Genomic DNA, 223,055 nt, shown 5'->3' with positions numbered 1-223,055 from the left:
GCCTCTTCCAGACGTCCTGTAAAATGTGGTGTTTAGGTCATCCTCACTATGTGTTTTATGAGGAGGGCTCCTGTGTTAATGTTTTGATGTACAGGCTGGATAGAGCACTTCTCGCATGCAGTTACAGCCAGGAAATATGTCTCTAAAAGCCCATGTCGGCAGAGACACCTGAGGGAGCCCTGTGAGGAGAATGCAGCCAGCTCCCTGTCCAATGGAAAGAGAACAGCTTTGGTTCAGGTCAGTGAAGGATCATCATCATTTCCATCCAGGACATTTTCTGGCCATGGAGGGACTCCAACTCATCTGTTAGAGAGACAGCAGTAAAACGGTGACAGTGAGAGGGACATATGTGACCCAAAGCCAGGGTTGGATAGTAACAGATTTACAAATAATCCGTTACATGTAAATTATTGCAAAAAATAATAACTGTAATCCGTTACTTTACCAGCAAAAATATTGTCATCAGATTACAGATACTTTTAAAAAGCTAGATGATTACTTTGAGGATTCAATTTTAATTCAGAAAGGATGTTTATAAAAAAAATCTTTGACACTTCTCTGTTTTCTCAATGACATTCAAATCAGCATTGAAAAAAGCGCAAGTTTAAATTTGTTCCACCTGAGCGAGTCTGACCAAGTCAGAGACCACTACGATGACACACCAAACGTGTTTGATGGGTCGCGGGAAAATAGCTTTTGTAGGCTACAGTCCAAGCTATGTCTTCCAATGGTGCGACTGCTGTCGGCATCCAAAGATTATCCAACTTGAATAAACACTAGGAGGTAAGGATGACGGCAGAGGTGTAGTCTACGGCGATGCGGATATCACTTATTATTGACATCTACATAGCGCATTGATGTGAATCACACTGCTGCTCTCTCATTTAGCTATTTCTGCCATAAGGATAGTGGTGGTTGTGGACGGCTGTTCACAAATCTAAATGCGTATATAAATCTAATAATGATTGAATTCAAGAAGTTTGCCTATCAATCATTGTTTTTTAAACCAGTGGACAGCCAGTGAAAAATGTTCCTCTTGCAACAGCTGCATAGTGCGGATCTAAGCCCATGGAATAAAAGTGGGGTTTTATTGCTCAAACTAATTCATGCTGATAAAAAACAAACAAATCCATAGGCCTATTTTACTTTTTTATTTTATTTATTTCACCTTTATTTAACCAGGTAGGCTAGTTGAGAACAAGTTCTCATTTGCAACTGCGACCTGGCCAAGATAAAGCATAGCAGTGTGAACAGACAACACAGAGTTACACATGGAGTAAACAATTAACAAGTCAATAACACAGTAGAAAAAAAGGGGAGTATATATACATTGTGTGCAAAAGGCATGAGGAGGTAGGCGAATAATTACAATTTTGCAGATTAACACTGGGGTGATAAATGATCAGATGGTCATGTACAGGTAGAGATATTGGTGTGCAAAAGAGCAGAAAAGTAAATGAATAAAAGCAGTATGGGGATGAGGTAGGTGAAAATGGGTGGGCTATTTACCAATAGACTATGTACAGCTGCAGCGATCGGTTAGCTGCTCAGATAGCAGATGTTTGAAGTTGGTGAGGGAGATAAAAGTCTCCAACTTCAGGGATTTTTGCAATTCGTTCCAGTCACAGGCAGCAGAGTATTGGAACGAAACGCGGCTTTAGGGATTATCAGTGAGATACACCTGCTGGAGCGCGTGCTACGGTTGGGTGTTGCCATCGTGACCAGTGAACTGAGATAAGGCGGAGCTTTACCTAGCATGGACTTGTAGATGACCTGGAGCCAGTGGGTCTGGCGGCGAATATGTAACGAGGGCCAGCCGACTAGAGCATACAAGTCGCAGTGGTGGGTGGTATAAGGTGCTTTAGTAACAAAATGGATGGCACTGTGATAAACTGCATCCTGTTTGCTGAGTAGAGTGTTGGAAGCAATTTTGTAGATGACATCGCCGAAGTCGAGGATCGGTAGGATAGTCAGTTTTACTAGGGTAAGTTTGGCGGCGTGAGTGAAGGAGGCTTTGTTGCGGAATAGAAAGCCGACTCTTCATTTGATTTTCGATTGGAGATGTTTGATATGAGTCTGGAAGGAGAGTTTACAGTCTAGCCAGACACCTAGGTACTTATAGATGTCCACATATTCAAGGTCGGAACCATCCAGGGTGGTGATGCTAGTCGGGCATGCGGGTGCAGGCAGCGATCGGTTGAAAAGCATGCATTTGGTTTTACTAGCGTTTAAGAGCAGTTGGAGGCCACGGAAGGAGTGTTGTATGGCATTGAAGCTCAATTGGAGGTTAGATAGCACAGTGTCCAAGGACGGGCCGGAAGTATATAGAATGGTGTCTAGGTCTGTAACAGTTTGGGTCCAGGGTGTCTCCCCCTTTGAAGAGGGGGATGACTGCGGCAGCTTTCCAATCCTTGGGGATCTCAGACGATATGAAAGAGAGTTTGAACAGGCTGGTAATAGGGGTTGCGACAATGGCGGCGGATAGTTTCAGAAATAGAGGGTCCAGATTGTCAAGCCCAGCTGATTTGTACGGGTCCAGGTTTTGCAGCTCTTTCAGAACATCTGCTATCTGGATTTGGGTAAAGGAGAACCTGGAGAGGCTTGGGCGAGGAGCTGCGGGGGGGGCGGGGCTGTTGGCCGAGGTTGGAGTAGCCAGGCGGAAGGCATGGCCAGCCGTTGAGAAATGCTTGTTGAAGTTTTCGATAATCATGGATTTATCGGTGATGACCGTGTTACCGAGCCTCAGTGCAGTGGGCAGCTGGGAGGAGGTGCTCTTGTTGGACACATGCTGGGAGGAGGTGCTCCTAATGGACACATGCTCAAACTCGCACACTTTTGATAGGCTTAAAGGGTCAATCTGTAGTTAAAACATCCATCTATGGACTTGTAAATTATATAATTATGACGATCAAGCTTGCAGCCAGCTCTAGGAAGAGTCTTCGTGCTTCCAAACGTCTTCCATTTAAGAATGATGGAGGCCACTGCATTCTTGGGGACCTTCATTGCTGCAGAAATGTGTTGATACCCTTCCCCTGATCTATGCCTAAACACAATCCTGTTTCTGAGCTCTTTGGACAATTCTTTCTCATGGCTTTTTTGGAATTGACATGCACTGTCAACTGTGGAACCTTATATAGACAGGTGTGTGCCTTTCCAAATCATGTCCAATCAACTGAATTTACCGGAGGTAGACTCCAACCAAGTTGTAGAAACATCTCAAGCATTTTCAATAGAAACAGGATGCACCTGAGCTCAATTTTGAGTGTCATAGCAAAGGGTTTGAGGACATATGTAAATAAGCTATTTCTATTTTTTTATTTTTTATAAATGTGTAAAAACCTGTTTTTTTGCTTTGTCATTATGGGGTATTGTGTGTAGATTGAGGAGGATTGTAATTTATTTAAATAATTTTAGAATAAGGCCGTAACAAAGTGGAAAAAGTCAAGGGGTCTGAATACATTCCGAAGTGTGTGTGTGTATTTGTGCATGTATGTATTTGTGCAATTGTGCAACTTCTCCCACTTAAAAATATGAGGCCTGTAATTTTCATCATAGGTACACTTCAACTATGACAGACAAAATGAGAAAAAAAATACAGAAAATCACATTGTAGGATTTTTTATTAATTTATTTGCAAATTATGGTGGAAAATAAGTTTTTGGTCAATAACAAAAGTGTATCTCAATACTTTGTTATATACCCTTTGTTGACAATGACAGAGGTCAAACATTTTCTGTAAGTCTTCACAAGGTTTTCACACACTGTTGCTGGTATTTTGGCCCATTCCGCCATGCAGATCTCCTCGAGAGCAGTGATGTTTTGGGGCTGTTGCTGGGCAACATGGACTTTCAACTCCCTCCAAAGATTTTCTATGGGGGTGAGATCTGGAGACTGGCTAGGCCACTCCAGAACCTTGAAATGCTTCTTACGAAGCCACTCCTTTGTTGCCCGGGCGGTGTGTTTGGGATCATTGTCATGCTGAAAGACCCAGCCACGTTTCATCTTCAATGCCCTTGCTGATGGAAGGAGGTTTTCACTCAAAATCTCACGATACATGGCCCCATTCATTTTTTTCCTTTACACGGATCAGTTGTCCTGGTCCCTTTGCAGAAAAACATCCCCAAAGCATGATGTTTCCACCCCCATGCTTCACAGTAGGTATGGTGTTCTTTGGATGCAACTCAGCATTCTTTGTCCTCCAAACACGACAAGTTGAGTTTTTACCCAAAAGTTATATTTTGGTTTCATCTGACCATATGACATTCTCCCAATCTTCTTCTGGATCATCCAAATGCTCTCTAGCAAACTTCAGACGGGCCTGGACATGTACTGGCTTAAGCAGGGGACACGTCTGGCACTGCAGGATTTGAGTCCCTGGCGGCGTAGTGTGTTACTGATGGTAGGCTTTGTTACTTTGGTCCCAGCTCTCTGCGGGTCATTTACTAGGTCCCCCGTGTGGTTCTGGGATTTTTGCTCACAGTTCTTGTGATCATTTTGACCCCACGGGGTGAGATCTTGCGTGGAGCCCCAGATCGAGGGAGATTATCAGTGGTCTTGTATATCTTCCATTTCCTAATAATTGCTCCCACAGTTGATTTCTTCAAACCAAGCTGCTCACCTATTGCAGATTCAGTCTTCCCAGCCTGGTGCAGGTCTACAATTTTGTTTCTGGTTTCCTTTGACAGCTCTTTGGTCTTGGCCATAGTGGTGTTTGGAGTGTAACTGTTTGAGGTTGTGGAAAGGTGTATTTTATACTGATAACAAGTTCAAACAGGTGCCATTAATACAGGTAACGAGTGGAGGACAGAGGAGCCTCTTAAAGAAGTTACAGGTCTGTGAGAGACAGAAATCTTGCTTGTTTGTAGGTGACCAAATACTTACTTTTCACCATAATTTGCAAATTAATTCATTAAAAATCCTACAATGTGATTTTTCTGGATTTTTTTCTTCTCATTTTGTCTGTCATAGTTGAAGTGTACCTATGATGAAAATTACAGGCCTCATCTTTGTAAGTGGGAGAACTTGCACAATTGGTGGCTGACTAAATACTTTTTTTGCCCCACTGTATGTGTGTGTGTGTGTGTGTGTGTGTGTGTATATATATATATATATATGTATATTCATTTATTCTTGAAGAATATAACTTATAAATGTCTCATGAGCTTAGTTCAACTGTCACACTCCATGAGAACCCAAAATATAAGCTTGTTTTTCCTCCTATGTTTGAAACATTGTAAATGTAAACAACCACTGTATATCAAATATAAAAAAATGTGTCACCTGCCGAATACAACAGGTGTAGTAGACCTTACAGTGAAAAGTTTACTTACAACGCAAATAGTGCAGGTAGCTATTTGATTGTCTGTTCAGTAGTCTTGTGGCTTGGGGGTAGAAGCTGTTAAGAAGCCTTTTGGACCTAGACTTGGCGATCTGGTACCTCTTGCCGTGCGGTAGCAGAGAGAACGATCTATGACTTGGGTTGCTGGGGCCTTCCTCTGACACGACCTGGTATAGAGGTCCTGGATGGCAGGAAGCTTGGCCCTAGTGATGTACTGGGCCATACGACCTACCCTCTGTCCTGCCTTGCGGTCGGAGGCCGAGCAGTTGCCATACCAGGCAGTGATTCAACCAGTCAGGATGCTGTCGATGGTGCAGGTGTAAAAGGATCTTTGTGGATCTGAGGACCCATGCCAAATCTGTCTCCTGATGGGGAATAGGTTTTGTTGTCCCCTCTTCACGACTGTCTTGGTGTGTTTGGACCATTCTAGTTTGTTGTTGATGTGGACACCAAGGAACTTGAAGCTCTCAACCTGCTCCACAACAGCCCCGTCGATGAGAATGGGGCCGTTCTTGGTCCTCCTTTTCCTGTAGTCCACAATCATCTCCTTTGTCTTGATCACGGTAAGGGAGAGGTTGTTGTCCTGTCACCACACGGCCAGGTCACTGACCTCCTCCCTATAGGTTGACTCGTCGCTGTCGGTGATAAGGCCTACCACTGTTGTCGTCTGCAAACTTAATGATGGTGTTGGAGTTGTGCCTGGCCATGCAGTCATGAGTGAACAGGGAGTACAGGAGGGGACTAAGCACACACCCCTGAAGGGTCCCTGTGTTGAGGATCAGTGTGGCGGATGTGTTGTTACCTACCCTCACCACCTGGGGGTGGCCCATCAGGATGTCCAGGATCCAGTTGCAGAGGGAGGTGTTTAGTCCCAGGGCCCTTAGCTTATTGATGAGCTTTGAGGGCACTATGGTGTTGAACGCTGAGCTGTAGTCAATGAATAGCATTCTCACACTCTCTTTTTTCACCTTTATTTAACCAGGTAGGCCAGTTGAGAACAAGTTCTCATTTACAACTGCGACCTGGCCAAGATAAAGCATAGCAGTGCGACAAAAACAACAGAGTTACACATGGGATGAACGAACACACAGCCAATTACACAATACAAAAATCTATATACAGTGTGGGCAAATGTAGTAAGATTAGGGAGGTAAGGCAATAAATAGGCCATAGTGGCAAAATAATTACAATTTATCATTAACACTGGAGTGATAGATGTGCAGATGATGATGATGATGATGATGATGATGATGTGCAAGTAGAGATACCGGGGTGCAAAACAGCAAAAATAAATAACGATATGGGGATGCGGTAGCTGGGTGGACTATTTACAGATGGGCTGTATACAGGTGCAATGATCGGTAAGCTAAGTTAGTGAGGGAGATATAAGACTCCAGCTTCAGTGATTTTTGCAATTCGTTCCAGTCATTGGCAGCAGAGAACTGGAAGGAAAGGCAGCCAAAGAGGAGTTGGCTTTGGGGATGACCAGTAAAATATACATACTGGAGTGCGTGCTATGGGTGGGTGTTGCTATGGTGACCCGTGAGCTGAGATAAGGCGGGGCTTTACCTAGGAAAGACTTATAGATGACCTGGAGCCAGTGGGTTTGGCGACGAATATGAAGCGAGGTTCAGCCAACGAGAGCATACAGGTCACAGTGGTGGGTAATATATGGGGCTTTGGTGACATAACGGATGGCACTGTGATAGACTACATCCAATTTGCTGAGCAGAGTTTTGGAGGATATTAGTAGGATAGTCAGTTTTACGAGGGTATGTTTAGCAGCATGAGTGAAGGAGGCTTTGTTGTGAAATAGGAATCCGATTCTCAATTTAGTTTGGGATTGGAGATGCTTAATGTGAGTCTGGAAGGGGAGTTTACAGTCTAACCAGACACCTAGGTATTTGTAGTTGTCCACATATTCTAAGTCAGAACTGTCCAGAGTAGTGATGCTAGTCGGGCGGGCGAGTGCGGGCAGCAATCGGTTGAAGAGCATGCATTTAGTTTTACTTGCAATTAAGAGCAGTTGGAGGCCACGGAAGGAGTGTTGTATGACATTGAAGCTCGTCTGGAGGTTAGTTAACAGAGTGTCCAAAGAAGGGACAGAAGTATTCAGAATGGTGTCGCCTGCGTAGAGGTGGATCAGAGAATCACCAGCAGCAAGAGCGACATCATTGATATATACAGAGAAAAGAGTCGCCCCAGAATTGAACACTGTGACACCCCCATAGAGACTGCCAGAGGTCCAGACAACAGACCCTCTAATTTGACACACTGAAATCGATCTGAGAAGTAGTTGGTGAACCAGGCAAGGCAATCATTTGAGAAACAAAGTAGGAGGTGGGATTTGAAATGGTCGGTGATCTGTTTGTTCACTTGGCTTTCGAAGACTTTAGAAAGGTGTTTCTTTTGTCCGGGTGGAAAGGGCAGTGTGGAGTGCAATAGAGATTGCATCATCTGTGGATCTGTTGGGGCGGTATGCTAATTGGAGTGGGTCTAGAGTTTCTGAGATAATGTTGTTGATGTGAGCCATGACCAGCTTTTCAAAGCACTTCATGGTTACAGATGTTAGTGCTATGGGTCGGTAGTCATTTAGGCAGGTTACCGAAGTGTTCTTGGGCACAGAGACTATGGTGGTATGCTTGAGTTATGTTGGTATTACTGACTCAGTCAGGGACAAGTTGAAAATGTCAGTGAAGACACTTGCCAGTTGGTCAGCACATGCTCGGAGTACATGCCCTGGTAATCCATCTGGCCCTGCGGCATTGTGAATGTTGAGCTGTTTAAAGGTGTTACTCACATCGGCTACGGAGAGCGTGATCATAGTCTTCCGGAACAACTGATGCTCTCATGCATGCTTCCGTGTTGCTTGCCTCGAAGTGAGCATAGAAGTAAAATATCTCATCTAGTAGGCTTGTGTCATGGGGCAGCTCGCAGCTATACTTCCCTTTGTAGTCTGTAATAGTTTGCAAGCCTCATAAAGCCTCATAACATGGTTAAAACAATAATTTGGATATCATGGAGGGGCAGTCCTTGCATCCATAACTCTGTCTATTAATCTGAGTGGTTGCATTTCTCCAGGCCCATCCCTCAGCTTTTTACCAAAACAGAGGGGTGGCCATTTTGTTATTGTTTCATCTGTATATTTGCCCTTTAAACAGCTGCAGCATATCAAGATATCAAAGTGTCACCAACAAAAAGGTAAACAATAGGCCTATTGCAAATGCAGCATTTGACATTCATTTTTCAGGTGTAAATAGCACTTTTCAGTAGTGCTCAAAGCATGCCATTACATGAGCGCAGCATTTATTTTTCAATCTGAATCCATGAGTCCAATCAGTCCTCCATGACAACAAAATCATAAACAACAGGGTAGGGCTGGCTATTAAGTCCTTAGTTTTGGGGTCATGCTCAGGTTAAACAATTTGGCTAATCTATATTTCCATGTTCTATTCTTGAAGATCAAGCAGTATAACATTTATTGGAATGACTGGAATTCTGATAGACTTTGGTTTTTAATGTAAAGATATAATTTAATCGTATTATTATATGTAGTAGAAAGAGATGGGTTAGAAGAAGCCTACACAACCAAGCCATAAAGTAAAATCCATATGTGGCCAGCTATGTAAACTTTAACAGTGATTTATCCTGCAGTAGATGTTGTTCAATTGGTAACATACATTTTTGTCTTCTAATAATGCCTCTTCAGGGGAAACTAATCTAAAATTAACTGAATGTAATCAGATTACATTACTAATTTTGGGTAATCCCTAAATTATGTTACTGATTACAATTTTGGACAGGTAACTAGTAACTAACGGATTACATTTAGAAAGTAACACCCTACCCATAGCAGTGGGGGAAAACCATTGAGGTATTGTAAAACTAACACTATCAACATGTTTGTGTGCCAATGGCTGGACTGCAGGTGATGATGGTGTAATTTAGGACAGCCACAGTGATGGCAGCAGGTCATGACGATTCGGTCATACAGCAGTTTTCACAACCCGGGAAAAGCTGTCTGTCTGTCTGTCTCTGTCAGTCTCTCTCTCTCTATGCTTCTTGGCTGAGACATTGTCCTCTGAGAATAGCCTGGCCACCTGCCATCCTTCTCTCCCGTCAGACTATTAGTCTGTGTGCAGGGTAGTGGGTGGAGGGTTAGGGGGAGGGGAGGCCACTGTAGGGAAGGGGGGTGTATGGTAGTGGGCAGAGGATAGTGGGTGGGGGGGATGGTGGACAGGGGGATGGTGAACAGGGGGCCAGACTGACAATTTACTGCCGTTAAGAGGGGCCTTTTGTTCTTCGCCTGAGCCTTTAGTCACCTTTTATTTTACGTCTGTAAAACGTGGATGAAGAAATACTGTGCCATGGAGATGGGCTGGGAAAATGGATGGCTGTATGGTGAAGCAGTGGAGAAAGAAGGGAGAGGGGAGATGAGTGTGGCAAGGCTTTTACAGCCATTCAAGGGGGATCACGGGCACTGTACTTTGATGTGCCATCTGTTGAAATCGGCTGCATTGGTGTGTCTCTGCGTGGATGGCTCAATCAGTGGAACTCTGCTCTCTATAGCAATGTGAAAAGTTTATAAATCAAACTGAGAACACAATTATGAAACATGATCAAACATATCAATTATGAATGCATCTCAGTATTGATCTGTGTCCGCTTATAGAACAGTGGTTTATCACTGAACAACAGCCAGCAGATTGTTTACAGAGCAGTCCCCAGCAGGGAGACACACTCTTAGATATGGCCAGCTCATGACATCTCAACGGGAGAGCAGCCTATTGTTTCTGAAAGCTCATCTATAAAAATCCAGACTAACACAGAGGCACAACAAAACCAGAGCAATTCTCGTTCATGAAGTCAATGGTATTTTTCGACAAACCCAAATATGTGTGTATGTATCTGACACGATGAGAGGAGGATAAATGTGTACCTCTTTGTTGGATAATATACTGTAGTACTTTTGATGGGGATAAATTTGTATGTTTTGTGTATGATACTCTACCTATAACCTTATGAAAGGTCATGCTGGTTGTTTAAGGACATACAGCCTTTCTCCTTCTCTAGGATGCTTCCAGTAGGAGTGAAAATGCACAGAGACATGTTTCAGACCCTCCCTGTATTGGAATGAAACGTTTTCCCCTGTCCTTCTCCCTAATAATTATTTCTGAGTTTCAGCCCAGTCTCTTTTTGTACAGTGAGAAAAAAGTGCCGTTTTGCAAGCGTACAGAAATGGCAGCCATTATTCTTTGTTAATGTATGTCTAGACATTTGCCAGCTCTAAGCGCACCCTTTTAAGGCCCTGTGATCGTATCTATGCATGTTTGCGTGTGTGTGCGTGTCAGGGTGACAAAATGGCCTCTATGAAGGACTGACCCCTTCCATCGATCACCTTCATCTGATCATTATCTCTGATTCCCTTGAACCATTTTCTCTCCCAGTTCCCTCTTCTCTCCCCTTCTGTCTTTCTCATACTGCCCTGTTCCCCTGTTACCCTTCCACGGGTCTAACCCACCCACCATTGATATTCCAAGTATTCTCACAAACATTGAAAAACCGCTTTAAACAAGGCCCCATTTGTTTCTTTTGTCGCCAATGTATTTTGGGCATTTCTGTTGGCTGTGCTTCTTTATTTGCCTTGTGCTGCACTGTTTCTATACTCAATGTACTCAGACTCAGTAACTCATCCACAGAGTCCAGAGAATATAGAGGAGATACTGAATGTGGATCCTTGCCTTCTCAACCCATTTGTTCTTTCTTGAGGGCTTATATGTATTTGACTGTTGAGCCGATCTCTTCGTCTGGGCCAGAGCGGCTAGCCACACTACAAAAGCCTGCACTGTGCCGGCCAGCCTGTTGTCATTTTTCCTCTTCTTTGTGGTGGTGTGGCAATTAAAGCACGATTGGTGGGGCTCTGTTCAGACATCTCCATACATCACAACGAAGGAGTGTCTGTCTGCCAGACCTCCATCTGAGCAATGACACTGGAGTGTCTTGTGTGTGTGTGTGTGTGTGCCTGCATGTTTAAAGAGGGGTGTGGATGACGGTCTATTGATTTGCACGTTTTTTTAGTGCGTGAATGTAAATGTAGAGAGTGAAGCAGGGTGTTTTTTGTGTATCACTTCATCCGGGATATGCATGTTTGTGGCCAAGACTGACGCACTTCAGACAGTATTTATTCTGTTATGTGTTTCATAATGCAATCCAACTCATTCACAAAGTGAAAATAAACACAGAACAGCTTCTTTGATCATTAGTGTTTCTCTATGGGACATGTCTGGGTCCGAGCCAACATTCCTCCAACAGAGGAGACCCAGGGCCTGCATGATGAACGCTGGCTAGATCAACCGAGACACAACCATGAAAATGAATCGACAAATCCAACACGCAAATCTTCTCAATTTCATTGAAACATTTCTAATGAAAACTGCACATGAACTATGAAACAAAAGCAAGCCTGGTTGTCTGTATCCATGTTGCCAGACCTACAGTACACCCAGAAACGAACCAACAGGTTGAGTGTCTCATCCTCTGTTTGTTTAGTAGGTATCCATCCAACCTTAGTACTAATGTGGCTTCCAGCTGTGTCTGTGTCTGACTGGCTGGGGACAGCAGAGGAAAACCAGGCTCATGGAGAGGAGATGTCAAGGTCTGAAAGAGGGTGGATGAACCTACTAGTAAAATGATCTGGTCTTGTTTTTCTAATATAGTCAGACAACATATGTTGTTCATGAAAGCTTGAATGCATTTCTGCCTGTGAAGTGTTAGAAACTCGGCCATGCCCTTAACTTTAACGCTGAAATAGTTATGTTTTTTTTCTGCTTCTATCAAATGTTTTCCCAATTAAGGTTTGCATGTTTCTGATACACACACTCAGCCTTCTTCTGAGCAGCTGTCATTGGTCACATAAGGAGACACGTATACTATACAAACATAGCGACTTAAGCATTTGCACACAGCTGGTGTAAACATTTTAATTTCAACCAGGAGTGAGCAAGTCATAAAGACGAGGCCATCCATGTCATTTAATATGATGATAATATAAGGCCTTAAAGGGGACACGTATTTTAGGAAATGGCCCTGTTCCATCTAAGTGCTCACGCGTATGTCTGTGAAGCAGAGGCTGACTCAGCAGAACAGTGGCCCAGCTGTCGTCTGGTCACACGCCGGGCCCATTCATCTGTAACACTAGAGGTCAGAGGTCATAATATCAGCCCTGGGGCTCTCCCATTGGGCCGTACCCTTCAAGGGGACAGACATACATTGTGGTTTGGATTGACCCTGCAAGGGGCTAAAAGCATTAGTAGGTATTACTATTTACTCTATAATCTACTTATTATACGCATTGTACTTGATACAAAAAATTATTTGTTCCAAAATGTAACACCAATGTCATCTGAATATGGCTTTGTTTACCTGTTGCTTGCTGACTGACATTAGATTAATACTCGTGGTTCCACAGCACCACCTTGTGGTGTAGCAATGTAACAATATGACAAGTGGATAAAATGGGAATTTGGAGGTGGGGGAGCACTATTTAGGGTGAGGTGTAGGTATAGGATTGAACATACTTAGGTTAGGTTTATGGTTGAGGCAAAGGTTGAACCCGGGATATGGACATTAAACTCAGGTAAGGGCTACTGCTGCAATTACAATGTGTTACCAGTCTAGGGTTAGGGTAGTAACTAACCCCAACTGTAGTATCATATCCACATCCTGGTTCAACCCCAACCCCAACTGTAGTATCATATCCACATCCTGGTTCAACCCCAACCCTAACTGTAGTATCATGACCACATCTGGTTCAACCCCAACCCTAACTGTAGTATCATGTCCACATCCTGGTTCAACCCCAACCCTAACTGTAGTATCATGACCACATCCTGGTTCAACCCTAACTGTAGTATCATGTCCACATCTGGTTCAACCCCAACCCTAACTGTAGTATCATGTCCACATCCTGGTTCAACCCCAACCCTAACTGTAGTATCATGTCCACATCTGGTTCAACCCCAACCCTAACTGCAGTATCATATCCACAACTGGTTCAGCCCCGACCGTGGCGGCATGTCCACAACTGGTTCAGCCCCGACCGTGGCGGCATGTCCACAACTGGTTCAGCCCCGACCGTGGCGGCATGTCCACAACTGGTTCAGCCCCGACCGTGGCGGCATGTACACAACTGGTTCAGCCCCGACCGTGGCGGCATGTCCACAACTGGTTCAGCCCCGGCCGTGGCGGCATGTCCACAACTGGTTCAGCACCGGCCGTGGCGGCATGTCCACAACTGGTTCAGCCCCGACCGTGGCGGCATGTCCACAACTGGTTCAGCCCCGACCGTGGCGGCATGTCCACAACTGGTTCAGCCCCGACCGTGGCGGCATGTCCACAACTGGTTCAGCCCCGACCGTGGCGGCATGTCCACAACTGGTTCAGCCCCGACAGTGGCGGCATGTCCACAACTGGTTCAGCCCCGACCGTGGCGGCATGTCCACAACTGGTTCAGCCCCGACCGTGGCGGCATGTCCACAACTGGTTCAGCCCCGACCGTGGCGGCATGTCCACAACTGGTTCAGCCCCGACCGTGGCGGCATGTCCACAACTGGTTCAGCCCCGACCGTGGCGGCATGTCCACAACTGGTTCAGCCCCGACCCTAACTGTAGTATCGTGTCCACATCCTGGTTCAGTCCTAACTGTGGCGGCATGTCCACATCTGGTTCAACCCCAACCCTAACTGTAGTATCATGACCACATCTGGTTCAACCCCAACCCTAACTGTAGTATCGTGTCCACATCTGGTTCAGTCCCAACTGTAGTATCGTGTCCACACCTGGTTCAGTCCCAACTGTAGTATCGTGTCCACACCTGGTTCAGTCCCAACTGTAGTATCGTGTCCACACCTGGTTCAGTCCCAACTGTAGTATCGTGTCCACACCTGGTTCAGTCCCAACTGTAGTATCGTGTCCACACCTGGTTCAGTCCCAACTGTAGTATCGTGTCCACACCTGGTTCAGTCCCAACTGTAGTATCGTGTCCACACCTGGTTCAGTCCCAACTGTAGTATCGTGTCCACACCTGGTTCAGTCCCAACTGTAGTATCGTGTCCACACCTGGTTCAGTCCCAACTGTAGTATCGTGTCCACACCTGGTTCAGTCCCAACTGTAGTATCGTGTCCACACCTGGTTCAGTCCCAACTGTAGTATCGTGTCCACACCTGGTTCAGTCCCAACTGTAGTATCGTGTCCACACCTGGTTCAGTCCCAACTGTAGTATCGTGTCCACACCTGGTTCAGTCCCAACTGTAGTATCGTGTCCACACCTGGTTCAGTCCCAACTGTAGTATCGTGTCCACACCTGGTTCAGTCCCAACTGTAGTATCGTGTCCACACCTGGTTCAGTCCCAACTGTAGTATCGTGTCCACACCTGGTTCAGTCCCAACTGTAGTATCGTGTCCACACCTGGTTCAGTCCCAACTGTAGTATCCCAACCCCAACTGTAGTATCGTGTCCACACCTGGTTCAGTCCCAACTGTAGTATCGTGTCCACACCTGGTTCAGTCCCAACTGTAGTATCATGTCCACATCTGGTTCAGTCCCAACCCTAACTGTAGTATCATGTCCACACCTGGTTCAGTCCCCAACCCTAACTGTAGTATCATGTCCACACTGGTTCAGTCCCAACTGTAGTATCGTGTCCACACCTGGTTCAGTCCCAACTGTAGTATCATGTCCACATCTGGTTCAGTCCCAACTGTAGTATCGTGTCCACACCTGGTTCAGTCCCAACTGTAGTATCATGTCCACATCTGGTTCAGTCCCAACTGTAGTGTCATGTCCACATCCTGGTTCAGTCCCAACTGTAGTATCATGTCCACATCTGGTTCAGTCCCAACTGTAGTATCATGTCCACATCTGGTTCAGTCCCAACTGTAGTATCGTGTCCACATCTGGTTCAGTCCCAACTGTAGTATCGTGTCCACATCCTGGTTCAGTCCCAACCCTAACTGTAGTATCATGTCCACATCTGGTTCAGTCCTAACTGTAGTATCATGTCCACATCTGGTTCAGTCCCAACTGTAGTATCATGTCCACATCTGGTTCAGTCCCAACTGTAGTGTCATGTCCACACCTGGTTCAGTCCCCCAGTAACTGTAGTATCATGTCCACACCTGGTTCAGTCCCAACTGTAGTATCGTGTCCACACCTGGTTCAGTCCCAACTGTAGTATCGTGTCCACACCTGGTTCAGTCCCAACCCTAACTGTAGTATCGTGTCCACATCCTGGTTCAACCCCAACCCTAACTGTAGTATCGTGTCCACATCTGGTTCAACCCCAACTGTAGTATCGTGTCCACATCTGGTTCAACCCCAACCCTAACTGTAGTATCGTGTCCACATCTGGTTCAACCCCAACCCTAACTGTAGTATCGTGTCCACATCTGGTTCAACCCCAACTGTAGTATCATGTCCACATCTGGTTCAACCCCAACCCTAACTGTAGTATCATGTCCACATCTGGTTCAACCCCAACCCTAACTGTAGTATCATGTCCACATCTGGTTCAGTCCCCAACCCTAACTGTAGTATCATGTCCACATCTGGTTCAGTCCTAACTGTAGTATCATGTCCACATCTGGTTCAGTCCTAACTGTAGTATCGTGTCCACATCTGGTTCAGTCCTAACTGTAGTGTCATGTCCACATCCTGGTTCAGTCCCAACCTAACTGTAGTATCATGTCCACATCTGGTTCAGTCCCAACTGTAGTATCGTGTCCACATCCTGGTTCAGTCCTAACTGTAGTATCATGTCCACATCTGGTTCAACCCCAACCCTAACTGTAGTATCGTGTCCACATCTGGTTCAGTCAACCCTAACTGTAGTATCGTGTCCACATCCTGGTTCAGTCCCCAACCCTAACTGTATTATCGTGTCCACATCTGGTTCAGTCCCAACTGTAGTGTCATGTCCACATCTGGTTCAACCCCAACCCTAACTGTAGTATCGTGTCCACATCTGGTTCAGTCCCAACACTAACTGTAGTATCGTGTCCACATCTGGTTCATCCCCAATCCTAACTGTAGTATCGTGTCCACATCCTGGTTCAACCCCAACCCTAACTGTAGTATCGTGTCCACATCTGGTTCAGTCCCCAACTGTAGTGTCATGTCCACATCTGGTTCAACCCCAACCCTAACTGTAGTAATGTCCACAACTGTTCAGCCCCGAGCATGTCCACAGCTGGTTCAGTACTAACTGTAGTAGCATGTCCACATCTGGTTCAGTACTAACTGTGGCGGCATGTCCACATCTGGTTCAGTACTAACTGTAGTAGCATGTCCACATCTGGTTCAGTACTAACTGTAGTAGCATGTCCACATCTGGTTCAGTACTAACTGTAGTATCATGTCCACATCTGGTTCAGTACCCTAACTGTAGTAGCATGTCCACATCTGGTTCAGTACTAACTGTAGTATCATGTCCACATCTGGTTCAGTACTAACTGTAGTATCATGTCCACATCTGGTTCAGCCCCAACCCTAACTGTAGTATCGTGTCCACATTTGGTTCAGTCCCTAACTGTAGTATCGTGTCCACATCTGGTTCAGTCCCAACTGTAGTATCATGTCCACATCTGGTTCAACCCCGTGTCCACACCTGGTTCAGTCCCAACTGTAGTATCATGTCCACACCTGGTTCAGTCCCAACTGTAGTATCATGTCCACACCTGGTTCAGTCCCAACTGTAGTATCGTGTCCACACCTGGTTCAGTCCCAACTGTAGTATCATGTCCACACCTGGTTCAGTCCCAACTGTAGTATCATGTCCACACCTGGTTCAGTCCCAACTCCACACCTGGTTCAGTCCCAACTGTAGTATCATGTCCACACCTGGTTCAGTCCCAACTGTAGTATCATGTCCACACCTGGTTCAGTCCCAACTGTAGTATCATGTCCACACCTGGTTCAGTCCCAACTGTAGTATCGTGTCCACACCTGGTTCAGTCCCAACTGTAGTATCATGTCCACACCTGGTTCAGTCCCAACTGTAGTATCGTGTCCACACCTGGTTCAGTCCCAACTGTAGTATCATGTCCACACCTGGTTCAGTCCCAACTGTAGTATCGTGTCCACACCTGGTTCAGTCCCAACTGTAGTATCATGTCCACACCTGGTTCAGTCCCAACTGTAGTATCGTGTCCACACTGGTTCAGTCCCAACTGTAGTATCGTGTCCACACCTGGTTCAGTCCCAACTGTAGTATCGTGTCCACATCTGGTTCAGTCCCAACTGTAGTATCGTGTCCACACCTGGTTCAGTCCCAACTGTAGTATCGTGTCCACACCTGGTTCAGTCCCAACTGTAGTATCGTGTCCACACCTGGTTCAGTCCCAACTGTAGTATCGTGTCCACACCTGGTTCAGTCCCAACTGTAGTATCGTGTCCACACCTGGTTCAGTCCCAACTGTAGTATCCCAACCTGGTTCAGTCCCAACTGTAGTATCGTGTCCACACCTGGTTCAGTCCCAACTGTAACACCTGGTTCAGTCCCTAACTGTAGTATCGTGTCCACATCTGGTTCAGTCCCCTGTAACCCTAACTGGTTCAGTCCCATCGTGTCCACACCTGGTTCAGTCCCAACTGTAGTATCGTGTCCACACCTGGTTCAGTCCCAACTGTAGTATGTCCACACCTGGTTCAGTCCCAACTGTAGTATCATGTCCACATCTGGTTCAGTCCCAACTGTAGTATCGTGTCCACATCTGGTTCAACCCCAACCCTAACTGTAGTATCGTGTCCACATCTGGTTCAACCCCAACCCTAACTGTAGTATCGTGTCCACATCTGGTTCAACCCCAACCCTAACTGTAGTATCGTGTCCACATCTGGTTCAACCCCAACTGTAGTATCGTGTCCACATCTGGTTCAGTCCCAACCCTAACTGTAGTATCGTGTCCACATCTGGTTCAACCCCAACCCTAACTGTAGTATCATGTCCACATCCTGGTTCAACCCCAACCCTAACTGTAGTATCATGTCCACATCTGGTTCAGTCCTAACTGTAGTATCATGTCCACATCTGGTTCAGTCCTAACTGTAGTATCATGTCCACATCTGGTTCAGTCCTAACTGTAGTATCATGTCCACATCTGGTTCAGTCCTAACTGTAGTATCGTGTCCACACCTGGTTCAGTCCCAACTGTAGTATCGTGTCCACACCTGGTTCAGTCCCAACTGTAGTATCGTGTCCACACCTGGTTCAGTCCCAACTGTAGTATCGTGTCCACACCTGGTTCAGTCCCAACTGTAGTATCGTGTCCACACCTGGTTCAGTCCCAACTGTAGTATCGTGTCCACACCTGGTTCAGTCCCAACTGTAGTATCGTGTCCACACCTGGTTCAGTCCCAACTGTAGTATCGTGTCCACACCTGGTTCAGTCCCAACTGTAGTATCGTGTCCACACCTGGTTCAGTCCCAACTGTAGTATCGTGTCCACATCTGGTTCAGTCCCAACCCTAACTGTAGTATCGTGTCCACATCTGGTTCAACCCCAACCCTAACTGTAGTATCATGTCCACATCTGGTTCAACCCCAACCCTAACTGTAGTATCGTGTCCACATCTGGTTCAACCCCAACTGTAGTATCATGTCCACATCTGGTTCAACCCCAACCCTAACTGTAGTATCATGTCCACATCTGGTTCAACCCCAACCCTAACTGTAGTATCATGTCCACATCTGGTTCAACCCCAACCCTAACTGTAGTGTCATGTCCACATCTGGTTCAGTCCTAACTGTAGTATCATGTCCACATCTGGTTCAGTCCTAACTGTAGTATCATGTCCACATCTGGTTCAGTCCTAACTGTAGTATCATGTCCACATCTGGTTCAGTCCTAACTGTAGTATCATGTCCACATCTGGTTCAGTCCTAACTGTAGTGTCATGTCCACATCCTGGTTCAACCCCAACCCTAACTGTAGTATCATGTCCACATCTGGTTCAGTCCTAACTGTAGTATCATGTCCACATCTGGTTCAGTCCTAACTGTAGTATCATGTCCACATCTGGTTCAACCCCAACCCTAACTGTAGTATCGTGTCCACATCCTGGTTCAACCCCAACCCTAACTGTAGTATCGTGTCCACATCTGGTTCAACCCCAACTGTAGTATCATGTCCACATCTGGTTCAACCCCAACCCTAACTGTAGTATCGTGTCCACATCTGGTTCAACCCCAACCCTAACTGTAGTATCGTGTCCACATCTGGTTCAACCCCAACTGTAGTATCATGTCCACATCTGGTTCAACCCCAACCCTAACTGTAGTATCATGTCCACATCTGGTTCAACCCCAACCCTAACTGTAGTATCGTGTCCACATCTGGTTCAACCCCAACCCTAACTGTAGTATCGTGTCCACATCTGGTTCAGTCCTAACTGTAGTATCGTGTCCACATCTGGTTCAGTCCTAACTGTAGTATCGTGTCCACATCTGGTTCAGTCCTAACTGTAGTGTCATGTCCACATCCTGGTTCAACCCCAACCCTAACTGTAGTATCATGTCCACATCTGGTTCAGTCCTAACTGTAGTATCATGTCCACATCTGGTTCAGTCCTAACTGTAGTATCATGTCCACATCTGGTTCAACCCCAACCCTAACTGTAGTATCGTGTCCACATCTGGTTCAACCCCAACCCTAACTGTAGTATCGTGTCCACATCCTGGTTCAACCCCAACCCTAACTGTATTATCGTGTCCACATCTGGTTCAGTCCTAACTGTAGTGTCGTGTCCACATCTGGTTCAACCCCAACCCTAACTGTAGTATCGTGTCCACATCTGGTTCAACCCCAACACTAACTGTAGTATCGTGTCCACATCCTGGTTCATCCCCAACCCTAACTGTAGTATCGTGTCCACATCCTGGTTCAACCCCAACCCTAACTGTAGTATCGTGTCCACATCTGGTTCAGTCCTAACTGTAGTGTCATGCCCACATCTGGTTCAACCCCAACCCTAACTGTAGTAGCATGTCCACAGCTGGTTCAGTACTAACTGTAGTAGCATGTCCACATCTGGTTCAGTCCTAACTGTAGTAGCATGTCCACATCTGGTTCAGTACTAACTGTAGTAGCATGTCCACATCTGGTTCAGTACTAACTGTAGTAGCATGTCCACATCTGGTTCAGTACTAACTGTAGTAGCATGTCCACATCTGGTTCAGTACTAACTGTAGTAGCATGTCCACATCTGGTTCAGTACTAACTGTAGTAGCATGTCCACATTTGGTTCAGTACTAACTGTAGTATCATGTCCACATCTGGTTCAACCCCAACCCTAACTGTAGTATCATGACCACATCTGGTTCAACCCCAACCCTAACTGTAGTATCGTGTCCACATCTGGTTCAACCCCAACCCTAACTGTAGTATCGTGTCCACATCTGGTTCAGTCCCAACTGTAGTATCGTGTCCACACCTGGTTCAGTCCCAACTGTAGTATCGTGTCCACACCTGGTTCAGTCCCAACTGTAGTATCGTGTCCACACCTGGTTCAGTCCCAACTGTAGTATCGTGTCCACACCTGGTTCAGTCCCAACTGTAGTATCGTGTCCACACCTGGTTCAGTCCCAACTGTAGTATCGTGTCCACACCTGGTTCAGTCCCAACTGTAGTATCGTGTCCACACCTGGTTCAGTCCTAACTGTAGTATCATGTCCACATCTGGTTCAGTCCTAACTGTAGTATCATGTCCACATCTGGTTCAGTCCTAACTGTAGTATCATGTCCACATCTGGTTCAACCCCAACCTAACTGTAGTATCGTGTCCACATCCTGGTTCAACCCCAACCCTAACTGTAGTATCGTGTCCACATCTGGTTCAACCCCAACCCTAACTGTAGTATCATGTCCACATCTGGTTCAGTCCTAACTGTAGTATCATGTCCACATCTGGTTCAGTCCTAACTGTAGTATCATGTCCACATCTGGTTCAACCCCAACCCTAACTGTAGTATCGTGTCCACATCTGGTTCAACCCCAACCCTAACTGTAGTATCGTGTCCACATCCTGGTTCAACCCCAACCCTAACTGTATTATCGTGTCCACATCTGGTTCAGTCCTAACTGTAGTGTCATGTCCACATCTGGTTCAACCCCAACCCTAACTGTAGTATCGTGTCCACATCTGGTTCAACCCCAACACTAACTGTAGTATCGTGTCCACATCCTGGTTCAACCCCAACCCTAACTGTAGTATCGTGTCCACATCCTGGTTCAACCCCAACCCTAACTGTAGTATCGTGTCCACATCTGGTTCAGTCCTAACTGTAGTGTCATGCCCACATCTGGTTCAACCCCAACCTAACTGTAGTAGCATGTCCACAGCTGGTTCAGTACTAACTGTAGTAGCATGTCCACATCTGGTTCAGTCCTAACTGTAGTAGCATGTCCACATCTGGTTCAGTACTAACTGTAGTAGCATGTCCACATCTGGTTCAGTACTAACTGTAGTAGCATGTCCACATCTGGTTCAGTACTAACTGTAGTAGCATGTCCACATCTGGTTCAGTACTAACTGTAGTAGCATGTCCACATCTGGTTCAGTACTAACTGTAGTATCATGTCCACATCTGGTTCAACCCCAACCCTAACTGTAGTATCATGTCCACATCTGGTTCAACCCCAACCCTAACTGTAGTAGCATGTCCACATTTGGTTCAACCCCAACTGTAGTAGCATGTCCACATCTGGTTCAACCCCAACCCTAACTGTAGTAGCATGTCCACATCTGGTTCAGTCCTAACTGTAGTAGCATGTCCACATCTGGTTCAGTCCTAACTGTAGTAGCATGTCCACATCTGGTTCAGTCCTAACTGTAGTAGCATGTCCACATCTGGTTCAGTCCTAACTGTAGTATCATGTCCACCTCTGGTTCAGTCCTAACTGTAGTAGCATGTCCACATCTGGTTCAGTCCTAACTGTAGTAGCATGTCCACATCTGGTTCAGTCCTAGCTGTAGTATCATGTCCACATCTGGTTCAGTCCTAACTGTAGTATCATGTCCACATCCTGGTTCAACCCCAACCCTAACTGTAGTATCATGTCCACATCCTGGTTCAACCCCAACCCTAACTGTAGTATCATGTCCACATCTGGTTCAACCCCAACCCTAACTGTAGTATCATGTCCACATCTGGTTCAGTCCTAACTGTAGTAGCATGTCCACATCTGGTTCAGTCCTAACTGTAGTAGCATGTCCACATCTGGTTCAGTCCTAACTGTAGTAGCATGTCCACATCTGGTTCAGTCCTAACTGTAGTAGCATGTCCACATCTGGTTCAGTCCTAACTGTAGTAGCATGTCCACATCTGGTTCAGTCCTAACTGTAGTAGCATGTCCACATCTGGTTCAGTCCTAACTGTAGTATCATGTCCACATCTGGTTCAGTCCTAACTGTAGTATCATGTCCACATCTGGTTCAGTCCTAACTGTAGTATCATGTCCACATCTGGTTCAGTCCTAACTGTAGTATCATGTCCACATCTGGTTCAACCCCAACCCTAACTGTAGTATCGTGTCCACATCCTGGTTCAACCCCAACCCTAACTGTAGTATCGTGTCCACATCTGGTTCAACCCCAACTGTAGTATCATGTCCACATCTGGTTCAACCCCAACCCTAACTGTAGTATCGTGTCCACATCTGGTTCAACCCCAACCCTAACTGTAGTATCGTGTCCACATCTGGTTCAACCCCAACTGTAGTATCATGTCCACATCTGGTTCAACCCCAACCCTAACTGTAGTATCATGTCCACATCTGGTTCAACCCCAACCCTAACTGTAGTATCGTGTCCACATCTGGTTCAACCCCAACCCTAACTGTAGTATCGTGTCCACATCTGGTTCAGTCCTAACTGTAGTATCGTGTCCTCATCTGGTTCAGTCCTAACTGTAGTATCATGTCCACATCTGGTTCAGTCCTAACTGTAGTGTCATGTCCACATCCTGGTTCAACCCCAACCCTAACTGTAGTATCATGTCCACATCTGGTTCAGTCCTAACTGTAGTATCATGTCCACATCTGGTTCAGTCCTAACTGTAGTATCATGTCCACATCTGGTTCAACCCCAACCCTAACTGTAGTATCGTGTCCACATCTGGTTCAACCCCAACCCTAACTGTAGTATCGTGTCCACATCCTGGTTCAACCCCAACCCTAACTGTATTATCGTGTCCACATCTGGTTCAGTCCCAACTGTAGTGTCATGTCCACATCTGTTTCAACCCCAACCCTAACTGTAGTATCGTGTCCACATCTGGTTCAACCCCAACACTAACTGTAGTATCGTGTCCACATCCTGGTTCAACCCCAACCCTAACTGTAGTATCGTGTCCACATCCTGGTTCAACCCCAACCCTAACTGTAGTATCGTGTCCACATCTGGTTCAGTCCTAACTGTAGTGTCATGCCCACATCTGGTTCAACCCCAACCCTAACTGTAGTAGCATGTCCACAGCTGGTTCAGTACTAACTGTAGTAGCATGTCCACATCTGGTTCAGTCCTAACTGTAGTAGCATGTCCACATCTGGTTCAGTACTAACTGTAGTAGCATGTCCACATCTGGTTCAGTACTAACTGTAGTAGCATGTCCACATCTGGTTCAGTACTAACTGTAGTAGCATGTCCACATCTGGTTCAGTACTAACTGTAGTAGCATGTCCACATCTGGTTCAGTACTAACTGTAGTAGCATGTCCACATCTGGTTCAGTACTAACTGTAGTAGCATGTCCACATCTGGTTCAGTACTAACTGTAGTATCATGTCCACATCTGGTTCAACCCCAACCCTAACTGTAGTATCATGTCCACATCTGGTTCAACCCCAACCCTAACTGTAGTAGCATGTCCACATTTGGTTCAACCCCAACTGTAGTAGCATGTCCACATCTGGTTCAACCCCAACCCTAACTGTAGTAGCATGTCCACATCTGGTTCAGTCCTAACTGTAGTAGCATGTCCACATCTGGTTCAGTCCTAACTGTAGTAGCATGTCCACATCTGGTTCAGTCCTAACTGTAGTATCATGTCCACCTCTGGTTCAGTCCTAACTGTAGTAGCATGTCCACATCTGGTTCAGTCCTAACTGTAGTAGCATGTCCACATCTGGTTCAGTCCTAGCTGTAGTATCATGTCCACATCTGGTTCAGTCCTAACTGTAGTATCATGTCCACATCCTGGTTCAACCCCAACCCTAACTGTAGTATCATGTCCACATCCTGGTTCAACCCCAACCCTAACTGTAGTATCATGTCCACATCTGGTTCAACCCCAACCCTAACTGTAGTATCATGTCCACATCTGGTTCAGTCCTAACTGTAGTAGCATGTCCACATCTGGTTCAGTCCTAACTGTAGTAGCATGTCCACATCTGGTTCAGTCCTAACTGTAGTAGCATGTCCACATCTGGTTCAGTCCTAACTGTAGTAGCATGTCCACATCTGGTTCAGTCCTAACTGTAGTAGCATGTCCACATCTGGTTCAGTCCTAGCTGTAGTATCATGTCCACATCTGGTTCAGTCCTAACTGTAGTATCATGTCCACATCCTGGTTCAACCCCAACCCTAACTGTAGTATCATGTCCACATCCTGGTTCAACCCCAACCCTAACTGTAGTATCATGTCCACATCCTGGTTCAACCCCAACCCTAACTGTAGTATCATGTCCACATCTGGTTCAACCCCAACCCTAACTGTAGTATCATGTCCACATCTGGTTCAACCCCAACCCTAACTGTAGTGTCATGTCCACATCTGGTTCAGTCCTAACTGTAGTATCATGTCCACATCTGGTTCAGTCCTAACTGTAGTATCATGTCCACATCTGGTTCAGTCCTAACTGTAGTATCATGTCCACATCTGGTTCAGTCCTAACTGTAGTATCGTGTCCACACCTGGTTCAGTCCCAACTGTAGTATCGTGTCCACACCTGGTTCAGTCCCAACTGTAGTATCGTGTCCACACCTGGTTCAGTCCCAACTGTAGTATCGTGTCCACACCTGGTTCAGTCCCAACTGTAGTATCGTGTCCACACCTGGTTCAGTCCCAACTGTAGTATCGTGTCCACACCTGGTTCAGTCCCAACTGTAGTATCGTGTCCACACCTGGTTCAGTCCCAACTGTAGTATCGTGTCCACACCTGGTTCAGTCCCAACTGTAGTATCGTGTCCACACCTGGTTCAGTCCCAACTGTAGTATCGTGTCCACATCTGGTTCAGTCCCAACCCTAACTGTAGTATCGTGTCCACATCTGGTTCAACCCCAACCCTAACTGTAGTATCATGTCCACATCTGGTTCAACCCCAACCCTAACTGTAGTATCGTGTCCACATCTGGTTCAACCCCAACTGTAGTATCATGTCCACATCTGGTTCAACCCCAACCCTAACTGTAGTATCATGTCCACATCTGGTTCAACCCCAACCCTAACTGTAGTATCATGTCCACATCTGGTTCAACCCCAACCCTAACTGTAGTGTCATGTCCACATCTGGTTCAGTCCTAACTGTAGTATCATGTCCACATCTGGTTCAGTCCTAACTGTAGTATCATGTCCACATCTGGTTCAGTCCTAACTGTAGTATCATGTCCACATCTGGTTCAGTCCTAACTGTAGTATCATGTCCACATCTGGTTCAGTCCTAACTGTAGTGTCATGTCCACATCCTGGTTCAACCCCAACCCTAACTGTAGTATCATGTCCACATCTGGTTCAGTCCTAACTGTAGTATCATGTCCACATCTGGTTCAGTCCTAACTGTAGTATCATGTCCACATCTGGTTCAACCCCAACCCTAACTGTAGTATCGTGTCCACATCCTGGTTCAACCCCAACCCTAACTGTAGTATCGTGTCCACATCTGGTTCAACCCCAACTGTAGTATCATGTCCACATCTGGTTCAACCCCAACCCTAACTGTAGTATCGTGTCCACATCTGGTTCAACCCCAACCCTAACTGTAGTATCGTGTCCACATCTGGTTCAACCCCAACTGTAGTATCATGTCCACATCTGGTTCAACCCCAACCCTAACTGTAGTATCATGTCCACATCTGGTTCAACCCCAACCCTAACTGTAGTATCGTGTCCACATCTGGTTCAACCCCAACCCTAACTGTAGTATCGTGTCCACATCTGGTTCAGTCCTAACTGTAGTATCGTGTCCACATCTGGTTCAGTCCTAACTGTAGTATCATGTCCACATCTGGTTCAGTCCTAACTGTAGTGTCATGTCCACATCCTGGTTCCCCCAACCCTAACTGTAGTTCATGTCCACATCTGGTTCAGTCCTAACTGTAGTATCATGTCCACATCTGGTTCAGTCCTAACTGTAGTATCATGTCCACATCTGGTTCAACCCCAACCCTAACTGTAGTATCGTGTCCACATCTGGTTCAACCCCAACCCTAACTGTAGTATCGTGTCCACATCCTGGTTCAACCCCAACCCTAACTGTATTATCGTGTCCACATCTGGTTCAGTCCTAACTGTAGTGTCGTGTCCACATCTGGTTCAACCCCAACCCTAACTGTAGTATCGTGTCCACATCTGGTTCAACCCCAACACTAACTGTAGTATCGTGTCCACATCTGGTTCATCCCCAACCCTAACTGTAGTATCGTGTCCACATCCTGGTTCAACCCCAACCCTAACTGTAGTATCGTGTCCACATCTGGTTCAGTCCTAACTGTAGTGTCATGCCCACATCTGGTTCAGTCCCAACCCTAACTGTAGTAGCATGTCCACAGCTGGTTCAGTACTAACTGTAGTAGCATGTCCACATCTGGTTCAGTCCTAACTGTAGTAGCATGTCCACATCTGGTTCAGTACTAACTGTAGTAGCATGTCCACATCTGGTTCAGTACTAACTGTAGTAGCATGTCCACATCTGGTTCAGTACTAACTGTAGTAGCATGTCCACATCTGGTTCAGTACTAACTGTAGTAGCATGTCCACATCTGGTTCAGTACTAACTGTAGTAGCATGTCCACATCTGGTTCAGTACTAACTGTAGTATCATGTCCACATCTGGTTCAACCCCAACCCTAACTGTAGTATCATGTCCACATCTGGTTCAACCCCAACCCTAACTGTAGTAGCATGTCCACATCTGGTTCAACCCCAACTGTAGTAGCATGTCCACATCTGGTTCAACCCCAACCCTAACTGTAGTAGCATGTCCACATCTGGTTCAGTCCTAACTGTAGTAGCATGTCCACACTGGTTCAGTCCTAACTGTAGTAGCATGTCCACATCTGGTTCAGTCCTAACTGTAGTAGCATGTCCACATCTGGTTCAGTCCTAACTGTAGTAGCATGTCCACATCTGGTTCAGTCCTAACTGTAGTATCATGTCCACATCTGGTTCAGTCCTAACTGTAGTAGCATGTCCACATCTGGTTCAGTCCTAACTGTAGTATCATGTCCACATCTGGTTCAGTCCTAACTGTAGTAGCATGTCCACATCTGGTTCAGTCCTACTGTAGTATCATGTCCACATCTGGTTCAGTCCTAACTGTAGTATCATGTCCACATCTGGTTCAGTCCCAACCCTAACTGTAGTATCATGTCCACATCTGGTTCAACCCCAACCCTAACTGTAGTATCATGTCCACATCTGGTTCAACCCCAACCCTAACTGTAGTATCATGTCCACATCTGGTTCAGTCCTAACTGTAGTAGCATGTCCACATCTGGTTCAGTCCTACTGTAGTAGCCCAATCTGGTTCAGTCCTAACTGTAGTAGCATGTCCACATCTGGTTCAGTCCTAACTGTAGTAGCATGTCCACATCTGGTTCAGTCCTAACTGTAGTATCATGTCCACATCTGGTTCAGTCCTAACTGTAGTATCATGTCCACATCTGGTTCAGTCCTAACTGTAGTATCATGTCCACATCTGGTTCAGTCCTAACTGTAGTATCATGTCCACATCTGGTTCAGTCCTAACTGTAGTATCATGTCCACATCTGGTTCAGTCCTAACTGTAGTATCATCTGGTCCAGTGTCTAACTGGTCCATCTGGTTCAACCCCAACCCTAACTGTAGTATCATGTCCACATCTGGTTCAACCCCAACCCTAACTGTAGTATCATGTCCACATCTGGTTCAACCCCAACTGTAGTATCATGTCCACATCTGGTTCAGTCCTAACTGTAGTATCATGTCCACATCTGGTTCAGTCCCAACCCTAACTGTAGTATCATGTCCACATCTGGTTCAGTCCTAACTGTAGTATCATGTCTGGTTCAGTCCACATCTGGTTCAACCCCAACTGTAGTATCATGTCCACATCTGGTTCAACCCCAACCCTAACTGTAGTATCATGTCCACATCTGGTTCAACCCCAACCCTAACTGTAGTATCATGTCCACATCTGGTTCAGTCCTAACTGTAGTATCATGTCCACATCTGGTTCAACCCCAACCCTAACTGTAGTATCATGTATCATGTCCACATCTGGTTCAACCCCAACCCTAACTGTAGTATCGTGTCCACATCTGGTTCAACCCCAACCCTAACTGTAGTATCATGTCCACATCTGGTTCAGTCCTAACTGTAGTATCATGTCCACATCTGGTTCAGTCCTAACTGTAGTATCATGTCCACATCTGGTTCAGTCCTAACTGTAGTGTCATGTCCACATCCTGGTTCAACCCCAACCCTAACTGTAGTATCATGTCCACATCTGGTTCAGTCCTAACTGTAGTATCATGTCCACATCTGGTTCAGTCCTAACTGTAGTATCATGTCCACATCTGGTTCAACCCCAACCCTAACTGTAGTATCGTGTCCACATCTGGTTCAACCCCAACCCTAACTGTAGTATCGTGTCCACATCCTGGTTCAACCCCAACCCTAACTGTATTATCGTGTCCACATCTGGTTCAGTCCTAACTGTAGTGTCATGTCCACATCTGGTTCAACCCCAACCCTAACTGTAGTATCGTGTCCACATCTGGTTCAACCCCAACACTAACTGTAGTATCGTGTCCACATCCTGGTTCAACCCCAACCCTAACTGTAGTATCGTGTCCACATCCTGGTTCAACCCCAACCCTAACTGTAGTATCGTGTCCACATCTGGTTCAGTCCTAACTGTAGTGTCATGCCCACATCTGGTTCAACCCCAACCCTAACTGTAGTAGCATGTCCACAGCTGGTTCAGTACTAACTGTAGTAGCATGTCCACATCTGGTTCAGTACTAACTGTAGTAGCATGTCCACATCTGGTTCAGTACTAACTGTAGTAGCATGTCATCTGGTTCAGTACTAACTGTAGTAGCATGTCCACATCTGGTTCAGTACTAACTGTAGTAGCATGTCCACATCTGGTTCAGTACTAACTGTAGTAGCATGTCCACATCTGGTTCAGTACTAACTGTAGTAGCATGTCCACATCTGGTTCAGTACTAACTGTAGTATCATGTCCACATCTGGTTCAACCCCAACCCTAACTGTAGTATCATGTCCACATCTGGTTCAACCCCAACCCTAACTGTAGTAGCATGTCCACATTTGGTTCAACCCTAACTGTAGTAGCATGTCCACATCTGGTTCAACCCCAACCCTAACTGTAGTAGCATGTCCACATCTGGTTCAGTCCTAACTGTAGTAGCATGTCCACATCTGGTTCAGTCCTAACTGTAGTAGCATGTCCACATCTGGTTCAGTCCTAACTGTAGTAGCATGTCCACATCTGGTTCAGTCCTAACTGTAGTATCATGTCCACATCTGGTTCAGTCCTAACTGTAGTATCATGTCCACATCTGGTTCAGTCCTAACCATGTCCACATCTGGTTCAGTCCTAACTGTAGTATCATGTCCACATCTGGTTCAGTCCTAGCTGTAGTATCATGTCCACATCTGGTTCAGTCCTAACTGTAGTATCATGTCCACATCTGGTTCAACCCCAACCCTAACTGTAGTATCATGTCCACATCCTGGTTCAACCCCAACCCTAACTGTAGTATCATGTCCACATCTGGTTCAACCCCAACCCTAACTGTAGTATCATGTCCACATCTGGTTCAGTCCTAACTGTAGTAGCATGTCCACATCTGGTTCAGTCCTAACTGTAGTAGCATGTCCACATCTGGTTCAGTCCTAACTGTAGTAGCATGTCCACATCTGGTTCAGTCCTAACTGTAGTAGCATGTCCACATCTGGTTCAGTCCTAACTGTAGTATCATGTCCACATCTGGTTCAGTCCTAACTGTAGTATCATGTCCACATCTGGTTCAGTCCTAACTGTAGTATCATGTCCACATCTGGTTCAGTCCTAACTGTAGTATCATGTCCACATCTGGTTCAACCCCACACCCTAACTGTAGTATCATGTCCACATCCTGGTTCAGTCCCAACCCATGTCCACATCTGTAGTATCATGTCCACATCTGGTTCAACCCTAACTGTAGTATCATGTCCACATCCTGGTTCAACTGGTTCAACCACCTGGTTCCCTAACTGTAGTATCATGTCCACATCTGGTTCAACCCCAACCCTAACTGTAGTATCGTGTCCACATCTGGTTCAACCCCAACCCTAACTGTAGTATCGTGTCCACATCTGGTTCAACCCCAACCCTAACTGTAGTATCATGTCCACATCTGGTTCAACCCCAACCCTAACTGTAGTATCGTGTCCACATCTGGTTCAACCCCAACCTAACTGTAGTATCGTGTCCACATCTGGTTCAGTCCTAACTGTAGTATCATGTCCACATCTGGTTCAACCCCAACCTAACTGTAGTATCATGTCCACATCTGGTTCAGTCCTAACTGTAGTATCATGTCCACATCTGGTTCAACCCCAACCCTAACTGTAGTATCATGTCCACATCTGGTTCAGTCCTAACTGTAGTATCATGTCCACATCTGGTTCAGTCCTAACTGTAGTGTCATGTCCACATCCTGGTTCAACCCCAACCCTAACTGTAGTATCATGTCCACATCTGGTTCAACCCCAACCCTAACTGTAGTATCATGTCCACATCTGGTTCAACCCCAACCCTAACTGTATTATCATGTCCACATCTGGTTCAGTCCCAACTGTAGTATCATGTCCACATCTGGTTCAAACTGTAGTATCCCCTGGTTCACCCTAACTGTAGTATCATGTCCACATCTGGTTCAACCCCAACTGTAGTATCGTGTCCAATCTGGTTCAGTCCTAACTGTAGTATCATGTCCACATCCTGGTTCATCCCCAACCCTAACTGTAGTATCATGTCCACATCTGGTTCAACCCCAACCCTAACTGTAGTATCATGTCCACATCTGGTTCAGTCCTAACTGTAGTGTCATGCCCACATCTGGTTCAACCCCAACCCTAACTGTAGTAGCATGTCCACATCTGGTTCAGTAACCCTAACTGTAGTATCATGTCCACATCTGGTTCACATCTGGTTCCCCCAACCCTAACTGTAGTAGCATGTCCACATCTGTTCAGTCCACATCTGGTTCAGTACTAACTGTAGTAGCATGTCCACATCTGGTTCAGTACTAACTGTAGTAGCATGTCCACATCTGGTTCAGTACTAACTGTAGTAGCATGTCCACATCTGGTTCAGTACTAACTGTAGTAGCATGTCCACATCTGGTTCAGTACTAACTGTAGTAGCATGTCCACATCTGGTTCAGTACTAACTGTAGTAGCATGTCCACATCTGGTTCAGTACTAACTGTAGTATCATGTCCACATCTGGTTCAACCCCAACCCTAACTGTAGTATCATGTCCACATCTGGTTCAACCCCAACCCTAACTGTAGTAGCATGTCCACATCTGGTTCAGTACTAACTGTAGTAGCATGTCCACATCTGGTTCAACCCCAACCCTAACTGTAGTAGCATGTCCACATCTGGTTCAGTCCTAACTGTAGTAGCATGTCCACATCTGGTTCAGTCCTAACTGTAGTAGCATGTCCACATCTGGTTCAGTACTAACTGTAGTAGCATGTCCACATCTGGTTCAGTCTAACTGTAGTAGCATGTCCACATCTGGTTCAGTACTAACTGTAGTAGCATGTCCACATCTGGTTCAGTACTAACTGTAGTAGCATGTCCACATCTGGTTCAGTCCTAGCTGTAGTAGCATGTCCACATCTGGTTCAGTCCTAACTGTAGTATCATGTCCACATCTGGTTCAACCCCAACCCTAACTGTAGTATCATGTCCACATCCAACCCCAACCCTGTAGTAGCATGTCCACATCTGGTTCAACCCCAACCCTAACTGTAGTATCATGTCCACATCTGGTTCAGTCCCAACCCTAACTGTAGTAGCATGTCCACATCTGGTTCAGTCCTAACTGTAGTAGCATGTCCACATCTGGTTCAGTCCTAACTGTAGTAGCATGTCCACATCTGGTTCAGTCCTAACTGTAGTATCATGTCCACCTCTGGTTCAGTCCTAACTGTAGTAGCATGTCCACATCTGGTTCAGTCCTAACTGTAGTAGCATGTCCACATCTGGTTCAGTCCTAGCTGTAGTATCATGTCCACATCTGGTTCAGTCCTAACTGTAGTATCATGTCCACATCCTGGTTCAACCCCAACCCTAACTGTAGTATCATGTCCACATCCTGGTTCAACCCCAACCCTAACTGTAGTATCATGTCCACATCTGGTTCAAACCCAACCCTAACTGTAGTATCATGTCCACATCTGGTTCAGTCCTAACTGTAGTAGCATGTCCACATCTGGTTCAGTCCTAACTGTAGTAGCATGTCCACATCTGGTTCAGTCCTAACTGTAGTAGCATGTACATCATTCAGTCCACATCCACATCTGGTTCAGTCCTAACCATGTCCACATCTGGTTCAGTCCTAACTGTAGTATCATGTCCACATCTGGTTCAGTCCTAACTGTAGTATCATGTCCACATCCTGGTTCAACCCCAACCCTAACTGTAGTATCATGTCCACATCTGGTTCAGTCCTAACTGTAGTATGTCCACATCTGGTTCAGTCCTAACTGTAGTATCATGTCCACACCTGACGTTCGAGATCTCCCCCTCTCTGCAAGAGGTGCCAATCACAACACGCCTTATTGTCATCAGAGTTGAACCAACCAATAAGAATGCTTGAACATTAAATACCCCTTTCTTTAGAGGCAAGTGGAAACAACCAACCCTGTTACATTTGTTTGAAACCTATCACTAGATGGACGTAATTTAAGAGAGACAAATAATCACATTTTGTTGCAAAACGAAAAAACAATGACATCTGTTCTCTGGTCAAAAGTAGTGCCATTCGGGACAAGGCCTAACTCTAACCAAACACTATAGCATGAGACTGGATTTATAATGGGTTGAATTTGTTAAATATACAGGATACGATACTTATAGCGTTTTGCAACAAAACCCATTTTAATACACACCTATGATTCTATTAATTTAAAATCTGAGAACAGTAATATTTTACAAACACAAAAAGGTACCTATAAGCATTTGTTTCTTGTGAAAAATGTGTGTGTATATAGCATTTTGAGAAAAAAAACTCTTCAACCACAACCCTAATGTTGGTTTATGCTACTTTTCTTACTTTTTTCCAACTCTTCTCTTTGATCATGAAAGGTGCTGGAGCTTGGCTCTCCCTTTAACCCAAGGTGCTGGAGCTTCGCTCTCCCTTTGACCCAAGGTGCAGGAGCATGGCTCTCCCTTTAACCCAAGGTGCTGGTGCTTGGCTCTCCCTTTAACCCAAGGTGCAGGAGCATGGCTCTCCCTTTAACCCAATGTGCTGGAGCTTGGCTCTCCCTTTAAACCAAGGTGCTGGAGCTTGGCTCTCCCTTTAACCCAAGGTGCAGGAGTTGGCTCTCCCTTTAACCCAAGGTGCAGGAGTTGGCTCTCCCTTTAACCCAAGGTGCAGGAGTTGGCTCTCCCTTTAACCCAAGGTGCAGGAGTTGGCTCTCCCTTTAACCCAAGGTGCAGGAGTTGGCTCTCCCTTTAACCCAAGGTGCTGGAGCCTGGCTCTCCCTTTAACCCAAGGTGCTGGAGCTTGGCTCTCCCTTTAACCCAAGGTGCAGGAGCCAGATAGCAATTTAACCACTGAAGATGATTCATCCTGTGTAGGATCTGACTCCAGAACAGGGATGTGTAAAATGTGTGTCAGCCACAGTCATTCCAATGGGAAGTGATAGAGAAAGTGTAATTCATTTGGTTTATTTATTAATTAATTTAAGATCATACAGGCTTTGCAAAGGAATGGCAGTGCTTCAGTTCAATAATTATCTAGCACACAAACATCACATATAAGATCATAGTCCAAATATATGCATCTACTAAAACCAATCACACAAACAACTTTAAAAATGGAGATACTCACGTTTGTGCTTTACTTCGGTCCATCAATGACAATCTGGTTTGAGTGGATTTAGATATGGCCTCAACCCTTTCATAATCATTGCAACAATACCTCACATGTAAAATACATATTTGTTTTCCCCCTAACCTGACGTTTAGGAGTCATCCAGATCCAATGCACACTGTCTTCATACATACATACATACATACATACATACATACATACATACATACATACATACATACATACATACATACATACATACATACATACATACATACATACATACATACATACGACTGTTGGGCTTGCCTCCAACTCCTAAACACATGAACAAAAGTATGTGGACACCTGCTCGTCAAACATCTCATTCCAAAATCATGGGCATTAATATGGAGTTGGTCCCCCCTTTGCTGCTATAATAGCCTCCACTCTTCAGGGAATGCTTTCCATTGATGGGACATTGCTGTGGGGACTTGCTTCCATTCAGCCACAAGAGCATTAGTGAGGTCGGGCACCGATGTTCGGCGATTAGGCCTGGCTCACAGTTGGCGTTCCAAAACATCCCAAAGTTGTTTGATGGGGTTGAGGTCAGGGCTCTGTGCAAGTCAGTCAAATTCTTCCACTGCAATCTCAACAAAACATTTCTGTATGGACCTCGCTTTGTGCTTAGTGCCATTGTCATGCTGAAACAACTTTACAGTTGGTACTATGCATTGGGGCAGTTAGCATTCTCCTGGCATCTGCCAAACCCAGAATCGTTTGTCGGACTGCCAGATGGTGAAGCGTGGTTCATCACTCCAGAGAACGCGTTTCCACTGCTCCAGAGTCCAACAGCAGCGAGCTTTACACCACTCCAGCCGACACCTGGCATTGTGATCTTAGGCTTGTGTGGCTGCACGGCTATGGAGCTCATGAAGCTCCCGGCGAAGTTTTTGTGCTGACATTGCTTCCAGAGGCAGTTTGGAACTAGGTAGTGAGTGTTGCAACCCGAGGACAGATTCTTTTTACGCACTTCAACACTCGGTGGTCCCATTCTGTGAGCTTGTGTGGCCTAAAACTTCGCGGATGAGCAGTTGTTGCCACTTCACAATAACAGTACTTACAAATGACCGGGGCAGCTGTAGCAGGGCAGAAATATGATGAACTGACTTGTTGGTAAGGTGGCATCCTATGATGGTGTCACGTTGAAAGTCACTGAGCTCTTCAGTAAGGCCATTCTCTTGCTAATGTTTGTCTATGGAGATTGCATGGCGGTGTGCTCGACTTTATACACCTGTGTCTGAAATAGCTGAATCTACTAATTTGGGGGGGTCCACATACTTTTGTATGTATATATGTGTATTAACATTGTCAAAATTGTACTCACACAGTACTGTATGTGTACATTGTGACTAACATAGAAGTTCTCTGCTTTTTACAGTCTCATAAAACATTGTACACCAATGTCACAAATGTTATTTCCTTTTGATATATTCACAACATTTTTCAACACAACCAATAAATAGGCTAAACTTTTATAGAGATCGAACACAAATAAAAGTCTGGTGTTGTGTTCTCCTTACACCATGTCAGTCCCATCACTGTCTACAAGCTTTGACCTGACTTTCACCAGCTTTATATCAATAGAGTGAACAGTGAGAGGTGTATGAGCTGCTGTGGCTGTTGCTTCTGAATAAAGACATTGAAAACAAACATCCTGATGTGTGTCCATGGGCCTGGCTCTGATTGGTCAGGTCTCTCTGCTGATGTCATTTGTAGTCCCTGGCAATGCACAGCGGAGCAGTAGTCAGAGAGTGACAGGCCTGGAGAAGAGTAGCTCAATGACTGGACCCAGATACTCACATCACAGTTCCTGATCAAGACGCTAAACCAGCCTTAAGTTCCACACAGGGTCTCTCCAGCAATTTTCCAGGAGCAGGGGTCAAGTCACAGGACAGTCCTCTAAAAGCCTGAGTGTGCAGAGACGGTTAAAGGAAAGATGTTAAATCTCTCTCTGCCCGGTGTACAAGTTCAGCCCAGTTCGCTAAATACCAACAATAATTTAACTGATCTAGGGCCGACTAAAGAAGGAGCCAGAGATCAAGATAGCCAGAAGAAACTTGACCATCCTCCCTCTCCTACTGGCTTTCATATATTTTGCCATTACTCTCCTGAAGTTGTCAGTAATAGGCTACACGAGGAGTCAGCAAACCTTCTCATGTGGAATGCCAATTTATTGGACCAATTCTACCGGCAGTTCATATGCACATTTCCGTAAAACAGTTTAATTTAATTTATAACTTTTTCATATCTCAAAATCATTGTCATGTGGTTAATCAAAATTCTATCCAAATCTTAAATGAAAATGATAAACCTAAAAAGTTAGTTCTACTGCCATCGCCAAATATGCAAAAATAGCCTATAAAGCTAACAAATAAAAATATTGCGGCCTGCAGGTAGAAAATATCCTGATCAAAATAAATATCCTATAAATCACATTGGCTACGCATGGCCACGCAGTGCCTGTCTGCAACGAACTGTCCTTGCAACATTGTATAAAATATTCTGGGCTCTGAGTTTCCAGAGCCAGTGAGCTCGGGACAGACACAGCTGTAGGCTATTTAGCAAGGAAGAAGAAGTAATCGGTATAACTATTTTATGATCAGAGAATTACATTTTTCCCTTTCACTCTGAGTGGTTATCGAAAGGGAGAACACTGGAAATATTTTCAAATACATTGAGGAACTATTGTCATTCTCAATGGATAGAAAAACAGACTTTGTTGGGAGAATGTCAAGAGTGCAAAGATGTCATCAAGGCAAAGGGTGGCTACTTAGAAATCTCAAATATATTTTGAATTGTTTAACACTTTTTTTGATTACTACATGATTCCATGTTATTTCATAGTTTTCAGGTCTTCACTATTAATCTACAATGAAGAAAATAGTACAAATAAAGAAAAACCCTGGAATGAGTAGGTGTGTCCCAACTTTTGACTGGTGCTGTATGTAATGGGGAATTGATAGACACTAACAATCAAACGCAAAAACAAACAAAAAAAATCTCAATGAAGTTATGAAACAATGAATATGCACAAATTGGATTTCTGGAGAGAGAAATGCATTGTGCAGCCACACTCCCCTTTGACTGTGCCATCCCCGTGGTCGGCGCAATGGATTAGACATTTACATTACATTTAAGTCATTTAGCAGACGCTCTTGTTCACAGAGATGGCCGCGAATAAGACCGGTGTCTCGCGTGCCATCAAAAAAATATATATAATTATCACACACACACACTAACGTTCAAGGAAATGTCCTTGTTTTTGAAAGAAAAGCTGATTTTTTTTTTTTTTTGTCCATTAAAATGACATGAAATTGATCAGAAATATAGTGTAGACATTGTTAATGTTGTCAATGACTATTGTAGCTGTAAACTGCTAATTTTTTATGGAATATCTACATAGGTGTACAGAGGCCCATTATCAGCAACCATCCCTCCTGTGTTCCAATGGCACGTTGTGTTAGCTAATCCAAGTTTATCATTTTAAAAGGCTAATTGATCATTAGAATACCCTTTTGCAAGTATGTAAGCACAACTGAAAACTGTTTAAAGATGATTAAAGAAGCAATAAAACTGGCCTTCTTTAGACTAGTTAAGTATCTGGAGCATCAGCATTTGTGGGTTTGATTACAGGCTCAAAATGGCCAGAAACAAAGAACTTTCTTCTGAAACTCGTCAGTCTATTCTTGTTCTGTGAAATGATGGCTATTCCATGCGAGAAATTGCCAAAAAACTGAAGATCTCATACAACGCTGTGTACTACTCCCTTCAGAGGACAGCGCAAACTGGCTCTAACCAGAATAGAAAGAGGAGTGGGATGCCCCAGTGCTCAACTGAGCAAGAAGACAAGTACATTAGAATGTCGAGTTTGAGAAACAGACTCACAAGTCCTCAACTGGCAGCTTCATTAACTTCTCTAGGGTAGGGGGCAGCATTTGGAATTTTGGATGAAAAGCATGCCCAAACTGCCTTTTACTCAGGCCCAGAAGATAGGATATGCATATAATGAGTATATTTGGATAGAAAACACACTAATGTTTCCAGAACTATTCAAATAATGTCTGTGAGTATAACAGAACTTATTTGGCAGGCAAAAACCTGAGAAAAATCCATTCAGGAAGTAGGATTTTTTGTTGTTGTAGTTTTCTAAAGAAAACGTTGGTCGACCAACAGCCTATCGACCAGTCAAATAATTGGGGACAGCCCTAAAATTATCACACTAATAGATTATCAATTGAAGAAATTCAAAACACTTGTAAGGAGCCATACTTATCAGTGCAGGTTTAATACAAGCTACTTACCTGGAGACATGGGATTTGTGTGTCTTAGAGCTGGGTTAGCATTAGCCTTTAACAGTTGCACTGATCTCTGCCCTGTTCTGAGCCAGCCTGTGGCGACTGGCGAAGCTGCCTCACCGTTGTGTCACCATACTGGATCCCTGAGCCCATCCGCTCTGGGTCTAACTCACCTACAGAGGAGACACATTGACGTATTAAACATGAGAAAACGCATCCAAAGATACAGTTAGCACTTCAGCGAATGTGGATGCCTATATATCACTAGTGCACTACATTGCTCTGCGTTATTACCTGACTCTATCTTGTTGATGATGGTGCGACCACATTTGAGGAAGGCCTCCTCCACGTTTTCTCCGGTGAGGGCGCTCGTCTCCAGGAACATCACTTCTGTTTTTATAACAACATGGACTAATTAAGTAATCAATCTCCTTTATCTATAGTCACAACCATCACTCAGTATGCAGGGTCATTACCATTCTCCTGGGCAAAACGGGATGCCTCAAGGAAAGTGACCTCTCTGTCAGCTTCTAGGTCCTTCTTGTTCCCACAGAGGATAATGACGATGTTTGGACTGGCCAGTGTCCGAGCGTCTGTCAACCAGTTGGTCAGGGAATTGTAAGTTTCCCGACTTGGATACCCAGAAACACAGAAGTATATTCAAGTAAAATATTAAATGGGTCCACTGTCATCTAATATGGGGTTAATTTGGGATTAGTGTAAATCAGGGTCTTACCTGGTGATGTCATAAACCAAGAGAGCCCCTGCTGCCCCTCTGTAATAACTGCGAGTCACTGATCTGAGGTCAGGGGGAAACAAGAGTGTCAGACAGAGGAGCCGTCTCTTTCCAACATCATGATGTAGAACATAATGTAGCATCCACTAATACTTACGTCAAAGGGAAAGGTCGGAAACAACAACTCCATTACGCTGATCCTCAACACAGGGGCCCCACAAGGGTGCATGCTTAGCCCCCTCCTGTACTCCTTGTTCTCCCATGACTTGCGTGGCCACGCAGGCTTCCAACTCAATCGTCAAGTTTGCAGTCGACACAACAGTAGTAGGCCTGATTACCAATAATGACAAGAAAGGGAGGAGGTGAGGGCCCTGGTGGAGTGGTGCAAGGAAAATAACCTCTCCCTCAATGCCAACAAAGTAATGGAGCTGATTGTGGACTTCAGGAGACAGCAGAGGGAGCACGCCCCCATCCACAGAGCCGCAGCGGACAAGGTGGAAAGCTTCAAGTTCCTCGGCGTACACATCACTGACAATCTGAAATGGTCCACCCACACAGACAGTGTGGTGAAGGCACCGCAACAGTGTATCTTCAACCTCAGGAGGAAGAATACATTTGGCTCTTAAGACCCTCAAACTTTTACAGATGCACCATTGAGAGCATCCTGTCGGGCTATTTCACCGCTCGGTACAGCAACTGCACCGCCCGCAACCGCAGGGATCTCCAGAGGGTGGTGCGGTCTGCCAAATGCATCACAGGGGGCACACTACCTGCCCCCCAGGACACCTACAATACCTGAAGTCACAGGAAGGCCAAAAAGATCATCAAAGACTACAACCACCCGAGCCACGGCCTGTTCAACCCACTATCATTCAGAAGGCGAGGTCAGTACAGGTGCATCAAAGCTGGAAGCGAGAGACTGAAAAACCTGATGGTTACTCTGACAGGGCTCCTCTGTGGAGATGGGAGAACCTTCCAGAAGGACAACCATCCCTGCAGCACTCCACCAATCAGGCCTTTATGGTAGAGTGGCCAGACGGAAGTCACTCCTCAGTAAAAGGCACATGACAGCTCTTTGGCCTGAATGCCAAGCATCACATCTGGAGGAAACCTGGCACCACCCCTGCCTTGAAGCATGGTGGTGGCAGCATCATGCTGTGGGGTTGTTTTTCAGCGGCAGGGACTGGGAGACTAGTCAGGATTGAGGCAAAGATGAACGGAGCAAAGAGAGATCCTGATGAAAAACTGCTCCAGAGCGCTCAGGACCTCCAGACTGGGGTGAAGGTTCACATTCCAACAGGCCAACGACCCTAAGCACACAGCCAAGACAACGTAGGAGTGACTTTGGGATGTCCTTGAGTGGCCCGGCCAGAGCCCGGATTGGAACCAGATCGAACATCTCTGAATAGACCTTAAAATAGCTGTGCAGCAACGCTCCCCATCCAACCTGACAGAGCTTGAGAGGATCTGCAGAGAAGAATGGGAGAAACTCCCCAAATACAGGTGAACCAAGCTAGTAGCGTCATACCCAAGAAGACTCTAGGCTGTAATCGCTGCCAAAGATGGTTCAACAAAGTACTGAGTAAAGGGTCTGAATACTTAAGTAAATGTGATATTTCAATTTTTATTTTTTAATAAATTAGCAAACATTTCTGGGGTATTGTGTGCAGATTGATGAGGGTAAAAAAACAATTTAATCAATTTTAGAATAAGGCTGTAACGTAACAAAATGTGGAAAAAGTGAAGGGACCGGAATAATTTCAGAAAGCACTGTATATATATTCATTATACTCCGGAATTCGACATTGCTCGTCCTAATATAGAAATTAAATCCCTTTTACTTTTAGATGTGTGAATTAAAGCAGGAAGCACCAGTGACTCAATTAATTTAAAAAAGTGGTCAGATGAAGCAGATGCTAAACTACAGGCCTGATTTGCTAGCACAGACTGGAATATGTTCCGGGATTCCTTCGATTGCATTGAGGAGTACACCACATTAGTCATTGGCTTCATCAATAAGTGCATCGATGACGTTGTCCCGACAGTGACCGTACGTACATACCCCAACCAGAAACCATGGATTACAGGCAATATCCGCACTGAGCTAAAGGCTAGAGCTGCCACTTTCAAGGAGCAGGACTCTAACCCGGAGGATTATAAGAAATCCTGCTATGCCGTCCGACGAACCATCAAACAGGCAAATTGTCAATATAGGACTAAGATCGAATCGTACTACACCGGCTCCAACGCTCTTCGGATGTGGCAGGGCTTGCAAACCATTACAGACTACAAAGGGAAGCACAGCTGAGAACTACCCAGTGACACGAGTCTACCAGAAGAGCTAAACTACTTCTATGCTTGCTTCGAGGCAAATAACACTGAAACATCCATGAGAGCACCAGTTGTTCCGGAAGACTGTGTGATCACGCTCTCCGTAGCCGATGTGAGTAAGACCTTTAAACAGGTCAACATTCACAAGGCCGCAGGGCCAGACAGATTACCAGGACGTGTACTGCGAGCATTCGCTGACCAACTGGCAGGTGTCATTTTCAACCTCTCCTTGTCCGAGTCTGTAATACCAACATGTTTTAAGCAGACCACTATAGTCCCTGTGCCCAAGAACACTAAGGTAACCTGCCTAAATTACTACTGACCCGTAGCACTTCTGTAGCCATGAAGTGCTTTGAAAGGCTGGTCATGGCTCACATGAACACCATTATCCCAGAGACCCACTCCAACTTGAATACTGTCCTAACAGATCCACAGATGATTCAATTTATATTGCACTCCACACTGCCCTTTCCCACCTAGAAAAAAGTACACCTATGTGAGAATGCTATTCATTGACTACAGCTCAGCGTTCAACACCATAGTGCCCTCAAAGCTCATCAATAAGCTAAGGACCCTGGGACTAAACACCTCCCTCTGCAACTGGATCCTGGACTTTGACAAGCCGCCCCCATGTGGCCACATTGATCCTCAACACAGGGGCACCGACAAACTGACATGGTCCAAGCACACCAAGACAGTAGTGAAGAGGGCACGACAAAACCATTTCCCCCAAGGAGACTGAAAATATTTGGCATGGGTCCTCAGATCCTCAAAAGTTTCTACAGCTGCACCATCGAGAGCATCCTGAATGATTGCGTCACCGCCTGGTATGGCAACTGCTCGGCCTCTGACCGCAAGCCACGACAGAGGGTAGTGCGTACGGCCCAGTACACCACTGGGGCAAAGCCTCCTGCCATCCAGGACCTCTATACCAGGCTGTATTTTTGGGGGGGGTTAGGGGCTCGTAAGCATGTCACTGTAAGGTTGTATTCGGCGCATGTGACTAATAACATTTGATTTGATCAAATGAACATCCTGCTGAGATATCAGATAACAAGCATCCTGTTAATTAGAGCTACCTACCGGAATCGCTCCTGTCCAGCTGTGTCCCAGATCTGTAACTTGACCGTCTTGCCAGCGACCATTACCACCCGGGAGCCAAACTCCACCCCGATGGTGTGGCTGGAGTCCTGCTTGACTACATGGGACAGAACAGACAACACAAAACAAAACACTCTATTGCACATGGTGGTAGGGAAGCTTTGCTGGTATATTTCATGTTGTCTCATAGAGCCTAATGTAAATGTAGACTAAACATATCCAAAAACTTGGTAGTGATACCAGTGAATATACCAATCCATACCCTACTATAACATGCCAGTACCATAATAACGCATTACAGTACCATAACATTCCAGTAACATAATAACACATTACAGTACCCTACTATAACATTACAGTACCATAATATAATATTACAGTACTATAACATTACAGTACCATAATACATTACAGTACCATAATAACACATTACAGTACCATAATAACACATTACAGTACCATAATAACACATTACAGTACCATAATAACACATTACAGTACCATAATAACACATTACAGTACCATAACATTACAGTACCCTACTATAACATTACAGTACCATAATAACACATTACAGTACCATAACACATTACAGTACCATAATACACATTACAGTACCATAATAACACATTACAGTACCATAATAACACATTACAGTACCATAATATAACATTACAGTACTCTACTATAACATTACAGTACCATAATAACACATTACAGTACCATAATAACACATTACCCTACTATAACATTACAGTACCATAATATAACATTACAGTACCCTATTATAATATTACAGTACCATAATATAACATTATAGTACCATAACACATTACAGTACTACAATATAACATTACAGTACCCTAACATTACAGTACCCTACTGTAACATTACAGTACCCTACTATAACATTACAGTACCCTACTGTAACATTACAGTACCCTACTATAACATTACAGTACCCTACTATAACATTACAGTACCATAATAACACATTACAGTACCATAATAACACATTACAGTACCATAACAATACAGTACCATAACATTACAGTACCCTACTTTAACATTACAGTACCTTAATATAACATTACAGTACCCTACTATAACATTACAGTACCTTACTATAACATTACAGTCCCCTACTATAACATTACCACAACATTACAGTCCCCTACTATAACATTACAGTACCCTACTATAACCTTACAGTACCATCATAACATTACAGTACCTTAATATAACATTACAGCACACTACCATAACATTACCGAAACATTACATTATCATAACATTATAGTACCCTACTACAACATTACAGTACCCTACTATAACATTATGGTACCCTACTATAACATTACGGTACCCTACTATAACATTACAGTACCCTACTATAACATTACAGTACCCTACTATAACATTACGGTGCCCTACTATAACATTACAGTGCCCTACTATAACATTACAGTGCCCTACTATAACATTACAGTACCCTACTATAACATTACAGTGCCCTACTATAACATTACTATAATATTACCCTACTATAACATTACAGTGCCATAATATAACATTACAGTGCCATAATATAACATTACAGAGCCATAATATAACATTACAGAGCCATCTCCATGAGGCCAGTGATCTTTAAGACGTGCATATACTGTTTCTGAAAGTTATCCATTTAATAACAATTTCACTTACACTTGTTTTCTATAAATTGATGGAGAAGACAGGATTTCCCTGATCCCGCACTTCCAATCACCAAGAATTTAAAAAGGAAATCTGGAAAAGAACGAAGGAGAAGAAATTATGATAACACATTTACTACATCACACGACTACAACAGACTGACCACATGGAAGCAGCCAAGAGCAGAGACGTTGAAAGCCGCGATGTCGTTTTCTCACAAATCAAACAGAAGCAGTGGTTACGGTTACTGACGACGAGTGTTACAGATCTAGAGAACTAGCTAACTATCTTATAGACTGACAAGTAATGTAAGTAATGTTTACTAAGTTGCAAGCTATAGGCGGCTGTCTAGCCTACAAGCTTCATCTTGTTTCTTATCCCAGACAAAAGAACAACCCGCATAGCATATAGTGACGCCAAATATTGCTTTGCTTACCATATGTTTCTGTCATTTCCATTGATGGATTCAAGGTCTTCGAGTGCTGAAATGTGAATAAATAACTTATTGGCGTTTCAAAAATGGCCACAAATCCCGTTTAATCAGAAGGATTCATCCACATAAATTGTTTTGCCATCCAAGACAGACGTACGTCATGACGACAATTGCGACGTTCTAGCTACGTAACGTTATTTGTAGAAGACGGGGACGCTTCATGGACTGTAGGCTTTGTCGCTTGTAGCATGTAGGATCAATATTTTACTCTCAGTGAGATGATAACATGAATGTTATGTTTTTGATAATTATTTAGGCATATAATTGTAGAATTATTTAATTTGATGAATAATCAGAGTAATGTGTGTTTGTGTGTATGTCTGAAAGTGACATACTGAGATGTCAAAAAAGATTAATTGATGGGAGCAGTTTTGAAAGGTTCAAACATGTACTCAACATTTATTAAACAATTTAAGCAAAAATCAAGAAAAGGGGAACAATGCAGTTTAATGACACTTTTGAGTAAGCTCCAATTATTGAATATGCACCCATTCACCCCTTCTTACGCTTTGAGTGCACTTCCAAAGTAAATTATAAGGCATGTGGTCAGATGGCCAGTGTTCACCCTGTGTGGTCTTAAGTGTTCTGTGGTATATACCCCCCCCTAAGGTGAACTAGTTGTCTTTTAGATTTGACTGAAAATTCCCTCCCATATAAACATTGCATTTGTCTATAAACATCTTTAGTGTACCAACACCAAACACTGGATTTGAAATCTTGTTCCCATTCACAGACACCACAATGGGAAAATGGAAATATAAAACACCAGTAGCCTTCCAAAGAACACTCACACTCCCATGAGGTTCTTGTACCCCCTCCCATCACTCCCCCATGAGGTCCTTGTACCCCCTCCCGTCACACACCCATGAGGTCCTTGTACCCCCTCCCGTCACACACCCATGAGGTCCTTGTACCCCCTCCCGTCACACCCCCATGAGGTCCTTGTACCCCCTCCCGTCACACCCCCATGAGGTCCTTGTACCCCCTCCCGTCACACCCCCATGAGGTCCTTGTACCCCCTCGCGTCACACCCCCTTGAGGTCCTTGTACCCCCTCCCGTCACACCCCCATGAGGTCCTTGTACCCCCTCCCGTCACACCCCCATGAGGTCCTTGTACCCCTCCCCCTTGTCAGAGTTTCCCAGCCCCTAATCCCAGGTGGTCTGATAAGACGTATGAATGACCCCCCTCTTTTCCCATAGATCCCCCTTTCTCTTTCTTATCACTTTGACTTTTGTTTGTGTTTTGGGGCCAGGGCTGGCACCGGGGTCAGGGTAGTGGTTGGAGCAGGTTTAGCCGCAGTAGAGGATCTCAGTGTACTGCACAACCTCTTAAACCTGCAAAGACAAAAATGAGTGTCAAAAGAGGGAAATCAGTTACTTTATACTGCATCAAAAATTACGAGATATTTATAATGTGTTGAGCATAGTTGCTGAATGTTTTAAAGAACATAATATTAAATGTCCCTGTAGGGTTTAGTAAGGAAATTAGCCATATGAAAAATGAAAACAGTCATATCAGTCATTTTAACAGGCTTGTTCAGCACTTACAAGCTTTTGATTTTCCTCAGGAGGCCGTTGACCACATTGCCAATCCTCTTCATCCGACCCTGTCACCGAAACACAAGTGCATATTAAACACAGTCCTTTGGTTGCTGCTGTGATGTGGATTACATTATAATTATCTACAAGCAGAGTCTGTGAACAGCAGGAGCTCTCTGCCTCACCTGCATTTGTTTGTAGAATAGAGGAAGAGAGAAAACACAGATGACACCTGCAAAAGAGACAATGAAGGAAATCAGATCAACAAACTATGTTACAGACATTATTTACATATAACTTTATGACAGATCAGAGGTGATGGCGGAAAGTGAAGTATGAATGAAACAGAGAGAGCAATGTAGCATGTTATGGTATTTAGATCATAATCATGTATGAGGGTAGTGCTGTAGGACGGTGTGGTGTAAGATACTAAGACAGAGAGGTGGATCAGAATGGTCTCACCAACTATCACCAGGGTCAGTCCGTTGGTCGTGATGCCCACATAGACCAACACGCACAGCAGCAACACAAACTGACAACAGAAAAACATGTGTTTAGATTGTCATTGTTTGGAATAGGTAGAGATAGCATGTGAGTTTACAAAGCAATGTATGTTTTGTTGATGTATTGTATATATTGCATCTGTCCACTTGCTGATGTAAGCCCTCAGGAGGACCAGTTATGTTGTCTGACTCAAGTGCTGGTGATTGTGTGACTTCAACCTCTAGCTTCTTCCCCAATCCCTACACATATTTTATAGTACATAATTACAGTAATACACAGAGTTTTTTTGCGTTTTCAGAGGGACATTGACAGTGGCCCCTGACCTTGATGGAGTCCATGATGCTGCCGATGAAGAGCAGGCGTTTGATCTCCGTGATGGCGAAGGCAATCATCAGCACCACTTCCTCCACCACCAACACCGTCTCCTCATCTGTCAGAGAGCTGTCGTCTCCTATATAAGACCTGGTAACACACACACACACACACACACACACACACACACACACACACACACACACACACACACACATCCCTAGTTTAAGAAGCATTTTCTACCAACAGATGCACAGAGCCATACACAGATGGCTGTTTGTGTGTGTGTGTGTGCGCTTGAGTGCGTGCCTGCGTGTGTGCGTGTACACAGATGGCTGTTAGGGTGATATGATATGTCTCTCTATATATAAACTAGAGCATGGTAACTGCTGTAAACTGTACTCACTGGAAGGGGTGCACTCCTTCAGGGTTCTTACGTATCAGCTCTAGGAGTTTGTAGTAGAGGCGTAGGGGGAAGGTAAGACACATGATGGCCATACACAGGTAGGACAGCACGGTGATGGCACTGAGCTGGAACAGGCTGGCCAGGCCTATCACCAGCCCTGTGAACACCAGCCCTGTCTTCCCCACGTCCCGCCAGTAGATCAGATCCACTACTGCAGAGAGACAGAGAGAGGATGGAGTTTGTATAGATCATTCATACATTCATTCATTCATCCATTAATTAATTGGTAAGTGGTGGAGGACAGCAAGTGGATGGAAGGGAGAGATAGATGAGTCGTAAAGATGAATAAGTGTGGATGTTGGGGCTGGTGCTCAGACTGATCTGGATGAGCGATTTACAGATGTTGGAGCTTAATTTGAGCTAGTTTGCAACAGCAGGAAAATAATCTTGCAGCAACAGGAAATGTTAATTAGAATGTGGATTATACTTAATGAAATTTTTTGTAGGGGTTGAGGCATTTTTCGTTAGGGCAAATCAAGTCTGATATTTTAAAGTGGAAATTATAACCTTTAGAAGCCTTTTTAAACTTTGAATACACTACACGTTTGTATTTCCTGCTGTGCAGATAAATTCTCAGCGACTAAAGAGTGCTCAAATTAAGATCATACAATTGTATGGAGAGCAATTGAGCTCATCTGAAGCCTGGAAGGAAAAGTGACAGAGAAGTTCAAACCACTCTTAATATAGAATTATGCATAGAGATAGATGGAAAGAGAAGTGGTCTATCTTAGATATTTAATGTGTTTGTTTTCAGCTGGGCTGTCTTAATTTGTTAGATATCTATTCCAGATTGGTGGTGATCTACAAATGTAGGATCTTAATTTGACCATCCTGTTGCAAATGATCTTTTCCCCAATGCAGGAAATTTCAGGCTTGTAGTTTATTTGAGGTTTAAAAAGGCTTCTGAAGTTTGTAATTTCCACTTTGAAATTTCAGACTTGATTTTCCCTCACAGAAAATGTATCAACACCTACAAAAATGTCCATTAATTATAATCCACATAATAATACTGCAGGATTCTTTTCCAGCTGTAGCAAACTGGTTCAAATTAAGATCCTACATTTGTAATATTGGAACTGCGGTGAATGCTGTGGTCAAACAAGGGATAAATGCAACATGTCTTTGATAATTAAGGAACAAGTTACATCGTTGGGCAGTGATACCATCGCCTCAGCCCTGACTGTTGGCAATACAAGTTTGAAATATGTCAATTACATTAGTTGAACACTGACAGTGTGGATTAAAAGAGGACAACAAAGGAGTTACAAAGGAGATATCCCCAGCACATTTTGTTCATAGCCGTCTTAATTCATTGAGTGCCTTCTTGTATTATATTATATTATTTAGTTTGGCTCCTGGATGCTGATTGTCTGAAAGCTATGGCATATTTAAGCAATAAGGCCCGAGGGGGTGTGGTATATGGCCAATATACATCGGCTAAGGTCTGTTCTTACGCACGACACAGCGCGGAGTGCCTGTATACAGCCCTTAGCCGTGGTATATTAGCCATGTACCATAAATCCCGAGGTGCCCTATTGCTATTATAAACTGGTTACCAATGTAATTAGAGCAGTAAAAATAAAAGTTTTGTCACCTGTGGTATACGGTCTGATATACCACAGCTTTCAGCCAATCAGCCTTCAGGACTCGAACCACCCAGTTTATAACAGACTATAAACTGGTTGGTTCGAGCCCTGAATGCTGATTAGTTGAAGACCGTAATATATTGGCCATGTACCAGACCTACTCGGGCCTTATTGCTTAAATATACCATTGGTATAACGCAAAATGCTTGTTTACTGTTCTAATTATGTTGGTAACCTGTTTAGTTGAACAAATAAAACTCAACGAGATCAAATAGAATAGTAATTTAGCAATAATATAATTATTATAATTAATATAATATGGCACCTCAGTGCTTTGTGGTATACAGTAGGGCCAATAAAGCACGACTAAGGGCTGTATCCATGCATTCCGCATTGCGTCGTGCGTAAGAACAGCCCTTAGCCGTAGTATACTGGCCATACTCCATACCCCCTCGGGCCTTATTGCTTAATTATATTCTGTTCTATTTGATGTCACTGAGTTTTCATTTTATCCTATATTTCTCTATCCTCATTCTGCTTACAAGCAGAAACTCAAACAGGACTTACCAGTGATGCACACAATAAGCTACAGGACTATTTCGCTGGCGTAGACTGAAATATGTTCCGTGATTCACCCGAAGGCATTCAGGATTTTACCACATCAGCCACTGGCTTCATTAATAAGTGCATCAACAAAGTCATCCCCACAGTGACAGAGCATACCATATCCAATCAGAACCCATGGATTCCGGGCAACATCTGTACTGAGCTGAAGGCTAGAGTTACCGCTTTCAAGGACTAGGACACTGATCTGGACGCTTATAAGAAATCCCGCTTCACCCTCCGACGAACCATCAAACAGGCAAAGCATCAATATAGTACTAAGATCAAATCTTACTACACCAGCTGACGCTTGTCGGATGTGGCAGGGCTTGTAAACTATTATGAATTACAAATGGAAACACAGTCGCTAGCTTCCCAGTGACGCTAGCCTACCAGACAAGCTAAATGCCTTCTATACTTGCTTCGAGGCAAGCAACACTGAACAATGCATGAGATCACCAGCTGTTCCGGACGACTGTGTGATCTCTGTAGCCGATGTGAGTAAGTCCTGTAAATAGGTTAACATTCACAAGACCGCAGGGCCAGGTTACCAGGACGTGTACTCAGAGCATGCGTACCCAGCTGGCAAGTGTCTTCACTAACATTTTCAACCTCTCCCTGAACCAGTCTGTAATACCTACATGTTTCAAGCAGACCACCATAGTCTGTGCGCAAGAACGCCTAGCGTAGCACTCACATCTGTAGCCATGAAATTATTTGAAAGGCTGGTCATGGCTCACATCAACACTATCATCTCAAACACCCTGGAGCCACTCCAATTCGCAAACCACCCCAACACATCCACAGATAACACAATATTTATTGCACTCCACACTGCCCTTTCCCACCTGGACAAGAGGAACACCTATGTGAGAATACTGTTCATTGACTACAGCTCAGCGTTCAACACCATAATGCCCTCCAAGCTCATCACTAAGGTAAGGACCCTGGGACTAAACACCTCCCTCTGCAATTGGATCTTGGAGTTCCTGATGGCCCTCCCCCAGGTGGTGAGGGTAGGCAACAACACATCCGCCACGCTGACATGGGGGGCCCCTCAGGGGTGCGTTCTTAGTCCCATCCTGTACTCCCTGTTCACCCACGACTGTGTGGCTGCGCACGACTCCAACACCATCATTATGTTTGCTAAGGACACAATGGTGGTAGGCCTGATCACTGACAACGATCAGACAGACCCTCCCTCAACGTCAGCAAGACAAAGATCTCTTGACTTCTCCCACATTTTCATACGTTTTAGCCTTATACTAAAATGGATGAAAGAAAACAATCCTCGGTAATCTACTAATTGATCTATATAAATATTCAAACCCTTTGTTATGAAACTCAAAATTGAGCTCAGGTGCATCCTGTTTCCATTGATCATCCTTGAGATGTTTCTACAACTTTTTAATTGGAGTCTGTCTATTTAAGGTCCAACAGTTGACGGTCAAAGGAATTGTTCGTAGAGCTCAGAGACAGGATTGTGCCAAGCATGTAGAGTCATACCAAAGAAGACTTGTGGCAGGTTTGTGTTGTGGCACAGATCTGGGGAAGGGTACCAAACTATTTCTGCAGCATTGAAGGTCCCCAAGAACACAAGACTCTTCCTAGAGCTGTCCGGCCTACTAAACTGAGCAATCGGGTGAGAAGGGCCTTAGTCAGGGAGGTGACCAAGAACCCGATGGTCTGACAGAGCTCTAGAGTTCCTCTGTGGAGATGGGAGAACCTTCCAGAAGGACAACCATCTCTTCAGCACTCCACCAATCAGGCCTTTACAGTAGAGTGGCCAGATAGAAGCCACTCCTCAGTAAAAGGCACATGACAGCCCATATGGAGTTTGCCAAAAGTCACCTAAAGACGCTCAGACCATGACAACCAAGATTCTCTGGTCTGATGAAACCAAGATTGAACTATTTGGCCTGAATGCCAAGCATCATGTCTGGAAGTAAACCTGACCTCATCCCTACGGTGAAGCATGGTGGTGGCAGCATCATGATGTGGGGATGGTTTTCAGCGGCAGGGACTAGGAGACAAGTCAGGATTGAGGGAAAGATGAACAGAGCAAAGTACAGAGAGATACTTGATGAAAACATGCTCCAGAGCACTCAGGACCTCAGACTGGGAAGAAAGTTAATCTTCCAATAGGACAACAACCCTAAGCACACAGCCAAGACAATGCAGGAGCGGCTTCGGGACAAGTTTCTGAATGTCCTTGAGTGGCCTAGCCAGAGCCCCGACTTGAGCCCGATCGAACATCTCTGGAGAGACCTGAAAATAGCTGTGCAGCGACGCTCCCCATCCAACCTGACAGAGCTTGAGAGGATTTGCAGAGAAGAATGGGAGAAACTCCCCAAATACAGGTTTGCCAAGCTTGTAGCGTCATACACAAGAAGACCCAAGGCTGTATTTGCTGCCAAAGGTGCTTCAGCAAAGTACTGAGTAAAAGGTTTGAATACTTATGTAAATGTGATTTTTGTTTTTTGTTAGCAAAGATTTCTAAAAACAGTTTTTGTTTTGCCATTATGAGGTATTGTGTGTAGATTGATGAGGGGGGGAAAAAACAATTTAATCAATTTTAGAATAAAGCTGTAACCTAACAAAAAATGTCAAGGCGTCTGAATACTTTCTGAATGCACTGTATGTACAAATCTACCTCAATTACCTTGTACCCCTGCAAGTTGACTCGGTACAGGTATCCTGTGTATGTAGCCAAGTTATCGTTACTCGTTGTGTAAATCATTGCACTGTGTACTCCACTGTGTACTTTTGTGGGGCAAAAAAGTATTTAGTCAGCCACCAATTGTGCAAGTTCTCCCACTTAAAAAGATGAGAGAGGCCTGTAATTTTCATCATAGGGTACACTTCAACTATGTCAGACAAAATTAGAAAAAAAATCCAGAAAAATCACATTGTAGGATTTTTAATGAATTTATTTGCAAATTATGGTGGAAAATAAGTATTTGGTCAATAACAAAAGTTTATCTCAATACTTTGTTATATACCCTTTGTTGGCAATGATAGAGGTCAAACGTTTTCTGTAAGTCTTCACAAGGTTTTCACACACTGTTGCTGGTATTTTGGCCCATTCCTCTATGCAGAGCTCCTCGAGAGCACTCCTCTAGGACTTTCAACTCCCTCCAAAGATTTTCTATGGGGTTGAGATCTGGAGATTGGCTAGGCCACTCCAGGACCTTGAAATGCATCTTACGAAGCCACTCCTTCATTGCCCGGGGGGTGTGTTTGGGATCGTTGTCATGCTGAAAGACCCAGCAACGTTTCATCTTCAATGCCCTTGCTGATGGAAGGAGGTTTTCACTCAAAATCACACGATACATGGCCCTATTCATTCTTTCCTTTACACGGATCAGTCGTCCTGGTCCCTTTGCAGAATTTTTTTTTAAATTTTTTTTTAAATTTCACCTTTATTTAACCAGGTAGGCTAGTTGAGAACAAGTTCTCATTTGCAACTGCGACCTGGCCAAGATACAGCATAGCAGTGTGAACAGACAACACAGAGTTACACATGGAGTAAACAATAAACAAGTCAATAACACAGTAGAAAAAAAAGAGTCTATATACATTGTGTGCAAAAGGCATGAGGAGGTAGGCAAATAATTACAATTTTGCAGATTAACACTGGAGTGATAAATGATCAGATGGTCATGTACAGGTAGAGATATTGGTGTGCAAAAGAGCAGAAAAGTAAATAAATAAAAACAGTATGGGGATGAGGTAGGTAAAATTGGGTGGACTATTTACCGATAAGACTATGTACAGCTGCAGCGATTGGTTAGCTGCTCAGATAGCAGATGTTTGAAGTTGGTGAGGGAGATAAAAGTCTCCAACTTCAGCGATTTTTGCAAATCGTTCCAGTCACAGGCAGCAGAGAACTGGAACGAAAGGCGGCCAAATGAGGTGTTGGCTTTAGGGATGATCAGTGAGATACACCTGCTGGAGCGCGTGCTATGGGTGGGTGTTGCCATCGTGACCAGTGAACTGAGATAAGGCGGAGCTTTACCTAGCATGGACTTGTAGATGACCTGGAACCAGTGGGTCTGGCGCCGAATATGTAGCGAGGGCCAGCCGACTAAAGCATACAAGTCGCAGTGGTGGGTGGTATAATGTGCTTTAGTGACAAAACGGATGGCACTGTGATAAACTGCATCCAGTTTGCTGAGGAGTGTTGGAAGCTATTTTGTAGATGACGTCCCCAAAGTCGAGGATCGGTAGGATAGTCAGTTTTACTAGGGTAAGTTTGGTGGCGTGAGTGAAGGAGGCTTTGTTGCGGAATAGAAAGCCGACTCTTGATTTGATTTTCGATTGGAGATGTTTGATATGAGTCTGGAAGGAGAGTTTACAGTCTAGCCAGACACCTAGGTACTTATAGATGTCCACATATTCAAGGTCGGAACCATCCAGGGTGGTGATACTAGTCAGGCGTGCGGGTGCAGGCAGCGAACGGTTGAAAAGCATGCATTTGGTTTTACTAGCGTTTAAGAGCAGTTGGAGGCCACGGAAGGAGTGTTGTATTGCATTGAAGCTTGTTTGGAGGTTAGATAGCACAGTGTCCAAGGACGGGCCGGAAGTATATAGAATGGTGTCGACTGCGTAGAGGTGGATCAAGGAATTGCCTGCAGCAAGAGCAACATCATTGATATATACAGAGAAAAGAGTCGGCCCGAGAATTGAACCCTGTGGCACCCCCATAGAGACTGCCAGAGGACCGGACAGCATGCCCTCCGATTTGACACACTGCACTCTGTCTGCAAAGTAGTTGGTGAACCAGGCAAGGCAGTCATCAGAAAAACCAAGGCTACTGAGTCTGCCGATAAGAATATGGTGATTGACAGAGTCGAAAGCCTTGGCAAGGTCGATGAAGACGGCTGCACAGTACTGTCTTTTATCGATGGCCGTTATGATATTGTTTAGTACCTTGAGCATGGCTGAGGTGCACCCGTGACCGGCTCGGAAACCAGATTGCACAGCGGAGAAGGTACGGTGTGATTCGAGATGGTCAGTGACCTGTTTGTTGACTTGGTTTTCGAAGACCTTAGATATGCAGGGCAGGATGGATATAGGTCTGTAACAGTTTGGGTCCAGGGTGTCTCCCCCTTTGAAGAGGGGGATGACTGCGGCAGCTTTCCAATCCTTGGGGATCTCAGACGATATGAAAGAGAGGTTGAACAGGCTGGTAATAGGGGTTGCGACAATGGCGGCGGATAGTTTCAGAAATAGAGGGTCCAGATTGTCAAGCCCAGCTGATTTGTACGGGTCCAGGTTTTGCAGCTCTTTCAGAAGGGCGATTAGCTGCGGGGGGGGCGGAACTGTTGGCCGAGGTTGGAGTAGCCAGGCGGAAGGCATGGCCAGCCGTTGAGAAATGCTTGTTGAAGTTTTCGATAATCATGGAGTTATCGGTGGTGACCGTGTTACCTAGCCTCAGTGCAGTGGGCAGCTGGGAGGAGGTGCTCTTGTTCTCCATGGACTTCACAGTGTCCGAGAACCTTTTGGAGTTGGAGCTACAGGATGCAAATTTCTGCCTGAAGAAGCTGGCCTTAGCTTTCCTGACTGACTGCGTGTATCTGTTCCTGACTTCCCTGAACAGTTGCATATCGCGGGGACTATTCGATGCTATTGCAGTCCGCCACAGGATGTTTTTGTGCTGGTCGAGGGCAGTCAGGTCTGGAGTGAACCAAGGGCTATATCTGTTCTTAGTTCTGCATTTTTTGAACGGAGCATGCTTATCTAAAATGGTGAGGAAGTTACTTTTAAAGAATGACCAGGCATCCTCAACTGACGGGATGAGGTCAATGTCCTTCCAGGATACCCGGGCCAGGTCGATTAGAAAGGCCTGCTCACAGAAGTGTTTTAGGGAGCGTTTGACAGTGATGAGGGGTGGTCGTTTGACTGCAGCTCCGTAGCGGATACAGGCAATGAGGCAGTGATTGCTGAGATCCTGGTTGAAGACGGCGGAGGTGTATTTGGAGGGCCAGTTGGTCAGGATGACATCTATGAGTGTGCTCTTGTTTACAGATTTAGGGTTGTATCTGGTGGGTTGCTTGATGATTTGTGTGCGATTGAGGGCATCTAGCTTAGATTGTAGGACTGCCGGGGTGTTAAGCATATCCCAGTTTAGGTCACCTAACAGAACAAACTCTGAAGCTAGATGGGGGGCGATCAATTCACAAATGGTGTCCAGGGCACAGCTGGGAGCTGAGGGGGGTCGGTAGCAGGTGGCAACAGTGAGAGACTTATTTCTGGAGAGAGTCATTTTTAAGATTAGTAGTTCGAACTGTTTGGGTATGGACCTGGAAAGTATGACATTACTTTGCAGGCTATCTCTGCAGTAGACTGCAACTCCTCCCCCTTTGGCAGTTCTATCTTGACGGAAAATGTTATAGTTGGGTATGGAAATCTCAGAATTTTTGGTGGCCTTCCTGAGCCAGGATTCAGACACAGCAAGGACATCAGGGTCAGCAGAGTGTGCTAAAGCAGTGAGTAAAACAAACTTAGGGAGGAGGCTTCTGATTTTGACATGCATGAAACCAAGGCTTTTTTGATCACAGAAGTAAACAAATGAGGGTGCCTGGGGACATGCAGGGCCTGGGTTTACCTCCACATCACCCGCGGAACAGAGGAGGAGTAGTATGAGGGTGCTGCTAAAGGCTATCAAAACTGGTCGCCTAGAGCGTTGTGGACAAAGAATAAAAGGAGCAGATTTCTGGGCATGGTAGAATATATTTAGGGCATAATGCGCAGACAGGGGTATGGTGGGGTGCGGGTACAGCGGAGGTAAGCCCAGGCACTGGGTGATGATGAGAGAGGTTGTATCTCTGGACATGCTGGTTGTAATGAGTGAGGTCACCGCATGTGTGGGAGGTGGGACAAAGGGGGTATCAGGGGTATGAAGAGTGGAACTAGGGGCTCCATTGTAAACTAAAACAATGATAACTAACCTGAACAACAGTATACAAGGCATATTGACATTTGATTGAGACATACAGCGAGGCATACAGTAATCACGGGTGTTGAATTGGGAGAGCTAGCTAAAACAGTAGGTGAGACAACAACAGCTAATCAGCTAGCACAACAACAGCAGGTAAAATGGCGTTGACTAAGCAGGGAGGGTCGGATTAACTACACACAGAGCCTGAGTGCGGCTGGGGCCGACAGATAAAACATAAACAAGCAGAATGGAGTACCGTGATTAATGGACAATCCAGCATGCATCAGCTATGTAGCCAAGTGATCAGTGTCCAGGGGGCAGCGGTGGATGGGGCAGGGAAGCTGGACTGGCGAGTATTATCCAGGTAAATAAAAACTGGCTGGCTGTGCAGAAGGTAAAGCCGCTAGCAGTGGCTAACCATGGCTAAATAGCTTGTAGCTAGTTAGCTGGTAAGCTTCTGGAGGTTCTTGAATGTGTTCTAAAAATTAAAAATAACAGCAGATTCCGTATCACATTGGGTGAGGCAGGTTACCGGGAGGTATAATCGAATTAAAAATCGAAAAAGATATTGAAAGTAAATATGGGTCCGGTGAGTGGTTGCGCTGGCTGGGGACGCGGCGATTCAGACAGTTAGCAGGCCTGTGCTAACAAGCTAACAGTTAGTAGGCCGGGGCTAAACAAGCTAGCAGTCAGCAGACAGGGGCTGAGCAAGCTAGCAGTTAGCAGGCCGAATTAGCAAGCAAGCAGATAGCAAGGGGTTGAGTCTGTTTATGCCTCTTCATGCGGTGACATCGATAGACCGGTCGTGGGTCCTGATATTGTAGCCCAGGAGTACGCTTCGGTGGTAGCACAGGAGTTCTGGCCGGGCTAGCTTCAAGCTAAGCTAAAAACATGCCCAAAGCATGATGTTTCCACCCCCATGCTTCACAGTAGGCATGGTGTTCTTTGGATGCAACTCAGCATTCTATGTCCTCCAAACACGACGAGTTGAGTTTTTACCAACAAGTTATATTTTGGTTTCATCTGACCATATGACATTCTCCCAATCTTCTTCTGGATCATCCAAATGCTCTCTAGTAAACTTCAAACGGGCCTGGACATGTACTGGCTTAAGCAGGGGGACACGTCTGGCACTGCAGGATTTGAGTCCCTGGCGGCGTAGTGTGTTACTGATGGTAGGCTTTGTTACTTTGGTCCCAACTTTCTGCAGGTCATTCACGAGGTCTCCCCGTGTGGTTCTGGGATTTTTGCTCACCGTTCTTGTGATCATTTTGACCCCACGGGGCGAGATATTGCGTGGAGCCCCAGATCGAGGGAGATTATCAGTGGTCTTGTATGTCTTCCATTTCCTAATAATTGCTCCCACAGTTGATTTCTTCAAACCAAGCTGCTTACCTATTGCAGATTCAGTCTTCCCAGCCTGGTGTTGGTCTACAATTTTGTTTCTGGTGTCCTTTGACAGCTCGTTGGTCTTGGCCATAGTGGAGTTTGGAGTGGGACTGTTTGAGGTTGTGGACAGGTGTCTTTTATACTGATAACAAGTTCAAACAGGTGCCAGTAATACAGGTAATGAGTGGAGGACAGAGGAGCCTCTTAAAGAAGAAGTTACAGGTCTGTGAGAGACAGAAATCTTGCTTGTTTGTAGGTGACCAAATACTTATTTTCCACCATAATTGCAAATAAATTCATTAAAAATCCTACAATGTGATTTTCTGGATTTTTTTTCTCATTTTGCCTGTCATAGTTGAAGTGTACCTATGATGAAAATTACAGGCCTCTCATCTTTTTAAGTGGGAGAACTTGCACAATTGGTGGCTGACTAAATACTTTTTTGCCCCACTGTATATGACGAATAAACAAACTTGAACTTGAACTTATGGCTTGTTCATTGTGTGTCTAATGCCTACAGTACCAGTAGCCTATATGCTTCTTGAATTAACAAACGTCAACAGGCGAGTTGAAGATATATGGTCTCCACTCCATATGCCACACGTACACAACACATAGCTTACAGAGACATGTACTGTATTTATGGTTCTGTTCACAACACATGACCTCTTAGGGTAGTTAGGAGACACAAACACACACACACACACACACACACACACACACACACACACACACACACACACATACACATACACAATGCATTAAGTAGATTGTGCAAACGCACAGCAGATCTGCAGTAAAGCTGAAGAGTCCTTTCGGCAGCAGCTGAAACTCCCAATGAACCCACTAACACTAACAAGTGTAAATTTATAGGGGAAATGATCTGATTCAAACTAACATCCAGGCTCACAGATAGAGCCGAGTTCCCTCCTATACCCCAACCCTTAACCCTAAATACCCAGCAGCTGTGCCCATAATGATTCACCAACATGGCCAAAACAGATAAAATATTTGACGAGTAATCACTCCTCAAAGACAGATCAGGAGAAAGAGGCTTGCTAAGCCACATTCTGTCAGCAACTTGTTTTGATTTTGTTGTCTATCCCTCTCTCCACAAACTATAGGTCTCTTTGCCTATATCAGTGACCTGATTAGAACTAATCTTCCTGCCCACCTGCCCATTAGTAGAGCCCCTGAGGTGGGCATGGGATCACAGAGGAGTCCTTCTCTCCTCTCACTGGTCCCACAGCCACCTGGTCACATCAGCCCATACACAGAGGCCACCTAAGGCAAAGTCACACATTTACACCGTCTTACCTTTGGTGGCCATTTCGGCAGCGGATCACTCTGCAAACCACCCCACTAGCTTACTCTGCTGCTCACTAATCTCCTAGACCCCCTGCACTCCTATGGCCCTCGCTAGGATCTTTTTTTGTCCTTACCATCCCTGTCAGCAGTACAGGGCCCGGCTGGCCTACTTTTATCCTGCCAATTGGATACCCCCTCTTTGAGGGCACACACGCACGTGCACACGCACACACACAGACACACACAGACACACAAAAACACCCACACACACTAACACACAAACCCACATTCACGTAACTTGGGGAACCTGAGACGTCAGTATGTGTTTTAGTGCAGACAGTTCCTTGGTCTCCAGAGAGATCCTTGGTTCATTGGCCTGTCTGTTATGCAAAACAAAACCCCTCAGTCAATCAAAGGAACAGGTTTTCAAAGTAGGCCTACCACTCTATTAGATCACACCAGAGGTTAGTATTTATGTATTGTCATTTAATCCTTATAGGACTTACAGGTTGATTGATTAGGATTTGAAGAATACATAGCCCAAATAATACAAATCCCTCGTGTTACATTCATATAGAAAAGCACTCGCATGAAGACACAAAATAAGGTTCTCCATCATTACTGTGTTCTAGTACAAATCATCATGCGTTTTCACATAAATCTCACAAATCAAAAAATTGTTGTGCTGTAGATTTAGGTCAGTTTAAAACTCCTCTCTCTAATTACTGCTGAGTACAGTCTAATCACTTACAATCACTGTAACTAGTCATTCAAATCTGTTCCGTTTTTATTTGCATATGAATTATCAGTATAAATAGTGTCAGGCAGGTTGTTCTAAATAAAGACTGGCCATGGCCAGAGCTAAGTGCGTCATACACATATTCAGCTCAAGGCAAAGTAAAACACTACAAATGCACCATCACATGACTCATAGTGGATTTAAAAGGGAGCATCAGTGTGCATAATATAGATGAGCCTTCTCTCTCTCTTCCTGTCCCTCCCTCCCTCCCTCCCTCCCTCCCTCCCTCCCTCCCTCCCTCCCTACCTCCCTCCCTCCCTCCCTCTCTCTCAGTCCCTCCTTCCCTCTCTCCCAGTCCATTCCTCTCACATGCAGTAGTCTGTGCTGCTGTTATAAAAGACTGATGCTTCTGGCTCCTCTAATCTGCAGGCTAGAAGCCTGATAATCCAGACTCATCAAAGGTCGAGATTAGCAGAGAGCTGGCTGGATGGGGAGGGATGGAAAACAGAGGCACAGATAGGAAGACAGGGAGGGAGGGAGGGAGAAGTGACAGCGCATGCATGACAGGGATGAGCTATGCTGCTCAGGGATTGGTCTACATAAATAGCCAACCAATCACAGATGAGGCAAACAGAAAGACTAGGGGACAGCTGGAGAAAGAGGGAAGTGCTATGAAAAAGAGAGGGAGAAGGTGAAATCACAGGACTACAGAGGAAAGCTAACAAACACAGAGCAGGGATGAAAACAGGAGAGAGTGCAGATCAGTGAGATTTCCAGAGAGAACAGGAAGAGAGAAGAGAGGACTGAAAGGAAGGATATGGGCAGAGAGAGGGGTGTAAACAGCAAGCAGCAGCACAGAGAAAATCAATCAGCCAGACCAATAGCATCAGCCTGGGAAGCCATGCTCTGAAAGGCTTGGAGAAGCGGGGCTACGCAGGCAGCACACGGCGCGGCACAGGCCTAGCCAACAGCCCACTGGCCCACAGGCCCACAGGCCTAGCCAACAGCCCACTGGCCCACAGGCCCACAGGCCCACAGCGGGGGGGAGAGGGAAAGAAGACACCCAGAACCACACTGTCAGCTGCTGTAGCCATGAGGACAACACGGAAGGGGAGTGTGGAGATGCCTGCATTTGTCCGGCAGCTGGTGAAGGAGACAGAGAAGAGGGTCAGCTCCTTCTTCAAGGGAGGGGGCGTGGAGGGGCAGAGCACATGCAGGGGGAGGGGGAGGAGGTGATCCCCAGCCCCTACCTGGACCGTCCCGTCCTGGACAAGCTGACTGAGGAGGGCTGCTCCCGCTGGGGCCTGACCTACGCCCTGGGCAGCATGCAGGGCTGGAGGGCTAACATGGAGGACTACCACAACTGTGTGCCTCAGCTGGGCGCAGGGCTGGCAGACTGGAGCTTCTTTGCTGTGTTTGATGGGCATGCGGGCAACCAAGTGGCACAGTACGCCTCACAACACCTGCTTGATCAGGTCCTAGCTACAGGTAAAACAAACTTAGACAAAATGTTATCATCTGTGTTTGACATACTTCTCATGTTACTTAACAGCCTGTTTCATCTCATAGTTTAAATAGATGCTTGATACAAAAGAGATGCGTGAACAGATCTTCATATATTGAGTTGATGACTCATCCGAGAGCAGATATTTATATGTAACATTAAGCTCATCGGGGTAAAGCATGTGACTCCTCAGTGATATATTGAATAGCCTATGTTAGAGAGGTGTATACCTGGTAATAACTATAAATGATCACTACATTTTAGGTTACTGGAGATTAGCAAGATAAAGTAGCAGTGTTGTGGTAAAATAAATACGTAGCTGACCAATAACACAAATCATTTTAGCCACTGCATTTACTGCCTGTGTGCAGTGTGTACTGACTTCCTATGTATACTTACTGCTTGTGTACTGTACGGCCTATATGTACCAACTGTACGGTATGTGTGTACCAACTGTACGGCCTATATGTACCAACTGTACGGTATGTGTGTACCAACTGTACGGCCTATATGTACCAACTGTACGGTATGTGTGTACCAACTGTACGGTATGTGTGTACCAACTGTATGGCCTGTGTGTACCAACTGTATGGCCTGTGTGTACCAACTGTACGGTATGTGTGTACCAACTGTACGGCCTATATGTACCAACTGTACGGTATGTGTGTACCAACTGTACGGTATGTGTGTACCAACTGTACGGCCTGTGTGTACCAACTGTACGGTATGTGTGTACCAACTGTACGGTATGTGTGTACCAACTGTACAGTATGTGTGTACCAACTGTACGGTATGTGTGTACCAACTGTATGGCCTGTGTGTACCAACTGTACGGTATGTGTGTACCAACTGTATGGCCTGTGTGTACCAACTGTACGGTATGTGTGTACCAACTATACGGCCTATATGTACCAACTGTACGGTATGTGTGTACCAACTGTACGGCCTATGTGTATGTGTACCAACTGTATGACGGTACCTGTGTGTACCAACTGTACGGTATGTGTGTACCAATGTGTGTACCAACTGTACGGTACCTACGGCGTATGTGTGTACCAACTGTATGGTATGTGTGTACCAACTGTACGGTATGTGTGTACCAACTGTACGGTATGTGTGTACCAACTGTATGGCATGTGTGTACCAACTGTACGGCATGTGTGTACCAACTGTACGGCCTGTGTGTACCAACTGTACGGTATGTGTGTACCAACTGTACGGTATGTGTGTACCAACTGTACGGCCTATGTGTACCAACTGTACGGCCTGTATGTACTAACTGTATTGTATGTGTGTACCAACTGTACCATGTGTACCAACTGTATGGCCTGTGTGTACCAACTGTACGGTATGTGTGTACCAACTGTACGGTATGTGTGTACCAACTGTATGGCCTGTGTGTATGTGTGTGTGTACCAACTGTACGGTATGTGTGTACCAACTGTACGGTATGTGTGTACCAACTGTATGGTATGTGTGTACCAACTGTACGGCCTATGTGTACCAACTGTACGGCCTGTATGTACTAACTGTATGGTATGTGTGTACCAACTGTACGGTATGTGTGTACCAACTGTATGGCCTGTGTGTACCAACTGTACGGTATGTGTGTACTAACTGTACGATAAGTGTGTACCAACTGTACGGTATGTGTGTACCAACTGTACGATAAGTGTGTACCAACTGTACGGTATGTGTGTACCAACTGTACGATAAGTGTGTACCAACTGTACGGTATGTGTGTACCAACTGTATGGCCTGTGTGTACCAACTGTACGGTATGTGTGTACTAACTGTACGGTATGTTTGTACCAACTGTATGGTAAGTGTGTACCAACTGTACGGTATGTGTGTACTAACTGTACCTTATGTTTGTACCAACTGTACGGTATGTGTGTACCAACTGTACGGTATGTGTGTACCAACTGTACGGTATGTGTGTACCAACTGTACGGTATGTGTGACCAACTGTACGGTATGTGTGTACCAACTGTACGGTATGTGTGTACCAACTGTACGGTATGTGTGTACCAACTGTACGGTATGTGTGTACCAACTGTACGGTATGTGTGTACCAACTGTACGGTATGTGTGTACCAACTGTACGGTATGTGTGTACCAACTGTACGGTATGTGTGTACCAACTGTACGGTATGTGTGTACTGTACGGTATGTGTGTACCAACTGTATGGGTATGTGTGTACCAACTGTACGGTATGTGTGTACCAACTGTACGGTATGTGTGTACCAACTGTACGTTATGTTTGTACCAACTGTACGGTATGTGTGTACCAACTGTACGGTATGTGTGTACCAACTGTACGGTATGTGTGTACCAACTGTACGGTATGTGTGTACCAACTGTACGGTATGTGTGTACCAACTGTACGGTATGTGTGTACCAACTGTACGGTATGTGTGTACCAACTGTACGGTATGTGTGTACCAACTGTACGGTATGTGTGTACCAACTGTACGGTATGTGTGTACCAACTGTACGGTATGTGTGTACCAACTGTACGGTATGTGTGTACCAACTGTACGGTATGTGTGTACCAACTGTACGGTATGTGTGTACTGTGTGTACCAACTGTACGGTATGTGTGTACCAACTGTACGGTATGTGTGTACTAACTGTACGGTATGTGTGTACCAACTGTACGGTATGTGTGTACCAACTGTACGGTATGTGTGTACCAACTGTACGGTATGTGTGTACTAACTGTACGGGTGTGTCCTGTAGGAGGGATCGGGCCAGAGGACCACCCTGATCGGGTAAGAGGGAGCTTCACAGATGGCTTCCTACACACAGACAAACACCTGCTAACTGCAGCCCGCCGTGAGGGCTGGGAGCGGGGTGGCACCACCGTGACCTCCACTCTCATCTCACCACGATACTTCTACTTCGCCAACTGTGGAGACTCGCGTGCCATGCTGTGCCGGGCAGGGCAAGTGTGCTTCTCCACTGAGGACCACAAGCCCTACAGCCCTCTGGAGAGGGAGCGCATTGAGAGCGCCGGTGGCTCCGTGTCCCTGCAGCGCATCAACGGCTCCTTGGCCGTGTCCCGAGCCCTGGGGGACTTCAGCTACAAGGGGGCAGAGAACCGGCCACCCACCCAGCAGATGGTGTCTCCGGAGCCAGAGGTGTGTGTGGTGGAGCGGTCGCCCGGGGATGAGTTCCTGGTGCTGGCTTGTGACGGGGTGTGGGACACGGTCTCCAACGAGGAGCTGTGTGCTTTCATCCGCAGCCGTCTGCGCGTCTGCACTGACCTCAGGGACGTCTGCTCCCAGGTCATTGACCTCTGCCTCTATAAGGTCAGTACCCAAGGTCACATGTAGATCATTACATATGGACCACATCAGTGATCTGTTAAAATAGTCCCTTCATGTACATGTTGGTGCATAAGTGTATCAGTTTGCTGTCAACATGTGGATGCACTATCCTCAATGTAGACAGGGCAAAATGTTCTGATCTGGTTAAACATGAGCCACACAGACTGAACATTAGTTAATAAAATGTGATATTATTTTGGCAGAGGCTATGGCTTTATTTTCCATTACATAATAATAATCCCAAGAAATACGATTATCGAGGATATACCAGAACTCAAAGAGTACCTTCTGACCTTCGCAAGGCTTAGACAGACCACTGGGACATGAGAATGTATGACGTCACAATACCTTTACAAACACATACCCACTAGCACACACCTATTGAACACATACTCTGTGAGCTGAGCTGGGCTGGCTTTGACTACCATATCCTCACCTTAGTATGGCTTGGCGGTTATATAACAGTGTTCCAGTTTAGAGATTCTGCTCAACGACCTGAAAATGTCACAGTTTCTAATGCTCTCACACACTTCACCATCATAGTCAGTTCAGTTGTGCATGAAGGAGGAAGTAGGCTATTCATGTTCCTGAAGGGAGACTATGTGCTTTAGCTTTGCTGTGTGGAGGGTCAGTCTTATACAAAGGATAAGGTTCCGTACAGCATTTGTACATCAGACTCTGCTTTTATTAGCCCACCCAGGTCACATCAGGATCGGACGTGAGGAGGGGGTGCGAGGGGATTATTTAAAATACTCTTTGAAGAGGTAGAATTTCAAAGTTTTCGGAAGATGAGCAGGGATTCTGCTGTCCTAGCTTCAGGGGGAAGCTGGTTCTGAGCCAAGAGACAATAGGTGGCAGAGCGGAGTACTCGGGTTGGGGTGTAGGGTTTGAGCATAGCCTGAAGGTAGGGAGGGGCAGTTCCTCTTGCTGCTCAGTAGGTAAGAACCATGGCCTTGTAGTGGATGCGAGTTTCAACTGGAAGCCAGTGGAGTGTGCGAAGGAGCAGGGTGACATGGGGGAATTTGGGAAGGTTGAACACCAGGCGGGCTGCAGTGTTCTGGATAAGTTGCAGGAGTTTGATGGCACAAGCGGGAGCCCAGCCAACAGCAAGTTGCAGTAATATAGACGGGAGATGACAACTGCCTGTATTAGGACCTGCCTGGCTTCCTGTGTGAGGTAGGGTCGAACTCTATGGATGTTGTAGAGCAGGAACCTGCAGGAGCAGGTCACTGCATTGATGTTTACAGAGAATGACAGGGTGTTGTCCAGGGTCACGCCAAGGTTCTTTGCACTCTGGGAGGGGGACACTCGAGTTGTCAACCTTGATGGAGAGGTCTTGGAGTGGGCAAGCTTTCCCTGGGAGGAAGAGAAGCTCCATCTTGTCCAGGTTGAGCTTGAGGTGGTGGGCTTACATCCAAGCTGAGGCACACTATATATACAAAATTATGTGGACACCCCTTCAAATTAGTAGATTCGGCTATTTCAGCCACAACCGTTGCTGACAGGTGTATAAAATCGAGCACACAGCCATGCAACCCCCACAGACCAACATTGACAGTAGAATGGCCTTACCAAAGAGCTCCGTGATTTTGAACGCAGAGATGCGTGTCGCCACCTGGGTGTCATCCGCATAGCAGTAATAGGAGAGACCATGCGAGGATATGACAGAACCAAGTGACATGGTGTATAGAGAGAAGAAGAGAGGGCCTAGAACTGAGCCCTGAGGGACACCTGTATTGAAAGTATGTGGTGCAGACACAGATCCGCTCCACGTCACCAGGTAGGAGTGGCTTGCCAGGTAGGATGCAATCCAAAAGTGTGCAGAGCCTGAGACACCCAGCCCTGAGAGCGTGAAGAGGAGAATCTGATGGTTCACATTGTTGAAGGTTGTGGATAGATCTAGGAAGATGAGAACAAAGGAGAGAGTGTCAGCTTCAGCAGTGCGGAGAGCCTTCGTGACACAGAGAAGAGCAGTCTCGGTTGAGTGACCCATCTTGATGCCTGACTGGTTAGGGTCAAGAAGATTGTTCTGAAAGAGATAGAGAGAGAGTTGGTCAGAGAGCACGCTCAAGAGTTTTGGAAACAAAAGATAGGTATACTGGTCTGTAATTTTTGGCGTCAGTGGGGTCAAGTGTTGGTTTCTTGAGGGAAACGACCCTGGCCATTTTAAGGTCAGGGGGTACACAGGCAGTGGTCAGGGATGAGTTTATGAGGAATGGGAGGTCTCCAGAGATTGTCTGGAGAAGGGGATGGAGTAAAGAGAGCAGGTTGTCAGGCGGCCGGACCACAGTAATCGCAGGATTTGATCTGAAAAGAGAGGTAGAAAGAGGTCAAGGTGTAGGGTAGTTCTGTGTGAGTGGGACCAGTGTCCTCAAAAGGCTGAGGGAATGAGGAGGAGATGTCGTCGACCTTCTTTTCAACGTGTTTGACAAAGTAATCCGCAGAATGGGAAGAGGAGGGGAGGTTTAATCTTTTACTGCAATGGGCTCAATCAGGGTCACAAAGAGTGTATCTTGGTCATCTTTAACACATTTACCTTGAAACAGAAGTATACACCTTACACATATGGTTATTGGCTTTAAAAAAAGAAAACACCTGTACTGTGTCAAATAGAGTTGAAATGTAATGCATTCCAATATTGCACTTTATATACTGTACATCACATAATATAACAACTGTTTGACATAGAAACACCTAACTTTCTGCAGGTTTTTGAAATTATCTTTATTAATGAAATTATAAAAAATATGAATAACATTCCATCCATGAGGCCAAAGAGGGTGGGTTTTGGTCATTGACTGCAGGAAAGGGCTACGGAGGGCGGTGAAGATCGAAAAGAGCCAGAAGCTTGAAATTTACAGTGATGGAAGGTAGGTGAATATGAGGTCAAGCGTATTGCCTGCCTTGTGAGTGGGAGGAGACTGGGAACAGGTGAGGTCAAAAGAGGCAAGGAGGTGAAGAAAGAGTTCAAAACACTGCCAGAGACAGACCAGGAATCCCACATTGTTGTGCATGCAGGGTTCACTAAATTAGAACGGTTGCAGCCAAGGGGTGGGGAGCATCTGTAAAGCCTACAGGAGAGGAGCGAACAGGTATAGAAAACACACACATAGTTGGCAAAGCTACAAAAGAGCAAAATGAGATCATCTGAAAATAACTAAATCAAATCAAATTTTATTTGTCACATACACGTTTCGCAGATGTTATTGCGGGTGTTGAGAAATGCTTGTGTTTCTAGCTCCAACAGTTCAGTAGTATCTCAAATTCACAACAATACACACAATACACACAACCTAAAAGTAAAAGAATGGAATTCAGGAATATATATATATTAGGATGAGCAATGTTAGAGTGTCATAGACTAAATACAGTAGAATAGAATACATTATATACAGTACCAGTCAAATGTTTGGAAACCAACTCAATCAAGGGTTTTTCTATACTTTTACTATTTTCTATGTTGTAGAATAATAGTAAAGACAGAAACTATAAAATAACACAAAATATATTTTATATTAGAAATTCTTCAAAGTAGCCACCCTTTGCCTTGATGACAGCTTTGCATACTCTTGGCATTCTCTCAACCAGCTTCACGAGGAATTATTTTCCACCAGTCTTGAAGGAGTCCCCACATATGCTGAGCACTTGTTGGCTGCTTTTCCTTCACTCTGCGGTCCAACTCATCCCAAACCATCTCAATTGGGTTAAGGCCGGGTGATTGTGGGTGCCAGGTCATCTGATGCAGCACTCCATCACTCTCCTTCCTTGTCAAATAGCCCTTATACAGCCTGGAGGTGTGTTATGGGTCATTGTCCTGTTGAAAAACAAATGATAGTCCAACTAAGAGCAAACTAGATGGGATGGCGTATCGCTGCGGAATGCTGTGGTAGCCATGCTGGTTAATTAAGTGTGCCTTGAATTCTAAATAAAATCACAGACAGTGTCACCAGCAAGACAACCCACACCATCACACCTCCTCCTCCATGCTTCACTGTGGGAACCACACATGCGGAGATAATCCGTTCACGTACTCTGCGTCTCACAAAGACACGGCGGTTGGAATAAAAATCTCAAATTTGGACTTATCAGACCAAAGGACAGATTTCCATCGGTCTAATGTCCATTGCTCATGTTTTTTTGGCCCAAGCAAGTCTCTTCTTATTATCCGTGTCCTTTAGTAGTGGTTTCTTTGCAGCAATTCGACCATGAAGGCCTGATTCACACAATCTCCTCTGAACAGTTGATGTTGAGATGTGTCTGTTACTTGAACTCTGTGAGGTGCAATCTGAGGTGCAGTTAATTGCCTATTTCTGAGGTTGGTAACTCTAATGAACATATCCTCTGCAGCAGAGGGAACTCTGGGTCTTACGTTCCTGTGGCGGTCTTCATGAGAGCCAGTTTCATCATAGCACTTGAGGGTTTTTGGAACTGCACTTGAAGAAACTTTCAAAGTTCTTGAAATTTTCCGGATTGACTGACCTTCATATCTTAAAGTAATGACTGACTGTCGTTTCTCTTTGCTTATTTGAGCTGTTCTTGTCATAATATGGACTTGGTTTTTTACCAAAAATGGCTCTTCTGTCACAATACAACTGATTGGCTCAAATGCATTAAGAAGGAAGAATTTCCACAAATTAACTTTTAAAAAGGCACACATGTTAATTGGCTTCTCAAATGACTGCCTCGCCTGGTTCACCAACTACTTCTCAGATAGTGTTCAGTGTGTTAAATCGGAGGGCCTGTTGTCCAGACCTCTGGCAGTCTCTAGGGCAGGGGTGTCAAAGTCAAATGGACGGAGGGCCAAATAAAAAATTTAGCTACAAGCCGAGGGCCGGACTGTTCGAATGTTCATTGAAAAAATTTTAAATGACGCATATAGTCTAGTGAACCTAATTGAACCTACTGAAAACCTAACAAATATATTCCAATATGATCAGATAAATAAAGCAATATTTTCTTATGGCTCTGTCAGTAATCTTTAATTTTCAACAGACACAAAAGACAAATTTCCTTTATATAAAAATCCCCATAACATGAACATTAAATGAAAGAAACCGGTATTCAAGGCACCATCAGTAGCCTATATTTTCTATTTTAGCAAAAGTGGGCTAAATTTACTTCAAAGAAAAAAACAATAATAGCAATTTTCTATCATCCACTCAACTGAAATATTTTTAAAATATAATTGGATAGAAATACAATAAAATAAAGTGCAAAAATCTATTAATCAAAAACAACACTTTGTTTAAGGAGAAGTAACATGCAGTGAAAACAAATATTAAACTTTAACTTTTAAACTTGAACTGAGTAAAAACTCTAAATATGTGATTGCACAGTAATGTTCACTTGTTTGAGGTTGAGGGTGATACTTGGTGGTGTCCCATCTTTTCCACAAGTTCATCAATGTTCGGGGTAAGGCTCTGAGCTGAGGAAATCCTCAGAATTGAGTGGAGGTGTTCAGCAGTAAGTCGACTTCTGTGTGATGTTTTGTTCAGGTTCATCAAAGAAAAAGTTGTTCACACAGGTATGTGCTGCCAAACATAGACAACGTTTGAGCAGCCTGGATGTTGGGGCATTGTGTCGGGGAGGAAACGGGCGAACTCCGCAGCACCCACTGCCGCATATTTTGCCCTCAGTGCATCATTGCATTGGAGGTCAATCAACTCCATTTGGAGGTTTGGTGGTGAGCTTTCCACGTCAACAGCAAATGGGTTACCGAGCAGTTCCAACCTGCTTTTTTGTGCTTCAAAGTCAGCAAATCGGCGTCGAAAGTCAGCGGCAAGCATACCTATTTTATCAGCCAACTGTGCGCTCGGGAACGCACTGGTAGAGAGCTTCTCTTTCATGGTCTGGCAGCTGGGAAAGTGGCTCAAATTTTCTTTCCGCATCTGCGTCTCCCACAGAGTCAGTTTGGTTTTAAATGCCTTCACTGTACTGTACATATCAGAGATGACATGATCCCGACCCTGCAGCTGCAAGTTCATTGCATTCAGATGACTTGTAATGTCACACAGAAAAGCCATTTCACACAGAAACATTTCGTCTCGGAGTTGTGTTGTGTCTTTCCCTTTGCTGTCCAAGAACAGACAAATCTCCTCACGAAGCTCGAAACATCTTTGAAGCACCTTTCCCTGGCTTAGCCATCGCACCTCTGTGTGATAAGGCAAATCACCATGCTCCGTTTCTAACTCCGTCAGAAATGCCTTGAACTGGCGGTGATTCAAACCTTTGGCTCTGATAAAGTTAACTGTGCGCGTGATGATGCTCATTACATGCTCCATTTTCAAGGCTTTACCGCACAACGCTTCCTGGTGTATGATACAATGATAAGCTGTCAGCTCACCTGTCGCGTTTTCCTCTTGCATCTTTTCCCGTATCTTCAAGTCCGCTCCTGTGTCCACACATCGCAGGTGCTCCGTCGGTTGTCAAACCCACGAGTTTTTCCCAAGGCAGCTCCATCTCATTTACACATCTTGACACCTCTTCATACAAATCATGCCCCGTAGTTGTGCCATGCATAGGACGTAAAAATCCTCTGTCACGCTTAGGCTGGAGTCCACTCCGCGGATGAAAATTGACAACTGGGCAATGTCAGAAATGTCGGTGCTCTCATCCACAGCCAAGGAATATGCAATGAAATCTTTTCTTTTTCACAAGCTGCTCTTTTAGATTGATGGACAACTGGTCTACTCTCTCGGCAATGGTGTTTCTGCTCAGACTCACATTTAAAAAGAGTTGCCTTTTTTTCTGGGCAAACTCACAAACTTTAATCATGCAGTTTTTGATGAAATCCCCCTCCGTAAATGGCCGGGCTGATTTAGCGATCTCTTCTGCCAAAATAAAACTGGCCTTGACAGCAGCCTGGCCTTGTGATTTGGCTTTTTTGAACAGAGCCTGTCGAGATTTGAGGCCTCGTTTTAATTCCTCTGCCTTTTGTAGCCTTTGTTCCATGTCCATATTCTTGTTTTTGTCCGCGTGTTTCGTTTCATAATGTCGTCTCAGATTATACTCTTTCAGTACCGCCACACTTTCTCCACACAGAAGACACACAGGTTTTCCAGCTACCTCCGTGAACATATACTCCGACTCCCACCTTGTTTGAAACCCCGGTTCTCAGTGTCCACCTTCCGTTTTGCCATTTTTGATGGGTATCTGAAAGTTAATTTTACTGTGATGCTGACGACTGCTGTGCCAATAAATATTGAAATGAAGCAGCCTACTGCTCGGTGCGTCACCGTTGCATTGTGGGAAATGTAGTATTGGTGCGTGTAAAAGATCTGCGGGCTGCCGGCTTGCTGCGGTCTGCGGGCCGGTTCTAATAATAAATCAAGATCATCCCAGGGGCCGTAAAAAACCTTCTCGCGGGCCGGATGTGGCCCGCGGGCCTTGACTCTGACATATGTGCTCTAGGGGTTCACGTACCACAGGGTTCAATTCTGGGGCGACTTTTTTCTCTGTATATATCAATGATGTCGCTCTTGCTGCTGGTGATTTTCTGATCCACCTCTACGCAGACGACACCATTATGTATACATCTGGCCCTTCTTTGGACACTGTACTAACAAACCTCCAAACAAGCTTCAACGCCATACAACACTCCTTCCGTGGCCTACAACTGCTTTACATTCTAGTAAAACTAAGTGCATGCTCTTCAATTGATTGCTGCCCGTACCCTCCCACCCGACTAGCATCACTGCTCTGGATGGTTCTGACTTAGAATATGGGGACAACTACAAATACCTAGGTGTCTGGTTAGACAGAAAACTCACCTTCCAGACTCACATTAAGCATCTCCAATCCAAAATTAAATCTAGAATCGGCTTCCTGTATCGCAACAAAGCCTCCTTCACTCATGCTGCCAAACATCCTCGTAAAACCCTCGTAAAACTGACCATCCTACCGATCCTTGACTTTGGCGATGTAATTTACAAAATAGCCTCCAACACCTACTACTCAGCAAACTGTTTGTAGTCTATCATAGCGCCATTTTGTCACCAAAGCCCCATATACTAGTCTATCACAGCGCCATTTTGTCACCAATGCCCCACCACTGCAACATGTGTCCTCTTGTTGGCTGGCCCTCACTACATATTCATCGCCAAACCCACTGACTCCAGGTCATCTATATGTATTTTCCAGGTAAAGCCCCGCCTTATCTCAGCTCACTGGTCACCATAGCAACACACCCACGTAGCATGCACTCCAGCAGGTATATTTCACTGGTCATCCCCAAAGCCAACACTTCCTTTGGCTGCCTTTCCTTCCAGTTCTCTGCTGCTAATGACTGGAACAAACTGCAAAAATCTCTGAAGCTGGAGTCATATCTCCCTCTCTAATTTTAAGTATCAGTTGTCAGAGCAGCTTACCGATCACTGTACCTGTACACAGCCAATCTGTAAATAGCCCACCCAACTGCCTCATCCCCATATTTTTACTTACCCTCTTGCTCTTTTGCACCCCAGAATCTCTACTTGCACATCATCATCTGCACATCTATCACTCCAGTGTTAATGCTAAATTTAAATGATTTTGCCACAATGGCCTATTTATTGCCTTACCTCCCTAATCTTACTATATTTGCACACACTGTATATAGATTTTTTTCTATTGTACTATTGACTGTACGTTTGTTTATCCCATGTGTAACTCTGTGTTGTTTTTGTCGCACTGCTTTGCTTTATCTTGGCCAGGTCGCAGTTGTAAATGAGAACTTGTTCTCATCTGGCCTACCTGGTTAAATAAAGGTGAAATAAATAAAATAAAATACAAATGCATTCCATTGAAATGCATTCCAGGTGACTACCTCATGAAGCTGGTTGAGAGAATGCCAAGATTGTGCAAAGTTGTCATCAATTCAAAGGGTGGCTACTTTGACGAATCTCAAATCTAAAATATATTTAGATTTGTTTAACACTTTTTTGGTTACTACATGATTCCATGTGTTATTTCATAGTTTTGATGTCTTCACTATTAGTCTACAATGTAGAAAATAGTCCAAATAAAGAAACCCCTTGAATGAGTAGGTGTGTCCAAACGTTTGACTGGTACTGTACAGTATAGCAAAAATATGTAAACATTATTAAAGTGACTAGTGTTCCATTATTAAAGTGGCCAGTCATTTCAAGTCTATGTATATGTGGCAGCAGCCTCTAAGGTGCCTAGTGATGGCTATTTAACAGTCTGATGGCCTTGAGATACAAGCTGTTTTTCAGAAGAGAAGTGGTCATAGTTGGAGGTAAGATACTCAAGTAAGAGAGTGGTGTGGAGCCTTCCTCTCTTTCCTTCCTCAAATAACTCAGCAGAACAACTCTACAGCACCTTCTTTGTTTCATCGATGGTCTTAGATTTGCAACCAGACCGCCACTGAGAAAACATGGGAGACTGAAGCGCTAGCAATAATTGCCTTGCAGAGGTAAAGAGCACACCTCCATGATACCAATTGCTGATTGCCTATGAGAGGAGAAACCACCCCCCCTCCAATACAGCCACTGATTACGAAGACAACAACAGTCGCAAATTGCCCTGCCCCTTAATCCTGGTTGAGGTGTCAACAATCATCTGCAAATGAATAACAGTCAGCAGTTCATACACCACGTAGGCTACAGGGAAGACAGGCAGTACTCTATCATTTGAGAGTGTGGTAACTTCTAGAACAAAGGGGGCCTAATCTTGTAAGGATCAGACAAACACAGAAGAGAAGTGGTCGTAGTTGGAGGTCAATAGGTCACTACTTAGCAGGCTGTTGTAATCCTGCTAGTAGCCTTCTAGTAAGCCTTGTTTGGCTCTCACCTGATTTGGCACTTGACCAACAACAATATCTACAGCTCAATACATTTTCACCATTATCATAATGGAGTGAAAGATTATCCTATCTCACATACTGTTCAGAGGGCACATCACAAAAATTTGCTAACAACAGTCAACCCTCTTTACAAATGTAAGATGTACTTATGTCAGGTCTGTACTATATCCTACCATGAGGGGATCTCTGTGTACTGGGACTGTCCTAACCCTGGTTGGCTTGTTCTCCTCTGCAGGGCAGTCTGGACAACATCAGTATAATCTTGGTCTGCTTCCCTGGCTCCCCCCAGCTCTCAGCAGAGGCCCTACACCAGGAGGCAGCGCTTGAAGATCTGCTGGAGTCTAAAGTGGCAGGTGCAGTATTGTGGGGGTTGTTGTGAGGATAATTATATTCACTCACTTCAGTTTATCCATTTTAACCCCAAATCAGTTTACAACAAGATTTACACAACTATAGTTGGGTCATTCCACAAATTAGGCACCTTTTGAGTACTTAAAAACACCAACACTCTGTCATAAAGAGCATGTTAAACAAAATGTTAAATAAAAAACACGTTTTCCCATCTCAAGAGGTTGAATAAAAGAAATACTATAGTAAGTGCCTATTAAGTGCAAATACAGTAACAGGGTTGACGACTTCTTAAATCAGCCATAAATCCCCTTGTGACAGAAGGAATAGAAGCTTGGGGCGATTGAATGCAAGCTTCACCCCAAAACATTTCTGTAAAAAAAATGTCTAGCCTGTCTGTTCATAGCTAACAGGGTTGACATGGTGTGATCGACCAGCTCAGTTTTCCACCACGAAACATAAAAAAATTGCCAAAAGGAGTAGAACCAGCTCACCTGCTTTTACACTGTGATTTGACTATTAGATGTTCAATACTTCTTTTGAAAAAGATATTAAAACAAGAGCTCAGTTCAAGTAACAGTGTTGACAAAATGCAACAAAATAACTAGGGCTTTGCAATGATGAACTTGGAGAAATGTTGGGGTTAAGGGGGTTAGAATAGTCCTATAAGCCACAGAGGATGCTTAAAAGGACTTGTACAAATGCTGAATTTCGGGCACTTTAGCAAGTCTTAATTAATATTAAAAAAACAAATGTATTGAATTGTCCATGTGGTCTATATTAAAGGCAACTTCATTTAATATAACAGGCTTTTAAAAGTCAATATCTGTCCACCATTTCTACTTCAAATATCAAAGGAATGCAAAAGGCACTCATTTTGTGGAGTGAAACAGTTCATTGATACAGAGAGGACAGGTGCACTATTGTCAAGTACGCTACATGTATCATTTCAATCATTGTTTTTCTTTCTTTCAAATACTCCCCTCTTCCCTTTTGATAGAGATTTATGAGGAGCTGAGTTCCCAGGGGGAGGATCCTGACCTGCTGTCTGTCCTCACTGTTCTGGCAAACACTGATGTCCCAGGTTTACCACCTGGAGGCGGTCTGCAGAGCAAGTAAGTGCAATAAGGATCCTCTGAGTAGAGAGACACTGCTTGTCCTCAAACCTGTTTCCTGTGTGTTGCAGAAGGAACTGTATCATCTCTGCCTATTACGAAAAGAAAGAGGCACACAAACCTACTACACCTAATGTAAGTGTTTGTATTTATATCAAACTATCTCAGTTACTATACCAATACTACGTCATCTCTGAGCGGGTCAGTATTTATGCACAATCACTTAACAGCAGTCCACATTTTTCTCCAGGGGCTTGGTGTTTCTGAGAAGCTCGTCTAGGCTCTGTTGTCTGGGAAACGTCTCAGGAACACAACCAATGACAAACTAAAAACTGTTTTCATTATGTGGCAATTCAATCAATCACAAAAGGGAACCTGACGAAAGAATATTGTCGCATCCCTCCTGCCAAGCAACATCCTGATGTAACAAGTAAAATACAATTTGTGGACTATAGATTTTTATATTTCTACAATATAGGGAACATTTTATTTTATAGGACCTGACACTTTTAAACTCAGAGATTCTGGCTCAGCAAAATGATCCAGTAGTTGACAACCCATCTGACATATATTTATCCCATATGGATAACAATGTCAAATTTGAATTGTTATATTCTTTAAAAATGGAATTCAAAGAGGTAAAATTAGCACCAGTATTCTTTGCACAACTTCTATAGGTATGGATTTCAGGTTGATGTTTAGTGTTGAGTCATCAAACCTCTCTCTCTCTGTCCTGTGTTTGGTCTGGTTGGCATGACCTGTACTGTGTTTGGTCTGGTTGGCATGACCTGTACTGTGCTGCCTTACCGACCTTGATGACAGTGGATTTAATAACCTGTTACAGTGACATGATCAAGACAAACCCAAGAAAGGTCAGTAGATTAATGAACGTGTTAATGTATTATCATATGTGATTTAAATGAGTATGTACTTTACTTACATACTGTGTAGTGTGTGTATAGACACTACATGTTAAAAGTCATGACTGTTTTCAGCCTAAATAAAGATGATTTGACTGAATAAGAACTTGCAGAGAATTTACTAGAGAACACCACAGCATCCACTTACATCTCCATCAAGTGGCTTTCAACTACATATTTATAATGACAAATATTTTGATATGCCAGATCATTAAAGGTTTTACTGTGTTTTAAATGATTACTGCCAGATGGTAAATCACAGACAACGAAGAAACTTCATTTCATGTATGTCCACCAGGAGGAGTTGTCTCTAAATAAAAACGTGTTCAGCCTTCTTCTTTTTGAACTTTCCTGTTTAAAAGTGTGCTATGAAACACCTTGGTGAGGATAATATGGTACGTGATGTTCATGTTGTAAAGAGATAAGTATGCATGATCAAGGTGACTCTTGTGGGAAATACCTGCATACGCGTGAGGGGCCCTGATCAGTTAGGTACTGTTAAAATGAACACAGAAAATTGGCAATCCATAACAATTGGATGAGTCACACTCTCACACCATTTATTGACATAAATACCTTTCCAAATGATATATTTGATTAAATGTGCTTTATTTCAATATCCTATTTGTCAGAGTTATCTTGATGATTGCATTGCATTTTAATGTGACCTCCATCTCAGCCATCAGAAGATGAAGAGGTTTTATCTTCCTTTTACAGCTCTCATACTGTGTGTCTGAGGGCTTTCTATCTAATTAACGCAACACAATTGAACCGTGATACATATTCAACAGGTTCTCTAGCAGAGCCCTAGACATTAGGGGACAGGATACAAATACAGAATATGGGTACATTTCCATGTTCACTGATGCCACCCCACGCAAATCCATTGTGTTGTGGAGGAGCTCAGGACACATCTGAAAGGCTCTCATAAATCAGTGGGTCTCCTCCAGACCCCCTCCACATCTCCATTCTCCACACAAATCCTGATTGCGTTCAGCATTACATTCCTGCCAATCACTTGAGCCTCTCAAACCCTCTCTAGACATATGCTGTTGAAATGCAAGGTGTCTGTCCACCGCATCTCCCCCACAGAACCAAACGGGATCATTCTGTCTCAATAGGAGATCAGTGATTGTCATGAATGTCTGGCATTCTGAGAAGCTGTCAGACAGAACAGTGATATGCTGTGGGCTATAATCATGTCTACAACTAGAAATCTAGCTGACCTCAATATGATTTACATTGAAAACAAATTTGGCAAATATGTATGGCCAGCCGTGGCATCCAACTGTTCTGTTTCACTACTGTTTGATCTACAAACAATGCTCATTCTGAGGATGAAACGTTGCTAGTTTTCTTTTAGACATAACAGGAGAAGATCCAGCATCCAGTCAAGCTGCAGTCATATTTCAATAACCCACACAAACAGTGCTTTATTTCTGAGTTGGTGTGAATAGGTTTGGTTGGGGTCAGGTGGGACTACCTGTCCACACTGGTCTCCTGCAGGCGGTTGTTCATAATGGCGAATGCACCCACCCCCCCAGAGAAGCCATTGTGGCGAGGAACGTGGCTCTGCCTGGGGCCCTGCTGGGCTGTCTCACACAGCTGCTTCTGCAGCAGTGCCAAAGACACCTTATTGGACGCTGTGAAGTCATTCACCGAAATCATTTCCCCAGAGAGACGCCGGCCACCAGCTACCCCGTCCACCCCCGCTCCGGCGTCCGTCTCGCTGTCGCACACTGTCTCCACCGAGGCGTCCGTGTAGCGATGTCGACCTGTGGGAACTTGGGACGGGGTGGGCTGCACGGCGTTGCGTTTGAAGTGCTGCTGGCGGAGTCGTGCAGGTGGAGGCCTCAAGCCAGAGTGTTTTTTATGGAGGCAGGGGCAGCAGACCCGCCTGCGGAGGCCTCTCTTAGGGCACGAGCAGGGACAGCGTCGGCCTGGACAAGCCAGCCGGGCCAGGATCCAGTTGAGAGTCTGTTTGATGATGATGGAGATGACGTTGAAGAGCGAGTAGATGCAGCACACGCCCATGAGGATGAAGAGGCAGTTGCCCAGGCGATAGGCTTCCTGGGCCTCATAGTGCTCCCTTTGGCTGCTCACCAGGTCCCCGAAGCCAATGGTGCTGAAGGCCACGAAGCAGAAGTACAGGGAGTCCATGTAGCTCCAGTCCTCCATAGAGCAGTACAGAGAGGAGGCGCTGCAGGCGATCAGCACAGACGCCACCCCCAGGATCAGCATCACGTAATAGACAGAGGGCTTCCAGCCCTCCAGACTGTCCTCCTCGCTGCGGGGCTCCTCGGCCCCTGACACAGCCCCCAACCCCGAGCGCCTCATTCTCCGCTCGTGGCACCAACGCATGATGTAGGCCAACATGGTGATGATCCTCTCCAGGAAGAGGTTGAAGAAGAGGATGGTGGCGGCACAGCCGATGAGGCCGTAGAAGATCAGGAATATCTTACCAGGGATGGTAGCTGGGGTGTTCATACCAAAGCCTGGTGGGAAAGAGTACAAAAGAGAAGGGTCAATGTGAAAAAAAATCGTCAATTAAGTGCCCTTACAGTTGTTCTTAATTAGCACTACATGTCGAGATGACAAAAGACGTGGAGATATTAGCATCGATATTGATATTAGCATTTTGGCTTCATGCTACGAATGTAGCTGATATTAGTGAGGGATAATCATTTCACAGTACTGGGTACTTCCAAATTATGTTAACATAAACTAAAATAAGGGAGACTGAATGAGTCATGAAGACAGGAGCTGAGGGAGAGAAGGGATGAGATGGCAATCCTGTTGTCTGTTAAAAATGGGGGCATTGTTCAGTCATGAGTAGTGATCACATTGAAAAAGTCATAGTAAAGCACATCAACCTCACATGCCAACATTTAATTGAAATTAAACTAATTTGACAATAGTGTCTCGGAGTCTAACTGATCATCCAGCTAATCCCCGTAGCCTTCTCTCTTCACCCCCATCATCTACTCAATACATCCTCTACATTATACTGTGTATCTGTTGAGACAGTTGTGTTCGGATGTTTGCATCTACATGACAACAAAGAACTGCATCTAAAATAGCCTGACTCTGACCCTCAATGAGAGCAGCTGTCCAACTCACCGATGGTGGACACCACCGTGCCGACAAAGTAGAAGGCTCCAGAGAAGTCCCAGCGGGGCCTAAGAGCATCCACTCTGATCCCGGCCCCGTTGGCCTCTTCATACTGGCGCAGCAGCGCGTGCAGGGCTCCCAGGCTCACCCGGTGGCTCAGGGTAAAGTTGGCCAGCTGCTGGTCCCAGAGGAGGCGGGCGCGGAGCTCAGAGGGGCGCTCTAGGGCGGAGAACACAGCTGCCCCACACAGCAGATAGAGCAAGATGAGCCCTGCCAGCAGGCAGAAGCGGGCATTGTCCTCATTGAGGGGCAGGGGGCAGCAGCCACCATCCCGTTTACGAGCCATGAGTGCAGCTGGCCCGGCACAGATACACGAACCACCGCACTAACATACACTGCCTGTCTGAGCCTGCTTATTAACACCACTCAGATCACTCACTACACACACATTACACACACCAAACTACCACACACACACACACACACACACACACAACAAGCTTAACAAGCCCTAATGTGCTAAAGCAAACTGGGTACCCACACAGAGAACCTACACACAGCTGGCCCCCAAGGCCAGAGGACGTTGATGGTTGGTCCATCCAGAGCTCTCAATGTGGTGTAATGTCCTGAGTGGTCATTCACGTTCCTTATGAGTTCCGAATCTGATGAACAGTTTCACAGATTGTCAGCTGTGTGATGATGTGCCCACTGATAGAAGAGAACTCCTGACTGTTTGGTCACTGTGTAAGACTCTGGAATCCTGCACTGGTCTGTGAACAAGATATCAGTACCAGTGGGCAATTCATTTGGTATTGGCATTGTTTCCAATCAACAAGTGAAAATCATTTTCCCATCTTTTCTCAAAATATGTATATAAATTTACTGACATCTGTCGTGTAAAGTAAAACCATCATGAACCACTAGAGCTCTTTACTATGCCTGAATATCAAAAACATCACAAAAGCCTACACTTCTCATAATTTAGATTTTTTTGTTTGTTACATGAAATGTTCATAAGGCTCTTTGATAATTAATATCATATATTATCTGAAATATAAAGAGAGAAAAAACATACCTGATTTTATATATCTTGATTAATCCGATGATTCCACAATTTATTCAAATAGTTTTTGCCCATCGTCATGGTGAGACTTGATCTGCGGTTCCAGGTAGCCTACCTGCGCTGGGTACACATTTCCGAGGATCTGATGATCAGTGACAATGGAGATGGGGGAGATGTGGAGAAGCAATCTGATCCGTAAATGTTTCCATCACAGACTTAAATATATTAGTTGTTTAAGTGTATGTGTGTGTGAGAGAGAAAGTGAGAGAGAGAGGGAGAGGCAGGGAGCGAGAGAGAGAAGCAGGAAGAGAGAGAGAGAAGCAGAGGCAGGGAGCGAGAGAGAGAAGCAGGAAGAGAGAGAGAGAAGCAGAGGCAGGGAGTGAGAGAGAGAAGCAGGAAGAGAGAGAGAGAGAGAGAGAAGCAGAGGCAGGGAGCGAGAGAGAAGCAGGAAGAGAGAGAGAGAGAGAGAGAGAGGCAGAGAGAAAGAGGCATGGAGAGAGAGAGAAGGGGAGAGGCAGGGTGAGATCAGAGGGATAAAACCCATGTGTGCAAGCATACCTTGATTGGTGTAATAATCATTTCTTGATTTTAGAAGCTTTTCTATTCAGGTCCTCCAACCTGTAATCAACGTTCAATCTAGCATTTCCTCCTCACTGGGCAGTGAGACTGGTGGTCTTCAATATATTATTGATATGCAAATATATAAACTGATTAAAACACTGGATCTGGACTGTAAACTGATTAAAACACAACGACTTCTTATTCAACAGCTCAAAATTCATTTTAGAGAAAGTTTTGCATGGTATTTATCCCTGTAACATCTGATTGCAAATGTGGTGTTTGAAGTGGTTCACAGCTTATTGATGATACTCTTATCAGGAGTTTACCAAGTGATTAACCAAGTATATTTTTCAGACAACCAACATACAATGTATGTTCTCCTCTCTCCTTCGTTTCTGTCCCAAATGCCTCAGGTATAAGTCATCTCTGTTGTAGGTTGTGTGGGAAGGATGGCTTTGTTCTCTTTTGTGTTTGTCTGTCTGCCTTTAATCTTGGATGAGGGCTGAGGGGTACTAGAGGGGCATGGCTTCATGCAAGGACACTGGAGCACTGAGTGTCCAGGTGCAGAAGAAAGAGGCCATGCATGAAAGAGTGACACCTGCATTTACACCTGCAAAATACATTTCTTCTAGTGATTTCAGATCACATATCAGTGTGTGTAGTCAAGCCTTTTTTAAGAGCATATGATGTTTAGTGCTGTAGGCTTGTGTTCATTAGCCTATTTTAAGAGCATATGATGTTTAGTGCTGTAGGCTTGTGTTCATTAGCCTATTTTAAGAGCATATGATGTTTAGTGCTGTAGGCTTGTGTTCATTAGCTTATTTTAAGAACATATGATGTTTAGTGCTGTAGTCTTGTGTTCATTAGCCTATTTTAAGCGCATATGATGTTTAGTGCTGTAGTCTTGTGTTCATTAGCCTTTTTTAAGAACATATGTTGATTGCTGTTAGCTTGTTTTCATTAGCCTATTTTAAGAGCATGTGATGTTTAGTGCTGTAGTCTTGTGTTCATTAGCCTATTTTAAGAGCATATGATGTTTAGTGATGTAGTCTTGTGTTCATTAGCCTTTTTTAAGAACATATGATGTTGATTGCTGTAGTCTTGTGTTCATTAGCCTATTTTAAGAGCATATGATGTTTAGTGCTGTAGTCTTGTGTTCATTAGCCTATTTTAAGCACATATGATGTTTAGTGCTGTAGTCTTGTGTTCATTAGCCTTTTTTAAGAACATATGATGTTGATTGCTGTAGTCTTGTGTTCATTAGCCTATTTTAAGAGCATATGATGTTTAGTGCTGTAGTCTTGTGTTCATTAGCCTATTTTAAGAGCATATGATGTTTAGTGCTGTAGTCTTGTGTTCATTAGCCTTTTTTAAGAACATATGTTGATTGCTGTTAGCTTGTGTTCATTAGCCTATTTTAAGAGCATATGATGTTTAGTGCTGTAGTCTTGTGTTCATTAGCCTATTTTAAGAGCATATGATGTTTAGTGATGTAGTCTTGTGTTCATTAGCCTTTTTTAAGAACATATGATGTTGATTGCTGTAGTCTTGTGTTCATTAGCCTATTTTAAGAGCATATGATGTTTAGTGCTGTAGTCTTGTGTTCATTAGCCTAATTTAAGAGCATATTATGTTTAGTGCTGTAGTCTTGTGTTCATTAGCCTATTTTAAGAGCATATGATGTTTAGTGCTGTAGTCTTGTGTTCATTAGCCTATTTTAAGAGCATATGATGTTTAGTGCTGTAGTCTTGTGTTCATTAGCCTATTTTAAGAGCATATGATGTTTAGTGCTGTAGTCTTGTGTTCATTAGCCTATTTTAAGAGCATATGACGTTTAGTGCTGTAGTCTTGTTCATGCTGCTCTTCAATTTTTCATGTAGCACTTACCACACGTATCATGCATTGTGCTATGGACAGAATGTCCCTAAATCACAACCCACTTTATCTTTTGGAAAAAACCTGATGTATGAAGTCTAGGTCATATGAATGAAGACATTAGTTATCTTGTATTCAATAATTTGCCTAAAAAACATCAGAACAGTCTCCCTTTAAATCAGTGGTGTAAAGCACTTAAAAATACTTAAGTACTACTTAAGTAGTTTTTTGGGGTATCTGTACTTTACTATTTATATTCTTAAGAACTTTTAATTTTATTCCACTATATTCCTAAAGAAAATAATGTACTTTCTACTCTATACATTTTCCCTGACAACCAACAGTACTCATTACATTTTGAATACTTAGCAGGACAGGAAAATGGTCCAAATCATGCAATTATCAAGAAAACATCTCTGGTCAAATGCTTTGTTTGTAAATGGTAAGTGTTGCAGTGTGCCTCTGGCTATCCATATATTAAAAAACACAAGAAAATCATGTAGTCTGGTATGCTTAATACAGCATTTTTAATGTGCATGTTTTGTTTTTTTCCCTAACACAACACAGCTGATTCAAATGATCAAAGCTTGATGATTAGTTGATTATTTTAATCAGCGGTGTAGTGCTAGGGCAAAAAATAAAACGTGCACAGTTTGTGAAACCTTGTAAGGAATTTAAAATCATTATGTTTACTTTTGATAATTAAGTATATTTCAGCATTTACATTTAAAACGAAAGTATATTTAAAACAAAATATTTTTTTACTTTTACTCAAGTATTTTACTGAGTGAGTTTCACTTTACCTTGAGTCATTTTCTATTAAGGTATCTTTACTTTTACTTAAGTATGACAATTGGGTACTTTCTCCACCAATGCTTTTAATATACATTCATTACAATAATTAAAATAAGGCAATATGTATCATATTAGAAAATAGACAAAGACAACATACAATGGATAGACAACAATTATATCTACCTTAAATAAGGCTATATACACTGAGTGTACAAAACATTAGGAACACTTTCCGAATATTGAGTTGCACCCTCTTTTGCAGTCACAATAGCCTCAATTCGTCAGGGCGTGGACTCTACAAGGTGTCGAAAGCATTCCACAGGAATACTGGCCCATGTTGACCCCAATGCTTCCCACAGTTATGTCAAGTTGGTTGGATTCTTGATACACACAGGAAACTGTTGAGTGTGAAAAACAAAGCAGCGTTGCTATTCTTGACACACTCAAACCGGTGCACCTACTATCATACCCCGTTCAAAGGCACTTAAATCTTTTGTCTTGTCCATTCACCCTCTAAATGGCGCACATACACAATCAATTGTCTCAAGGCTTAACATCCTTATTTCAAAAGTCTCCTCCCCTTCATCTATACTGATTGAATTGGATTTAACAGGTTACATCAATAAGGGATCATAGCTTCCACCTGGTCAGTCGATGTCATGAAAAGAGCAGGTGTTCCTATAGTGTTACACAGTCAATTGACTAATCCAGGGATGGGCAACTTTGATGGGGGTGGGGGGCCACAAAAAAATCTGAATTCATCATGAGGTGCCACAGTTTTACAGTTAATGTCCTGCAATTCTACACATTTTGCCATAGGGTGGAGAGAAATGTTTGCAGTTTTTAATATGATGGGGGGATTGATCTGGGGGACATTAAAGGGGGCACCAGTTGCCCATCCCTGAACTAAACAGACCAGAGCCAGCTGCTAATGCATTGGTGCCTAGAGTCAACCCGTTAAGCAGACCGGGACTGACCATTTTCTCAATGGTAAACGGCATCTTTCATTTGTCCACCATCTTTGCTTCTGCTTCTAGTTCATGTGCTGAGATCTACCCATATTACCGCCACCTAGCGGCTAAAGCGAGAGCCTTACATATTGAGCTGTCAAGATTATGACCCAATCTCAAATGGACCCCTAGGGAGAATCTGAATTGCATTTCCTCCTCATGTCCTCTCCTCACACCCCTCTGACCTTCTCCTCCAATGGGTTTTGAGAATGAGGTGAGAGGACAGGAGGAGTCAAGGAAATGCAATTGAGATGTCCCCCTATAGTAAACCCTACACACTTGAGATCTGAGAGGATTTAACAGGTGCAACCAATATGCTAAATGCTGCACCTTGCCCTCTCATATGCTAGGTTGAAGTTTCACCATATTGCTTATACCAACCAAATAATTTCAGATTAACACAAGTGCATAGGGAGTAGGGTCAAGGGTTCCATTTGGGATTGGGCTGTTAGCTTGAGCTACTTTCTGGTTCTGACAGTCAATATCTAAATTACTCAGGCATTTCTAATTTGTGTGATGCCACCTGTGAGTGGAAGGTAGACTAGCAGTTAAGAGCGTTGGGCCAGCTACTGAAACGTTGCTGGTTTGAATACCCAAGACAAACCTGAAAAACCTGTCGATGTGCCCTTAAGCAAGACACTTAACCCTAATTTGCTCCAGGGGCGCCATACTACTATGGCTGACCCTATAAAACATTTCACTTCACCTATCTGGTATGTGACAATACATGTTTATTTACCGTACATTTCATAAGCATTATATAATGCCATTACTTGACCTCTTGTGACACGTAAGCATATACTAGTATTAGCTAGACTTAAAATAAGTCAAATTCACTTCTCATACTGATGATATCATCTTTAATCCAAAACACACAACGGGTTAATGTAGCTAGATGAAAGTATTTTACAACAATGACCAGAGCAACTGGACTGCTCAACCCAATAAACTCACTGGCCAGAGACTGTTTTCAAATGTTCATCCTCATCAGTGGTTCATCAGTGGTGTCCACCTCTCTGACAGAGGACAATAGTGCTGTCATACAGTTCAGATCCATGGCCATTGCTTAGGACAATGACTGCACTTACTCAGCTGCAGATTGAAAGGGGTAGTAATCTGACTAGTGAATGATTAATGTAATTACATAGCGCATGCCCACGTATCCAGTTAGAGGTAGCGACAACAGAGGCTGTAGAGAAGGAAATGGTTTTGGTCATCTTTCTGCTTTGGGTTTGGAGAAAGTTCCTAGTTGCTTTGTATTCACATCTTTCAGCTGGTCAAGCTGTCTCTGTCCGCGCCGGTAAAGATATTCTATGTGCATGACATCAGTCTTCTTGATGCTGGAGTTCTCTCGGAACTCATCCCGGATCCTGGGTAGAAAGCCTGGCTTGTCCTGGCCAGCACGCAGGAACTGGCGGAACAGAGACAACACCTGTTTCTGCAGCTTACTGTGGCGTGCCATGGTGTGGAACACAGGGCAACAGCAACACAGATGACCAGGGAAGACGACCTACCAGAAGACAGAGAATGAAGCAGCCTCACCGTCACAACACATGCATCAGGGTGTAGATGAAGTGTCTCCTACACCTATGGGAGAAAGACATCATAGTGGCTGGTGAAACAATGATATCTGGCCATGTTAGTTGTCATTATATTATCTTATGGTTATAGGTGTGTTTCTGAAGATTTGATTAGCCTCATGATGATAGCCTATGAAACCAATATCCCTGATGATAAATTAACTCAGAATGGACAGTCAGGGACCCGAACTCATCCCTGGCAGTGGACAGTAACGTTACAGGAACAGTATTATATTAGTAAGTCACATCAATAAAACTTCTAGCTAGTCGCTAACCTACACAAACCACAAAGTTGAACACTTTACAAGACATTCCACATACACGCTGATACTAAAACACCACAATATGGTTTAAAGTCATGTAGCTATATACTAGCTAGCTAGTCGAATTTACTGGGCTAGAACTGCTAGCTAGCTAACCAGCAAACTAACCTACCTTGACAGTCAGTGTCAACTTCGAAAATATAGTAACTTCGCCTGTATTTGATAGTGAAATGCGTTTCATATCAAGTGTGAAACTCCCGTTAATAACCTATTTACCACTTAAACCGTTTGAGGAACATATTGCTTAAACACTAGCTAGCTAACACAGCACGACCTTTATGATAACTCATATTAGCTATGTATCAAAGACAGTACAGTATGAAGATAGGCCAGAACTGCTTCCCCATATCAGACTTCTAGGCGATGTCACGACGACATTTGCTAGCTAAACTCAGGCGTACAAATACGTCATATGCAGGCGGGTCATTCCTCTCTTGCGGTGCCATGTGGACCTTAAACTTTTGGAGAAAAAAAACAATATATATATTTTAAATAGTATTCTAAGAGAAAATGGGCATGTTTGACTTTCAGAAAAACAAATTGGTCAAGCTCAGGCACTTACAAAAATATTGGGTGCATTTTCCAATTTGTTAGGCGCATAATCCAAACTGGGTGGAACCTAAACAGGGTGGGAATTTTGAGTCTAAATTAGCCATAGCTCTGTGAGTGAGCAAGATTGAGCTGGCAAGCAAAATGGTGAACGCTTCAACAGGATTTTACCTTCTCTATCAAACATATTTATATTTTCTCCATAATTTAGCCTAGCATAGTGGACATTTATGAGTGGAACCTACAGACTAACAACTGAGTGTTTATATTTATTGAGTTTTTCAAAATAGTTTTCCCACCAAAGAAATTACGACACTTCCTAAATGTGGTGTCATTGTAGGAAGGGGTTGTTTTCTTAAATGGAGAATTTCAAACTAACCAGGGAAAGTGATCAGGGAAAATCTTAAATAAAATAATACAATAATTATGAAAAATACTTTATTGATGAAATAGACTTTAACTAGGACTATAACAATGAATAACGATTTTAAAATGTGTTATTTTATGGCATATTTATTGTGTAAGTAGATAACTGGGGACATGGCAAAAACGCCAACATCCACTGGAAAAAAACGTGCATAAAACTCCCTTTCATGATCCATATTTTGATGTTTTTTTACGGTTAAGGACACCTGACCTTATATTTATAGCCTTCTGGAATCCACATATTACACCAAATAAGAACTGATATTTCCTGGGGACAGAAAAGGTACCGAAAACTAGGAATGACCCAGACCGTCAAATCAAAAGGCGGAGTGCATATACAGTTGTTTTTGTTGAAGATGAAAACGTGTCAGTTTGTCACTTTCGTGAGGTTGGCGTAATAACATGTTAAACTCGTTGAGGCATTGGCTCAAATCCACGTTGTGCCTTTACATTTCGAGAAAAGGAACAACTCGTTTTTCACTTCTCAAACCCCGGCCTGGGCTGATTTTCCCAAAAGCATCGAAGCATTAAAATTATCTTTCGTTTATTTAGTTTCAATGGAATTAAGATGGTTATTAGTACGATACCTTTGCGAAACCCAGGTCTCGTCTGTTTAGCAAGCGTTCCCGAAAGTTTCACGATGTTGCGCCTCTGAGTTTAGAAACTCTATGTTTAAATGTTTATATTACGAAAGCCAAAGGCGACGAGCTGTTGCGTTGGGTGCTAGTTACACTGCCCTCTAATGGCTTGGATGTCTCACCTCACAATTACGTTGTCAGTTTAGTACAGGCTCAAACGTTGGGGTGAACTTAACATGTTTCAACAAATTTCTCACACATGAAATTAAACATATCAAACAAGTTTATAATCTTTATTTAGGAAAACATTCTGTGTGTAATTCTATGCAAGCAATCATTCATTTCATATACATTTTTCATACAGTTCAATAATAATACAAACATAATTAAAATATGGGTCGATGTCAGAAAGTAGTGCAATACAATATTGGGTTGCGGGTTGAGGTACAGAATAGCCTCAATCAATCTTTCACATAGGAGATGGCATGACTCCAATGGAAGCCCGTTGTGCATGAACCATTCTGAGTGTTTTGTTTCTTTCGGCAAAACAATTATAGGACATGTTGGCTAGCAGAAATAGACTGTCAGCCAGGCTATGTAACAACACTGTGACAGTTACAGCATCCATTCACACAGTCTGGTTTATTCAGTATAATAATGTTGTCACTGAGTTCGCTGTAGCAAGTATTGCGCATAAAATAGTTTCTTATTATGCATTATTAGATTCTGCTGGCTGACATCATGTGAAAGCCATTGTTGTGCTACAATAGTGGATGCATACAGTACACAATAATCATACTTTTCAATTTAGTTATTATCGCTTTTTGACCAGTTAACTGGTGGATGCGACTCTTTCAGTATACAAATAATATGTGACACATTGGCACTGAACATAGTATTACTTCTAGATAAATATATCTACATATTGTAATGCTCAATATACACAAAGTCATACCAATACATTTGATTCATCTTTATCTTCATTCTAATATATAGTACATGTATTTCAACAAACAGAGTTGGAACTGTTGGGTCTATGTAATATCGGAAGCATAACTTCATATTACTTGCATAAGCTACTAGAAGATACTTCAGAAAGTATTCATACCCCTTGACTTATTTCATATTTTGTTGTGTTACAGCCTGAATTCAATATGGTTTAAATCGAGGGATTTTCTCACCCATCTACACACAATACCCCATAATGACAAATTTGAGCAAATGTATTGAAAATGAAATACAGAAATATCTCATTTACATAACAATTTACATCCGAGTCAATACTTTGCAGAAGAACCTTTGGCAGCGATTACAGCTGTCTTTCTTACCCAGTCTATCTGGGTAAGTTTCTAAGAGCTTTGCACTCATGGATTGTATTATATTTAAAGTGGGGCAAAAAAGTATTTAGTCAGCCACCAATTGTGCAAGTTCTCCCACTTAAAAAGATGAGAGGCCTGCAATTGTCATCATAGGTACACTTCAACTATGACAGACAAAATGAGAAAAAAAATCCAGAAAATCACATTGTAGGATTTTTAATGAATTTATTTGCAGATTATGGTGGAAAATAAGTATTTGGTCACCTACAAACAAGCAAGATTTCTGGCTCTCACAGAGAGCTTCTTCTTTAAGAGGCTCCTCTGTCCTCCATTCGTTACCTGTATTAATGGCACCTGTTTGAACTTGTTATCAGTATAAAAGACACCTGTCCACAAGCTCAAACAGTCACACTCCAAACTCCACTATGGCCAAGACCAAAGAGCTGTCAAAGTACACCAGAAACAAAATTGTAGACCTGCACCTGGCTGGGAAGACTGAATCTGCAATAGGTATGCAGCTTGGTTTGAAGAAATCAACGGTGGGAGCAATTATTAGGAAATGGAAGACATACAAGACCACTGATAATCTCCCTCGATCTGGGGCTCCACGCAATATCTCACCCCGTGGGGTCAAAATGATCACAAGAACGGTGAGCAAAAATCCCAGAACCACACGGGGGGACCTAGTGAATGACCTGCAGAGAGCTGGGACCAAAGTAACAAAGCCTACCATCAGTAACACACTACGCCGCCAGGGACTCAAATCCTGCAGTGCCAGATGTGTCCCCCTGCTTAAGCCAGTACATGTCCAGGCCCGTCTGAAGTTTGCTAGAGAGTATTTGGATGATCCAGAAGAAGATTGGGAGAATGTCATATGGTCAGATGAAACCAAAATATAACTTTTTGGTAAAAACTCAACTCGTCGTGTTTGGAGGACAAAGAATGCTGAGTTGCATCCAAAGAACACCATACCTACTGTGAAGCATGGGGGTGGAAACATCATGCTTTGGGGCTGTTTCTCTGCAAAGGGACCAGGACGACTGATCCGTGTAAAGGAAAGAATGAATGGGGCCATGTATCGTGAGATTTTGAGTGAAAACCTCCTTCCATCAGCAAGGGCATTGAAGATTAAACGTGGCTGGGTCTTTCAGCATGACAATGATCCCAAACACACCGCCCGGGCAACAAAGGAGTGGCTTCGTAAGAAGTATTTCAAGGTCCTGGAGTGGCCAAGCCAGTCTCCAGATCTCAACCCCATAGAAAGTCTTTGGAGGGAGTTGAAAGTCTGTGTTGCCCAGCAACAGCCCCAAAACATCACTGCTCTAGGGGAGATCTACATGGAGGAATGGGCCAAAATACCAGCAACAGTGTGTGAAAACCTTGTGAAGACTTACAGAAAACATTTGACCTCTGTCATTGCCAACAAAGGGTATATAACAAAATATTGAGAAACTTTTGTTATTGACCAAATACTTATTTTCCACCATAATTTGCAAATAAATTCATTAAAAATCTTATAATGTGATTTTCTGGATTTTTTTTTCTTATTTTGTCTGTCATAGTTGAAGTGTACTTATGATGAACATTACAGGCCTCTCTCATCTTTTTAAGTGGGAGAACTTGCACAATTGGTGGCTGACTAAATATTCTTTGCCCCACTATATATGTATTATGTATTTTCACATTCTTTAAAAAAATATTCAAGCTCTGTCTAGTTGGTTGTTGATCATGGCTAGACAGCCATTTTCAAGTCTTGCCATAGATTTCCAAGTAAATTTAAGTCAAGACTGTAACTCGGCCACTCAGGAACATTCACTGTCATCTTGGTAAGCAACTCCTGTGTAGATTTGGCCTTGTGTTTTAGGTTATTGTCCTGCTGAAAGGTGAATTAATCTCCCAGTGTCTGGTGTGAAGCAGACTGAACCAGGTTTTCATCTAGGATTTTGCCTGTGCTTAGCTACATTGTTTCTTTTTATCCTGAAAAACTCCCCTGTCCTTAACAATTACATGCATACCCATAACATGATGCAGCCACCACTATGCTTGAAAATATGGAGAGTGGTACTCAGTAATGTGTTGTATTGGATTTACCCCAAACATAACACTTTGTATTCAGGACAAGGAGTTAATTGCTTTGCCACATTTCATTGCATTATTACTTTAGTGCCTCGTTGCAATCAGGATGCATGTTTTGGAATATTTTTATCCTGTACAGGCTTCCTTCTTTTCACTCTGTCAATTAGGTTAGTATTGTGGAGTAACTGCAGCGTTGTTGATACATCCATCCTCAGTTTTATCCTATCACAGCCCAAAAAAAACTCTGTAACTGTTTTAAAGTCACCATTGGTCTTATGTTGAAATCCCTGAGCGGTTTCCTTCCTCTCTGGCAACTGAGTTAAGAAGGAAGTTCATATCTTTCTAGTGACTGGGTGTATTGATACACCACCCAAAGTGTAATTAACAACTTCACCATGCTCAAAGGGATATTCAATGTATTTTTAAAATGGTATTTTTTCCATTCTATCAATAGGTGCCCTTCATTGTGAGGCATTGGAAAACCTCCTGTCTTTGTGGTTGAATCTGTGTTTGAAATTCACTGCTTGACTGAGGGACCTTACAGATAATTGTATGTGTGGGACACAGAGATGAGGTAGTCATTCAACAATCATGTAAAACACTATTATTGCACACAGAGTGTGTCCATGCGACGTATTTATGCTTGCCATAATAAAAGGGTTGAATAGTTATTGACTCAAGATATTTCAGCTTTTCATTTGCAACATTTTCAAAAAATCTAATTCCACTTTGACATTATGGGGTATTGTAGGTAGGCTCGTGGCAACAAAAAAAATCTAAATTTAATCCATTTTAAATTCAGGCTGTAACACAACAAAATGTGAATAAAGTCAAGGGGTGTGAATACTTTCTGAAGGCACTGTTAATACACAATTATATCCCATATAATCTAGCACTTCCCAAAGCACATATTTATTGCTATATTATTACTGGACTGTCTGTCCTAAACATATAAGTGATTTTTGGGGAACAAATATGTCCAGTAATGTCTGTATATCACCTCTGTATTTAGCATTTTAATCTTTTTCTATCCACATGATCTTGCTTGAACTTCCCTTATTGGGAAACACTATATACTCTAGTGTTCACAACCTCATTTACTGAACGTATTGAGAAAAGGCACCTAATCAAGTTCATCATTCTGTTTTTGCATAAGTCTGAGTTCCACATGGATTATGGGAATGAGAGGGACAGGGTATATAAAAGGCCTCTATAATCGCAATCCTAATTTCAACCGTTTTCTAGTATGGCTCCAGAATGGATAAAAAAACAACAAGACTACTAGGGTATAGATTCTAGAACGAGAGATATAGGTGATGTAGAGAAAAGGCATGGTATGATAGGACTTTGATGATTGTAAATTGATTATGTGGGAGAGTGGCTGGTATTATAAAATTCAGCTGGGTGATTGTGGCATAAAGTCTAAAGGATACATGTCTATGAGCAACAGTAAAGGGAGGAAACGTCAGTCAGAGTCCTATGTATTCAGCAAGGAACACCACTAGCACCTTGGTGAGGTTCTCGATAGTCTGAGAATGGATGTGTTCCGCTGTGTCCTCCAGAGTGTGCATAAAGGAGGGGAAGGGTGTTGTGATCATGTGTAGGACTGGAACCCCTGCGGGCATAGAGGGGAGTGGGTGGGAATGGCAGAGAGACAGGGGAGGGGAGAAGACAAATGAGATAGGGTAGAGTGTAGGGGATGACAGAGAGACAGGGGAGGGGAGAAGACAAATGAGATAGGGTAGAGTGTAGGGGATGACAGAGGTTAATAGACGGAGAGATAAAAAAGGCAGATGGTAGATTAAGTTCTACAGGGATAAAACTAAAGCAGAGGGAGAACTCTCTGCAGATACCGTACAGTCATAAGGTCATAGTCTAATCAGCGGTGTAGATATCAGAGGCGGGTTAAGATTAAGGAGGACGCTCTTTTTTTATGAGCATGGCCTTATTTCTATTACAGCATATTGGATGACTGTCTGTCTTTTATATTCCATTCACCCAGTTCAATGTAACGTTGATATGTTTAGGCTACTACATGATACTCATATTTTCCCTATACCCATCATGAGGTTGTTACAACCTAGCCTACAAATGAAGTTTATAACGTAGGTGCAAAGGTCGAAAGACAAATTGGAGTACTGCCTGCATATAGCTGATCTAGGGTGTAATCATTAGTCCAAACAGTTGCAAAACTAAAACAAGAGTTTCTAGTGGACAAATTCAGGTAGGTCCATACCCGTTTAATTCAGTTTTCTTCCATTTAAGAAACATTTTGCAACAGAATTGGCGGAATAAATACACCCCTGTTCAGCCGCACTGTCACACCCTGATCAGTTTCACCTGTCCTTGTTATTGTCTCCACCTCCTCCAGGTGTCGCTTGTTATCCCTGGTGTATATATCCCCGTGTTTCCTGTCTCTCTGTGCCAGTTTGTCTTGTATGTTCCAAGTCAAACAGTGTGGTTTTTCCCATGCGCCTGCCTTTTCTATTCTCTTTTACTAGTCCTCCCAGTTTTGACCTTTGCTTGTTTTCTGGACTCTGTACCCACCTGCCTGACAATTCTGCCTGCCCTGACCTCGAGCCTGCCTCCCACACTGTACCTCCTGGACTCTGAACTGGTTTTGACCTTTTTGCCTGTCCACGACCATTCTCTTGCCTACCCCTTTTGGATATAATAAATATCAAGGACTTAAACCATCTGCCTCCCGTGTCTGCATCTGGGTCTCGCCTTGTGCCCGTATAAGCACACACAGTTCACTTTCATAGCAGCCACACAAACAGCAACATCACATTTACACGCTCTCTTCTCATATTTTCCCTTCACTTGTGGAGTTCAGTGCACAACACAACAGCTGTCATACCATAGCTGCTACACACAGCCTACATTGTTGTCACTATATTATCTAACTTCATAGTCAACATAGCTACTATAACTAACACGTTAGTAAAACCACAATCCAATCCATGTGTACAATCACGCAGTAGTGTACAACACACAGTTTAGCAGTTATACTGGCGGGGCCCAGTGGCAATACACTTATACAACCGAAAGTTCACCTTGAATTGGACGTGTCGGATAGCCTTAGCCAGCTAGCTAACATAAATATCATTCCTCTCTGTTTGAGTCAGGTTGTTGAAGACGCTAAATTAGCTGCATTAGCTAGAGTAAGTCAAAGTGAAACTGAAAGAAAAAATATATATTTCGCTCTGCTGCTTCTCCTTAATTTTGTACAAAATTAATTTGTTCAAAACTGTTCAACTATTGTCTTTCTCTCTCTTTGAGGCAACTACTCACCACATTTTATGCACTGCAGTGCTAGCTAGCTGAAGCTTATGCTTTCACTACTAGATTCATTCTCTGATACTTTGATTGGATGGACATGTCAGTTCACCTGCAAGAGCTCTGATAGGTTGGAGCACGTCCCCCGGAAGTCGTCATAATTACTGTGTAAATGTATGGAAGGAGGTGAGAACCATGAGCCTCCTAGGTTTTGTATTGAAGTCAAGGTACCCAGAGGAGGACGGAAGCTAGCTGTTCTGCTTCACCATGGTGCTACCCTACAGGCTACTGTAGACCTTCATTGCAAAACTGTGTTTTAATCAGTCATTTGGTGACGTGAATATATTTAATATAGTTTTACCTAAAAAGGAGATCTTGCAATATGTATCTTTTTCGGTGACTTGACAAACATTTGATAGAAATGTGAGTTATAGATATGTCATACTTTAAGAAGCAGTAGATCTGTTCTATATGCACAATTTCTATGCTTTTTGCATCTTTTACTTTAGGTTTTGTACACCATCTTTAAACAGCTGAAAATATAATGTTTTTGGTTATGTAAAATATATTTCACCACAGTTTAGATGGTACAATGATTCTCTACACCAGGGGTATTCAACTCTTACCCTGCGAGGTCCGGAGCCTGCTGGTTTTCTGTTCTACCTGATAATTAAGTGCACATTGCAGTAGAAATTGCTTTGAGGTCCAGAGATGAGTTTGAGGGCTCTGCACTATACTTCACATAAACTGAAATTAGGCGAACTATTCAAATTTAAACAACCAGGAAATAGCCAAGCGATTTCCGCATAGTGCATCTTTAATGTTTCACTATAAAATAAAATAAACTTCACTGAGTAGGATGGTCCTCCCCTTCCTCCTCTTAAGAGCCTCCACTTATATATTCATGGTGTACTGTTAAACGTCCATCCTTGTTAGTCAGTAAATGTGCCCTCTAACCATCTGCCTATCTATGTGGGTGTGCTCTCTCACCCTGCTGGAGGAATGGCACATGGTCGTCCTCCACAGGGCCCAGGTTTATGTCCTTCCTGAAGTAGCTCACCTCTCTGGGGTGGGAGGACAGCAGACCCAGCTTATGGAGCCTCCTCTCTAGCACACGGACATGACAGCCACCGCGGGCCATGGGGGGTGGAGAAGGGGTGAGCAGGGAGGAGAGAAAAAATGATGGAGGAAGAACAGCTCATTTCAGGTGTCTTATTACTTGTGCCTGAGTGGAATTATAGCCAGATCAGCACTGCAGAGCCTGGTCCTGTATTAGCATGAGTCAGTCATCCACCTACAAAACTCTCTGCCTTGCTCCCTGGCTCTTTCTGTCATTCTAGTGTCCCTCTACCTCACTATCTCCATTACAATATGTTTTTGCCCCATTACGATTACAGTGAGCAATGAGCGTGATAATAATGAATTAATTTACCTGGCAATATAGGTAATTTTTGTGATACAGTATATGGAGTATACATTTTGAGAAGAGAGGTGGGGGCCGTACCTGCATATATCAGCTCATCAAACCAGCGTACAGTGTCGTCAAAGTGGTTGACAAACATAGGGTCAGGGGCACCAATAAGATCCAAAAGAACAAACAGGTCCTGCCATTCAACATACAGAACACTTAGCTAAGCAAAACATTAACTGCATACTACATAAGGCTTGGCAATGGAACATTGTAACAAACACTAACAAAGCCTCACCAAAGCATGTAACAGGGTGGTATGTTCAGCTCCTGGAGGGTGAGGTGTACGGGACATTTGTTCAGCAAGGTAACGTGAGCCATACAGAGAGTCGGAGGGGCTCGGCTGATCAAACGCCTCATTACCATCAAAGAAGACCAACTGCAAAGTCACCTGTGACTTCTACCAGAGAGAAAAACAGACAGAAAGAAAGACTGATACAGGGGTTGGAGTGATACATTTTCTTTTAATATAACAAAAATGCTTAGAAAAATATATATTGGTCGAGTAATATGTGACTATGATACAATATCCTTTAAAATGCATTGCTTTTGATGCCAACATGGGAGATGTCCGGTGAGTGTTAATGATGTCTGTGCCTCAACCCACAAATGTCTGCAGTTTAATTTGGATATAAATGTTTGAATAATTGATGTGTGTGCATGGGTCAGACTCCAGATCTATAAATAGTCTGACATCCCGGGAGAGAGGCAAACATGTCAGAGGGTAGCCCAACCACACACTGAAGCCTCATCCTGTCATCAGTTTTCCGCAAATCCAACAACTTATATTCCCAGTGCAACCAGGAACTTAAAAGGATCTGTCAAGTCATCACTTTCATCCTTGCCCTCTGAAGCGTAGCCTTGTCCTACAGTAGCAGAGCAGACAGTATTTACCTGTTGTTTTAGTACTTTCAGGTGGACGTCCAGAGCAGTCACCAGCTCCAGTATCATGGCACAGGGGACGGCCGCGTCGCTGGCCCCTAGGAACCTCCTGAGAGGCCCGTCGGGGGTTTTGGAAGCTGGGAGCATAGCCTTGGAGTCGTAGTGGCAGGCCAGTAGCAGACGGCGCGGGGCCGAGGGGTCCAGGACAGCCAGCAGGTTGGAGAAGGTGATTATTCCCTTTGGGGTAGCAGAGTTGAAGGAGTCGACATCCAACGACCAACCCGCTGACAGGAACTCTAGATGGCTGTAGATATGCTGTGGCATTCACAGAAAAAAACAGTGTGATTTTAATCTAAGGACATTATTTCAGAAAACAAAATGTTAATTGATACAATAACATGTAAGACTGGGATAAAGAGACACCAGTTCCACTTTAATTACAGACGTTCTACCCTGATGTCTCTTCCTGGAGTCAGTAGAGATCCTAACCTCACGCACCCTACGGCTGCCCCTGGTACCGGGCAGTCTCTCTACCAGGATGGGCCTCAGGAGAGAGTACCACAGTCTACCTGAATTCACCTGGCCCACCAGACGCTTGATCTGGGCCACAGTGGCCCGACGGGGGTTATGGGTCAACTGCAGAAAGTGAGGACAGCAGGAGAAAGGAGACAGTTGCAGTAGTTTTTTTCCCATATGCATTTTGAAAACCGTCAGTCACCAGGCAGAACATACTGTTATTATTGAGCAATCAAAGATCTGACTTGAGGTAAATTGTCTGCCATCAGTGAAGTGTATATAGTTGACAATACTGGGTTAAGTGTTCCAGCTGGCTGGGGTATGTAGGCTGTAGCAAGACAGCAGCACCTCAAAAAGTAGGCTACTCCTTAGGCTTAGTCCAATATTGGAAAAACGGAGGCTACAGTGCAGGAGCCATCACCTACCTTGTCCCTTATTAGGTCTGGCACACGAAATTGTGTGTTATCGTCCATATGAATACTGTCATCCTCATCGCTTGTATCATTACTCGAGAAAGAAAATCCAAGTGTCAGAGCTATAGCCAGCATCCCACATAGGCATACGAGAAGCACCCGAACTCGGGACATCCGGAGCCGGTAGCAGCGTCCCAGTAGCAGCTTGGTGCCTGGAGAAGATCGGGGCTTCCGGGTGGTTCTCATAACTTGGAAGAACCGTTAGATTCACACATCAGTTCAGTCCGGTACAGAGCCTTTCTTAACTGTGTGCGTTATAGTGCTTATGATTCCATGCTAGCGTATGGCAATGGAGAATAACGTCCATGACCGATTGAATTAATGAGGCCACTGGCTGCTTAGACTTGAGCCGAGCGTGGGCAAATAAACATGAAACAATTTATGACATCTATGATTTTCATTTAACACAATTTCATCAGGATAGGCTACAATTTAACAACAAGATACAGGCTATTTTACCTCAATGGAGCACTCATGCAGTCATGTTGGGACATACATGCAGCGGCGGATCTGTCCAATCAAATTTATCAACCACTGAGGTATAATAAACTATCAACGTCCGCAATAATCGCATATTGACCCCCGCCATATCGTCGTCGTTTCGTTATGGCCCCATTTTTAGTGCACACGCGGTGTTCTGTGTCTGCAGTTGGTGCATGAGCCCTCGACCGCCTGCTGTGAAAATTGTACGCGAAAATGATTCAGGAGAAGGCTATCAATTGATGGAAAAATGAGACTGAAAATGTGCCTTGTTTATTTGGAAGAAATTCTAAAAATGACAATAGACTAGAATTTTTTAAAAGTCACACGTTAGCCCAAAAATATGAATTTATATGTGTATTATTCTATCTATATCTGTACATTGCTGAACGAATTAATCAATTATTGATTTATTGATTGATTGATATCTAGTGAACCAAACCACTGATTGGTTTGTCATGTAGGTAAAATATTTCCGCATGGTAGCATTAGAATCACATTTCTTAAAAGTCTTAGAACGTTCAATGTACCCGCTAGGATAGGTCTGTGTCTAGCCAATGACCTGCCTCGTGCGAAGGGATTGGTCCTTTCTTAACCAATGAGGTGACATGACTAGCTGGCTAGAGAACAATCATTTAAAAAATAGATAGCCAACATTCTCTTTGCTGCTAAACTTCTTCTAGGTAAGTGACTGGCCATAAATTGTCACTAACAATTATTTCCACAGATATTAATATTTTTATAGTGTCTAATAATTCAAATGTATATTTATTTTGCTTATCTCTGCTCACCCTTCATATACAGTCATTGGCTCGCCCTCGCTAATAAAAAACGAGTAAGTTACCCATAAAGATAGCTGGATTGCTAACGTTATATCAATTTTGCTATGCAATTAGCTCAACGTAACTTTGTTAATATATTTTAGATAAAGCAGAGAGCAAGAGGCGAAGCATGTAGATAGACACTCGTTGGTTAAAGGCGTGAAAATAATTAGCTAGACTGATGGATGGCAAACTTCAGCTAGCTAAGTTAACTGGCCAGCAAACTAACATTACCGCGCAAGGGACTGAACGTTAATTTTGCATCTTTGACGCCCCCTGTGGCAGATTTGAGCATGGCACAAGGACCCGCAGGCAGAGACGCGACTCGCAGGAAAAGGTACTTTTAGCTACTTAAATGGCCTGTTGCACGTCACTGTCAATAAGAATGATAAAAGAGACTTGAAGACATGAAAATGATCTACTGTAGCTAAGTAATGGGTACATTATCTTACAGTAAGGATCAGCTGGACTGGAGCACATGCTGGAGCAACAGTCTGAAAGAGATTGCAGGCCTCCTGCCCATATCTAAGCCTAGGAATGGCAGAGGACTCACCAAGGTTTGTGCACGGACGATCTTGATTTAATTGTATTAATGGATTCCCTGTATGAGTATTTGTGCCTGTATGTGGGTGCATGGCTACAGTATGTCTGAATACAGTACGGTTACATTATGGTGGTGGGTGTTTCTGTGTGTGTCTCACCTCCTAATCTATCTTCAGAAGGAGACTCTGGTCCACATGCTGCGCTATTTTGACTTTCTTCAGAGTAGGATCCAGACCCTGCAGAGCCGCTTGCCCCCCCACTGCATCCCCAAGCAGGAACCCGACACAGGTACAACCTCAGCCAAGCATCAAGACAAGTACAGACTACGTACCTGACTTTCATATCAATGCATTTACACTGTATGTGTGTGTGTGCATGTACAGGGTCTGAGAGTGAAGAGAACACCCTCTCTGATCCCTGCACCCCCCCTCACACTCTAAAGGCCAAGCGCAAATATTTTTTCAGCCGTTCCCGCAAGAGACCTGCCCCCACCTCAGGTACCAGACCCACACCTCCCCTCAACTACCCATGACATTATGTTCAACACTGTCAAAGACTGTTGTAAGGTGACGAGAGTAGTTCTGTTAGTTACTTCAAGTATGATTACAAACTAGTTTTGTGTGTAATAACATCACACTAACCAGAATGGTGCTTTTCTGTTTGCTTAACTCAGAGGTGAAGGCAGAGCTTCAGGTGAACAGAAGGAGGTTGTACAAAGCTGTAGCCAATGGAAAAATAGTTTACCCAGAGGAGGGTGTGTCTGTCCCCATGTGGGGTGTGCATTCTGATTGGTCAGAGCTCCAGTCTAGTGATAGCCATGGGGCGTGGCCTGTGTATGACAGCGACTCCCAGCCGAGCTCCCTGGATTCAGGCTTCAGCCTAAATCAGCTGCTCCCCCTGAGCATGCCTCTGGAGGGTGAGTTAGGCTGGAGGGTCCCTACGTGTTCTCTGGGCTATACATGACAGGTGTGTTTGGGACAAATGTTACTGAGTTGATGCCACTGTCTTTTGGTCTCCCACAGGGAGCAGTGGGACTCTGTGGACTCCATCCCCAACAGAGAGAGGCCACTGCTTTGTTTGTGAGGACCGCACAGGCAACGAGAGCATCCCATCAGGGAGCGGGGTCCTAGACACTCCAACTACTCCAATTACTGGGTGGGTTTACATCCCTGTAGCCGCATGCCTGCCCTTTTTAGTGTAACTTAGTATAGTATTCATATGAATGTGTTTTCAACCCATATATACAGTTGAAGTCAGAAGTTTGCATACACCTCAGCCAAATACATTTAAACTCAGTTTTTCACAATTCCTGACATTTAATCCTAGAAAAAATTCCCTGTCTTATGTCAGTTAGGATTACCACTTAATTTGAAGAATGTGAAATGTCAGAATAATAGAATAATTATTTATTTCAGCTTTTATTTCTTTCATCACATTCCCAGTGGGTCAGAAGTTTACATACACTCAATTAGAATTTGGTAGCATTGCCTTTAAATTGTTTAACTTGGGTCAAACGTTTCGGTTAGCCTTCCACAAGTTTCACACAATAAGTCGGGTGAATTTTGGCCCATTCCTCCTGACAGAGCTGGTGTAACTGGGTCAGGTTTGTAGGACTCCTTGCTCCCACACACTTTTTTAGTTCTGCCCACACATTTTCTATAGGATTGAGGTCAAGGCTTTGTGATGGCCCCTTCAATACCTTGACTTTGTCCTTAAGCCATTTTGCCACAACTTTGGAAGTATGCTTGTGGTCATTGTCCATTTGGAAGACCCATTTGTGATCAAGCTTTAACTTCCGGACTGATGTCTTGAGATGTTGCTTCAATATATCCACATAATTTTCCTGCCTCATGATGCCATCTATTTTGTGAAGTGCACCAGTCCCTCCTGCAGCAAAGCACCCCCACAACATGATGCTGCAACCCCTGTGCTTCACTGTTGGGATGGTGTTTTTAGGCTTGCAAGCCTACCCCTTTTTCCTCCAACCATAACGATGGTCATTATGGCCAAACAGTTCTATTTTTGTTTTATCAGACCAGAGGACATTTATCCAAAAAAGTACAATCTTTGTCCCCATGTGCATTTGGAAATTGCTACCAAGGATGAACCAGACTTGTGGAGGTCTACAATTTTTTTCTGAGGTCTTGGCTGATTTATTATGATTTTCCCATGATGTCAAACAAAGAGGCAGTGGGTTTGAAGGTAGGCCTTGAAATACATCCACAGGTACACCTCCAATTGACTCAACTTATGTCAATTAGCCTATCAGAAGCTTCTAAAGCCATGACATCATTTTCTGGAATTTTCCAAGCTGTTTAAAGGCACAGTCAACTTAGTGTATGTAAACTTCTGACCCACTGGAATTGTGATACATTGAATTATAAGTGAAATAATCTGTCTGTGAACAATTGTTGGAAAAATGACTTGTGTCATGCACAAAGTAGATGTCCTAACCGACTTTCCAAAACTATACTTTGTTTACAATAAATTTGTTGAGTGTTTGGAAAAGGACTTTTAATGACTCCAACCTAAGTGTATGTAAAGTTCCGACTTCAACTGTATGTGTTTCCAGGCCAGGATCACTTTTCCTGAAGGACCAAATGCTTGGGGTAATCCCACCCATGCGAGGGCGAAGGGAGCCCTTCCACAGTCCTGCTGCCACGCCCCAACGCCCTACCCTGCTCCCCCTGCTGCCGCTGTTTGGGACTGGGGACAGTCTGAACCTCAGCCCCTCCCTCCTCACATCCCCTGCCCGGGGCCTCAGCCACTGCCTGTTGCCTGAGGGCCAGGAGGAGCTCCATGGTAACACTCCTTTTAATAACACACGCTCAATTTTAAGCTGATTTAATATCATCTTAATGACCAGGGTATTGTTGCTTTATTTTGTTGGATACAAAAGGGACCCTGCCTGCCATTGAAGTATATTTGAAGTGTCTGACTTCAAATAGATTACAGGATGCTTGGTGTAGTCTACCAAGTAGTGCGGTCTGTAAAACCTAATTGTAACTCGATTGGAAGGATTCCTCCAGCTATTAATCATATACATTCCTACTTACGTCTTCAGTTCCTGGTGCGAGAGAGAGAGAGTGAAACATAGCCAAAGGCCAACACACACTCATCTTTTTGCAGTGCTATTCGAGGATGTTTGGGTCACCCCTAAAACGACCCACACCAAAGTCTCCTGCCTGCCCTGCCATGACCCCAATGACTCAGTAAGCCTCATAGAATCATGTTTCCACAACACACATGTTGAGTGTATAGTATGTTAGGTACTAGTGTTGTGTTCAATATCAATACCAGGTTTAGTATCACAATACTCGATACCAAAATGATAGAACAGTGTAAAAAAACAAAACAACATATTAGCCAAAGTCACAGAATGCCACCTGATTCGGACAGATAAACTCAGCTACTGCTCTGTTCAATCGCTGGGCATCTTTTGAGGTCAATATCACAATAAATGATACATCTCTATTGATAAACTGGGTAAATCAGAATGTAGCCTAGGCCTATCCACCATACAGGTGAATTCATATTCAATAGGAGTGTGAGCATGCATTGAGTTATTGAGCTTGTTTTGGCTGATTTCATGGGGCGACAGATGAAAAACAATTTGGTTCCCTTCCATTTGGGACTTATTTTATTATACTGATCAACAACATTTGCATAGAAGTAACATATTTTATTTAGAAAATGTGCGCTGTCTCTTTAACCAGTAATGGCGTCATTCACAATGCAAGAGGTTTGGAGCAGAGTCAGTTTGCTGAGGCAATAGATCATCTTTGGGAGAGACCGAATAAGTGAATTATTAAGGTTTTTGGTGGCAATCAGCTTTTGCGTTATTGTTTCTATATTATCACAAACGAAGTACAAGGGTAATGAATTGATGTTACCTTTAGCTGTCAGCTAGCCAGGAAAGTTACCTGTAGCCTACAAAGCTGGGAGCTATCTTGCATTGTAAAGTGTTCTTGCCTGTATGGACATTGTTTTGCAAACGGAGCTAAAATGATGCAGCCCAGACTCTCAGTGCAGGTTAGCAGTGAGTAGGTGGATCAGGTACGGTGCGCACTATAATAGGGAGTCGGCTGTGCTAGTAGACAGGCTTAATCCGTGAGACACATTTGACAGCAGTACCGAAAGTAACACAAATTCTACTACTGAACTGTTTTTCATGTTCTACTATCCAGAAGTGTCAGTATATCGTGCAAAACAATTAAGGAAACGGGTATGTTCAACTTAATGATAAAGCCACTATTCCCCCTAGATGTCGGAGGGTGAAGCTGAAGTCAGGCATGGCAGAGGAGGGTGGCTGTCCTCCCTAAGTGAGGGGGAGGAAGGGGACGTCACCTGGACCCCCAAGCAACAGCAAGCCCCTCTGAAGTCAAAGACCAGTAGCACAGGACGGCACCGCAGAGCCAATGCCTCCACCAAGGGCCCCCCTCGCACCCCTCTTAACCTGAAGAAGAAGTGTGTCAACGGCTTCATAATGTTCTGCCGCATCAACAGGAAGACCTACCTCCGGTGAGTGACTCCTGACCTTTATCCCTATAACCCTGTGTTTCAGCTTGATGTACTGTACCTCTGTGTGTCTGTAACTAAGATGGATGCCATGTCTTTGAACAGTACCCACCCTGGCACCCCGTCTACCGTGGTTACCAAGGAGCTGGCCAGCCTGTGGCATGTCATGCCCAAGCAGGAGAGGCACGTCTACTGGTCAGTAACTTTCTTATTGTGTCTGTCTCTTTACTTACAATTGGAATTTCTCAGTTTTACAGAGGAGCTTGTGTAATCTCTCTCAGTCTGAAGGCTCGCCACTTCAGCCGCCAGCAGAACCGTAACGTGAGGAGTGAGTTGGTGGAGGGAGGCGGGGAGGAAGAGGACTGTGTACCCAGCCCCCTCCACATGCTGCTGGCCCAGAGAGACCTGTGTGCTGCAGCCAGAGGAGGCCCCTAGAGTAGCTACCTCCACACACACTGACCCTTCACTGACCATATGCATCTAGCATTGGATGTCCATATTTATACTGTATCTGTCCATATTCAAACCAACAATATTGTTTATTTAAGAAACACCGTATGAGTTAATTATGAAGTTCTTTGGAGTTTAAATTATATTCTCAAACCCAGACACTTAATCTCTGTCTAGCACAGTGGTTCTCAAATTATATACGTTTTTTAAAGGAAGTCAGTCCAACTTTAAACTGACTCTTGAAGTTGTAATAGTATAATTAGGTACTAAAATGAGGTAGTGAATCATCAGTTCCTCTTGTCATGTCAGTCATTGCATACCTTATAGAGCTATTTATAACTTGTCAAATGTCCAGATCAACTAGCCCATGTCAGCTATAATGTTTTTTTATTTAGGTTTTTTAGCTCATAGATTTTGTTGTAATTTTTTGTCACTCCAATACATGGCAAAATGTATAGAAGTGCAAGATAATTTGTCTTAAAACTGCAACATTTTCTTTGCACCCCATGACAAAATGTATAGAATTGCAAAAAATAAGCTGTTCCCCAATGCTGGAAGGGGGGTCCCGAGTGAAAAGGTTTGGGAACCCCTGGTCTATAGCACACCACATTTAACTGTTACTTTTTGTTTTCTGACTCATGTTAAAGTTATTTATACAACATGTTCAAACGTGGTTTTACAGATATTATTGAGAACCATTTTAGTAGGAAGTTTTGTATTTACATGAAGTGATGTCTTCCCGTGGGTTATAATGCCAAGGCAGTGTTTTACTAGTCATGTCATCCTGAAGTTTATTTCATCAATCAGTCTATATTTATGATCATAAGGGCCAAAGAAAGTCCAGGCTACACAGTATGCAGCACATAAATCACTTGCCCCATGGACTGACCATTTTATTTATTACCTATTTATACACACTGCATTTATTAATATGTGTGGAATGTCTGTGGTTCTCTATTACACATTGTGTAAATTCCTTTTTTTACAAGGCAGGTAAGTACTGAAGTCTTACCATTGTATTGAGTTATTCAAATTGTCAATTGGAAGTTTGCTGAAGTGTTTCTATGTGTGGTGTCAAAATATGTTAAGATGTTCTGTAAATTAAAGTTATTAAATTGTTACTACTTTGATGAGTTATTTGAAACAAGTGAACATTTGAGATCAAATCAAATTTATTTATATAGCCCTTCGTACATCAGCTGATATCTCAAAGTGCTGTACAGAAACACAGCCTAAAACCCCAAACAGCAAGCAATGCAGGTGTAGAAGCACGGTGGCTAGGAAAAACTCCCTAGAAAGGCCAAAACCTAGGAAGAAACCTAGAGAGGAACCAGGCTGTGGGGTGGCCAGTCCTCTTCTGGCTGTGCCGGGTGGAGATTATAACAGAACATGTCCAAGATGTTCAAATGATACCATACAATATGTTATTTTAGATTATTACAAATATAACAATTATTCTTTAAACAAAACAACACTAAAAGTCACATTGCACGGCTCAGTTTTTCATCTAAAGTCAAGACCACTGTGCCCTCAAACTATATGGTAGTCGTTTAGAAGTTATTATCGCTTGACTTTGGGAATCTCAGGTTGCAGTATATTCAAAGCGCTGGTAATACAATCAGGTAGTTATTACTTAGCATTTTTCATATCAGAATGTATTAAACGAGAAATAATGTGAACAGGCAATCTCTCAAGGTACAGAGCAGCAGGTCTCAAGCCCATAATTTGCGACTCAACTCTTATGCTCGGGGCCCACTTTGGGTACCAAAGCATAGTTTAAGAAACCCTGTTGATAGTCAATTCAAGGTGTCGTGTCGATTCCAATACTAGAAAATTACATATGTTTTGTGACATGTTATTTCGCTAGACAGAGATATGGGTTAAATGAATGAAGACTGATTTGATTCAAAATAGACATATTTTCATACCCGCGATAGAAATGACATTATCTCCAATTCTTGGGGGCTGTGATTTAGCTGGTCTAGTAAACAGGAGATCCTGAGTTCAAATCGCAGCTGTGCCTTTTCGTGCATTTCTTTTTACCCATTGGTGGAGAAGGTCAGAGGGGAGGGATCTCTGGTTTTCTCATCCAATGAGTTTTGAGAAGTAGGCGAGGCGAGCGGGGAGAGGACGTGAAGAATATGCGATTGAGATATTCCAATGTCATCGAAAAAGGGCACTTTTTGAAAGAGTTAAAACGTACCAACTGTGTAAAGTTGAACTGGCAAACAACTCAAGCATTTAGCCAGTTTTTACACGTCACTTTCCCAGCATAAATATCCCCTATAAGCAAACTCCTGTAGCTCGCTGTGATCTTATAGTGGTCAGTACTCTGCATAGTGGCCTCGGAAACCCTGGTTCGAATCCCGGTCACGGCATTGTTATACAGAATGTCATGGCGAAAGGCCCTTACTTTGAATGAGTTTAAACTTACTGTGTAAACTAAGAAACTCTGCCATTTTAATAAAGTCCCCTAGCTCATGGTAGCTTAATGACTTACACAAATTGATTAATCGGCTATTTCAAAGGTTCTTATGATTTTTAAAATCAAGACCCAAATGGGAAATGTACTGTCCTCGAACAACCCAAATGAAGAAGAAATAGGGTATGATTCTAAACGTTTACTCATAACTCGCGACACACCTCTCACATGCTCAGGGCCCACTTTTGTTCCCAAACCATAGTTAAGAAACCCTTTTGCTAGTCAATTTAAGGCGTCCGTATTGATTCCAATATTAGGAAATTACATCTGTTATTTTGACATGTAATTTTGCAAGACAGAATTATGGGTTAAATTAAAATGACTGGGTTGATTCAAAATAGTTGTGGGTTTTCATACCCACAATATAAATTACAGCTATGGGTGCTGTGGCATAGTTGGTTTAAAGTACCTGTCTAGTAAACAAGAGATCCTGAGTTCAAATCTCAGCAGTGCCTTCTTAAATATTTTATTGTACCCATTGGTGGAGAAGGTCAGAGGGGATGGACCTCTGGTTTTCTCAGCCAATGGGTTTTGACAAGCAGGAGAGGCGAGAGGACATGAATTACACAACTGAAATATTCCAATGTCATGGAGTTAAAACGTACCAACTGTGTAAAGCTGAACTGGCTAACAACTCAAGCATTTAGCCAGCTTGTACATGTCACTGTCCCAGCATAAGTAACCTCCACAAGCAAACTCTGGTAACTCGCCGTGATCTATCCTCTTTCTCTGATCACATTTTGAAGACAATTTACATTTGTAAACTCTGTTTCAAGGTACTATCTTTGTTGAAACCATTTTTTCCTCTACTCCTCTTTTCAAATCATCTCTATCTCCTCTTAGTGTCGCTGGTCATTCTCTCTCTCTAGGCATCATTCCTGGGGCCATGTTGAACAACAGGCTGAGTTTACGGAGCTGTTCGTTGGATGAAAGAGACTCCTCCCACAAGCGCTGGTTGGTCTCTCTCAGAATCGTCACTTCCTCCATCAGGGCTACTTTATCCTCCCTTTCCTGACCGTCACAGAGAGAGAGGTCATGGGGTTATTTAAAAAGAAATGGTGAAGTGGTCGAAATTGATTTAATGATGAGAGATGGGGGTTGTGTATCTGAGGCGGAAGTGTCGCACCTTCTCCAGGTTGCTCTCCAAGTGTCTCAGCAGCGCCTCCAGGTGGTGAAGTCTTGACAGATCACTGGGCACTTCACTGTAGAGAAGCAAAACATCTTGTTAATAAAGAATAACTTCAACACAAACTTCATCAGGGAAAAAACAAATGTGCTGAAGCTGAATTAAAATGCATAACTCTATAAATGGCACACTCCAAACTTATCCATGACTGTTTGAGAATTAATATCTTACAGGACTTAGGGTCATTAAGTTGGAGTACAGCCATTATGGGTGTGTGTCCAGTAAAGGGAATGGGACCATAGAGAGAGAGAGAGTGTGTGTACTGTACCTTCTTAATGTGGGCTGGGCATTGTAGCCCTGATGAGGGTAATGATTAGGTGGGCAAGCAGCAGGTCCACCCTCTGATCCATGCTTCTTGGACTTGCTGAGAGGAATAGGCTCCACTGTCCTCTTTGCTACAAGCATAAAAAATGAACGCAACATACACTGATATCATAAAAAAATCATTGCATGTTATTACATTTACATTTAAGTCATTTGGCAGATGCTCTTATCCAGAGCGACTTACAAATTGGTCAATTCACCTTATGACATCCAGTGGAACAGCCACTTTACAATAGTGCATCTACATCATTTAAGGGGGGGGGGGGGGGTGAGAAGGATTACTTTATCCTATCCTAGGTATTCCTTAAAGAGGTGGGGTTACAGGTGTCTCCGGAAGGTGGTGATTGACTCCGCTGTCCTGGCGTCGTGAGGGAGTTTGTTCCACCATTGGGGGGCCGGAGCAGCGAACAGTTTTGACTGGGCTGAGCGGGAACTGTACTTCCTCAGTGGTAGGGAGGCGAGCAGGCCAGAGGTGGATGAACGCAGTGCCCTTGTTTGGGTGTAGGGCCTGATCAGAGCCTGGAGGTACTGCGGTGCCGTTCCCCTCACAGCTCCGTAGGCAAGCACCATGGTCTTGTAGCGGATGCGAGCTTCAACTGGAAGCCAGTGGAGAGAGCGGAGGAGCGGGGTGACGTGAGAGAACTTGGGAAGGTTGAACACCAGACGGGCTGCGGCGTTCTGGATGAGTTGTAGGGGTTTAATGGCACAGGCAGGGAGCCCAGCCAACAGCGAGTTGCAGTAATCCAGACGGGAGATGACAAGTGCCTGGATTAGGACCTGCGCCGCTTCCTGTGTGAGGCAGGGTCGTACTCTGCGGATGTTGTAGAGCATGAACCTACAGGAACGGGCCACCGCCTTGATGTTAGTTGAGAACGACAGGGTGTTGTCCAGGATCACGCCAAGGTTCTTAGCGCTCTGGGAGGAGGACACAATGGAGTTGTCAACCGTGATGGCGAGATCATGGAACGGGCAGTCCTTCCCCGGGAGGAAGAGCAGCTCCGTCTTGCCGAGGTTCAGCTTGAGGTGGTGATCCGTCATCCACACTGATATGTCTGCCAGACATGCAGAGATGCGATTCGCCACCTGGTCATCAGAAGGGGAAAAGGAGAAGATTAATTGTGTGTCGTCTGCATAGCAATGATAGGAGAGACCATGTGAGGTTATGACAGAGCCAAGTGACTTGGTGTATAGTGAGAATAGGAGAGGGCCTAGAACAGAGCCCTGGGGGACACCAGTGGTGAGAGCGCGTGGTGAGGAGACAGATTCTCGCCACGCCACCTGGTAGGAGCGACCTGTCAGGTAGGACGCAATCCAAGCGTGGGCCGCGCCGGAGATGCCCAACTCGGAGAGGGTGGAGAGGAGGATCTGATGGTTCACAGTATCGAAGGCAGCCGATAGGTCTAGAAGGATGAGAGCAGAGGAGAGAGAGTTAGCTTTAGCAGTGCGGAGCGCCTCCGTGATACAGAGAAGAGCAGTCTCAGTTGAATGACTAGTCTTGAAACCTGACTGATTTGGATCAAGAAGGTCATTCTGAGAGAGATAGCGGGAGAGCTGGCCAAGGACGGCACGTTCAAGAGTTTTGGAGAGAAAAGAAAGAAGGGATACTGGTCTGTAGTTGTTGACATCGGAGGGATCGAGTGTAGGTTTTTTCAGAAGGGGTGCAACTCTCGCTCTCTTGAAGACGGAAGGGACGTAGCCAGCGGTCAGGGATGAGTTGATGAGCGAGGTGAGGTAAGGGAGAAGGTCTCCGGAAATGGTCTGGAGAAGAGAGGAGGGGATAGGGTCAAGCGGGCAGGTTGTTGGGCGGCCGGCCGTCACAAGAAGCGAGATTTCTTCTGGAGAGAGAGGGGAGAAAGAGGTCAGAGCACAGGGTAGGGCAGTGTGAGCAGAACCAGCGGTGTCGTTTGACTTAGCAAACGAGGATCGGATGTCGTCGACCTTCTTTTCAAAATGGTTGACGAAGTCATCTGCAGAGAGGGAGGAGGGGGAGGGGGAGGAGGATTCAGGAGGGAGGAGAAGGTGGCAAAGAGCTTCCTAGGGTTAGAGGCAGATGCTTGGAATTTAGAGTGGTAGAAAGTGGCTTTAGCAGCAGAGACAGAGGAGGAAAATGTAGAGAGGAGGGAGTGAAAGGATGCCAGGTCCGCAGGGAGGCGAGTTTTCCTCCATTTCCGCTCGGCTGCCTGGAGCCCTGTTCTGTGAGCTCGCAATGAGTCGTCGAGCCACGGAGCGGGAGGGGAGGACCGAGCCGGCCTGGAGGATAGGGGACATAGAGAGTCAAAGGATGCAGAAAGGGAAGAGAGGAGGGTTGAGGAGGCAGAATCAGGAGATAGGTTGGAGAAGGTTTGAGCAGAGGGAAGAGATGATAGCATGGAAGAGGAGAGAGTAGCGGGGGAGAGAGAGCGAAGATTGGGACGGCGCGATACCATCCGAGTAGGGGCAGTGTGGGAAGTGTTGGATGAGAGCGAGAGGAAAAAGGATACAAGGTAGTGGTCGGAGACTTGGAGGGGAGTTGAAATGAGGTTGAAGAACAGCATCTAGTAAAGATGAGGTCGAGCGTATTGCCTGCCTTGTGAGTAGGGGGAAGGTGAGAGGGTGAGGTCAAAAAAGGAGAGGAGTGGAAAGAAGGAGGCAGAGAGGAATGAGTCAAAGGTAGACGTGGGGAGGTTAAAGTCGCCCAGGACTGTGAGAGGTGAGCCGTCCTCAGGAAAGGAGCTTATCAAGGCATCAAGCTCATTGATGAACTCTCCGAGGGAACCTGGAGGGCGATAAATGATAAGGATGTTAAGCTTGAAAGGGCTGGTAACTGTGACAGCATGGAATTCAAAGGAGGCGATAGACAGATGGGTAAGGGGAGAAAGAGAGAATGACCACTTGGGAGAGATGAGGATCCCGGTGCCACCACCCTGCTGACCAGAAGCTCTCGGGGTGTGCGAGAACACGTGGGCGGACGAAGAGAGAGCTCCTCACAAACATTCATAGGCAAACTCAGGCACATAGACATGCTTCTTGCACACACAGTCTCCTACCTTCATAGGCCTTGGCAGCATTGACAAGTTTGTTCCACTCCAGGCCCCAGGAAGGGGCCAGTAGGGGGATGTGCCCAGGGTCCCAGCCCTCTGTCAGAGACAGCTCAGAGGCAGACAGATCCTCAAGCCCCTCCAGCTCTGGGCAGTCAGAGACTGGGGAACATGCCAGACTGGAATCCAGGGGACCACTACCGAGGCTGATCTCTGTAGAGAGGCTATGACGGCAGGACTAGGGGACAGAGCTGTGGTCAGTTAAATGAGTACATGGACATACTCTGTAACTTTAAGGTTAGTACTCATTGAATATGAGTATGTTAGAATATTCAACATCTGTGTGTTACAGGTCTGACAATGAGCCTCTATTTTCTTGTGCACCCTACCTTGCTTTGAGAAAAAAAACTACTAATTGAATGATTGATCCTGTAATTTCATTGGCTGACTGAGGGCACAGACTCAGGTCTTCACCTCCAAAAAGCAAGAGCCACTAAAAGTTTAGTACCATCGTCATCACAGCTCATAAATGAAAATATATTTTTGTGACTTACATTTATCTTGTATATATATAATTATACACATTCATGGTGCGTTCGGTAAGTATTCAGACACCTTGACTTTTTCCACATTTTGTTACGTTACAGCCTTATTCTAAAATTGATTAAATTACATTTTTCCTCATCAATCTACACACAATACCCAAATAATGTGAAAACAGGTTTTTATACAGTTTTGCAAATTTATTCAAATAAAAAGAAGAAATACCTTATTTACATAAGTATTCAGACCCTTTGCTATGTGACTCGAATTTGAGCTCAGGTGCATCCTGTTTCTATTGATCATCCTTGAGATGTTTCTATGATTGAGGTCCACCTGTGCTAAATTAAATTGATTTCACATGTTTTGGAAAGGCACACACCTGCCTATATAAGGTTCCACAGTTGACAGTGCATGTCAGAGCAAAAACCAAGCCATGAGGTCGAAGGCATTGTCCGTAGAGCTCAGAGACAGGATTGTGCCAAGCTTGTAGCATCATACCAAAGAAGACTTGAGGCAGTAATCACTGCCAAAGGTGCTTCAACAAAATACTGAGTAAAGTGTCTGAATACTTACGCAAATGTGATATTTAAGTATTTTAATTTTAATGAATTGGCAAACATTTCTAAACCTGTTTTTGCTTTGTCATTAGGGGGTATTGTGTGTAGATTGAGGGGGGGGACTATAGAAATCAATTTTAGAATAAGGCTGTAATTTAACAAAATGTGGAAAAAGTCTAGGGGTCTGATAACTTTCCGAAGGAGTGTGTTTGTATATACTTTGTAAGCATTAGTATATGAATGTTGCTGTTAATATGTTTACTATACAGTATATCTTTATCTTATCCAACTTGCCACAACTGAAGTTCCTTCTGGAAAAATAAAGTAATTATATTCTGTTTCTTTAAATACTGCCTCTTTTTTTGTTTGAGGTGCATCTGCCTGGGAAGGTGCAGGTAAGAGTGTGACTTGTCATGTGGCTGGTTGTTAGTTTTTACTGTCTGACTACGTTGAGAGGATATATTTAATTATTCTTGATTTGATTATGAATGAATGTTTAGGTAGTTCTTCCCTCGACCCTGCACTGGTCCAGAACCTATTTTTGTTTGTATATTTCATTGTGTGCTTCTTGTCCTTTAACTAGGTTTTAAAGAGAAGTCTGTGGTTTTGACTAATGTTGGGGGAGAAAATAAAACCTGTTGACATCTTTATCGGAGGCAGAGCTCCCAATGCTCTTGTTTAACTAAACCTGTGGTGTAGAATTGGCTAAATTTTTTATTTTTCTATCGCCTCACTTGTGCATCTATGATGTTTCTAGATGGCAGCCTTTACATAGGCAGCCCAATTCCGCTCTTTTTCACTAATTGGTCTTTTGACCATCAGGTCAGCTGTGAAAAATACCTGCTGTGAAAAGATCTGACGTGATTGGTCAAAAGACTAATTAGTGGAAGAAATATCAGAATTGGGCAGCCTGTGTAAACGCAGCTGATGTGTGCCTAACTCACTGCATCCCTCCCTGAGTCCTCTGTGTCCAGTATGATGAGCCTCAGTTCCTCCTCTAGGTTAGTTGTCTTGTGGGTCTGTCGTGGAGAGGGCGGGCCGCGCAGAGAGGCCAGGACACGCGGCTGACCCAACACGTTCTGGGACGTCATGTCCACCTGTCTGATTACAGAGTGGTACAGTTACTCAGTAATCAATCTCAACACACTGCAACTCCTGTCTGGATCAACTCAATAGAAATACTCCTGTCAACTCAGATGTCAAAATATCTAAATATTACAGAACTAAAATGATTCTAAATCAATGAATTAAACATTAATGAAGTATTTGGTACAGGAACTATACAACAACTGCATTAATATAGAATAACTCTCTCCTCATGCTCAAACTCACACAAACACTCACCTCTTGATTCTGTTACTGTGAGGGCTGTTAGTCTTGATGGTGTTGTCTGTATTGGTGTTGTCCTTGTGCTGCCAGGTTGTGAGTCTCCTATAGACTGGAGTGGGACTGAAGCTTGGCTGGTAGACAGGCTTTTGACTGCGACTTGGCTGGTGCTGCTGCTTAATGACCTGCTGCTGGTTTGGTCTGGGTTGCTGGCTCTGGTGCTGCTGCTTAATGACCTGCTGCTGGTTTGGTCTGGGTTGCTGGCTCTGGTGCTGCTGCTTAATGACCTGCTGCTGGTTTGGTCTGGGTTGCTGGCTCCGGTGCTGGACAGGGTGGTTGGAATCCGAGGGGCTGGATGTAATAGTGGCTCTAAGCATGCGAGGTTTGTCCACTGTGGTAGCGTTATATCCCTGAGGGCTGCTGACACTGAAGGCAAAACAAACACACACATACCATATCCACGTGTACAGCACAGACACACAGAGCAGCACATACAAAAACACACCACAAACACAGTAGACAGACACACGCCAAATAAATGCACACAGTGGTGACGTGCAAACTCGCACACGGCATGCATAGACATTTTCTAATCAAATTTCAACACCATTGAGACTTACCCAAGCATTAATCCAATAATGTATTGCTGCCACGATGCCCCACCCAGTGTGTTTGTATAAGTTATGTGTCACATGGTGATGGTAGAGGGGAGGGTGTGTCCCACATTTCCACTAATCCTCCCCTCCCTGGGACCCTGCGGCTTTCAGCTGACCCGGAATCCGCACACATATAAATCTATACCCCACCAAGGTCCCTCCCACTAGGGTCTCTGTCTCACTACTACTGTCTCCCACCGGTGTGTCCCTTTCCTCCCTTCTTCCCCTCTCACTCCCCATGTCTCACCCACCAGGGTGTCCCACCCTCACTCCCCCTGTCTGTTACTCACCAGGGTCTGAAGACAGGCAGTGCTCTGCAGGGCAAGGGCAGGGGCAGGGTATGGGCGTGGTAGCTCTGACACTGGTTGGTCCCCCCTCTGCTCCCAGTCCTGGGTCTCTGTGGAGGGGGGCTGTATGTGCCCCAGCCATGCAGGGACCTCTGGGGGGCCCTGGGACAGGCATAATGGGACTTGGCCTCCTGAAGTTGTTGAGTGTCATTTTGGGAGTACAGATTAGATGTGTCAAAATCTCTGCCACTGAAGAGGATGTCCAGTCCAATCCCCTGGTGAACCCCCCTCTCACCAAACCAGCCCTTGTGGGTAGGGCTATAGGAGGCCATCATGGAGAGAGAGTCACTGCTGGGTGGTGGTAGTACAGCACCTCCAACTGAGAAAGAGTGAGTGTTTGACAGAGGTAATGGTTGGTACGTTCCACAGCACCTATGGGGGAATGTACGACCAGACTGGTTTGAAAGTGTAAAACAGAGTGAGGGAAAGAGAAATACATAAGCAAAAGCCAACGGTAAAATGTAAAACATGCATGTACAATATAACCGCTAACAGTGTGTGTGTGTGGCAGTACGAAGCAGCCTTGTTCAGCCCTAACCTTGTACAGTCTTTAGGAGTCTCATATAGCCGTCTCATTTGCTATATGAGAGGAGGGGCAGTCCAGAGCCACCCTAGAAAAGGCACGGCTATATGCTCTGGGCCTGAGGAATAAAGGGCTGATTGTTCATGTGAGTGTAGTCAGTGCTCCCTTTGTTCACACCAGGCTTCATTGTACAGCACTTGGATTCACAGCTCTGGATTGCACTGAATAGCACAGATTGAACAAATCCATGTTTAAGGAATTTGTTCCTACATTGTCACCAATTGCTTTTTTTCTGCTTAACTGCTTATTTTGCATTAATATCAATCCATTATTTTTCAGTCCATTTTAACGTCCCAACCACAAAGCATGTATCAACCAAATCAATGACCATTCTTCTGGTCATTTTTAGGGAACAGGTTGTAAAACTTTATTGTTGCAAAGTGTATTGACTAAACCCCACAGTTTAGTGCCCACAGGCCTCATAGCAGCACATAACAAATAGCAGCTGGTCAAGACTTCCAGCAAAATTCCCCAAAGCATCCCTCAATCATGACCACTAGCAAAACAGTAGGATAGCTTTTGTCAAGTACATAGACTATGTAATCAGTCCCTTTTGTCAAGTACATAGACTATGTAATCAGTCCCTTTTGTCAAGTACATAGACTATATAATCAGTCCCTTTTGTCAAGTACATAGACTATGTAATCAGTCCCTTTTGTCAAGTACATAGACTAAATAATCAGTCCCTTTTGTCAAGTACATAGACTATGTAATCAGTCCCTTTTGTCAAGTACATAGACTATATAATCAGTACCCTTTGTCAAGTACATAGACTAAATAATCAGTCCCTTTTGTCAAGTACATAGACTATGTAATCAGTCCCTTTTGTCAAGTACATAGACTATATAATCAGTCCCTTTTGTCAAGTACATAGACTATGTAATCAGTCCCTTTTGTCAAGTACATAGACTAAATAATCAGTCCCTTTTGTCAAGTACATAGACTATTTAATCAGTCCCTTTTGTCAAGTACATAGACTATGTAATCAGTCCCTTTTGTCAAGTACATAGACTATATAATCAGTCCCCTTTGTCAAGTACATAGACTATGTAATCAGTCCCTTTTGTCAAGCACATAGACTATGTAATCAGTCACCACTGATGATCTGCGGTTGAATGCAAGGCAACAAAATACAACAGACAATTTGTCAGCCCTCACCTGCACATGCTAAAACACATTCTAAAGAAATCTCGGTATAACTTGTAGTAGAAAAACAGAATACTTACCTCTCCCAAGTGTTGATGAGCCAGTTCACATATCCTCAATGGGCTCACAGTGCTCTTTGTCTTTTTGTGTGTGTGTGTGTGTGTGTGTGTGTGTGTGTGTGTGTGTGTGTGTGTGTGTGTGTGTGTGTGTGTGTGTGTGTGTGTGTGTGTGTGTGTGTGTGTGTGTGTGTGTGTGTGTGTGTGTGTGTGTGTGTGTGTGTGTGTACGTGACACAATTTTCTATTAAGTTCTCTACTTTTACTCAAGTATGACAATTGGGTACTTTTTCCACCACTGCTCAGGCATAAAGTGAGTCACCTGCTGAGACTATGGGTAGGGCCAGCTGAGGCACTACTTGAGCATCCCTATGGAGAGGAAGTACCGGGTAGAGCACCTGGTGTTTGTGCCGACCCAGCGTATTCTGGTGGGGGCCTGCAGTGATCTGTCTCTGTGTGTCTTCACTGACACCCCCCAGGAGATGACTGTGTTTCACAGAGCCACCTGCCCTGCTTCTGGAGTTGGCATGCACTTCTGCACCGAGACCAACTAGCCGCTGACCAGAAGCATGGGCCTCATTGCCTTCTGGGGCTTCAGACACCCCTGGGGCTGGTGAGAGTGCGGGACTGAAACGGCTGCTCCCTGCACAGGGATTCCCTCGTGGGGCCCAAGTGACATAGCGCCAGACCTCCATCTACGACCTGTGCAACCACCACGTCAAGAGCTTTGAGTTCACGGGCCAGCGTGAGCTGCTACAGTTCCACGGCTGCATCCGGGCTATGCTGCACTATATCAACAGACTGGCTGCAGCCGGGCTATGCTGCACTGTATCAACAGACTGGCTGCAGCCGGGCTATGCTGCACTGTATCAACAGACTGGCAGCAGTCGGGCTATGCTGCACTGTATCAACAGACTGGCTGCAGCCGGGCTATGCTGCACTGTATCAACAGACTGGCAGCAGTCGGGCTATGCTGCACTGTATCAACAGACTGGCTGCAGACTGTATCAACAGACTGGCTGCAGCTATGTCGGGCTATGCTGCACTGTATCAACAGACTGGCTGCAGCCGGCACTGTATCAACAGACTGGCTGCACTGTATCAACAGACTGGCAGCAGTCGGGCTATGCTGCACTGTATCAACAGACTGGCTGCAGCCGGGCTATGCTGCACTGTATCAACAGACTGGCTGCAGCGGGCTATGCTGCACTGTATCAACAGACTGGCTGCAGTCGGGCTATGCTGCACTGTATCAACAGACTGGCAGACTGGCTGCAGACTGGCGCAGCCGGGCTATGCTGCACTGTATCAACAGACTGGCTGCAGTCGGGCTATGCTGCACTGTATCAACAGACTGGCTGCAGCCGGGCTATGCTGCACTGTATCAACAGACTGGCAGCAGTCGGGCTATGCTGCACTGTATCAACAGACTGGCTGCAGCCGGGCTATGCTGCACTGTATCAACAGACTGGCTGCAGCCGGGCTATGCTGCACTGTATCAACAGACTGGCTGCAGCCGGGCTATGCTGCACTGTATCAACAGACTGGCTGCAGCATGCTGCTGTATCAACAGACTGGCTGCATCAACTGTATCAACAGACTGGCTGCAGTCGCTATGCTGCACTGTATCAACAGACTGGCTGCAGCCGGGCTATGCTGCACTGTATCAACAGACTGGCTGCAGCGGGCTATGCTGCACTGTATCAACAGACTGGCTGCAGCCGGGCTATGCTGCACTGTATCAACAGACTGGCTGCAGTCGGGCTATGCTGCACTGTATCAACAGACTGGCTGCAGTCGGGCTATGCTGCACTGTATCAACAGACTGGCTGCAACGCTACTGCTACACAGGTAATGCCACAGGCTACGTGTAGACATGGAGCTGGGACATAGGCAGCCTGCTAAATAAGTTTGACGCCCAGCCAATGAGCTCCGAGCTGCTGAGCCGACATGCTTGCTGACGTCTTCAGTGTGCGGCTGGGTGAAGGAGTGGAACTGAGGGGGAAAGCTGGTCTGGTCTGGCCCTGGGAGGAACGTGGAGATCTAGGACTGCTGTGACAACATGCTGAGGGAAATTAGGCTGGGCTTGGCCAAGTGTTTTGCTAAAGCATGGGGCGACATCCTGTCCGGCTTCAGCGGCAGCAACGCCCTCATCTCTTACCAAAGTTAACTAGCATTATTTTTCATTTAGAACCAGTTACAAACAAAATTATTTTTGTACAGCAACCTCTTCAGTATGCATTTGTCATAGCAGCTGACTGAAACTGGTGTGAGCCTGACAAATAACACAGGACAGCAATTACCGCAAGACAAGAGTTGGTCCACATTTGAATGGCTTCCATTTAGATAGCCTGGTCTAAGAAACCAGTTGCAGACATTGCTCAAAATATCACAGTTGTTCAACTCAGTTCCAGGACATCCCAATCTGCCAATTTGATGAACTGCTACTCACATAAATATTACGAAATCCATCAACACACTTACAGTTGTACATTTGGCCTTTGCCTTCATATCTTAGTTGTACTGTATAGCAAAGGTGGGGGGGGGGACCATAACAGTCTCATCAATAGAAAAGTATTTGTGCAGTGGCACTTTGTGCAAGTGAAGAACTCCCCTTGTCGGATTATATTTTGGATATTTAAGATTCACAAATGCTGTCATTGTTTCAGCCTGCAGGATACCCCACTAGGTTATATGCCTGGAAGCATGTTGTTTGGGCCCTACATTGCCCTCTAAAGTCACACATCCTTACAGGATAACTAGGCTGTTTCTCTCTCAAAGAAGGGGATAAATGTGTGGTGCAAAACAAAGGAGTTGATTGCCGACTTCAGGAAGCAGGGATTCAACAACACTGCAGTAGAGTCAGCAGCTTCAGGTTCCTCTGCATCCACATCACAGAGAACCTCACAGTGACAGACAACACCACAGCCCTGGTCAAGAAGGTGCAACTGTGCCTCTAATTTCTCAGGTGGCTGAAGAAAATCGGCACGCTCCCCCGGGTCCTCTCCTAATTCTACCGCAGCAACATCGACAGCATCCTGACCGGCTGCATCCCGGCTTGGTACAGAAACTGCTCCATTCACGACCGCAAGGCCCTTCAGAGGGTGGTGAAGACTGCCCAGTACATCACTGGAACCGAGCTCCCCACCATACAGGACAGGAACCCCGCTCAGGCCAGCCATGGACTGTTCACTCCGTTATCGTCTGTTCCCGGACCACCATCTCCGAGACAGTTTTTACCCACAAGCCAAGAGACTACTTAACTCTTGAACCGGGACTGACTGCCGGAACAACAGACTCCCTGCACCCTACCACACATTGACTCACACGCACACCTATTTATATTACTGCACAATGTCTATTTATTATTGCACAATTCCCTGGCACATGTAAATTCACAATTTGTCCGAGTGCCGCCTTGAATTATATTTATGGCCCCCCCAAAAATTATTCACTTCATTTCTATTGTCGTGAGCTGAACCTGCAAGTAAGTATTTCGTTGCACTATGTACGGTGCATTCATAAAGTATTCAGAACCCTTTCCTTTTTACACATTTTGTTACATTACAGCATTATTCATAAATGTATTAAATAAAATGCTTTTCCATCATTAATCTACATGCTATACCCCATGATGACACCTTTACTAAAAATTATTTAAAAAAAATACCTAATTTACATAAGTATTCAGACCCTTTGCTAGGAGACTCGAAATAGAGCTCAGGTACATCCTGTTTCCATTGATCATCCTTGAGATGTTTCTACAACTTGATTGAAGTCCACCTGTGGTAAATTCAATAGATTGGAAATTATTTGGAAAGACACACACCTGTTTTTATAAGGTCCCGCAGTTGACAGTGCATGTCGGAGCAAAAACCAAGCCACGAGGTCGAAGGAATTGTCAGGGAAGTGCCCAAGAACCCGATGGTCACTCTGACAGAGTCCAAGAGTTCCTCTGTGGAGATGGGAGAACCTTCTGGAAGGACAACCATCTCCGCAGCACTCAACCAATCAGGTCTTTATGGTAGTGGCCTGACCGAAGCCACTCCTCAGTAAAAGGCACATGATAGCCCACTTGGAGTTTGCCAAAAGGCACCTAAAGGACTCTCAGACCATGAGAAACAAGATTCTCCGGTCTGATGAAACCAAGATTTAACTCATTGGCCTGAATGCCAAGTGTCACGTCTGGAGGAAACCTGGCACCATCCCTAAGGTGAAGCATGGTGGCGGCAGCATCATGCTGTGGGGATGTTTTTCAGAGGCAGGGACTGGGAGACGAGTCATGATCGAGGGAAAGATTAACAGAGCAAAGTACAGAGAGATCCTTGATGAAAACTTGCTCCAGAGTGCTCAGGACCACAGACTGGGAGCGAAGGTTCAGGACAACGACCCGAAACACACAGCCAAGACAACGCAGGAGTGGCTTCGGGACAAGTCTCTGAATGTCATTGAGTGGACCAGCCAGAGCCCGGACTTGAACCCAATCGATCTCTGGAGAGACCTGAAAATAGCTGTGCAGCGATGCTCTCCATCCAACCTGACAGAGCTTGAGATGATCTGCAGAGAAGGATGGGAGAAACTCCCCAAATACAGGTGTGCCAAGCTTGTAGAGTCATACCCAAGAAGACTCGAGGCTGTAATTGCTGCCAAAGGTACTTCAAAGTACTGAGTAAGGGTCTGAATACTCATGTAAATGTGATATAAGTTTGAATTTTTATACATTTGCAAATAATTCTAAAAACCTGCTTTTGCTTTGTCATTAGGGGGTATTGTGTGTAGATTTGAGGGGAAAAATCTTGAATCCATTTTAGAATAAGGCTGGAATGGAACAGAATGTGGAAAAAGGTCAAGGGGCCTGCATACTTCCCGAATGCACTGTATATCATGAGTATATGACTAATAAACAAACTTGAAGGCAGTGTTCATTAACACAGTTCGCAGAGGTTTTACGAGTCCTCTATTAAGGGCCACTCCATTATGTATAATAGTATAGTATCAACATTAATTGTTTAGGTCCTACAGCCCTCAAACCTGGAGTAAGAAACACTTAGAGCTAATGATTATTAAGTACAATTGTAATAGAACAAAATGGCAGAATTTGTTTGGGGGGGGGGGGGGGGGTGTGGAAGACGATAAAAGGGCAGTGTTTCATTTTGCATTGCTGTAGTATAGTTCTTCTGAGGAACTAGTGCTACTATTTTCCTTTGTCCACCACATACACCTCTGTTCCTCTCCCATTGCCTTCATTATAGCCACAGACGGTAGTCCAGTACCCCCTAAAGCCCAACACAGAAGCCGAGTCCAATATGTGAACAGTCTCTCGTTTGTCAACCCTCTCAGGTAAAAGTTGAAATGGCCATTCAGATTTGGTTCATGTGGGAAAGGGTGTTTTGGTTGGGATGAGGTCCTGTGTCAATCATTCAAGAGTGAGGTTCAGTTCAGGTGAGATGCAGCATATCGGTCAGGACATCAATGAGGTTATCCAGCCCCCACAGGTACCCATCCTCTCGGTTGCCCTCTATCCAGGGGGTGCGGTGGTCCAGGGTGAGAGGCGGCGGCAGGGAGACAGTCCTCCCAAAATCAATCATCCATACTCCTGTCTTCCCTGTACTGTCATGCACAAATAGTAGGGAGCTGCCCACCACCTGTAGAGAGAAACAGATGTTAGTGTGCACCTCGCCATTCAGAGACCAGCATCAAGACATGCAAAGCATGCATTATACCATGAAAGCAGTGGAAAATGGCTTACCTCGTGTGTTCTGAAGAAGATGGATGTCTCCAACACCAGTCGAAGATCCTTCATTCGTCTCAGATATCCCTTCTGAAAGAGAAGAGAAAGAGATCTATAATCCTGAGAGAGGAAGACAAAGGTAAAAGGTGGTAAGATTAAAGCTGGAATATATACTTGGTAAAACTGCCACGTCCCATTTGCGATATTACAAAAAAGTAAGTTAATCCAAACAACAACCCCCCCCATTGACATCACTGCACATCATTATATGCGCAATTGAACAACAGAGAAGGTACTGCAAATATTTTTGATCACAATGCTGGATGCTCTGCTCTTCTGTTTAATTAACAAAAAAACAAATAGACACCTGGGGCGAACAGTGGCTCTGCTTCACCTTAAGCAAATTTCAGCTTTAAGAGAAAGAGAAACACTCACCAGAATGAGGGTGTTGCAACCCACAAAGTCCTGCAGTGCCTGCATCACCTCTTCTCTGCTCTTGGTCCTTTTAAAGTCTGTGTTGCACACACCATCAGCCTTCTACACAAGGATTTAACAATGGTTTAGATATGCGAGCACAAACGGGTAACTTTATATGCACAAGTCTTTTGGCTACACATCCTCAGGGACATTTAGATCTGAAAGGCACTTCAGATAAAGTCTGGAGTATTTTTGGGATGCCGAAAATTATAGTCACAAGATGTGAAAATAGTTGTTCACATGCAAACAGTTTTACTGGCTTGCTAACATTGGACCTGCAACTTTTGCAGCGCATGAGATGCTTTTATTCATTTCAACGAAACCTGGAAGTGAGCAGGTCAGCGCCATAAAATCCTAAAATACCTGCGCTGCCCGAACATATAACTAAACTCTGCTTCCATTTTCAAGACGGATGCGCAGCTCACGCTGAAGAGCAATAAGACAGTGACTCACACTGGAGACCAATAAGACAGTGGCTCACGCTGGAGAGCAATAAGACAGTGACTCACACTGGAGAGCAATAAGACAGTGACTCACACTGGAGAGCAATAAGACAGTGGCTCACGCTGGAGAGCAATAAGACAGTGACTCACACTGGAGAGCAATAAGACAGTGACTCACACTGGAGAGCAATAAGACAGTGAATCACACTGGAGAGCAATAAGACAGTGACTCACGCTGGAGAGCAATAAGACAGTGGCTCACGCTGGAGAGCAATAAGACAGTGGCTCACAATAAGACTGGAGAGCAATAAGACAGTGACTCACACTGGAGAGCAATAAGACAGTGGCTCACACTGGAGAGCAATAAGACAGTGGCTCACACTGGAGAGCAATAAGACAGTGACTCACACTGGAGAGCAATAAGACAGTGACTCACCCTGGAGAGCAATAAGACAGTGACTCACGCTGGAGAGCAATAAGACAGTGGCTCACACTGGAGAGCAATAAGACAGTGACTCACACTGGAGAGCAATAAGACAGTGGCTCACACTGAAGAGCAATAAGACAGTGGCTCACACTGGAGAGCAATAAGACAGTGACTCACACTGGAGAGCAATAAGACAGTGGCTCACCCTGGAGAGCAATAAGACAGTGACTCACACTGGAGAGCAATAAGACAGTGACTCACGCTGGAGAGCAATAAGACAGTGACTCACGCTGGAGAGCAATAAGACAGTGGCTCACGCTGGAGAGCAATAAGACAGTGACTCACGCTGGAGAGCAATAAGACAGTGGCTCACGCTGGAGAGCAATAAGACAGTGACTCACGCTGGAGAGCAATAAGACAGTGGCTCACGCTGGAGAGCAATAAGACAGTGGCTCACCCTGGAGAGCAATAAGACAGTGACTCACGCTGGAGAGCAATAAGACAGTGGCTGGCTCACGCTGGAGAGCAATAAGACAGTGGCTCACACTGGAGAGCAATAAGACAGTGACTCACGCTGGAGAGCAATAAGACAGTGGCTCACACTGGAGAGCAATAAGACAGTGGCTCACTGCTGGCTCACGCTGGAGAGCAATAAGACAGTGACTCACGCTGGAGAGCAATAAGACAGTGGCTCACACTGGAGAGCAATAAGACAGTGACTCACGCTGGAGAGCAATAAGACAGTGGCTCACACTGGAGAGCAATAAGACAGTGGCTCACACTGGAGAGCAATAAGACAGTGGCTCACGCTGGAGAGCAATAAGACAGTGGCTCACGCTGGAGAGCAATAAGACAGTGGCTCACGCTGGAGAGCAATAAGACAGTGGCTCACGCTGGAGAGCAATAAGACAGTGGCTCACGCTGGAGAGCAATAAGACAGTGGCTCACGCTGGAGAGCAATAAGACAGTGGCTCACGCTGGAGAGCAATAAGACAGTGGCTCACGCTGGAGAGCAATAAGACAGTGACTCACACTGGAGAGCAATAAGACAGTGACTCACACTGGAGAGCAATAAGACAGTGGCTCACGCTGGAGAGCAATAAGACAGTGGCTCACGCTGGAGAGCAATAAGACAGTGACTCACACTGGAGAGCAATAAGACAGTGACTCACACTGGAGAGCAATAAGACAGTGGCTCACACTGGAGAGCAATAAGACAGTGGCTCACACTGGAGAGCAATAAGACAGTGACTCACACTGGAGAGCAATAAGACAGTGGCTCACCCTGGAGAGCAATAAGACAGTGACTCACACTGGAGAGCAATAAGACAGTGACTCACACTGGAGAGCAATAAGACAGTGACTCACACTGGAGAGCAATAAGACAGTGGCTCACACTGGAGAGCAATAAGACAGTGGCTCACACTGGAGAGCAATAAGACAGTGACTCACACTGGAGACAGTGACTCATGAAGACAAGACAGTGACTCACACTGGAGAGCAATAAGACAGTGGCTCACACTGGAGAGCAATAAGACAGTGACTCACGCTGGAGAGCAATAAGACAGTGACTCACACTGGAGAGCAATAAGACAGTGGCTCACTCACTGGAGAGCAATAAGACAGTGGCTCACACTGGAGAGCAATAAGACAGTGACTCACAAGAGCAATAAGACAGTGGCTCACACTGGAGAGCAATAAGACAGTGACTCACACTGGAGAGCAATAAGACAGTGGCTCACCCTGGAGAGCAATAAGACAGTGACTCACACTGGAGAGCAATAAGACAGTGACTCACGCTGGAGAGCAATAAGACAGTGACTCACGCTGGAGAGCAATAAGACAGTGGCTCACGCTGGAGAGCAATAAGACAGTGGCTCACCCTGGAGAGCAATAAGACAGTGGCTCACGCTGGAGAGCAATAAGACAGTGGCTCACGCTGGAGAGCAATAAGACAGTGGCTCACGCTGGAGAGCAATAAGACAGTGACTCACGCTGGAGAGCAATAAGACAGTGACTCACGCTGGAGAGCAATAAGACAGTGGCTCACGCTGGAGAGCAATAAGACAGTGGCTCACCCTGGAGAGCAATAAGACAGTGGCTCACGCTGGAGAGCAATAAGACAGTGGCTCACACTGGAGAGCAATAAGACAGTGACTCACGCTGGAGAGCAATAAGATAGTGGCTCACGCTGGAGAGCAATAAGACAGTGGCTCACACTGGAGAGCAATAAGACAGTGGCTCACACTGGAGAGCAATAAGACAGTGGCTCACGCTGGAGAGCAATAAGACAGTGGCTCACACTGGAGAGCAATAAGACAGTGGACACTGGAGAGCAATAAGACAGTGACTCACACTGGAGAGCAATAAGACAGTGGCTCACACTGAGAGCAATAAGACAGTGGCTCACACTGGAGAGCAATAAGACAGTGACTCACACTGGAGAGCAATAAGACAGTGGCTCACACTGAAGAGCAATAAGACAGTGGCTCACACTGGAGAGCAATAAGACAGTGACTCACACTGGAGAGCAATAAGACAGTGACTCACAGAGCAATAAGACAGTGACACTGGAGAGCAATAAGACAGTGGCTCACACTGGAGAGCAATAAGACAGTGGCTCACACTGGAGAGCAATAAGACAGTGGCTCACGCTGGAGAGCAATAAGACAGTGGCTCACAATAAGACAGTGACTCACACTGGAGAGCAATAAGACAGTGACTCACGCTGGAGAGCAATAAGACAGTGACTCACGCTGGAGAGCAATAAGACAGTGGCTCACGCTGGAGAGCAATAAGACAGTGGCTCACGCTGGAGAGCAATAAGACAGTGGCTCACGCTGGAGAGCAATAAGACAGTGGCTCAAGCTGGAGAGCAATAAGACAGTGGCTCACACTGGAGAGCAATAAGACAGTGACTCACACTGGAGAGCAATAAGACAGTGACTCACACTGGAGAGCAATAAGACAGTGACTCACACTGGAGAGCAATAAGACAGTGGCTCACGCTGGAGAGCAATAAGACAGTGGCTCACTGGAGAGCAATAAGACAGTGGCTCACACTGGAGAGCAATAAGACAGTGGCTCACACTGGAGAGCAATAAGACAGTGGCTCACACTGGAGAGCAATAAGACAGTGGCTCACACTGGAGAGCAATAAGACAGTGGCTCACGCTGGAGAGCAATAAGACAGTGGCTCACACTGGAGAGCAATAAGACAGTGACTCACGCTGGAGAGCAATAAGACAGTGGCTCACACTGGAGAGCAATAAGACAGTGACTCACGCTGGAGAGCAATAAGACAGTGACTCACGCTGGAGAGCAATAAGACAGTGGCTCACGGAGAGCAATAAGACAGTGAGAGAGCAATAAGACAGTGACTCACGCTGGAGAGCAATAAGACAGTGGCTCACGCTGGAGAGCAATAAGACAGTGGCTCACGCTGGAGAGCAATAAGACAGTGGCTCACGCTGGAGAGCAATAAGACAGTGACTCACACTGGAGAGCAATAAGACAGTGGCTCACACTGGAGAGCAATAAGACAGTGACTCACACTGGAGAGCAATAAGACAGTGACTCAAGCTGGAGAGCAATAAGACAGTGGCTCACACTGGAGAGCAATAAGACAGTGGCTCACGCTGGAGAGCAATAAGACAGTGACTCACGCTGGAGAGCAATAAGACAGTGGCTCACACTGGAGAGCAATAAGACAGTGGCTCACGCTGGAGAGCAATAAGACAGTGGCTCACGCTGGAGAGCAATAAGACAGTGACTCACGCTGGAGAGCAATAAGACAGTGACTCACGCTGGAGAGCAATAAGACAGTGGCTCACGCTGGAGAGCAATAAGACAGTGGCTCACGCTGGAGAGCAATAAGACAGTGGCTCACGCTGGAGAGCAATAAGACAGTGACTCACGCTGGAGAGCAATAAGACAGTGGCTCACGCTGAAGAGCAATAAGACAGTGACTCACGCTGGAGAGCAATAAGACAGTGACTCAATAAGACAGCTGGAGAGCAATAAGACAGTGGCTCACACTGGAGAGCAATAAGACAGTGGCTCACACTGGAGAGCAATAAGACAGTGGCTCACGCTGGAGAGCAATAAGACAGTGGCTCACGCTGGAGAGCAATAAGACAGTGGCTCACGCTGGAGAGCAATAAGACAGTGACTCACGCTGGAGAGCAATAAGACAGTGGCTCACGCTGGAGAGCAATAAGACAGTGGCTCACGCTGGAGAGCAATAAGACAGTGACTCACGCTGGAGAGCAATAAGACAGTGACTCACGCTGGAGAGCAATAAGACAGTGGCTCACGCTGGAGAGCAATAAGACAGTGGCTCACGCTGGAGAGCAATAAGACAGTGGCTCACGCTGGAGAGCAATAAGACAGTGAATCACACTGGAGAGCAATAAGACAGTGGCTCACACTGGAGAGCAATAAGACAGTGACTCACACTGGAGAGCAATAAGACAGTGGCTCACACTGGAGAGCAATAAGACAGTGACTCAAGCTGGAGAGCAATAAGACAGTGGCTCACACTGGAGAGCAATAAGACAGTGGCTCACGCTGGAGAGCAATAAGACAGTGGCTCACGATGGAGAGCAATAAGACAGTGACTCACGCTGGAGAGCAATAAGACAGTGGCTCACGCTGAAGAGCAATAAGACAGTGACTCACGCTGGAGAGCAATAAGACAGTGACTCACACTGGAGAGCAATAAGACAGTGGCTCACGCTGGAGAGCAATAAGACAGTGGCTCACGCTGGAGAGCAATAAGACAGTGGCTCACACTGGAGAGCAATAAGACAGTGGCTCACACTGGAGAGCAATAAGACAGTGGCTCACGCTGGAGAGCAATAAGACAGTGGCTCACACTGGAGAGCAATAAGACAGTGGCTCACACTGGAGAGCAATAAGACAGTGGCTCACGCTGGAGAGCAATAAGACAGTGGCTCACCTTTGCCTGCTTCGAGGAAAACATGGAGCCACCAACGCGGGCCCCCTCCACTAACGAGGATGGTGTGCTCTCGTTCTCCTTGCCCGACGTGAGTAAGTCATTTAAGCATTTTAACCCTTGCAAGACTGCCAGCCCAGACGGCATCTCAAGCCTCGTCCTCAGAGCATGTGCAGTCCAGCTGGCTGGAGTGTTTACAGACATATTCAAAATCTCCATATCCCATTCTGTAGTACCCACTTGCTTCAAGATGTCCACCATTGTTCCTGTACCAAACGCGAAGGTAACTGAACTAAATGACTATCGCCCTGTAGCACTCACTTCTATCATCATGAAGTGCTTCAAGAGGCTAGTTAAGGATACCACCTCAACAGATCCACGACACAATCGCCGCTGCACAGCACACTGCCCTATCCCACCTGGACAATATAAATACCTATGTAATAATGCTGTTCATTGACTACAGCTCAACCTTCATCACCATAGTTCCCTCCAAACCTGTCACTAAGCTCAGGGGCCTGGGTCTGAACCCATCCCTGTGGAACTGGGTCCTGGGCCTAGACTCACAGAAAACACTTTTTATGCCAAAAAAATTAAGAAGCTTCTTAAGAAAAAGATAGGATATTGTTGATGAATTGCACTTGAACTAAGATTTAATGATTTTCTTATGAACTTCTCAAATATTTTCTTAACCATCTTCTTAGCTAGCAATGGCAATCATTTTAGCATATTTGTACTGAGATTACTGTTCTAAAACATGTTCTTGGGTTTATCATAATCAATACTGAAACTTTCAGACAAAGTTTGTGGGTGAATTAAACAATTAAATTGCTTTCATGATCTTATTCTCTCACTGCCCTGAGTTTAAGTGTTTAGCTATATGGGAAAAAAGAACAAATCCAATAACTTTATTTTCAAGATCCTAATTTTGTAACTTCTTGCTTAAGGATAAACATAAGAAATAGTTCAAGAACATTTCCAATAACCTTTTTAAAGAATAGAAACTTTGCTTAACTTCTTTCATAAAACTATAGCTTAGGAAAAATTTGCAGTTAAGACGACATTTCTTCTTAAGAAGGTTTTGTGAATCTGGGCCCGGGACTTCCAGAGGAGCTGACCCCAAGTGGTGAAGGTAGGCACCCGTGAGAGCATAATGTCGGGCTGTATCACAGCCTGGTACAGCAATTGGAGCTCCCGAGTGGCGCAGCGGTCTAAGGCACTGCATCTCAGTGCACCCAAAGCATCATCAAAGCACACTGCCTGCCCTCCAGGACATCTACTACACCCAGTGTCACATGTAGGCCAAGAAGATCATCAAAAGACCTCAGCCACCAGAGCCACGGCCTGTTCACCCCACTATCCTCTAGGAAGGAGGAGACTACATGTGCATCAAAGTTGGGATCAAGAGAATGATAAACAGCTTCTATCTCCAGGCGATTAAACTGTTAAACATTGACCACAAGCCAGGCCTACGCCCAGTACAGTACCCTGAACCTTAGTCACTGTTACTCGCCTGCTACCACCCTGTACTTTACCCTGCACCTTAGAGACGGCTATGCCCTATAGTCATTGAACACTGGTCACGTCAATAAATGTTTACATACCATTTTACCCACTTTATATGTATATACTGTATTCTGGTCATGGCTCACTAAAAACTACTGCACACCTTTTATATAAATATACTGTCCATATTATCTCTATAGTGCCTTCAGAAAGTATTCCTTCCTCTAGACTTAATCCATATTTTGCTGTGTTAGACAGAATTCATATAGATTTCTTTCTCACCCATCTACGCATAACACCCCATACTGACAAAGTGAAAACCTGTTTAGACATTTTTGCAAATTGAATGATCAAATACAGAAATATCTCCTTTACATTAGTATTCACACCCCTGAGTCAATACATGTTAGAATCACATTTGGCAGGTTTTACAGCCGTGGCTCTTTCTGGGGAAGTCTCCAAGAGCTTTGCTCACCTAGATTATGCAATATTTGCACACTATTCTTTTAAAATTCTCCAAGCTCTGTCATGTTGTTTGTTGATCATTGCTAGACAGCCATTTTCATGTCTTGACAGATCTTCCAAGATGATTTAAGTCAAAACTGTAACTAGGCCACTCAGGAACATTCAATGTCATCTTGGTAAGCAACACGTGGCCTTGTGTTTAGGTTATTGTCCTGCTGAAAGGTAAATTCATCTCGCAGTGGCTGGTGGAAAGCAGACTGAACCAAGTTTTCCTCTAGGATTTTTCTTGTGCTTTGCTCTATTCAGTTTATTTTTATCCTAAAAAGATCATTTCCTTACCACATTTTTGCAGTTTTTACTTTAGTGTCTTACTGCAAACAAGATTTTGGTATATCTGTATTCTGTACAGGCGTCCTTCTAGTCAGTCATTTAGGTTAGTACTGTGGAGTAACTAAATTCTCCCATCACAGCTATTAAACTGTTTTAAAGTCAAATAAAATCAAGCTTTATTTACACAGCACATTTCAGACATGGAATGCAACACAAGGTGCGTCACAGGAAAAAAATACAAAACAATGAAAATACACTGGAATATTTACTCTACAACAAACATGAGGATAAAAAATAAGAATAATACAAACTGAACAACTAAAAGCACCCTAAGGAAAAACAAAGCAGAAAAGGTGTGTTTTAAGATCTCATTTAACTAGGTCCACAGTTTCGGCTCCCCTCAGGTTCTCTGACAGGCTATTCCAGAGGCTGGGGGCATAGTAACTAAAGGCTGCCTCTCCATGCCTCTTGGTCCCCCTCAGGTTCTCTGGCAGGCTATTCCAGAGGCTGGGGGCATAGTAACTAAAGGCTGCCTCTCCATGCCTCTTGGTCCCCCTCAGGTTCTCTGGCAGGCTATTCCAGAGGCTGGGGGCATAGTAACTAAAGGCTGCCTCTCCATGCCTCTTGGTCCTAGGCTTTGGGATAGTTAAAAGGCCAGTGCCGGAGGACGAGGGACCTACTGGGTACATATCTTAAAAGCCTGTCTGACATATCGGGGTGCCCAATCGTGGACTGATTTAAAAACCAATAGAAGAATCTTAAAATTAATTCTAAAACTCACAGGCAGTCAGTACAGAGACCTTAAAACCAATGTGGTGTGCTCTCCGTCTGTTCTTGCTCAGTACCCGTGCTGCAGCATTCTGCATGTTTTGGAGATGACCAATGGCTTTCTTGGGTAGACCAGACAGGAGAGCATTACAGTAGTCAAGCCTTCTTGTAATAAAAGCATGGATGAGTCTCTCTGTATCAGCCTGAGAGAGAAACGGACACACCTTGGCAACATTCCTCAGGTGGTAAGAAGCTATTTTGGTCACTTTTCTAACGTGTAAATTCTATCACACCTTGGTTGTTTTTTTTTACATGGGGTTTTATCTTTATTGCCCGTGAATTAAAATGTGCGGACAGATTATCTCGCTGTGCTTTGGCTCCAACAATATATACCTCAGGCTGGTCTTGATTTAGCTGTAGGAAGTTTTGAACCATCCAAGTATTTAAATCACTAATAATACAGTCTAATCATTTATCTGTGGAGCTAAAATCCTCTGGTGACATGACACAGAACTGTAAAGCTGTGTATCAGCGTAGCAGTGAAAATCAATGCTGTGCTGTCTGATAACGCTGTCAAGAAGTAACATATATAAACTGAACAGTACCGGTCCAAAAATCAAACCTTTTGGAACGCCACGTGATATTTATTTTCTGAGTTATGTTGGTGACAAAGAAAAACTCTTGACCAGTTAAATAGGTCCTAAACCAATTTAGAACTGGACCGGTGAGGCCAACCCACCTTTCCAGTGTGTCCAGAAGGACATTGTGGTCAACAATATCAAATGCAGAACTTAAATTCAACAGTACAAGGACAGAGAGCTGTTTGGCATCTGTGTTGGCTCTAAGATCATTTATCACATTAAGGCTGGAGAATCTAGATTTTCTTCAGAAGGGGTTTCACCATAGCTGTTTTTAGTGCAGTGGGGAAAGTGCCTTTGAACAGGGAGTGATTAACAATAGCTTGCATTTCTTCAGATATGCAATTAAACACTTTTGAAGGTGGTGGGGATAAGATTGAGAAGGCAGGTAAAAGGTTTAAATTGTGATATGTTTTTCCTGTGCATGTCTGTGTCAACCAGGGAAAATAAATCCATAGTGCCTTTGCGTGGTAGGGTAGGGCACAGGTCAAACTCCTCATCAGGTCTTGTTTGACTGATACCCAGCTTAATGTTTCTTATCTCTGAAATATGCCACAAACTCATCACATTCAGATGTGGAGGAAAGTTCACATAGGTTTGCAGGGGTAGGATTTATCAGACCAATGGTAGAGAAAAGCACTTTCATATTATTCTAATTATTTAGTGATCAAGTGAGAAAAATTAGCCCGTCTGGCATTTCTAATTTTCCTGTTATATATGCCAAGTTGCTGTCTCAGAATATCATAACGGACCTGCAACTTTTGCCTTTCTCCACGTCATCTCTGCCTTTCTCCACGTCATCTCTGCAATTGCTCTTCAATGTATTAGTTTCCTCACTCATCCAAGGGCCTCTCAGTTTGGATATGGCATCAATGGTTGCTCTTAATTTGCTATTAAAGTTCAACTAAATCATCACAAGAGGAAGGCAGAATAGGTGATGGAGTATTGCTCATACACTCAATCTGTCACCATTGGCCTCATGGCGAAATCCCGAGCAGTTTCCTTTCTGTCCGGGAACTGTGTTAGGAAGGATGCCTGTATATTTGTAGTGACTGTGTATATTGATGCACCATCCAAAGTGTAATTAATAAATTCATAATGCTCAAAAGGATATTCAAATGTCTGCTTTTTTATTTTACCCATCAACCAATATGTTCCCTTCTTTGCGAGGCATTGGAAAATCTTACTGGTCTTTGTGGTTGAAACGGTGTTTGAAATTCACTGCTCAACTGAGGGACCTTACAGATATGTTTGGGGTACAGAGATGAGGGAGTCATGTTAAACAGTAATATTGCACAGAGTGAGTGCACGCAACTTATGTTATTTCTTAAGCACATTTGTTCTCCAGAACATATTTAGACTTGCCATAACAAAGGGGTTGAATACTTGATATTCCAGCTTTTAATTTCTTTCTTTCTAAAAACACAAGTCCACTTTGACAACATGGGGTATTGCGTGTAGGCCAGTGACACCAAAATGTGGAAAGTATTCAGACCCCTTCTGTTTTTCCACATTTTGATATGTTACAGCCTTATTCTAAATTTGATTACATAATTGTTTCCCCCTTCAACCATACAATACCCCACAATCGAGCAGTGAAATTCTAACACAGATACAACCAAAGACCAAGGAGGCTTTCCAATCCAATCCTTCTCAAAGGACACCCAAGGGTAAAAATAAAAAAGCAGATAACTAAATATCCCTTTGAGCATGGTGAAGTTATTAATTACACTTTGTATAGTGTATAAATACACCTAGTCACTACAAAGATACAGGCGTCCTTCCTAAATCAGTTGCCCGAGAGGAAGGAAGCCACTCAGGGATTATGTCCTGAATACAAACCATTATGTTTGAGGAATATCCAACACCACTGAGTACCACTTCATATTTTCATACATGGTTGGTGGCTGCATCATGTTATGGGCATGATCGTCATCAGCAAGGACTAGGGTGTTTTTTTAGGATAAAAAGAAACAGATTAGAGCTAAGCACAGGAAAAGTCCTCGAGGAAAGCCTGGTTCAGTCTGAAGATATATTCACCTTTCAGCAGGACAATAACCTAAAACGCAAGGCCAAATATACACTGGAGTTGCTTACCAAGACAACATTGAATGTTTGTGTGGCCTAGATACAGTTTACTTAAATCTGCTTGAAAATCTATGGCAAAACTTGAAAATGGCTGTCTAGCAATGATCAACAATAATTTTTTTAAAGGATAAATGGGCTAATATTGTACAGTCCAGGTGTGCAAAGCGCTTGATTTGCCCAGAAAGACTCACAGCTGTAACCGCTGCCAAAGGTGATTCTTACATGCATGGACTCAGGCAGTGTGAATACTTATGTAAATTAAATATTTCTGTATTTGATTTATCAAATTTGAAAAAAGATATTCACTTTTGTCATTATTGAGTATTGTGTGTAGATGGGTGCTATTTTATTTTAATAAATTTTGAATTCAGGCTGTAACAACAAAATGTGCTATAAGTCAAGGGGTATTTATACCTTGACGGCACTGTAGAGATAGTATATGAATAGTAAAGGTGTGTACAGGAGGAGTTATATAGGATGAGCCATGACTAGAATACAGTATATACATATGAAGTGGGTAAAAATGTAAACATTATTAAAAGTGACCAGTGTTCAATGACTATATAAATAGGGCAAACCAGTCTAAGGAGCAGGGTTGAGTACCGGGAGGTAGCTGGCTAGTAACAGCGAATAAGGTTCAGGACAGTGTACTGTGTACTGCTCAACTTGTTGCAGTTGAGTAGTCAGCCGAGGCTACTGCTCAAATGTTGCTGTAATAGGCCTACATGTTTCTCCTTCGTAATGGTGTTTTGTTGTAGGTTTGTTCTTTTGGTTATTCATTGTTAAGCTTTAGAAACCTAGGACTGTGGCATGTCTGTGTACTTTCACTCCACGGAGAGAGAAAGCCACATTGAATTCAGGCTGAATTCAGGCTGTAATTACATAAAGTAGATGACAATTTACGACTCCTTAAATACTCACGTGTGCCCTAGTGTCATTTAGAAGTAATTTATGCTAGAGTGTGTCCTTTAGTAGTAATTTATACTAACGTGCGAATCCTTTATTCACATGGAAATTAAACTTAGCAATGACATTTAGCTGGTAGAAGATTCGGTCAGTGTCATTAGTAATGATATGAACGGCACACTGGCTGGCTCATGTGTGTGGGTTTGGGAGGAGGGGCATGTTTGGCAACGCGCTGCCATTTGGCACACAGACAGTTGGCAGTACTTGCTGCCTGATAGAAATGTGTCCTTGTGTTTGACACATGTGACTTAAACAATGGGGATTTTTACACCTGGGCAACCTCAGAGCAGGCTCAACTTGCTCAGTTCACTTTCCCCAGACTGTCAGAGTTTGCGTGTCTGTGTTTGTGTGTCTGTGCGTGCGTGTCTGTGCCTTGAGTCCCTCGATGCGGAAGCCCAGAGTGATGGTGGAGCTTAGGGTCTCTCTCCACTGCATGTATCTGGTCTTGAGTACTGCCTGTAGTGCTCGCTCCTCTGTAGTGGGGGCCTCTGGGTCCACGTCCACCATCTTCTCATACATGTCCTGGCGAGGCTGGGGCCGCTCCCGAGCCTTCGCCAGCTCCTCTTCCAAGTATGTCCTAACAGAGCAGACAGCTTAATATCACATACATACTCATCACAAGCAGGGTGTACTGAAGGGTAAACGCATGTAATCACCATTTCCGCACTTTTTTAAAAATTTGTGAAAGTGTTCACTAACCTTTTTATTCTGTTAATTATAGTTTACCCACTTATTATTATTATTGCGTTCCCAGCGTTGATCAAATCTCAGAACGCTAATATTCTAAACACGCCTGCCTCTGCGAACAAGTGAAATCATAATTCAGGTATGCTCGTTATGGTCGCCTGCTCCCCCGGGATGTGCCTTGTCAGCAGCGCATTTCATTTACCACTCTGCCCAACGGCAAACTCTGCCCAAGCTACAAGCCTAGATGTGAAACAAACTACCTCTGGCCAGGCCAACGCTGGCAGGTGGCAGAGAGAGACGCTGCTGACAATGGTTTTGCGAAATGCCAGACACAAGGAGTTTTTTTTTTATACATTTGATTTTTTCCTCCCCAATTGGTAGTTACAGTCTTGTCCGTATGGAAGTTGCAGCGATGGGACTCGGGAGAGGCGAAGGTCGGGAGCCATGCGTCCCCAGAAACATGACGCTGCCACGTTGCACTGCTTCTTGACACACTGCTCGCTAAACCTGGAAGCCAGCCGCACCAATGTGTTGGAGGAAACACCGTACACCTTGCGACTGGGTCAGCGTGCATGCGCCCAACCCGCCACAGGAGTCGCCATAAAGCGATGTGACAAGGACATCCCAAACGGACAAACCCTCCCCTAACCCGGACAACGCTGGGCCAATTGTGTGCCATCTCCTAGTTGCGAATCCGGGTCGGTAGTGACGCCTCAAGCACGTTAAGCCTCCCGAGTAGCGCAGCGGTCTAAGGTGATTTTTTAAACGTCCCTCGACTCCTGCCGTGTCAACAGACACCCCCCAAACAAACAAAAAACCTGACTTCAGGGAATGGGTGTACAATTGGTAAATAGTTGCTGATATTTCAGTCAGACGGCTAGCTAACGGTGCCCTGGCTACTGTTAGCTCACTGTACAACTAGCTGGCTAGAAGGATGAAGTTACAAGTTAACGTTAAACGGAGCCTGACCTCAGCAGGAGCAGTTGACAGAAATTAAGCTAGCTATAATCTTTAAAGAAAAAGGCTACTATAAATTCTCACAAAATAACTTTTCTTTACAGAGTAGTGAGAAAGCCAATGGCAGGCTGCGCTGCAATGCAGGAGGCAAAGGGTTTAGTGTTCTACATTTTATAGTCAACTAAGGGCCTATACACTGGTGCACTTTACAATACAGGAAACTGAGTTGCAGTGCAGCTCACATGAGACCCTAAGAAAATTAATTAAAAGAAAACATCTCCAAATCCGATGTTTCTGGACTTTTCTAGTGTCCAGTTGAAATTAACTCATTTGGGAGGGTGACCTGATGTGCATTTTGCGTCATTTTTAACTACCAAAAATGACATTAGGCCTTCCCTATAGACCTGCATGAAAATGCATTCAAACAATAGTTCTAAAAATATCATATGTTTTGGTTTATACAGTGCATTCGGAAAGTATTTAGACACCTTGACTTTTTCCACATTTTGTTACATTACAGCCTTATTATAAAATTGATTAAATTGCCCCCCCCTTCAGTCAATCTACACACAATACCCAATAACAACAAAGCAGAAACTGGTTTAGACAAATTAAAAATATATATCACATTTACATGAGTATTCAGACCCTTTACTCAGTACTTTGTTGAAGCATCTTCGGCAGAGATTACAGCCTCGAGTCTTCTTGGGTATGACGCTACAATCGTGGCACACCTGTATTTGGGGAGTTTCTCCCATTCTTCTCTGCAGATCCTCTCAAGCTTGGTCAGGTTGGATGGGGAGCGTCGCTGTACAGCTATTTTCGTGTCTCTCCAGAGATGTTCGATTGGGTTCTATTCTGGCTGGGCCACTTAAGTACATTCAGAGACTTGTCCCGAAGCCACTCCTGCATTGTCTTGGCTGTGTGTTTAGGGTCGTTGTCCTGTTGGAAGGTGAACCTTCACCCCAGTCTGAGGTCCTGAGCCCTCTGGAACAGGTTTTCATTAAGGATCTCTGTACATGAATTTTTCCCATTCAGGCCAAAGAGCTCAATTTTGATTTAATCAAAACAGATAATCTGGTTTCTCAGTCCTTCAGGCAAACTCCAAGTGGGCAATCCTGTGCCTTTTACTGAAGAGTGGCTTGTCTGGCCACTCTACCATAAGGCCTGATTGGTGGAGTGTTGCGGAGATGGTTGTCCTTCTGGAAGGTTCTCCATCTCCACAGAGGAGCTCTGTCAGAGTGACCATCGGGTACTTGATCACCTGTCTGACCTTCTCTGTTGCAAACTGCCTTCATTTAAGAATGGAGGCCACTGTGTTCCTAGGGACCTTAAATGCTGCAGACATTTTTTTGTACCAACACAATCCTGTTTCGGAGCTCTACGGACAATTCCTTCAACCTCATGGCTCGGTTTTTGCTCTGACATGCACTATCAACTGTGGGACCTGTGTGTGTGTCTTTCCTAATCATGTCTAATCAACTGAATTTACCACAGATGGACTCCAATCAAGTTGAACATCTCAAGGATGATCAACGGAAACAGGATGCACCGGAGCTCAATTTCGTCTCATAGCAACGGGTCTGAAAACTTACATAAATAAGGTATGTTTTTTTTGGCAAATATTTCCAGCCCCCAGTGTCTCTAAATCACACTCACTCACCGGGTGCCCATCTTGCAATCCATGATGGCAGGGGAGTTGAAGTGTGTGAGCAGGTCGTCCATCATGTTGTAGTCCTGCTCGGCCCGCTGCACCACTCCATGGTAGCCTGGCACAAAGGGTCTCAGAGAGTCCTCCATTAGCCTCTGCAGGCACTTTTGCTCTCCTTCAGTGTAGCGCTTCAGCAGCATCCCATAGTCCCCTGCATGGAAACTCCCTGGACCACAAGCCATGAGAGGGGGCAGGGGGGGGGCATGTTATACTCTCAAAACACATTGGTACTACACAGCCATCTTCTATTAGCAGTAAGCCAGCAAGAAAGACTTCACTATACAGAAAGGCAGAAGTCAGCTCCCGAGTGGCGCAGCAATCTAAGGCACTGCATCTCAGTGCTAGAGGCGTCACTAAAGAGCCTGGGTCGATCCCAGACTGTATCACAGCGTCATCCGGGTTAGGGGAGGGTTCGGCCGGGGTAGGCAGTCATTGTAAAATAAGAATTTGTTCTTAACTGACTTGCCTAGTTAAATAATGTTTTTTTTAAAGTTGATCAATTAAAAGAAAAAGTCAGACAGAAAGAACCAACCTGCATGTCCGACTACTTGCACCCAGGGCTGTGGCTTCTTGGGGGGCACTGAGAGGGGAGACGAGGTCCCTGTGCTTCTGGGTTTCTTCCATGTGACACTCTGCATGGGGAGAGCAATCAATCGTGCAATTACACCTCATTCCTTAGTGTACAGTACAACACCTCCAGCTTACATTCACTCCTGTCTGTCCTGCTCCCCTGTGACTTTACTGAGAGACACCGTCATGAGAGCGACAACCTCAAACTCTATCACACAACTTTGACCTATGGCCGAGTGTCTCTATGGAAACAACCATTGGCCACAAGACTGAGCCAAGACATGTAAGAGGGGTTGGGCTGGGATCTTGTATAACATCTGCACACATGCAATCATTTACAGGCTGCTGGACTTGTTCTGTTGAAAGCTGTAATGAACTTGAGACCACAACACACGTTAAAGTAGCCCAGTGAGTATGTGCAGAGTCATTCACAGATAGACAAACAGGACAGACCGGCCAATGCTGTTTCTGTCTGAATGTTCTGAGAGCGTCACTTTTTCCTCCGTGGCCGTTGCTAAGTGATAATTGACGCTTCCGCGTTGTGCTGTTTATTTCTCATGGTTTTCATGAGAATCAAAGTCTGTTGACACCACAACAGACTTGGATTAACATTATCCTAAACGCTAATCAATAAAACCCATCTGTTAAATGTGCTGTTATTTTTTGCTTCTTTACAGCAAGTCACTTCATAGGGAATTGTCAGCAGCACTCTGGCATTGTTTACATCAAAGTTTATTACATTTTTTTTTTTTTTTTTAAAGGTGCTAACATGTCTCTCTTTTATTGAGTTTCTATTATTCTGCTCTAAGTCTCTGTAGTTTGACAATACTCTAAACGTGTCCCCTGGAAATATGTACAGATGGGGATCTGTGGAAATACTTGCCCAACCTGTTCTCTATATATGCAGTGGCCTGCAGCTACACCTGAAACTAAACATTACAAAAGCCCCTGGCAAGGAGAGGCTACACCTCAAGTTGAGTTGAACAAACTTTATTGTACTTCAAACCTTATTGTACTTCAAACCTTATTGTACTTCAAACCTTATTGTACTTCAAACCTTATTGTACTTCAAACCTTATTGTACTTCAAACCTTATTGTACTTCAAACCTTATTGTACTTCAAACCTTATTGTACTTCAAACCTTAGTTGCCTCGACTACATGTTTACCATATAAATACAATGAGATTTCAAAGAATGGACAAAGATGGGACAGGCAGTCTCTAATATTATCCATATAGTCTAATACTCTAAAAGGCCTACTAGCATGACAAAACCAAAGATGTGTTATAACAAGACAGACCACAGCCTGTCATTACCAATAGGAACAAATTAGTCAGTGGGCAGAACAAGCAAGTTGGAAGGCAGAGCCGAACGCGAGCTAGCAAGAGCCTATTGGCGCCTACTCTGAAGTGAACAGTAACTCAATTCGCCCTTGCGCTTCTTCTAAACAAAGCAATTTTAAATTTTGGGGGCAATGGGTAAAATCTACAAACTTACTCTGTTCTTAACAGATTATAGCTTGGGGAACAGAAAACTGAGATCAAATGTTTCATCAATGAGATAAAAAGAATAATGTCAGCCAAAATCCATCTCACGCCATCTATTCCCACTGCCGCCACTGGGCTTCCTCTCATCACTATATTTAGTAGTGAGTGGAAACGCCAATCAGATGCTTCACACTTATACATCCAGTGAAATATCTGACTCATTGTTCTTTTTTTTAAACCCTTTTTCTCACAAATTTCGTGATACCAAATTGTCCCATCGCTGCAACTCCTGTACAGCCTCGGGAGAGGCAAAGGTCCAAGAGCCACGCGTCCCCTAAAACGCTGCACTGCTTCTTGACACTGCTCGCTTAACCCGGAAGCCAGCCGCACCAATGTGTCGGAGGAAACAATGTACAACTGGCGACCAAAGTCAGCATGCATGCGCCCGGCCCACCACAAGGAGTCGCTAGATGGGACAAGGACATCTCGGCCGGCCAAACCCTACCCTAACCTAGACGATGCTGGGTCAATTGTGCACCGCCTCATGGGTCTCTGGCCGCGGCAGGCTGTGACACAGCCTGGGGTCGAACCCGGGTCTGTAGTGACACCTCTAGCAATGCCTTAGAACGCTGCTCCACTCAGGAGGCCCGTGGCTCCTTGTTCTGTGATAAACCTACCCTATCCCCAGCTCAGCCTATACAGTCTCAGGCTTTGAGCCTCTGTCTGTGTATAGAGGGATGAGGAGAGGGGTAGGGAGAGTGGGCACCTAGGATACAAGTGTTTACAGTTTCTGTGTCAATCTTTACAGATCCACCCAGCACTAGTGCTTCCACAGCAGTAAAAAAAAAAAAAAACATTTTTTTTAAAAAAGCATAAGATTTACAGGCATCATGACAGATGGAAATTTACTGGGACTGCAGAAGTCACACTTTTCCCTCATTTCCATCAGTTCAGACTAAACTAAGTAGAACTGTTGAACCAAAACCAGTTCTAAGCATACAATCAAAGATGTTTTGGTATGATATATTCTAATGACACATGCATCTTCCTGATCAGAACGTTCCATAGACTCATGCCGATTGGTCCAATCATATGGCAGCTGATAGAGCATTATAATCATTATCATGACCACCAACACTCACCCGAGGGACCTCATCAGGACAGCCGCGGTCGTCCTCATTTTCTTCAAAAGACGAGGCTGGTGACAACACAGACGATGAGGCGTTTGACAGTTTTCTGAGGAGAAGAGACGCGGGGGAGCCCCCGAACCCACTGTCCGAGCTAATCGACTCCTCGTCGGGATGAGATCCAACGGAGAGCCCGCTAATCCTCATGGCCTCCAATTCAATTCGGCTCGAGTCACACGTGACCACCAGTTGTGGAACATTTTCGTGTACGGTTTCGCAATGTGAGGGGAAATCAGCATGTTTTGTGGAGTCTGTCTTCCCGTTCGCCGACCACACTGGCTCCTCCGAAGCGTTTGAGCAACTGTGGTTCATATCCCCCTTGCTCCTCGGGCTCGAGCTGTGGTCACTGGAGTTTTAGTCATCCTCATCAGATTTTTTTTTGTTGTGAATGAGTGCAGCCTCACCTGATTTAGCTGCTGCGGATGTTAGTTAGCTAGTCCAAACGAAAATAGGGAGCCACGCCCACTGTACATTTCATCTCGGATTGAAGCAATATTTGAATTGACAATATACTGGTTGATCTCCGCACCTTTTCAACCGTTCAAACCAGTTTAACCACCAACGTAACCAATAGCTAGTTACATTACATTTTGCACGTGCGATAATGCAGATATGCCAGTCTCCGAGAAGTTATAATTTCTAACGCCATTCACCAAACCACGACCAAATATTTTCAACCAGGTGCTTGAAATAATACTTCGTCACCACATGGGGGGGCTAGAATTGCATTAGCTATTGTTAACCCCACCCATAAACGACAAGGATTTGTTGTCCGTTAATCAATATGTATATGTCAATCGTCGAGGAGTAGCCGTAGCAAAGACAGTACAGTATGAATATGGGCAGAAACTGCTTTTCCAATAGAAATCCCAGATCACGCCATGGCAACGTTGGCTAGCTCAACTCATGGGCAGAAAGAAGGTCATGGGGTATAACGATCGTCTTGCGCCGAACTGCGCGTGTGCACGCCGTCAAATCAAAGGCCTTCGATAGTTGTTTTTGACGAAAATTAACGTGTCAATTTGTCACTTTCATGAGGTTGGAATAGTAATATGTTCAACTACTAAGACTTGCTCGATTCTAGGTTGTGCCTTAAGATTTAGGAAGGAAGAAAGGAAGAATGTTTCACTTCTCTCATTTAATTTGTTAAATTAAAAACGACTTCGGGGTTTTCGTAAAAAAAAAAATCGCAGTTCGGCGCGAGATGAAGCCGCAATACATGTTTTGCGCATGCGCTAAACGAACCCACCTCGCCATGACAAGTGTGATCGGGGATTTCTATTGAGAAGCAATTTTAGCAGACATAAAGGGAAACCCAGAGACAGGGGCTATAAACTGAAACATCCGTTTAGATCGTTTTCTTACCACCAAATATGGTAGCGAGAGGAAGTCCAGTCGCGGGTAGTTGAGGACGAAACTGGGCCGAGATTCTGCTAATTTTGTCATCGATGAAACATCGGATCTCAAATGTTCTGTTGCCAAAACTAAAACCTGTTACGAACACAGCTAAGTTTTATATACATGACGCGTTCCCAACGTTTTTAAAACGGAAATATGATCATAATGCTACAACGCGACAATAGGATCTCGCTAACTCGTGCTTGGTTCTGCCCACTATGCTTAATTTGCTCGAAAACGACACAGATCAACTATGGGTTAGCATATATTTGGTTACAATATAAAGTATTTAGCAAGTGCTACACAACTACACAATTTTGCCTTCATCACTATGACCCATTGAAAGAGATTGAATGTGTCCAGTTGTGATTTGATCCTTTTAAGGCCAGGTACGAAACCCTGATATGGATTTTTTTTCTCAATTATATCACAAACGTGTCCCAATTGAATGTAGACAAGTATAATACTTTTTTGAATAATAATATTTCAGAAAATGTTTATTAAAATACGCAAATGAGGCAATCTCATTAAATGTGTGCATATTTGTACACAACTGCATTGTTCTGGACACTGGATGAAGTCAGCCTAACTATTTTTGTTTCATTTTGTTAAAACACTCCAGGACCGGACTTATCCAGCACAGATTTTGGATACACGTTTCCCCCCCATATAAATTTGGTAAAAGCAAATGCTTCTGAAGCTGAGAAAAATGAGTTGGCGTGTGAGAAGTCTGACTTTTGGGAAATGTACACTGAATTATGACTTCCAAACAGCAAAAGCTTATGTAAACACATCCTAATTTATTCTAAATAAGTTACTAAATGTGGTCCAGTTTGTAAATTCTCTATGAAATGGACTTTGAAATTGTGTATTTCAACATCGTGAGCTTTGAAAGTATTGATGCATGTTCATTTTAAAGTGGTTATAATTGATAAAACTGTTGACAGTAGTATGATAATCTAAAGAAAATATACATTAAGTTTTTACATTAAGTTTTTACATTTTGGAAATATTAATGTAACATTAATATTAATGTAACAAAATACCAACAGATTCCAAAACTGATAGGTACATTTAATTTCAGCCTCTGGTGCCTGGCTTTAATTCTGATAGATGGTGTTTTGGTTAAGTGGAAAGCATCTTACATTTTATTAGCAGCTGAGGTCAAATCTAAAAACAGCACAAAAAGCCTCTCAGCTCCCTCCACTATTCTCATCCTCCTACAGTAGTGCAGATGGAAGCAGCTGTTCATGCGGCCCAGTTGCTCACCCCGGAGAGGAAGGGTCCAGGCCGGGTAGGTTAGCTATTAATTAATGTGACTCGGTCAGCTGTAGTGGAGCTGCAGCCCTAGGGAAGAACCTTCAGCCCACCCAACCAACTAACTCTACTGCAGAGGGGGAGGACACAGTGCACTCACTCACACCACATTACTGAGCGACAAAGCTGCTGCAGTGATTATTAATAGAGAAGATATGTCTAGTAAAAGTAGAAAAAAAATAAAGATTTTGGCTAAATACCTATTAGAAAAGTAATGGCACAAAAACAAAGCAATAAATCCTCATGCAGCACTTGGTGAAAATCCATCTCTGATCCAATGGGCCAAAACACTTGAACAGACACTCAGCAAACACAGCTAAACAGGAAGTAATGATAATAGAGCATGGGACGACATTTCTTCAATAAAATTAAATGAGAAACTAAATTTCATTTATAAAAGTAAAAAAAAAACATTTTTTTTAAAGATACTTCTCACCAAAAGCAACCAACCCCCCCCAGAATGTTTCAAATAAAGTTATATTTACAGACTAAAACATCTCAAATCACATCCATCAATCACTCGTTAAAAAAGGGTGGGGGAAATGGGGTATTACGGTCACATCAACAGACACAATGCACAAGTTATAAAACCGTAGTATAAAACCAGTCACTCCTCAGTTTTAGTTCAATACACTAACAATGGCTTAACAGCCTTCACAGTGGTATCTTTATCCACAGATCAGGCACCGTCTCCCAGAGGGTGACAAAATAAGTAGTGTGTGCATCCATCTGTGTTTGCACTTGCATAAGCCTATCAGCTGATAATGTGTGCTAAAATATCACAGTGTCGTACAGTGATCTTGTTTAGTCACAGTGTTCGACTAGTAATGTCGATTAGTAAAGACCTTGGTCTAAGTTTGCAGCACAGGAAAGTCTTTGAACACATTTTTCCTGCCTAGGGTTTAGTGTCCCGTGTCCAGGTCCCTCATGTAGTCCTGTAGGGCCTGCAGCCGGGCATCGATCTCTGACAGGTCAGCCCCATCTATGGAGCCTTCTGGGTAAAGGACAAGCAATGCACAGACAATTGTAAATCATTGATTTCAGCAAGGTTCTCACACAGAATGTGTCACCAGGGCTCATATTAAAAGTACATTCATTTTTCGAGCTAACTGACACTGATTAAACTTTAGATTGAAGAGTAGGCATTGATCGGTTACCTTTGTCTGATCGTACCCTGTGTGTGGGAGTGCTACAATGGGGCTTCCTGGTCAAATGTCTTCCTCTGGGCTACAAAAATAAATAACTGTCACTCAACACAAATATGTTAAATCAAGGTCTATCACAAGCTGTAAAAAATAACTCACCACACTCACCATGGTTGGACCATTGTAGGTCTGCTTCCTTCCTCTGAAACACAGAACAAAATGAGGAACTGTCTGAGACATGCAGTAAAGCAATAGAATATCTCTCACTTACTTAAACAAACCCAGTTTGGACTGTAATAGCATGTGATATAGCATGGTAAAGCATAAATTACCTGATTGTCAACTCATCCAACTCCACCAATGAATTATCAGAGGACTGTCTGCTTCTCCTACTCTCAATTGATAAGCTCCTCCCTCTGCTCCCACTGCCTGCCCTGGTCAGCTGGGGATAAGCCTCCCTGGACCGAGACCGCCCCCTCTCTAGGCCCCTCTCCAGAACAGGTGACGCTAACATTTCTCTTCTGACCTTTCTCTGGCTGACGGAGAGAGAGAACACAGGAGGCCAAGTTAAGTCATGATTACAGGGAACGTTTCACTCAGTATTGGTTTTCCTATTAGCACAAGATTAAATGGGTTGCCATTTGAAATTCTCGAGCATTTCAACACTTGAAAATCAATATACCAGTGTTCACATGCAAAATACACTTATAATTGGCAGAAGCTTGCACTGCAGATACAGTTATGACAGTAAAATGGATAGAGGGAGATGAGACTGACTTTTTGAGTTCCGCCTCTCTCAGTCGGCGCTGTCTGTCCTGGATATATGCAGTGGGGTCAAAGCGTGGCGTCCGCGAACCTGAAAACAGGAACGACAGGATTGGCTGGGAGCTCATACTTAAAAGGGAAAATCCACTCAAACTATATTTTGTTACAAAAATATTTTGAGTGGATTTTTCCTTGAAGATAGCAGATCAAGCAGTTAATCAAGCCCTGGTAGCTTTACTCAGACTTGGTGCTGTCAACTTTAATTGTATTGTATCCTGAAGCTGAATTACCAGTCAACTCCAAACTCCTATAGGAGACAGAAAAAACAAGATACCTGTGGGAGAAGGTGAGGGTCGGGAGACATACGAGCGGGGCCCTGAGGAGTCTGCCCTCTGGCCTTCTGACCTCCGACCCCTCTCTTCTGTCCTTTCTCTGGACCCTGAGCGAGCCCGAACTACAACACGTCCCAAACTACGTTCCCGAGACAGTGAACGCCTGATCTCCCCATCACCCCGCGAGGCACTGCACCCAGAGGGGGCAGGGGTCACCCCACTGGTCACCCTACTAAAAACAGACACACATAGTATACAACATTAGCCACAGGGAGAGTATCGTAAGGAGTGAGTGAGTAAGTAGGTGGGAGTGAGTGAAAGTAAAAGAGAGAAAGAAAAAGGAAAGACATACATGCTTAGATTGACTAACCCTCGTCTTAGCAACGCCAGTTCATTGGTCAAACTCTTAACGCGAATCCGTAGAGCTCGCTCTGATGCCCTTAGCTCCTCCAACTAGGAGAGACAGGAAACGTCAGAATTAGCCTACCAGCTGAACAATGGAATCAGCAAAAATGACTACTCCAAGTGTTGACATGCACACAATAAATTTTTTTGATATGCAGGAATCTATGTTACTACATTATTTGCATCAACTGAAGGCCAGGCATTCTAAATTATTCAAAGTTATAAAAGTTACAGGGTAAATGCTTATTTGAAATATGATGCAAACAAGGACCAACCTGCTCCAGTTGGAGGCGCTGCTCCTGGCCCCTCTTGCTGGCTGAGTGCTGACTCTTGGCCCTCTCTCTGAGGAGCTGGTCCTCCAAACTCCTGACCACCTCTCTCAGCCCCCGAGCCCCTCCTCCAGTGGTGGAAGCAGACCCCACTAACTGCAGACGCTCCAAAGCCTTGGCCAGGGCCTCCTTCTCCTCTCTCACCAATGTGAGTCTAACAACAGAGAACAGTCAGGGCCCTTAACCTCTGACCTGAAGAAAACAACAGACTGTCCTGATTAATACAGTGTAACAAGTCATAACTTACTCTGCCCGTAGCCGGCGTATCTCTGGCTCTGCTGGTTTGTGACCGACATGGTTGGCCAGGGTGTTTAGCTCAGTTTTCAGGACTCTGATCTCCTTCTGCAGGGCGGCAGGGTCAGGCTTGCCATGGTAGGGCAGGGGCAGGGGGTAGTGGATTCTATAGGGAAAGGTTAACATGGCAATTTTGCAGTTATACATTTCAAGCAGAGTTTGAGTCAAGCTTATGGTAGTGATATCACTAAAAGAGAGACAAACCTGTCAAATTCCACAGTGTAGATAAGAATTAGGTATCTTTTGGCACTGAGGTTAGGAGATTGCTGTTGGGCTCGGGGACGACCAACGACTCCAGCCTTCCGGTTCCGCAAGAGCTCCAGGTCAGCATAGGTCAAGAGGTCAAGGGTAACAGACTCACTAGTCTGAAGAAAAAGCATGCACCATAATCAGAAGGGTGGGTATAATTTGTGGAACGATCCAACAGGAATCTGTTGCAAAAACATTGTAAATAACAGGGCTCGCCAAAAAACATGCATACAAAGTTGTATAGGGGCAGAATAAGATACCGGGTAGGGCGTGGGCTATTTAATAACTTTCTTCACTCCCAACGTTAATCGCAAAAAATGTCTGTCCTCACTCTGGTAGCCGATGGACAAACATCAAGATTAAGCTACGTGGTGAGTTGATGCGTATTTGAATTTTGTTGGCAACCTTGTACTTTACAAAGTTTTTGGAACCGATTCCTGTTGGAACGTTCCACAAATTATACTCACCCTAATCAGAACTAGAGGTCGACCGATTATGATTTTTCAACGCCGATACCGATTATTGGAGGACCAAAAAAGCCGATACCGATTAATCGGCCTATTTTTTTCTATATATATTTTATTTGTAATAATGACAATTACAACAATACTGAATTAACACTTATTTTAACTTAATATAAAACATCAATAAAATCTATTCAGCCTCAAATAAATTATGAAATATGTTCAATTTGGTTTGAATAATGCAAAATCAAAGTGTTGAAGAAGAAAGTAATATGTGCCATGTAAAAATGTGTGCCATGTAAAATATGTACCATGTAAAAAAGCTAAAGTTTAAGTTCCTTGCTCAGAACATATGAAAGTTGGTGGTTCCTTTTAACATGAGACTTCAATATTCCAAGGTAAGAGGTTTTATGTTGTAGTTAATGTAGTATTTATAGGACTATTTCTCTCTATACCATTTGTATTTCATATACCTCTGACTATTGGATGTTCTTATAGGCACTAAATTATTGCCAGTGTAACAGTATAGCTTCCGTCCCCCTCCTTGCCCCTACCTCGGCTCGAACCAGGAACACATTGACAACAGCCACACTCGAAGCATCGTTACCCATCGCTCCACAAAAGCCGCAGCCCTTGCAGTGCAAGGGGAATAACTACGCCAAATCTAAAAGCGAGTGACATTTGAAACGGTATTAGCGCATACCCAGCAAACTAGCTAGCCATTTCACATTGGTTACACCAGCCATTAATTAGGCTGATAGGCTTGAAGTCATAAACAGCGCTGTGCTTGCGAAGAGCTGCTGGCAAAACGCATGAAAGTACTGTTTGAATGAATGATTACGGGCCTGCTGCTGCTCAGTCAGACTGCTCTATCAAATCAGACTTAATTATAACATAATAACACACAGAAATACGAGCCTTTGGTCATTAATATGATCGAATCCGGAAACTATCATTTCGAAAACAAAACATTTATTATTTCAATGAAATATGGAACCGTTCGGTATTTTATCTAACGGGTGGCATCCCTAAGTCTAAATATTCTTATTACATTGCACAACTTTCAATGTATGTCATAATTACGTAAAATTCTGGCAAATTAGTTCGCAATGAGCCAGGCATATACCCTGAGAAATGACACAATTTCACCTGGTTAATATTGCCTGCTAAACTGGATTAGTAGTTATAACTAGTGATTACGATTGATTGTTTTTTTATAAGATAAGTTTAATGCCAGCTAGCAATTTACTTTGGCTTCTACTGCATTTGCGTAACAGGCAGGCTACTCGTGGAGTGCAATGGTTAGAGTGTTGGACTAGTTAACTGTGCGGTTGCAAGATTGAAACCCCTGAGCTGACAAGGCGAAAATCTGTCGTTATGCCCCTGAACAAGGCAGTTAACCCACAGTTGCTAGGCAGTCATTGAAAATAAGAATGTGTTCTTATCTGACTTGCCTAGTTAAATAAAAGGTATAAAAAATGTTTTAAAAAACATTATAAATATTTAAACAATAATCGGAAATCTGCGCCCAAAAATATTGATTTCCGATTGTTATGAAATCTTGAAATCGGCCCTAATTCATTGGCCATTCCGATTAACTCGGTCGACCTCTAATCAAAACACTTTCAACATGTTTTAGCTTCCTTTACTGCCTCGCAGACTAACCTTACTAACAGCAGATTCCAACATGCTGCAGAAGATGGGAAACTGCTTGAAGTTGCCTGTTTTGCGGGATAGGTCTTCGATGTCTGGGACACAATGAAAACATTATAATAATAAATTGTCATGTCTATAATATCCATGTAAATTAACTATGTCATTTCACAATGCTTCACTTACATGCTGGGTCAAACCCTCCCCTCCACTGGTCAGCTGTCATTGCATCAGAGATCTCAACTATTAGCAATCCTTCTTTTAGTTCTATCTTCACAGCAAACTCCACTCCTCGGAATGTAATGTCCTCCTGCACCACTGAGCCCGCCTCCATCTCTCTGCTTTGGTCGCAATGTCCACAGACCTAAGTTACAAGAAAGAGACAGTCCATCAATCACAACATCTTGCACATGCACACCACAGCCATCAATGTCGACAAAACTAAATGTCGGACTAGTAAGTACTGAGTAACTAACTTGAGCAATAATCAGTGCGCTTCAGGTACTGAAACCACAGATGAAGAGAAGAGTGTCTCTTTGCATTAACGTTAGCTAGTTTAGCCGGCCAGAACTTAGCTAGCCAACAACATCTGGTTAACTACACACTAGCTAGCGATATGGCTAGCAAACAAAATGATGTTTTCTGCAGTGCTAACTATCATACCGTATGATAGTATAATTCCACTACAACTGGCACGTTGGCTATTCTGTGTTGGTAAATGCTTGTTAGCTAGCTAGCTTCTATATCTTGTAGCTAGCTAAGTAACGTGTTAACGTTAGCTTACAGTTCTCTGCTAAGGTTAGATACATACCTGTGGTGATGTGCTCGAAAACGGAACCCAATTCCTACACCTTGGAGTGCATTATAATTCGTAAAATAAAATATATCCAATGAGGTCAAATCGCGTCTCTGGTATGAACGAGTACACCTCTCTTCGATACCTGACAAGATTGGAAGCCGCCGCCACTGTTGAATGTAGCGGTTCAATAACCGAGAAGGTATAAGTACCGCCCACTACACAATGTCAACTGAATGAATTGGTCGAAAATAAGATACAAGCAAGTCTGATTGGGTAGAGCTACCGTCAATATGTAAAAGCTGTGACGGTGTCGCTGGTGCTCAACATCAGCTCCGAGGCCCTTCAGTGGAAGTGATGCTGAGCCCCATGGTAACGACACGGCTTTGTAAATGTAAATCCTCAACGAGCTAAACTGTAGTAGTATGTTCAACAAGAAAATATGCAGTTAGCGGTTGGGGCACTTTTGGCCAGTAGGAATTATTTAATTGCAACACGCACGCATCTTATTATAACCCTGTAATACCTGCAGCCCATGTCAGGGAAGTGAAGAGTGAATTAATAAGCATGTTAATAATTCACGAGTGTCTTATTGTGTTTGTGTGTGTTTAATACTGTGATACAAGCACATAACTAGAATGTGTTGTTGTCTGTTCACACTGCTATGCTTTATCTTGGCCAGGTCGCAGTTGTAAATGAGAACTTGTTCTCAACTAGCCTACCTGGTTAAATAAAGGTGAAATTAAATTTATTATTATTTTTTTTTATGAGTCAGTCCTCCAAAGTGAGTGTATCTGGATCACCAGGCAGGCACGCTGTCCTTGAACTAAAGTAGGCCTAGAGCAGAGAATGGCAAACAGTTGTGTCAAACCTTTGGCCAATTTGCTGCGAGTTCATATTATCACATGCAAATTCGTTTTGTTGCCAACTGTTGCGGCAGATTTGCAGCGACTTGTGAACTTCTGGCAAACAATTCTGGGAAACTAGTGGAGAACATTCTACTGTTTGCTGCAAACTCAGTATGAATATGCAAATTAGATCCGTTTTTTGGTTACTGTGTGTTAACAACATTGTATCTACATAAACCATATCACTTAAAACTTTAATGAACTTGCTTCTCACAGAGAAAACATAAAATACTAAATGTACTAAATATACTAAACAATTGAATGTCAACAGATAAAAAATAAATCCAATACAACTTGAAATCATCAGCATGCTAAGGAAGTAAATTTGACTTATAATATGGGTTACATGGCTCTCTGAAATGAAAATGGATGACACTCCCTTGAGCAAAAATATATTTTACCTAACTGTATGCTTGAAAGAAAAAACAAGTGACCCACCCCATACCCAAAATAATAACTAAAACATAAAGTGAATGGCAGAGAGCATGTTTACCATTTACCCTCACTTATTGGACAGACGAAAGCCTTAGTTCTGCAGTTTTAGAAACTGTTTTTTGCCCTTTAAGAATGAAATGGGAATGCATTCATTTTAAAAGCACATAGGGCTGCGGGCCAGAAGAATGTGGGTTGTGTGGATAGGAGTACAGTAGGGGTGGAAACATCTCTATTACAGTAAAAGCACTGCAATAATCTATCATTGTTTTTGCAAGTCTGAGAAAAAATTTTCTAGCTATTACACGTAATTTTACATATTAGCAGAATCTTTTTTAATACCACACAAGTGACAGAAATTACAGGTCAATAATTATTATTATTATTTTTGAAACTAAATGCATGCTCATCCACCAATTGCTGCCCGCACCCGCCCGACCGACTAGCATCACTACTCTTGACGGTTCTGACTTGACGGTTCTGGACAACTACAAATACTTAGGTGTCTGGTTTGACTGTAAACTCTCCTTCCAGACTCACATTAAGCATCTCCAATCCTAAATGAAATCTAGAATTGGCTTCCTATTTGACATTCTGTTGTAAAACTGGCTATCCTACCGATCCTTGACTTCGGCGATGTAATTTACAAAATAGCCTCCAACACTCTACTCAGCAAACTGGATGTAGTCTATCACAGTGCCATCCGTTTTGTCACCAAAGCTTCATCTACTACCCACCACTGCAACCTGTATGCTCTTGTTGGCTGGCCCTCGCTACATATTCGTCACAAAACCCACTGGCTCCAAGTCATCTATATGTCTTTGCTAGGTAAAGCCCCAACTTATCTCAGCTCACTGGTCACCATAGCAACACCCACCCTTAACACTTTAAGCATCAACTGTCAGAGCAGCTTACCGATCACAGTACCTGTACACAGCCAATCTGTAAATAGCACACCCAACTACCTCATCCCCATATTGTTATTTATCTTCTTGCTCTTTTGCACCCCAGTATCTCTACTTGCACATCAAATCAAATCAAATGTATTTATATAGCCCTTCGTACATCAGCTGATATCTCAAAGTGCTGTACAGAAACACAGCCTAAAACCCCAAACAGCAAGCAATGCAGGTGTAGAAGCACGGTGGCTAGGAAAAACTCCCTAGAAAGGCCAAAACCTAGGAAGAAACCTAGAGAGGAACCAGGCTATGTGGGGTGGCCAGTCCTCTTCTGGCTGTAGCGGGTGGAGATAATAACAGAACATGGCCAAGATGTTCAAATGTTCATAAATGACCAGCATGGTCAAATAATAATCACAGGTAGAACAGTTGAAACTGGAGCAGCAGCACGGCCAGGTGGACTGGGGACAGCAAGCAATCATCATGTCAGGTAGTCCTGAGGCATGGTCCTAGGGCTCAGGTCCTCCGAGAGAGAGAGAGAAAGAAAGAAAGAGAGAATTAGAGAGAGCATACTTAAATTCACACAGGACACCGGATAGGACAGGAGAAGTACTCCAGATATAACAAACTGACCCCAGCCCCCCGACACATAAACTACTGCAGCATAAATACTGGAGGCTGAGACAGGAGGGGTCAGGAGACACTGTGGCCCCATCCGATGACACCCCCGGACAGGGCCAAACAGGAAGGATATAACCCCACCCACTTTGCCAAAGCACAGCCCCCACACCACTAGAGGGATATCTTCAACCACCAACTTACCATCCTAAGACAAGGCCGAGTATAGCCCACAAAGATCTCCGCCAAGGCACAACCCAAGGGGGGAGCCAACCCAGACAGGAAGATCACATCAGTGACTCAACCCAGACAAGTGACGCACCCCTCCTAGGGACGGTATGAAAGAGCCCTAGTAAGCCAGTGACTCAGCCCTGTAATAGGTTTAGAGGCAGAGAATCCCAGTGGAAAGAGGGGAACCGGCCAGGCAGAGACATCAAGGGCGGTTCGTTGCTCCAGAGCCTTTCCGTTCACCTTCACACTCCTGGGCCAGACTACACTCAATCATATGACCCACTGAAGAGATGAGTCTTCAGTAAAGACTTAAAGGTTGAGACCGAGTTTGCGTCTCTCACATGGGTAGGCAGACCATTCCATAAAAATTGAGCTCTATAAGAGAAAGCCCTGCCTCCAGCTGTTTGCTTAGAAATTCTAGGGACAATTAGGAGGCCTGCGTCTTGTGACCATAGCGTATGTGTAGGTTTTTACGGCAGGACCAAATCAGAGAGATAGGTAAGAGCAAGCCATGTAATGCTTTGTAGGTTAGCAGTAAAACCTTGAAATCAGCCCTTGCCTTGACAGGAAGCCAGTGTAGGAAGGCCAGCACTGGAGTAATATGACCAAATTTTTTGGTTCAAGTCAGGATTCCAGCAGCCGTATTTAGCACTAACTAAAGATTATTTAGTGCTTTATCCGGGTAGACGGAAAGTAGAGCATTGCAGTAGTCTAACCTAGAAGTGACAAAAGCATGGATTAATTTTTTGCAATGTCACGTAGATGGGAAAAAGCTGTCCTTGAAACAGTCTTGATATGTTCTTCAAAAGAGAGGTGGCATAACTACACATTTTGGAGTGTCCTTTTATTGTCCCCAGCACAGTGCCATAGGTGCACCTGTGTAATGAACATGCTGTTTAATTATCTTATTGATATGCCACACCTGTCAGGTGGATGGATTATCTTGGCAAAGGATATGTGCTCACTAACAGGGATGTAAACACATTTTAGGAGTAGTTTGCTTTTTGTGCTTATGGAACATTTCTGGGATCTTTTATTTCAGCTCATGAAACATGGGACCAACACATTACTTATTGCGTTTATATTTTTGTTCAGTGTTAAAGACAGAAATGTGTTAAACTCTCCATATAATTATCCAATGAAACAAATGCAAACAGATGCAAGCCTATGACTACTGGGACAGCCTACTGTTCCATTGAACTTCTCTAACATCATTGCACGATCCTGGAGCTGTCCTTTCAGCACCACGAAGGGCGCTCCAATCGCTTTAAATGACATCTCATCAAGATCTGTTGCCTACGCCTAATAGTCATACTGTAACGTCTTTCTTCTTGGGAAGGAGATGAGGACCAAAACGCAGCGTGCTTGAAGTTCATAGTTCTTTAATAAGAGACACTTAACATGAACAAACTACAAACAATAAACGGGGCAAAACCGAAACAGCCCTATCTGGTGCAGAAAACACTAATAATAATAATAATAAATTACATTTGTAAAGCACTTTTCATTATACAGAATAATCTCAAAGTGCATAAAATAAATTTAAAAACAAATAACGTTTTTTGGGACAACTAGACCAGGCAACTGACACAGAGAACACAGTTGACGCTACAAGGGACAAGCCCAGCTTTCTTTATCTAACTTTGCATTGTTGGAAAAGGACCCATAAAGTAAGAATTTCACTGTTAGTCTACACTTGTTGTTAACGAAGCATGTGACAAATAAAATTGGATTTAAAAGCCTTCCTAAAGAGAAAGGTCTTTAGGCCCATTTTAAAGGAGCCCAGAGTCTGTGATGTCTTCAGGTGGTCCGGGAGGGAATTCCAGAGGCTGGGGGCGGTCGAGCTGAAAGGCTGATTTCCCAAGAAGCTGAGCTTGTCCTAAGGGTGCAGGTGGGGTTATGGAGGGAGAGTAGTTATTTTTAGATAAAGGAAGGGCATTTCCATGAACACACCGGAAAGACAGGGAACAACCACCCACAAAACCCAACACAAAACAGGCTACCTAAATATGGTTCCGAATCAGAGACAATGACTAACACCTGCCTCTGATTGAGAACCATATCAGGCCAAACATAGAAATAGACAAACTAGACACACAACATAGAATGCCCACCCAGCTCACGTCCTGACCAACACTAAAACAAGGAAAACACAAAAGAACTATGGTCAGAACGTGACACATACTCATCACATATTATGATTATTATTACAAATAGAAGATTATCACTTCTCACAATGGTGCTTGTGTACACCTAATTTCTAATGAGATTTTAGAATGGTTAACTGAAGCTAAAAAGTCACTTCTTTTCTTCTCATTTGCCAAAACAACGGGTTTTTACCACTATGCAGGAATGTTTTCTTTTAAGGTATCTTTAAAAGCATGACTACTCAAGCATTACAATTGACTACTTTTTCCACCACTGACGAAACGAACATACCAGACTAATTGGAGTGTCAACGGATTTACATGTACTATGTTAGTCCAGGTTGGAGGGGCTGTTTTGAAAACCACGTGGAGAGTCTGCACTTTCTCTTCAAATGTTAGCAATTTGTTGATTAATTTGATAATTTCATGTGAGGCCTTAAGATGTGTCACTGGCGTTCATGGGTTGTAACCCTATATTATTTTCCAATAATTTCGTTGTGAAAATATATATTTTTTATTCTGTTCCACTGTTCCGACCAGCAAAATAAAGTTCTGAACCGGTTTGAACCCCAAAAAAGTAACGGTTTATATCGTTGCTAACTCTTCCCTTTTAAATATCTGAAATCAATAATAATAAAAAAAGACATTTAGCTCAACATTAAATTACTTCACCAATCAGTGCAGATAGCGCAGTTTGCTGTGGAGCGGGCAAGCTTATTAACATGAATCAGACAGACGAGTGTAGGGTGCGAGATGCGAGTGACATTTTGCGGTTTGCGAGAGACAGAGAGGGTAGAGGAGGCTAGGCTTGAAGCGTTGGGCATCTTGTTGTTATGACATGCATTATATTATTAGGCTCACAGAACTATACCTACAGAGGAGCGGCTTCTATGAAATAACTGAATATCTTTGAACTTCCTAGAGTTAGCTTAATGTTGGACCAGCTAGCTAACAAGCATGTGTGTGCAGAGCAGCACCAGAATTAAAATAAAAACACGTCTTACCTTTTTGTAGTTAATAAATCCAATGTGAAACGTGATAACTATAGTTTCCTTAACTAGCATTGAAAAGGTTAATCCATTCTTCTCTAATAAAAAACCTCCCTAATTTCTGAATCACACTACTTGACCAGTGGTTCCCAACCAGGGGTACTAGGACCCCTGGGTGTACTTGGCCTATCCACAGGGGGTACTCCAGGCAGAGCAAAATTCCGTTGGTGGTACAGTAAATGAAAAAGGCTGGGAACCACTGTACTAGACCATGCTCGGAGGGGCAGGTTGCCTACACACACACTGGCAAAGATTTTCAGCAGGCAGTCAGGCATTTATTTATTTAATGTGGTAAAAATATTGAAATATGTTAAGCTGTAATATATGTTGATTTATAATGTTAAGGGGTTTTAACTAAAAAAAATAAGTTCAATCATTTAAAAAAGTTGGCTGGTCAAAAAGCCACCATTTTTGAAGAAGACCCAGGACGAGTCTCATCACAAACCTATTTTCAATGGTCCCATAATTATAAATGCACAAACAATTTGGCTCTACAGGAATTTTATAACTACAAATCATCCATCCATAGACGAGGTGTACATTTTATTTGAATGTGAAAGTGAATGCAACATTTTTGATAAGCTTAAAGTACCAAGTGTATTATAAATTGACTGTTAATTCTATGGGCTGCAGCTCTTGAATCCTTGGTCTCTCTGTGTTGTTAATAACTCTCCTCTGCCTCCCACAATTTTTTGTGCAGAAATCTCTGAAGTTTTCTCCCACAAAGAAGAAAAGGAACGGGTCCAGGCAGCTGTTACCCGCTGCAAGACAGAGCGTTACCACGGCAGCCTTCCGAATCCCCTGGAGGTAGCTGCAAGAATCCTCACAGCCATTTAGTTGAGCATTCCGCTCTGCTGCCAGGAAGAGGGTTCGCACCACATGATAGGGCAGGAAACAGATCAGGAAGATGCAGAGACCGAGGATGACAAGGGCACAAGACTTTCTTGTAGAGGGCTTCCTCATCCCCTCCACCCCAGCCCTACACTGCCTCAGGCTGAGCAGCACACATATGTAGCAGACAGAGATGACAGTGAAGGGCAGGGCAAAGCCCACCACCAGGGCAGCACGGTTCAGAAGAATGATGGTGCCCAAGCTGCTGCCCAGCTCCAGACAGCGGGTCTGCTCTTCCCCCTCCTGGATAGTCCCAATACTCAGTAGGGGTGTAGAGGCCAGGGACACAAATATCCAGATGAGTAGACACCCTCCCCAACCACAGGATCCACCCTCCAGACTCATGAAGGTGTAGGGGTGTGATACGGCTAGGTAACGGAGGACACTCAGGGCCAGCAGGAAGTAGACAGAGCCATACATGTTGATATAGAATACGTAGGAGACCAGGCGGCAGGTGAGGTCCCCAAACGGCCAATGGGAGTCCAGCAGGTAGTATGCTGATCTCAGGGGCAGAGAGCACACCAGCATGAGGTCAGACATCAGCAGGTTCACCATGTACAGGTTGACCATGGTGATGCTCCTCCTCCTCCTGTACATGCTCAGAAAGACCCAGAGGGAGGCACTGTTGGCTATTAGGCCCAGGAAGAAGATGAGCAGGTACGTAGCAGGAAACACACTGTGCTTGAAGCTGTCGATGGGACAATCACATGTCAGATTACTCATCCCTGACTCCAGACTCATATTGTCTGTGCCTCCAGTTAGACCTTTGAATAAAGGAGGGAGACAAAGGTATGGAAAATGTACTGCGTGTGCTGGAAGGTTAAAAGACAGCATAGAGAGACTGAAAAGTGAAACTAACACTACATTATGTTGAGGCATTTAATTACGGTCCTCTCCTCTTCCGATGCTGCCTGTATACTTTTTTACAGCCACTTGAGAGGCATAAATAGAGGGCATAAATATTCACTTTACTATCAGATGTTCTGGTTACTTTACAAAACTGACCAACAGTATGAGTGATAGAAAAATAGGTTTACCAATGGGTCATTTTCAATCCATGTAAAAATCTTTAAAAAATAACCAGAGCCACTTTACAGGAAGGATTTTTCACATTTTATTACAGGTAGACTCATCGATATAATGTTGATGCAGAGAGTAAACAGCATACTAGGTCAATTTCCACAACAACTAAGTGTGAGGCTCAACTTCTCTGCTGTTTTGGTCCCGTGGCTACCATGTTCAATTTCTAGTAGAACAAAAATAAACATGAGAAAGTTGACAGTACCTCTCTCCGTTATCCAATACTGTTGCATCCTTGTCATCAGTCCAGTAAACCCTGTTGAATCAGTCTTCTGATGGCCGTGTCCACTGAGAGACGTGTGTCTGTTTAGAGGAAGCCAAAGAGAAATGAGTGCAATTACTTTACCTCTACAATGCCTTCAGTCTTCACGCAGGGCGTAACTTCCTCTGCTGTCTCACAATTCTACCACTGCTGCTCTCCAAGTCCAAATGTACCCAATTTCCTATTGTAAACATTTCACTGAGGCTATTCAACTGCTATGCAACTTTTTGTTCAATTATGTTTTTATGACAAGGCTGTGGCTTTGGAGAACTTAAGATACCATTTGATATATGGTTGAGATTGTTTATAAATGGAATGAATATACAGTTGTCATTGTGTGGGGAAGACATGCTGGAGGAAGGTCTCTCTCCACTACGAACTAACTCCCGCCAATTTGTGCGCATTTATTGTTTACCCTTTTTCTCACTTACCCTTTAAATATTTATTTAGATTTATTGGACCCCTTGATAAAGATGACCAAAAAAAGACTGTATAAAATAAATAATACAAATACTGAGCCGCAATGAGGTCCACAATTAATGGATCCCTTGATAAAGATGAGAAAAAAGGACTATGAAGCAGTGGTGGAATAAGTATCCAATTGTCATACAGTACATAAAGAAAAGATACCTTAATAGAAAAGAACTCAAGTAAAAGTGAAAGTCACCCAGTAAAATACCACTTAAGTAAAAGTAAAAAAATATTTAGTTTCAAATATACTTAAGTATCAAAAGTAAATGTAAATGCTAGTATCAAAAGTAAGATTATATATAATAAACAATCCTTATATTAGGCAAAGCAGACAGCCACATTTTCTATTTATTTTTTTAAATTTACAGATAGCCAGGAGCACGCTCCAACACTCAGACGTCATTTACAAACCAAGCACGTGTTTAGTGAGTCCGCCATATCAGAGTCAGTAGGGATGACCAGGGATGCTCTCTTGATAAGTGTGTAAATTAGACCTTTTCCTGTCCTGCTAAGCATTTAAAATGTAACGAATACTTTTGGGTGTCAGGGAAAATGTATGGAGTAAAAGGTGGGCGGTGTGTAGGAGAAAAATAGAGTTCAAAAGGTACTTGCACTCAAACCAGGAAAAGGAATAATAAAAAGGGATAATGAAAAGGAATAGCCCGAAGAGGCCGAGATGCAAAAATAATATACATAATTTAATCCATGTAAGGTGCAAAAAATAAAACAAAATAGACTGTATAAAATAAATAATACAAATATTGAGATACAGTTGAAGTTGGAAGTTTACATACACCTTAGCCAAATACATTTAAACTCAGTTTTTCACAATTCCTGACATTTAATCTCAGTAAAAATTCCATGTTTTAGGTAAATTAGTATCACCACTTTATTTTAAGTATGTGAAATGTCAGAACAATAGTACAGAGAATTATTTATTTATGCTTTTATTTCTTTCATCACATTCCCAGTGGGTCAGAAGTTTACATACACTCAATTAGTATTTGGTAGCATTGCCTTTAAATTGTTTAATTTGGGTCAAACTTTTCGTGTAGCCTTCCACAAGCTTCCCACAATAAGTTGGGTGAATTTTGTTCCATTCCTCTTGACAGAGCTGGTGTAACTGAGTCAGGTTTGTAGGGCTCCTTGCTCGCACATGCTTTTTCAGTTCTGCTCACAGGTTTTCTATAGGATTGAGGTCAGGGCTTTGTGATGGCCACTCAAATACCGAGACTTTGTTGTCCTTAAACCATTTTGCAACAACTTTGGAAGTATGTGCTTTGTCCCCATGTGCAGTAGCAAACCGTAGTCTGGCTTTTTTATGGTGGTTTTGGAGCAGTGGCTTCTTCCTTGCTGAGCGGCCTTTCAGGTTATGTTGATATAGGACACATTTTACTGTGGATATAGATTATTTTGTACCCGTTTCCTCCAGCATCTTCACAAGGTATGTTCATCTCTAGGAGACAGAACGCATCTCCTTCCTGAGCGGTGTGACAGCTGCGTGGTCCCATAGTGTTTATACTTGCATACAATTGTTTGTACAGATGAACGTGGTACCTTCAGGCATTTGGAAATTGCTCCCAATGATGAACCAGACTTGTGGAGGTCTTGGCTGATTTCTTTTGATTTTCCCATCATGTCAAGCAAAGAGGCACTGAGTTTGAAGGTACAGTGCCTTGCGAAAGTATTTGGCCTCCTTGAACTTTGCGACCTTTTGCCACATTTCAGGCTTCAAACATAAAGATATAAAACTGTATTTTTTTGTGAAGAATCAAAAACAAGTGGGACACAATCATGAAGTGGAACGACATTTATTGGATATTTCAAACTTTTTAACAAATCAAAAAAAAGGGGGCCAAATACTTTCGCAAGGCACTGTATGTCTTGAAGTACATCCACAGGTACACCTCCAAATTGACTCAAATTATGTCAATTAGCCTAGCAGAAGCTTCTAAAGCCATGAAATCATTTTCTGGAATGTTCCAAGCTGTTTAAAGGCACAGTCAACTTAGTGTATGTAAACTTCTGACCCACTGGAATTGTGATACAGTGAGTTAAAAGTGAAATAATCTGTAATCATTTGTTGGAAACATTACTTGTGTCATGCACAAAGTAGATGTCCTAAACAACTTGCCAAAACTATAGTTTGTTTACAAAAAAGTTGTGGAGTGGTTGAAAAACAGGTTTTATTGACTCCAACCTCAGTGTATGTGAACTTCCGACTTCAACTGTATATTGTATGTAACAACAAATAAAAGTACTTATATAATTGCTCAGAGAAAGAGATTTAGTTTAACAAGTAATAAAAATAAAATCATTTTTAAAAAGTTGTTCTAAATGATTTGATCCCCTACTCAAGCACCTTCCCCTTGCGAGGATAATGACACAGAGCTTTTTCTAAAATGTTTTATGAGATTGGAGAACACATTGGGAGGGATCTTAGACCATTCCTCCATACAGAATCTTTCCAGATCCTTGATATCCTTTGTCTGTGCTTATGGACTGCCCTCTCCAATTCAAACCACAGGTTTTCAATGGGGTTCATGTCCGGAAACTGAGGCCATTGCAAAATGTTGATTTTGTGGTCAATTCACCATTTCTTTGTGGATTTTGATTTGTGCTTGGGGTTATTGTCTTGCTGGAAGATCTATTTTCGGCCAAGTTTCATCCTCCTGGCAGAGGCAACCAGGTTTTTGGGGCCTCATTTATCCAAGATGCGTGAGGGACAAAAAAATACTCTAAAACTTAAGTGTGCCAGTCTTCTGACATGACTGATTTATTCCTGCTACGCAACAAATATTAGGCTACCATTTATCCGTCGCTCATTCAATAGCCAACCAGTGGTAGGGTAACAATGTGAATTCAACAACAAAATTACCAGGTCATTTAAGTTGATGACTTTTTGCAAATCCAATTCGTTTCCCAGGTTGATTTACTGTCATCACATTGATTGTTTGGGTTCAAATGACGTTCCTACTGGGCTCATACGTCAATTCCATGTCTATTCCACGTTGCTTCAACGTAATTTTGCTGAAAGGATGTGGAAACATTGATTTAACCAGTGTATGCAGTGGGTTGATTCAACAAGTTTTTACCCAGTGATTTGATTTATTTGGATCCCCATTAGATGACGCCAATGGCAACAGCTATTCTGACTGGGGACCGAAATATAATGAAAAATACACTAGACAAAATACTTTACATACATTTAAAAATATGTAGTGTGCGCGTGTGCATCTATCAGTTACACATACATGTCAGTACATACAACAAGTAGGTCCCATGGGGGAGAGGCGTGGTGCCGTGAGGTGTTGCTTTATTTGTTTTTTGAAACCAGGTTTGCTGTTCCCTCGCGCTGTATGATGGGAGTTCCATGCACTCATGGCTCTGTAAAATACTGTACGATTCTTGGAATTTGTTCTGGACCTGGGGACTCTGAAAAGACCCCTGGGGGCATGTCTGGTGGGTTAAGTGTGTGTGTGTCAGTGCTGTGTGTAAGTTGACTATGCAAACAATTTGGAATTTCATTGCCCCCCCCCCTCGTAAAAATTGAATTAGCATAATAAAATAGCCCCATAAATATCGGTCAGTTTAAGCTAGAGATGTTTTTACATTGGACGAGTCTCAAACCACCACATCCGCCGATGTCGCACTTATCATACCATAAGACATCCGGTCTGTATCGTCTAAGCGGTTTGGCCTGCAAAACTATTATGACCTCTCTATGGAAAGATGAGACTCATGAACACAATGGTGTTCTCCGTTTTTGCCACAACCCCCACAAGGGTCTTGGGACTCGTCTGGCTTGTCTACAGTACCAGTCAAAAGTTTGGACACACTATTCATTCAAGGGTTTACTTTTATTTATACTATTTTCTACATTGTCAAATAATAGTGAAGACTTAAAAACTATTAAATAACACATGGAATCATGTAGTAACCAAAAGGGTGTTAAACAAATCTAAATATATTTTAGATTTTAAATTCTTAAAATTAGTCACCCTTTGCTTGATGACAGCTTTGCACACTCTTGGCATTTTCTCAACCAGCTTCATGAGGTTGTCACCTGGAATGCATTTCAATTAACATGTGTGCCTTGTTAATTTGTGGATTTTCTTTCCTTCTTAATGCGTTTTGTGTTGTGACAAGGTAGGGGTGGTATACAGAAGATAGCTCTATTTGCTAAAAGACCAATTCCAAAAACATCTCAAATAAGCAACGCGAAACGACAGTCCATCATTACTTTAAGACATGAAGGTCAGTCAATCCAGAAAAACTTTGAAGGTTTCTTCAAGTGCAGTCTTAAAAACCATCAAGCGCTATGATGAAACTGGCTCTTATGAGGACCGTCAAAGGAAAGGAAGACCCAGTTGCCTCTGCTGCAGAGGATAAGTTCATTAGAGGAAGCCCAAATAAATGCTTTCCAGAGTTTAACAGACACATCAACATCAACTGTTCAAAGGAGACTGCGTGAATCAGGCCTTCCTGACCAAAAAGTTCATCCTCGGTTCTGTCTATTCAACATACTCAGTGGCCTGCCAAACCCTACAGATGAGGAGCTTTGTCTGAAATGTTCTCTCAAGCTGCAGGGTTCAAACAAATTCTCCAGCTGGCTGCCACCTACAAGGGATAAGCAACCAGGAGTAAGGAAAATGCAGGACGAGCAACTACTGGAGATCAGATGTACTGAATGCTAAAAAACAAAACCATCCTTATTTAGGATTTTAAACAGACACTAGATGGGATACTTTTTATTGAGTTTCTCTTTTAAATGTTCTTATGTAAGATGCACTGCAATTCAGTTTTAGTTATTGTAAACTGCCAAATTGCTCCATTGTGGCACATGTATTTGTGGTTCTTCCGTTTGATTAAACCTTTATTTTATGGTTACAGTCAGAAATTAAGTAATAACCAAGGCAAATTCACCATAACAAAAACCACAACATTTGACAAAACAAATTCACAGATTTTTATTATAGGATCAGAGAAAGACAATTACACCATTAATCACATAGGAAAACCTTTTCCAAGGCAGAATATTTATTTAAAGCACCCATGCAGTCTTTAAATTGAATAAATCATCACTGTGTTTATCATGAAAATAACTCCAAAATATATTTTGTATAATTTATTTCCCTGAGCCTCATGTTGCCATTGAAATGTTCAGTCTGATCATGTGGGTGTGTTGATACAAATATATTTACATACACAGCCCTCATTGACGGATAGGATCGTCTACACTCTGGAGCCTACCCCACTTACCCTTCTAAAGTAGGAGGATACATATGCAAAGATGATTGGTTATTGGCAGAATAATCAGATCAGATTGTGATGTCATGATATGGACCAAAAACTCAATCCCACCTGAATAGACTAAAATTCCAGACATTTTCTTTCAAAAAGCTCTTAAACTAAAAGGGCATCATCATAATTTTCACAATTTCAGAGTGTTATTCCAACCCCAGTGTGGGAAACATAAAAACTGGAAAATCAAATGTTTCACTGCACTGCCCTTTTACACAATATCTTTGCTATAGAATCCTCAAACTCAACTCTGGACCTCAAAGCCAGTTCCACTGCTTGTTTTGTTTCCTCTAATCAGGGACTGATTTAAGAACCTGGCGCACCAGGTGCATTCAATTAATTATTAGGTAGAACAGAAAACCAGCAGGCTCTGGACTTCATAGGGTAAGAGTTTAATAATAATAGGGTGGGTACTTACATTTGTCCTATTTCACACATGTACATAGTGAATTTTTTGCATATCCTACTCCTCATAAGACACCCTTGGAAAGTGGCTTCACAGCTAGGGATCAGCCATTAATGCCGGAGATTCGAACCAGCAACCTTTCAGTTATTGGCCCAATGCTTTAACCACTAGGCTACCTGCCGCCACATACATTCATTTTCAATGTAAAATAAAGGAAATCCTTAATGGAAATGTTTCATCTATCACCCCTTTGGGGGGATTAAGTACCCTCTATAGTTACTGCGGTTAGACTAGAGTGTCCTCTAGTGGAACGGGACTGAGGCAAGAGACTCTCCTGCCTCACTGCATGGGTTTCTTAACGGCGTCTGTCAAGGCTGGTGTCTGATTGGTGACCGTGGCAGCCTGTGTCACTTCAGTTTTTCTACTGGTCAAAATGGTCTGGATGCACATTGTAAGCTGTCGAGGAGAGTAAGGGAAAGATGCAGGGTTAAGTAGTTACAAAGGAATATCAAAAGCAGAAAGAAAATTAGAAAAATGTTGTTGACAATTGAAGCGTACTGATTGTTGTTTTGAGAGAAGGTCATGATATAAGGCTTGTCTTCGCTCCCGCTCCTTGTCATTGCTGGTTTTCCAGGTCTGGGCCAGAACTTTCACCTGCTTCTCATCTAGACTTGGGTTATCATGCCACTGTAAAAACAGGTCACATGTCATCATAATGCACATTACATTTTTCCCCACACATTACTTCAGGGAGACATAATTCTCATATTAACGTAATATAATACGAGGGACTAACCAAGCGCAACACATAGTCATCCATGGAGAGGTTTTTTAAGGAATGCAGGGACTTGATGGCCTCGCTGACCTTGTCACGGCTGGCATTAATCATGTTCTGTCATTCAGGAGAGAGACGCATTCAAATGTTGATGTGAGAGGCATCTATCTATTGAGAGAATCTCAAACATAAACTTTAGAGAAAAGCAACTCGTTTCCACACAGGTCTGGTGGGGAGACATGGCTAATACCTTCAGCTGCTCATTAGTCTTCTTGTATAGGGATGACAGACTGTTGGCCATACGAGAGGTGGAAGGGCTGGGAACGTTGGTGCTGCTGAGTGCTGCCTTATTCAAGAAGAATGCACCCTTTGTAGAGGAGAGATAAACATACACCTGTTTTTACACACCATGCATATATCATTACTACTTTACTTCTTGATAGACTAGAATTCAAGTAAGGATGTTGAATTGATTCAAAATCATAATTTCTCAGTGTTCATAGGCGAGAGCAGGAGAGAGTGAGATTACTAGAGGCTACTCACCACGGTCTATGAAAACATATTTAGCTGTTTTGTCAGAAAATGTGTAGGAGTTCCTCTTTACCTCTGCCTCGTACTCAGCCCAGGCAGCTTTGCGGTCGGCCTCACTGAGCTCCTCCTCCTCTTTGTGGTCCAGCAGGGACTCGTGTTCATGGTATCGGACAATCTGCTCCTTACAGATCTGCAGCAGCTCTGCCAGGACAATGTCCTGGGAAACAGACACACAATGTCAATCCCTACTAAACTGTTGAAGTAAAAATACTAATTCACCCTTCGCCAAGCCCGAGAATTTTGGTCAACCAATCACAGTGCTCCAATGGACAGAAACTGTCGTCGTGTCCAACACCTCAGACAAGCTTACATTTAAATCGTATGAAAGCCAATGAGGGCTATGGCAAAAACAGTTATTTATTTACTTTTTATGGCTAAATAATTGAACAATTTACCAGGAGTACTTGCTGTGATTTCTGAGATGCAGAGCCTGTTGGAGTATTTTTCAAATCCGAAATTATACTTGTGTTACATTGTTTGATAGCTCAGCAGGTTAGCTAGCTTTCAGTCTCATTGACTACCAAATGTTTCTATCGCTAGCTAGCCACTTAATACACCTTGTTAGCAAGCTAAGTTATGAGTGGTATTCATAACATTGCTATTGACATCAGGATACGATTTAAGAGCACTAGTTCGCTCCAAAAGTGTATATACAGTTGAAGTTTACATACTTAGGTTGGAGTCAATAAAACTCATTTTTCAACCACTCCACACATTTCTGGTTAACAAACTATAGTTTGGCAAGTCGGTTAGGACATCTACAGGCAGATTATTTCACTGGGTCAGACGTTTACATACACTAAGTTGACTGTACCTTTAAACAGCTTGTAACGTTCCAGAAAATGATGTCATGGCTTTAGAAGCTTCTGATAAGCTAATTGACATAATTTGAGTCAATTGGAGGTGTACCTGTGGATGTATTTCAAGGCCTACCTTCAAATTCAGTGCCTCTGCTTGACATCATGGGGAAATCAAAAGAAAGGTACCACGTTCATCTGTACAAACAATAGTACCCAAGTATAAACACCATGGGGCCAAGCAGCCATCACACCGCTCAGGAAGGAGACGCCTTCGGTCTCCTAGAGATGAACGTATTTTGGTGCAAAAAGTGCAAATCAATCCCAGAACAACAGCAAAGGACCTTGTGAAGATGCTGGTGAAAATGGGTACAAAGGTATCTTATATCCACAGTAAAACGAGTCCTATATCAACATAACCTGAAAGGCCGCTCAGCAAGGAAGAAGCCACTACTCCAAAACCACCATAAAAAAAGCCATGGGGACAAAGAATGTACTTTTTGTAGAAATGTCCTCTGGTCTGATGAAAAAAAAAATAGAACTGTTTGGCCATAATGACCATCGCTATGTTTAGAGGAAAAAGGGGGAGGCTTGCAAGCAGAAGAACACCATCCCAACCGTGAAGAACAAGGGTGGAAGCATCATGTTGTGGGGTGCTTTGCTGCAGGAAGGACTGGTGCACTTCACAAAATAGATGGCATCATGAGGCAGGAAAATTATGTGGATATATTGAAGCAACATCAACACATCAGTCAGGAAGTTAAAGCTTGTTTCAAAATGGCTTAAGGACAACAAAGTAAAGGTATTGGAGTGGCCATCACAAAGCCCTGACCTCAATCCTATAGAAAATATGTGGGCAGAACTGAAAAAGCATAAGCGAGCAAGGAGGCCTTCAAACCTGACTCAGTTACACCAGCTCTGTCAGGAGGAATGGGCCAAAATTCACCCAACTTATTGTGGGAAGCTTGTGGAAGGCTACCCGAAACGTTTGACCCAAGTTAAACAATTTGAAGGCAATGCTACCAAATACTAATTGAGTGTATGTAAACTTCTGACTCACTGGGAATGTGATGAAAGAAATAAAAGCTGAAATAAATCATTTACTATTATTCTGACATTTCACATTCTTAAAATAAAGTGGTGATCCTAACTGACCTAAGACAGGGAATCTTTTACTAGGATTAAGTGTCAGGAATTGTGAAAAACTGAGTTTAAATGTATTTGGCTAAGGTGTATGTAAACTTGCGACTTCAACTGTAGCTTTGACTGCATATGCTGATGGTGAATTCAGAGCTATTCCGTGGTTAGCTACACTACAAGCATAATTTCACCAGGTTCCCGTGAAGCAATTTCCATGACATTTCACCGTCTCCTGATGAGCAAGGGGTAGTTTGTGTTAAATGTCATTGTGTATTAGAAACACAGTTTGAGAATATTGTGAGGTGATTTCTTGGTGGGGGAATTGAGCTTCCTGGGAAAATGTTGTCTGAGGTTGCGACATTAACCAAGGTAGGTGGGGATTAGCAAAGGGTCAATTGAGAATTTAATGGTCTTGTGTGTTTAATTTGTAGCTTTGGTCACCTTGGGCAGCAGGGGTGTGATCCGCTTGCTCTTCTTCTCCGAGTTGGGGTCATCCAGCAGGTCTGGCTCAAACATGTAAAGCTCTGTCAGTTCAAACAGAGTGAAGTGTCTCTGTATCTGCTGCTGGTCCACCACCCGGAACGATAGAGATTGCTTGGCCACCTGCCGGTCATAGATCTTCTCCTCCATGGTGCCCTGGAAAGAATCAGCAATTTAATATCAGTGATTACAGAATTACAGTCACATCCAAAATTGTCACCCTTGATAAAGATGAGCAAAAAAATATATATATAAATTATACAAATACTGAGCGATATTGTACTAATACAATTGCTGAGAAAACCATTTCTTTACCTGCCAAATAGTGTCAAAATTATTGCCACCCCTATTTTCAATACTTTGCGCAACCTCCCATTGTGAGGATAACAGCACTTAACCTTTTTTTATAAAGTTTTATGAGATTGAAGAACACATTGGGAGGGATCTTAGACCATTCCATACAGAATCCTTCCAGATTATTGATAACCTTCGGTCTGTCCTCTTCAACTCGAACCACAGGTTTGAGATGGCCAATGCAAAATGTGGATTTTGTGGTCAATTAACCATTACTTTGTGGATTTATGTGTGCTTAGGGTCATCGTCTTGCTGGATGATCCACTTCCGGCCCAGTGTCAGCCTCCTGGCAGAGGCAACCAGGTTTTTGGCTAAAATGTCCTGATACTTGGTAGAGTTTATGTCATGATGCCATGGACCTTAAAGGCATCAGCATGCATCAATTTGGCTGGCGCCTAGCCAACCTGAGCTAGCCAACCTCAGCTAGCCGAACCAAACGAGTGTGGTCACATATTCCCTTAAAAAACCTTTGCATGAAAAACAAGAAAAAAAGCAGCAGGCAATAGTACTGTTAGTCCATCTTGAGATGCCGTAGCAGGTATACACTTCCACAAATTAATCAGAATTAATCTCTCAAGAAATCTGTCATTAATTTTGATGTTTAAGCAGAAGAGATCTTAGCCGCACAATTTTGCATCTGATTAGGATGTTTGGTGCAATATTTCTCAAGTGAAAAAATGACAAAAGGCACTTCATTAAGGAATACCTACTGTTGACCAATCGCCGACGAGGGGGTATAGACTTCAGCTACCTAGAGAAAAACAATGTGTGCTCGAAAACCCGAAAGAACACTTGCCGAAGTCCAAAACGTCACAAAATGTCATAATATATGCACGAACTGTTCCGTCTGGGAAGCATGCGGGCGCCACAACAAGTGCCTCAGGACTTGTGGAAATAAAACAGCCCCATAAGATCCACCACCATATTTTACAGTATGTATGAGCTGTAATATTATCTCATCTGACCATAGCACCTGGTTCCAATACAATAATGAAGTTCAGCTAACTGAGCGTTCACATTTGTTGGTTGCCCTCAATAAGGGGCTTTTTTATGACAACACTTCCAAATTGCCTATTGACATGGAGGTGGCGTGTAATTGCAGATTTGGAGACATGGTGAGCCCAAGATGCAACCAAGTTCTCAGCTCTCCAACTGTGGCCCTTGGACTTTTCTGTGCCTCCGGAACCACCTTCCTCACTGGGCGTGGGGACAAGATACACTTGGGTCCTCCACCAGGAAAGTTTACCACTGTACCAGTGGTTTTAACCTTCAAAATGTTTTGCCCTAATAGTGAGTGATCTCTCCACATCTCTGAATATCCTTAGTGACCCAGCCAGAGCCAGGTCATGAACCTGATCAAAATTCTCTGTAGAGACCTGAAAATAGCTTGCGCAGCGACGCTCCCCATCTAACCCGACAGAGCTTGAGAGGATTGCAGTTGAGTGGGAGAAACTCCCCAAATACAGGTGTGCCAAGCTTGTAGCGTCATACCCACTAAGACTCGAAGATGTAATCACTGTCAAAGGGGCGGCAGCGTAGCCTAGTTAGAGCTTTGGACTAGTAACCGAAAGGTTGCAAGTTCGAATCCCCAAGCTGACAAGGTACAAATCTGTCGTTCTGCCCCTGAACAGTTAACCCACTGTTCCTAGGCCGTCATTAAAAATAAGAATTTGTTCTTAACTGACTTGCCTAGTAAAATAAAGGTAAAAAAAATAAAAAATATAAAAAAAGGTGCTTCAACAAAGTACTGAGTAAAGGGTCTGAATACTTATGTGAAATTTAATTAACATTTGAGACTAACGTAACAAAATTTGGAAAAAGTCAAGGGGTCTGAATACTTTCCGAATGCACTGTACACGTCAACCCCCAAAAGGTTCTAGCATCAGGCAGGTCCATGACTACACAAGTGAGAGGAACCAATTAAGTTCCTGCCTAACAGATATGTATTGGCTGTCTAGAGGTGTAGAAGTTGACCCCCGCCAAGGAGGTTATAAATAAATGTGCTTATGTAATCATGCTTCGTCTTTGCAGCTGCATGAACCAGTGGGTGAATAAACTTGGTTCGAGCTTTATCTAGTCGTCCGTTTTAGTTTTTACTCTGTTCGTTCAGAACCTAACATGCATGTTACCACATTTTTATACCCAGTGAAACAGGAAGCCATGAAAGGCCACAATACAGTTCCTTGACGCAAGGCACCACAGACTGAAATTACCTTTTTGCATCTACAGTACCTATCAATTTTTAGATTTGTTGGTATTTTGGCCCATAAATATGAGTATTTGTCAAAAATGTCAAAATCTTCATGAAAATGTATATTTTATTTTAGAGAATAGAGAATGTAACAAACTGGACTATATGTAGTAACTTACTTTGAAGAGATGGTGATTGGGTCTAAATAGATGTTTGGTCGTCTAAATTCAGTGTACTTGTCTTTAACTGGCATTTACCGAAAGTCAGACTCTTCCCACATGCCAACTCATTTTCCTCAGTGTCAGAAGAATCAACATTCACCAGATTGTGTGGTTATCCTTGGATATATTCAAGATTTTCCCAGAGGTTATTGTTGATATGTTGTCAATTTGTTATTCTAAGTAACATTTTGTTTTGAAAAATTTGCCAAAAATGCATTTTACGTACTGGGGTGTCTTAACAAAATTAAACTAAAATATTTACGCAGACTTAATCCAGTGTCCTGAAAAATGGATTTGTGGGATATGCAAATAGTCAATGTCGGATGCAAACCTCGTAACTCAAAAAGTGGTGATTTTTTTATTTTATAAAAAAAAAAAAACTTTAATCGATACAATTGGTTCCCCTTCACGTGTATGAAGGTTTCAGGACCATTTTACCTAAATAGTTATGCCGACTTAATCCAGTGAACCAAATATTTTTTGTGGGATATGCAAAATGTGCATATTTAATGAAATATCACCTAATTTGCGTATATCTTTTTAAAGTATTATGCGTATCTACATTCAACTGGTAAAAGTTGACTGTGATATGATTGAGAGAAAAAAATCCCCTATTAGGGCATGGTGCCTGGCCTTTAACTTTAAATAGTAGAATGTTAATACAGATCACATTGATTGATTATATTTATAAGAATCATTAGGGGTGCCAATAATTTACCTTTTATTTTATTTTTTATAAACAGAATCTCAACCATTTTTTATTTATTTTTGCATACAATATAGCTCGTATTTGTATTTGTTTATATTTATTTATATTTTGCTAATCTTATCAACAATTTTGGATGTGACTGTGTATGTAAAAAACACAACGTGTCCCACAATCATATTACAGAAGATGGGGTGCATATGAGATGTCATTACCTGTGCCAAGAAGCGGTAGACAAACACTGCCTTCAGCTGGCCAAAACGGTACACCCTGAAGATGCTCTGGATGTCATAGGAGGGGTTCCACGAAGCGTCAAAAATTATGACCCTGTTAGCTGCTACCAGGTTGATCCCAAGGGACCCAGCTCTTGTTGAGATGAGAAACAGACGACCTCTGAAAGTAAATTGGTAAGAAATTAAATCAAAGGAGTGAGTGTGAGTAGAATCTTAAACAGACCATCTAAAGAAGTCACACTGTCTACAATTACTGATGCTTTGTCATGAATAATAATACAATACTAGTGTTATGCTACATACTGTGTTGAGGTTTGGCACTGTGAAATTTGAGATGTAGAATAGTACAGCAGTCAGAGACGTACCGCTCATTGGTGGCATCATTGAACTCTTCAGCCCATTTCTTCCTGGATGTGGCACTGGTGGACCCATCAATACGGTAATAGTCAATGTTTCTGATCCAGCTGCCATCACCTACAGTTTGGAAAAGGAAACAAATGACACAATTATAGACTCTCTAAAGAAAACAATTGTTTTGTAACACAATAACATATATTTGAATATGTGAACAGTCAATGGAAACCGTACCTTTGTATAAGGATGATTGTCCGTTGTCTTTGGCTTTGTTAGCGAGGTCCAAGAAATCTTCGATCATGTCTAATGAGATCAAGGATTGACTAAACACCAACCTGTGAATATACAAACAAAAATTGACGAAGGTTGATTCAACAAATCTGCTCTATAAACCTCTGGCTAACTCGATACTTCTTTTTTTAAATACCCCCCCGGTGCCTGAATGCATTTCTCAAGCACACTTACAGTTTGTCGTCCAGTTCCTCTGCCATTCGGAGAATCTCAAACAGCAGCACCATCTTCCCTGAGTGTCCCAGGATGGTGGCATCAGAATCACTCAGCATTGACTTGTACCAGTCTGCAGCCAGACTGTCAGGCCTGAAACTGGTGGACGCTCTCACCGCTGAACACAGAGCATACAATATCACCACTGACCTCACATGAATGTTCACCTTATATTAATGACTTAATTGTAAATAATTTAAAATGTTCAATTGAAACACAAGAAGCTAATGTAAAATAGATGGTAAAGTAATTTCCTTAATTTAAGAGAGACTACTACCATCTACCACTGGAACCAGTGGCCCTGCTCGCTGGTCTCCTTCCACATTGACACCCTTTGATGAACTGTTCCACACCATGATCACTTCCACATCATTGCTTTTTTCATCAGCATTACGCAATTTTCCCTTGTTCTCCTTCTCTTTACTGAGTGGGACAAAAGAAAGGATGAAAGGCAACAATCTATTATTTGCATGAGATTACCTTTTGATGGTGATAGATAACCCACTTCAAGCATCACACTGTCGTAGTAATTAAAGAGCTCGGCAGACGTTACGCAGTTAACGCAAACTCTAAGCAACGCTGTACGTGAATGCTGTTTTTTGTCACACAATGAACAGCTCCTTGCAGTATGAAGTCCTGACACCTATGTTGCTTGCTACGCACATTTGTGAAACGCAAATTTTGAAACGCAATGTATTATTCCTTACGTTGAGATGTTGGCAGCGTTGTGTAGATGAGGCTGAAGCAACTCGCTTAGTTCCTGAGCTGATCTATAGGCTATGCATCAAAAATAAATAAGCAGTCTATTTTGCAACGAATATACACTGCTCAAAAAAATAAAAGTGAACACTTAAACAACAAAATGTAACTCCAAGTCAATCACACTTCTGTGAAATCAACCTGTCCACTTAGGAAGCAACACTGATTGACAAATTTCACATGCTGTTGTGCAAATGGAATAGACAACAGGTGGAAATTATAGGCTATTAGCAAGACACCCCCAATAAAGGAGTGGTTCTGCAGGTGATAACCACAGACCACTTCTCAGTTCCTATGCTTCCTGGCTGATGTTTTGGTCACTTTTGAATGCTGGCGGTGCTTTCACTCGTGGTAGCACGAGACGGAGTCTACAACCCACACAAGTGGCTCAGGTAGTGCAGCTCATCCAGGATGGCACATAATGCGAGCTGTGGCAAGAAGGTTTGCTGTGTCTGTCAGCGTAGTGTCCAGAGCATGGAGGCGCTACCAGAAGACAGGCCAGTACATCAGGAGACGTGGAGGCCGTAGGAGGCAAACAACCCAGCAGCAGGACCGCTACCTCCGCCTTTGTGCAAGGAGGAGCACTGCCAGAGCCCTGCAAAATGACCTCCAGCAGGCCACAAATGTGCATGTGTCTGCTCAAACGGTCAGAAACAGACTCCATGAGGGTGGTATGAGGGCCCGACATCCACAGGTGGGGGTTGTGCTTACAGCCCAACACCGTGCAGGACGTTTGGCATTTGCCAGAGAACACCAAGATTGGAAAATTCGCCACTGGCGCCCTGTGCTCTTCACAGATGAAAGCAGGTTCACACTGAGCACATGTGACAGAGTCTGGAGACGCCGTGGAGAACTGCTGCCTGCAACATCCTCTAGCATGACCGGTTTGGCGGTGGGTCAGTCATGGTGTGGGGTGGCATTTCTTTGGGGGGCCGCACAACCCTCCATGTGCTCGCCAGAGGTAGCCTGACTGCCATTAGGTACCGAGATGAGATCCTCAGACCCCTTGTGAGACAATATGCTGGTGCAGTTGGCACTGGGTTCCTCCTAATGCAAGACCATGCTTGACCTCATGTGGCTGGGGTGTGTCAGCAGTTCCTGCAAGAGGAAGAAATTGATGCTATGGACTGGCCCGCCCGTTCCCCAGACCTGAATCCAATTGAGCACATCATGTCTCGCTCCATCCGCCAACTCCTGGACAGTCTGTGGTGTTGGTGGATGCTTTAGTCCGGGTCTGGGAGGAGATCCCTCAGGAGACCATCCGCCACCTCATTAGGAGCATGCCCAGGCATTGTAGGGAGGTCATACGGGCACGTGGAGGCCACACACACTACTGAGACTCAATTTGACTTGTTTTAAAGGACATTACATCAAAGTTGGATCAGCCTGTTGTGTGGTTTTCCACTTTAATTTTGAGTGTGACTCCAAATCCAGACCTCCATGGGTTGATAAATTTGATTTTCATTGATAATTTGTGTGATTTTGTTGTCAGCACATTCAACTATGTAAAGAAAAAAATATTTAATAAGAATATTTCATTCATTCAGATCTAGGATGTGTTATTTTACTGTTCCCTTTATTTTTTGAGCAGTGTATCATCTCAGCGACAGTTCAAACAATGTAGCCTTATTAGAAACACCTGCAAAATGTAATTTGTTTAGAAGTAATATCTACGTGATTGTAGGCCATTTTGAAAGAGTGAAAACAGTTGTAACCATGCTATTTTTTCCTCGTGGAGTAAATAGGCACATTCTATGCTTATCTGATAAGGGAGCGAATACATTCAAGCATCATATCAAACTGGTATAAATTACACTGGCAAGTATATGTCAGGGCATATTATTTATAAATCAGATTATTTCACATGATGGAGATGTGGGAAGCTAAAAGGCTAGCTTGCTTGCTGTTTTTAGCTAGATACACACACGTATGTGAGAGAGTATTTTTTTTAAATATTTTTAAATCATATATATATGTATATATATGTATATATATACACATATACACACACACACATACATACATACATACATACATACCTTAAAATTAGTGTATTTGGCTATTACAGCCACACCCGTTGATGACAGGTGTATAAAATCGAGCACACAGCCATACAATCTCCATAGACAAACATAGGCAGTAGAACAGCCTTACTGAAGACCTCAGGGACTTTCAACATGGCACCGTCATAGGGTGGCACCGTCTCAGGATGTTACCTTTCCAACAAGTCAGTCCGTCAAATTTCTGCCCTGATACAGTTGACCGGGGCAGCTCTAAGTGCTGTTATTGTGAAGTGGAAACGTCTAGGAGCAACAACGGCTCACCGCAAGAGTATAGGCCACACAAGCACACAGAACTGGACTGCCGAGTGCTGAAGCGCGTAGCGTATAAAAATCATCTGTCCTTGGTTGCAACACTCACTGCAGAGTTCTAAACTGCCTCTGAAAGAACATCAGCACAATACCTGTTCATTGGGAGCTTAATGAAATGGGTTTCCATGAGCGAGCAGCCACACACAAGCCTAAGATCACCATATGCAATGCCAAGCGTCAGCTGGAGTGGTGTAAAGGTCCCCGCCAATCGACTCTGGAGCAGTGAAAATGCATTCTCTGGAGTGATGAATCACGCTTCACAATCTGGCAGTCCGACGGATGAATCTGGGTTTGACAGATGCCAGGAGAACGCTACCTGACAGAATGCGTAATGCCAACTGTAAAGTTTGGTGGAGGAGGAATAATAGTCTGGGGCTGTCATGGTTTTAGACCCTTCGTTCCAGTGAAGGAAAATCTTAACACTACAGCACACAAAGATATTCCAGACGATTCTGTGCCTCCAACTTTGTGGCAACAGTTTGGGGAGGACCCTTTCCTATTTCAGCATGACAATGCCCCCGTGCACAAAGTGAGGTCCATACAGAATTGGTTTGTCAAGATCGGTGTGGAAGAACAGAACTGGCCTGCACAGAGCCCGGACCTCAACCCCATCGAACACCTTTGGGGTGAAATGGAACAGAGACTGCAAGCCAGGCCTAATGGCCAACATCAGTGCCCGACCTTACTAATGCTCTTGTGGCTGAATGGAAGCAAGTCCCCGCAGCAATGTTCCAACATCTTGTGGAAAGCCTTCACAGAAGAGTGGAAGCCGTTATAGCAGCAAAGGGGGACCAACGTCATATTAATGCCCATGATTTTGGAATGCGATTTGACGAGCAGATGTCCACATACTATTGGTCATGTAGTGTAGCTAGCAAGATGTAGTCTACTGGAAGGCACAAAACTAAGTAAATGTAAAACAGCAGGTAGCCTAGTGGTTAGAGCGTTGGGCCGAAAGGTTGCTAGATCGAATGCCCGAGCTGGCAAGGTAAAGATCTGTCGTTCTGACCCTGAACACGGCAGAAGAATTTGTTAACTGACCTACCTAGTTAAATAAAGGTTAATTAAAAATGTTTAAAACTAAACTTTCATTACATGTATGTGTTATTTAAATATGCAGTTGGTTTTCATTCAAATTAGCTTGCAGTGGTGATGTTTTCAATGTGATCATTAGCATTTAGTTAGCATTCTCTATGGGACTTCACATTTACTTGTTAGCATTGCTAACCTCCGGATTACAGAGACCCAGTCGGGTTTGAAAATAGCACCCCTTGTGTTCCGTGCTGGTATTACGGAATATACCGGTATGGGCCAAGTTAGGTATGAAGGTATGACAATATGGATACCGTGCAAGCCTACTTTAGAGATCTGTGACAAGGGGTATCCTGAATATTCATGCTTACACACCTCTCAGCTTTCCCCTGGTGCTTTCCATCAAAATGGCCCTAAAAACAAAGAGAATCTCAGTTGGTGACAGTTTGACTGATGCATCAGGATCTGTCTGGTGATGAGAAAATAGTACCTTTGGTCAAATCTGCATCTGATGGGTCTTTACCTTATTTTCTTTACTGATATAGTTGAGCTGCAGACACCAGGGATGCGTCCAGATTCGGCTGAGTATCTGGAAGTCCTTAAAGAGGCTGGTTCCAGTCTTGCCCCTGGCTCCCTCAACTACGGATCCTGCTCCTACAGACACACATAGCTTTTTCCCCCCTATACGCTCATTTAAAGCCAAAATGTCTCTAAATATCATACACATTTCATTACAGAGCTTTCTGAGCTAACTGGCTAAAGATGGAGGTTCTTACCAGTGAAGTTGTCCAGGTAGTAGCGATACAGTCTGTACTGGAGGGGGGTCACCCTCACTGCCATAACATACTCATGTTTAGGGGGCAGGAACTTGGTCAAGGCTGAGTAGTCTCTCCTCTGAGAAAAGAAAAACACACTAAGTGTATCCACTGGAGACTGACAAAGAATAACAAATACTTGCAAAAAATTGTCAGTGGTTCTGATAAACTACAAATGAAAGTGCCATACACTCTTAGTAATTGAGCCATCTCACCTGTACACATCCTGCCAACATTGCATGAAGGACATGGGCGCGATTCTTCATGATGCGGACATCTCTGGGGGTGGAGTCTGCACACTGGCCATTCTGAATGGGGTTGATAAACCGATTCCGGAACTCCTTGATTGAGCCTAGAAGGTTCACCTTGATGAAGTTCACCATGCAGTGGTCTGAAAGAACCAAAATATGACTCAACTTGAACATTAACAAGGAAATGATCATGCAAATTATGTTCTCCTAAAATCAGTTTTGAGATATATTAAAACTGAAATATGAATTAACTTGGCCAAATGTTGGGATACTGGTCAGAGTACAGTTTTAAATGGAAAGGTTGTCATAGACTGAAGCTCCTTACACTCATTGAGGTTGTTCTGCAGTGGGGTGCCTGTCAGCACCACTCTCCGTTTGGTCTTAATGGCACTCATAGCTTTGGAGATGTTGGACGCCTCGTTCTTAAGGATGTGCCCCTCATCGCAGATCACAAAGTCTGGACCTGAATTACAACAAATGTAGTGTATTAGAGTTTCAACACAATAAACAAACAAATTAATGGTGCATACCTCTCAACACTACATGCATAGATTTAGTAGAGGATGTACCTGGATCGACCAGTGTGCTGTTAAAGGTCTTTTTGAATTGTCTGTGGGTGACTTTGAGGCCTAGTGTGAGGTTGCGGTACATCTCATAGCCCATGATCATAACACCACCCTCCTTCTGCCATTTCTGCAGGGCAATATAACGCTCCTGAGGTCGCTTCAGTGTTGCCAACTCTGTCACCTATGAGGTGTATGTTAGTATATAGAGACCGAGAGAAGAATGGTGAGAGAAATTAAGAGGTCGAGACAGATGAAAGAAACATTAAATACTTTGAATATAGAGCTTGCCAGCTTGTAGTCAAAAAAACCTGAAATGAGTTACCTCTGGTTCATTCAGCCATTCCTATGGCGACAATTAACGAGGAAAGAACAGGGTTTTGGGATAAACACCGAAAACAAGGTCTGAGGTCAACACAAGCTAAGGAGATCTTATACGTTTTGTTCTATGAGATGTCAGTCAGTCAACATGGCCTTCATGAATTATGATGCATTTATGTGCTTTTTCTATGTGCTCAAAATTCACAAAGTGACATTCGCTGATCTCATAGAACAAAACGTATAAAATCTCTGAAGTCTTATTTTCGGTGTTTATCCAAAAGCACAATTTATTTCCACAGAGGCTTAACCATGGCGGAGTTAGTGCCTATAAAATGACGCCATTGCTATTTCTTGATGCTACATTGTATATGAATAACCTCTGCATTTATTTACCTTCAAAGAAAAAAATCGAATCTACAACTACCTTGACTTTGTCAGCTCCCATGTTAACTTGCCACTTGTCAAACTCGTTGACCCAGTTAAGGATAGTGTTGAGTGGACACACCACCAAGGCAGTCCTGAAGTTCAGGCACCTTGACTGCAGCATTGTGTGGAGGAATGTCACCACCTAAATGAGAAAAATATTTCACCAAGAGACTAGTATCATTAACAAAATATACTGTTTTGTTATTGACACATGCATACGACAACACATCTGTCACAACTCTGACAGACATAGATACCCTGCCAGACATGCCACCAAGGGTCTCGTCACAATCCCCAAGTCCAAAACAAATTTAAGGCAACGCACAGTATTGTACAGAGCCACGGTTACATGGAACGCCCTTCCATTTCAAATTACCAAAGCAAACAGCTAAAAATTTAAATATATATAAATAAAACATCTCACAACACAACGCCCATACCCAAAATAACTTGTATATCAAAAGTTTGGACAACCTCATTCAAGGTTTTTTCATTGTTTTGAATAGAATAGTGAAGACATCAAAACTATGAAATAACACATGGAATCGTGTAGTGACCAAAAAAGTGTTAAATCAACATATATTTTATATTGAGATTCTTCAAAGTAGCCACCATTTTTCCCTTGATGACAGCATTGCACACTCTTGGCATTCTCTCATCCAGCTTCATGAGGTAGTCACCTGGAATGCATTTCAATTAACATGTGTGCCTTGTTAAAAGTGAATTAGTGGAATTTCTTTCCTTCCTAATGTGTTTGAGCCAATCAGTTGTGTTGTGACAAGGTAGGGGTGGTATACAGAAGATAGCTCTATTTGGTAAAAGACCAAGTCCATATTTTGGCAAGAACAGCGCAAATAAGCAAAGAGAAACGACAGTCCATTACGTTAAGACATGAAGGTCAGTCAATCCGGGGTATCAAGAACTTTTGAAAGTTTCTTCAAGTGCAGTTGCAAAAACCATCAAGCGCTATGATGAAACTGGCTCTCATGAAGACCGCCACAGGAACAGAAGACCCAGAGTTACCTCTGCTGCAGAGGATAAGTTCATTCGAGTTACTAGCCTCAGAAATTGCAGCCCAAATAAATGCTTCAGAGCTCAAGTAACAGACACATCAACTGTTCAGAGGACACTGCATGAATCGACTGAAGGACACCAATAAGAGACTTACTTGAGCCAAGAAACACAAGCAATGGTTTAACACTGTGTTATTAACACACGTTATTTCATAGTTTTGATGTCTTCCCTATTATTCTACAATGTAAAAAAATAATGAAAAACACTTAAATGAGTAGATGTGTCCAAACGACTGGTACGTTGCGCTGATCTTGAGCTGTTCATGTCTATTATTATTTTGTATTATGTCATGTGTTATTATTATTTTTGGACCCCAGGAAGAGTTGCTGCTGCTTTTGTAACAGCTAATGGGGATCCATATCAAATGGGGCGGCAGGCTAGCCTAGTGGTTAGAGCGTTGGACTAGCGACCGGAAGGTTGTGAGTTCAAACCCCCGAACTGACAAATCAGTCGTTCTGCCCCTGAACAGGCAGTTAACCCACTGTTCCCAGGCCGTCATTGAAAATAAGAATTTGTTCTTAACTGGTTAAATAAAGGTAAAATAAATTTGTTCTCTTCCCTTCCTCTTACCTGCAGTGTCTTCCCTAGGCCCATGCAGTGGGCCAGTAAGCAACCTGATCCAGGGGTTGAATTGGCCTTCTTCACTGACTCACAACAACAGTCCCAGATAAACTGCACACCTATCAAAAGGAAGAAGTACAGCAAATCGAAGGGGACACTGCTGTATTTGCATTTGCCACTATGTTAATTATTGTATGTATTGGACTTGTACAACTGAAATAAAAACCAAGACTTACCATCCACCTGGTGAGGCTTGAGCCTGGTCACCAGGTTCCTGTGCACCTGAATGAGTGGCTCCCTGGTCCCCTCATCCTGATCCAAGACCAGCTTAGTGGTGATTGGACAGGCCACTTGAGACACCTCATCGTCAATAACAATCACCTGCGAGGAAACCACCATTCGACCAAAACTGATCATATAAACCATATATAGATATAATATATAACATATTCAAATAAAATAGACTAACAGTATGACATTTCTGAGAGAGCATGGTTTCAACAGTGAGTGTGAATGAGAGGGTCAGCTGTGTGTAGTGTACCTCTCTGAAGTCCTCCCTCTGCTCTCTGCCTGCCAGGCGTCTGCATCTATCCTCCTCCTCCTTCAGGGCTCTCTGGGTCTCTGAGCGGAGGTGCTCATCTATGATGATTCTGCGGATCTTCTTGCGGCCCTTAGGTGTACCTTTGTTGTCTCCGTCCTTCTCGTCATCGTCACTCTGTTTAGATAGACAGATCCGGAGGTCACCAGCACAACAACGCTTTTACCAGTACAATTTAACATTTAACACATGATACACAAACAGTTAACAAGAATAGCAGAATGATGATCATACCTCTCAGAAATCAAATAGTTGCACATCATGAAGTTATTAAGAAGAATTTAAAAGGTTGACTGGCCATGCAAAGGTAAGATGAGATTTTTTATTTTATTTTATCTTTATTTTACTAGGCAAGTCAGTTAAGAACAAATTCTTATTTTCAAGGACGGCCTAGGAACAGTGGGCTAACTGCCTGTTCAGGGGCAGAACGACAGATTTGTACCTTGTCAGCTCTGGGATTTGAACTTGCAACCTTTCGGTTACTAGTCCAACGCTCTAACCACTAGGCTACCCTGCCGCCCTGATGGTGCAGATGGTGACATCCACTCGTTATTACCTTATCGACGCTGGAGTCAGACAGCACAATATATGAGGGTTGCTGCTTCTTCTGTAGATAACTACGGACTGATTCCCTCTCGACTCTAGAGGTAGATGAGCTAAGGAGACAAAAGAGCAAAGATATTTCACTAATAAAAAAAATGCAACCACAATTACATGTAACAATGACAGAAAACATGGTTTCCTTCCAGATTAGCAGCATTGACAAAACAAATTAGTCTTCTTACCTTTTGGGCTTCTGTTCATTGCCCTCGTTCTCAGATTGGCTCAGCTCTTCACTCATACCAGACTCTTCCTGCTCTGATTGGCTATCATCACTACTCTGGCTCTCCAATGTCTCACCTGAGGCGATGGAAGAAAGCAGAAAATAAGTTCAAAGTAATTGGACCAACTCCAAAACTAGTCTAGGGCACTGATGTTATCCAATCAAAGTCGTTCCACAGAACCCATCCCACACACACACACCTTCGGTTCTTCTAGACTTCTTGACTTTCTGCTCGTTCCCATTTTCTTCAGCTGTTTTCTGATCACTTGGATTTCCATCGCCAAGGCTGAGCTTGTGGCGTAGCAGACAGTGTCTGTGACGAGTTTTACTGGACTCAGAGTCAGAGGTCAAACTGGAGGTCTCCCCTGCAGCAGAAACATGAATAATGTCAGGAGGACATAATATTCCTATTGCAAATGTTAATTCAACCTGTACACTAATAAGCAGTGACACATGGCGATGTCTTAGATCACCACAATTACAATATAGGCCTACTTTAAAATGCCCAGTTAATAAGAAACAGGTCATGTCAGACAGTATTTCAGCTTAATGACAAAAAAAGTTTTAAAAAATGGAAATGTCGGTGGAGGAAAGGAGGGATCACTTACCATTCTCATCTGACGTTTGATCTTTCCCCTTTTCCTGCGCCTTCTCTTCCCTGTCAGATTCATCATCCTGCGATGACTCCTCGTCTGAAGAGAAATCCTCCCCCGATGAGTAGTTGGCTTTGATTTGGGCCAAGAGCATTTTCTTAGCGATTCTTTCAGAAGCAAGGAAGAGAGGGAAAAGGGACCGGAGGATCATTTTAATGATCATCACATCAAATCCAACAAGCCCTGCTTAATAGGTTGATTCTCTAAAGGAACTGGTCTTACAAAGGAATTTACAATCAAGACGCAGGATTTCATCTTAAACTTAACAATATCACCAGGAGATACATTTCTTCTAGAATTAATGAAAATAACAATGCTAGCTATTCTAATACCTCTTTGCATTCCCTGACCTGTAAACAACCGACAATACAGTTTTAAAATAATTATGAGGGGGAACAGTCCATTGCTTTAAGTGGTTGAATGTTTCTTTCTTTAATGATGTAAATATCTGTTATGTGACCAAATAGACAGATGAAATGCTCTGTCAAAGACCATTTCCCTTAATTTAATGTTAAAAACGCAACACATTGAGGAGTCAAAGGCCAGATAACCTAACGACTTTGTAAGCACATTTGAATCAACCACTCCCCTCCAAAAACAAACATCTAAGACGTATCACTCACAAGATGAACAAAGCTGGTCCTATATAGAATAATGAAGACATAAGAGACATTATAAAGGGTATTTATTTATTACAATGGATAGTTTCTCTTACAGAGTTCAGTCAATGACAAAAGTAAGAACATATCCTTGGTTTAACGCATGCTCTACAACAGGCCTTTAACAAGGCTAACACTACAGCACCTCAGAGCTAATGACAGAATAATTATTAGTTCAACTTGAAAATAAGTTCTTACAACCATTTTTATTTTAGGTGGTATGCAGGAAATAGTTTGTGGGGTAAAAAAAATAAATTAAAAAAAGGTTTTGTTGGGCTTTTTACGAAGTTCAATATTCGGTGAAATACATGCATCTACTTACACATGAATATGTTTTTAAGAAACAATCCTTTTGGCAGAATAATAGTTGAATGAAGCCTCAGATGAAGCCTCAGCGAGAAGTAAGTTTACATGAGGGCGGCCCCTCATATGAGGCAGTATCAAACAGCAGCGGCCGGCAACAGCCTGGGCCTGAGGCCTTACCGCAAGTGTTTAAACTGGGAAAATGGAAGAACAAAAAGACACTTCACTATGTAAGAAAACATGTCTCCTCGTCTCACAGCAATGTTGTAAGGCTGACCTCAGAGGTCACAAGAGGACAAAGTTGTGGTTGAATAAAATGCATTACAACCATTCTACAGGACCAGCTTGAAGAGCGGTTGCTATTAGGCATCGAGCAAAGTAAAAAACAATTACATTCAATTAGAGGTTTTTAAATCATTTAAAATGTAGGTAAAAGGCCAATAAATATGGCCTTGCATGCAAAACAAACATGAAAATACTCTAAATATGATTATGCAATTACTATGACAAACAAAGCATACAAGAAATTCAGCTAGGTGCCTGTGGTGAAAAAAGGCACAAAGAAAGTTAAATACAGTACAGTCTTATAATCAGTGTCTTTGGTATACTGCTGTTTCGCATCACAAGTCCTCTTTCTCGGCTAAGCCCTCAACCTGGCCAGAAGCAATTAATCATATAATGTTAAAGATTCAATCAAGCAGAATAGATAGCTTTCCAGTCTGTTCAGAGAATCATTGGATAGTCAACCCATCGTATTAGTACTCAACTGTGTCAGAATAGCAGTGCCTAAATACAGCCACTTCACCACTGGCATATTGCACATGCACTTCAAATATAATCAAGAAAAAAAAAATCTTCCATACAGTAACCATACACCAACACCTAATACTAGCAGTAATGTGTACGCTTTTACACTGCCTTAGAGAAATGGGCAACATCCAGCAGCCAGAAGGGTGCAGTCATGTACAATACGGTCCCCCTAAAGAATACCTGATCATGAACTGACCATTAGGGGATGTATAATATGAGGGTTGGGGTCCAAATTCCAGTCACTTAAGAAATTACGTCAAACTCCATGATGACCAATTCCCAGTGACAGGAATGTAATTCACCCCTAGTATAGTCAAAGATAAATATAGCCAGACCTGTAAATTAAGTCCAAGGGTATGTTCAGGTGTGTATTCAGTACCCTGGTGTTGTTCATTAGCTTTTATTAAAAAAAGAAAGTATAATCACATTATTAACAAATAATGCAATCGATACCTTTAACATGGCTTAAAATACTTAATATACAGTATACTGTTCTTTTTGGTAAAAACTAGAATACTATATGTGGAAGAAATAAGGATGACTTACAGTATTGTTGACCAATGAGAAACTATGAGGTATAAAATAATTTGTTTAATCTGTTTTAATAAGTGCATCAGGCTTTTGTGCAAACTAATACGATAACCAGCATTTTCCCCTCTTAATCACCTTGAAATGCACAGACATGGACAAATGATGCCACATTCTGCTAATAGACAACTCACATTTAACTTTAAATTACATTTTCAAAAAAAAATTAAGAAAAAGGTAAATGAAAACAGTGGCATAAGTAGCCTATCATTCATAACACAGCCTTAGCAAGGTGTAAGGAGGGGTTTCTCCCTGTGCTTGACACGGTACCTCTGCTCTACACTAGAAATTGTATGGGATAGCTGCTGGTTTACTGCAGCTGCGGGTTGGACGAGACGGGATTGATTGGGAAGGGGTCTTGACAACGGAGGAGTCACCATTATTAGCACCCAACTTAGAGTTCCGTGGCGTGGCCTTTCTCCCGCGCCTAGGGTGTATTACAAACGCTAAGTCCGTTTGTTCGGAACCATACCTATTTTCTGGATCGTCATCATCTTCTGCTTCCCAAGAAGGCCCAGACCGGGTCTGCTCTTCATCGCCTACAGGTTAAGAGTACAAAAAAAAAAAAAAAAAGTCAGTTCAACATTTGCCAGTGATAAAATCTACACGGCTACCTGAAAAGGGTTGAAATACAGCTCATGAATGCAGTGGTTTACCTCAAAAGTGTAGAGAAAGTGAGAGACCAACTCACCAGATGACTGGTGGAAAGCTGCTGACCCCAGTAAGGCCACCTCCTCAGTGATAGGCTTAATCTTCTGGTCACCACTGTCGTCACTAGACTCAGAATCCTGGTCTCCCTCTTCTTGACTGGAAGAGGATGGCGACTGCTTTGTTTTCTGCTGGGACCGAGGTGTGCTTTTAGGCTTGGTTACCTGGGTATTACCCTCCTTGCTGAATGCAGATTCATTTTCTTTCTTGACCTTCCGAGGTCTGCCCGGGGGCCTATGTTGTGGACTATTCTTGCTGGGGGTAGGTTCATCCTCTCTCTTAACCTTCCGAGGCCTCCCCCTGGGTCTGCTCATAGTCTTGATCTCCTTCTGCAGGTCTGGATTGTCACTGGAGGAGTCGGAGTCAGAGGAGCGGTCTTGCACCTTGCGTTTGCGGACCACTCTTTCTGGAGAGAGGGCAGTGTTCTTCTTCAGGCCGAAGAGGCATTTCTTGGTCACGCTCCGATGGTCTCCATCGTCACTCCCGGCTTCGTCTGAACTGGGAGCCATGGCTGCCCGCTGAAGGACAGCAGGGACCTCATCGGAGTCCGAGTCTTCAATTCCTCTCCCAAGCCCTCCCTCATCAGCTCCTTGAGGCACTTCAACATTGGGGCTGGTATCAGGGTCGGAGTCACCCTCACTGTCAGCGCCTGAGGGGGTAGACTTGGTCTTGCCCTCACCTGGCCTGCGTAAGGGCGTGGTCTTTACCCGAGGTGAGCGTCTATTCTCTGGTTCATCTTCCAGTTCCAGCACCAGAGATTCGTTTCCCTCCTCAGCAGATTCATACTCCCCTTCTGTTGCAGGTTCAATAGATTCACAGTTCCCCTTACGTTCATCCACTTTTTCTTTTATTTCTTCCTCCAACTCCTTTTTTTCCTCCACCTCCAACTCTGGGGGGCCAGAGGGTGGCTGTTTTTCAACAGGGACAGGTGTAAGTTGCACCACCAGTTGTTTTGTCATGTTGGAAGGATCTTCTCCGGGTTTGGAGTTTTTCCGTGGCCTGCCTCTACCTCGACGGGGTATTATCTCTGTGCCAAGGACACCTTTCATTTCACTTGAGGACAAAGGCCTTTCATCATCCGTAAAGCCTTTAGAGTCTGAATCATTCTCTTCCAAATGTTCAGATGCAATTTTCTTTAAGTAATGCAGGCAATTTTTATCAACAATGTCCATTTCCACACAACCCTCTTGTGCTTGTTGAGGTGCATCAGTACCAAAAATGAAGTTTCCCCCATCTTTTGGCAGACCAATCTCTTTGAACTCCTCCCAAAGGGCTTCCTCCAGAGCTGTGTGGGACGTCTTTAGACCCTTTAGTACTGACTGGAAAGTCTTCAAGTATTGTCGCTTAAAATCCATTCCACCTTGAATGAATTTCACGAAAGTTGTGTTTACAGTGTTTGTAGAGTCCACAAGGTTTTTTGCCTTTTTGGCCATCTCCTCTGGAATTTGAAGGGTGTTGTAGTTGAACACCACATGACCATCCATGCCACTATGGTTCCAATGACCCGTGGGAATGTTTTGAGAATGCCTGGGATGGGAGTCACAATGTCCAGATTTGCCATCACCGCTGCCCCTCTTGCGGTGGTCTTGCCACAAACTCCCCAGGTTGTCAAGAACGTTGTCACAGGCGACGACCAGGTCTAGAAGAGGCGCTGGGCTGCATACGTAGCAGTACCACTTACTCTCCTCATCTAGGATGCCAGACAGCTCCTTTCGCCCCAGATTACGCAAAATGCATTTCTTACAGAAGGCGTTGGGGCAAAAGTCGCAGCAGATCAGGTTTCCCCCCTCTGCACACCATCTGTAAGAAGCAAATATAGTAGTTTGAAGTAATGATTGACGTAATAACCTGTATGTTTTTTAACGTCTCAGGATTTGCTTGCAGCATCTTTTTGTTTTGGAGAACCACCCCATCGTACCTGCACTGTTCATCCATGCCATCACAATCCTTGCTGATGTCATCACTTGAGTAATACTTGAAACAAGACTGAGAAAATAAGACAATAAGGACAAAGCCTCCAAAAATGTAGCTGAGTTCAACAAAATATTTTTGGAAAATGACACACTGAACAAAAATATAAATGCAACATGTAGGTGTTGGTCCCATGTTTCATGACCTGAAATAAAATATCCCAGAGATGTTCCATATGCACAAAAAGCTTATTTCCCCAAAATGTTGTGCACACATTTGTTTACATTTAGTGACCATTTCTCCTTTGCCAAGATAATCCATCCACCTGACAGGTGTAGCATATGAAGAAGCTGATTAAACAGCATGATCATTACTAGGGTTGACCCCAATTTGTTGACTGGTCGATTGTTTGGTCGTTAGGCTGTTGGTCGACAGAGATTGTTTTAGTTGAGCAGTAACAAGTGTATATATGCGCCCATCTCAGTGAACAAATCCATTGGAGTCTTGGACTAAAAGTTATACTGGGTGGTCGGCGGCTCCATATAGCAGGTGTGACAATTGCAGAGCCTCCAGAGGCATGCGGAGGCCAAATCGAGCTCTGTACCACATCGCCATGAGCCTCCCAAATGTTTTAATGCAGAGGGCTCTGTATAGCTCCCCATTGACATGGGTTGACGCTAGGTGGGGACAGCACATCCTGCTCCGCAAAGCGCAAGAAGTATGAATGCCCTGACGTCTGTGGAGGCCATATCACTATAAATCCTGCATGGCCAATGCAGACGTGTGATTGACCATGCGCCCAGATGCACAATGCACTCTCCCACCAATTTGTGCATTCACTGTTTCATATCTTCATTGTGTGAATTGTTTGCATTTGATTATTAGTGTATATCAACTCCCCATGACATATCACCAGTAGTAAATTAACCGTTAATTCCTAATCTAACGTTTGTTACTTTGGTTACGGTCATTTCTTTTAATGCATTCAATATTATTCCAGTCTTTCGTCGGAGTGGACATATTATTTACAAAGTCCATAACCTATGCCATACTTTTGAGAAACAACTTTCGGTTTATTTAATTCCATTTACGAGTTCTGTCAATTTAGTCATAGTCTTTTGTTTGGAACACCCCTGTCAATGTTGAGTAAGGACGCATACACAGAAGTGGCCTGCGCACAAATGCAGGCATAGAAATACTAATCGGATCCCCAAACGGCACATTTATGATTGGCTTAATGTGCCACAACTAATGACCTGTGGAGCTCCTCAAAGTAATGTTTTCTTCACCTCAATGTTTTCTATCCATTGAGAATGACAATAGTTCCTCAATGTATTTGAAAATATTTCCAGTGCTCTCCCTTTCGATAACCACTCAGCATGAAAGGGAAAAATGTCATGCTCTGCTCTGATCCAGTGGAAATGTCAGTGCTGGACTTGGACTGAAATAGGTTCTGGTACTCATTTTAGCACCACAATACTTTAGAGCTAATATTCTATAAGAGGAACATGAGTTCAAGCAGTAGAGCATTTGAGGTGCTAGTACTCAGCTCAGGTGAACCCCAAGTTAATAATTGATACAATGTTTCAAGTTTGTTGCAAACAGGCAGTGTGTATCTGATTTCTAAGAAAAAAAATGTTCTACCTGCAGGCACAATGTTTTTATTTGTTGGCTTTATGTAGGCTTTTTTAAAGTAGTTGGCAATGGCAATAGAAGTAACTTTTTATGTTTTTATCATTTTCATTTAGATTGAATGTTGATTAACCACATGACAATGATATGAAGACATTATTATAAATTAAACTGTTTCACTAAAATGTGCATATGAAAACCATAACTGGCACGCAGATCAGTAGAAATGGTAAGATAAATTGGCATTCCACATGAGAAATGTAGCCCATTACCGGCAACTTCAGGAGTGTAATGGCAGAATGTGAAAGCCAGCAGGAGCGGGAGGAGAAAAGTTGGGTCAGGTTAATTTTTTTCTTCTTCTGGTTATCGAGATCTCTGCCGCCCTCGAGGAATCCAACCGTAAGCTTAAAGCAAACTCAATGTATATAGTTTATTTTATTAAAACATATAGGGTGTGTCTATATACGGAAAATACATGTTTAAAAATGTTGAGCAATTGAACAGACAACTTTCGGACGACCAAGATTTTTGATTTTGTCGGGGACAGCCCTAATCATTACACAGGGGACAATAAAAAGCCACTCTAAAATGTGCAGTTTTGTCACAACACAATGCCATAGATGTCTCAAGTTGATGGAGTGTGCAATTGGCATGCTGACTGCAGGAATGTCCAACAGATGTAGCGAAATTAACATTAAATTCTCTGGCAACTATAAGCCTCCTCTAATGTTATTTTAGAGAATTTGGCAGAACATCCAACTGGCTCACAACCACAGAACACGTGTATGGCGATGTGTGGGTGAGCGGTTTGCTGATGTCAACGTTGTGAACAGAGTGCCCCGTGGTGGCGTTATGGTATGGGCAGCATAAGATACGGACAGCAAACAATAGAATTTTATAGACAGCAATTTAAATGCACAGAGATACCATGGGAAGATCCTGAGGGCCATTGTCGTGCATGATAATGCACAGCCCCATGTCGTAAGGATCTGTTCCCGATTCCTGGAAGCTGATAATGACCCAGTTCTTCCATTGCCTGCATAATCACCAGACATTGGGCATGTTTGGGATGCTCTGGATTGACAGCGTGTTCCAATTCATGCCAATATCCAGGAACTTCACACAGCTATTAAAAGAGGAGTGGAACAACATTCCACAGGCCAAAATCAACCGCCTGATAAACTCTACGCGAAGGAGATGTGTCACGCTGCATGACGCAAATGGTGGTCACACCAGATACTGAGTGGTTTTCTTTTAAGGTATCTCTGACCAACATATAGACTCCCAGTCATGTGAAATCCATAGATTAGGGCTTTATTTATTTATTTAAATTTATTTATTTCCTTATATAAACTGTAATGCAGTAAAATCTTTGCCATTGTTGCATGTTGCATTTATATTTGTGTTCACTATAATTGTCCCAATCTTTGACAGACCCAGGTTCACCTCACCTTGCAAATAAGTACTTTGAGTACCGGATGCTGATTGAAGGAGTCCCTCTGGAAGTGGTTAACTTGCTGGCCACAGGCTGTACAGCTAACAATCTCCAAGTGTTCACCTCCTACAAAACACACAATCGATCAACCAATGCTTCCAAGTCTGCATTGCTTGCTCTTTGGGGTTTTAGGCTGGCTAAGAAAAAGCATCATTCCCCAAGAGAGGATGGCTTTCAACTTCAGCAGTGATGAATTCATGAACTTCTTCCATGAAAAGATCATGATCATTAGAAATCAAATTATGGACTCCTCTTTGAATCGGCATATTTCTCCAATGCTCAGTTGTTTGCACAGAACTGCCAGGATCTAGGATCAAGGAGACACTCAAGTTTTTTAATCCTGTATCTCTTGGCACATTCATGAAAATAGTAAGAGCCTCTAAACCATCAAGCTGCATACTGGACCATATTGCAACTAAACTACTAAAAGAGCTACTTCCTGTGCTTGGCCCTCCTATGTGGAACATAGTAAATTGCACCCTATCCTCCGGATGTGTACCAAACTCACTTAAAGTGGCAGTAATGGAATAAACAAACATGCAGTCAATAATACAATAGAAAAAGTCTATATAGCGTGTGTGCAAATGAGGTAGGATAAGGGAGGAAGGCTATAAATAGGCCATAGTGGCAATGTGATGGATGTGCAGAAGATGAGTGTGCAAGTAGAGATAAATAACAGTATGGGGGATGAGGTACTTGGATGGGCTATTTACAGATGCCGTGATCTGTGAGCTGCTCTGACAGCTGGTGCTTAAAGTTAGTGAGGGAGAGAGATGAGTCTCCAGCTTCAGTGATTTTTGCAGTTTGTTCCAGTCATTGGCAGCAGAGAACTGGAAGGCTGCCAAAGGAGTTGCTATACCTGCTGGAGCACGTGCTATGGATGGGTGTTGCTACGGTGACCAGTGAGCTGAGATAAAGCGAGGCTTTACCTAGCAAAGACTTGTAGATGACTTGGAGCCAGTGGGTTTGGTGACGAATATGAAGCGAGGGCCAGCCAACGACAGCATACAGGTCGCAGTGGTGGGTAGTATATGGGGCTTTGGTGACAAAACAGATGGAACTGTGATAGACTACATCCAGTTTGCTGAGTAGAGTTTGAGGCTATTTTGTAAAATTACATTGCCGAAGTCAAGGATCGGTAGGATAGTCAGCTTTACGAGGGTGTTTGGCAGCGTGAGTGAAGGATGCTTTGTTGCGAAATAGGAAGCCAATTCTAGATTTAATTTAGGATTGGAGATGCTTAATGTGAATCTGGACAGAGAGTTTACAGTCTAACCAAACACCTAGGTATTTGTAGTTGTCCACGTATTCTAAGTCAGAACCGTCCAGAGTAGTGATGCTAGTCGGGCGGGCGGGTAGCGATCGGTTGAAGAGCATGCATTTAGTTTTACTTGCATTTAATAGCAGTTGGAGGCCACGGAAGGAGTGTTGTATGGCATTGAAGCTCGTCTGGAGGTTAGTTAACACAGTGTCTAAAGAAGGGCCAGAGGTACACACAATTGTGTCGTCTGTGTAGAGGTGGATCATAGAATCACCAGCAGCAAGAGCGACATCATTGATGTATACAGAGAAAAAGAGTCGACCCGAGAATTGAACCCTGTGGCACCCCCAGAGACTGCCAGAGGTTCGGACAACAGGACGTCCGATTTTTGAATGGGGTATGCTTATTTAAGATGGTGAGGAAAGTACTTTTAAAAAGTAACTAGGCATCGTCTACTGACGGAATGAGGTCAATATCCTTCCAGGATACCCGGAGCAGGTCGATAAGAAAGGCATGCTCGCTGAAGTGTTTTAGGGAGCGTTTGACAGTGATCAGGGGTGATAGTTTGACCGCAAACCCATTATGGACACAGGCAATGAGGCATTGATCGCTGAGTTCCTGGTTGAAGACAGCAGAGGTGTATTTGGAGCACAGGTTGGTTCAGATGATATATATGAGGGTGCCCATGTTTACGGACTTGGGGTTGAACCTGGTAGGTTCATTGATAATTTGTGTGAGATTGAGGGCATCAAGCTTAGATTGTAGGATGTTCGGGGTTTTAAGCATGTTCCAGTTTAGGTCACCTAACAGTACAAGCTCTGACGATAGATGGGCGGCAAACAATTCACATGTGGTGTCCAGGGAACAGCTGGGGGCAGAAGGGGGTCTATAGCAAGCGGCAACGGTGAGAGACTTGTTTCTGGAAAGGTGGATTTTTAAAAGTAGAAGCTCAAATTGTTTGGGCACAGAACTGGATAGTAAAAAAGAACTTTGGCAGTTCTATCTTGTCGGCAAATGTTATAGTTAGGGATGGAAATTTCAGATTTTTTGGTGGCCTTTCTAAGCCAGGATTCAGACACTGCTAGGACATCTGGGTTGGCAGAGTGTGCTAAAGCAGTGAATAAAACAAACTTAAGGAGGAGGCTTCTAATGTTAACATGCATGAAACCAAGGCTTTTACGGTTACAGAAGTCAACAAATGAGAGCGCCTGGGAAATGAGTGGAGCTAGGCACTGCAGGGCCTGAATTAACCTCTTCATCACCAGAGAAACAGAGGAGGAGTAAGAGAATGGTACAGCTAAAGTCTATAAGAACTGGTTGTCTAGTACTTTTGGAACAGAGAGTAAAAGGAGCAGGTTTCTGGGCACGGTAGAATAGATTCAAGGCATATTGTACAGAAATGGGTATGGTAGGATGTGAATACAGTGGAGGTAAACCTAGGCATTGAGTGACGATGAGAGGGATAGTGCCTCTAGAAACACAATTTAAACCAGGTGAGGTCACCAAAGTGTGGGAGGTGGAACTAAAGGGTTAGCTAAGGCGTATTGAGCAGGGCTAGAGGCTCTACAGTGAAATAAGGCAATAATAACTAACCAAAACAGCAATGAACGAGGCATATTGACATTAGGGAGAGGCATGCATAGCGGAGTGATCATTGGGTCCAGTGAGTAACTGGGCGAGCTGGAGACACAGCGATTCAGACAGCTAGCAGGCTGGGGCAAGCAGGCTAGCAGAAGGGCCTTAGACATCGGAACGGAAGAAGTCAGTTGTTGCCCCACGCGGTTACGTCGGCAGATCAGTTGTGATGGATCAGCAGGGCTCCGTGTAGAAAAAGGGTCCTAGCCAATAGGCAAAAAAGGTATTGTAGCCCAAGAAAATTGGCTTTTGGACCTCTTCAGCTAACAGTCCAGTGTGTTCTAGAGAGCAAGTGGGCATTCAGGGGACATCACGATGGGGGAGCCAGTTGAAAAACCCCCCCAGGCAGAATACGTTGGTAGTCCAGTCATGATGGATTGGCGGGGCTCCGGATCGGCAATAACAAGGGGTCCAGGCCAATTGGCAAAATAGGTATTGTAGCCCAAGGAGTGGCTGATGGACCTCTTCAGCGAGCCAGGAGATGGGCCTAGCATAGGCTAGCTCCAGGCTAATTGGTGCTTTCTTTGTGACAGAGACGTTAGGAAGAAGAAGCCAATCGCTAGCTCCGATGATCCAGGTGAAGTGGTTCAGAGCTTGCAGTAGGAATCCAGGGCTATGGAGAGTAAGAAGTCCGATACGCACTGGGTTGAATCGCGTTGTGCAGACTGGCAGGAGTTGTCCGGGCTAAAGTTTAGCTGATGACAGCTAGCAGTGGCTAGCTGACTACTAGCTAGTTAGCTGTCTAGCTTCTGTTGGGGGTTCCGGTTCTGAAGTAAAGATGGGTGAGGCCGTGTGCAGGAGATTATGTTGAAGTTGGGGTTAATAAAAATATACACAAAGATAAAAGATATATACACAGGACACAACAAGATAAAACGCCATCTTGAAAACGCTTCACTCTGGTTTTCGACCCCATCATAGCACTAAGTCTGCACTTGTGAAGGTGGTAAATTACCTTTTAATAGCGTCAGACTGCATCTGTCCACGTGCTCCTAGACCTTAGTGCTGCTTTTGACACCAGCGATCACCACATTCTTTTTGAGAGATTGAAAACCCTAATTGGTCTACACAGACAAGTTCTTGCCTGGTTTAGATCTTATTTATCGGAAAGATATCAGTCTCTATTAATGGTTTGTCCTCTGACAAATCAATTGTACGTTTCAGTGTTCCTCAAGGTTCTGTTTTAGGACCACATATACGCACACAAACATACAGTTGAAGTCGGAAGTTTACATATGCTTAGGTTGGAGTCATTAAAATTTGTTTTTCAACCACTCCAGAAATTTCTTGTAAACAAACTATAGCTTTGGCAAGTCGGTGCATGACAAGTAATTTTCCCAACAATTGTTTACAGACAGATTATTTCAGGAGGTCTACAAACCTGACTCAGTTACACCAGCTCTGTCAGGAGGAATGGGCCAAAATTCACCCAAGTTATTGTGGGAAGCTTGTGGAAGGCTACCCAAAACATTTGACCCAAGTTAAACAATTTAAAGGCAATTCTACCAAATACTAATTGAGTGTATGCAAACTTCTGACCCACTGAGAATGTGATGAAAGAAATAAAAGCTGAAATAAATCATTCCCTCTACTATTATTCTGACATTTCACATTCTTAAAATAAAGTGGTGATCCTAACTGACCTAAAACAGGGAATTCTTACTAGGATTAAATGTCAGGAATTGTGAAAAACTGAGTGTAAATGTACTTGGCTAAGGTGCATGTAAACCTCCAGGTTCAACTGTACACACACACACACACACACACACACACCCCTACCTCTTGGAGATGCACACCATGTCAACATTCACTGCTATGCAGACAACACACAGCTGTACATTTCAAGGAAACATGGTGAAGCCCCATAATTGCCTACCCTGGAAGCCTGTGTTTTAGACATAAGGAAGTGGATGGCGGCAAATGTTTTACTTTGAAAGTCTGACAAAACAGAGATGCTTGTTCTAGGTCCCAAGAAACAAAGAGATTTGCTGTTGGATCTGACAATTAATCTTGATGGTTGTACAGTCGTCTCAATTAAAACTGAAGGACCTTAGCGTTCCTCTCGACCCTGATCTCGCTTTTGACGAACATATCAAGAATATTTATAGGACATCTTTTTTCAACCTTCGTAATAATGCAAAAATATAACATTTACCAAAAAAATTATGCAGAAAAGCTAATCCATGTTTTTGTCACTACTAGATTAGAGGACTGCAAAGCTCTACTCTCGGGTTACCTGGCTAAAGCACTAAATAAACTTCAGTTAGTGCTAAACATGACTGCTAGTATCTTGCCTAGAACTTCCGCTCTACACTGACTTCCTGTTAAGGCAAGGGCTGATTTTAAAGGTTTTACTGCTAACCTACAAAGCTAACCAGGCCCAGGGATCCGAAGGTGAACGGCAAGGTACTGGAGTGTCGAACCGCCCTTGCTGTCTCTGCCTGGTCGGCGCCCTTCTCTCCACTGGGATTCTCTGACCCTATTATGGGGGCTGAGTCACTAGCTTACTAGTGCTCTTCCATGCTATCCCTAGGAGAGGTGCATCACTTGAGTGGGTTGAGTCACTGATGTGATCTTCCTGTCTGGGTTTTGCACCCCCTCAGGCTTGTGTGGTGGAGGAGATCTTTATGGGCTATACTCAGCCTTGTCTCAGGGTAGTAAGTTGGTGGTCTGTTGCTATCCCTCTAGTGGTGTGGGGCTGTGCTTTGGCTAAGTGGGTAGGGTTTTATCCTGCCTGGTTGGCCCTGTCCGGGGGTCTCGTCGGACGACTTCCGCGGTCTCAGCCTCCAGTATCTATGCTACAATAGTCTATGTGGTGGGTGGGGGGGGGCTAGGGTTATATCTGGTGTCATTCTCCTGTCTTATCATCTAGTGTCCTGTGTGAATATAAGTATGTGCCCTCTAATTCTCTCCCCCACTCCCGGAGGACCTGAGCCCTAGGATCATGCCTCAGGACTACCTGGACTGATGACTCCTAGCTGTCCCCAGTCCACCTGGTCGTACTGCAGCTCCAGTTACAACTGTTCTGCCTGAGGCTATGGAACCCTGACCTATTCACAGGACGTGCTACCTTGTCACAGACCTGCTGTTTTCCCTAGGTTCCTGCCTTCCCAGGTTCCTGCCTTCATAAGGAGTTTTTCCTAGCCACCGTGCTTCTACATCTGCATTGCTTGCTGTTTTAGGCTGGGTCTCTGTATAGCACTTTGTGACATCTGCTCATGTACAAATTTGATTTGATTGATTACAAACATGAATTCATTGTCATTCTGCGGCACACTTTTAGGGTAATGGATATGCATACTCATTAATTCATGAAAGCTCACCTCCACGTCTCCTGGGAAAAACTCTCCTCAGATGACCAGATTTTCCACAATGGAATTCTGTACCTCGGAAGTCATCTCTGACATTTTCCACTGGCTCAGGCCTCACCAGTGCAGTAACTTTGTGCATAAGACATGTAAAAACAAACGCATGGCAACAAAGGCATTTTCTGTTTATAAATCCAGTCAGTCATACATTATGCATTTCCAGTGTTAATATCCCCTTACAGTATTGAAAGAAGTAGCAGAAAAACAAACCTTTAGGCAATCTTGTTACATCAGGATAACCGTTTGAATTGACGATCAAGCAGTCATCATCACTTTCATTTGAAGCACCAGATTCATCCAGTCCACTGTGTTTAATCACAACGGAAGGTTTTCTGTAATACAACAAGTGACATCGATTAGAGCAGTGGTTTTTCAAACCTCCTCAGTGACCCCCCAGACATCTCACAATTTCATTGGAGCCCTAAACTAGCTCACCTGATTGACCTCAATAAGGGTGTGTAATTACTTGACAAGTTGAATTGGGCATGCTAACTCAGGAATAGTTCAAATATATGGAATGGCTTGGGGTCCCAGTCAAAGTTTGAAAACCTCTGCATTAGAGGATAATGTTTTTATGTGTTTCCTGTCCATAAACAACATATACATAAACTATCACATATTTCAAAATATCAGAAGAAAGCCCACCTCCTGGAACCACATCTGGACTGCTTCAAGGCATCTGTTGAGGTCTGTATTCAACAAGAAATATGTAATAACTACATCTTCTAGATCTGCAACAATACTAAATACTCTTTGGTCTAGAACAGCCAATACGGATATTTTTCATGTCAATACCTCAAGGGAGGTTCGGTCTGTTGAGTGTGGCTCCACACAGTCCTTGGTCATTATACCTGTGAATTAAAAATCAGCAGACAATAATGGCCAGACAACACCGCTATACCTACTGAGTTAAAGGTGCACTTATTACAGTTCTCACCCTCAGGACTTTCAGTCACCAGTGTGTTGTCATCTTCCTCTGGAGCATGAGCCAAGAACCCATGCAGTTTGGTCACCAGCACATTGAGCTTGCTCGTGCCAAGAGGAATGCTAAGAGGAATGACAGCCAAATTAATAAAAATCCAGCATACCTCACAAGTTTCTTTCTGGAAAGCTATACACCTTTGTTTAAATTCCGAAGTATGTGGATATGCCATAGCTACTGGTATGATATGAACATATCCATCCTTGTCCTTCTCTGTCCCTTTACTTCAGTTATCACGAATCAATAGGCTAGCTAGCTATTTTACCCTAATGCTAGCCCATTCATAGACGTTGACTACTTTAAGCGCCTATTGATGAAGGCATCTTCTTGCTGGAAGAATTTTGTTAAGCGATCCAACGCTTTCTCGAAACATTAACCGAACCGCAAGCAATACGTGTTTTGTTTTGGAAACATAAGGAAAACATTTTATATCAGTGAGAAAAAAAATGTTGTTTTTTTTTGTTTTGTTTTTTTTAGAAGATGCAACACATACAGTAGGATTAGTTTGCCTTTTGGCATTGTAATTTCAGATATATGTCTAAATTTATCTTGCACTAGTGTTTCAAAGGATTACTTAAATCACGTGTTGTGATTAGGTGTGATATTCACCAACTGATTTCTCCCGCCGAAACAGCAACTATTGTCAAAATGGGAAGCTGTTCTGACTTTGTGGCCTCGTTATCGAGTGGAAATCGCTCTGTCATTTCCTGGTTGGTAAAATTCTACAATGTCTACTAAATTTCAGTTTGTGCGTAAACAAGCACTGAATAGTGTAGTGAATCATTGTACCAATAAAACGCTGTGAAATATCTAACAAATAACAAAACAAAAAAGTTTTACAGTTGTTTGATGCTGGTTACTTTCCAGTTTCCACCAGCTGTAAAAACAATAGTTTGTTATTGATAAGATGCACCATACAGTAACATACATAACAAAATGTGGAAAACTTTGAAGGGTATGAATACTTTCCGAATAAACTATATACAAAAGCATCTGGACACCCCTTCAAATTAGTGGAGTTGGCCATTTCAGCCAAGCCCGCTGCTGAGCACATAGCCATGCAATCTCCATAGACAAACATTGGCAGTAGATTGGCCTCGCTGATGAGCTTAGCGACTTTCAACGTGGCACCGCCATAGAATGCTACCTTTCCAACAAGTCAGTTTGTTAAATCATACTTTATCTCATGTGCCGAATACAACAAGTGTAGACTTTACCATGAAATTCTTACTTACAAGCCCTTAACCAACAGTGCAGTTCAAGAAGAAAATATTTACCAAGTTGGCAAAAAAAGTAATAAAGTAACACAATAAGAATAACGAGGCGATATACAGGGGGCACCAGTACCGAGTCAGTGTCCAGGGGAGTTGAGGTAATCTGTACATGTTGGTTGGGGCGAAGTGACTATGCATAGGTAAAACAAACAAACAGCAAGTAGCAGCAGTGTACAAAATGGAGGGGGTCCATGTAAATTGCCCTGTTGTGATTTTTATTAATTGTTCAGCAGTCTAATGGATTGGGGGTAGACGCTGTTGAGAAGCATTTGTCCTAGACTTGGCGCTCCGGTCCTGCATGCCGTGCGGTAGCAGAGAAAACAGTCTAACTTGGGTGACTGGAGTCTGACATTTTATGGGCTTTCCTCTGACACCGCCTATTATATTTGTCCTGGATGGCAGGAAGCTTGGCCCCAGTGATGTACTGGGCCGTTCACACTACCCTCTGTAGCGCCTTACGGTCAGATGCCGAGCAGTTGCCATACAAGGCGGTAATGTTATTGTGAAGTGTAAATGTCAAGGAGCAACAACGGCTCAGCTGCGAAGTGGTAGGCCACACAAGCTTACAGAATGGGACCACCGAGTGCTGAAACGTGGATCACATAAAAATTGTCTGTCCTCAGTTGCAACCCTCACTACGGAGTTCCAAACTACCTCTGGAAGCAACGTCAGTACAAGAACCTGGCCGAGCAGCTGCACACAAGCCTAAGATCACCTTGTGGAATGCCAAGCGTCGGCTGGAGTGGTGTAAAGCTCGCCGCCATTGGACTCTGGAGCAGTAGAAACGTGTTCCCTGGTGTGACAAAAACAAGCTTCACCATCTGGCTTCTTCATCTTGCAGTCCGACGGACAAAATCTGGGTTTTGCGGACGCAAGGAGAATGCTAACTGCACCAATGCATAGTGCCAAATGTAAAGCGGAGGAGGAATAATGGACTGGGGCTGTTTTTCATGGTTCGGGCCAGGCCCCGTAGTTCCAGTGAAGGGAAATGCTACATCATACAATGACATTCTAGAAGCATCTGTGCTTGCAACTTACGGGATACAGTTTGGTGAAGGCCCTTTCCTGTTTCAGCATGACAATGCCCCCGTGCACAAAGCTAGGTCCATACAGAAATGGTTTGACGAAAATCGGTGGAAGAACTTGATTGTCCTGCACAGAGCCCTGACCTCAACCCCTTCGAAAACCTTTGGGATGAATTGGAACACTGACTACAAGCCACACCTAATTGCCCAACATCATTGCCTGATCTCACTAACGCCCGTGGCTGAATGGAAGCAAGTCCCCACCGCAATTTTCCAACATCTAGTAGAGAGCCTTCCCAGAAGACTTGAGGCTGTTATCTTCTTATGGCTGCAGGGGCAGTTTTGAGTAGCTTGAATGAAAGGTGCCCAGAGGTACACAGAGTAAACAGCCTGCTCCTCAGTCCCAGTTGCTAATATGCATATTATTATTAGTATGGAGTAGGAAACACTCATAGAACTCATATGGCAGGCAAAAACCCAAGAAGAAATCCAAACAGGATGTGGGAAATCTGAGGTTGGTCGATTTTCAACCCAGCCCCTATTGAATACACAGTGGGATATGTCAACCATCTGTAGAAACTTGACTGAGGCTTCTACTGTGTTGTGGAGCCGGATGGGAGCTGTCCTGGTCATGCGCATTTCACATGGACATAGGAATTCTACAAACGTAGGAATTCTCCAGTTGGAACGTTATTGAAGATTTATGATAACAACATCCTAAAGATTGATTCTATACTTAGTTTGACAAGTTTCTTCGATCTGTAATATAACTTTTTGAAGTTTTCGTCCGACGTTCGGCTGGACCTGCACGAGCGTTTGGATTTGTGTACTAAACGCGCTAACAAAAGTAGCTACTTGGACATAAATAATGGACATTATCGAACAAATCATGCATTTATTGTGGAACTAGGATTCCAATCTGATGAAGATTATAAATATTCCCTTACTTTTGACAATGTGATTTCTGTTGACTCCAACATGGGATCATTTCTCTTTCTTTTTTCTGAGTGCCGTCCCAGATTATTGCATGGTTTGCTTTTTCTGTATAGTTTTTTGGAAATCTGACACAGTGGTTGCATTAAGGAGAGGTATATCTATATTTCCATGTCTAACAATTGTATTTATCAACATTTATAATGAGTATTTCTGTAAAATTATGTGGCTCTCTGCAATATCACTGGATGTTTTTGGAACAAGTGAAATTAACGCACCAATGTATACTGAGATTTTTTAAATATAAATATGAACTTTATGAAACAAAACATACATGTATTGTGTAACATGAAGTCCTATGAGCGTCATCTTTTGAAGATCAAAGGTTAGTGATTCATTTGATCTCCATGTGTTTTTTGTGACTCCTCTCTTTGGCTGGAAAAATGGCTGAATTTTTCTGTGAGTTGGTGGTGACCTAACAATCATTTGTGGTGCTTTTGCTGTAAAGCCTTTTTGAAGTTGGTCATTGTGGTGGGATTAACAACAAGATTACCTTTAAAACGGTATAAGATACATGTATGTTTGAGGAATTTTAATTATGAGATTTCTGTTTTGAATTTGGCGCCCTGCACTTTCACTGGCTGTTGTCATATCGATCCCGTTAACATCTTGAAACTCGGTGGGCAATATTTCATTTTTGGATGAAAAACGTTCCCGTTTTAAACAAGATATTTTGTCACAAAAAGATGCTCGACTATGCATATAATTGATAGCTTTGGAAAGAAAACACTGAATTTTTCAGAACTGCAAAGATATTGTCTGTGAATGCCCTAGAACAGGAGCTACAGGCAAAACCAAGACGAAACGGCAACCAGGAAATGAGCAGGATTTTTGAGGCTCTGTTTTCCATTGTCTCCTTATATGGCTGTGAATGCGACAGGAATGAGCTTGCCCTATCTATCGTTTCCCCAAAGTGTCTGCAGCATTGTGACGTATTTGTAGGCATATCATTGGAAGATTGACCATAAGAGACTACATTTTCCAGGTCTGCCCGGTGTCCTCCGTCGAAATTGGTGCGTCATTTTCAGCTGCTGGTATTTTTCCATGGGATTCTGAGGGGAAAGCAGGCTTATAATGAACGGTATATCAATGAAGAGATATCTGAAAACACACCTTGAGGATTGATTCCAAACAACGTTTGCCATGTTTCGGTCGATATTATGGAGTTAATTCGGAAAAAGTTTGACGATTTGGTGACTGAATTTTCGGTTCGTTTCGGTAGCCAAATGTGATGTACAAAACGGAGCGATTTCTCCTACACAAAGATTCTTTCAGGAAAAACTGAACATTTGCTATGTAACAGAGTCTCCTCATTGAAAACATCCGAAGTTCTTCAAAGGTAAATGTTTTTATTTATTTGGTTATCTGGTTTTTGTGAAAATGTTGCGTGCTAAATGCTACGCAAAATGCTAAGCTAGCTTGCAATACTCTTACACAAATGCTTGATTTGCTATGGTTCAAAAGCATATTTTGAAAATCTGAGATGACAGTGTTGTTAAGAAAAAAGGCTAAGCTTGAGAGCAGGCATATTATTTTCATTTCATTTGCGATTTTCAGAAATCGTTAACGTTGCGTTATGCTAATGAGCCTGAGGCTGTATTCACGATCCCGGATCTGGGATGGGTAGTATCAAGAGGTTTAACAGGATTGCAGCCCTAAGCAGTTTAAAGCAAAAGGGGATCAATTCCATATTAGATGTTTGACGAGCAGGTGTCCACATACTTTGGTCATGTAGTGTATTTCACAACAATTTAGATAAGACAAGAATTTAGATACCCATTGCTTGTTCTCTGAAATTGAACAAACAGCGAAGAATTTTAGAAACCAGAAAATTTAGATTTTCACTAGAAAACACAGCCAAAGTCAAAACAGCTTTCCCAGTTTGACAACAGATGCCGCTCCGGCGGGAGAAATCAAGAGGCAAATATCACAAATATTGTGGGTAAGTAATACTGTGAAACACTATCATTCCAATATTATCGCCAGATATATTATGTAAATTCTGAAATTAAAATGCAAATATTAAAATACATCCTGTGTGTAGCACCTTTATAGAGTTAGCGTTTCCACAAAGCCAAACAGTAGAAGTTGGAAGTTCACATACACCTTAACCAAATACATTTAAACTCAGTTTTTCACAATTCCTGACATTTAATCAGAGTAAAAATTCCCAGTCGTAGGTCAGGTAGGATAACCACTTCATTTTAAGAATGTGACATGTCAGAATAATAGCAGAGAGAATGATTTAAGCTTTTATTTCTTTCATCAAATTCCTAGTGGGTCAGAAGTTTACATACACTCAATTAGTATTTGGTAGCATTGCCCTTAAATTGTTTAACTTGGGTCAAACATTTTGGGTAGCCTTCCACAAGCTTCCCCACAATAAGTTGGGTGAATTTTGGCCCATTCCTCCTGACAGAGCTGCTGTAACCGAGTCAGGTTTGTAGGCCTACTTGCTCGCACTCGTTTTTTTCAGTTCTGACCACACATTTTCTATAGGATTGAGGTCAGGGCTTTGTGATGGCCACTCCAATACCTTGATTTTGTTGTCTTTAAGCCATTTCGACACAACTTTAGAAGTATGCTTGGGGTCATTGTCCATTTGGAAGACCCATTTGGACCAAGCTTTAACTTCCTGACTGATGTCTGAGATGCTGCTTCAATATATCCACATAATTTCCCTCCCTAATGATGCCATCTATTTTGTGATGTGCACCAGTCCCTCCTGCAGCAATGCACCCCCACAACATGATGCTTCCACCCCTGTGTTTCACGGTTGGGATGGTGTTCTTGGCTTGCAACCCTCCCCCTTTTGCCTCCAAACATAACGATGGCCATGATGGCCAAACAGTTCTATTTTTCCTTCATCAGACCAGAGGAAATTTCTCTAAAAAGTACAATCTTTGTCCCCATGTGCAGTTGCAAACCGTAGTCTGTCTTTTTTATGGCGGTTTTGGAGCAGTGGCTTCTTCCTTGCTGAGTGGCCTTTCAGGTTATCGATATAGGATTTGTTTTACTGTGGATATAGATACTTTTGTGAAGATGCTGGAGGAATTAGGTACAAGGTTCTTTGCTGTTGTTCTGGGATTGATTTACCCTTTTCGCACAAAGTACGTTCATCTCATGCCCCCTGTGCCGCCCGCTGACGCTGTGGTCCTGCCCGCACTGCGTGTGCCACTGCTCGTTGCTTTCCTCTGTCGGACTGTGGATCCTGCTGCACGGGGTGCTGCTGTCTTGCTGGGGGATCGGCTCCCTGCACCGACATTAGTTGCACTTGATGCTGGTCCAGGCATTTTAAGTTGCACTTTGGATTTCACTTTGAAAGAAAACTTCACCTGTTCTTCAAACTGAAGTCCACGTCAAAAGGGCAGCAGTGCTGTACACAAATCGCCACAAATTCAGAAGGAACGCATCTCTTTCTTGAGCGGTATGACGGCTACGACATTATTTTCTGGAATTTTCCAAGCTGTTTAAAGGCACAGTCAACTTCGTGTATGTAAACATCTGAACCACTGGAATTGTGATACAGTGAATTATAAGTGAACTAATCTGTCTGTAAACAATTGTTGGAAAAATTACTTGTGTCATGCAAAGTAGATGTCCTAACGGACTTGCAAAAACTATAGTTTGTTAACAAGAAATTTGTGGAGTGGTTGAAAAACTAGTTTTAATGACTCCAACCTGAGTGTATGTAAACTTCCAACTTCAACTGTTTATCTCCATTTACCAGGATTTCCGGTAGGAAAACGTGGCAGGGACAACGTGACCAGGAAGATTTAAATTTACCGGCCATTTGAGAAATGTACCATACATTTACGCATTGGGTGTGTAACCCATTAGGGTGTCCACCCACGGTGCTCAGAATGACAGAAATCACATTTATACTGAACAAATAATTAACAATTTTACTGAGTTACAGTTCATAAGGAAATCAGTCAATTTAAATAAATAAATTAGGCACTGATCTATGGATTTCACATGACTGGACAGGACGCAGCCATGGGTGGGCTTGGGAGGACATGGGCCCACCCACTGGGTAGCCAGGACCAGCCAATCAGAATTAGTTATTCCCCACAAAAGGGCTTTATTAAAAGACAGAAATTCTCCTCAGTTTCATCAAATGTCCGGGTGGCTGGTCTCAGACGATCCTGCAGGTGAAGAAGTCGGATGTGGAGGTCCTGAGCTGGCATGATTACACGTAGTCTTCAGTTTTGAGACCGGTTGAAAGTACTGTAAAATTCTCTAAAACAACGGAGGCTTATGGTATAGAAATTAACATTCAATTCTCTGGCAACAGCTCTGATGGACATTCCTACATTCAGCATTCCAACTGCATGCTCCCTCAAAACACGAGACATCTGTGGCGTTGTGTGACAGAAGTCCACATTCGAGTGGCCTTTTTTTTTGCCCCCAGCATAAGGTGCACCTGTGTAATGATCATGCTGTTTAATCAGCTTCTTGATATACCACACTTGTAAGGTGGATGTATTATTTTGGCAAAGGAGAAATGCTCACTAACAGGGATGTAAACAAATATGTGAACAACATTTTTAGAGAAATAAGCTTTTTGTGCATTTGGAATTTTTTTTTGGGGGGGGATCTTTTATTTTAGCTCCATTGCAAAGTATAGTTCATCACAGTAGGCCTATCTGAAAGAATCTTTCCAATAATCTCTCCCCCTTGATAATCACCAAGCCTGGTGTGAAAGAGCAAAATATCAGCCGATGACTGGATATATCCAGTTGAAACGTCAGAAAATACCTTTTCCTTGCACAAAAACAGCTGTCTGTCCCAAGCTCACTGGTGTAGGAAGCTGAGCGCCTGGAATAGGCTAGTTGAGACAATGTTGCATGTTCAGAGACAACTTCATGCAAGATCCAGTCGATACAAATGTTGCACTTTATTAGTGAAAGGAAGGACAACATGCTGAGTATTGGTGAATGAAAGAACCGGAATTTATTGTATATTTTCTGTTTTATTTGTTGGCTTTATCCATTTTAATTAGTTGACAATGGAAGTTATAGGCCAACAGCTGCATTGGCCATCTCGGCGTTCCATGCGCCCATTTAGGCTATTTAACCGACAATGTATCAATGTGGCAGAGGCTGGTGCTCTAGCATTGGTTGAATTTTTGCTTTGATATTTATATCATTTTAATTACACTGAGCAAAAATAACACAACATGCAACAATTTCAGTGATTTTACTGTTACTGTTTACAATTCATATAAGGAAACTAGTACATTTAAATGAATTCATTAGGCCCTAATCTACAGATTTCATATGACTGGGAATAGATACCTTAAAATCAAAGGTAGGTGAGTGGATCAGAAAACCAGTCAGTATCTGGTATGACCACCATTTGCCTCAGAACGACATCTCCTTGAATTTCATTTTATTAATCATTCTGGCTGGTAAGGAACATGATGTTGCAAGCATTAGCTTTGGGCAATATACCAATTAATTGTGTATTACAGCCTGATTAACCAGACAAATGTGCATGTTACAGCCCTTGATTACAGAAAGTACACAGAGGCCATCACCTGTGCCAATTAGCTATCTACTCGAACACCAGTGTGTAAGTTACTGGGGAGGAAGTGTAGTTTTACAACTGGATGCACACAGCATATGATCTGTACAAATCTGCAACGGTAAGTATATATTTTTATTTGAAAGTTTCTTTCTGGCTGATATGAAAGGGCTATTATGTATTTTCAAAAATCGTTTTGCAAGCGATGATTGGCTTTTCTAAACGTTAAAACAGTGTCAGAATTGTATACTGAACAAAAATAAAACATGTAAAGTGTTGGTCCCATGTTTTATCTGCTGAAATAAGATCCCAGAAATGTTCCATACACAGCTTATTTCTTTCAAATTTTGTGCACAAATTAGTTTACATTCCTGCTAGGTTGCATTCCTCCTCTGCCAAGATAATCCGTCCATCTAACAGGTGTGGCATATCAAATAGCTGATTAAACATAATCAATACACTGGTGCACTTTGTGCTGGGGACTAAAAGGGCACTAAAATGTGCAGTTGTCACAACGCCACAGACACCCCATGCTTTGAGGGAGCATGCAATTGGCATGCTGACTGCAGGAATGTCCAACAGAACTGTTGCTAGAGATTTGAATGTTAATTTCTCTACCATATGCCACCTCCAAATTAATTTTAGAGAATTTGGCAGTACATCCACCCAGACAACGTGCAACCACGCCAGCCCATGACTTCCATCCCTGCCCTGTAAAACTCAGGGCCTAATAAATTTAACTCACCATACTGATTTCCTTATATGAACTAACTTTTATATTTGAAATTGCATTTAAACCCTAAGGTTTTTTCGGGGGCTACCCTAAAAAAAAAAAAATCAACAGGGCCTGTTTTCCCAAAGGTATCTTAAGACTAAATTCACCATATTTTCCTAACGTTGAACTTAGCCTTAAGATGCTTTTGGGAAACCGCACTCAGATCATTGACAAACCAATTAGCTATCTAGCTCGTTAGCTAACGTTAATGTACGTCATTCAACTAATGTATAGCTAGTTAGCTAGCAGTAAAGCTTGTTCCCTAGCTAGATAAATATTATACAATAACGTTGGGCAAACATAACTAGGTCTATCTTGATGTATGTACTAATGATGTAAATGTCAGAAGTTCAAGTCGGACTAGTAGCTTGAATGTGAGGACTGAGTACTTTAGGAAGCTAGCAGGCAGCAAATAAGCTAGCTAGTTACGGTTAGCCATCTACGGCTTGCCCTACTTGCTACAGTAGCTTGCTGAACGGTCGATATGTTTATTACCTGAGCATCTCTGCGGACATCTTGAGCTGGTCAACGGCACCTTATGCAAACGGCGCGCACTATATGGGCTTACTCCCACAAAATTTCACAATTGCCCTCATTATTGCAGGTAATTTTTGTTTAGGTCGCTAACAATGCAATAGTCAGACTAGCTACGCAATAATGGCGGTGTTTCTCGAATGCTTTCATCATTGCGACTGCGCAAATCTGAGAATGGGCGCGTTCCAGTCTGTCCTGTGTGGTCGGAGCTGCAGTCATTTTGAGTTCAAATGGTAATTTGTCCGCTTCCTGGACATCTTTTTATAGTAGGCTACTCGAGTTGCGCAGATGATCTCACAGTCACAACGCCTGGGAGCCACATTGGTATTGTAAAGACCCTTGGGTCATCCTTACCATATCCCCTAAGTGGGTTAATAAGGATCGGCCCCTTTTTCAATTTTCAACTAAAATGACACCCAAATCTACCCTGCAGGGGTTCAAACTGTAGAACCCAGTTCCTACATTCGAATATACAAATGTATTTTATCAAACAAAACTATGCTACATTTTATCTCTGGGACCCTCAGGGTGACAAATCAGAGCAAGATCACTGAATGTAAGTACATTATTTACTTTCAGAGGTGAATGTATCAAACCAGCCATGATAAAAGTTGTTGTTGTTAAGCACTCTCCTCAAACAATAGCATGGTATTTTTTCACTGAAATTGCTACTGTAAATTGGACACTTCAGTTTGATTAACAAGAATTTAGGCTTTCTGCCCATATAAGACATGTCTATATCCTGGAAAATTTTATGTTACTTAAAACGTCATTCTAGTCACATTGGTTCACAAGTCTGTCTGTGGACTGAGAGAGCCAAGTTCAATACCCGAAAGAGGCAGTGCACAGTCTTTGTTCACTGCACTGGTATCAGAAGTAGGATGGTGTTTGTGGCCACAGCCACACTCTCCTGAATGAAGAGGGTAGGTAGTGGAACAAGTAACAACCTGTGCCCCAAGTGGGATAACCCTATAGGAGCAGTGGTTAGCACTGGGGAAGCTACTCTGAAAATATAATCTTCCAAGCAACCAATTACTAAACTACCTTTAAAGGGAATTTCAGTTGGGATGGAACTATTGGCCCACAACATTTGATTATAATAGACCAACGACTGTTCATCTTGGTAAGGGGGTGGGCTTGTGTATGTAAATTTACTAACTTGCACATGATCAGGGCCTGGTTTTTGTATTGGGCTGATCTTAATTTTTTTGTACATAATCTTTACATCATCTTACACTCCCTGCTATCAGGATGTCCTGTATTCATGACAGCCCTAGTGGCCCGATACTTCCCTGACAGGTTACGTTTGAGTGAGTTTATTTTTATTTTTACAGGGACAGTGCACATTAATCAACGTTTCAGTAAAAGTGCCGGTTTTAGCCTAATTTTCAACCGCAGTCCCTGGGCAGGTTATTCAAAACAATTACAATATAGACAATAGCAACATAGAACAAGCAAGACATAGCAACATAGGACAAGCAAGACATAGCATACAGACAGAGCAACATAGGACAAGCAAGACGTAGCATACAGACAGAGCAACAGAGCAAAAAGCAGCAAGACAAAATTCATAAAAGCAACAAAGTGTTTCCACACCTCACAAGCTACAGACAACAGACAACATGGAAAGCGGCAACACACAGCTAGGGACCATGTTCACAAATCTGATTGACCTTTAGCCATGTCTTCAAGCATTTTGTGAAAGTGTGATATGTGGTGCAGTTATGTGTGTCTGATGGCAGTGTATTCCAGACATGGGAAGCTCTCACAGAGAATGCAGATTTACTAAAGGTGCTTTTCCTTAGGGGAACTATACAGTCACCTCTCATGGCAGACCTTGTGGATCTGCTGCCATATGTCTGGGTTTTCTGTTTAACAAGAATATTGAGTGGAGGGGGAGCCAGGCCATTAAGGATCTTGAATACAAGACATGCGTCGGTGTATTGCACAAGATTTTCCCAACTCAAGAGCTCATGCTTTCTAAGGATGTGACAATGATGATGGCTATTGGGCTTCCTATCAAGCACTTTGAGAGCCTGTTTGTAGACAGACTGAATAGGTTTTAATGTTGTACAGCAAGCTTGGGCCCAACTAGTCAAGCAGTATGTTAAGTGGGGGAGTATCATAGAGTTGAAGTACAGTTTTGCTACCTCTGTAGTCAAACAATTTCGTATAAATCGGAAATTAGCTAGGTTGAATTTAGTTATTTGAATTACCTTTATCACATGCTTTTTAAAGAGAGGTTGGAATCAAGTATGATGCCAAGGTACTTAAAATCAGATACCACCTGGAGCTTCTCCCCTGACACAGACATCTGGCTCAGTAGCATCTGTTGCCCTCTTTGTGAAGAACATGAAAACAGTTTTTTTCACATTGAGATGCAAACACGAGTCACTGAGCCACTTTGTAACCTGGACCATTACAGTAGTGAGTTCTTGTGCAGCTTGTTGTTTGCTCTTTGCATGCACATATATCACTGTATCATCTGCATACATTTGAACTTCAGACCCAGTACAGACAGAAGGCAGATCATTAATGTACAGGCTGAAAAGGAGGGGCCCCAGTATTGACCCTTGGGGCACGCCCACATCATAGCTACGAGCGGGCGACAGCTCATTGCTCACTCTGACACACTGAGTTCTGCCTTCAAGGTATGATTTCATCCATCTCAAGGCATCAGGGGAAAAGTTGAACTTGGACAATTTTGTGATGAGAATCTCATGGTTAACAGTATCAAAAGCCTTCCTTAGGTCCAGAAACACAGCCCCAACAGCACCCCCTTTGTCCATCTTGGACTTCACATTTTCCAGAAGAAAGCAGTTGGCCATTTCTGTGGAGTGTTTCGCTCTGAAGCCAAACTGCATGGAGTGTAATGTGAAGGGGCTGTTGTTGAGGTGGGCAATCAGTTGTTCTGCTACACACTTTTCAACAACCTTTGACACCACAGGTAGTATACTAATGGGCCTGTAGTTACTCACGTCAGCAGGGTCGCCTGATTTAAAGATGGCCGTTATTATGGCCGACTTCCATACCCTTGGAAACACACCGAGACCAATAGATGTGTTGGTGACCTTAGTAATGGGGCCAATGAGTGACTCTTTGTAGTTTTTAAGAAAGGTAGAGTCCATCCCAAACACATCTTTGGCTTTAGAGTTCTTTAGTGAGCTAATCACCTTGTTCACCTTTGACTCAGAAACCTCACTTATGATGAAGACAGGTTGAGTGTCATTCACTAGCACTGAGCCCAAGAAACCAGTGGAGGGGTTCTGTGTCAGTGCCCTGACAGAGTCAATAAAGTAGGAATTGAAGGCTATTGCTATTTCGACTGCATCCTGTGTTAGATTGTTATTCACCATGATTTCTAGTCTTTTTGCAGTGTTACTATGGTCTTTCCCTGTTAACGTTTTTAGATTCTCCCATATCAATTTAGAATTTCCCTTTGCTTCACCAATTATGTTAATAAAAAAGTTTGCCTTGGCCTGTCTGATTTCTTTCATCACCTTATTTCTCAACATGGTAAACCTACATCTGTCATGCTCTAATTTAGATTTTAGGGCTATTTTTAGAGCAAAATCTCATTCTTTCATCAATTTCCAGATTTCTGCATTTAGCCAAGGAAGAGTGCTCTTTTGGCCAGGTTTGGATTTGATTTTCTTTAGGAAGCCATTTATTGTAGTCTGGATTGTGGATAGAAAACCCTGACTATAGGACAAGAGATCATTCCAGTTTATTCCCTTAATTGCTTTTTCAAAATAGTTTAATTCACTCTTAGGTATTCTGAGTTGATCCGGCTTTCTAACAGTAGAGAGGTTAAACCTGCTCTTAGACAGCTTTCTGGCTATAAGTGTCAGATTATGATCAGACAGCCCAGTAACCATATTGAATGATTTAGTCACTCTCTCTGGTTTATTACTGAACACCAAATCAATCTGTGTTTTAGAGCAACAAGTCACCCTGGTTGGCCCTTTAACTAGCTGTGTAAGGTCAAAGGTATTAGTGATCCGTTTGAGGGTTTTCCTACAACACTTGTCTTCATAATTAATGTTAAAATCTCCCATTAAGATGACCTCTTTCCCAAAATCACATTCCCTAAGCATGCTATTAAACTGATCAAAAAACACACTTTTGGTGGAAGGTGGCCTATACATTCCAATGAGGGTAAAAGACATTTGGGGAGACAGTGTAACGTTCAGGCCGATACATTCTAGTTCATTATCACATGAACACTCAATTTGTTTACATCGGATATGTTCTTTAATGTAAATCATCACACCCCCTCCTCTTCCTTCAATCATGTCTCTCCTGAAAACATTGTAGCCAGGCACAATCAAAGCAGCATATGGAGAGTGTTTATGGAGCCATGTCTCTGAGAGGCAGAGAAAGTCAAGGTTGGAGTCTGTGAGTAGATGTTGAATTTGATCACTTTTTGGAATGACACTACGAATGTTCAAGTGCCCCCCTAGTAGTCCCTTGGGCTTAGCTCGTGGGTCCCAGATGACACATCGAAAAAAGTTAACTTTTCTGTGTTTTCTGACGGCTGGGTTTAGGCCGTTTTGATTAGGGGCAGTTCGGTAGCGCAATTAACAATCCCTCCCGCCTGCACTGGATGCGGGGAACTAATTAAAATAGCTTGCGTACCAGAAGCAAAGTCAGGGATCGCATATAGCGACTCTGGTATGTTTGAAGAGTCAAAATCTATCCTGGAGTCGGGTGAGTCGAGAGAAACCATAGGACCATAGCACTCACCCACCTCCACAGCGGCGACGACCAGTGGACGAGGCCATCAACCGCTCTGCACTCCGGTGCGTATGACTGGCTCGGTGATATTGGGCCCAGGTTTGAGTTGTACATCCCCGGAGAGCAGGAGGGTAGTGAACAGGTAGTTTAACAGTTTCCGATAAATGTTGGACTTGTGTTTGTTACGCCTAAGCGGTTCAGTAGAATAAGGAGCGAGGTAGACTTGGCCATTATTCAGAACATTATGGTATGCTGTGTACTGTCCGCTCCCGTGGAACAGTGAACCAATGTGTTTGGTGTTGATATTCTCCGGTAGTAGACTGATTGTGTCATCCCAGCAAGGACGCACTGAGATTATCAGTAGAGCAGCTACATAACTGACAATCATGGCAGAGTACTGGAGATAAAACACATAATTGCGCTTTAACTCTTTGCATGAGTTACTTAGCTGGGATCGGCGTACACCTGATGGTTTAGATAAAATTACAGCATTCGAATGAGGAGCGGCACCTGCCGCACCACCCTGTCTTCCGTCCGCCATTTTTTTCATTAGAATCACTAATGGAAAAAAAAAACCTTTATCTGGTTGTTTTCGTTCTGCATATGTATATAGTGCTGTATATGTTTTCCTTTCCTTTATTTTTTATGTCGTTTTTCACCTTTATTGCTATCTTTGAGAGTATGGATTAATTATACTAACCACATTCACTGTGTACATGTGTTTTTGTCTTAGTAGAAATACATCTATAACAAGTTCTATTTTATCCTGTATCTGATATTATGACACCTTGTGGCCCTTTTGGGTACTTTAGATTACCACAGGTGTCTGCAATTACCTCTGGCTCACTGTGTGGCCTTATCTGTCCCGCTGTTGTTTGTGGAGATATGCTCTGATGAAGGTCGACTGACCGAAAGCTCAGCTATAATTAAAAACATTTGCATCTGACTGGAAGTGTGCAGAGGCTTTTTCCTGTTTCTACATAATGTTTCTGCCATCGTTTCCTATGACTGAAAAGAGTTCTGGACATCAGAACAGCTATCACTGACCTCCATTTGGACAAAGAGTTCTAATTCAAGACATATTGATTATTGTAGACCAGGCCCAAATCCCGACACTCGATGAAGGATGGATGAGACGGGCCTATAGAGGCTGGTGTGCGGGATACCTGAAAAGACCATGTTGAAGAGTGGATAAATCGCCTCTACGCTTCGATCTATTGGCATGTCACCTGTGCAACCACTGGAGAATAAACTGCATGAGCTCGGTTTGAGACTATCCTATCGATGTGATGAACTGTAATATCCTATGTTTCTCAGAGTCGTGGCTGAACAAGGACATGGTAAATGTTCATTTAGATGGTTTTCCTATATATCAACAGGACAGAACGGGTGCATCGCAGAAGCTCAGAGGTGGTGTGTGTCTCTTTGTTAACAACAACTGGTGCGCAATCTCTAATATTAAGAAGTCTTGAGGTTTTCTCGCCTGAGTTAGAATACCTCATAAGTTGAAACCACACTCTTTACCAAGAGAGTTTATATTTTTTGTAGCTGTCCATTTACCACCACAAACCGATGCTGGCACTAAGACTACACTCAAATAGCTGTGATAGGGCCATTAGTAAACAAGAAAATGATAACCAACAGGTGACTTTTGGCCGGTGACTTTAATGCAGGAAAACTGAAATGTTTAACCTCATTTCTACCAGCATGACACCTGTGAACTAGAGGCAAAAAAAACTCTAGATCACTTTTATTCCACACGCAGAGACGCATAAAAATCTCGCCCTCGCCCTCCATTTGGCAAATCTGACCATAACGCTATCCTCCTGATTCCTGCTTCCAAGCAAAAACTCTATCAGGAAGTACCTGTGACGTTCTCAAGAATCAGATGCTAAGCTACCGGACCGTTTTGCTAGCACAGACTGGAATATGTTCCAGAATTCATCCGATGGCATTGAGGAGTTTACCACATCAGTCATCGGCTTCATTAATAAGTGCATCGATGACATTGTCCCTACAGTGACCATATGTACATATCCCAACCAGAAGCCATGCATTACAGGTAACATCCACACTGAGCTAAAGGTTAGACCTGGTCAATACAGGACAAAGATCAAATCCTACTACACCGGCTCTGGCGCTCGTCGGATGTGGCAGGGCTTGCAAACTATTAAGGATTACAAATGGGAAACCAGCTGCGATCTGTCCAGTGACGGGTGATCTGTTAACTGGTGTAATTGTCCTGTCTTATCTGGTGTCCTGTGTAAATTTAAGTATGCTCCCTCTAATTCTCTCGCTCTCCCGCTCTCCCTCCTTCCCGGAGGACCTGAGCCCTAGGATCATGCCTCAGGACTACCTGGACTGATGACTCCTGGCTGTCCCCAGTCCACCTGGTCGTGCTGCTGCTCCAGTTTAACTGTTCTGCCTGTGGCTATGGAATCCTGACCTCTTCACCGGATGTGCTATCTTGTTCCGGACCTGCTGTTTTTGACTCTTTCTCTCTCCCGCACCTGCTGTCTCGACCTCTGAATGCTTGGCCATGGAAAGCCAACTGACATTTACTCCTGAGGTACTGACCTGTTGCACCCTCCACAACCACTGATTGTTATTTGACCCTGCTGGTCAGCTAAGAACAATTGAACATCTTGAAGAACAATTTGGCCTTAAATGGCCATGTACTCTTATAATCTCCAACTGGCACAGCCAGAATAGGACTGGCCACCCCTCAGAGCCTGGTTCCTCTCTAGGTTTTTTTCCTAGGTTCCTGCCTTCCTGGGGACTTTTTCCTAGCCACCGTGCTTCTACATCTGCATTGTTTGGTGTTTTAGCCTGGGCTTCTGTATAACACTTTGACATCTGCTGATGTAAAAAGGGCTTTACAAATACATTTGATTGATTGAATACCTTCATAGTTCAGCTGGTGAACTATGCATGAGTTCACCAGCTGTTCCGGATGACTGTGTGATCACACTCTCCATAGCCGATGTAAGACCTTTAAACAGGTAACATTCAAAAGGCTGCAGTGTAAAACTGATTACCAGGAAGCGTACTCAGAGCATGGGGTGACCAGCTGTCAAGTGTCTTCACTGACATTTTCAACATCCCTCTGACCCAGTCTGTAATACCTACATGTTTCAAGCAGGCCACCATAGCCCCTGTGCCCGAGAAAGCTATGATAACCTGTCTAAATGACTATCGCCCCCTTGCACTCACATTTGTAGCCATGAAAAGCTTTGAAAGGCTGGTCATGGCTCACAACACAATCTTCTCAGACATACTGGACCCCCCCCCCTCCCAGTTAGCACACCAACCCAACAGATCCACAGATGACACAATCTCAATTGCACTCCACATTTCCCTTTCCCACTAAGACAAAAGGAAGAGATTACAGAAGAATGGATTTACTTTTTCAATGCAAGTTAAGGATCCTATACTTATCACAGTTCACATTGGATTTATTAGAAAGACAGCTTTTTTTTTCTAGCGCTACTCTGAACACACAAGCTTGTTAGCTCGCTAGCTAGCTAACGTTTTCTCTAGTCCAACGTTAAACCAACTCGGAAGTTCATAGATGTTAAAAGTTCCTCCATAGAAGCTGCTCCTCCGTATGTATAATTTTTGGGGCCTAATTCAAATAATGCATGTCATAACAAGATGTCCAGTACTTCAACTCAAGCTTCCCCCATTCTCACTCGCTCTCTACTCACCCTCAAAATTGTTTGTCTTTCATTATGATTAAACCATGCAGTTACTGCAAAATACAATTTGTTCTTAATGACTTTCCTATACAGATTAAATTGGTTACCCGCTCCACAGCAAGCTGCTCTATCTGCACTGATTGGTGAAGTAATTTAATATTGAGCTAAATGTCAAAGAATATATTTCAGAGGTTTAAAAAGGAACAGAAAGGAACAATATAAACTGATACTTTTGGGGGGTTTCGAACCGGTTCAGAACATTATTTTGCTGGAACAGTGGAATGGAACAAAAACAATAATGGTTCTGTTTAGAACGAAACGATTGGAAAATAATTTTGGTTCCAAATCCCTGTGTCTGCCACGAGTAGATCACTATTCCATTGTAATTTTTAATGCAAAGCATAACATGCCCATATTATGCCAGCTAAAACATTGGAAAAACACTAGTTTACTGTATATTATAATGAACTTTCAGTGATTTCAATTACATTTGAAAACAGTACAAATGGATGGTAAACATTTTGTCACGTCTGCCACTAGATCATCACTAATCCATTGTCATTAACATTGCAAATTATAAACTGGATGGTTCGAGCCCTGAATGCTGATTGGCTGACAGTCATGGTATTTCAGACCATATACCATGGGTGTGAAAAAAAACATTTGTTTTTACTGATTACAATGGCAACCAGTTTAGAATAGCAATAAGGCACCTTGGGGGTTTGTGATATGTGGTCAATATGCCACGGCTAAGGGCTGCGTTCAGGCACTCCGAATTGCGTCGTGAATAAGAACAGCCCTTGGCCTTGGTATATTGGCCATAAATCACACCTCCTCCTGCCTTATTGATTCAGTATAACATGCCCATACTAGGACAGCTTCAACATTGGACAAACACTTGTTTACAGTATATTACAGTGAACTTTGAGGGAACATAATTCAATTTTAAAACAGTAAAAATGGATGTTAAACAATTGGTCACACGTTTGCCACTAGTAGATCACTAATCCATTGTCACTAATCCACATGCCAGCTACAAAATAGGAAAAACACTAGTTTACTTTATATTACAGTGCTATTTGATGGACTATCATTTTAATTTTAACACAGTAAAATTGGATGGTTAACATCACATGTCTGCATGAATGAATGCCTTAATTAAAATCACTCAAAGTTCACTGTGGGAGTGTTTACCATCCTATTTTACTGTGTTAAATCTGTATTAAAATTCATTACGTTTATATTTTTTGTCACTGGCCTATACACACAATGTCCCATAATATAAAAGTGGAATTATGTTTTATTATAATTTTTTATTATAAAAAAAATAAAAAGCTGAAACATCTTGAGTCAATAAGTAATCAAATCAAATTTTATTTGTCACATACACATGGTTAGCAGATGTTAATGCGAGTGTAGCGAAATGCTTGTGCTTCCAGTTCTGACAATGCAGTAATAACCAACAAGTAATCTAACTAACAATTCCAAAACAAGTTTCTTATACACAGTGTAAGGGGATAAAGAATATGTACATAAAGATATGAATGAGTGATGGTGCAGAGCAGCATAGGCAAGATACAGTAGATGGTATCGAGTACAGTATATACATATGAGATGAGTATGTAAACAAAGTGGCATAGTTAAAGTGGCTAGTGATACATGTATTATATAAGGATGCAGTAGATGATAGAGTACAGTATATACGTATACATATGAGATGAATAATGTAGGGTATGTAAACATTATATTAGGTAGCATTGTTTAAAGTGGCTAGTGATATATTTTACATCCTTTCCCATCAATTTCCATTATTGAAGTGGCTGGAGTTGAGTCAGTGTGTTGGCAGCAGCCACTCAATGTTAGTGGTTGCTGTTTAACAGTCTGATGGCCTTGAGATAGAAGCTGTTTTTCAGTCTCTCGTCCCAGCTTTGATGCACCTGTACTGACCTCGCCTTCTGTATGATAGCGGGGTGAACAGGCAGTGGCTTGGGTGGGTGTTGTCCTTGATGATCTTTATGGCCTTCCTGTAACATCGGGTGGTGTAGGTGTCCTGGAGGGCAGGTAGTTTGCCCCCGGTGATACGTTGTGCAGTCCTCACTACCCTCTGGAGAGCCTTACGGTTGTGGGCGGAGCAGTTGCCGTAATCAACCCCTTACGGTAAGTTCAGGAGTAAAAATGTGCTAAACAAGTCACATAAGTTGCAGGAACTCACACTGTGTGCAATAATAGTGTTTATTAACATGATTTTTTAATGACTACCTCGTCTCTGTACCCAACACATACAATTATCTGTAAGGTCCCTCAGTTGAGCAGTGAATTTCAAACACAGATTCGACTACAAAGACCAGTGAGGTTTTCAAATGCCATGCAAAGAAGGGAACATATTGGTAGCTGGGTAAAAATAAAAAAAGCAGACAATGAATATCCCTTTGAGCATGGTGAAGTTATTCATTTCACGTTGGATGGTGTACCAATACACCCAGTCAAAACAAAGATACAGGCATCCTTCCTAACTCAGTTGCTGGAGAGGAAGGAAACTGCTCATAGATTTCACCATCAGACCAATGGTGA

General features: G+C 43.4%; 10 protein-coding genes and 1 pseudogene across 14 annotated transcripts; 2 read left to right on the top strand and 9 right to left on the bottom strand.

The window, feature by feature from the left end:
* Positions 1 to 34,558: 34,558 nt before the first annotated feature.
* On the bottom strand, positions 34,559 to 45,518 carry LOC135550554 (ras-related protein Rab-4B-like). Of its 2 annotated transcripts, XR_010457120.1 has the most exons (9): positions 45,346 to 45,518; positions 44,922 to 45,002; positions 43,200 to 43,314; positions 39,786 to 39,848; positions 39,526 to 39,680; positions 39,344 to 39,439; positions 39,056 to 39,222; positions 36,555 to 36,661; positions 34,559 to 36,473 (listed from the first exon to the last, which is right to left on the bottom strand). XR_010457120.1 is itself a non-coding variant. In XM_064981479.1 (8 exons), exons 1-7 carry the CDS (start codon positions 45,365 to 45,367, stop codon positions 39,104 to 39,106), a joined length of 651 nt encoding a protein of 216 aa, XP_064837551.1. In that variant the 5' UTR covers positions 45,368 to 45,518; the 3' UTR covers positions 34,559 to 36,661; positions 39,056 to 39,103. The 2 variants fall into 2 exon arrangements, 1 of the variants encoding a protein (XP_064837551.1); XM_064981479.1 differs by having other exon boundaries at positions 34,559 to 36,661.
* A 1,004-nt stretch (positions 45,519 to 46,522) lies between these two features.
* Positions 46,523 to 60,148, bottom strand: LOC135550553 (reticulon-1-A-like). The gene is made up of 7 exons (XM_064981478.1): positions 60,063 to 60,148; positions 48,165 to 48,375; positions 47,770 to 47,908; positions 47,405 to 47,474; positions 47,128 to 47,174; positions 46,952 to 47,010; positions 46,523 to 46,738 (listed from the first exon to the last, which is right to left on the bottom strand). The coding sequence occupies exons 1-7, from the start codon at positions 60,073 to 60,075 to the stop codon at positions 46,624 to 46,626; spliced, it is 654 nt and encodes a 217-aa protein (XP_064837550.1). The 5' UTR covers positions 60,076 to 60,148; the 3' UTR covers positions 46,523 to 46,623.
* A 1,329-nt stretch (positions 60,149 to 61,477) lies between these two features.
* On the top strand, positions 61,478 to 78,236 carry LOC135550552 (protein phosphatase 1A-like; annotated as a pseudogene).
* A 1,057-nt stretch (positions 78,237 to 79,293) lies between these two features.
* Positions 79,294 to 91,686, bottom strand: LOC135550551 (potassium channel subfamily K member 13-like). The gene is made up of 5 exons (XM_064981476.1): positions 90,608 to 91,686; positions 87,642 to 87,677; positions 80,935 to 81,231; positions 79,716 to 80,309; positions 79,294 to 79,598 (listed from the first exon to the last, which is right to left on the bottom strand). The coding sequence occupies exons 1-5, from the start codon at positions 90,636 to 90,638 to the stop codon at positions 79,294 to 79,296; spliced, it is 1,263 nt and encodes a 420-aa protein (XP_064837548.1). The 5' UTR covers positions 90,639 to 91,686.
* Positions 91,687 to 92,663: 977 nt separating this feature from the next.
* LOC135550550 (glutaminyl-peptide cyclotransferase-like) lies at positions 92,664 to 100,358 on the bottom strand. The gene is made up of 7 exons (XM_064981475.1): positions 99,651 to 100,358; positions 99,199 to 99,345; positions 98,722 to 99,024; positions 98,066 to 98,227; positions 97,864 to 97,963; positions 97,350 to 97,466; positions 92,664 to 94,695 (listed from the first exon to the last, which is right to left on the bottom strand). The coding sequence occupies exons 1-7, from the start codon at positions 99,882 to 99,884 to the stop codon at positions 94,550 to 94,552; spliced, it is 1,209 nt and encodes a 402-aa protein (XP_064837547.1). The 5' UTR covers positions 99,885 to 100,358; the 3' UTR covers positions 92,664 to 94,549.
* An 829-nt stretch (positions 100,359 to 101,187) lies between these two features.
* Positions 101,188 to 107,578, top strand: LOC135549180 (uncharacterized). Its single transcript, XM_064979220.1, has 11 exons — positions 101,188 to 101,336; positions 101,454 to 101,556; positions 101,719 to 101,830; positions 101,926 to 102,039; positions 102,216 to 102,458; positions 102,565 to 102,697; positions 104,115 to 104,344; positions 104,672 to 104,754; positions 105,807 to 106,063; positions 106,166 to 106,255; positions 106,342 to 107,578. Exons 1-11 carry the CDS (start codon positions 101,293 to 101,295, stop codon positions 106,493 to 106,495), a joined length of 1,563 nt encoding a protein of 520 aa, XP_064835292.1. The 5' UTR covers positions 101,188 to 101,292; the 3' UTR covers positions 106,496 to 107,578.
* Positions 107,579 to 107,676: 98 nt separating this feature from the next.
* On the bottom strand, positions 107,677 to 118,783 carry LOC135550549 (signal-induced proliferation-associated 1-like protein 3). Its single transcript, XM_064981474.1, has 8 exons — positions 118,758 to 118,783; positions 116,892 to 117,343; positions 115,964 to 116,371; positions 115,564 to 115,720; positions 113,529 to 113,757; positions 110,447 to 110,573; positions 110,119 to 110,194; positions 107,677 to 110,003 (listed from the first exon to the last, which is right to left on the bottom strand). Exons 2-8 carry the CDS (start codon positions 117,221 to 117,223, stop codon positions 109,845 to 109,847), a joined length of 1,488 nt encoding a protein of 495 aa, XP_064837546.1. The 5' UTR covers positions 117,224 to 117,343; positions 118,758 to 118,783; the 3' UTR covers positions 107,677 to 109,844.
* Positions 118,784 to 122,070: 3,287 nt separating this feature from the next.
* Positions 122,071 to 145,151, bottom strand: LOC135550548 (inositol-trisphosphate 3-kinase C-like). Of its 2 annotated transcripts, none has more exons than XM_064981472.1 (7): positions 144,084 to 145,151; positions 141,416 to 141,515; positions 140,836 to 141,049; positions 137,901 to 138,105; positions 124,899 to 125,000; positions 124,482 to 124,583; positions 122,071 to 124,377 (listed from the first exon to the last, which is right to left on the bottom strand). In XM_064981472.1, exons 1-7 carry the CDS (start codon positions 144,438 to 144,440, stop codon positions 124,171 to 124,173), a joined length of 1,287 nt encoding a protein of 428 aa, XP_064837544.1. In that variant the 5' UTR covers positions 144,441 to 145,151; the 3' UTR covers positions 122,071 to 124,170. The 2 variants fall into 2 exon arrangements, with proteins under 2 accessions (XP_064837544.1, XP_064837545.1); XM_064981473.1 differs by having other exon boundaries at positions 124,482 to 124,553; positions 144,084 to 145,142.
* A 2,096-nt stretch (positions 145,152 to 147,247) lies between these two features.
* On the bottom strand, positions 147,248 to 153,452 carry LOC135550547 (centrosomal protein CCDC61-like). 3 transcript variants are annotated; one of them, XM_064981468.1, is made up of 13 exons: positions 153,291 to 153,452; positions 152,666 to 152,843; positions 152,492 to 152,574; positions 150,318 to 150,478; positions 150,067 to 150,219; positions 149,766 to 149,973; positions 149,438 to 149,538; positions 149,088 to 149,317; positions 148,766 to 148,844; positions 148,321 to 148,524; positions 148,148 to 148,190; positions 148,001 to 148,070; positions 147,248 to 147,837 (listed from the first exon to the last, which is right to left on the bottom strand). In XM_064981468.1, exons 2-13 carry the CDS (start codon positions 152,811 to 152,813, stop codon positions 147,746 to 147,748), a joined length of 1,572 nt encoding a protein of 523 aa, XP_064837540.1. In that variant the 5' UTR covers positions 152,814 to 152,843; positions 153,291 to 153,452; the 3' UTR covers positions 147,248 to 147,745. The 3 variants fall into 3 exon arrangements, with proteins under 3 accessions (XP_064837540.1, XP_064837541.1, XP_064837543.1); XM_064981469.1 differs by having other exon boundaries at positions 148,157 to 148,190; XM_064981471.1 differs by having other exon boundaries at positions 149,456 to 149,538.
* Positions 153,453 to 160,029: 6,577 nt separating this feature from the next.
* On the bottom strand, positions 160,030 to 161,841 carry LOC135549179 (cysteinyl leukotriene receptor 2-like). The gene is made up of 2 exons (XM_064979219.1): positions 161,736 to 161,841; positions 160,030 to 161,214 (listed from the first exon to the last, which is right to left on the bottom strand). Exons 1-2 carry the CDS (start codon positions 161,770 to 161,772, stop codon positions 160,160 to 160,162), a joined length of 1,092 nt encoding a protein of 363 aa, XP_064835291.1. The 5' UTR covers positions 161,773 to 161,841; the 3' UTR covers positions 160,030 to 160,159.
* Positions 161,842 to 167,218: 5,377 nt separating this feature from the next.
* On the bottom strand, positions 167,219 to 212,217 carry LOC135550546 (transcriptional regulator ATRX-like). The gene is made up of 35 exons (XM_064981467.1): positions 212,011 to 212,217; positions 201,875 to 201,984; positions 201,733 to 201,788; positions 201,583 to 201,626; positions 201,148 to 201,269; positions 200,893 to 201,009; positions 194,630 to 194,739; positions 191,554 to 191,621; positions 189,619 to 191,435; positions 189,400 to 189,466; positions 186,523 to 186,674; positions 186,115 to 186,279; positions 185,877 to 185,991; positions 185,648 to 185,747; positions 185,035 to 185,208; positions 184,730 to 184,874; positions 184,503 to 184,612; positions 182,857 to 183,000; positions 182,118 to 182,295; positions 181,874 to 182,011; positions 181,513 to 181,688; positions 181,259 to 181,376; positions 181,006 to 181,136; positions 180,858 to 180,895; positions 176,597 to 176,742; positions 176,281 to 176,437; positions 176,050 to 176,150; positions 175,827 to 175,935; positions 175,444 to 175,621; positions 171,718 to 171,912; positions 169,353 to 169,496; positions 168,999 to 169,115; positions 168,770 to 168,865; positions 168,532 to 168,660; positions 167,219 to 168,429 (listed from the first exon to the last, which is right to left on the bottom strand). Exons 1-35 carry the CDS (start codon positions 212,028 to 212,030, stop codon positions 168,313 to 168,315), a joined length of 5,904 nt encoding a protein of 1,967 aa, XP_064837539.1. The 5' UTR covers positions 212,031 to 212,217; the 3' UTR covers positions 167,219 to 168,312.
* Positions 212,218 to 223,055: the final 10,838 nt, after the last annotated feature.

The sequence above is a fragment of the Oncorhynchus masou genome, chromosome 12 (genome assembly GCF_036934945.1).
Source record: "Oncorhynchus masou masou isolate Uvic2021 chromosome 12, UVic_Omas_1.1, whole genome shotgun sequence".
Lineage (NCBI taxonomy): Eukaryota > Metazoa > Chordata > Actinopteri > Salmoniformes > Salmonidae > Oncorhynchus > Oncorhynchus masou.
The sequence above is the reverse complement of the archived record's forward strand: the minus strand, read 5'-3'. Positions and strand labels throughout refer to the sequence as shown.

Coding starts and splice junctions, on each gene's coding strand:
- LOC135550554 (XM_064981479.1), bottom strand. CDS start 45,367: ATGGAAATGACAGAAACATATG. Junction 39,681..39,785: donor TTGGTTTATGACATCACCAG/GTAAGACCCTGA, acceptor TGGGTATCCAAG/TCGGGAAACTTACAATTCCC. Junction 39,223..39,343: donor CATCAACAAGATAGAGTCAG/GTAATAACGCAG, acceptor TCTCCTCTGTAG/GTGAGTTAGACCCAGAGCGG.
- LOC135550553 (XM_064981478.1), bottom strand. Junction 47,909..48,164: donor GAAGGAGTGCACCCCTTCCA/GTGAGTACAGTT, acceptor GTGTGTTACCAG/GTCTTATATAGGAGACGACA. Junction 47,011..47,127: donor TATTCTACAAACAAATGCAG/GTGAGGCAGAGA, acceptor TTTCGGTGACAG/GGTCGGATGAAGAGGATTGG.
- LOC135550551 (XM_064981476.1), bottom strand. CDS start 90,638: ATGACTTTGTGTATATTGAGCATTACAATAT. Junction 87,678..90,607: donor TATATTGAGCATTACAATAT/GTAGATATATTT, acceptor GGCACGCCACAG/TAAGCTGCAGAAACAGGTGT. Junction 80,310..80,934: donor CACGGTGGTGTCCACCATCG/GTGAGTTGGACA, acceptor CTTTCCCACCAG/GCTTTGGTATGAACACCCCA.
- LOC135550550 (XM_064981475.1), bottom strand. CDS start 99,884: ATGAGAACCACCCGGAAGCCCCGATCTTCTCCAGGCACCAAGCTGCTA. Junction 99,025..99,198: donor GCAGCCGTAGGGTGCGTGAG/GTTAGGATCTCT, acceptor TGAATGCCACAG/CATATCTACAGCCATCTAGA. Junction 94,696..97,349: donor TGTGCCATTCCTCCAGCAGG/GTGAGAGAGCAC, acceptor CTATGCCCGCAG/GGGTTCCAGTCCTACACATG.
- LOC135549180 (XM_064979220.1), top strand. CDS start 101,293: ATGGCACAAGGACCCGCAGGCAGAGACGCGACTCGCAGGAAAAG. Junction 106,064..106,165: donor AACAGGAAGACCTACCTCCG/GTGAGTGACTCC, acceptor GTCTTTGAACAG/TACCCACCCTGGCACCCCGT. Junction 106,256..106,341: donor CAGGAGAGGCACGTCTACTG/GTCAGTAACTTT, acceptor AATCTCTCTCAG/TCTGAAGGCTCGCCACTTCA.
- LOC135550549 (XM_064981474.1), bottom strand. CDS start 117,223: ATGATGGCCTCCTATAGCCCTACCCACAAGGGCTGGTTTGGTGAGAGG. Junction 113,758..115,563: donor AGGACTCAGGGAGGGATGCA/GTGAGTTAGGCA, acceptor TCTGTCCCCTAG/TCCTGCCGTCATAGCCTCTC. Junction 110,195..110,446: donor GCCCAGCCCACATTAAGAAG/GTACAGTACACA, acceptor GCTTCTCTACAG/TGAAGTGCCCAGTGATCTGT.
- LOC135550548 (XM_064981472.1), bottom strand. CDS start 144,440: ATGAACCACAGTTGCTCAAACGCTTCGGAGGAGCCAGTGTGGTCGGCG. Junction 141,516..144,083: donor GTCCTGATGAGGTCCCTCGG/GTGAGTGTTGGT, acceptor CTCCCCATGCAG/AGTGTCACATGGAAGAAACC. Junction 124,378..124,481: donor TCTTCTTCAGAACACACGAG/GTAAGCCATTTT, acceptor TTCTCTCTACAG/GTGGTGGGCAGCTCCCTACT.
- LOC135550547 (XM_064981468.1), bottom strand. CDS start 152,813: ATGGAGGCGGGCTCAGTGGTGCAGGAGGACATTACATTCCGAGGAGTG. Junction 152,575..152,665: donor GGGAGGGTTTGACCCAGCAT/GTAAGTGAAGCA, acceptor ATTGTGTCCCAG/ACATCGAAGACCTATCCCGC. Junction 148,071..148,147: donor GTCCAACCATGGTGAGTGTG/GTGAGTTATTTT, acceptor TTATTTTTGTAG/CCCAGAGGAAGACATTTGAC.
- LOC135549179 (XM_064979219.1), bottom strand. CDS start 161,772: ATGACAAGGATGCAACAGTATTGGATAACGGAGAGAG. Junction 161,215..161,735: donor GTATTGGATAACGGAGAGAG/GTACTGTCAACT, acceptor CTTTATTCAAAG/GTCTAACTGGAGGCACAGAC.
- LOC135550546 (XM_064981467.1), bottom strand. CDS start 212,030: ATGTCCGCAGAGATGCTCAG. Junction 175,936..176,049: donor ACAATCATCCTTATACAAAG/GTACGGTTTCCA, acceptor TCCAAACTGTAG/GTGATGGCAGCTGGATCAGA. Junction 169,116..169,352: donor GGGCTGAGTACGAGGCAGAG/GTAAAGAGGAAC, acceptor TCCTCTACAAAG/GGTGCATTCTTCTTGAATAA.